This window comes from Apodemus sylvaticus, chromosome 16 (assembly GCF_947179515.1).
Source record: "Apodemus sylvaticus chromosome 16, mApoSyl1.1, whole genome shotgun sequence".
Classification (NCBI taxonomy): domain Eukaryota; kingdom Metazoa; phylum Chordata; class Mammalia; order Rodentia; family Muridae; genus Apodemus; species Apodemus sylvaticus.
Window position 1 is genome coordinate 87,191,069 of NC_067487.1, and position 280,671 is coordinate 87,471,739.

The window sequence follows — 280,671 nt, forward strand, 5'->3', positions numbered from 1 at the left end:
TTAAATTACAAAGTTTCTGTAAGGCAAAGGACACTGTCAAAAGGACAAAACAGCAACTAACAAATTGGGAAAAGATCTTTGCCAATCCTATATCTGACAGAGGGCTAATATCCAATATATACAAAGAACTCAAGAAGTTAAACTTCAGAGAGCCAAACAAGTTTATTAACCCTATTATTAGTACAGAGCTAAACAAAGAATTTTCACCTGACTGAGAAGCACCTACTACATCTATTACATTTGAGATTTTCTCTGTTGTTGCCTGTTGTGCTGGAGCTTCTCCTCTGCCTTTTAACTCTTTAAATGGCAGGGAAATTAACTCAACCAAGAACCTTATCCAGTAACATAGTAATAATGGTACAGAAACTGAAAGTGGCAGTAGGACGGTATTTCAGCTATGGAGAAAATGGTGGTTGTTAAGTTTTCGTTTTGTGTGTTTATTTGTTCCTGTGTGTAGTTTTATGTGTTCCTGTGAGTGTATGCAGGTATACTCATGTAGATTAATATCATCTCTACCTTGTGTTTTTGAGGTAAGTTCTCTTATTGTATATGTATCACATTAACTCAGCTAGACAGGTTGTCTAGTGAGTCACAGTGATTCTGTTGTTGCTTCCCTCAGCTCTGACTTGACAGACACACACTACTACTCTCCACTCTTATGAAGATGCTGAGGATACAAACTCAGGTCATCATATATACATGAATGGCAGTGTCTCCCCTAAAACATCTTTTCTACCTTCAAAGTCATGTTTTTAATCTTGTCTATTATTTTTGTTTCACAATAATTTGTTAGGGTTTGTGTTACAAAATAGCATTACCTTAATGAGTAAGCACACAATAGAAAGCTATGGCTAGGCTATTGTAAGACTTAACTTTTTTTTAAATATCCTGTAATAAAATAAAAAGGGCTATCACATCTTTCAGTTCAACTCTGTGTTTGATTTTTTTCAGGAGAATTTTTTTTTATTAAACATGTTATTAGGGACTCACTTTATTTTACTTTAAAATTTTAAGTTAGTATATAAATTAGGAGGTTTTGTTGGAGCGTTTTCATACATATATGGCAGCATATTTTGTTTTTCTTTATACTCTCTCTTCTGCCTTTCTCTTTTCTTTCTCTTGTTGGTTCCCTGCTTCTCCACTCCAAGTAGTTCACCCTTCTGATTTTATGTTTCTTGTGTTCTATTGCCCTCCTTTCACCCTCCTTTTTCTTCCCTTCTGGACACACATGCATGCATGTGCGTGCACACACACACACACACACACACACACACACCATTTTTTTCACATATAGGAAATACAATACATGCTTTCTGAGTGTGGTTTATTTTGGTTTTATATAAGGCTTCCAAGTTCCAGTAATTTGCTTGAAGATGCCATAATTTCATTTTTCTTCTTGGACAAAAATTCCATTGTTTCTATATGTATTCATTTTCTTTATCGCAGTCATCTATGCATAAACATCTAGGCTCTTTCTGTTTATTGTGAATAGCATGACCATGAACATGACTGTGAGGGCAGCTCTCCATTTCTTTTCTTAGTGAAAGCCATTCTGACTGTTGAGAAGGAATGCCACTGAAGTTATACTTTGCTGATGTTCTAGAATATTAAATAGTTTAAAAAATATTTATTATGTATTCTTCTTTGGAGAGGTGATTTGCTTTTATTGTTTAACTTTGACTATCACTAGGCTGTCTATTCACTCTGCTAGTAGTTTCCTTTGCTGTGCAGAAATGTATTAATTTCATTTGTCATATTATTCATATTATTTCTTGTGATATTATAGTTCTTTTCAAAAATTCCTTACCTGTGACTATATCAAGGAGTATTTTTTACCTGTTTTGTCCCAACTGTTTCAAAGTTTCTGGTCTTACATTAATGTTTTCAAGTTGATTTTTGTGCATGATAGAGATAACTGATCTAACATGTGGATATGATGACTTTGTACACATTGTAACAAGTTGGTGTTCCTATTTGGGAACATTATGGAACCTATAGGAGGCAGAGTTTTGCTGAAAGAAGAATGCTACTGGTGGTCTTTGAAGGTTGCCCCACTTCCTGCTCTCTCTTTTTACTTCCTGTGATGATGGGTCTTGCCACCATGCTTTCCCTAGCTGTTGCTATATCTTCCTCCATGATGAACTGTGAGCCCAAATTAAGCATTTCTTCCCAAAGTTGTTTTTAGCCAGGGTACTTTATCCTAGAAAAGGAGAAGTTAAAAATACAGTGAAAATACAGTTTTCACCGTACCATGTTGAAAACGTTCTCTCTTTCAATGTGTATGTCTTTCACAGTTTTTTCAAAATTTAACTGGCTATAGTTGTCTGGGTTTATTTCTAGGTCTTCTATTTTGTTAACCTATAAGCATGGATTCGTCCTGAGACCATACAGTTTTTGTTACCATGGTAATGTAATATAATTTGATATCATGTATTATGACATATTCAGCATTGTATTTTTCTACTTCAGATGGCTTTTCCCATTTGGAATCTTTTCTGTATCCATGTTAATTTTGGAATTTTTTAAAATATTTTTACTGCTCAGCAACTTTATATGTTTTATAATAAATTTTAGTCATCTTAGGTCATTCTTGCTCTAACTGAATCTTTCTCAACAAGTCCTTCCTAAACTGGTATCTAGGTTTGTGAACAGTGTAATTTGGAGTTTTGATAAGTATTGCACTGAAACTGTGTATTTCTTTTGGTGATATAACCATTTTATTATTTTAATTTTGCCAAACTATGAGCTTGTGAGGTCTTTTCATGTTCTATTGTTTTGTTTTAGCACTTTTAAAATTATAATTATAGACATGTTTTACTTCTATGGTTGGGTTTTTCATAAGTATTTTTTAAGCTATTGTGAATGGGTTCTTTTTCCCTCATTTAGTTCTTATCAAATTTGTTGTGAGTATACACAAAAGCTCCAGCCTTTTGTGTGTTGGTTTTACAACCTGCTATTTTATAGAAAGTGTTTATTTTAAGAATTTTCTAATGAATTATTTTAAGATCTTCTTAGTATGGAATCATGCAGTATAAATGGGGATAATTTGATTTCAACCTTTCTTATGTATATCTTTTTTTTTCATTTTTCTTGTATTATTGTTCTACCTAAAATTTTGATCCCCATATTGAGCAAAAATAGAGTGGTACATCTATCTCACTCCTGATTTTAGAAGAAATATTTTCACTTTTCTCTAGTATATTTAATATTGGCTTTAGGTCTTTTATGATAAAGACACATTGAACTTTGTCAAAGGTGTTTTGATATGTGTTGAAATAATAAATAATCAGGTAAATTGTCTTCTTTTGCATTCATAGATTTTTTTTCAATACATCGATTTTTGCCTGTTAAGTCAAACTTGAATACCTGGAATGAAAGCAACTTCATCATGGCATATGAACTTTGTAGTGTTTTCACATTTTTGCAAGTGTTTTATGTATAATTTCTATGTCTATGTTCATCAGGATAGAATTAAGGTTAAGCTAGAATTTTATTTTATTTCATTTCTGCTAGGGTCCTATTTTATTTTATCTTTTTTATTCGATATATTTTTTATTTACATTTCAAATGATTTCCCCTTTTCTAGCCCCCCACTCCCTGAAAGTCCCATAAGCCCCCTTCTCTCCCCCTGTCCACCCACCCACCCCTTCCCACTTCCCAGTTCTGGTTTTGCCGAATACTGCTTCACTGAGTCTTTCCAGAACAAGGGGCCACTCCTCCTTTCTTCTTGTACCTCATTTGATGTGTGGATTATGTTTTGGGTATTCCAGTTTTCTAGGTTAATATTCACTTATTAGTGAGTGCATACCATGATTCACCTTTTGAGTCTGGGTTACCTCACTTAGTATGATGTTCTCTAGCTCCATCCATTTGCCTAAGAATTTCATGAATTCATTGTTTCTAATGGCTGAATAGTACTCCATTGTGTAGATATACCACTTTTTTTTGCATCCACTCTTCTGTTGAGGGATACCTGGGTTCTTTCCAGCATCTGGCAATTATAAATAGGGCTGCTATGAACATAGTAGAGCATGTATCCTTATTACATGGTGGGGAATCCTCTGGGTATATGCCCAGGAGTGGTATAGCAGGATCTTCTGGAAGTGAGGTGCCCAGTTTTCAGAGGAACCGCCAGACTGATTTCCAGAGTGGTTGTACCAATTTGCAACCCCACCAGCAATGGAGGAGTGTTCCTCTTTCTCCACATCCTCTCCAACACCTGCTGTCTCCTGAATTTTTAATCTTAGCCATTCTGACTGGTGTAAGGTGAAATCTCAGGGTTGTTTTGATTTGCATTTCCCTAATGACTAATGAAGCTGAGCATTTTTTAAGATGCTTCTCCGCCATCCGAAGTTCTTCAGGTGAGAATTCTTTGTTTAACTCTGTATAGGGTCCTATTTTAAATGTATGGAACATCCTTGTTTTATTCCTCCTCAAATTCCAGTATTTTAATGATTTGGATTTTCTTCCCTATGAAAATAAAATTAAATTTGTATACATATAGTTTTTCTTTCCAGGTTACACTAAAAATCAATCATGCACAGGTGATACAGTACAACCAAATTTGTCTGTATTTTATTCATGCTATAGGATAGTGCTCATCCAGATAGGATCATGGATTTTTGGTTGCCCTGATTATAAAGAATAAAGAGGAATGAGAACCAAAGAGAAAGCAGTGTGATATAGAGGCAAGAGAGGAGCATAGTGGAAATGTCTAGAGTAAGGATAGCTGCTCAGTACTGAACACAGCAAGGAACTGTGCCCACTTCAGACCTTGAGAGGAATGCCTGCTAATATCCTCACTTTAGTCTAGTCAGACAAATTTTAGTATCTGACATTCAAAAAGATAAAAGAATTCATTTGTGTTATTTTTGAGTCCCTAGATATATACTTAATTACATTACCAACAGGAACATCTTATAGGCGGTAGGATAGGAGACAGCTGTAGGTAGATCCCTTAATGTACTCAAAGGCTATGCCAAAACAAAAAGCAAAAACAAAACAAAAAAAAACAACAAATTAAAAAAAAACAAATGTAGAAAGCATGGATCACAGCTGGGTAGTCAAAATGACAATTCCTGGAGAATGAAGACTCAGACTCTGCTCTACCATGGACAGAGTTCTCAATTGCCAACAGGTTTTTATCTCAGCCTGAAAACTCAGTAGTCTGAGATTAAGGTGTTGGTACAGTTGGTTGCTGATAAGCCTGGGCTTTCTGGCTTGTAGACAGTGACTTCTTCCTACGTTCTGACCCATATGCTTTTCCTTCAAAGAAAGATTGTTCTTGTTGACTCTTCTTATATGGATAGACACCAGACTAGCACAAGGCCCTGAACACCACATATAACCTTACTTATGTGTTAAAATTGTTGCCAAATACAGTTATGCTAGTGGATATGGCTTTTACACACAAATATGGGGAAGGGACACAATTCATTATGAGATAGTGACAGGGATAATAGAAGTCTGTCTATTCACACTCAGTATTAATGACCTAATATTGAGTAAAGATAAATATCAAGACACATATGGAAAATATTTTCAAAACATGTTTTAATTTTTGTGTTTTCTGCCAAACTTTCTTAATGACACAGTTTTTCCAGGACCTTATCTATCGGTTCTAACAAGAAAAAGGAGACTTATTTGTATACTGTGTTCTTTTTCTCATCCACTTTTATAAAATACTAATTACACAAAGTACAATAGAAAAATTATTAAAGAAACAAACAGACATGTAGCCAAGGACCTACTGACAGCAGCTACACAAACTAGAACTGGTCTTAGGCAGAGCACAGATGTTAGCTTCCCAGCTACAGAATGCCCCAGGAGCTTCCTAATTGCCACCCACTACAGACTTAATCTTCTCTCTCTTAAATAACGTCAGCAGCACAGACATCCTGAACTTCCAACATCATTCTCCTTTATTAGTTTGCTCTGACTCACCCTCCTCACATTCTATCCCCAGATAAACTTTCCACTAAATGATTTATCTTTCCTTGTATCAAGTAGCACATAAGCCACTGCCTTCTTTCTTCCTTATTTTGTACCACATACTTACTTAGTGTCTCATTTGTGCTTGGGCATTCATATAGACAGCTTTAATCAGACCCCATCGTGATACAGCTAATTAGACATCACTCTTCTGGATTGCTAAAGAGAGAAATCAAGTAGCTCAATGGCTCAGCACTGACTGTTGCTGAGTCACTCCAGAGGCATCAGTAGATAAATGGCATTGGGGAATCAGAGAACAAAGAAAAGTCAGAGAGGTTCTTGTCCTAGAGGATGAAGCTGTATTGTTATAAGAATTTATACTGTCTTTGGAGTGAGAATTCTTCATATGTACTGCTCAGATATAACAAAACTGCTATGCTATTCTATAAATAAGCTCTAGCTCCTGTGTCTAAAGAGATCTTACAGTTGCCCTAAAGGAAAGTGTACTCTGTCTTTACTGTCAATCTCCTGTTCTTCTGAAGCATAAGAGTCATGTCTACCTTTCTTCCATCATTTCTTTCCATTCAAGCTAGAACTTAACCCTGAATCTATCTACCCACTATCCTTATACTCACACTTAGACATGACTATCACTTATCATTCATCCAAACATGTGAGGGAAAATGTTCTTCTCCTGTTATGTTGTCTCTAGGATGTGTTCTTCATCTCTTTGTCAAGGCATGTAATGAATTACACCTATGTCATTTCTTCTCAGTGGTCTCTAAATTGGGCCACATGGGTTACATACTACAGGACTAACCAGTAAACATTGTACTTTCTGTTGTTCTTTGAGAAAAATGAAAGATAATAGCCATGACAGACTGAAAATCTTAGGTATTTCATGTCACTTCCTTCTTCAGTTTATTAGAGGCTTGGCTCAAGTTTGGTAATTACGTAGAAAGTAGTTTAATTCACTTGCATGAATATTACTGAAGCCACGGATTGAAGAATAAAAAGAGTAATGATAATTGATGGGAACGGAGTAAAACATACTAAGTAGCTTTTAGGAGTATTGTTTGGTGTCCCAAATAACTAACAAATACCCAGAAAGTTTATATAGATTTTGTACCTAAAGTTAGAAAGTCTCTGGTTTAGTCTGTCAGTTTAGACATTATATGAATGATGAATTCAGAGACAGAAAAATTCAGTGCTAAGGGCAGAAACAACGGAAGTATCCATTTGCAAATGAATGAATGGATATGGAGAAGTAGTAAAAAGAACAAATAGCTTCTGTAGATCTCTTGACAAGACTTTCAAGTACTAAGTACTTGAATTAGGTTCTTGTACAAAAGCCTCTTCTTTCTGTCTAGGCTGTCTGTAATTCCTGTTTTCCTTCCTTCTCTGCATATCCTTTCTATGCCTCTAATCCTCTGAGTAAACCTGAACCTGAAAGAGGCTTATGCATATTTATTTAAAAAAAGGCTTCTCAGGCCTAAAAGGTAAGCAATTCACTCATTAACTAACACTACCAGAGGAGATTTTATTCTGATACTTGAAGCTTAAACAGTCCTAGAGAGATAGCCCCAGTGAAAATACCTCAGGTAGACTGCGTACCTCTTTCCTGTCTATGGAGTTTAGGCTATGAAGTTCTTCCATCTGCTCTTCTTCTATTTTATATACCCACGTTCCATTCCCCTTCTACCTTTGATATAGTGTTTGCTTCTCTCTGCCCTCTCTTCCAGTTTTCTCTGTAGCACTTCTCCCTAATATATTTTCCCACCATTCTGTACTATCTCTCCTACCTTTCTCTTTCTCCACCTTCCCTGGGGGGCCTCTACTGCCATCTATCTGCCTTCCATTATTTGTTTTACTACCGCTTTAAAAAAAATAAAATATAAGGGAAACTTTATTAGAATAGATAGTGTTTATCACATTTTGTGTTCTCCTTTATTTAGCAAGGTGAAGATTATTTCACATTGCTAATAGTTAAAATGAAATGCCTAATTGGTGTACTTAGTTGATTGTTTTCTCTAGGATCTAAGAAAGTAAAAGTTTCTACTACCAACACTACATATACAAGATTCCTAAGGAAACAATAAATTTTCTGATCATTTATATTTGGAAGTTTTTCTTATCTCCATAGTGTTTATTTAAGCTGAGAAGATATAGAAGAAAGATGCAATTAATTATTTATTAGATTAGATTATTAATCCAAAAGGTACAAAGCTGCAAGAGCAGAAGTTGCATTTCAGTTTCAGTTTTTGAGTATTTAATACTCTCTCTCTCTCTCATCTATCTCTATCTCCTATCTCCCTTTTCTCCCTCTCTCATTGAAGATCTGAAGCTGACAAATTAGCTTTCCTTCATTATATAGTAGCACATTTCTTTTCTAAATCTTCAGATAAAGTTTCAGAATATATTTAACTCTTTACAGAACAAAGCCAACACACATTTCATAATTTTGTCATCATGTCAAATGATCAAATCGGGTGCATATTTAATACCACCAGAAAAGTTATCCAGCATTTGGTAAATACTACAATGATAATCACTGTTTTATCCAAGAGTCAGCTGCCATCTAGTGTTTCAACAAAGAAACTACAGTTAATGATCCAAGGAACCAAGGTCTTCATGTTCTCTGAATTGAGGGTTGGACTCCAATTGGTATGGCTGCAGACCCTTCTTTGCATTAGAGATCTGTCTATAATGAGCTATTAGGTCATCTCACCCACTCTGAGTAGCCGAGTTTCACCTTCTACAATCAAATAGTATTATCCCGGCCAATAAGTAAAAACATTAAAAGAAATGCTCTGGTTTTAGACTTTGGAGATCACGGGAGTGGGACTCAGGACATGAACAGTGAAATAGAAGCACATGCATCCTTTATGCCATATTAAAATATCAACAGTCAGTATGCCTTTAATGACTTTTATACTGAACACTTTACAAATCAAAGTGCCTGCTAAGGGCAGGTACTACTCAGCTTTGTGCTCTAGAGAGGGAGACACCCAACAAACAAATCCATATTAAGATAAATATTATAAAAATAAGAGTCATAAAATAAAATCATTGGAAAATACCTCTCGGTTCAATGTATACAGGAAAAGACTTTTCTTAAAAAGTGGAAATTCAGTGAGACTCAATACCAAGAATATGTCAAATGTAAAATAGCTGGAAAAGTCACTCCGGATAAAGAGATCAGTATGCAAGCACTTCATATTTGCTATGGAAAAGAACCAGAAAAAGATGGGTGTGTAGCTGAGGTGCTTTGAATGACAGAGGAGTAGCAATTTCCCCTAAATATTGTTGATTCAGGACATAAACAGAAAGGTCATTTCCCTTTAGGCATTTACATTTTAAAAAAATCAATCGATAGTATAACACATATTTATTAGAATTCCTGTGGATACAAGAAGCAGAAATCCAAATTAAAATCCAATAAATTATCCAGAAAAAAAATCAAAGGACAGAGCACCTTCTGGGTTATGTATCTAGAGAGGACTTAAGTGTACCTTAAGATTCTAGAACTTGGGGTTCTATCACTGGCTTCTCTCTCTGCTCTTTTTTGGGTTTGAATTCAATCTTTCTTCCACTTGGCTAGAACCATGGCTGCTCACAGTTAGCTTATTCTGCTCCAAGTGAGGAAGAGTGGAGGCTTCTTTCTCCTCTTCCCATTTGAAAAGTACTCTGAAGGCACTCTGGGTGCCTTCATTGGATTCTTTCTCAGACCTGCCACGCTGGCCTATCCTGAGATACATCATGTACATCCCAACAGCCAGATTAGTTGCTGCTTTAGGAGGAAAGAAAGAAAAGGCATTTAACACCATTTCTACTATTGAAATAATATATCATTTTCAAGAAGTCTTAAATATTAAAGTATAGAAAGCTGAAAGTCACAGAGATGAACACTTAGTGATTCCTATCTAATGGCTGTCTAGGTAAAAAGTGAGTCAGAGATAAGGACCCCTTTAGTAGTGCATATAAACTACCCACTTTCTCCAGATTTGGCTCCTCTGTGGACCATTCCATATTGATTCAACATTATAAATTCATTTCTTATATTTTTGAAGTATCTTCTCAATGGTGACTTGCAAGGTATTCGGTGCAATGCTGACATCACCTCCATTCTTGTGTTTCCATGTCTCACAATGTTTCTGTCTCCTATCATTATGATTTGTACTTCTTATATAGCTAACTATAGTGAGCCATTTTTACGGTGTCAGTTACTGCACCCAACCTCAGCCTAGGGGCTAGCTACAATCCAGTCTTTGAGGTTCTGACCCACTGTTACCCAAGGATAGCAGCTTTCTGGGAGGTACTCACAGCCCAGCTACCTGAGGGCAGCCTCCTGCAGAACCAGCAGAACCAATTTCCAGCTTTTGGGGCAGGGATCTTGCCCCGCATATATATATGACACCCTCCCCAGCACTTCTAGGGACCCAAGCTTCAAGCAGCTACAGTTAACAATATTTGGACTTCTTATGTAGTTAATGATTAAATATAATTTCCTCTACCAACTATTGGTGTTAGCAAACATTAAGTTTGGCTTCTTTCCACATCATGTTGCTAGGAAATTTTTGACTACTCTTTAAAGACAAAAATATCTGAATGCTAATTTTTGTTATTGAAAAGTGCCTTTTTTGCCTTTTTCAGCAGATCTGATATGTGTGTGTGTGTGTGTGTGTGTGTTCTCATTGGTTCTTAGCTGCTTCAGAGAAGATTTTATGTTTGATTTGTTTTAGCATAAAAAGTAATCATCAACCTTGCTGAAAATAGATTCAATAGTGGGTAAAATTATGAATAGTAATAATATTCAAGTGCACAATATTAAGCATTGCTCTAGGTTCCATGGGTTTCCTTTTAACATTGTCCTCTATTTATTCACTTACTGGCCTGAGTAATATTGATTAAACACTTGTAAAATTCTGTGCATTATGAAAAAAACAAATTAAAGCTAAATACTTATAAAGGCCACCCTCTACTGCAATAACTTGGTTTACATTATTTAAATTTAATGTTATCACATGTAGAATGAGATAATAAATAAGATGTAGGTCCTGTCTTTAAAACCTTCAAAATATGGAAGTGAAGTAGGTAGACAGGTATACATACAGTTGTATTCAACATCTTGTGGCAGTTTTTTTAAGTAATGTGATCGAGGTATGCTCAAGGACATACTAGAAGATATTGAGGATCCTATTGATCTAGCCTTTATAAAACATGAACAAGTGATGAGGAGAAAGAAATTTCAAGGTGAAGAATGTGAAAGGACTAAATATGTCATTCAGAAGTCTAAAATGAGATATTAAATACTTTTATTTGACAGAATCAGCTATATCTTTTTTGTAGTGTAGAGTAAGAAGCATGGGGTTAATGCACAGGAGGGTAAACATTTTAGGGAATAGAATTCAGATTAGTTCTAAAATAAGATTTAAAATTTTCTCTGTAACTGATTATTCCTCAAAGAATGTATAAGTTTGAAAAATGCATACCAAAAAACAAACAAAAAAAATCAACCATCCAGCAACTAAGGATCAGAAAATATTCAGAAAGAAGAGGCAGAAAGATTGTAAGAGCCAAAGAATTATGGAGTTTTCTCTGAGACTGTGTCTTCTACTCATACGTAGAAGCTAAACGTTAAAAGCTACACTCATAAAAATCACACCAGCATGACTACTAAATATGAGCCGAACAAGTACAGCAATAATAGACATACTAAAATGAATAGGGAAAAGATCATAAGTCCTTGACCTCACACAAAGAACTGCTGGCAACTAGGGAATGCTGAGATTGGGAAGAATATATTTCCCCAAAGAAAGATACAACAGCTCTTGCTAAGCATAGTGCAGGAAACACGCCATCTTCGGCAGTGTCAAACCATCATTTGTATGCTTGATGGCATACTTGTGTTTTGTCTAGTCACCTACTACAGGTTCTGACTTAAATGTGCTTCTGTATTAGAATTCTATTAAATCTTATGATGAGCATTCCATAAATAAAACAAAAAAAAGAAGGATACAACAATTGGTTATATGATATTGATTTATCAGATGTGAAAATATACAAGTAACATTATACAAACTGAGAAAGTTATATTTATGAATGTATGTATACACACACACACACACACACACACACACACATCTAACAACAATAAATGAAACTAGAGACCCTGCATTTGAAAGAGCAAGGAGATAAATATGGAGTGGGAGAGGCTGAAGTGAGATAATAGAGACAAAGTCCTTCAGGTTACCATCTGCACCTAGGAGCTGGGACAGATCCGCAGCCCTCTGTGCACAGGTCCTGCCAGGGAAAACCTTGTCTCCAGGGAGTGCTCTGACTCCTGGGTTCAGAGGTGAGATCACCATTTTATTTCCAGTGACTTTCAATTAAAAAAAAAAAGTTCAGGTAGACCTGTACCACTTCTGACTCAGGGAGGATCCTACTTCCTGATACTCTCTAGAGAACTGGCAGGAGCAGGGCATTCAGTAAGAATCACCCCCACCCCTAGAGGCCCAGAGCTGCTCTGGGACTCACCACCCAGCAACCTCTAGATCACCACTCCCCTTCCATCCCTTCTACCCCTCCCTCCTCCCCCACCACACCCTGTTCCATTGTTTGTGGTAGACCTGGGCCACTTCTGACACAAGGAGGATTCTACTTCCTGATACTTTCTAGAGAACTGGCAGGAGCAGGGCATTTGAGAAACCATATCAGCAGGGAATTCGAGATCCAGCAGAACATTTGAGAACTAGCAGCCTGCAGGGCATTCAACCCTTGCCAAGTCTGCCACAGGAGAGACCCCATCACCAGATACTTCCTGGAGAATTAGCTGTTTGCAGGGCATTGGAGAGAAAGGGACTCACAGGAGCACAGAAACACAGGCCTGAAGGTCAGAGAAAATAGATACAACAAGGCCAGATAACGCCAGAGATAACAAGGTGGCCAAAGGCAAACACAAGGTCATTACCAACAGAAACCAAGTCAACACGGAACCATCAGAACCCAATTCTCCCACAACAGCAAATCCTGAACACTCTATCACATCAGAAAAGCAAGAGCTAGATTTAAAATCACATCTCATACTGCTGATGGAGGACTTCAAGAATGAGATAAATAACTCCCTTAAAGAAATACAGGAGAACATGGGTCACTGTTAAAGTGGGAACACAAAAATGCCTTAAAGAAACACAAGAGAATATGGAACAAAAGGTAGAAGCCCTTAAGGAGAAAACACAAAAGTCCCTTAAAGAAATATGGAAGAACATGGGTAAACAGGTAGAATCCCTTAAAGAGGCAATACAAAAAAAACCATAGAGAATTATTTGAGAATATGGATCAACATGCAGAAGTCCTTAAAGAGGAATAACAAAAATTGCTAAAAGAAACACAAGAGAATATGGGTCAATAGGTAGAAGTCCTTAAAGAGGAAACACCAAAATTCCTTACAGAATTTTAGGAAAAAATAAACAACCAAGTGAAGGAACTGAACAAAACAATCCACGATCCAAAAATGGAAATAGAAACAATAAAAAAAATCACAAAGTGAGACATTTCTGTAGATAGAAAACCTTGGAAAGAATGCAGGAGTCATAGATGCAAGCATCAACAACAGAATACATGAGATAGAAGAATGAATGTCAGGTGCTGAAGATTCCATAGAAAACATTGACTCAACAGTCAAAGAAAAACGCAAAATACAAGAAGTTCCTAACCCAAAACATCCAGGAAATCCAGGACACAATGAGAAGACCAAACCTAAGGATTATAGGTATAGAACAAAATGAGGATTTGCATGTTAAATTCCCAGTAAATATCTTCAACAAAATAGAAGAAAACTTCCCTAAACTAAAGAAAAATGTGCCCATGAACATACAAGAAGCCTACAGAACTCCAAACAGATTGGAACAGAGCAGAAATTCCTTCAGTACATAATAATCAAAACACTAAATGCACTAAACAAAGAAAGAATATTAAAAAGCAGTAAGAGAAAAGGGTCAAGTAACATATAAAGGCAGACCTATCAGAATTACACCAGACTTCTCATCAGAGACTATGAAAGCCAGAAGATCCTGGGCTGATATCATACAGACCCTAAGAAAACATAAATGTCAGCCCAGACTACTATACCCAGCAAAGTTTTCAATTACCATAGAGGGAGAAAACAAGACATTCCATGACAAAAGCAAATTCACATAACATCTTTCCACAAATCCTGCACTGCAAAGGATAATGGGTAGAAAATACCAACACACGGCAGGAAACCATACCATAGAAAAATCAATAAGGTAATCTTTAAAAAAACCCAATAGAAGATGGCTAAACAAACAGAATTTCACCTTTAACAAAGAAGATAACAGGAAGCAACAATTATTTTCCTAAATATCTTTTACCATCAATGTTCTCAATTCCCCAGTAAAAAGACATAGACTAACAGACTGGATACATAAACAGGACCCAACATTTTGCTGCATATAAGAAACTTGCCTCAGTGACAAAGGCAGTCACTACTTCAAAGTCAAAGGTTGGAAAACAATTTTCCAAGCAAATGATCTCAAGAAACAAGCTGAAGTGGCCATTCTTATATCAGATAAAATTGACTTTCAACCAAAAGTTGTTATAAAAGATAAGGAGGAAAACTTCATACTGGTCAAAAGAAAAATCTAGCAAGATGAACTCTCAATTCTGAACAACTATGCTCCAAATGCAAGGGCACCCATATTCATAAAAGAAACCTTAATAATTCTCAAAGCACACATTGCACCCCACACAATAATAGTGGGAGACTCCAACACCTCACTCTCAAAAATGGACAAATCATGGGATCAGAAACTAAATAGAGATACAGTGAAGCTAACTGAAGTTATGGATCAAATGGATATAACAAATATTTATAGAACATTCCATCCTAAAGCAAAAGAATATACCGTCTTCTCAGCACCTCATGGTATCTTCTCTAAAATTGACCATATAGTTGGTCACAAAAAGGGCCTCAACAGATACAGAAATATTGAAATTTTTTCATGTACCTTATCAGATCACCAAGGCCTAATGCTGGTCTTAAGCTCAAACAAAAACAATGGGAAACACGTATACACCTGGACTTTGAACAATGCTCTTCTCAATGATAGCTTGGTCAAGGAAGAAATAAAGAAAGAAATTAAAGACTTTTTAGAATTTAATGAAAATGAAGACACATCATACCAAAATGTATGGGACACAATGAAAGCAGTGCTAAGAGGAAAACTCATAGCTCTGAGTGTCTCCAAAAAGAAAATGAAGAGAGCTTACACTAACAGCTTGACAGTACACTTGAAAGCTCTAGAACAAAACGAAGCAAATGCACCCAAGAGGAGTAGACGACAGGAAATAATCAAACTCAGGGCCAAAATCAACCAAACAGAAACAAAAAGAACTATACAAAGAATCAACAAAACAAGGAGCTGGTTCTTTGAAAAAATCAAGAAGAAAGATAAACCCTTAGCCAGACTAACCAGAGGGCATAGAGACAGTATCAAATTAATAAAATCAGAAATGAAAAGGGAGACATAACAGCAGAAACTGTGGAAATTCAAAAAATCATCAGATCCTACTACAAGAGTTTATACTCAACAAAGTTTGAAAATCTGGATGAAATGGACAACTTTCTAGATACATACAAGGTGCCAACATTAAAATAGGATCAGATAAACCATCTAAATAGTCCCATAAGTCCTGAGGAAATAGAAGCAGTCATTAATGGTCCCCCATCAAAACAAAACAAAACAAAACAAAAAAAGGACCAGATGGGTTTAGCAGGAAATTCTATCAAAGAAGAGTTAATGCCGATACTGTTCATACTATTCCACAAAAGAGAAACTCAAGGAACTCTACTCAACTCATTCTATGAACCCACAATAATGCTTATACCTAAACCAAACAAAGACCAAACAAGGAAGGAGAACTTCAGACCAATCTCTCTCATGAAAATTGATGCAAAACTACTGAACAAACTCCTGGCCAACTGAATCCAAGAATGCATCAAAACTATAATTCACCATAATCAGGTAGGCTTTATCCCAGGGATGCAGGGATGGTTCAATATATGGAAATCCATCAATGTAATCCACTACATAAACAAACTAAAGTAATAAAAGCCACATGGTCATTTCATTAGATGCTGAAAAGGCTTTTGACAAAATCCAGCATCCTTTCATGAAAAAAGTCTTGGAGAGATTGGGAATCCAAGGCCCATACCTAAACAGTGAAAGCAACATACTCCAAACTGGTAGCCAACATCAAGTTAAATGGAGAGAAACTTGAAACAATCTCACTAAAATCCAGGATCAAACAAGGTGGCTCACTCTCTTCCTATCTATTCAATATAGTTCTTGAAGTACTAGCTACCACAATCAGGCAACAAAAGGTGGTCAAATGGATAAAAATTGGAAAGGAAGCAGTCAAAATATCACTATTTGCAGGTGATATGAGAATATACTTAAGGGACTGCAAGACTTCCACCAGAGAACTCCTAAAGCTGATAAACAACTTCAGCAAAGTGGCTGGATATAAAATTAACTCAAGCAAATCAGCAGCCTCCCTATACTCAAAGGATAAATAAGATGAGAAAGAAATTAGGGAAATTACACCCTTAAAAATAGTCCCAAATAATATTTCATAACTAGGTGTGACCCTAACAAAGCAAGTGAAAGATTTGTATAACAAGAACTTCAAGCCTCTGAAGAAAGAATTCGAAGAAGGGCTCAGAAGATGGCAAGATCTCCCATGTTTATTGGCATATATCAATATAGTAAGACGGCCATCTTGCCAAAAGCAATCTACAGATTCAATGTAATCCCCATCAAAATCCCAAATCAATTCTTCATAGATCTAGAAAGAGCAATTCTCAAATTCATCTGGAATAACAATAAACCCAGGATAGCAAAAACTATTCTCCACATCAAAAGATCTTCTGGGCGAATCACTATCCCTGACCCCAAATTCTACTACAGAACAACAGTGATAAAAAATGATATTGGTATGCAGACAGACAGGAAGATCAGTGGAATAGAATTGAAACCCAGAAAAGAACCCACACATGTACACTTGATATTTGACAAAGGAGCTAAAAACATCCAGTGGAAAAAGAACATTTTTAACAAATGGTGATAAATCAACTGGACATAAGCATTCAGAAAAATGACAATCAAGCCATTCATATCTCCTTGTACAAAACTCAAGTCTAACTGGATCAAAGATCCACACATAAAACCAGACACACTGAAGTTTATAGAGGAGAAAGTGGGAATGAATCTTGAACACCTGGGCACAGGGGAAAAGTTCCTGAACAGAACAGCAATGGCTTATGCCATAAGAACAAGAATTGACAAATGGGACCTCATAAAACTGCAAAGCTCTGTAAGGCAAAGGACAGTGTCAATAGGACAAAATGACAACCAACAAATTGGGAAAAGATCTTTACTAATCCTACATCTGATAGAGGGCTGATATCCAATGTATAAAAAGAACTCAAGAAGTTTGTCTCCAGAGAATCAAATAACCCTATTAAAAAAAATGGGCTACAAAGCTAAACAGGGAATTCTCAACTGAGGAAACTGGAATGGCTCTAAAGCACCTAAAGAAATGTTCAACATCCTTAGTTATCATGGAAATGCTGATAACTAAGCATTATCAAATGCTGATAACTAATGCTGGTAACAAAACAACACTGAGATTCCACCTCACACTGGACAGAATGGCTAAGAAGAAAAATTCAGGGGACAGCAGATACTGGAGAGGATGTGGGAAAAAGGAACACTTCTCCATTGTTGGTGGGATTGCAAGCTGGTAAAACCACTCTAGAAATCAGTTTGGCGATTCCTCAGAAAACTAAACATAGTATTACCTGAGGACCCAGCTATACCACACCTGGGCATATACCCAGAAGATTCTCCTAAATGTAATAAGGACACATGCTCCACTATGTTCATAGTTGCCTTATTTATAATAGCCAGGAGCTGGAAAGAACCCAGATTCTTCAACAGAGGAATGAATACAGAAACTGTAGTATATACATACACAATGGAGTACTATTCAGCTATTAAAAAAAACAATGAATTCATGAAATTGTTAGGCAAATGGATGGAACTAGAAAGTATCATCCTGAGCGAGGTAACCCAATCACAATGCACATGGTATGCACTCACTAAGAAGTAGATGTTAGTCCAAAAGCTCAAAATAAACAAGTTACAATTCACCCAGCACAGGAAGCTCAAGAAGGAAGATTTAAGCAAGGGTGCTTTGGTAACTCTAAGAAAAGGAACAAAATACCCACAAGGAGCAATAAGGGAGACAATATGTGGAGGAGAGACTGAAGTAAAGGCCACCCAGAGACTGCCTTACCTGGGGATTCATCCTATAAACAGACACCAAACGACTATGGTCGACAAGAAGTGACTATCAAAAGGAGCATGCCATGGTTGTCTCTGGAGGGGCCCTGCCAAAGCCTTAAAAATACAGAGGTAGATAGTAGCAGCCAGCCATTGGACTGGGCGTGGGGTCCCCAATAGAGGAGCTGGAGGGTGGTCCAGAGGATCTGAAGATGTTTATAGTCCCATGAGAAGAATAATGATTTTGGCCACCCAGACACCCCAGGACTCTCAGGGACTAAACCATCAACCAAAGGGTACACATTGTTCTAGCCAAAAATGTGGCAGAGGAATGCCTTGTTTGGCATCAGTGGGAGGAGTGGTCCTTGGTCAGGTAAAGGCTCAATTGGTGCCCCCAACAAAGGGAAATGGAGGGAGGGGCAAATACTTGGAGGCAGGGGGTGGGAGGAGGGATGGGGGTCTTTGTGGAAGGAGGAAATAGGGAAAGGTTTTACCATTGGCAATGTAAATGAAGATGATAATCAATTAGAAAGAAAGAAAGAAAGAAAGAAAGAAAGAAAGAAAGAAAGAAAGAAAGAAAGAAAGAAAGAAAGAAAGAAAGAACATTCAACATACTTAGTCAGAAATGCAAATCCAAACCTCACACCAGAATGGCTACGATTAAAAACTCAGATGACTGCAGATGTTGGTGAGGATGTGGATAAAGAGGAACACTCCTCCATTCCTGGTTGGATTTCAAGCTGGTACAACAACTCTGGTACAAATACTCTGAAAAACAGTTTAGTGGTTCCTTCCAAAGTTGGACATATTACTACCTGAAGACCCAGTTATACCACTACTGGGCATACACCCAGAAGATGCTCCAACATTTAATAAGGACACATGTTTCACTATGTTCATAGCAGGCTGTTTATAATAGCCAGAAGTAGGGAAAAACCCAGATGTCCCTCAACAGAAAAATGGATACAGAAAATGTGGTACATTTGCACAATAGAATGCTACTAAGCTATTAAAAATGATGAATTCATGAAATTCTTAGGTAAATGGATGGAACTAGGAAATATCATCCTGAGTGAGGTAACCCAATCACAAAAGAACACACATAGTATGCACTCACTGGTAAGTGGATATTAGCTCAAAAGCTCGGAATAACCAAGATACAATTCATAGACCACATGAAACTCAAGAAGAAGGAAGACCAAAGAGTGGACACGTTGATCCTTCTTAGAAGGGGGATCAAAATACTCCTGGGAGGAGATACAGAGAAAAGTGTGGTGCAGAAACCTGAGGAAATGCCATCTAGATCTTGTCTCACCTAGGGATCCATTCCATATACAGTTTCCAGTCCTAGACACTATTTTGGATGGCAACAAGTGCTTGCTAACAGGAGCCTGATACAGCTGTCTCCTGAGAGGCTCTGCCAGTGCCTGACAAATATAGAAGTGGATGCTCACAGCCATCCATTAAACTAAGCACAGGGTCCCCAAGGAAGGTGCTAGAGAAAGGACCCAAGGAGATTATGGTGTTTGCAGCCCCATAGGAGGAACAACAATATGAACCAACCAGTGCTCCCAGAGCTCCCAGGAACTAAACCACCAACCAATGAGTACACATGGAAGAATCCATGGATCCAGTCACATATGTATCAGAGGATGGCCTTGTTGGACATCAATGAGAGGAGAGGCTCTTGGTACTATGAAGGCTCGATACCCCAGTGTAGGAAAATGCTAGGACAGGGAAGTATGAGTGGGTGGGTTAGTGAGCAGGGGAAAGGGCTATGGGATAGGGGGATTTTGTAGGGGAAATGAAGAAAGAGGATAACATTTGAAATGTAAATAAAGAAAATATCTAATAAAAATATGCTTCAAAAAAACAAGAGAAAAGAAAAGGGAAACAATGTAATTATATAATAATCTCAAATTCAAAAGATACTAAAACTGTTAGAGATGAAAATGACTTTGCCTCAAAAATATATTGAATGAAAATATTAATAAATGATGCCTTTATCATCAGTTTATAGGAGAAGTATAGTAGGCACAGAGGCAGGAAGGGTGCAGACAAGATCATCTGGACTCCTCCTTGTCACTTACACAGGAAAAAGAACAGGAAAAGTCTGAATTCTCTTGGTAACTATGAAAGCAGAGAATCCATAGGTTCAAGATCTAGGGGGAAATCTACAGACACCAAACCAAAAATAAGATCTAGGGAACAGAGAGATTATAACATTGTATCATGAGGAAAAAGGGGCAGAGAGAAGATAGTTTACTATCCAGTGACAAGTGATGTGATGTCACTGTGATGCTGAAATCTGAGAAATGCTATTCAAATTCTGAATACACAGAGTCTGTAATCCTAAGGAAACAGTCAGATGAACTGTATATGCTTTGATTCAACCAAACCACTATTGCTAATACCATGAAATGCTTACTGACAGAAACCCAGTATAGCTGGCCCCTGAGAGGCTCTGCCAGAGATGGACCAATACAGATAAGATTCAAATGTACACAGCCAAGACTGAGTGTGGGGACCCCAATGGAGAAGTGAGGGCAAGGACTCTAGTAGATGAAGGGGTTTGTAACCCCATAGGAAGATCAACAATAACAACCAGACCCCCTACAGCTCCCAGGGACTAAACCACAAACCAAAGAGTACACAAGGGAGCAGGGGACCCATGGCTCCAACTAGATGTGTAGCAGAGGATTACCTTATCTGGCTTCACTGGGAGGGAATCCCTGTGGTCCTTTGGAGACTTGATGATTCAGGATAGGGAAATAGCAGGGCACTGAGACAGAAGTGGATGGGTAGATGGGGGGGGGGGGGGCACCATAGAGACAGTAGGAAGGGAGGAAGAGATAGAGCGATTGTGTGTTTGGGGGCGGGGGAATGGGAAAGTGGATAACATTTGAAATGTAAATAAATAAAATAACCAATAAAAATGAAAAATAGGATCTAGGGAACAGAGAGATTATCACATTGTATCATGTGAAGAAAGGGGCGGAGAGAAAATAGTTTACTATCCAGTGACAAGTGATGTGATGTCACTGTGATGCTGAAATCTGAGAAATGCCATTCAAATTCTGAATACACCAATAGTGTATGCTCTAAGATCAAGAATTGACAAATGGGACCTCATAAAATTACAAAGTTTCTGTAAGGCAAAGGACACCATCAAAAGGACAAATCAGCAACCAACAATTGGGAAAATATCTTCACCAACCCTACATCAGATAGAGGGCTAATATCCAATATATACAAAGAACTCAAGAAGTTAGACTCCAGAAAACCAAATAACCCTATTAAAAAATGGTGTACAGAGCTAAACAAAGAATTTTCACCTGAAGAACTTCGGATGGCTGAGAAGCATCTTAAAAAATGCTCAACTTCATTAGTCATTAGGGAAATGCAAATCAAAACAACCCTGAGATTTCACCTTACACCAGTCAGAATGGCTAAGATTAAAAATTCAGGAGACAGCAGGTGTTGGCAAGGATGTCGACAAAGAGGAACACTCCTCCACTGCTAGTGGGATTGCAAATTGGTACAACCACTCTGGAAATCAGTCTGGCGATTCCTCAGAAAACTGGGCATGTCACTTCCGGAGGATCCTGCTATACCTCTCCTGGGCATATACCCAGAGGATTCCCCAGCATGTAATATGGATATGTGCTCCACTATGTTCATAGTAGCCCTATTTCTAATAGCCAGAAGCTGGAAAGAACCCAGGTATCCCTCAACAGAAGAATGGATGCAAAAAATGTGGTATATATAGAAACAGTGAATTCATGAAATTGAACATAGGAGTGGCCCCTGATTCTGGAAAGACTCAGTGTAGCAGTATAGGGCAAAACCAGAACAGGGAAATGGGAAGGAGTGGATAGGAGAACAGGGGTATGGAAGAGGGCTTATGGGACTTTCAGGGAGTTGGGGACCAGAAAAGGGGAAATCATTTGAAATGTAAATAAAAAATATATCGAATAAAAAATGTATTAAAATAAAAAAATTCTGAATACACAGAGTCTGTAATCCAAAGGAAACAGTCAGATGAACTGTATATGCTTTGATTAAATGTTCAAGTCTCCTGTCATTTTCATAGGCATACTGATGCTTACCTTTCATGGACTGTCTCCATGTACTCTACATCAAGCTTTAGAACACCTTTAAGAGAAGAATAAGTACAAAGAGACATTAATTTTCCAACACTCATGTAGATTTTTGTGTTCTTCTAAATTGTTCACACTTTCTAATATTCTTTGTTTTTTTCCTATTCCGGCACAATTTTCTCTTGTGCTTTAAGAAATAATACAGCTTCACTATTTTAAGTGTAAGTAGAAATTTCCATGAAAAGGAAATTGGTCGAATCACTCACTTCATCTTTAGCTAGAGCAAAAGAAGAATAGGCACAGCTAGAGTATTTCGTACTCAGAGGCATGCAGCTGTGCACCCTGATGGTGAGAAAATAGTGTTGTCAGATGGTCCCCAAAAGACCTACTTTCCCATGAAGTAAAGAATATATGTTATTAATAAGAAATATTGTTTATAGGACTTTCATTACCAGCTCTTCATTAAACATTGGGACTCAGATTTTACTAACTTATATAATTGTGAGTTGGTACAATTTATTTTATGATTATAGTCTCTTCATCTACTAGTACAGCTGTGTTTTCAAGAAGCTTTTGTAAGACCCAGCAAAAGCTGCCACAGGAGAAATTCAGAATTACCTCGAAAATATTCAATATAAAGTTCCTTATACTATTTTTTGCGACCAATCTTTTAGAGATCTTTGGAGCACATTAAAAATAAACTGTAGTGGAATTTACACAGATGCTCACAATGTAGCACTTCTTAATATGATTCTACAAGTATTTTTATTCTTTGAAGATTTTATAAATATATATAATACATTCTGGTCATTTTCAACTCCTATTACTCTTTATCTGGCTGAATACTCTTCTCAATAATCTCCCCCTCTAAATTACATGATTTTGTTTGCTTTCTTTTGTTTTTATTTGTTTATTTGTTTGTTTGTTTTTGTGAACAACTGAGTTTAATTAGTCCTTTCATGAGCAGGCATGAAGAGATATTCCCAAACTTCATAGTAGCTACACCACTAAAATTTATTTGTACCTAGTTTTATTATGATCTACCTTAAATTGATATCTGATACATATATTTCTATTGAATCTATGCTTTTTTTTTACTATGGGTAGCCAGTCATGAGTATCTAGTGACAATTATTGCAAGCATTATTCTGTATATTTATAATACCATTACTGTCAATTTCAATTTCTCAAGGCATTCTTCTGTACTATATTCTGTTCACTGGTTAATTTCTACCATGTACAATACAATACTGCCTTATCTAATACAGTTTTATAGTTCATCTTGATCTCTGGTAAGTGATCCCCCCATCTTGTTCTTCTTTTTCATAATTGTATAAGCTAGCCTCAGATTTTTCCTTCATTCAAATGTTAAAAATAAGCTTATCAGGGTCAAAAACTCAATTGAGATTGTAACTGCACTAGGAGAATTTAATTTGAAGATGAACGATAGCTTTGCAATATTGATTTTTTCCTATACTTGGACATGATTTCATCTCTCCCTTTGTTTAGAAGTTTTCAAATGGCGTTCAATAGAATTTTACAATTTTTTTCATAATTTCACCTTCATAATAGCTTGACCTACTGCTGGGCACCATGTATATTTATCATTATGAGTTATGCTGTCTATATTTTATCTTGAAATCTTCTGTCTTATGAGTTAGCCATAGTCTATTATTGCATGTATATTATAATTAAACCAAAGTTCAGAAAGGTGAAATAAAGTCTCAGGATGTAGTCCAGTGTGATAGAATGGTTGCCTAACATTTACAAGGCCCTTTGTTCAATCCTCAGAACTAGGATGGAAGGCAGATTTGTATAATTTGAGTTACTTTTCTGTCATCAGTGGCTCATGAGGATTATAAAGCACAAAGTGAGTGAGTTGCAAATCCAGTGTTTTTACAGTCCAGTTTATACTTTATTTTTGGTAGGTTTCTATTGCATTATGTTTCTGTCGCATCCTGTCGCTGCCTGCAGGTAATGCGAACTGGGTTCGTGGAACAGAAGCTAAAACTTTAATGGAGATCAGACCATTTAACAGTTTGGGCAAGCCCCTAACACCAGACTCTGGTCTGAGTTCTGGGGAAGTCACCTGGTGGTTTTTGGCTCCACTGCTCAGGCAGCTGTGTGGGTCACCTGCTTAATTCAGGAATTCGTAGACCTGGAGGACCAATGAACTTCACTCTGAGCACTCCACCCTAGGTGGATCAGGATCCTGAATAGCATAGGAAATCCTGCTTAAACAAAGGCTGGGAAAGGAAGTTCATCTTGATCAATGTCAAGTTCCTATCAAGTGGCAGGACTCCCCATTATGGCTCTGTACATTTCCTCCCTTTTTCATTAATTTGAAATTGAGGAGGTAGAAAACAAGTGGATAAACATCCATCATAAGATACTGGGCCTTAACCAGGGAGGGAAAGCATTGACTGTAATTCCTCTTAAATGTTGTATGAGGTCTCTTGCAGAGGAAGGGTAATAGGCTCCCTTATTATTTTAAGGACAGCCTCTTGATGTTAACCCCTATGCAATTAGGTGTACTTCCTGGAGACTCAGAGGCAGAAATCATGGTCCTCCCTATGTGATGCCTTGCTTTGTACCTCTCACTGGTGCCCATGTTTGATCATAGGCAAACACACATAGATCTGAGTTCTATGTGGCTCCCTTTTTGGAGATTCACTTGTATAAGTTTTGAAGCCAGGGGGTCTACAGATCTTTCTATCCAGCTGAGCCTGGGTGGAGACAGCCAGTCTGCTTAACAAACAAGGTCAAGAGTTAAAGGTGGAACAGGATTAACTTGCCTGAGGATGTCCCTGAGGTATCCAATTCAGTTGCAAATTAGCAACTTAAAAGACACAAAGCCTGGCCTCTGGGATGGGGGAGAGCTTTGTGTAGCAAGAGATAAGGTGTTACTTCTTAGGAAAAGTGGAGAATCTATTTTAAATTAACTCAGCTGGCTTAAGAAGATTGTTAGCCATCTTCATAATTGGAATCTCCAATATTGGATTTATTTCTAGACCAGTCTATGATTGAGTCAACTGATCACATTAAAGGAGAGAGAAGAGTCATTATAACTCCTCTTTAGATTACTTTTTTTTCTAAGCTAGTTTAACAGTCTCCATGCTCTGTCCCACAAGGTCTAAAAGCTTGAAGCAAGGCAATTTATATAGTTTGGAACATTTGACAATTAAAGTAAGCCAAGAACATATACCCAATATAGCTCTTATTTTACCATTTTCTGGGCACTCAGCAAGCCCATAGTCAGCATATCTTCAGCATGCCACACCAATTACTCTGGCAGCTAGCATGCTTCTGCAGCATTCTGTAGAAAAAGCATAGACATGCCTTCTTCCCCAATATTAAATCAGGATAATGGCATATGTCAATAAGTGAATTCCTTCATTTCACCCAGGCATCAGGATGTCATATATACACTCAGGAAGGAGTTCTTTGGCATCCAAATTTTAAAATTTTCTTAAAAATATACAAGCATGATTTAAATAATATGCACAGGGATACAATTTTCCCTCTCTTCTCTCTTCCAAGAAGATAATGTTTTATAAATTTAAGTTGCAACACCAAGCATATACCATAATGTAAGCAATAACTATACAATTATAGAAAATAAACATAGAATTTTTGTTGCTTTTTCTGTTAGAGCAGTTGCAACTAGAAAGCCTAAAAATGAATCATTAGTCACATGTATCATTTATCTGTAACAATTAAGTCCTCTAGAATTATCACCATTATGTGGTAGAGGTAGAAATTCAGGACATCAAGAACAAATCTTTGTAATTTGATGTGCACAAAAATACAAAATTATTTTTTAAGCCATTACCCTTTTGATGATATAAATTATATGCTTGTACATCCAATTGTTTCTATATAGTCTGTCTGGGATACAGATTTTATGTGCCTTGCCTTAAGGGGTCTTGTCCAGGTACCTTTTTAAAGATTAATTATATAATAAAGCATATTGTAGCTGTCTTCAGACACACCAGAAGAGGGTGTCAGGTCTCATTACAGATGGTTGTGAACCACCATGTGATTGCTGGAAATAAACTCTTATTTTTGCTTGTGAGCCTAGCCTTTAATGGCTGAGCCATCTCTCTAGCCCCTAGATCAGCTCTCAAGTATCCAGGACACTCATTTAAAGAACATATCTTTTATAACTTGAATTACATTTGCATAAAAAATAGTAAATATTAAGAATTAGCTGTATTAAAAAGGGAGCAATTTTAAGCAATTGTAAATCATGAGTTATATATATATAATAACTCATGTATATAATAAGCTTGATTTTTAACATCTTAAAAATAGCTGCTACAGCACCCAAATCAATTATCTGTCCTGAAGCAGGGAGAAACTCAAAAGAACAAGCATGTGATCCAATTACATGAGCTTCACTCCCACAGTAGTTGTAGTCTTTATAGGATGCATGTACAGAAATATGTTGAGCAGGGATTCCTGTGCTATTCAGGATCCTGCTCTACCTAGGATGGAGTTCTCAGAGTGAAGGTGAAGTTCATTGTTCCTCCAGGTCTATGAATTCCTGAATTAAGTAGGTGACCCACCCATCTGCCTGAGCAGTGGAGCCAAGAATCACCAGACAACTTCCCCAGAACTCAGCCCAGAGTCTGGGAGGAGGGGCTTGCCCAAACTCTTAAATGGTGTGACCTCCATTAAAGTTTTGGCCTCGATCGGTAAACTGTCATCCTGGCCCTCATTCCTTTCGTTGCTTACCCCATCCATCCCTCAGCTTCTGTTCCAGAAACCCAGTTCGCAGTAGCTAGAGAATGGCGCCTGAACTCGGGGATGGATGCGAGATTTCCTGATATGACCCTGTCTTCTTGAAGCTTCACAGAAAATGGAAAAAGATGGTATCCTGCACAGTGAGCAAAATAGGTGCTAAAGGATACGGACTAAGTAAAGTAGCATAGACCCAACGCTAAAATGCTTAGGGACAAGACAGTAGAAAATGGGGGAAGAACTTTATAGGCATTTGTCCACAGCTTTTAAGAGCTGATTCAGGCAAAAAAAAGGGTTTGAAAATAGGCATATGTCCACAGCCTCCAAGAATTGCTTTAAGAAAGTTTGAAAAATGAGAGAGTAAGAGAGAAAGAAGGTGGATGTAGTTGCATAACAGGCTCACTTCCCATTCTGTGTATCATTGTTTGTCCTCAGTGCACACTGTGTCTACATGTACGTTTATGTCCTATTCGTGGCGTTGTGTGAATGAGCATTTATTTGTTTCATGTTTAAAAAAAATGGTTAAAGTTTCATCTGCGGGTGGTTCATCTTTCAATCTAGGCGCAGTTTACAGAGCAGAGGCTGATTTAAGGTGTCCCACACTCAGCTGGGAGTCAAATATAGTTAGAGAGAAAGCTGCTTTTAAAAAAGGGCCAGCAGCCTCAAGTCTAGGACAAGTGGGTTAATGGTTGTTTCTCCTAAAGAAAAATCTCTACAATTGTGGTTTTTCATTCAAAGTGCTTTTTATTCTCTCAAAATTACAGCTAGAAAAAGGAATTTATTTGCTTTAAGTTTATGAAATTTATGTAATCATTTAATTCTTGTTTATAATTGGTCTTAAAGGTATAAGTATATTTTGCATGTCTTGACTATATAGAGTATTGGCTTATAAGTCATTGGACATGATTTAAAAGGTATAATGTTGGTAATAAAACGTTAGTTTAGAAATGGGAGCTCATCTTAAACAGCACGAGGCATGATGCAACCCAGGAAATACAGGCCTCTAAGATGCTTTTATATTGGCATGGGGTTTTGTGTGAATCTTATCCTAGAAATTAGACTTGTGGGGAATAGGATTCAAAATAAAGTCTCTTCAATTAGTTATACTGTCATACATTTGAACATAAAAACTGGCAGACAAACCGTGTGCTGTAAAAAATAATGTGTTTGCCATTGATTTTAAAGAGAATCGATTGTTTAAAATTGGGATTTGCTTCCGAAGTTGCAGTTATGCTCTAATATTGCAAGAAAAAATTAAGAGTTACAATAAAAATTGCCAGTGTGCCATTGGCTGCAGTTTGCAGTCTAGTTTAAGGCTCATGATTCTTAACATAGTTTGTAATTAAGGTAATTTTTTGCAATTATTTATGCAAATGTAATTCAAGTTAAAAAAAGACATGTTATTTAAATGACTGTCCTCTGGATATTTGAGAGCTGATCCAAAGGCTGGAGAGACAGCCATGGGTGCTGGGAACCGACCTCTTGTTTTTTTGTTTGTTTGTTGGTTTGTTTTTGTTTTTGTTTGTTTTTTTAAGACTTAGATTTATTTATTACCGTGAACTCTTATATTTTATGGTTTTGAGCCTAGAGAAATGACTCAGCCATTAAACACTAGGCCCTCTATCATGAAGTATTGGAGCTCGGATCCCAGCGACAACATGGTGGCTCATAACCAACTGTGATGAGAGCTGACACCCTCTTCTGCTGTGTCTGAAGACAGCTACGATATACTTATATATAATTAATATTTTAAAATGTCCCTGGACAAGATCCCTTAAGGCAAGGCACATAAACTTTGAATCCCAGACAGGCTATATAGAAACAGTTGGATATACAAGCATATTATTTATATCATCAAAAGGGTAATGGCTTAAAAAATAATTTTGTATTTTTGTGCACATCAAATTATAAAGATTTGTTCCTGATGTCCTCAATTTCTACCTCTACCGCATAATGGTATTAATCCTAGAGGACTTAATTAATTATTAACATATAAATGATACTCATATTTCTAATTTAGAAAATTAAAATATGTGCATGTCACTAATAATTCATTTTTGGGCATTCTAGTTGCAACTGCTCTAGCAAAAAGCAACTGGGAATGCTATGTTTATTTTCTATAATTACATAGTTATTACCTATGTTATGGTATATGCTTGGTGTTCCAACTTGGATTGGAACAAACAATGGAACTGGCCATTTATTGAATAAAGGTTATTCATTTGAGATGTCTTTGACACAAAGCTACCTTTGCCATCCCAGAGGCCGGACTTTCTGTCTTTTGAGTTGCTAATTTGCAATTGAATTGGATACCTCAGGGACATCCTCAGACAAGTTACTCCTGTTCCATCTTTAACTCTTGACCTTGTTTGTTAAACAGACTGACTGTCTCCACCCAGGTTCACCTGGATAGAAAGATCAAGTGTCTGTTAAAGATACTTGCAGACCACCTGGCTTCAAAACTTACACAAGAGGATCTCCAAAAAGGAAGCCACATAGAACTCAGGTCTATGTGTGTTTGCTTATGAGTAAATATGGGCATCAGTGAGAGGTGCAAGGCAAGGGACCACATGGGGAGGATCATGATGTCTGCCTCTGAGTCCCCAGGAAGTACTCCTAATTGCATAAGGGAGCCTATTACCCCTCCTCTGAAAAAGATGTCAAACAATATTTAAGAGGAATTACAGACAATGCTTTCCCTCCCTGGTTAAGGCCCAGCCTCTTATGATGGATGTTTATCCACTTGTTTTCTACATCCACATTTTCAAATTAATAAATGGGAAGAAATGTACAGAGCCATAATGGCATGTCCTGCCACTTGGTAGGAACTCCACTTTGATCAAGGTGAACTTCCTCTCCCAGACTTTTTGAGCAAGGATTCCTGTGCTATTCAGGATCCTGCTCCACCTAGGATGGAGTGCTCAGAGTAAAGGTGAAGTTCATTGTTCCTCCAGGTCTACGAATTCCTGAATTAAGCAGGTGACCCACCCAGCTGTCTGAGCAGTGGAGCCAAAAACCACCAGAGGACTTCCCCAGAACTCAGCCTGAAGAGAGGGGCTTGCTCAAATTGTTAAATGGTCTGACCTCCATTTAAGTTTCAGCCTCAGTAAACTATTGTACTGGTCCTTGTTCCTTTTGCCACTTCTCCCATCCATCCCTCAGCTTCTGTTCCAGGAACCCAGTTCGCAGTAGCTACAGAATGCAACAGAAATATAAAAGCAGGGCAGTGGCAGAAGCAACAGCATCCTCAGCTGGTCCAGAGAAAGGGCCATCAGCAGTGGAACCAAGGAAACAGGGTCCAGGCAGGCCCTGCACCCACTACCACTGGCCATCAATGGCCAGCCGGGCTGCAAGTGGTGGCAGATTTACAGCACCTTTCACCACACAGAAGCCACATCAGAAATTTGCCTCCAGCCACTCAGTTACTCAGAGACTCGCTTCCATCTTGGTTCTCAGATGCCAGAGAGATCAGACAGCCTGAGGTATGCAAACATAACCCGAGGCCAACATCACTGGGTTCTAAGCCTGACGGGCGTTGACCTGCATCCAGGCCCTGGGCTGTTCGGGGGACCATCGGTGTGCCAACCTGGCCAGGAAGTTGTTAGCACAGCAGACTCTCCCAGCAGAACCAGTTAACACTCATAGCCCAAGGAGAACTTTCCTCGGACTTTGACCTGCCAGGCTTTTGCCTAGACTCAGGGCATCAGCAGCTAGGCTAGCCTTGTGTGCACCAACTGGGTTGGGAGATCAGCTGCCCAGCAGAGTAATCATCACTCAGAAAAGGTCCCGCAGCATACACCATCAGCACTCCCTGAAGGAGCAAGTGGGCACCATCTGGTCCACAGACACAATCTGGGGCAAGGCACTCTAGGGCCTGCAAGGGCACTAAAGAGGAGGACAGCACATCAGCAATCTGTGACAGGGAAAACTCAGACATCCAGTGTTGCGGAAATAGCCCTAGAGCCTCACAGGAGGATCAAACTCCAGCCAGAGACAAGACCAACTAATGCCAGAGAACAAGATGGCAAAGGGCAAATGCAGGAACACTACTAACAGAAATCTAGGCAATATGGCAGCGTCTGAACCAAACTCTCCAACATTAGCAAGTGCTGTTATGGCAACACTCCAGAAAAATAAGATTTGGATTTAAAATCACTGGTCATGATGCTGGCAGAAGAACACAAAAAGGACATAAATGAATCTCTTAAAGAAATACAGAGGAACATGAATAAGCTAGAAACCCGTATAATGGAAACACAAAAATCACTTAAAGAAATTCAGGAGAATAAGGTTCAAGAGATAGAAGGCAATAAAGAAGAAACGCAAAGAAAAAAAAACTTAAAAGAAATGCAGAAGAACTTGAGTCAACAGGCAGAAGTCATGAAAGAGGAAACATAAAAATCTCGTAAAAAAATTAAAGGAAAACACAAACAAACAAATGATGGAACACATTGCACCTAACACAATAATTGTGGGTAACTTCAACACTCCACTCTCCTCAATGGACCGATCAGGAAAACAGAAACTAAACAGGGACACAGTAAAACTAATTGAAGGTTTGGACCAATTGGATTTGACTGATATTTATAGAATATTTCACCCTAAAGCAAAAGAATATAACTTTTTCTCAGCACCTCATGGTACCTTCTCCAATCGACCATATAACTGGTCAAAAGAAAGACCTCAACAAATATAAGAAGATCAAAATAATCCCAAGCCTCCTATGAGATCACTATGGAGTAAGAGTGGTTTTCAATAGCAACAAAAACAACAGAAAGCCCACATACAAATGGAGGCTGAACAATACTCTATTCAATGACACCTGGGCCAAAGAAGAAAGAAAGAAAGAAAGAAAGAAAGAAAGAAAGAAAGAAAGAAAGAAAGAAAGAAAGAAAGAAAGAAAGAAAGAAAGAAAGAAAGAAAGAAAGAAAGAAAGAAAGAAAGAAAGAAAGAAAGAAAGAAAGAAAGAAAGAAAGAAAGAAATCAAAGACTTTTTAGAATTTAATGAAAATGAAGGCACAACATACCCAAATCTTTGGGACACAATGAAAGCAGTGCTAAGAGGAAAACTCATAGCCCTGAGTGCCTCCAAAAAGAAAATGGAGAGAGCATACAGTAGCAGCTTAACAACACACCTGAAAGCCCTGGAACACAAAGAAGCCAATTCACCCAGGAGGAGTGGAAGACAGGAAATCATTAAACTCAGTGCTGAAATCAATCAATTGGAAACAAATAGAATGATACAAAGAATCAACGAATCCAGGAGCTGGTTCTTTGAGAAAATCAACAAGATAGATAAACCTTTAGCCAGACTGACCAAAGAGCACAGAGAAAGTATCCAAATTAACAAAATTAGAAATGAAAAGGGGGATATAACAACAGAAACTGAGGAAATCCAAAGAATCATCAGATCCTACTACAAAAGCCTATACTCAAAACAACTGGAGAATCTGGAAGAAATGGACAATTTCCTAGACAGATACCAAATACCAAAATTAAATCAGGACCAAATAGATCATCTAAACAGTCCCATAACCCCTAAAGAAATAGAAGGGGTCATAGAAAGTCTTCCAACCAAAAAAAGCACAGGACCAGATGGCTTCAGTGCAGAATTCTATCAGACCTTCAAAGAAGACCTAATACCAATACTCTTCAAACTATTCCACAAAATAGAAACAGAAGGAACACTACCCAATTCCTTCTATGAAGCCACTGATACCAAAACCACAAAAAGATCCAACAAAAAAATAGAACTTCAAACCAATTTCCTTTATGAACATCGATGCAAAAATACTCAATAAAATTCTTGCCAACTGAATCCAAGAACAAATAAAAACGATCATCCACCATGATCAAGTAGGCTTTATCCCAGGGATGCAGAGTTGGTTCAATATACAGAAATCCACCAATGCAATCCACTACATAAACTCAAAGAAAAAACCACATGATCATTTCATTGGATGCTAAAAAAGCATTCAACAAAATTCAGCATCCTTTCATGCTTAACGTCTTGGAAAGAACACAAATTCAAGGCCCATACCTAAACATAGTAAAAGCAATATACAGCAATTAGCCAGTATCAAACTAAATGGAGAGAAATTTGAAGCAATCCCACTAAAATCAGGGACTAGGCAGGGCTGCCCCCTTTATCCTTATCTTTTCAATATTGAACTTGAGGTACTAGCTCAGGCAATTAGACAACATAAGGAGGTCAAAGGGATACAAAATGGAAAGGAAGAAGTCAAACTATCATTATTTGCAGATGATAGTCTACCTAAGTGACCCAAAAAACTCCACTAGAGAACTCCTACAGCTGATAAACAACTTCAGCAAAGTGGCAGGTTAAAAATCAACTCAAGCAAATCAGTAGCCTTCCTATACTCAAAGGATAAGCAGGCTGAGAAAGAAATTAGAGAAATGACAGCCTTCACAATAGCCACAAACAGTATAAAGTACTTGGGGTGACTCTTACCTAACATGGGAAAGATCTGTATGTCAAGAACTTCAAGACTCTGAAGAAGGAAATGGAAGAAGACCTCAAAAAATGGAAAACACTCCCATGCTCATGGATCTGCAGGATTAATATAGTTAAAATGGCCATTTTGCCAAAAGCAATACACAGATTCAACACAATACCCATCAAAATCCCAACTCAATTCTTCATAGAGTTAGAAAGAGCAATTCTCAAATTCATCTGGAATAACAAAAAACCCAGGATAGCTAAAACTATTCTCAACAAAAAAAGAAATTCTGGGGAAATCAGTATCCCTGACCTCAAGCAATACTACAGAGCAAGAGTGTTAAAAACTGCATGGTATTGGTACAGTGACAGGCAGGCAGATCAATGGAACAGGATTGAAGATCCAGAAATGAACCCACACATGTATGGCTACTTGATCCTCAACAATGGGGCTGAAAACGTCCAATGGAAAAAAGATAGCCTTTTCAACAAATGGTGCTGGATCAAAAAGAGGTCAGCATGCAGAAGAATGCAAGTGGATCCATCCTTGTCTCCTTGTACTAAGCTCAACTCCAAATGGATCAAGGACCTACTCATAAAGCTAGACACTCTGAAGCTAATAGAAAAGAAACTGGGGAAGACCCTTGAGGACATCGGTACAGGGGGGAAAGTTTCTGAACAGATCACCAATAGTGTATGCTCTAAGATCAAGAATTGACAAATGGGACCTCACAAAATTACAAGGTTTCTGTAAGGCAAAGGACACCATCAAAAGGACAAATCGACAACCAAGAAATTGGGAAAAGATCTTCACCAACCCTACATCAGATAGAGGGCTAATATCCAATATATACAAGGAACTCAAGAAGTTAGAACCCAGAAAACCAAATAACCCTATTTAAAAAATGGGCTACAGTGTTAAACAAAGAATTTTCACCTGAGGAACTTCGGATGGTGAAGAAGCATCTTAAAAATTGCTCAATTTCATTAGCCATTAGGGAAATGCAAATCAAAACAACCCTGAGATTTCACCTTACACCAGTCAGAATGACTAAGATTAAAAATTCTGGAGACAGCAGGTGTTGATGAGGATGTGGAGAAAGAGGAACACTCCTCCACTGCTGATGGGGTTGCAAATTGGTACGACCACTCTGGAAATCAGTCTGGTGATTCCTCAGAAAACTGGGCACATCACTTCCGGAAGATCCTGCTATACCACTCCTAGGCATATACCCAGAGGATTCCCCAGCATGTAATATGGATATGTGCTCAACTATGTTCATAGTAGCCCTATTTATAATAGCCAGAAGCTGGAAAGAACCCAGGTATCCCTCAACAGAAGAATGGATGCAAAAAATGATATATATATGTATATAAACAATGGAGTACTATGCAGCCATTAGAAACAATGAATTCATGAAATTCTTATGCAAATAGATGGAGCTGGAGAACATCATACTAAGTGAGGTAACCCAGTCTCAAAAGATCAATCATGGTATGCACTCACTAATAAGTGGATATTAACCTAGAAAACTGGAATACCCAAAACATAATCCACACATCAAATGAGGTACAAGAAGAACGGAGGAGTGGCCCCTGGTTCTGGGAAGACTCACTGTAGCAGTATAGGGCAAAACCAGAACAGAGAAGTGGGAAAGGGTGGGTGGGAGAGCAGGGGGGAGGGAAGGGGGGCCTATGGGGCTTTTGGGGAGTTGGGGACCAGAAAAGGTGAAATCGTTTGAAATGTAAATAAAAAATATATTGAATAAATAAAATTAAAAAAAGAAATATAAAAGCAAATTACAACAAATTATCTTTTGGATAACAATTATTAATTTTGCCCAAAAAGCCTTGCCATGTAATAGGTTAACTACCAATGTTTTGTAATAACCAATTTGATTGCTGTTTGAAACAAGGAGCAAACCTTTTATCAGGCTCTTAAAACATTGCTTTTAACACATTTTTATAATTTTATCTTACAACATTTTATTAACACACCAGTATATTTATCAGAGTGTGTTGAAACTTTACTTGGAGATGAAGAAAGGTTGATTCTACATTAATAGTCCCTTTGCCAAGGAATAGCAGTAAACACATCATAAACAGCTGATTTTAGTAGCCTTATTTACTATCTGTAAAGTTATTTGTCCTTTGCCAGTTAATTTGTATTTACCTTGAAAACAGAGGTTTAAGTCCTCCTTAAGCTTAAGATGAGGTTAATATAAGATAAAGCCTATTAATATATCCTAAGAACCTATGAAAATCATTTGCTTAAAAAAAATTTAAAAGCCCATAGTTAAGAGCAAAAGCCCTTTTTCTCACATAAGGTAAGGCTATTAGCCATTCCTTGAGGAAAAAACCTTCTAATGACATTGCTTCACTATTTCCTTAAAATTAGCTCATAGAAGCAAATGCTTCTATAATTATTAGAATGTAAAGCAAAAAAACCCTTTAAATATATAATAATTTTTTATGGAGTAGGCAGGCCAAATTTTAATGCCTTCAAGTTTTATTAACCCTTCAGAAGTTTGAACTGTGTTTTGAACCACAACTGGATACGCCTGTCAAGAATGGTCTTTTGGCCAAAAACTCCCTAGGTGGGGTCTGCAATACAAAAGCAGTTCCTCACAAGCTTCAACGGAGGAAGCTCTGAGTTTTGAACTAACTCAAATGTAATTTTTTTTTTAATCTGCCCAACACCCACCTGTCCGGCAAGGACATTATATGAGGTTTGAATAGCAAGAGGAGCCTGTAATTTCAGGCTTCCCAGAAAAATTCTACTAGCTGTTTTTAGTAGTCAAAGGGGCCTGTTTGTTATCAAATAAATTTTCATTGTGATCTCCTTTATTATCCTGGGGGGGGGGGCGGTTAAATTTTTCTTCTACCACTGTAGCCAATAAACTTTTGAAAAAGTAGCAATAGGCCTATAATGGCCACAGCTCTTTTTAACCTTTATGCAGCCAATAGTACACTGGCAATTTTTATTGTAACTCGTAATTTTCTCTTGCAATATTAGAGCATAACTACAACTCTGGCAGCAAATCCTAATTTTAAAGAATTTATATTCTTTAAAATCAATGGCAAATGTATTATTTTTACAGCACAAGGTTTGTCTGCCAGTTTTTATGTTCAAATATATGACAGTGTGATTTATTAAAAAGACATCATTTTAAATCTTATTCCTTATAAGTCTAATTTCTGGGATAAGATTCACACAAAACACCATGTACATTTAGAAGCATCTTAGAGGCCTGTATTTCCTGAGTTGCATCATGCCTCGTGCTATTTAAGATGGCTGCAACTTTGAGCTGCCAGTTCTAAACTAACGTTTTATTACCAAAATTATACCTTTTAAATCATGTCCAATGATTTATAAGCCAATACTCTATATAGTCAAGACATGCAAAATATACTTATACCTTTAAGACCAATTATAAACAAGAATAAAATGATTACATGAATTTCATGAACTTAAAGCAAATAAATTCCTTTTTCTAGCTGTAATTTTGAGAGAATAAAAAGCATTTTGAATGAAAAACCACAATTATAGAGGTTTTTCTTTAGGAGAAACAACCATTAACCCACTTGTCCTAGACTTGAGGCTGCTGGCCCTTTTTAAAAGCAGCTTTCTCTCTAACTATATTTGACTCCTAGCTGAGTGTAGGACACCTTAAATCAGCCTCTGCTGTGTAAACTGCAGCTAGAGTAAGAGATAGACCACCAGCAGATGAAATTTTTTTACAAAATTTTCTTTTTAACATGAAACAATTACAGTCCTTCACACAGTTCCTGCCCCATTTTCCACTGTCTGCCACTAAGCAAGTTCACCATTGGGTAGATACTGCCTCACATAGTCAGTATCCTCTAACACCTATTTTGCTTACCATGCAGGATACCATCTTTTTCCATTTCCTGGGAAGCTTCCCAAAGACAGGGTCACTTCTGGAAATCTTGTATCCAGCCCTGTGTCATGCTGTTTCATTCTGTTGCTGCCTGCAGCTACTGCGAACTGGGTTCCTGGAACAGAAGCTGAGGGATGATGGGAAAGCAGCAAACAGAATGAGGGCCAGTAAGATAGTTTATTGATCGAGGCCAAAACTTTAATGGAGGTCAGACCATTAAACAGCTTGGACAAGCCCCTCCCCCCAGACAACGGGCTACGTTCTGGGGAAGTCACCTGGTGGTTCTTGGCTCCACTGCTCAGGCAGTTGGGTGGGTCACCTGCTTAATTCCGGAATTCATAGACCCGGAGGAACAATGACCTTCACCTTCATGCTGAGCACCCCACCCTAGGTGGAGCAGGATCCTGAATAGCACAGTGATAAGATCTGACACCCGCTTCTGGTGTGTCTGAAGACAGCTACAATATACTTTTATATAATTAATATTTTAAAAGGTGCCTGGACAATACCCCTTAAGGCAAGGCACAGTTGTCTTTATTGGCAATATTTTTCAGTGAAACAAACTAAGGTACAAATAAATGACAGTAATAGCATTTATCTCTCTGATAAAAAAACACTAAAAATACTACCTCCAAAATGTTATGTCTCTATATATACTCAAGGAAATCTACTAAAATGTATATCCTAATCTCATAGGTCTGGAGTAGAGTTTAAAGGTATTTGGAGATTTGGAAATATGTCTCTAGCAATTTCTAAACTTTTTCATAATTGTGTACTTTTTATTAGATTTGATACTAGCCACATTTCATTATTTAATATTTTGGTTTCTTATTTAGATGTTATATCTAAGTCACAACCCTATTGGCTAATTATTTGATAACTAAAGAGACAAAGGTACAAAATGACTGATAGTCCTTGGTGGAAAGTGGAGTAATACAGATGATGCAGGGTCCATGAATTCACTTCAAGAACCACTCTAATGAACAAAGAAGGTGCACTAACAGAGTCCTGACAAAACAGCTGCCTACACATGGCCTACACATGATGAAAACAACAGTAGACATGTTAATGTATAAGGATAAACCTCAGGTTTCTCGGTCCCAAACAAAGAATGGGAGAAACAAGAGATGGGAGAAATAATCTTTGTCGAAGCAGAGCACAGCAATTGGTTATCCAAATCCTAATGATCAACACTGAAGATATACATACAAGTAATTCTAAATGGGCTGAGACTCGGTAGGCTGTTATTTTGTATTCAGGAACACACACACACACACACACACACACACACACACACACACACACACACACCACCCATGCACACAACTCCTCAACAACAAAAAACCATAAATTTCAAAGAGAGCAAGGAGGTGGGAGAAAGAAAAGGAAGAAAAATTATGTAATTATTCTATAATCTCAAAAAATGAAACAATTTTTTAAGTGAAGTGGAGAAAGAAGAGAATAGAAGAAGAAAGAGAAAGAAGTAAGTGGTGAAGGAATAGCAGCAGCAGGAGCAGCAGGAGCAGCAGCAGATTGATGGGGAAATTCCACCAGGTGGCAGCAGAGGTTCTTTATTTTTATCTCCAATGACTTCCTGCTGCTCTGTGGATATTGCTTTGTGCCTGGTTATTGCCAGATGACTGACTGGCTAGGTTAAGCCAGGGATGGAACTCAGGGCCCTACACCCTTTCTTGCTGTCCCCAGTAGGCCTGCCCACAAGAGCACTTTTGTTGACAGTGAATTTTCAATAGATGCATCCAGCAGCCACAGAATGACTTAAAGGTTTTCCCAGAAACCTTGCCTAGAGACTTGAAAAGGAAAGGGGAACGTGAGATTTCCATAGCTTTCTTTATTATCATGGTGATTATAACATAGATGCCTAGCCAAGAAAGGGAGGTACAATATGAAACATTTGGCTGGAGACAAGACGAGGAAACAAGTCATTCATTATGGGCTCAGGAGTGTTGCTCAAGAAAAGAAACCTGCAGTCCTATCCCAGATTCAGACAACAAAGTTTGATGGAGAAGACTGTCAACTTTACCCCAGAGCCCAGAAACCCAGTTTACAAATTCAGAGTTAGAGTTAGGGTCAGGGGTTAAGATTCAAGATACCCAAGCCTGATACAGGGGACCATCAGCTTCATGCCAGAGCCCAGCAATCCTGTCCAGAATTTAGGACACAGAAATGTGTTTCAGGGAACTATTAGAGTCACCCCAGAACACCAGTTCCCTGCTCTCAGATTCAGGAAAACAATCCTGATGCGAAGGATCATAATTTCATTCCTGAGCCCAGAATGGGTGTCCCCAGCTGCACCACATTGTCCTTACTTCTCAGTTTTTCTTTTTAATAGTAATTTTTGAAAGTGTGGGTTTTAATCATAAAAAATTCATCACTACTTAATCTTTCTTATGCTCAGGTCAGGTGATAACACTCCAGTAGCATAACAAGGGTGATGAGTTCACTCTGCTATTTGGGACTAGTCTCCAGCATGAGCCTGTGTATAAAAGGCTCCAGGACTGAACTTTGGTGTACTTGGTGACATTTAGCTCTTATTCTGCACTATGTCTTTTGTACTGATGTATATACACCAAGGCTGTCTTCCAAAGGGTACGAGCACAGTGCAGAGCAGTTTTTCACAATGCAGTGGTGTGGACAGTGGAAGAGAAAAGTGTAGTACAGGCCATGATTATTAATGTTAAGAGTGAGTTCACAAAGCTCCAATGTTTGTGCCTCAAGGAGGCAGGCCCTTGAGTTTGAGGGTCCTGAAAAATGACTATAGCTCTGAGTAAAGAACCAGAATATGAGTAGCAGTCTTATTGTTTAAAGGTTACCTGTAGCTCACTACTCTCCACCAGGACAAGTGTCAGGTTCACTTCCCAGTGGCCAGGTATTTCATCGTCACCCGTATCTCCAGAAGGTATACTTCTTAGCCTATGAGTTATCTTCCATTGAGTCATGTCCTAGGAGACCTCCTCCCCAGTTCTGCCTCCATTACAAAGTCCTATGAAAGAGTCAGACAGAGTAAGTTTCCAGGGTTAGGATCTCTGACCTCTTGTATTATCACCACTCCTCAAAGCCAGAGAATCCATCAGTGTTAATGTTGAAATCTGTTTCTGGCCAACTTGAGTATATCAGTATGCTTAATCCTCACCACTGTTCTGTGAGGTACTTCTTTATAAATAAGTAAACAGCAGCATAAGATAGCCAAGTCGTTTCAAAATCATGTATCTACTAAGTGTGCAAGGAATATAAACATACATGTGATTAAAGTTCTGGCCACAATATATGAGCTTTTAAATACTAAAATACAACATTAGTAAGTGTAAATTAAATTATTTATGAGAAAAGTTATACTTTGGAAGATAACACAAAAAATATAAATCAAATGATCCAAAAACAGGTTTCTGGCCCTAAGAAAGATGCAGCCTTTGGGATATTGGTATAGACAGCAAGATTCTGTTCTTTGGGTGTGAGGGTTTCAGTGTCAACACACCCCAGGGTGTGGTACCCTGCCAGCTAGAGCTATAGGTAAACTTCCTTGGCACTGCTTTGATAACACTTCTCATCAGAGTCTGCCTTATCATTCTGACACACTTAAGCCAAAACCTGAATCAAAATTTATTACACTGAGGTAGGTTACCACCATGGATCACTTTTTAGAAGAAAGACACCTTTAAAATAAATCCTTCTAATTTGACTTATAATAACGTGGCATTAATCTTTAGATAGCAGCCTTTCTGGAAATCTATTAAAGACTACCTATCCTCTTCTCTCTCTCTCTCTCTCTCTCTCTCTCTCTCTCTCTCTCTCTCTCTCTCTCTCTCTCTCTCACACACACACACACACACACACACACACACATACACACATATACCCTCATACACCAGGAATATGACTTTGAGAAAGTTTGTACATTTCCTATGGAGAAATTCCATTCAGGGACTCTCTAACCAAGATGGACACTATTTGGGGAGATTTAATTGGGAGGAAACCTACAATATGCTGTTGTCAGCATTCTAGGTGGCAAGCTAAGACAGGAAAGCCAATGACTCAGACATTATTCATTAAGTTTATACCTTTGTACTTTGACAAAAGCATATTATAAAATAATCACAATAGATTAAATAGACCTGCCTAGTCCCTAAAATGTAGAGGATAATTAGGAGGAAATTTCAGCCAGAAAGAATGGTATTTACACAAGTGGACAAAGTCCAGGAAACTACCCCTTAGAGGATACAGCTCTGCTCACTAAACAGGACAAAGTTCTCTGAGGATGTTGGCTGAGGAAACTTCGTGGCTTAGAAGCAGAAAACAGCAAAGACTTGGGACCCATCCACATGGCCCTGCTCATCTGATTCCAGGACTTACATCCAGGTTTCCAGCCTGACCAGATCCAGCTCTGCTGAGCCCTACTGGGAAGTCTGTCAGAGCTCCATGGACACTAGACTTATTACAGTATAACAGAACTTTATAGTCAGGATAGGGTGAGCATCTATTATGGTTTATCAAGCATTTTACAGAGTTTACAGCTGTAAGTTTTGCATCACAGGGAACCCCTCAACCCTGTTTCAATACATGCTCCTCATTTTGTCATCTGCATACTTGAACAAGGTAATTAATCTCATGCATCTCAATTTCTATTTTAAGTGAAGACAATATAGATGTATTTTAAGAAATGTTAAAGAGTTGATTTAAGGTGATGGATATTAGATACCAAGCCCTAGTAGGCCAGCAACCTAATATTGATGATGTTTTCAGGCTCTCTGATGTGATTGCCCTCATAAAAAACAATTATTTGCTCCCCTGACCTATTTGGACTCAAGGTAGACCTGACCCTAAATCCCGAAGCTAGCTATGAGGATTCAGAAGGACATCTTCAAGATTAAAATGTTATAGCAGTACAACTAGCCTTTACCTCTTCTCTTGCTGTTTTTAGCTTCTCCTGTTCCTTTAAACTCTTGACACTTAAAATACTCAAACTTTCACCTCAAACATCCAAATGTCCACTTCAAAACACTCTTAGAAAAAGGTTACAAACTGTCACTAGTGGGTTCAATTATTTAAAGTAGACTTCTGGTAGTATTTGCATGGTACCATGCACACAGTACAGCATTGAGCCTGATGCCAAATATACTCTTATAGTACTTTTTCTTTAGGTACATGATCTTTCTCAACATTGAACTTTAATCTCATTCAAGTGGGCAGTGAACTGAAGCATCCTTTTAGTTGGAAGTAGCACTGAGAAGCGTCAGTGTTAGCTCCATAGATATAATAGCCAAGTTTGTTAATGAAAGCATCACAGATAGCTGTTTAACCAGAAAGACAATAGGAAAACTGGAGTGCCATGCATAGCATTTACCCACTTTAGGCAAAGTAAATCATGGTATATATTTACTGTAAATAACAACAGAAAATAGGCAAGCCTTTTATTTAGGAGAGAAAACAAAAATTTTAAATATACAAACTGGCCATTTGTTGATATTACTTGTGGAAGCCCCTAAAAGATGATCAGGGGCATCAGCAAAAGTAGCAGTGAAAATACATTATACTAGTTTAGAGCTGGCTATTTTCTGGATCAAAGCACTCATACCCAATGATTCTTTAAAGTGGAAGGTCCTGTGAGAAATATAAATTGTTTGCCCTGCACAGATTGATTGTGTCCTCAATCCCAGAAATTACATCATATACAATATACCTTTTTGTTTTATTTGTTTTTTGAGACAGAGATTCACTGTGTAATCAAATTTTCCAATTTGATCTGCAACGTACTATGTAGCCCAAGGTGACTTCAGTCTTAGGATTGTCTTGTTTCTTTTTCCAAAAGGCCAGGTATCAGGTAAGCACTATTATGCCCAGGTTTAATATTTTTCTTTAAACTTCCTGAGACTGATCTAGTACACCAAACTGCCTACTGATCCTCTTTCACCATGCTGAGCACCTAGGGCAGAAGCATGTGCGGCTACATCTGCCCACCCAGGGAGTAATGTCAGTGATGTCAGGGAGTAATGTCTGTCCTCTATGGTGAGAGCATCTTACAGGTCATAGAATCCAACCAAAATAATACCACTTTTTCTCATCAGCTAGAAACAACCAACCACATGCAGATTAAAATGGGTACCACTAAATGCATATGTGGTACTAAGTATTGTTGTGCCAGGAAATGTCCATGAACCCCAAAAAGACCATCAAGGAGCCAAATCTGATGCAATCATAGTAGGGTCTTTATTCGAATTTGAGCTTATGCTCCCTGCTAACCCTGACACAGCAGGAAGGTGGAAGTCCCATCCCAGTTTTAGGCAAGCATTTATAGAGGCAAAAGGGGGGTATTTAGCCTCGCACACATCTGATTTGGGGGGGGGGGGTGTCATTATGGCCTTTACCCTAACTGGCTGGTGCTGAGAGTCACACCAAACACTTAGACTTAACTTTTGTTTTCCTCCTGATTCATGGTTGTTAGGAAGTGACGAGTCAGCAGCAGGCTTGTAACCTGGAGGTACAGATTTGTTGGGGAATAACCTGGAAACTAGTCCTAGATGCAAGTTTTGTTGGGGTGGGAGTAACACGGAAACTGGAAAGAGATACTGGCCTGATAGTTAACTTGAGTTCAACATTAAGTCAGGTTCACAAAGATGGAGTCTAAACCTAAAGGATTTAGTTTCTCATTCCCTCCATATCTCTGGTCTAGTGCAGGTTACATCATCTTTTGAATATTTAGCATGGCCAGGGAGTATAGGATCCTCTGGATGTAGGGAATTCAAAGGCAAGAGAGATTATTGTTAACAGAATAGAGTTGAAGGTGTCTGTCCCATATTAAATTGTAGGGTTATGGGGTCCCATGTACACTCTACCACAGGGTATGGCCTGACCACACTTACTCCATACTGTCACCAGGTGGGTGTTGGGCCATAGGGAAGCCCTGGAACACTGCTCCAGGGAAGGGGGAGTGCAGTCTGAGGTATGAAACCACCATAGCAGGTTTGGGGATCCCTGGGCCTGAAAGGAGGCAGGGGCCATCTGGTCCTCAGACTCTCAGACACCCAGGTGCCACTTAAAGCCTCAGAAAAGATGAGACTGGAGTGGGTGTCCATGGGATGGATCTGGCCCTAGGGCCAAGGGGGAAAAGGAGCCCTGGCTTATTCCATGGGGAGAGTTCTTGACTTGATGGTGGTGGTACGCTTGAGTGTGGCTTGGTGGTCATGGCTGGGAGCACAAAGAGACCTCCTATGGAAGATTAGATGGCAGCCCTATAGGCATAAGCCTTCTCCTTGGATCACCATGGCTGATCCCAATGAAAAGAGGCAATCTATGGTTTTAAGGCATTTATAATCATGGCAGAAAGTAGATGAATAAAACCATACCACTTTTCCTTTTTTTTTCCCATACCACTTTTCAAGGTTGGCCTGATGTCAAACACCTTTTGTATGGAGGAGTGTCTGGGAAGGAAAGCTTATTGGCTAAGCTCTCCAGGCCTATAGGTACCTCAGTAAAATGGAGATCTGTCTTGAGCCTACTTGACCACAGATCATGTCCTCTACAGGCTTAGGAAAGGCTTAGGGTGTTGCCCTTATGTGACTGATGGCCACAAATCTATGGGGGGGGGTGCTGTGGCTAGTAACAGGGCCCCAGTACCCAGCAACAGGCAAACCTACCATCCTTTCAGGGTTTCCAGCGTCTCTAGCCTTAGCTCAATGAGGAACCAGGCTACCTTTAATGGTCCCACATTAAATGTCTGTCAGAATGTCTCCCCATAACATAGACAACAAAGACAAAACACAAGAAAAATTCCAAAACTCTGCACTGCAACACACCACCTTGAAAATAACCAGAAGGTGGTTCTCACACAAGAAAAGAAATTCATCTTTTCCTCTCTGTCAGGAGAAAAGTAAAAATAACCAGACCATGGGCAACCATGGCTCTCCAAGCCCATTCCTACCCTGACTGAGATACTGAGGTCTCCTGATCTTGTGACCCCCTCTCCCTTGCTCAACAGAGTTAGTTATGGCTTGAGCACAAAATACTTTTTTATGCTTCTTTCCAGAACATAATTACAGATGTGGCATCAATCAATGTTTATGAACAGATGAAGGCAGACAGGAATTACCATACATAAACGCATGGACAGACTCACAAACTCAAACAGACAATGCCAGTATTAAGACCCTCTGAGTTGAATCCTGAAGGCCTTCCACAAAATGTTGTAACAGGCCAATGCACCAAAATGTTGTACCAGGAAACATTCATGAACCCCCCCCCCCAAAGACCACCAAGGGGCCAAATCTGATGCAATTGCATTAGGGTCTCTTTATTCAAACTTGAGCTTGGGCTTCCTACCAACTTCGACATAGCAGGAAGGTAGAGTCCCAAGCCCAGTTTCAGGCAAGCATTTATAGAAGTAAGATGGGGTGTCTAGCCTAATACACTTCTGATTGGGGGGCCATTATGGCCTTTAACATAACTGGTTGGTACTGGGAGTTAAACCCTAAACTTAACTTCTGTTTTCTCCTGATTTGTAGTTGTTAAGAAGTCAAGTGTCAGGCTTGTAAATTGGAGGTTCAGATTTATTGGATAAAACCTGGATGGTGCTGGATGCAGGTTTTGTTGAGAGGTAACCTGGAAACATGTGCTAGACACAAGTCTTATAGGGGAGTAGCCTGAAAACTAAGTACTAGGCACCAGCCTGTTAATTTGAGTTCAACCTTGGGTCAGGTCCTCTAAGATGGAGTCTGAACACAGAAGATTTGGTCTCTCAGCATCAACATGGAGCCTCTGAGTTGATGCTTTTAAAAGCCAATAATAATAACTGTAATAGTAATAACAGCTACTATCAAGTATATTGTCTGCTTTATGTTGTATGTAGGTATGTTGTATACCTTTGAGTTGTTTTAGATTTATAGCCTTATTTAATTTTTCATTAATGCTTAAAAAGTATATTAACATTCTGGTTTTCCAGAAGACAAAAGAAAGGCTTGATGTCTAATTATCAGAACTAAGCATCATTGTTTAAAACTGGGCTGCCTAATAGCAAAACCATGATGTCTTCTGTTCATTTGGCAAGGTGACAAATGAACAGCAGTCTCCTGACAACTCTTGGTATACCTCGCTTTAAGAAAATGGAAGACATGTTAGCATTGATTTTGTTTTTATTGCTGAATGTTTTAATTAAATAATTTCTTTAACTTTTTAATGTACTGTAATTTATGTTGTTGGGATCGAATTTAAGTTGCAGCCCAAATTATCTGCCCATATAATTATTTGGGCCCATGAAAGGCAGTCTGTGGCCTGGTTGAGCGAGGCTTATTCCGGAGACCCAGTAAATATTCTACAAGGGACAGATCCAGTGAGCCATGCTCCAAGATACTCAGGGTCCTGATACCAACTCCATTTTACTGACACCTCAATTCCACAATCCCATGGCCATCAGTCACACATAGGGCCAGGACCTTAGTGTTCTAGCTGAACTCCACCCTCACAGTCACCTGGCTACAGCTAGGCTTTGCATGCCCCACAGTTACCTGCCAACAGCCAGGTAACACTATAAAAGGGGACTGCCAGGCCCCTCCTACTACTCTTGCTTTTTCTCTCTTGCCCTTTTAGCTCTCTTGTCTCTTGTCCCCCTGTGCCTCCTCTCTCCTCATTCTTCTCCCCTCTTTCCATGTGGTCTCCCCTCTACCTTTTCTTGCTTTCTTTACTTCTCTATCCCTTTTCTTTTTCTATTTCTCTATAATAAAGCTTTGAACCTATTAGCTAACTCTTCTTATCAAAACCTGCCACGTAGGAGTAATGGAACAGGTCTCCAGCTGCCAGAAAGGGCCCAAAACTTCTCAGCCAGGCTTCCTCTCTAGGTACACTAGGCCCATGCCAGAACAGCCTCACCTTCAGGGCAAAGACCTTCCTGCTAGCCAGGCAGCCTCCCTCAGCAGGTACTTGGGGCCCACCATCCCTATACAGGAATGCAGGTACTGCCCACCTGCTTTCCTGGCCTCACAGACTCTCATCAGTACCTGGAGCAGAGCACATTGCAGTAGCTGTAGCCAAGCAGCCTCCCCTCAGCAGGACACACCCTGGGCACCCCCACCCCTGCTCATTTTCCCTACATAATTGGTCTATCTCCTACTTGTGTGCTACATGAAATTTTCTCCAAATGCTTTCAAGGTATTAATCACACACATTCCCTGACTCAGGGAAATGGTTTCCTGACTCTTGCTGTGTTGTGGTGTTTTGGTTAATGGCAGGCACACTATTCTTTGAGAAAGTGGTAACTTTCCTTAGGAAATTCTCCTAGACTAAGAATACAACACTGAACAAGCTTAAAAGAGATGGGAGTTTCAGAGTTTTCTGCAGGCATAGGAAAAAGACTCTACTAGAGTGCCAAGAGCCAAACTGACTTTACTTTTTGTTTAGAGTTCATTTCAAAGATAGGCTTGGGTTTTGACTTCTCCTCAGCTACAGACCCTGGAGAGATTGGGTAGTCAATGGTCACTGTGCCCTCCCAGAAGAAGAAAACATCTTAGAGCTGCCAGAGATTCACCTTGGCAGAATGCCCAGGCTACGTGGAAAATCCCACTTGCCTTACTTCTTCCCTGCCTGTATAAGTTCCCTGAGAAAATACAGTTTTGGGGGCCTTGAACAAAGTTGGTCTTGGTCTCCTTCTTCAAGTCTTCTGTCTCTCATTTCTCTGCCCTTCTCTTCTAGGGTCCCCTGTCAAAACCCCCCACAGGCCTGGGTAACTGGTACCTGAGGAGGGGCTCCTTCCTGAGAAAGGATCACAGAGAATGTTGTCTTAAAGGAGCGGCCGCTCATCATTTGGAACCACCCCACTCATCAGGTCATGGTTGATCACCACAGAAGCACTCGTCTGTGGGAGATCCAGGGTAATTGATCACCACGGAAACACTAGTCTGTGGAAGATCCAGGGTAAGTCAGACGATGCATTATGGGACAGGCATTAAGTAAAGCAGGAGATTTTTGTTTATGGTCTCAAGGCGGCCCACAAGGCGCAAGGAATGAGGGTTAAAAATAAGATCTTCACAAATGTTTTATTTTTATATAAAATAAAATAAAAAGAATAAAAAACAACAAAAATAAAAAACAGATGCTAGAAAGATTCTTAGCTCAAGTATATTTGTGCTATGCATGGCTTTTGTGTGCTATGCATGGCTTTTGGAAGTGAAAGTGATGGGTATGTAAATAGAAGGTCTGTGCCTGTTGAAGAGGGATCGAGAAAGTTAGAAAAGCAGGGCGCTGGGGAGCAACTATCAGTAGCTGACACTGTGCCTCCTCTCCCTTCTCTGGCAGAATTCCCAAAACAAGGAGATAAAGAGTTAGGTCTTGAACAGGAGAAAGAGAGGGAGAGGGAGAGGGAGAGAAGGAGAGAGAGAGAGTAGGTTTCAGAAAAGAAGTTGTTCCATGTCTGGGACATTTTATCAAAAGAAGGAAAATGATTATAAGCTATTTCAGGTGTCTCCTGGGAATGAGAGGAAAGCAGGAGATGTCCTGCTTCCACTCTGGATCCTACTGGAGATATCCTTAGTTCTGGTTAGGATATCTAGATCTCTTTGGGACATCAAGTTCTCCTCCCTGTCTACTGTCTGTCCTTGGTGCACCATATGTCTGTCTATATGTCTGTTAATTTATATTTATTTTGTTGTTTGAATGATTGATTGTTGTGTGTTTCATGTTGAAAAAAAATGGTTAAAACTTTATCTGAGCCGGACAGTGGTGGCGCACGCCTGTAATCCCAGCACTCTGGAAGGCAGAGGCAGGTGGATTTCTGAGTTCGAGGCCAGCCTGGTTTACATAGAGAGTACCAGGACAGCCAGGGCTACACAGAGAAACCCTGTCTCGAAAAAACAAAAAAACAAAAACACAAAAAAATTTTATCTGCTGGCTGTCCACCGTTTGATTTAGTTCAACTTGTTTAAAAGGCTGTCTCAATTTGCACAGCAGAAACTGATAAGTTACCCTGCACTGTGACTGGGAGTCAAGTGCAGTGGGAGAAGCCCTGCTGTTTATCTACACAAGCCACTCTTAAAGGGGCCAACAGCTTTTCAACATCTTTAGTAAGAGAGCTGAGGGCTGGTTTTTTCCTAGAAAAACCTCTGTGATTGTGTTTATTGGGTTCAACAAGTGACAAAGTGTTTTTCTATTGAAATTACAGTTAAAAAAATATAAGAAACTTTTGTCTGGTTTAAATAAGTATGTTTATAACAACTTCAGTTTTGTTCCTGACTGGTTTTTAAGATATAAATATGATCTGCATGTCTCAGTTATAGATTATTGACTTATAAGTTATTGGGTATGTTTAAAAACTTGTAACATTGGTAACAGAAAGTTAGCTTAATTGGTAACTCAGGGTTGGAGCCATTCTAAAGAACAGGTGACATGTGCCAACCCAGATACTTCTAAATTGAGATAATATTTATGTAATTCTTATCTAGAAACTAGACTTATAAAAGATAAAATTTAAAACAATGTCTTTTTACTCATGCATTAAAAGCTACACTGCCTTACCAAGAAAAAAAAAAAAGCTACACTGCCATGCATTCATAGTAAGAACTGGCAGTCAAACCTTGTATGTAAAAGTAATGGCCTTGATATTAATTTTAAATTGGATAGATTGTTTAAAACTGAGTTTTATTCTTCAAAATTATGGGCATGCTCTAATATTACAAAAAGAAACTTAAAAATATTTAAATTGCCAATGCTCCATTAGTTGCAGTTTATAATTCAATCACAAGCTCAGGATTTTAACTCATCCATATTTGTAATTTTAAAAAAAAAAATCAGACAAGTGGGTCAGTTATGTCCTAAACAAACTGTGGCACAGAAAATTCAAATTAAAAAAAAGATAGTTGATTTAATTTAAATGATTTTCAAAAGCTTTGAGAAAATGTTAATTTGTTAAGACCTCACCTCCTCACCACAGCTTGCCACAGGAGAACTTAAACCTCTCTTTGGCAGTCTCAAGGGGAATGCAAATCCTAATCCCCTGGACAATTAACTGATGAGGGATAATTAACATTGCAAAAAGTCAATTGTTGGCTGTTTCACAGCAGTCCTTTGGCAAAAGGGACCATTAATGTAAGTTCACCTTCAAGTAAAGTTTGAACACCCTGTTATGAATCTGTTGTTATGTTAATACAAAACTGTAAGATAAAATCATAAAAATATTTTATAAAAGAACTATATATATTCCTTAGTCCAAACAGCAATTACATTGGTTATTGAAGAATACTAATATTTGGCCTATTGCATAGCAAACTTTTTAAGCAAATTTGATAATCATTATTCCAAAGACAAGTTTTTAAAATTTGCCTGTATGCATACTTTTGTAAATATATGCATACAACCAATAAAATACATTTACTATATTTATAAACAGCTCCTCTAATGATAGAGAAATATATATAATTAGATTCTATGTTTATTCTCTTAAATTTTCCTCCTGCTTCACAAATAATTAGATTACATGCTATAGCCACTGTTTTTTAAAATGTTAAGTAATCAAGCTCTTAATTTATAGACTGATAATTAAAATAGATAGCTCATGGCTTACAATTGCTTAAAATTATATTTTTATAGATACTCCTAATTTTCAAATTTTATACAAATACAGCTTAATTTAAGAAGAGTGTACTCTTTCTTGCTTTTAGGACACTTTTTTTTAATATTTTTATTTTCTATATTCTTTGTTTACATTCCAAATGATTTCCCCTTACCCGGAACCCCCCTCCCCATATGTTCCATAAACCTTCTTTTCTCCATCCCTTCTCCAATCACCTCCCTCCTTTTTCTCTGTCCTTAATATTCCCTTCCAATGCTAGATCAATCCTTTAAAAGCTCATACTAGATTGTCCAGACTCTTTCATGAGGACAATGCCACAGCAGGTTTAACTATCAGGCAGATAATAGACTTTACACAAAGGTCTCATTCTTTACATCATCAAAATAACAATAGGTTAAAACAATAATTTAATATTTCTAAAAATGTACAAGTCAAATTATAAAGACTTGTCCTCAATGTCTTCAAGTTCCTCATGTACCGCACAATAATATTAATCCTTGAGGATTCATACCTAATCAAGACAAATAGATGTAACTAATATTTCTAATTTTAAAAAATTAATTAAAAATATACATATGGCTATCAACAGCTTTTCAAGATTTCTAATTACAATTACAATAACAAGAGAAGCAACTAAAAGTAAAATTACTCATTGCCTATGTTGTTTTTCTATACTAGATATTTCAAGTAAGATTAAGACAAATACTATAACTGACTATTACAGCCAGTCATTTAAGATGTTTTGTTAACAATTTAATATTAGTCATATTACTGATATTCCTTATAATCCTCAAGGAAAAGATATTGTGAAACAGGCCCATTGAACTTTAAAACAATATTTTTATAAATAAAAGAGGAGAGAATCATATCTCTGTACACCACAAAAATTTTAAAATTTCAATGCCAAGAAACTCTCTGAGTGTAGGGAAGAGGGCATGTTTGTGTTTTTTCTACAAAATGCTAAAGGAGCATGCTAGTTGTCAGAGTGTTTAATGAGATATGCTGATCATTGAAAACGGATGTGGTCCTTGACACCTTTAGACACCTCCTGCTAGTGCTAACATTACAGACATCTGCAGACTCAACATCCCCCTGCAAAATTTTTGATGTCTTCTGAACATTTCAGAAAAAACATACATTCCCTTTGTCTTCAGCCTTTCCCTGAGTACCTCTGTGGTATCTCCTGGATTGGCAGGTGGGTCATTGTAGTCACCAATAAGTTAGCAGAACAATTTCAATCAGCTATAGAGGCTTCTGCTGAATCTCTCTGGCTTCCTTGCAAAGGCAAATAACTTCACTTGCCCAAGTTGCCTTGCAGAATTGCTGTGCCTTAGACCTTCTCACAGCTGAGAAGGGTGGTTTTTTCTTAAGGAAGATCATTGCTATTATGCTAATAAATCTAGCCTCATAGAATTACAGGTGCATTAACTCCATATGCTAAGTAAGGATCTTCAGAGAAAGAAATTTTGTAGTGCTGCCACTGATTGGTAGCATGTTTTCCCTCTGATGCTCCTCGTTGGGCCTTTGCTTATGTATAAGATTTATTAGACAACAGGATGACTCTGTGGCATTCAAAACCATACAAGTACATTATCATCAACTTAATTTGGCTGACAGAAGCCTGGCTGAGCCATGCGATGAGATTACCCTCATGGGGGATGCATAGAAACTCAGAATTATGCACACTGGTTCAGCATGACATGAACTCAGTGTGGGCACCTGCAAGGGGTCTACAGCAAGGCATTGCAGCGGGAGGACCCAATTTTCTGTTTTTGAGTCCCCGTGAAGCACACCCTATCTACATAGGGGTTGGTGTTGGTCCTCGGGCCACTCTACATTATGTGGGGGTCTCCCACCAAGATAGGCTCTTCCCCTCCTCTCCAAAAGACACCAAGAACTGCCTAAGATGTGTGAGGAACAATCCTCTGTTCCCCACAAGAGGGATCAAGTCAATCTTTCCCCCTTTTTTTTTTGGTTAATGCCCACTTATGCATCAACAAAACCTATAGATATCTGCTTTCTCGCCAGCCTCACAAAAATTAAATAAAAAGGGAGATTCCAGGAGCCAAACTGACCTTAGAGTTTAGAGTTCATTATGTTTAGAGTTCATTTCAAATATAGGCTTGGGTTTTGACTTCTCTTCAGCTACAGACCCTGGAGAGATTAGGTGGTCAATGGTCACTGTGCCCTCCCAGAAGAAGAAAACATCTTACAACTGCCAGAGACACTCTGAAGCTAATAGAAAAGAAACTGGGGAAGACCCTTGAGGATATCGGTACAGGGGGAAAGTTCCTGAACAGAACACCAATAGCTTATGCTCTAAGATCAAGAATTGACAAATGAGACCTCATAAAATTACAAAGTTTCTGTAAGGCAAAGGACACCATCAAAAGGGCAAATCGGCAACCAACAAGTTGGGAAAAGATCTTCACCAACCCTACATCAGATAGAGGGCTAATATCCAATATATATAAAGAACTCAAGAAGTTAGACTCCAGAAAACAAAATAACCCTATTAAAAAATGGGGTACAGAGTTAAACAAAGAATTTTCACCTGAAGAACTTCGGATGGCTGAGAAGCATCTTAAAAAAATGCTCAACTTCATTAGTCATTAGGGAAATGCAAATCAAAACAACCCTGAGATTTCACCTTACACCAGTCAGAATGGCTAAGATTAAAAATTCAGGAGACAGCAGGTGTTGGCGAGGATGTGGAGAAAAAGAAACACTCCTCCACTGCTGGTGGGTTTGCAAATTGGTACAACCACTCTGGAATCAATCTGGCAGTTCCCCGAAAACTGGGCACCTCACTTCCAGAAGATCCTGCTATACCACTCCTGGGCATATACCCAGAAGATTCCCCAGCATGTAATAAGGATACATGTTCCACTATGTTCATAGCAGCCCTATTTATAATTGCCAGATGCTGGAAAGAACCCAGGTATCCCTCAACAGAAGAGTGGATGCAAAAAATGTGGTATATATACACAATGGAGTACTATTCAGCCATTAGAAACAATGAATTCATGAAATTCTTAGGCAAATGGATGGAGCTGGAGAACATCATACTAAGTGAGGTAACCCAGACTCAAAAGATGAATCATGGTATACACTCACTAATAAGTGGATATTAACCTAGAAAACTGGAATACCCAAAACATAATCCATACATCAAATGAGGTACAAGAAGAACATAGGAGTGGCCCCTTGTTCTGGAAAGACTCAGTGAAGCAGTATAGGGCAAAACCAGAACAGGGAAGTGGGAAAGGTTGGGTGGGAAAATAGGGGGAAGGAAGGGGGCTCATGGGACTTTCGAGGAGTGGGGGTCTAGAAAAGGGGAAATCATGTGAAATGTAAATAAAAATATATCGAATAAAAACATTAAAAAAAACAAATTAACATTAGAATAGAAGCAGCATTAGGCCAAACCCACTACAGTATTAAGGAAGACTAAATATAAACCTAATTATAGTTTAGCTAATGGCAACATACAAGTGTTGGTTCATTAGTTGTGACAAATGAACCATAGTAATACAGTGTTACTAATAGAAGAACTTCCAAATGTAGTCATGTATTCCAGAGATCCCAGCTTTAGAAGTTGGGTGCAGGAGAATCTTAGATGGTCAGTCTGTAATCTATAATAAAACAAAGATAGAAGTAAATTAAATCATGAGCGAAAACACAGAGTCTTAAAATCCCTCTGCTCAATCTCTGTGAGTTTTCTGTAAATCTGTAGTTTTTCTAAAACATACCTTGGAAAAATGAATTAAGAATTAATGTATGGGGGCCTGGAGAGATTGCTCAGTGGTTAAGAGCACTGACTGCTCACAACTGTCAGTAATGGGTTCTAATACCCTCTTCTGGTATGTATGAAGACTGAAACAGTACACTCAAATATATGAATTAAATACATTTTTAAAAAAAGAATTAATGTCTTTACCATTATACACTTGAAACCATAAAGAAGAGAGCTGAAAATACTTCCAAAGAAATATGAGTTTCCATTTGCTGGAGGCAGCCATAACTTGGTAATGGGGCATATTAGATGAAGCATAGGAAATATGAGGTCCGCATAGCCATTGTTGAGAACCTAGCATGGATCACTGCTCTAGTCAGTCTCGATCACTTTGTTCATCAACTCTCCATACATGTTAGCTGTGGGTAATAAAACACAATAGCTGATTCTGAAGGTCTTTCTGAGGGTGTGGTGTGGTGATGGATTCAAGAATTCAGTATCTTATGTATAATTGCACAATACATGCTAGCTGCATTGCAAAATTGCATGTTATCACATATTGAATTACTGAAAGCTGCAGGTGGTCTTGCATACAGGTCGGAAGCAACTTCCTGCTCAATAAATGGACATTCTAGGACTGTCTCCATTCTGCTTCAGACCAGAGCTTAAGCCACATATGTAGATTAGAAGAAGGGGTCTGACTTAAACCACACTCCTGATCAAGCCAGAATTCAACTGAGTGTGCTTATCTCTACGAATAGTGTTCTTTTAATTTCCTGAGAAAATAAAGATTCAATTGATTAGTTTGTGTCAGTGCAGAAAAAAATGGCAGATTGAAATAATTCTAGCATTTGTTATGCAACAAATAACATGAGTTTGGGATGTTGTATGCTTAGTAGTGGTGGTGTTTAACACAAATCCCTGTCATCCTTCTGTCTAGAGACTAGTTAGATGTTCATTATGGTTTCACAGACATGAGAGCAGCTGAGGAAACTGAGTTATGTTGTATATGACTTTAACAATTGAGTTGGGTTCTTCAGCATTGGTTGCTCTCCTGTGGTTCCTGTTCTTTATCCACTCTGTAAATAACCCTTGTATTAGGTTAATTTTTCCACACACAAATTTCAGTTCTTTCCATTGCAAACATCTTGATTCCAATTCTTCAGAATATTAGATGAATTTCTTAGACAAATCAGTAACCTACAGATTGGGAAAATATCTTCACTATCCCCACATCTAATAGAGGGCTAATATCCAAAATTATGTATAAAGAACTAAAGAAGCTAACCATCAAAAACCTCAAACAATCCAATTAATAAATGAAAAGTATGGATAAAGAAAATGTGGTTCATTTACACAATGGAATACTACTCAGCTACTAGGAATGACAATGTCATGAATTTTGCGGGCAAATGAACTAGGAAAATATCATCCCTAAAAGGACATGCATGGTATGTACTCCCTAGTAAGTGGATATTAGTCAAAAAAGTACAGAATACCCAGGATACGGTCCATAGAACTCAAGAAGGTTAACAAGCCAAAGGTTCCAAGTGAGGATGCCTCAGTCCCACTTGGAAGGGAGAAGAAAGTAATCACAGAAGGGAAGACAGAACAAGAGTCCTGGGTGGTAAAGAGGACAGGAAGAAGAAGAGGAGAACATGAGAAGGCATTGGGGGGCGGGGACAGGACTGAAACTCTGAGAGCCAGCAGAAAGAATAGAAACAGGCAACTTGAGAGGCAGGAGGTAGGGGAACCCTCTAGAATGTACCAGTTACCTGGAAGGTGAGAGACTTTCAGAACTCAAAGAGAGGGACCTAAGATAAAATGCCCTATATTGGGGAGAGAGAACTTGTAAAGCCCACCTTTAGCAGAAAAACAGAGCATCAAGTGAGGAATGGGGTTGCCATCCCAGAGTCAAACACTCTGACCCAGAATTGTTCCTGTCTGGAAGAACTGCAGGAACAAAAATGAAGAGGAGTCTGAGGAAAAGGAGGTCCACTGACAGGTCCAAAGTGGGGTCCAGCTCAAGGGGAGGCCCCAAGGACTGACATTATTCCTGAGGCTATGGAGTGCTCACAAAAAAGGGTCCTATCATGAATGCCCTTCAAAAGACCCTACAAGCAGCTAAAAAAGTCAAATGCAGCTACTTACACCCAAACAATGGACTGAAGTCAGGGACCCCTGTGGTTGAATTAGGGAAAATCTGGAAGAAGTTGAGGAGGAGGGTGACTCCATAGGAAGACCAGGAGTCTCAACTAACCCAGATCTCTGAGATCTCCCACACACTTAGCCACTAACTAGGCAGCATACATTAGCTGATATGAGGTCACTGACACATATACAGCCTGGTGTGGCCTCAGTGAGAGAAGAGACACCTAACTTTTAATAGACCTGAGGCCCCATGGAATAGAGAGTCCTGGTGGGGTAGGGGAGTGGGGACATTGTCTTGGAGAAGAGGGAGGAGGTATGGGATGAGGAACAATAAGAGGGCAGACTGGGAGGGGAATAACAACTAGACTGTCACAAAAGATATAATAATAATAATAATAATAGAAAATTATATGAATTTCCTAATGTGTTGATTGTGATTTTGTCTATTGTTTCTTTGGTCAAGGTGCTTCATAGAAATTAAATACAAATCATTTTATGCCAGAAATAAAATTAATAGTCTAATTTTTTCTAATATCTATATCAAGTATACCACCTCCTACTGAAAACAAAGCTGTCATCTTGGGTCTAGAAAGGTGTCTCAGTGATTAAAGGTTACTCTTAAAGAGGATGTGGGTTTAATTTCTAGCACCACATGGTGGCTCACAACCATCCATGACTCCAGCTACACGTCATATAATGTCTTGTTCTGACCTCTTCAGGTACCAGGTATGCATGTGCTGAACAGGCATAGATACTGGCAAAACTATCATACATATACAAACACAAATAAATCTAAATCTAAGTCTATATTTAGAAATAATTATAAGAAAATCTATATTATACATATATGTATATATATGCATATATGTGTATGTATACATTTGTATATAATCTAATTTTCTTATATGACTATTGCCTACAATATTCAGATTATACACACACACACACACACACACACACGCACATATATATATATATATATATATATATATATATATATATATATATATATATATATGACTTTCATTTCTTCTTTCAGAAACTTCTCCATTCCCTTTACCTTCCTTCTCCTTTCCATCTTCTCCTCTTCTTCCTCATCCCCTTCTTCCTGACCCTTCTCTTCTCTCCCTCTCCCCCTTTTTCTGCTTACAAACTTGCCCCATGAATCTCAGACAGCTTCAAACTCCCTCTTCCTGCTCAGTCTCCCAAGTTCTGGAATTGCATGCATACAGTCTGTTTGGAGAATATCCAGAGGCATTCAAAGTGAATGGTATGCTCAATAAACCACATTCCTCCATTGGAGAGAGAGAGAGAGAGAGAGAGAGAGAGAGAGAGAGAGAGAGAGAGAGAGAGAGAGAAAATCCCACTGTTGGTCATCAGTATGACTCACCGCAGACTTCTGCCACCACACCCAAACACAATGTTGTAAAAGATCTGGTTAGACCTGACTCAGAAAATAAAATGATCATGGGTAAAACTGTGCTTCGGTGTCTGCCATATGGCACTTTTCTCTGGTGTTTATAGTAGTCTATATTTTCCTTGCAAATCACTTCACATTATATGTAAAATTTTTTACTTATTTTATTTAAAATTATTAAAAAATATTTTTGTTTGCGATAGTGGGTTAGAATCTTGTCCATGCTAGGCACGTGTGCAATCACTGGCTTTTATCCTAGGTCCTTCAGTTTGCTTTTATTTGCTTTTCCTTTCTGTGTCAGGTTCAGGTTACCACATGAGAACAATGTGCTGAAAACTTTGGCCTTTTTACTCTGACAAAAAACAGACAAATGGCTTTCTTAACTATGGCATGGTCTACATGTCATAGTTTTTTTTATTTAGAAAAAGTGTCACTTTAGACAAAGACAGTTTGGGCACATAAATAATCTTGATTTTTAAGCCAATTTAATAATAACAATAAATGTGTTTTATAAGTGTGTAAAAATAAAAATGAACAAATCCCAAACCAATGTATTATATCCATTAATTTCTAGAGATTACAATTGGCCTGCACAGACAGCATTTTTTTTGGAGTGGACAGTCAGCTGTCCACCATCTATTCCTTCCTCAACTTATATTTGATCAAGGCAGACTTGCTTTGAACTCACCTGAAAAGGTCTACTTTCTACAGTGGGCAGTGAAAGCCAGATAAAGGAAAATATCTCCAGGTGGCAGGAAGCCAGACCTGGGCTTCATTATAAGAACTGAAGACCAGAAACCCACCCTCTACAATGAGGACCATCGGCCTCCAGGGAGCGTGAAGGAGGTGGGACTGGAGCACTTGAGTGTCCTCCTAGCCCTCTGCTGTGCACACGCCTTCATGGGGGGCCACCTGTACTCAGAAGTCCTTGATTGTGAGAAGTGTTTTATATCTCTGAAATAATCTTCCTGGTTTTTGTTTGAACAAGTCTCATCTTCACTATTTATTGTCAAGTAAAAACATAGTAATGTAAAATATGTCTTATAAATGTGTAAGCATAAATGGAAAAATTCCAAAAAGACAATAAAAAATAACGATTATGAAAAATGCCTTTACTACACAGTGGTAGTTTCTTACTCAGTTTTATTTCAGTCTGGAACACACAACAAGAAGTCCACCTGTGTCTCTGGTACACTATTCAATGTGGGTTTCTTTTCTTTCCTTTTAAAAGAAATTGACTCAAGGTTGAAAATATTGGCTTACAGAAATAAATTATTGAGAGTGATGATGAGGGCAGGCCATGCTGAAGTTTTATTCTATTTGACTGTTTCCTTCCTTAACTCTCTGTCACCCTCTCTATTTCTCTCTTATTTACTTGTTTCTTTGTTTGTTTGAGAGAGGGTCTTACTATTTTGCCTTGGCTATATTGAACTTATTCATAGATCAAGATGACCTTGAATTCACAAAGGTTTGGCTCCTGAGTGCTGCAATTAAAATTGCCGATAGGGACCCACAAAATTTTACAATATACTGATTGTATCCTGGCTTTAAAAGCATTGGGTCAACTTTGTTATTACAGCATTACCACAAAGACAGCTAAGGAAAAGCAAGGGCATTTCAAGTAATCGCAAACAATATTTTTGCTCTAACCGCTCTGGTTTTAGAAGCTCTCCTTATTGGAAATGCCTCTTCTCCTTTTGTATTGATTGTATTGATTTAAACTGCTACTTTGGAGTTATAAATGGGGTTTCCATGTGCCTCAAACCAAACCCACTTCTACATACTGTTTTTCAGGGCTGGTAAAGAATAGGTCCCATATGCCCTTCTTTTGCTGGGGTCCATCTTTTTCAGCTCTCCTCACCTTGTCTACAGCCAGTCAGCTCAGCTGTCCTTCTGATCACAGTGCTTCTCCCACTGGGTCACACATGAACCATGTTGCCTACCCACTTCCTGCAGATTACCCCATTCCTACTTTTGCCTGGGAGGGCCTCTCCCTTCCTGTAATCCAAATCCTGCATATTCTACAAAATAGCACAGTCTAACCCACCATGAGGCCTCAGCACCATTCTGTCCCACGATTTTCTTTACTTTTTCTGATATCTTAAGGACTTTTTAGCATTTCCTTTCCTATTCAGTAACAGAGAAAAGTTTATGAACCAATGTATATAAAAAATCAGATCTATTATACAGCCATATAGAAAAAAAAAACATGATACACATTAGCATTCAGGGTAAACCATCCTGGTTTATGTTTTTTCCATCATTTCTACAACAAACACATAGTATAAAAATGTCATAGAAGAAAAATATCTGAAGTCCTTGATTTCAAGGACCTAAAGATTTTGAGACTTTCCATAATTTAATGTTTAATGGTCACTTAATGTTTTTTGGCCATTAATTATTCTCTGATAATTAATTTATAACTTGTAAAAAGTACTGCAATATTCTTTTTTTTTTACTACCTTAAGGACAAACTTCTTTTTTTAAAGATTTATTTATTATTACATGTAAGTACACTGTAGCTGTCTTTAGATACCTTGCTTCTCCTTTTCTTACTATTCATCTTCCTGTTCTCTACTTTTTTATATGTTATTTAATTTATATTAACTTATTCTTGGCAGTGTTTGCATATAGTCAAATGAAAGCTGTATATGTATACGTATATGATATATACCTTACTTCCTTCAAACAATTGAAAGTTCTGAATAGCTGACAAAGCATTTCTTCTCATATTAAAACATAACTTCAAGAAAAGACAATGATTCCTTTGTGAAGCTGAAGTGTAGAGTAATGTTGCAAACACATAGGTTCCTTTTCCTGTTGCTACTTTGTTTCCAACCCAATTCCATGGTAAAAGAAAGCTCAACTCAATCAGTTAACAAAACAAGCTACAAGCCTAGATTTGGCAGATCTCCCACTACACTACTCTATTCCCACTGCCATATATCCATTCATCTCCCATAGCTCCTCCCCTTCCTGTTCATCCTCTGTCTCTCCTCCCCTCGACTCTCAGCTCCTCCCACTTCCTCCTGCCCAATCATTGGCTCAAGCCTTTATTTGAAAGTTAAGTTGGGGAGAAGGTTCACAAGGCAACTCCTCATCTGCAGCCTCTCTAAGGAGGGGAATTAGCATCAAAATACAAGCCCAGGGCCATCCACAACATTTTCTTACATTACATTTTCTATAAATCAGGTTCATAAAGGAAAAAAAAACATACTTAAAAGAAAATATGAAAAGTAGAGAAAGTGAAAAGAAATATTTAAAAAGGGGGAAATCTCAACAGCAAAGAAATAAAGAACATCTTAGAGAAAAAGAGAGGAAAAGAAGGAAATGGATTGTAACAGGGCAGGAGTTAAAGGGGAATTTAAAGTGGGAGCTTCAAAGGAAAATTAAATATTAGACCAAACTATCCCTAGTAAAGGACTGAAAATACTGTGAGATGAGTGATTGCTTGCTTCTTATGTGTGTTTGGTAGATATGCATATTTGCTTGATGTTCAGTTGATGATGCTTAGTTGATATTTGATTGATAGGTTCATATACGTGCTTCTGGTCCCCAGAATATTTAAGAAATCTGTTGTAGTTCCTGAAACCTTTTTCTTTCTTCCTGACACAGTCAAAATAAAATATTCTTGGTTTCCAAAATATTGGGTCAAAGCACAAAATAAAGACCAGAGGAGACACAAGGAAAAGAAAATGATTTTTAAACTTAATTGTGCTTTATCTGCAGCTTCTATAGTTTTGTGTACTTAATGAATCCTTGCAGCAATAACTTAGGGTTTTGTTGGCATCCTCATGTTACAGAGAAGGTAGTAGCTGTTTCGAAAGATAAGTGTTCATCCTACAGGTGGAAGTGGCACACCAGGCTCCAAAGACAGGTCACAGATTCCATACCTCCAGGTGCTGTCCTTTCTACAGAAGCAACACTTTCATCTTTCCCTTTTAATTACCTCTTTTTGTCCCAGAAATGCTCATCTAGCCACACACCTTCCGAGTGACAAGAGCCTATTTCTCATTTAGTCTAGACACACAGCCATACTGATAGCAGTGTTCACTCCTGTACCCAGGGAAAAGCACTACATCGCTGGCTTTGGTCAAGAATGCCATGATGATGAATACCTGCCTTCTTATCTTCAAGCTTGGATCTGGCTCTGGTGCAAGGCAGAATATCAAGATTAGCTGGCCTGAAGTCTACTCACCCTCCCTGGGATGTCTGCCCCTCTCTTGGAGATAGAAGATAAACTGAGGTACAGAGTAGTATCTCTCTGGAGCCTGGGAGAATATAGCCCAGACACTTGCTCTTTGATCTGTGAAATAATGACTGAGAGAATGGCAGAAACAAGGGAAGTCTGTTGAGTCTTCTGAGAAATGCTCCTCTTGCACTCAGCTAGACCAGTTCAGATCCTTGTTTGGTCTGTGGTTGTCCAATCACCTTTCCCAAACCTGTGCACTACAAGAAAGGGTCCCATGCAGTGCATTCACCTTGGCAAATGTGCAACAGTCAGCTCTTGGAATCCGATCTTTGTGGCCACCATTTCTGTCACCATATTTTCTTGTTTTAGGGATTCTTCACTCACTGTACCTTATATTTTGCATTGCCCTGTTAAGATAGGCAAGATGACCATACATGCCAAGAGTGCATGTCCAGGAAAAATCTTAAACAATGGTTAATATCTCATTCCTTATGTGGGTTTGGCTGAATGCTGGCTATCAGGATTCTCTATGAACATTTAAGGAAGCTTCAAAGTGGAGTCACCTAATCATTGGGTTTCCGTTTGTGGGTGTGCCTGATTGCATCACTAACCAAATTTGTAATTAAGTACTGTAAATTACTCAGTTCTGCTTTATCGCTCTCCTCCAGGGTTTTAATTGTGCACTATTTCGTGCTTAAGATAAAATGAAATTATATCAATTATCTTTTCTTAAAGATAGCTCCTGTGACCCAGTCATGTATAGTCTCCTCTAAAGTGTGTTATTCTACACTATGACTATTCTAATTATAGGCTTCAAGTTGGAAATCATTTGTAATTTTCAAATAAATAAAACTCAAATATTATACCCAGAGTTGGGATAGATTTAGTGTTAGCCTACCTTGCACAACTTGAGTGCTATGTCTTCTTAGAACCCTAAGATAGTAGTTGTCTGGCACCTGCCCCAGGCGACCATGGAAAGAATTCTATACAGAAAAAGGATATAGTCTTTAGAAGAAGGTAGAAAAATTAGGTTTTATACACAACCCTGGGAGTTAGATGTGAGGTTCTAGGCTACTTAGTGAACCTCTCTGAGACTCAATATATTTTTCTATAAATTGAATCTGTTAATTAGAGCTGTTGCTTTTAACCCATATTACAGGGAATTTCTCCATTAATGGATAGATTGGTCATGTCTTTTTGCCCCTTCTCTCTCATGGGGAATGAGTTTAAATAAAAAAAGGAAAGTTATAAATTGCCCAGAAAAAGAGAATAGGGTATGGGACAATTGTAGACATAAATTTCAGTACATTCTTACACATGGAAGGTAGGAGCGCAGTAATGGAAATGATCTCTGACAGAGTGGACAAAGCTGGACTCTGGCGGGATAGAGCCAGGAGCAATGGCAGTCTGAGGATACAATAGGCTGGAAGAGAGAGGCTTTATAGCACTTAGTAAATATCTCAGGCACCTTTACTCTACACAGTACAGTAAACACCTAAATGTTTAGAAGGGTAAGCATTCACAACAAAGCAGACAGTGCAGGAGGATAAGATATTAGAGAATATATTCAAAGCATATAGTGTCTGCTTAGTAGAAGTTCTAAAACTAGACAATAACAAAAACAAAAAAACCAAAAAGGCACAATTCTGCAGTGAGTGTGCACACAATTGACAGGCACATTACTAGAATTTTGACACAAAAAATTCTAGAGATACAAAATGTCTCCTCCACAATGCTGGAGAACACTGGGAGCCCTCCTCTTACCACAAATTTCCTCAGGAAACTCTGACTGCTATTGAGGAATCCAGGCCACAAGAGGTCTTTGTTTGATTCATATAGCTAACATGAGGGAAACTAAGTCAACAGTAGTTTCTCTCTAGTGTCATATTTGTCTCATTTTTCATTTATTCATTAAAAATTATGTATAGATAAAAAATTATGCATAGATTATCTATACATATTATCACCCATGTTTGATTTGGTGAGAAAAGAATATATCAGTATACTAATCAACAAATATCTAAGTGTCAAACAAGAAAATAGAATTTCAAATTTTAAGCACAACTCTAAATATCTAAATCTCAATTCCCTTGAGAAAAAAAAAGCTTTCCTAATTCTCTCTAAATTCATCTTTAAATTTACAGTGTAAATTTGAAAAACAATAAATATGGTTTTGAATTATATCTTTTCTTTCTTTGCCTTCATTTACTCTCAAGACACAAAGATTCATGTATGTGCATGTACACACAGAGACACATCAATCACCTGCATATATCACTGGCATTCTGTCTCTATATATGCATATACAACACACAAGACTATTTATGAAATAAACTGTATGCTTTTGGAATCTACATTGGATCTAATTAACAAATGCAATGTGTCTAAATACCCCAGGGTTTTGTTGACACCCTGGATGCTTTTGTTTCATTTGTAATTATATGACCATGATGAGAAGGCAAAAGTATCCCAGGAAAGTCTAGTTCCTTCTAATTTCTAGGAAGACATGGATTAGTCTTTCCAAGTCAGATTCTGTAATTCTTGGAGGCCATAATGAAAGTTTCCAACTTGTCTCTTGTTGGCACCTAGCAACCACCAGGACAATAAACACTGAGATGGGATAGCCCAAGCAGCCCTTTTCAGATGATGGCCCAGAAAAAAGAAAGGAGATCTTTCCAGAGTTCCATACCTCAGGGAATATAAAGTAACAAGCCTCAGAAAACTTAAGGCAAACACATAGACAGGACTCATGTGGCTTCTGAATAAGCAGAAAGTATTAGATTCCTCTACCTGATGCCAGACTTGTAAGTATTGGAACTTTGTTTCATGTTACTACCATTGGCCAAACCTAGAAGCAGAATTTTTATGTATCCTTTTATGTTCTATCAGTTTTAGCAATTCACACCTGCAAAGTTGTTACTGTAACCTTGGATGGTAATATCAACCACATGGCTACTTTGTGAATCAAATTATTTTTCAGTGATGCTCCCCCCCAAGCCAAATGCAAACATCATTGCAGAAAGGGGAGGAAATCTAATTAACTGGGCAATATTTTCATTCCCAATACTCCATAATAAAGCAGTTTGCCAATGGGCTTCCAGGATGTGTATTCCCTCCTCCATTTTAATGTACTAAGTTTTATGGTGCTTTGAAACAGTGAGTAGTGTCATATGTGGAACAAGACATTCTGATAGCCTTCAACAGTAACAGAGACATTGTTCTAGCTCCCAGGAATGCTTCCAGGAGACAGACCTTATCTGTTAGCCTATTTGGGGAGTTGCTATCTCCTTATCGATAATAATAGTTAGTGACTGATTTTTCCAAGTATATTCAAGGGTCAGCTCCTGTTCTCCAGACTCAGTCCGAGATAACTCTAAATGAGTGTCCCATTATAACATCCTACAATGTTATCTGAGACATCTATCTAATGGACCAAGCTCAACCTCTCCCTTTGCCCCTCTCTCTTACCTTCCTCAAGTGCCCATTCCAAGAGGCCTCCTAAGAAGAAGATTCAAATTGTTCTTTTTCATTCACAGAGGCAAGAAGCAGGGAATTTTGTCATAAGAAAGGGAGCACATAAAAGCAGTTTGTGGCATATTTTTTTGATCTGTAAGAAAGCAGAGGATAACTCACAAGCAATAAACTCTTAAGGATTCAGCTGTAGGTACTGAATGACCTACAGTCATTGACCTGTAGTCATTGAGTCATAAGGACTCAGCTGTAGGTACTGAATGACCTACAGCCACAGTGCCAATCAAAAACTGCTTTCTGTCATTCTTCTTCTTTCTTTGCTCTTCTGTATCACTTCCTTCCCTCCACTTATATCTGTATCCACGATCTAAGTGGGTGACCTAAGAAGCACCACAAGGCTCCTATGGCCTCCGCACAGTTCTCCAAAGAAGACACACTTTTCTCTCTCCTATGCATACATTTTACCAGTGAAATCATGGTTTGGGGGAATTTAACACTGGTATGCTTGAAGCACATGCCTATTGCATGAGGCAAAGGAGGAGAAACTGTGAGAGATGTGTGTTTTGCAATTAGCCTACCTATTTGTGAAGACTGTTTTTTTCTTTCAGGAAACAATAGCTGTAAAGCAAAGCAAACTCAGCTAAAAGGAAGTAAAAAGAAAACTTAATCAGGAAACTTCCTGGAGAGTGGAACATACTGCATGGCATCTAGAAGGTCCAAGTTTTCTGGCAGTGCTTCTTTTGCAGGGATGTGAGATGGTATATAAATAACCATTTCCCAAAGTTGAAAGGGACTTCCAGACGTGTGCCTCAAAATACCCTGAATTTTTAATTTTACTTGCTCTCTGAATTAGAAAACAAACAAACAAAACAAAACAAATACAAACTCTTAGCTGTTATATTCCACCAGACTCTTCCTTGCCTGTTGTAACCTTTGAACTACATCTTTTGTATATACAACGCTTATATTGGGCCAACCTAATCTTTGAGAATTCCCCCTTGCCTTGGCTTCCTGAGTCTAATCCTCTATCAGTTTTCTTCTGCTCCTAAAGTTCCCTCTCAGCTCCTTTATTTCTTTCCTGTCCTCATTATGAATGTGAACCAGAGAGGATGAAAAGGCTGTAAAAGATGAAGCCTGCCTGGAAAGAATCTCCATTCACTGGAGTCAAGCACATGATAAAGAACAGACCAAGCAGTTTTTCTCCTGGATTGACCACCAGTCTCTCCACTAAGGCAAGATGCCCCTTGTCAGAACCCTATAGCACTCCTTGGGAGACCTCTGCATGACTGTGTTTTCTTTTTAGTTCATCTTGTTGCATTATAAAATCCCTTAGCATAGGTCTCTGATACCTCCCTGCAGCAAGAAACTGCTACTAATTTTTTTTTAAGGACAAATAGTTGCAATATGCAAAGAAATTACTGTAGGAAATGCTGCTTCTATCTATGCAGAGACTCTCTAAGATACCTGCATGTGAAGACCTTCCTTTTATGATTTCAGTAATTTTCAATTACAAAGCAAAATACTTCAACTGCTGACATTACCTTTTACTCATGGCCATTAATGTGCTGGGAAGCAATGCTTGACTTACATGAATACTCAGCCAAGCAAATCCTGAGAAATAGTTTTGATACCCAGCATATCCACGTGGCAAATTATAGTCATTATGTAATAACAGAGACCCTCAGCTTCAGCAGATAAGGAGATGAGAGTGTTCCTTTATCTCTCGCAAGGTATCTGCTTCTTCTCTTCCTGTCCACACTGTACCAGCAGGCTTTTCTCGTCTATAATCCACAACATCCATGGAGCACCATTTTCCTAAAACACATTTGTCTTTATTTACATACTGTATATTTCCCATTGACACCCAAACAATCACCAACTGAATCCAGATAACCTGTAAGTTCCTGGGTACCAGAGTAGATCCAATTTTAATCTTTGCATATCCTTCTCTCTGCTATTACTCACTTTACATAGTAGAAGAGTCTCAAGAAATGTCAAAAATAGCAGGTTTAAATTGAATTTTTAAATATTCTGTTTAAAAACATAAGGCATTCTTTTCAGTCTAACAATTTTCCCCATTCTCTATGTAAATGAAGCATGCCACAACCAATTCTTGCTAATTACAGTTTGTTCACCAAAAATGTTCCAATTTTATGTACACATTCTTGTACTGCTACCTGTCTTTTGGAATACTGGTGACATTGTACATAGAGCATTTCAAGAAGAAATGCATATAATCCAAGAACATTGCTAATTTATTTGTGAGAAGTTGAGATATATCCTAAAATTGAAGGGACACCATAATTCTATTCGTCCAAACTCCTTATAGCATGGCAAATCTTGCTCTGTCATGTGGCTCCTTGTTTGTCAACTGTGTAAACCCTAGCTCTCTAGCATGTTGAGGAAGGACCACAAATGACAATGTGCTTGTGGTCAGCACAGTCTGTTCTGTGGCTGGCACTAGCCAGCAGCAGCTGCAGGCTGACAGATCCTTTGGATGAACGCTCAAAAGGATTGTTAAATTTCATTTCCAGCCCCAAACCAGTAAGTACTGCCTAAAATGAAGCCAAGGCAAAAACCAATTCAATCTCAGAAACAGGCTTCAGAAAAGGAGATGGTTTTAAAATCTTTTATTATCTGCTGATTTGAATTAGAGCAGGCAGGCTCCTGCTTGTAAACCATTAGACAACTTACAGAATTGGCTGCATAAATAATCAAATACAGGACATAAAACACACACAAGTACATAAACACTGAGTTTAATTTGATTTCAAGATCCTTTCTCTTATCTATAGTTCAGATTATAGTTCAAATTTATTTATAATTCAGATTTGAATTAATGTCAGATTGCAGAAAAGTGTCTAAATCTTCACATTCTTACGACAAGGGGTCTAGGCCACGCCCTAGTCCAGCTCTCTGGTTGCACAATCACTAGATTGGTCTGGACAAGTCCACGAAGGAACTGCAACCTCCAGCTTCATATTTGTGATCTATTGAGAACCCTGCAGTTCTGGGGCCAGTCTAGGGAGAGTCTTGTGTACAAAACCTGAGCGGACAGTGTTAAATTTCAGCTCTGGATTGCTGAGAAGTTGGCCCCTCTGCAGTGAGTGGCGGGCAGGAAGGGGAGGGCCTAACTGGGCGCAGGGGAGCTGGGCGCGGACTCAGGGCTGGGTCGGAAAAGCTGCCTCACTGAGCTGTCTGGCTCCACCCGCCCTGAGCTCTAGCCGGGGCCTCCCTTACAATTTCGTTGCGCTTTCCCGGAAGCTGCGCCCGCAGCATTTTCATCAAAAAAATGTCCCAGTCCGGCCCGAAGCCCGCCGGCTCTCCCAGGCCCCCGCACGGCGCGGCAGCTCGCCACTCCCAGGAGGTGAGTAGTACTCCAGACTGAGCCGCGGGGCACGCGGCAAAGTCCCGGAGTCCCGCCGCAGTCCTGGGGCGTTGCCCTTCCTTGCACCTTCCAGAGTGGGAAAAGGATCAGACTCTCAGAATTGGGTAGTGTCATGAGTTGGGTGGAGGGGCTCCTGGAGAAACGTGGGCTAGTGAGACCGAGGCAGTGAGCATAGGCATGGAAGCAAAATAAAGTTGACACGGGACCTCCGGAGTTGGCTCCTCTAGCTGGGGAGAGGGGCTCGGCCCTCCTTGTGAAGTCATCCCCGCCCCCACTCCCAGCCCTCCTTGTAGGGTGTGGCAGTTGAAGAACTGACACACACCCCTTTCCTAATTAGCCTTGGGCTAAATCGGACGGGGCAGGATTAAGCTCGCTGTGGGCGGGCCCTGCCGCTCCTTCCCGGTGTTCCCTCCCACCTGGCAGCAGTGTCCGGTGCGACCTCAGCCAGGTCCCAGCCAGGCAGAGAGTCTTCTTGGTGTCACCAGCGCCTCACTTGGCGTCCTCGACAAGTTCCCAGCGGCGCGGCTCGGAGCAAGTCAGGGTTGTCGACATGGCATTCGCAAGTTGGTGGTACAAGACGGTAAATTGAAGGGGCCAGGTCCAGGCAGGGCTGTGAAGGGAGTGTATTTACCTTGCCCCTCTGGGGCATCCAGAAGTTGGTCAGTGGCAGGGACCGTGTGAGACCTCCTTGCAGACCTTCTGGTTAAGCTCCTGCAGAAGCTGAAGGCTCTCCCTTCAGTGGTATGCGGAAGCACTGGGCGGTACAGGCTGGGCGGCGTGGTGCACCAAGCTCGGCTTGCATTCCCAAATTAAATGGACAGCAATCCTTAATTCCGCCCTTTGTAGCACTATACTTGGATAGGTAGATAAGAGGCACTGTAGCCCTGGTTAAGTTTTTCAACTGCTGAGTAAAGATAAAAACTTACAAAGAAAAGAATGGTCAAGCAGTTTCAAACTCGAAAGAAGAGGATAGAGAAAGGAAAATAAGAAAACATCAGGAAAAACCTGATCAATTTTCAGGAGGAGCTGGGGGAGAGAGAAATGAGTATATCTCACTACTCTATATATTTGCAAGAGGACAAACGTGTTCCATCTGCTTAGTGCATTGAACGTCCTACCAATTATGTGCTATACCCAATCAAGCTGGAACTTGTAATGTTTTGAAACCAGGAAGCATGGTTTTAACATTACATTTTTTAAAAACAACAAAACAAAGAGTTCACAATTTATGGCAAGAATTTCAAAATCTTAGGTTCACCTTCTTCTTAGTAGGTGTTATGAAAAAAGTAATGATGCAGTAACCAGATAATCTTTGCACCTAGAAACTGGGTTAGAATTAGAAAATAGGCAGGGAGGACTGATTGATCATCTAGGTGTGCTAGCCTTCAAGTGCATTGTAGGGTTCTTAACTCAAATGGCAATGATTTCATTGTTTAAATCTTTGTAAATGTGTTTCCATATCTGTAAAATAACAAATATATACATAAGGACTAGATTCAGCAGTAGACATGCCACATACGTGTTTTTAGTGATGTTTCTTCATGAATGTTCTTCCTTACACTTTTCTGTGCTATCTAAATGTATAGTTTTATTTTTCAAATATTTTATTGATTATTTTATTTATTAACATTTCAAATGTTATCCCCTTCCTGTTTTTCCTCCTGCAAACCCCCTATCTCATAATCCCTCCTCCTGCTTCTATGAGGGTGTTCTCCTGCCCACCACCTTCTCCTGCCTCACTGCCCTAGCACTCCCCTACACTGGAGCATCTAGACTTCACAGGTCCTAGGGCCTTTCCTCTCATTTGATACCAGATAAGGCCATCCTCTGCTGCATATGCAGCTGGAGCCATGGGTCCCTCAATTTGTACTCTTTTGTTAGTGGTTTAGTCCCTGGGAGCTCTGGGGGGTCTGGTTGGTTGACGTTGTTGTTTTTCCTATATATAGTTTTATTAATGTTGCTTTGAGTCATGATTGTCCCAGAATTCTTATCAAAATGCACCCTTTAAATTATCCGCAACCATGTTTGACAGGTGTTCGCCTGACATCAGATTTATTTCTCTGTCTGAGCTTGGCGTTGTCTGAAGGAAATTGTGCCAGGTGACTTAGATGAAGATAGCTTAAATCTTTGCTTTTAATATCTACTCTACCATGTTAGACACTTTGATGTTTCTGCTAAAATACCCATTGCAAGCCACTTTGGGAATTATTATTTAAGACTTCTGCTTGGTGCTGACTTTTTATAATTTTCAGCATGCCTGTGATCAAGCTTTGACTTTTCTCCAGAAGAAATGCACTGTGAGACCCAAAAGGGCTTTAAAAAATTTTAACAATTGCATTAACAAAAATATTTTAAGAAATCAAATTAATGTTAATAGTGCTTTTTACTAACTGGCACTGTCCTGGTGCCAGTTGACCTGGTGCCACCTGGTAACTGGTGACATTTAAGCTTGTGCTAAAAATGAGAAGTCACCTCTTTCTTGTGTTAATTACTCAAAAATCTGGCTGTGCTGTGTGTATTGTACTCACAGTACCTCCCAGTTCACACTTCCCACATTTCAGAGCTTTCACCACTGTGGCTGGCAAAATAACATCAGGTAGGAAAAAGGCTCTAGGGGCTTGTTCCTTTTGTTTTGTTTGTTTGTTTGTTGTTGTGGTTTTTACAGTTTATCTATAAGTAATCACAGATCATTTTGAGAAGGAAATGTAATACTTTTTCTCATAAATCTACATATATAATTTGCCTCGTCAACGTATGCAACGTCTATACAAATCTCTCTCCAATGGTGCACACAGTCAATTTTTAACATATAGATGCATATACATACATATATTCCCTATATTATATATATATAATTATGTGTATATATTTTCACATATGTAGTCTTGTTTGTTTATGTGCCTATGAATGTATGCAACGTCTATACAAATCTCTCTCCAATGGTGCACACAGTCAATTTTTAACATATAGATGCATATACATACATATATTCCCTATATTATATATATATATATAATTATGTGTATATATTTTCACATGTGTAGTCTTGTTTGTTTATGTGCCTATGAATGTATGCAACGTCTATACAAATCTCTCTCCAATGGTGCACACAGTCAATTTTTAACATATAGATGCATATACATACATATATTCCCTATATTATATATATATATATATATATATATATATATATATATATATATAATTATGTGTATATATTTTCACATGTGTAGTCTTGTTTGTTTATGTGCCTAAAGGTTTGCAGTTGAAGCCTTTTATCACATATTCAGCCACCAATCAAATATGATTTTTAAAATTGAATCTTCACTGACATGTATCAATTACTTTTGTCATTATTCCTCAAAAAGTGTAATATAAAACTGTTGATATGCCTTAATACTGTGTATCATAAAGTACACATGGAAACAAGTGTATAGGTTAGATATAAGCATGCTATTTTGCACAAGCCATTTGAATATATATAGGATTTGATTTCCCAAAAGGTATTTAAAGCCAGTTTCCACACACACATTCTTATAGAATACTTCTAGTGAATTGTATAATTAGAATATCCTTAGTAGGATTCTTTAAATCCTAAAAATACTGTGAATGATCTAACTATATACAGAATAGAGTAGTGTAAAGATATGTCATTTAAAACATGCTACCTGGAAAGCCAACCAAGGAAACATAATATTGTGCATTTTATACTTATTATCATCAGCGTCTGAATATTTTTGATTGTTGTAAAAACTGACTTTATAAAATGTTAAAAAGCTACATTTAAAGAATATCTGATGAACAGCATAATTATCAGAACTTAATATATTTGGCCTACATAAGTAATCAGAGTCCTGAATCATATATTGATTCTATTATCCTGTGATGGTGTTTCTTAGTTTAATTAGGTTCAGAGCCCTCGTGAGAGCATAATCAAGGTACTCAATCATTTGGAAGGTACCACCATTGCAGGCAAAACAGACAACTTGGTTGCAATAGACTTTAGGGGGCAGGGAAGCAAAATTATGAGGTCTGCACAAAGTTAATAGTATTTAAGGCAGCAAGGATAAAGAGGCCAAATGTCACTTTTTTTGGTTGTCAGTCCCTGAATGGAACATGTTTCCATTGCATCTGAGTAACATATGATGATATTGTTCTTTAATCAGTTTTAAAACTTTTCAATTTTCAAGAGAATTATAAACATAATAATATAAATATAAAGTTAATTATATTATTCAAGTAGTTTTCAAAGAGTGGTGTGGGTCTCTGGATTGGAAACAGAGAGTGGTCATTTGAGAGTCCAAGGTGAACAGACAACTGGTAATTAGTTCTAAGCAGCCTATTTCAGCAACTGTGGGATGTCTCAGTCAGACTTCTATTTTCTCACTTCAGAATACTTTTAAGATCTAATTCATATTAGCATGACAGTAAAGTTCTTTTCCTCAAGTTGTTTCATTTTCCTTTATGAGAATGTATTAAGAAACACGACTCTCATTAACTAAGAAAAATATTAAAAACTGTTCCATCCAGTGAAGAATCTTGGTTGTATAAGTTACCTCTTCAGATGGGGAACCAGTTAATTCAGGAGGAATGTGTGTGTATGTGTGTGTGTGAGTGTGTGTATGTGTGAGTGTGTATGAGTGTGTGAGTGTGTGTGAGAGTATATGAGTGTGAGTGTGTGAGCGTGTGTGAGAGTGTATGAATGTGAGTGAGTGTGTGAGAGAGTGTGTGATAGAGTGTGTGAGTGAGTGTATGTGAGTGTGTGTGAGAGTGTGTGAGTGTGAGTGTGTGAGTGTGTGTGAGAGAGAGTGTGAGTGTGCGAGTGTGTGAGAGTGTGTTAGTATGTGTGTGTGAGAGAGTATGTGAGTGTGAGTGTGTGTGAGTGTGTGTGTGAGAGTGTGAGTGTGTGTGTGTGTGTGTGTGTGTGTTGGGAGGGGCAGGTTCAGTATGTCATAATGTGCATGTGGAGGTCAGAGAACAGTTGATGCACCCGGTTCTCTCATACTTGCCATGTGGGTTCCGGGAGTCAAATTCAGCTGTCAGGTTTGGCATCAAGCACCTTTACCTACTGAGCATCTCACTGTCCACATTCTCTTACAATATTTATTTTGTTCCCACACACCTAGCTTGTAGTGGGTATTCACTGATTTTTATTTAGCATGGTTAGTAAACCCTACACCTCATTGTAGCTTTTTCTGTGAGTTTTGAGACTTTTCAGTTTTATAACTAGAACAGCTATGATTTTACCTTTGGGTGGCACTGTAGGGTAAACACTCTTGAGATAATAGTCACTTAAAGTTTTCAAAACTTTTTCATAGTAAAACTTTCCATTTGAGCAGAAGATAAAGGGCATAATTAACACCCACAAATCAACTGGCGTCATTAATGACCAACATTGTGTTAGTGTATCTCCGGATCCTACTTCTGCATAAAGGATTTAAATTGATGTGAATGCTAGTTTAAGTTACACATATAGCCAAGTTGTAGGCTGTTGAAAAGAATGGATTTTCATTCTCCTTGTGTTTTCCCCTTTCTGGTGTAATCTGGAGTGAGACAATAACAGTGATGTGATGGAATGCTAAACCAACACTTCCCAGACAACTAAACTTTTGACTTAGAAAATGAAACTTTCATATCTACACTTAGCTCTCATTCATGTCATGAAATCAGACTGATGTCAAAGGGAAAAGAGAGCTATGTAACCACTTTGTATTCTGTAAGACCTGCTCTGTTCCTGTGGCTTGCTTCTGCTTTTTATTGGTCTTGGCTTTATTCTCTCGGACAGTGCAGAAACAAACATGGGCTTAGACAATTCTAAAATCTCATTCTTTCTTCAATAGTGTCTTTTTCAATAACTCTTAATAAAAGCTATTAACCACAGCAGGAAAACAAACTTGGTTCAATTTATACCTTAACACTGAAAATACACTAGCTATTGGGCTAGTTGTCACTTTCTATTAAACAAAAAGAAACTGAAAGGTTTAATTATTTTCCTATGATCACACAGCCTTTCGATTTCTATTTAATCAGTTTTTCACAATCAGCTAAGAGTTGGAAGTGATTCTGAGCATTTATGTCTGCAGAATGTAAGACAGGAAATAGGTTAACCAGGTAACAGATAAGATTGGAAACTCAACAGAGAAGTGGCAACCAGACCATAGAAGTTATGAGATCTGTAGTAGCCCTAGGCAGGAGAAGCTGCAAGGTTACCTTGTAAAAGCCAAAATGACAATTCTTTTGGCCTGCTATCCTAGAAAGGCCCCAAGATCAGAGAGAATATTAGTGAGTGAGTGTGTGTGTGTATGTGTGTGTGTGTTCATATCACTCTAGATCCTAGTTCTCAACTTTCCTGACTCTGCAGTCCTTTAATACAGTTTCTCATGCTGTGTTGATTCACCAACAGTGATTTTGCTACTGATATGAATTGCAATGTAAATATCTGTGGTTTTGATGGTCTTTGACACTCCCGTGAAAGGGACCTTAGATTCCCCCAAAGGGGTCAAGGCTGCTCTAGGTTCTCAACCATTGATTAGTTGCCTCTTATTGGCTAAACCCAGATTAAAATGATCCATTCTGAGAAGCAGCCTGGGAAGATCTCTGCTAATATCAACAGAGTTTATGAGGAAAGGAAACTGATGTTTGGTGCATAGCCTGTTTAAAGCAAAGGCAGCTTTGCATCTTAGTCCGTTTGATTATCTGCTGAATAATCTCATTTTATGAAGCAGAGCACATACAAGCACAGATCTCTAAGGTTTTGTTACTGTTACTTTTTTTATTTTGAAAAATATCAATTTGTACATGGCCCCTTAATTTTTCAACCTATTTTCTCAGCCTTCCTTCTTTATCTAGTTTAGTGATCTAAAACGAGCAGGTTCTTTTTTTTTTTAAAGTTTGTGGAAATGAAAGCATTTAAGTAAGTGTTGTTACTCAGTCTCACCCCATGTCCAAGAAAAGAGCGAATGTAATTTCCCTCTTATTAGAAAGGCAATGTGTTATAGCAAGGACACATGCTCCACTATGTTCATAGCAGCCTTATTTATAATAGCCAAAAGCTGGAAAGAACCCAGATGTCCTTCAACAGAGGAATGAACACAGACAATGTGGTATATTTATACAATGGAGTACTACTCAGCTATTAAAAACAGTGAATTTGTGAAATACTTAGACAAATGGATGGAACTAGAAAATATCATCCTGAATGAAGTAACCCAGTTACAAAAGAACACACATGATATGTACTCACTGATAAATGAATCTTTGCCCGGAAACTCAGAATACCCAAGATATAATTCGCAGACCACATGAAGCTCAAGAAGGAAGACCAAAATGTGAATGCTTCAGTACTTCTGAAAAGGGGAACAAAATACTCACTGTACATTCACCATATACCGTCACCAAACCCAGACACTATTGTGGATGCCAATATTGTGCTTGCTGAGAGGAGCCTGATATAGCTGTCTCCTGAGAGGCTCTACCAGAACTTACAAATACAGAGGCAGATGCTTGCAGCCAACCATTGGACTGAGCATAGGGTCCCCAGTGGAGGAGTTAGAGAAAAGACTGAAGGAACTTAAGGGGTTTACAACCCCATAGGGAAAACAACAATACCAACCAACCAGATTCCCCAGAGCTCCCAGGGAGTAAATCACCAACCAAAGAGTACACATGGAGAGACCCATGGCTCCAGCTGCATATGTAGCAGAGGATGGCCCTGTTGGGGATCAATGGGAGGACAGGCCCTTGGTCTTTTGAAGACTCAGATGACCCAGTGTAGGGTAATGCCAGGGTGAAGAGGCTGGAGTGGGTGGGTGGGTGGGGGAATACCTTCATAGAAGCAGGGGGAAGGGGAATGGGATAGGTGATTTCCATGGAGAGACTGGAAAGAGGATAACATTTGAAATGTAAATAAAGAAAATATCCAAGAAAAACTAAAAGAAAGGCAATGTGTCCATTTAGGAAGTCATCAATGAGCAAGTGACAACTAACTGATAATTTCTTACTTACTGAAGAGATAAGCTGTTGTTCAGTTAGGAAGATAGATTCCTCGGCTTAGCCTTGGACAGGAAATGCTTGTGTGAAAATAGGGCACTGTGCTTCCTCCTTGAGCAATCAGTTTCCCCGAGAGATACCCAGAACTACACAACCTGCCTGCCCCTAGGAAATTCTCCAAAGGTACCAGCTCAGTTGGTGTTTTGAGAAATAGTGACTTTTGTTCTTGTGTCCACAGTCTTCCTTCAAAGTCATTGTTCCCAATCCCGGATACATAATAGAAACCGCAAAGGAATTGTAGAAAACTATATTCACATCCTGACCTACACAGACAAAATCTAATGTCCCACTTTCTGGCACAAGTATTTTCCAAAGCTCCTTGGGTGCTTGTAGCATGATTACAACTCTGCTAGCATAATTGGGGGCTTCTCTGTCTTCTGCAGGACCCTGAAACAACCCTTCCTTGAGTTTGTGATAATATTGACAGAGCTGAGCTGCATGTACTGGGGAGATCAGGTCTCCTAAGAGAACCTTGTCCTTGCTGTCATGCCTCTGTACATGATTATGTGACCTTTGTCCAAGCTGAAGGACAGTTTTAAGTAACATTTTCAATTTTTATCAAGTAACTTTGTTTAGATATCAAATTCATTAACCATGTAGTTTACTCATTAAAGTCCTTACTCAATATTTAAATTTTATTTCCAGACTGATGCAGTCATCCTTATAGACTATTTCTGTTTCCTCCTAAAAGAAACTTTATATCTCTTTTTTAATCCTTAGTTTCAGAAGCACACTAGCCTTCAGCACTTCTTATACTACTGGAATTGCTAGTTTTCTGATTCCTTTATTGGTAGATGTTTGTTTGTATTCTACTTTGTGTGGTATGCACCCTTGTCTGCATGTGTACCTATGTGTATCTAGATAACAGTTAGCAAGGTTCCCAGATGTTGCAAAGCTCAAGTCCAACAGAAGTCCTAAGCCTTGTGACTCTTCACTCCTGATTTATTAATAGATTTATGACTATGCTGTGGCAAACTATTTCTAGCATATAATGCTGTGTTCTAGAATGAGAACACAGGACAGTTGTCCTTGCCAAATATCTGTCAGTGTCTGGGTAGAAAGAATTTGGATAATTATTTCTTCTTGACATAAGATTTCTGAATTCTCCCAATCACCCACCTGCCATTAAACTCCTATAACTGGTCACATTGGCCACCTCTATCTGTCTACACTCTGTGTGGTTTCCTATCTTCACTACTTTAAGGCTGGCATTATGTCATGCTCCTTTCTGGCTTTGACTTCTTCTCTGCTAGTCTACAATAGAACCAACGATTATTGAGCTTCGGTTAAATGTTTATAACAGATTGGTTTTAAAATAGGAAGATGTTTTGCTTTCATGTTAGAGTGCTACATTAACCTAAAGACTTGATGTAAACCACAAAATCCTGGCATGGTTGTACATGTTTTTCTATGACCCAATCTTTGACTGGACTATAATCATTAAGTGGCATGACAAAGCAGAGCATCTACTTTCTTTATCCATAGATAAGGCAACAGTGTGTGGTCCCAAGAGTCATTATGGAGAGAAAAGGGGAGCACATAGGGAGCACCCAGCACTGGCACAGGTTCTTTTCCCTCACATAAGATCCATTAATAGTATACTCCATTCTCTCCTGGAATCTGTCACTGCTTCCCTCCCCATGCTTCTCTTCTCTATGGCCACCCTACCAGTCACATGTGGTAGTGATAAGCCAAGTTCTCTCTTACCTTTTAGAAAAACTCACTGAAGGTTCCTGAACTGGATCAAATATGATGTGTATCATCCCCATGTATTTGGCTCACCAACTTAATAGACTGAGTTGTAGTCAGTTATTCCCAATGTAGGGTACTTGAATTTCAGGAAAAAACGTGTAACTGATGTGACATTATTAATAGAATAAGCCCAAGAAGCTATGATGACAATGATTAATCTATAAAATGGCTGTTTACTAGGAAATTAAATGTCATTAGGAAGTTCTTGATAAAGTTTTTAGTGTAATAATGAGATTGGGTTTATACAGGGAACTGTGCTACATTTAATGAAATGCTTAGTGTTTGAAATGCTTAGTGTTAAATTTCAATGTTTTTGCAGTTTACTTTCTTTTTCTCTTAATTATTTTATTTGTTTATATTTCATATGTTTTTCTCATTCCTGGTTTCCCCACCACATTCCCTTCCCCTTTGCCTCTAAGAGAGTGCTCCCTCTTCCCACCCACCTACCCACTTTCACTTTACTCCTTTAGCATACCCCTTTGCTGGGGCATCAAGCCTCTTCAGGACCAAGTACCTCTCCTCCCACTGATGCCAAATAAGGCAGTCCTCTGTTACATATGTAATGGGAACCATGGATCTACTCATGTATATTCTTTGGTTGGTGGTTTAGTCCATGGGAGCTCTGAGGGGTCCTGTTAGTTGATATTGTTTTTCTTTTGGTCTGCAATCCCCTTCATCTCCCTCAGTCCTTCTCCTAGCTCTTCCATTGGGGTCCCTGGGCTCAGTGCAATGGTTGACTGTATCTGCATCTGCCTTAGACAGGTTCTGGCAAAGCCTTTCAAAAGATAGTCCTACTAGGCTCCTGTCTGAGAGCACTTTTTGGTATCAGTAATAGTGTCCAGGTTTGGTGTCTGTGAATATAGATCCCAAGGTAGGGCAGTCTCTGGTTGGCCTTTCCTCTAGTCTCTGCTCCATTTTTGTTTCCTTGTGTATTCCTGTGTTTCTTTTAGACAGGAATAATTGTGGGTTAAAAATTTTGAGATGGGTGGGTAGAACCATCCAATGGGGCCCATGTCTAGCTATAAAGGTAGTCTCTTCAGGTTCTATCTTCCTGCTCTTAATGTCATCTCCATTGGGTTCTGGGAGCCTCTCACACCCCAGCATCTGGGACTTTCTAGTGGTTACCTCCCCTACTGCTACATATTTCAATCAATTCTCCAGGCCTTCTGGCCTTCTGACCTGTCTCTTCCCATACTTGATCCTGCCCCCTTTTTTCTCTCCCTCTTGTTTTCCCTCTCCCATATAGGCCCCTCCCTCTCTCTGTCTCCTGTGATTATTTTGTTCCCCCTTCTACGTGGGATTGAAGCATCCATACTTTGGTCTTCTTGTTAAGCTTCAAATGGTCTGAGTTATATCATGGGTATTCTGAGCTTTGGAGCTATTATCTGCTTATCAGTGAGTACATACCATGTATGTCCTTTTGGATCTAGATTACCTCATTCAGAATGATATTTTCTAGTTCCATCCATTTGCCTGCAAAATTTGTAAAGGAGTAATGGAGTAATTTACTCATTATGCAAATGTACCACATTTTCTGTACCCCTTCTTCCCTTGAGAGACATCTGGGTTGTTCCCTGTTTCTAGCTATTATAAATGAGGCTGCTATGAACATAGTAGAGCACATGTCCTTGTTATATGTTGGAGCATCTTTTGGGTATATGCACAGTAGTGGTATAGCTCAGTCTTCAGGTAGAACTATTTCCAGTTTTCTGAGGAACCACCAGATTGATATCCACAGTGGTTGAACCAGCTTGCAATCTCACCACCAATGGAGGAGTGTTCCTCTTTGTCCGCATTCTCACCAGCTTCTGCTATTGCCTGAGTTTTTGATCTTAGCCATTCTGATTTGTGTAAGGTGGAATCTCAAGGTCATTTTGATTGCATTTCCCTGATGACTAAGGATGTTGAACATTTCTTTAGGTGCTTCTCTCCATTTTAATATTCTTCATTTGTTCTGTATATTTAGTGTTTTGAGTCTTATATAATGGGAGGCGCTTCTTTTCTGGTTCAATCTGTTTATGTTCTGTAGACCTCTTGTATGTTTCTCTCTCTCTCTCTCTCTCTCTCTCTCTCTCTCTCTCTCTCTCTCTCTCTTTCTGTCTCTCTTGGTTTTTTTGAGACAGGGTGTCACTGTGTAGCCCTGGCTGTCCTGGAACTCACTTTGTAGACCAGACTGGCCTTGAACTCAGAAATATACCTACCTCTGCCTCCCAAGTGCTGGGATTAAAGGCCTGCATGACCACTGTCCATCTCTTTCTTTAGGTTAGGGAAGTTTTCCTCTATGATTTTGTTGAAGGTGTCTTCTGACCCACTGAGTTGGGAATCTTTAGTTTCTTCTATTCCTATTATTTTTAGGTTTGGTCTTTCCATTCTGTCCTGAATTTCCTGAATGTTTTGGGTTAGGCGCTTTTTGCACTTTATATTTTCTTTGTCTGTTGTGTCAATATATTCTATGGTATCTTCTATGCCTGAGATTTTCTCTTCTATCTCTTGTATTCTGTTGGTAATGCTTGACACTCCTGATCTCTTCCGAGATTTTTTTCTCTCTCCGGGGTTGCCTCCCTTTGTGATTTCTTTATTGTTTCTTTTTCTGGTTTTGGATCTTGGATGGTTTTATTCAAATCCTTCACCCCTTTGATTACCTCTTTGATTCTATATTTCTTTAAGAGATTCATGTGTTTCTGCAGTTTACTTTCTAGTTCAGGAATACATAATACTGTGGTTGTGTGTGCATACATAGCAAAATTCAGTGTACTGGATGATGTTTTTGTCAAATTGACAGAAGGTAAAACCATCTGAGAGGAAGACCCCTTAATTAAGGAAATGCCTCCATAAGACCCAGCTATAACCAGGTCTGTAAGGCATTTTAACTGCAAGTGGTATCATTGCTAGGCTGTTGGTCCTGGAAAGCATAGTGAGCAAGCCGTGAGGAGGAGGCCGGTACATAGCACCCTCCATGACCTCTGTCTCAATTCCTGACTCCATGATCCTGCCCTGTTTAGGTTCCTGTGTTGTCTTTCTTTGTGTTACAGTGATATGGAACTGTAAACTGAGTAATCCCTTTCCTTCCCAAGTTGTTTTGATCATGGTGTTTCATCATAGCAACAGTAATCCTAACTAAGATGCACAGTGAAAACATTAATAGTTGCTGAATCTAAGTGGTGTGAATACAGGAAATGAGAATGTTAGTCCTAAAACTTTCTTGTATATATGAAAAACTTTAATAAAATGCTAGATTAAAAAATAAACTGGAAAAATTTTACTCAGGATGCTGTAAAAGTGCTGGAGCTTGATCATAAATGCCTTTTATTTGTGTCAATTGTTGTTAATGAAAACCTTTCTATTCATTTAAAAATTTTAAATTTTTATATAATTAACTATTTTATATACAAATTAATTTTTATATAATAATTAAGTATTTTGATATTAAAAATGTACCAGTGCATACAATTTATTTTAAAGTTGAAATTGTAACTCAACATTTTCAAAAGCATTAAGTATAAGTAACTCTCTGAAAATATTGTTTGGAATCTCCAAAACTTGGGTTATTTTGTGTGTCTCCACAGTAGAAACTTAAGGCTTGAGAAATTTAGTTGAAATCATTTAAAGTACTACAAGGAAACAACTTTTAAAATATGTTTAAATCATACTGTTGTACTTCAGCAGGGAAATTGCTATCACCATCCTAATGGGCAGCTAGTGACCAGGTTCACATTTACCCCATAAGCCAGAAGCAGAGTGAGGGCTTGTGCAGAGGGAGACAGGAAAGAGCAAATTAAGTTTTTCTACTTGTAGATTGAAATGCCATACAAAAAATGAACAGAGAATAAATACTCAGAAAATTGAACATCCACAGCAAAACTGGGAGCCACAACAGGAACACTGGATATTGTTCCTTCTGACTCCAAAAAAAGATATGAGGTTACAGAGAGCTCATGAATATGCTGTCCTTGTTCTGAAGTTTCTGAGTCTGTAAGGAGACAGAGTGGACAAATCTGCAGCTCACAACTGTCTGTGACTCCACTTTCAGAGGATATGATACCCTCACACAGACATGCATGCAGACAAAACACTGATGCACATAAATAAATAAATAAAGCTTTTTTAAAAATAAAAACATATCTATTCGGATTACTTAGACAATTTGTATTCTTATTGTCTAGAAAAACAATGAGTCTGTTCATGAACATAATTAAAATGTAAAAACATAAACAGTAACAGTTGGATACATGGATTTTTCCTTCACATTTTATCATTCTGTGTTGGTAAATATTGAATGGAAGAATTCTAAGCCAATTCAGAGCTGTTGGAACTGATGGCTGACCTAGAATGTTGTAGACCTCTTTCCTTATCACATACAACTTTCTTGTGCCCGTCCTGAACTGATGCTTAAGAATGGCTTCAGACACAGAATGGTCCTTAAAAGATTTTATCTCAGTGATGAGTAGATGTCTCCTAGACTAGTAATTTGGGCTTCAGAAATCCATGACGTACTGTATAGGAGATGAGATGCCAAAATGCCATTACTGTCAGCTGCGTCTGGTTAATTATAGACTGATTTCCTGGCTCCAAAATTAATATCTGTCTGATCCTTTGATTTTTGAGACCCTTGACTAACAGAGACTTCCCAGTTTTCTCTAGGGAAACATTGAAAGGGTGCTTGTCTCTGTTTTTGTTTTGTTTTTTGTTGTTGCTATTTTTTATGCATTTAGCCTTTTGAATTAAAGAGGCAATTGTCTTAAATCACTTTCCTATATTAAATATTATCTGTTTCCTTTTATATTTTTAGCATGTTAATGAAAAGAATATTGGACCATCTTCTAAACCAACAGAAAAGAAAGGATCTGATGAGGTAATTTCTACAATACTTATGACCATTTTCTTTGTAATGCTTTTAAAATTGTGAATTCTTGTTTTCAGTATTAAATAATAATATAAGGTATACTTACTTGACAATTGGCAAATATAGGGGGTTTTTTGTATGTCTTTGTACAATGCTGTGTGTGAGTGTGTGTGTGTGTATATGTGTATGCGTATGCACGTGAGCACACGCATGCAATGCTGTTTGTAAATGTGAGTGCCATGGGTACACATGTACCCATGTACATAGGTTTGGAGGTCAGAGGTCAGTTGTCTTCAGCGATTACTCAGGGTCTCTGTTATTTCTATATTATATACACAAGGTTAGCTGAGCCAGACATTTCTAGTGATTCTCCCGTCTCTGCCTCTCATCTCCCTGTCAGAAACCTGCAATTACAGAAACACACACTGTGGATCAAGTTTTTCATAAGTTCTGGGGACTTGAATTCAAGTGTTCATGCTTGCACAGCAAGTGTTTTTACCTTTTGTGTGTAGCCTTTGCTACCCTGCCTAACCTAGAGAATATTGTATCTGCAGATGAAAAACAGACACACACTTTGCCCAGTTTCAACCTGACTTATGGCTCAATTTCTGGCACTATTAACATACTGTGGCTAGTGTGCCCTTCCCAATATTCTCAGCTCATCACTCTCAGTCTGCCCTAGCTTCAGTTGCTCAGTTGCCTGGAGTCCCAGCTGTAACCCCAACCTCCGGCCTGGAACAATGCCTCATGGCTGCTCTGCCAGAGATCTCACATGGCCTGTTTTCTTTTCTTCCTCCGGAAGCCTGTTGAAGACTCCTTTTCTGTCCTCTCCTGTCTGCTAGCTTGCCTGTGGGGACCGGAAGTCCTGCCTATTCTGTGGGCCCAACAATTAACCTGTGGCATCTCTACTGATAGATGAAGAACCAATTGGGGAGCAGGACCCTAGCATCAGAACCACCCCACATTTAGCCACCAAGCTACCTTCCCAGTCTTGACAAACTTACCTTTAATTATGATTTGATTTACGAATGTTAGTGGGAAATAATGAAAATAAAATCTTGATAGTAATCCTTAAAATGGAACCTTTTTAGATAAATTCAGTTTAGAAACAGTTCACAGTTTTAGATGTCTTCCTATAAGATTTAGGATCTTGTTGTTGTTGTTGTTGTTTTTGAGCATGGTAAATATTGAAGGAAGCTCAATGCCATGGCAGGAGGGGACATATGTTTTCATGTGAGGGCATCATGAAGGGAGAGGAGCGATATCCTAGATTAGCAGGTCGTTCAGGGTTGGAGACAAAAACAAGAGAACTATTTTTAACCTCATCAGTTCAGAGGAGACACTGTAAGAATAAATGTCCTTGTTTTGAGGTGTGTGTGTGTGTTGTTGTTCTTGTGAATTTCTGCTTTGACTGATGACAAACCATTGTGAGCTACCAGTGCTGACCTACTTAATTATGGAGGTGTCCTGTGATAATTTTGTTCTCCAAAGGGCACTGGATTTCTGTCTTGAAACTATTTTTAGAGGACCGAACTTATTAATCCTTGAGAATGATTCTTTTGGAGAAGAGTTTTATAGACGTGGAAGTGACTTCTTCCTAGTTGTTTACACAAAACGTTTAGGGAAGAATTGTACCCTGTCTGCTGCTATGGTGGGTGTTCTCAGACGGCCTCATCACTTTTACTTACACAACATTGTCTCACTTCCCATTGTTAGTGACTACGTGGCCCAAAAGACTGGATATATAAATAGCATAAAGTGGCTGTTATCTTTTGTTCTCATATCAATCTTGAGCAGGAATTTTTGTAAATTGAGATTGTCTTCCTCCTCATCTGCAGTTCTGGAACATTCAATATATAGGGAGGCTGTACTGATTTCTTGCCAACTTTCTACCAATGTCTATAAAAATGTACTTCAGAGTATTTCTTTTTTTTTTTAAGAACTATTTATTTATTTATTTTGTGAGTACACTGTAGCTGTCTTCAGACACAACACAAGAGGGTATTGGATCCCATTACACATGGTAGTGAGCCACCATGTGGTTGCTGGGAATTGAACTCAGGACCTCGGGAAAGGCAAACAGTGCTCTTAACCACTCAGCCATCTCTCCAATCTGAATATTTATTTTTTATTACATTTTAACATTTATTTAGTGTGTGTGTGTGTGTCTGTGTGTGTGTGTGTGTGTGTGTGTGTGTAGGTCACAGATATGACAGTGTGTGTATGGAGATTTGAGAACTATTTTTTCATGAGTCAATTCCACCCTGTGGGTCTCAGAGGTCAAGATCAGGTCCCCATACATTACAGCAAGAACTTTGACCCAAAGAACTACCTTACTGACCCCAATTTTCCACATTTCCTACCATAGACATTTGTGTTGAAAAGTTTTGTTTCTATAGAACACAAACTTTTAAAAATAAAAAGGAAAATCAATATTTCATTCTATTTCCTTTAAAAGTCATTAACAAATTCCCATACAAAAACAGCCATTTTTTTTTTCTGTGAAAGTATCTGCTAGGGCTACTGAGAGACAGGGTAGCTTGTTAGTTGTTGGCTGCTTACTGTTGGTTGTGGTTTATTAAGTAGTTGTGGACAAAGGAGAAAGAACAAGAAGAAAATATTAGCCTGACGGCAAAGATCAAACTTACCAAAAGGAATTCTGTACCCCTAATCAGCAGAAAGTAGTCTAAGGATAATATCACCCCCTCTCCCTCAATCCTTTTTTCTCTCCCATTTTGTGTTTGAGGGTTGAAAGGGTGGGAAAGGAGTGGAAAAGGGTAAAAAAGGAACTCAAAGTAGCAAATGGCAGCTACAATTTATTTGCATTTCCCTTGCAAAGCTTGAAGGTGGAACTAAGTTAAAACCCGTGAGAAGTCCTGTACATAATTTGTTAAGAATTCATCAAGTTTTTCTCAAATGTAGGGACATTCTAAGACCAACAGACACATGGGCTGAGACAGGAAAAAGAAAAATCATTTAACACCAGCATCTTTAAATACAGTGGAACAAAGAAGTCTCCCAAAACCTGTAATCAAATCTATTTAAAGTATTTGACACATCTGGCCACAGTGGGGGAGTATGAGCTTTTTAGAAATTTACTTTAGTGATGTCTTGGAAAGTAAAATTTAAAGATAACATGGAAGGATATGATATTTCAGAGACAAGTTTAATATCTTCAAGTTTAGTGATGGATGTGTTCTGTAACTAAAGAACTGTGCAGATGGTGTTAAAGGGGCATGGTTGTTTATATGTCTATCCTAGTCAGATAGCCTGACTAGCTTTCTCTTCCTCATCACTATTTACTTCTCCTTCTTACATTTGTAATCCATTTTTAAATCCATTATTGAATGGATTTACATTTGTACTTAACTTTGTAAATCCATTATTGAATGATTCACATTTCTGATACTATTCTTTTTAACAAAGTCAGTCTTTTTTTTAAATCAGAGCATTAATATATAGTGCTACAAAATTTTGTGTATATTCTTAAATTAATGTCATATATTCATAGTTGTTAAATACATTGATTTTATTAACTCTTTAAAAGTCTTACATCTAAATACAATTATTGGAAAACAAATTTAAAGGAACCAGTACCATCTCTACAATCTAAACTCCAGAAAGATGGCCACCTTTATATCTTTGTGCATTTATTTATGTCTTTGTAATACCATCGTATATCCATTTTAATGGAGGACTGAGTTCAAGGCCAGTTATGACTAATAAACTCCATGGCTGCTCACATTCTTTTATAATGTAACTTAATCTAAGTCCTTCCATAATCCTCTATCACCTCTAGAATATTAAGAGTGCCCAGTACTAAGTTAATGTCATTTGAATAGTTGTTATAGTATATTATTTATTGAAAATTAACAAGGGGAGGCCAGAAGTCAACTTTTAGGTGTCATTCCTCAGAAGTGGTCTAAGCACACCACCATATCTAATGCTCAAAAGGAGAAGTATTACTAATTAACCTGTATCTTTATCACCCATCCATGCTCATGTTTAGTTCTAGATTTGTATGTATTTATTCACAGTGTAGAGTGTTTTTAATATGCTTTTGGGGGGGGGGGAGAAGGAGAGTTGTGTGAATAAAGGCATGCTTTCTTATTTAGCTTCTCCCAAATAAAGCAGATCAACAAAAAACTACTATAGACATTGGTTTGTATTTTCCCTCAAAGTTTTGCACCTGTTGTTATTATAGGCCTTTTGCTCTGCAGAGAAGATGACTTCTGGTATATTAGGCAGCTTGTTTTTTGGTGGTGTTGTCTTAGTCCTTGTAGCAATGTCTTAAGTTTGTCTTCAAAGTTTAAACATTCCTAAATATATCCACTTTGTGATTTTTAAATACATTTTTTCTGGCATGTCTGACCTAAAAAAGTGTCTCTTTGTTGTATAGTCTTCAGCTCTTTTTTCCCCAGTGGTGCTAGGGATTGAACCCAGAAGTTTACATGGTTTATTAAGCACTGTACCACTGAGCTGATATCCATACCTCTATTTTCTTGCTTATTTTGAAACAAGCTGCCTGAGGCTGTCTGTAACCTCCCTGTATAGTACAGGCAGATCTTGCTTTTGCCTCCATTCACATAATACTGAGATTTCGTGTGTTAATCATCTCTCTCTAGTTAATCCTTTTTTTCCAGTTGATAGTTACATTGCATTGTTAGTGGTTCTGACACTTGTCCTTACATTTCTGTTTGCAAATTATGTTCTTTGCAATTTAACATACGAGTTTAAATCTTATTTTTTACTTTTTTGTGACTTGCTTAAGTCTTGCTGCCCTCCAGCCTCCCTGTTATCTTTCTGTCAGATTATGGTGGCAATGCCATTGTGTGTAACAGGACACATATTCTTTCTTCTTGTTCTGTTATTATGTTATGTGATATTTAGTCTTTTTATCTTCAGGTTAAAGGTTTCTAAATTCCTTTTTCTGGTATTTTTTGAATTTCTCCTTTGTCTTCACTCAAGATGAAGTAGACCATTGTTGACACTTGGAGATTGACAATAGATATGAGTATACTGTCTTTAATTCACTTCCCTGTGTGTGTTCTTAAGTTTTATATTCTCAGATGTAAGCCTTTTTGGCAGGGAGTATTCAGACCCTGCTAAAATTCCATTTTCTAATGGGATTTTACTCTGTATACATCATGTATGAAATGAAATTCAGGCAGGAACTTCATTCCTATTATAGAAAGCCACAGCTAGTTAAAATGTAGAGACCACTAATCATGGGGTGCCCAATCCCAACAAATACATATACAACACAACCTTTACAATTAAGACTCAGGGACTATCACAGAAAAAGGCTAAAAAGATTGTGAGAATCAGAGGACCAGGATGGGACATGTTTTTCAAGGTAGTGTTTTCTACACATGAAAGGGAAGGCTGCACACATGAAATCTCAAAAATATTCTCCCACATAAGACCTGAAAAAAATCACATTAGTTGTCAAGCTGTTCTTGTTAGTTTTATGTCAACTTAAGAGGCTACAGTAATTTGGTATGATTCTCCATTGAGAAAATTTCCTTTATAAGATTGACTTACAGGCAAGTCTGAATGACTTGATTAATGGATGATGTAGGAGGGCCCATCCATCCCACTGGGTGGTGCCAACAACAGCTGGGCCTGAGTTGTGTAAGAAAGCAAGCTAGTATGCAGCATTTTTCCATGGTCTATTTCAGTTCCTTTCTCCAGGTTCCTTTTATTAGTTCCTGCCCTGACTTCCCTCAGTAAAGCAATATAAACTAAGAGTTGTAAAGGAAAATAAACCCTTTTCTTCACAAGTTGTTTTTGGTCATTGTATTTTAAAATAGCAAAGAAAGCCTATCTAAGGCATATCTCAATGTTGATGGCAGAATCCTTACAAGGCCTCACCCCTAGATGATGAACTAATGACAATTAAAACTCACTAAAAAGGAAAGAGAGAATCAATCACTCTTACCCAGGGATGAACTGACTAATAGATTACCCAGGCTTAAGTGATCAGAGTTGAACCGGTTTGCAATTCACACTAAATTGACTTAACAGGCTATATATTTGTATGTGTGTTAATTAAAATGCACAGGTTAAAGCAAAGAAGAAAATGATATAGGAAAATATGAGCAACATTGTTTCATTTTGATTTTAAGGTATATATTAATTCCTAGAGTAATGAAACAAGAAATACATAACTTCAGAACAATAAAATTCAACAATAATCTGATATTTTCCATTGTTGACATAATTGGAAGGCCATTTTTCTACTGTCTTCATACCACAAAATATCTTTATATGCCCCCCACAGGTTATTTTCACTAAAACTAATATTATTTGCTCCTATGTTTACCCAAATAGGAATCCGAGTTACTTTCGCAGTTTCAGTTACTCATTTGTATGTTAGGAAGATAAGCATTTGAGTTACCTTTGAGAGTATTCAGATAGTGTTTTATAGTTTGTTCAGATAGTTCCACAAACAGATCCAACACCATTTTGAGCAGTGATTGGAGCATGCTAGCTTCCAAGTTAAACCTTTGAAAGTTTCAAGAGGCAATCAGATACAAAAGTTTGTGTACTCAAAACTGTCAAGTAGAGCATCCAGTCAGTGACTTGCTGGTCATTGTAAGCTAGAGGCAGCATCCCCCTACTTGAAGACTCTAGGACAGTTTACTGTGGCTTAAGTGGTCAGGTGGACCAGTGTCCTTACATACTCCTAGCCTCTTTTGGGAGATGGAAAAGAGAATTGTTGGATTGGAAACTAGGATCTCACCAACTTCCTGGCATGAGGCAAATGGCGTCATCACTGAGTATCTGGGGGGAATATAAACTTAAAACCTACTTGTTCTTTTATTGTATACTCTTCATGGGTTCACTGCAATAATGAACTTAGGTTACCTTAAAGACACAAATAATGCGTTAATGTCTCATTAAGCAAAAATAAAATAAAATAAAATAAAATAAAACAATTAAAACTTCTACTCAGAGTCATTTAAGCAAAAGAGTACAGATTTGAATTTTCTTCTCCATGATCCCTATGCCTTCCCTCTGTTGTTTGAGTCTGAATCCGTACCTGTCTAAAGGTGTTTGGTCTGTGTGTCTCTGTCCCTAACAAAGGGTTTTGTATTACTCTGGTCAGGGGCATTGACAGTACATAATTTAAGCTAACAGCTATGCTTAGTTTGAGCTTAGCTTGAAGCTTAGCTTGTAAAAGTTGATTAAGGCAAATAAGGTTGTTACATTGTCCCTTAAAGACAGAGTACACAGAATAGCAGTCTTTAGGGTAAGTGACCTCAAGGTGATTGTTGGTTACCAGGTCCAGCCCAAGTTCCAGTCTCTTAGAATGTAAGAAATATTTTCATTATACTTCATTGTCACCATATTTAATCACTACTGGGATTTATTAAAATTCTCAGGTTATTAGGTTTATAGTGGGAAATATTTTGACCATATTTTCTTTAAACTCCTTGTTTCTATGTCTCCCACCTTTTCCTTAGGAGTTGGCAGTTACTTGTGAACTAGCAGCTTGGCTTTGCCCCACTAATGCGCACGGATGCTCTTTGGCTTTGCCCCACTAATTAATGCCTATGGATGTTTCTTCCCTTTCCCTCACTAATGCTCATGAGTGATCCTTGTACTTTCTTCTTACCTTTGCTCTATGGAGTTTTTTGAGATATTTTCTACTGCCATATTTCCAAGACTTTTCTAATCAGTTCTTGATTCTACTTGCTTTAGTTTTCATTACAGACCCATGCCGTTTGCTAGGAGATACTTGGCTCATATCTTTATTATACATTCCATGTCTTTCTTAACACATTTAAAACATTTTTATTTCAGAATAATTATAGATTCACAGGAAGTTGGAAATATGGCATGGAGTGCTTCAGTAGCATAGATATTGATTCCTGTTATTTACACATAGTACAGTATCAAAACTAGGGAAATAATATTTATTCATCATATAAACATTGTTCTGGCGATGTGTAGATCTGTGTATCTGTGTAGATCTATGTAGCTAAGCACTACAATCTTGGTGTAGGATGTGCCAGGTGCCTGCCTTTCAGGAAATGGCCAAACTGAAACACAGCATCAGAAAGTCAAAGACCTCTGGCCTTATAATCTTATTATTTTGTGCCAATAAACACTGGTTTCTTTTCTTTTATTATTTTGTGATGATAAGCACTGGTTTCTTCTCTCTCTGGCTCAAGGCGAAAGGTTTGGAACTCACTAACTTCATGAATTAAAGAGAACAGAAAAGAAAAGTCTTTTTACAAAAGTAATACACACACACACACACAGACACACACACACACACACACACATACAGGTTGGACCTGACCACTTGTCTCATCAACTCCACAGTGTTAATGCATACTTATATGCATACAAATATAACTACACATACACAAACATATGTTACATATATTTATTTGGTGGGTGAGGCTGAGCCTCAGATGCCATACTTTTTTCCTTCTCCCTGGTCTTCTTATGCCTTCTTTTGATTATTTATTTATTCATTTATTTATATATTTATTTATTCTACACTCCAGATTTTATTCCCCTCCCAGTCCACATGCTGACTGTACCACATCCCATACCTCCTCCTCAGCCCTGTCTCCAGGAGGATGTCCCCACCCCACCCCACCAGACCTCTAAACTCCCTGGGGCCTCCAGTCTCTTGAGGGTTAGGTGCATCTTCTCTCACTGAACCCAGACCCGGTAGTCCTCTGCTGTATATGTTTTGGGGGCCTCATATCAGCTGGTGTATGCTGCCTGGTTGGTAGTCCAGTGTTTGAGTGATCTTGAGATTAATTGAGGTCCAGATTAATTGAGACTTCTTGTCCTCCTATGCGGTAGTCCTCCTCCTCAGCTTCTTCCAGTTTTTTCCCTAATTCGACCACAGGGGTCAGCTGCTTCTGACCATTGGTTGGGTGCAAATATCTGCATCTGACTCTTTCAGCTGATTGATGGGTCTTTCAAAAGGCAGTCATAATAGGTCCCTTTCTGTGAGCGCTCCATAGCCTCAGTGATAATGTCAGGCCTTTGGGTCTTCCCTTGAGTTGGATCCCACTTTGGGCCTGTTGCTGGAACTTCTTTTCCTCAGGCTCCTCTCCCTGCAGTTCTTTCCAACAGGAACAATTCTGGGTTTTGACTGTGGGATGGCAGCCTCAGCCCTCACTTGATGTTCTGTCTTTCTGCTGTAGATAGGCTCTGCATGTTCCCTCTCCAGACTATAGAGCATTTCATCTAAGGTCCCTCCCTTTGAGTCCTGAGAGTCTCAACACTTCCCAGGTCTCTGATACATTCTAGAGGGTTCCCTCAACCTTCTACCCCTCTAGGTTACCTGTTTCAGTTCTTTCTGCTGGCCCTCAGGGCTTCAGTCCTTTTCCCTCACCCAATACCAGATCAGGTTCCCCTCTTCCACTGCCCTCCCCCCATCCACTTTCCCTCCTAGGTCCCTCCCTCTCTCTACCTTGTGATTGCTTTCTTCTTTCTCCCAAGTGGGACTGAGGTGTCTTCACTTGGGCCCTTCTGCTTGTTGACCTTTTTTGAGTTCTGTGGACTGTATCATGGGTATTCTGTACTTTTTCTTCCTTCCTTCTTTCCTTCCTTCTTTCCTTCCTTCCTTCCTCCCTCCCTCCCTCCCTCCCTCCTTCCCTCCCTTCCTCCCTCCCTCCCTCTCTCCCTCCCTCCCTCCCTCCCTCCCTCCCTTCCTTCCTTCCTTCCTTCCTTCCTTCCTTCCTTCCTTCCTTCCTTCTTTCTTTCCTTCTTTCTTTCTTTTGGCTAATATCCACTTATTAATGAGCACATACCATTCATGTCCTTTTGGGTCTGAGTTACCTCACTCGGGATGATATTTTCTAGTTCCATACATTTGCCTGCAAAACTCTGGATGTCCTCATTCTTAATTACTGACTAACATTCCATTGTATAAGTGAACATTTTCTGTATCCATTTTTCTGTCATAGGACATCTGGGTTTTTTCCAGCTTCTGTCTATCAAAAACAAGGCCACTGTGAACATAGTAGAACACATGTCCCTGTGGCATGGTGGGGCATCTTTTGGATATATTTCCAAGAATGGTATTGCTAGGTCTTCATGTAGATCTATATCCAATTTTCTGAGGAACCTTCAGATTGGTTTCCAGTTTGAAATCCCACCATCAATAGAGAAATGTTCCTCTTTCTCGACATCCTCACCAACATGTGTTGTCACCTGAGGTTTTGATCTTATTGGTGTAAGATGGAGTCTCAGCATCGTTCTAATTTTCATTTCACTGATCACTAAGGCCTTTGAATATTTCTTTAGGTGCTTCTCAGCCATTCAAGATTCCTCTGTTGAGAAATCTCAGTTTAGTTCTATACTCCATTGGGTTGTTCGGTTTTTTTGGTGGTTAGCTTCTTGAGTTCTTTATATATTTTAGATATTAGTCCTCTATTATATGTGGGGTTAATGAAGATTTTTCTCCCTGTCTGTAGGTTGCTGATTTGTCATATTGACTATATCCTTTGCCTTTCAGAGGTTTTCAGTTTCATGAGGTCCTGTTTATCAATTCTTGACCATAGAGCATGAGCCATTGGAGTTCTGTTTAAGAAATTTCCCCCATGCCAATGAGTTCCAGGGTTTTTTCCATTTTCTCTTGTTTTAGATTCAGTGTATCTGGTTTTATGTTGAGGTCCTTGATCCACTTGGACTTGACTTTTGCGCAAGGTGACAAATAAGGGTCTATTTTCATTTTCCTACGTACAGCCAGCCAGTTAGACCAACACCATTTATTGATGATGCTTTCTTTTTTCCATTGTATATTTTTGGTGCCTTTGTCAAAAATCAAGTGTATAGAAGTGTGTGGTTTCATTTCTGGGTCTTCAGTTCTATTCCATTGATTAACATGTCTGTCTCTATACCAATACCATGCAGTTGTTTTTTTTTTAATTTTTTTATTCGATATAATTTATTTACATTTCAAATGATTTCCCTTTTCTAGCCCCCCCACTCCCATAAAGTCCCGTAAGCCCCCTTCTCTTCCCCTGTCCTCCCATCCACCCCTTCCCACTTCCCCGTTCTGGTTTTGCCGAATACTGTTTCACTGAGTCTTTCCAGAACCAGGGGACACTCCTCCTTTCTTCTTGTACCTCATTTGATGTGTGGATTATGTTTTGGGTATTCCAGTTTTCTAGGTTAATATCCACTTATTAGTGAGTGCATACCATGATTCACCTTTTGAGTCTGGGTTACCTCACTTAGTATGATATTCTCTAGCTCCATCCATTTGCCTAAGAATTTCATGAATTCATTGTTTCTAATGGCTGAATAGTACTCCATTGTGTAGATATACCACATTTTTTGCATCCACTTTTCTGTTGAGGGATACCTGGGTTCTTTCCAGCATCTGGCAATTATAAATAGGGCTGCTATGAACGTAGTAGAGCATGTATCCTTATTACATGGTTTTAATTTTAGGATATAGTTTTAATAACATGTTATTTCATCCTGTCATATGTTATAATACAACTCTGTTTCATGGTTGCATAGAGGAGAAAGTCTGAAGCTGACCTTCTGCACTTAGTAGCTATGACCACGGATAAGTTATTTATCCCGCACCTCAGCCTCTTCAACTCTAAAATGGAGTTAACTGTAGTAACAGATTTGTCAGCTGAGGTCAAGATTGAAAGCTTTTGAATTTGACCCTTAAAACACCACACACTCTGAGAGTACTGTTTTCCTAGATTTTATATTTGGAAGAATTCAATTCTTTTCTTTTTGTAGAATAATTGTCTGGCACATTATAAGTAGTCAATATTCCTAAGTACTGAATATATGGTCGTCCATTTTTTGATGTTATAGTAGTTCACATTTGAATAAAAAGGTACTTGCTTTTATTTCTCTAAGACAATATTTTCTCAATATAATTACGTCTTTGAGATCTACTGCTAAGTTACCTCTATAGAGGTTGTGTAACTTATTACACATGCTCTGTTGAGCCATAAGGAAGGAGACAGCCACTGCAACGGGAGTGACATTTTTGGAAATGATTCATGCTTCAAAATGATGACTTCTCAGGTGAGGACTTTTTTGAAACTTGCTTTTCACTATTTATATATTATTTCTATACTATTCTTCAGGCAACATTATGAAAGTTACAAATGTTATTTTATTTTGTGTGAATTGTATGTTTAGTGTATTAATCTGACTGCTGTTTGATAAAATATTTGTAGTAGTATAATAATTTGCAAATGTTATGATGTTCTCTCCCACTGAAATTAATATTTTTTTGTTGTTGTTTCTAAGAAAAAAGCAGCAAGTTTGGGAAGCAGTCAGCCTTCCAGACCACATGTTGGTGGAGCAGCCACAGCGACTAAGGTCAGTCAGTTCTGAATCCAAGAAAGCCTTTGATCCACATTGCTCTACAAGGACGCCATCTGTGGGTTCGGCATAGAGGGAAAGCAGCAAGCATACATACGCGTCAGGACCCAGCCTTCTGGGGCATATGTTCTCTCACACTCTCTAAACAGCACCACCAATTGGTTCAAGTTCTGGAGCCCACAGGAGGCATTTATTATTCAGCCGTATAGTTGCTTGTTTATTTGCTTTTGATAATTGATTGAAAGGGCATAATCATAAATTATTGTGTACCATTCTATTTTTGTATTAGTCAGAGTTTCTATTCCTACACAAACATCGTAACCAAGAAGCAAGTTAGGGAGGAAAGGGTTTATTCAGTTTATACTTTCATGTTGCTTTTCATCACCTAAGGAAGTCAGGACTAGAACTCAAACAGGTCAAGAAGCAGGAGCTGATGCAGAGAGCATGGAGGGATGTTACTTACTGGCTTACTTCCCCTGGCTTGCTCAGCTTGCTTTCATATAGAACCCAGGAGGATGACCAGCCCAGAAATGGTAATGGGCCCTCCCACCCTTGATCACAAATTGAGAAAATGCCTTACAGCTATATCCCCTGGAGGCATTTCTTCAAGTGAGGTTCTTTTCTCTGTGATAACTCCAGCCTGTGTCAAGTTGACACACAAAACCAGAAAGTACAATTGGCCCCTTGTCCACTTGACACACAAACATATCACAAGTAAGTATCAACCCTTACTTTCTTATTCATCACCAAGATCTAAATAACTTTTTTTAAACTTTTTTATTAGATGTATTCTTCATTTACATTTCAAATGTTGTCCCCTTTCCTGGTTCCCCCAACCCCGAAAGTCTTATAACCCATCTCCCCCCCCCTCCCGCCCCTGTTCCTCAATCAACCCTATCCCGCTTCCCTGTCCCAGCATTCCCCCACATTGCAGCATGGAGCCTTTCCAGGACCAAGGACCTCCCCTCCCTTTGATGTCCAACAAGGCCATTCTCTACTGTCTATGTGTCTGGAGCCATGAGTCGCTCCATGTGAACTGTCTGGTTGATGTTTTTGTCCCTGGGAGCTCTGGGAGTACTGGGTGGCTCATATCATTGTTCCTTCTATGGTGCTGCAAACCACTTTAGCTCCTTGGGTCCTTTCTCTAGCTCTCCCATTGGGGACCCTGTGCTCAGTTCAATGGATGGCTGAGAGTGTCCCCCTCTGTATTTGTCATGTGCTAGCAAAGCCTCCCAGGTGACAGCTATATCCAGCTCCACTCATCAAGTACTTGTGGGCATCAAGAATAGTGTCTGGGTTTTGTATCTCTGCATGGGATGGATCACTAGGTGCGGTAGTCTCTGGATGATCCTTCCCTCAGACACTCCCTGCTCCATACTTTGTATCTCCTTTTGTGGGAATTTTGTTCCTGCTTCTAAGAAGGACCAGAGTATCCATACATTATTCTTCCTTCTATTTTTTTTTTAATATTTTTTATTTGATATATTCTTTATTTACATTTCAAACATTTTCCCCTTTCCTGGATCCCCCTCCCCAAAAGTCCCATAAGCCCTCTTCCCTCCTCCTGTTCCCCAATCCAGCCCTTCCCACTTCCCTGTCCTGGTATTCCCGTACACTGCTGCACTGAGCCTTTCCAGGACCAGGGGCCTCACCTTTCTACTTCTTGGGCATCATTTGATAGATGGATGGTTTCTTGGGTATTCCGAGCTTCTGGGTTAATATCCGCTTATCAGTGAATACATACCATGTGTGTTCTTTTGTGATTTGGTCACCTCACTCAGTATGACATTCTCCCATTCCACACACTTGCCTAAGAATTTCACTAATTCATTGTTTTTAATAGCTGAGTAGTATTCCATAGTGTAAATACACCACATTTTCTGTATTCATTTCTCCATTGAGGGACATCTGGGTTCTTTCTACCTTCTGGCTATTATAAATAGGGCTGCTATGAACATAGTAGAGCGTGTATCCTTATTACATGCTGGGTATCCTCTGGGTATATGCCCGGGAGTGGTATAGCTGGGTCCTCCAGTAGTATCATGCCCAGTTTTCTGAGGAACCGCCAGACTGATTAACAGAGTGGTTGTACCAGTTTGCAATCCCATCAGCAGTGGAGGAGTATTCCTCTTTCTCCACATTCTCGCCAGCACCTGTTTCTCCTGAGTTTTTTATCTTAGCTATTCTGACTGGTGTGAGGTGAAATCTCAGGGTTGTTTTGATTTGTATTTCCCTGATGACTAAGAATGTTGAACATTTCTTTTGGTGCTTCTCAGCCATTCCTTAGTCCTCAGGTGAAAATTCTTTGTTTAGTTCTGTACCACAATTTTTAATAGGGTTACTTGGCTCTCTGGAGTCTTAACTTCTTAAGTTCTTTGTATATCTTAGATATAAGCCCTCTGTTGAATGTAGGGTTGTTAAAGATCTTTTCCCAATTTGTTGGTTGCCATTTTGTACTTTTGACAGTGCCCTTTGCCTTACAGATAATTAGTAATTTTATGAGGTCCCATTTGTCAATTCTTGATTTTAGAGCATAAACTACTGGAGTTCTATTCAAGATAACTTCCCCTGTGCCCAAATGCTCAAGGCTCTTTCCCAACTTCTTTTCTATTAGTTTCAGTGTGTCTGGTTTTATGCAGAGGTCCTTGATCCACTTGGACTTGAGGTTAGTACAAGGAGATAAAAATGGATTGATTTGCATTTTTCTGCATACTGACCTCCAGTTGAACGAGCACCATTTGTTGAAAAGGCTACCTGTAAGTAGCTGTCTTCAGACAGCCCAGAAGAGGGCATGAGATTTCTTTATGTGATTGCTGGGATTTGAACTGGTTCAACTGGAGGTCAGCATGCAGAAGAATGAGAATTGATCCATCCTTGTCTCCTTGTACTAAGCTCAACTCCAAATGGATCAAGGACCTCCACATAAAGACAGACACTCTGAAGCTAATAGAAAAGAAACTCGGGGATACCCTTGAGGACATCGGTGCAGGGGGAAAGTTCCTGAACAGAACACCAATAGTGTATGCTCTAAGATCAAAAATTGACAAATGGGACCTCATAAGATTGCAAAGTTTCTGTAAAGCAAACGACACCATCAAAAGGACAAATCGGCAACCAACAAATTGGGAAAAGATCTTCACCAACCCTACATCAGATGGAGGGCTAATATCCAATATATACAAAGAACTCAAGATGTTAGACCCCCAGAAAACCAAATAACCTATTAGAAAATGGGGTACAGAGTTAAACAAAGAATTCTCACCTGAAGAACTTCGGATGGCGGAGAAACATCTTTTAAAATGCTCAACTTTATTAGTCATCAGGGAAATGCAAATCAAAACAACCCTGAAATTTCACCTTACACCAGTCAGAATGGCTAAGGTTAAAAACTCAGGAAACAGCAGGTGTTGGCGAGGATGTGGAGAAAGAGGAACACTCCTCCACTGCTGGTGGGGTTGCAAATTGGTACAACCACTCTGGAAATCAGTCTGGCGGTTCCTCAGAAAACTGGGTACGTCACTTCCAAAAAATCCTGCTATACCACTCCTGGGCATATACCCAGAGGATTTCCCCACCATGTAATAAGGATATATGCTCCACTATGTTCATAGCAGCCTTATTTATAATAGCCAAATGCTGGAAAGAAACCAGGTATCCCTCAACAGAAGAATGGATGCAAAAAATGTGGTATATATACACAGTGAAGTACTACTCAGCCATTAGAAACAATGAATTCATGAAATTCTTAGGCATATGGATGGAGCTGGAGAACAACATACTAAGTGAGGTAACACAATCTCAAAAGATAAATCATGGTATGCACTCATTAATAAGTGGATATTAGCCTGGAAAACTGGAATACCCAAAACATAATCCTCACATCAAATCAGGTACAAGAAGAATGGAGGAGTGGCCCCTGGTTCTGGAAAGACTCAGTGTAGCAGTATAAGGCAAAACCAGAACAGGGAAGTGGGAAGGGGTAGGTGGGAGACCAGGGGGAGGGAAGGGGGCTTATGTGACTTTCGGGGAGTGGAGGACCAGAAAAGGGGAAATCATTTGAAATGTAAATAAAAAATATATCGAATAAAAATAAATCTGACAAAAAACATTAAAAAAAAAAAAAGAAAGAAAAGGCTATCTGTTTTTTCCACTGGATGGTTGTAGCTCCTTTGTCAAAGATCAAGTGACCATAGGTGTGTGGGTTTATTTCTGGGTCTTCAATTCTATTCTATATATCTACTTGCCTGTCACTGTACCAATATCATGCAGTTTTTAACATTATTGCTCTGTAATACTGCATGAGGTTGGGAATACTGATTCCCCCAGATGTTCTTATACTGTTGAGTATAGTTTTACCTATCCTGGGTTTTTTGATATTCCAGATGAATTTGAGAATTGCTCTTTCTAAACATGGAAGATTTTTCCATCTTCTGAGGTCTTCGAATTCTTTCTTCAAAGACTTGAAGTTCCTTTCATACATATCTTTCACTTGTTTGGTTAGAGTCACACCAAGATACATTTTATTGTTTGTGGCTATTGTGAAGGGTGTCATTTCCCTAATTTCTTTCTCAGCCTGCTTATACTTTGAGTATGGGAAGGCTACTGATTTGCTTGAGTTAATTTTATATCTAGTCACATTGCTGAAGTTGTTTATCAGCTGTAGGAGTTTTCTGGTGGAGGTTTTTTTTTGGGGGGGGTTGCTTAAATATGCTATCATATCATCTACAGATAGTGATAATTTGACTTCTTCCTTTTCAATTTGTATCCCTTTGGCCTCCTTTTGTTCTCTAATTGTTCTAGCTAGAACCTCAAGTACTATATTGAATAAGTATGGAGAGAGAGTGCAGCCTTGTCTAGTACCTGATTTTAGTGGGATTGCTTCAAGTTTCCCTCCATTTATTTTGATGTTGGCTACTGGTTTGCTGTATATTGCTTTAATTATGTTTAGGTATGGGCCTTGAATTCCTGTTCTTTTCAAGACCTTTAACATGAAAGGATGCTGAATTTAGTCAAACGCTTTTTCAGCATCTAATGAAATCACCATGTGTTTTTTCTTTGAATTTGTTCATGTAGTGGGTTACATTGTTGGATTTCTGTAAATTGAACCATCCCTGCATCCCTAGGATGAAGCCTACTTGATCATGGTGAATGATCATTTTGATGTGTTCTTGGATTTGATTGGCAAGAATTTTTTTTTTTTAATGAAGACCATCTTCATTTACATTGCCAATGGTAAAACCTTTCCCAATTTTCCCCCTCCCCAAAGACCCCCAACCCCTCTTCCCACTCCCTGTCTCCACATATATGCCCCTCCACCCAACACACTCCCACACCCCCCCCCCCCTTGGTTTCCCTTTGTTGGGGCCTCCACTGAGCCTTAACCTGATCAAGGATCACTCTTCCCACTGATGCCCAATAAGGCCTTTCTTGCCACATTTTTGGCTAGAACCATGTATACCCCTTGGTTGATGGTTCAGTCCCTGGGAGTCTTGGGGAGTCTGGGTGACCAAAGTCATTGTTCTTTCCATGGGGCTGTAAACCCCTTCAGCTCCTTTGGACCACCCTCCAGCTCCTCCATTTGGGACCCCATGCCCAGTCCAATAGTTGGTTGCTAGCCTCTGTATTTGTAAGGCTCTGGCAGGGCCCCTCTGGAGACAACCATGGCGTGCTCCTTTTGGTATACACTACTTGCCACAGTGTCGGAGTTTGGTGACTGTTTATAGGATCCCCAGGTAGGGCAGTCTCTGGGTGGCCTTTACTTCAGTCTCTGCTCCACACATTGACTTCTTATTGCTCCTGTGAGTATTATGCTCCCTTTCTCAGAGGAACCAAAGCACCCTCACTTAAGTCCTCCTTATTCTTGAGCTTCCTGTGCTGGGTGAATTGTAACTTATTTATTTTGAGCTTTTGGGCTAACATCTGCTTATTATTGGGTGGATACTATGTGCATTCTTTTGTGATTGGGTTACCTCGCTCAGGATGACACTTTCTAGTTCCATCCATTTGCCTAAGAATTTCATGAATTCATTGTTTTTAATAGCTGAATAGCACTCCATTGTGTATATACACCACAGTTTCTGTATCCATTCCTCTGTTGAGGAGCATCTGGGTTCTTTCCAGCTTCTGGCTATTATAAATAAGGCAGATAAGAGCATAGTGCAGCATGTGTTTTTATTACATTTGAGAGCATTTTCTGGGTACATGCCGAGGAGTGGTATAGCTGGGTCCCCAGGTAGTACTATGTCTAATTTTCAGAGGAATCAACAAACTGTTTTCCAGAGTTGTTTTACCAGCTTGCAATACCACCAACAATGGAGAAGTGTTCCTTTTTCCCCACATCCTCTCCAGCATCTGCTATTCCCTGAGTTTTCATCTTAGCCATTCTGACAAGTGTAAAGTGGAATCCCAGTGTTGTTGTGATTTGCATTTCCATGATAACTAAGGGAACTGGACATTTGTTTAGGAGATTTAGAGCCATTCAAGTTTCCTCAGTTTAGAATTCCCTGTTTAGCTCTGTACCCCATTTTATAATAGGGTCATTTGATTCTCTGGAGACTAACTTCTTGAGTTCTTTGTATACACTGAATATTAGCCCTCTATCGGATGTAGGGTTAGTAAAGATCTTTTCCTAATCTTTGGTTGCCGTTTTGTCCTATTGACCATGTCCTTTGCCTTACAGAAGCTTGGTTGGCAAGAATTTTATTGAGTATTTTTGCATCGATATTCATAAGGGAAATTGGTCTAAAGTCCTCTTTTTTTGTATCTTTGTGTGGTTTTGGTATCAGCAAAATTGTGACTTCATAGAACTAGTTGGGTATGTTCCTTCTGTTTATATTTTGTGGAATAGTTTGAAGAGTATTGGTGTTAGGGCTTCTTTGAAGGTCTGATAGAATTCTGCATTAAAACCAACTGGTTCTGGGCTTTCTTTGGATGGGAGACTGTCAATGACCACTTCTATATCTTTAGGGGTAATGGGACCATTTAGATTGTCTATCTGATACTGATTAAACTTTGGTAATTGGTATCTGTCTAGGAAATTGTCCGTTTTATCCAGATTTTCCAGTTGTGTTGAGTATAGACTTTTGTAGTAGGATATGATAATTTTTTTAATTTCCTCAGTTTCTGTTATTATTTCTCCCTTTTCATTTCTGATTTTGTTAAGTTGGATACTGTCTCTGTGCCCTCTGGTTAGTCTGGCTAAAGGTTTATCTATCTCATTGATCTTATCAAAGAACCAGCTCCTGATTTTGTTGATTCTTTGTATAGTTCTTTTTGTTTCAACTTAGTTGATTTCAGCTTTGAGTTTGATGATTTCGAGCCTTCTACTCCTCTTGGGTGTATTAGCTTCTTTCTGTTCTAAACTTTCAGGTGTGGTGTTAAGCTGCTAGTGTATGCTCTCTTCAGCTTCTCTTTTAGGCACTCAGGGCTATGAGTTTTCCTCTTAGCACTGCTTTTATTGTGTCCATAAATTTGGGTATGTTGTGCCTTCATTTTCATTAAATTCTGAAAAGTTTTTGATTTCTTTCCTTATTTCTTCCTAGACCAAGGCTGAGACCATCACTGAGTAGAGCATTGTTCAGCTTCCATATGTATGTGGGCTTTCTGTTGTTTTTATTGCTATTGAAAACCACCCTTACTCCATAGTGATCTGATAGGAGGCATGGGATTAGTTCAATCTTCTTCTGTCTGTTGAGGTCTGTTTTGTGACCAGTTATATAGCCAATTTTGGAGAAGGTACCATGAGGTGCTGAGAAGAAGGTATATTCTTTTCATTTAGGATGAAATGTTCTATAAATATCTATTACATTCATTTGGTCCAAAACTTCTCTTAGTTTCACTGTGTCTCTGTTTAGTTTGTGTTTTCCTGATCTGCCCATTAAGGAGAGTGGGCTGTTGAAGTCACCCACAATTATTGTGTGCAGTGCAGGGTGTGCTTTAAGCTTTACTAAAGTTTCCTTTACAAATGAGGGTGCCCTTGTATTTGGAGCAGAGATGTTTAGAATTGAGAGTTTTTCCTGGTAGATTTTTTTCTTTGATGGGTATAAAGTGTCCTTCTGTGTCTTTTTTGATGATTTTTGGATGAAAGTCTATTTTATTAGATATTAGAATGGCTACTCCAGCTTGTTTCCTGGGACCATTTTCTTGGAGAACTATTTTCTAGCCTTTTACTCTGAGGTGGTATTTGTCTTTGATACTGAGATATGTTTCCTGCATGCAGCAAAATGTTAGGTCTTGTTTATATATCTAGTCTGTTGGTCTATAGCTTTTTATTGGGGAATTGAGTCCATTGATATTAGGAGATATTAAGGAATAATGATTGTTGCTTCCTGCTATTTTAATGTAATTTTTATGTTTGTGTGGTTATCTTCTTTTGAGTTTCTTGAAAGAAGATTAATTTCTTGCTTTTTCTTGTGTGTAGTTTCCCTCCTTTTGTTGGTGCTTTCCACTTTTATCCTTTGAAGGGCTGGATTTGGATAAGATAATGTGTAAATTTGTTTTTGTCAATGAAATACCTTGGATTTTCCATTAATGGATATTGAGAGTTTTGCTGGATATAGCAGTTTTGGTTGGCATTTGTGTTCCCTTAAGATCTGTATGACATCTGCCCAGGCTCTTCTGGCTTTCATAGTCTCTGGTGAGATGTCTGGTGTAATTCTGATAGGTCTACCTTTATATGCTACTTGACCTTTTTCCCTTACTGCTTTTAATATTCTTTCTTTGTTTAGTACATTTGGTGTTTTAATTATTATATGACAGGATGAATTTCTTTTCTGGCCAAATCTATGTGGAGTTCTCTAGTTCATGGGCATCTCTTTTCTTAGGTTAGGGAAATTTTCTTATATAATTTTGTTGAAGGCATTTACTGGCCCTTTAAGTTGGAAATCTTTATTCTCTTCTATAGCTATAATCCTTAGGTTTGGTCTTCTCATTTTGTTGTGGATTTCCTGGATATTTTGGGTCAGGAGCTTTTTCCATTTTTCATTTTCTTCGGCTCTTGTATCAATGCTTTCTATGGTATCTTCTGCTTCTGAGATTCTCTCTTCTATCTCTTGTATTCTCTTGTATTCTTGTTGATGCTTGGATCCATGACTCCTGACTTCTTTCCTAGGTTTTTTATGTTCCAAGTTGTTTCCTTTTGTGATTTCATTATTGTTTCTACCTTCGTCTTTAGATCCTGGATGGCTTTGTTCAATTCTTTTACCTGTTTGGTTGTGCTTTCCTATAATTCTTTAAGTTCTTCTACCTGTTTACCTGTGTTCTCCTGTATTTCTTTAATGGAGTTAGTTATATCCTTCTTGAAGCCCTCCATGAAGCCCTCCATCAGCATCATGACCTGTGATTTTAAATCCAAATCTTGTTTTCCTGGTGTGTTGATATATCCAGAATATGCTGTTGTGGGAGATTTGGGTTTGGATGGTGCCCTCTTGCCTGGATTTCTGTTAGCAACATTCCTACATTTGCCTTTTTTCATATGGTTATCTCTGGTGTTAGTTGATCCTGCTGCCACTGGTAGTGCTTGCCCCTCCTGTGTGCCTGCAAGCCTATCTCAGCAACCCTGGGTGACATGATTTCCCCTGGCACAGATTGCTGTGGCACAGTCGAGTTCCTGAGTGTAGGCCAAGTCCTGATAGGGTGTGTCCCAAGTGATCCTTTTCTCTGATGATCCTTGCCTACCAATCTGCTGCACAGTCACAGAAGCAAAGATGGTGGCCGAGACCCACACTCTTGTAGTTGTATTTGGGTATGTCTCTCTATGGGCCCAATCAACTCTGGGTACAGACTGTGCTGGCTGTCTCCTCTGCTCTGCTGTGTGTATTGCTGGCTTCCTGAGCCACTTGGAGATGATGTGCTGTGGCAGAGGATGTTCCCAATCCAGAGGCAGAAACCAGAAGGCTCCTGCTAGAGGCCTTCGGACAGGATCCTCTAAGCTGCAGAGCTGGTCTCACTTGTGCTGGCTGCCTCCTCTGTGCTGGCTGCTGAGTGCTAAAAAAAAAAAGCTCCACACAGTCTTTATAAATTCTTGCATATTAAAATTTCAATCCACTTAAAATATTCAATATCTTTTGAAATTCAAAGTGTTTTTATAATTTAAAGTCTCTTAACTGTGGGCTCCACTAAAATATTTTTCCTTCAAGAGGGAAAAATATCAGGGCAGTCACAATCAAAAGCAAAAGCAATCGCTAACTATCCATTGTCTGGGATCTACTTATGATCTTCTGGGTTCGTCCAAGGGAAGTCACTTCTCCAGCTCTGCCCTTTGGAGCACACTCCTTGTCTCCTAGGCTCCAGCTGCCTGTACTCCACTCCTGCTGCTGTTCTTGGTGGTTGTCTCATGGTACTGGAATCTCTAAAATACTGCTATCTTCTGCTGCAACTAGGCTTCACCAATAGCTCCCTCATAGACTCTCTTCGTGGTACCGAACCTCAACTCCTTTGCATGACCCCTCAGTCCTGGGCTGTCAATTGCAACTGAGGCTGTACCTTCACCAATGGCCTTCTGTAACCTCTCACAGTACTGAGCCTCAGCTGCTCTTCATGACCTGTTCATGCCTTCAAAACCAGTACTACCTGGGTGACTCTCACACATTACCAAGTCCAGCCACAGCACAAGATTCAACCTTGGCTGCCTCTGGAATACAGCCTATGTGCTCTCAGAAAACACTTCCCAAAAGATTTCATCTCAATGATGCTGGTCTCTTCTTAATCACCACTAATTTCTTAGCTCTAGCTATCCAGCATCAATAGTCCCAGTAGTGCAAAGCTTTCATTTTAGTAGCTTGTTAATCACAGCTGATTCTTCAGTTCTAGCTAACCAAATCCAAGGAATCTTCACAATCAATATAGGAATGTCCCTGATAAGAGACTTTAATCTTCCCTCTGAATTTCACAAGCCAGAGCTCCATTTTCTGTACTGTTCTTAACATTATCTTCCAAGCTCCTACACAATATGCCACAGAGCTCTTAACATTCTAATGGCTCTTCTAGAAAAAAGTTCCAGAGTCCTTCCCAGTCCTCCCCAAAACATGATCAGGTTGTCATAGGAATACCCCACTATGCTGGTACCAATTTGTTTTAGTCAGGGTTTCCATTTCTGCACAAACAACATTACCAAGAAAGAAGTTAGGGAGGAAAGCGTTTATTCAGCTTACACTTCTACATTGCTGTTCATCACCGAAGGAAGTCAGGGCTGGAACTCAAGCATGTCTGGAAGCAGGACCACATACAGAAAAATGTTACTTACTGGCCTGCTTTCCCTGGCTTGCTCAGCCTGCTTTCTTATAGAACTCAGGAAAGCCAGCCCAGGGATGGCACCACCCACAATGTGCCCTCCCACCCTTGATTACTAATTGAGAAAATGCCTTACACCTGGGTCTCATGGAGGCATTTCCTCAAGGTAGGCTCCTTTGTCTGTGATAACTCCAGCTTGTGTCAAGTTGACACACAACACCAACCAGTACAGAGGGTGAGCTTTTTTTTTTTTTAGAAAAAAATTATTTATATGTGTGTTAGCTCCTGTGTGAGCTTTTGTATACCATATATATGCAGATGCCCTCAGAAGCAAGGAGTGTTAAAACTCCTGGAACTGGAGTTGCAAGCAGTTGTCAGCTGACATGAGTGGGAACTTGAACCCAGGTTCAAGAGCAATACAGGCTCTTACCCACTGAGCTATCGCTGATTTAAAATCTAGTCAAACCATTTATGGTATAATTACTGTTGCTATATAATGTGTTTTATAGTTGTTATTTTAATAAATATCTGTAGATAGTCTTGGGCTTTTATGAATATATATATTCATAAATATATATTATGAATATATATAATTATATATATATGGATTCTTTAGAAAATGATTCAAATCGCTCTCATGATCATTCATCACACCAGGTTCTCTGTTAAATATTGTATATAATTATCTGATAAGATCCCTTCATAGCCTTAATTTATTTATTCCTCTATCACTTAGGAAACAGTGGCTCAGAGAGGTTAGATAACCTAAATGAGCTACCCAACCAGTAAGATGGAAGTAGGATTTACCTAGGTTTCCTGAATAGTCTGTGACAGTGATATGTTCTGCAAGTGCTGAGTCTTTTCTTGTAATATTAACAACTCTGAATTTTGCAGTTTATAAAGGAATTACTGAAACATCATTATTCAAGTCAGGAAATGATCACTGTAGCAAGTAGTTTTGAATATATACAGTTTTCCTATTGATCCTATTGCAATTCTGTGACCTGAACTGTGATCAGTTATGTGCAAGATTATATGAAACCTTATACTATCTCATAATTCCATACAAAGCATTTTATTTAAACATCTTTTCTTTAAAACTGATGATTATCACATAAAGTCTGCTGATGTTTATTTTATGCCATTTATTTGATGAATGGTTGATATTTTAGCTTCTCTAAAATCCTTGAGATACTTAATAAAGAGTCAGTAAAAAGATGTTGTACTTGTAGTATTAGTCTAGGGCTAGTATCACCTAAATTTACCATTTTGAGTGTATCTATAAACCTTTTCTGTCAGCCAGTAAAAATGGCAAAGAACATTGAAAAAAAAAAAGAAAAACAGGGCTGTTTGACATTTGAAAGCTGCACTATTTTAACCTTTATTGCTAATGTTGAGGACCCTACAACACTGATGCACACTGAAGAAGTACTGCTTCCTTTGTCAAACATTACGAAGTTTGCATTTCTTTTTTGCCATGTATTTCCTTAGTATAACCCTGCTCAGTAATATGTGAATATGATCTCTTGTAACATCTGTTGAAAAGCTGAAAATGAAATAAAATGTATGAAACACTCTAAGCTGAACAGTTGACAACTATTGGAAACCTGCTTACTCTGGTTGCCTTTGTCAGTCCTTGTTGTTACTGGAGAAGATTTTCCAAGCATGTCTTAACTTTTATGTAATTGGGGCCTGTATTTAACTTAGATTTAAATTATGACTTTAAAATATAATGTACTTCATTACTAAGGCCATGCATGCAGTGATATTTAGTGAAGACATTTGTAGGTTCTAAAATTACTTTTAACTGAAAATATTGAATGTTTAGTGTACTCCTGTGTGGGAAACAATACCTAGTATTTTTCTAGAACCAATATGTGGTTGAGCAGCCTTTTCCATTTTTTTTTCCCACCCATCTAAGGTGAGGTGGTCACTGGAGCTGTTATCTTTATAAACAGAGGGACATATTAGAGGTGGAAAGTAGAAGAATAATTTGACCATGTCTTTTTGTTTTAGTGTTTAAGGGCAAACTTGGAAATCTTTCCGTGGCTTTTGTAAAGTGCCCTTTAGTAACCTAATATTACATCTTGCCTCACTTCCCCTGGATGCTTTTCTGAACCACTTTCTCTTACTATTTTCCAGAATACTAAAATTTACAGGGTTTACTTTTTCTTTCTGACCTTTCTCACATCTTTAATTCTTAGGAGGCTTTAAGGGGAAAACTACAAGTTGGGCTAGTTAGTTTTCTGTTGCTGTGATCAGACACGATGACTAAGTAAAGTCAAAAAAAGGAGGAATGCGTTTGGACTTACAGTCACAGAATGATAAGGGTCCATTATGGTGGAGGTACTTAGTAGCAACTGGCTAGCATGGCAAAGGAGCAGGAGGCTGAGAGAATACATCTTCAACATCAAGCAGAAAGAGTGAGCAGAGCATGGTCTGAGTCTTTAAGTTTTCAAAGCCTGCCATTAGTGACATACTTCTAGCAAGGGTTCATCTCCAAAACCTCTGTAATTTGTCATTCAAACTGCCACATGGACAATTGCTTATTTCTTTTCATACCTTATTTAAAGGGCTTTAGCATCAGTAATAGCATCTTGAGCCTCAATGAGAACAGCTAGAGGTTTGGGCATCTGATAAGTGAAGCTTTTTACTACAGAATTGCCATAATGCAAATAAAAGCAAGTATTATCCTGAAACAGAGAAGCCATGATCAAATGGCAGATAAAGCAGGTTATGAAGTTTAATCAAAATTTGCTTATTTCTGGATACATTCAACTTGGCAGTTAAAACAACTACTACTTGCATAATTATTGATACAATTATAAAGTCTGTATTCAGAATCAAATGTGTATTAGATTTTATGGCAAATGCGTTTATTGGATAACATATTAGTTTGCTTACTCCAAAACTGAATTTGTCCTAACAAAGTAAGTGATTATGTTCCTAAGCAATATTCTGTCTGCTATGTAGGTAGTATTAAAAGATCCAAAACTCTTATGTAATTTAGATATATCTAAATTCAAAATACTTACTATCAATTGTTGCATACTTAAATTTCAGTTTTAATAAATTAATAATGAGCACAAATAAAATTGCAGATATTTTATAAACTCTGATTAAAGTCAGTATAAGAATAGTTGTGATGCATAATTTCTCATCAGTTTTATTTCTGTACGAATTCTAACAATTATTTTGACTTTTAAAATAGCTTATATGGAATGTCTCTATAGAAGACTTTGCTATTAGGATATAGCAGTCAAAGTTATTTCTGATTAGAATCCAACTTGGATAGTCTAGGCTAAAAATGAATTTCTTCAGGGACAGTGTGATGGTTTTTATATGCTTGTCTTATGTAGTGGCACTATAAGAAGGGGTGGTCATGTTGGAGAAGGTGTGTCACTGTGGGTGTGGGCTTTAATTCTTTGCCCCAGCTGCCTGGAAGCCAGTCTTCTCTAAGGGGCCTTCAGATGAAGATCTAGAATTCTGTGCTTCTCCTGCACCATGCCTGCCTAGACACTACCATAAGCAATTAAATGTTGTCCTTATACGAGTTGCTTTTGTTGTGGTGTCTGTTCACAGCAGTAAAACCCTAACTAAGACCGACAGTAAACAGATCATAGATAACTCACAAGAATTTAGCAGAAGGAATCTTACGCTTTGTTGCCTGGAATATTCTACAGCAGTACGTGGAGCATCTCAATCCAGCTAATCCAGTGCTACAACCACAGCTCAGCATTTAGTTCTCTTAGGGCCTGGTACTAGAAGCTGCTACCATCAAATCTCTTTCTTGGCACTTCTGTCCTTATGCATAGAGGCCTCCTTACATTGTTCATATACAAGCTCATCTTAACAATGACAAAAAGATTTAATTTTATTTATGTGAATGTGTGTGCCTGGGTGTAGGTATATACTATGTGAGAGGAAGCCCTCAGTAGACAGAAGAAGGTGTTGGACCTGTTGTTATAAGCAATGCCAAATTGCCTGCTGTGGGTTACTAGGAACTAAACTAAGATGTTCTGGAAGAACAACAAGCGCTCTCAACCGCAGCCTTCTCTCTGAATTCTCCAAGTATAGCACATTTGACTGGCCAGTGTAACTAACATGACACACTCATCCAGAGACTGTAGAATGTATGGGGTCATTTCTGTTCAAACCACCACACCAGGCACCTTGAATCATGTTTGGTTTATGAGATGACTTTGGTAAATAGGAAATATTTTTATTTTAATAACCATATACATATATATGCATATATATGTATATAGTACATTAAAGTATATAAGTGGCACTTTAAACTCATCATATCAATATTTTTGCTTAAGACAAGGCTATATTATGAGTTTAAATGGAAATCCATTTTAAAATTAATAATCATGATATATTTGTAGCAACGTTTAAAATAATATGTAAATGATCTACAGAAAACTAAGATTTGGTGCTATGTTCCAGTTGGTAATTCTTATATTTTTATGTACATTCTGAATCAGTGGGTGTATTTGATATGAGTTATTTTTTATCGGGAAGTCTGGATGAGGCTTGTATTCTGCCTTTCTTATTATAAACTTCTAGCTGTTGTTGTTGCTATGGTTAGGTGTTTTACTGTCTCTGCCTTAGGTTCCCTGGGGTGGAGCAAAGCCTAGTAGTTAAGTCTTGAGCAGGCACTCCTAGGTAGTGGAAACACCGTATGATCTGAAAAGCCCACTCAGTTGGAGCACAACATTCAGTGAGGATGACAACCACAGCAGTGGCTGCTGAGGGAGTCAGTGAGTAACATCCTTGCCTATTTCTGAGAATGGGGGTCCCTTCTCCCTGGCCTGCAAGCTCAGAATTGCTGTAAAGTTTATTCCTATCTCCATGGTTACTATTCTGATTTATCTGGGGTGCAGAAGCCTTCCCTACCCCTTTTATTGAAGATCTCACAGCTTCCTCATGCCAGGAGCCAGAGTATGCTTATTAGGCTTATTGGAGTATGTCTCTACTAAGTCACTGTGCTGTTTTTGTCAGGAGAAAAATCGTTTTCAGTGAAAACTCGGAGATCTCAAGTACCTAACTTCTTCCAAAGAAAAGACAGTTATAGCAGTTAAGAAGAAATGAAATATAAGTTATATTTTCTTTAAGAAGTGTTCTAACAAGGTTTTTTATGGGGGTTATAAAATATCTGAGTTGTCTTCCATCTCAAGCTCTATTTGACACAAGTTAAAAGAAAATGAAAATAATCCACTGTGAGAGGCACCTTGAGTGGGAAGACAGTACACAGTGTTGATTATGGGATGTGGAGAGCTCAACAGTTAAGGAGAGAATTCCACTTTTTTAAGGATCCCCAGTTATGACCTCTGTGTTGGCTGAATGCATCCTGAGTCTTTGCTCAGATGTCATTACTTGGGTCTGAGGCCTCATTTGTCAAACACTGCTCACCAGCACGTCCTCAATTCTAACCCCAAGCCAAGGGGCCAGGATGACTCTCCTAGTTGTCTTGTGTCTTTAAGAAAACATGGATTTACATATGTCTTTTGAAATATGGTAACTAACTGCATCAGTCACTCTATAACTTGACTTTCTTCTCAAAAAGTATTGTCATTCCCTTAATTATCAACCTAGAATAGCAGTATAGATTTCTGAATTTATGTACGTATTTGAGGGTTTCAAATTTATTCTTTGAAGTTTTCAATGATGAAAATGATTTAGTGCAGTTTGTATTATGTTAAACTGTTCTTTAAAAAAATCCAACATGCAGTTTTAGAGATGTAGAGATGTTTAGAATCTGGCATTACCACTGCCATCGTTCACTAACTTCATGGCTTCAAAGGGTTATTTAAGGCATGTACTGGAGAGGGGGCCTAATCATTGCTGTTATTTTGTTAGTCAAAAAGTGACATCCTGGAGCAGTAGACCTGCCATCCTCTGCTGCTTACAGTACACAGTGTGTGTCCTGTATTACAGGACACAGAGAAAGTTAGCAGTCTGGAGATACCAAGCACCACTAAGAAGCACCACTAGGGAGCACTAAAGGATCTCAGCCCAGGCGCCTGGTCAGGTTTCAGGTTTCAGGTTTCAGGACGGGCTTCCTGTGGAGGAGGGCGGGAGCCCAGCTCGACCTCGTCCCGCCCACCTTGTGTGCCTGTGCGTCACTCTGTAGGGTCAGTTTAGGCTGGGAACTGAAACGCCAGAGGTTGAGTTCGACCCGGAAAGCCATCATCCCCTAAACCAAGCTGAGGTCTCCGGCCAGTCGTTACACTCTGAGTGAGTACTGACTTGGGGCGCTTTGCTCTGAAGTCGCGCCTGCCTGTCATGGGCCCAGACCGTGCCTGGGTTACAACCTTAAAGCCAGTTCCCGGCTGAGGACACATTCTCTTACTGCTGTTATGACTCAAGTTGGCATTTCTTTCCAGATAGGCTCTAAATTTGAAGGAAATTACTCCCCTGCCCATAACACTCGAATGATCTTTTTAGCTGGGAATTTCTCTGCTGGCCATACATGAAGGATTACAAAACAGTTTTGCGTCCCCTGGATCTCATTTTGAAAGAACAGCAACAGCTGTTTAATGATTTGGCTTGACACTTTCTGATCTTTAGCGTTAAATGCCCCCCACTCCTCTTGCTCTGAAGGCCTGTGGCTCCCCACCCCCACCAAGCCCCTAGTCCATTACTTGTGTTTCTGAGAATGAGCTCATTGTGTGTGACCTTTCTGTGTACCTTGACACATACTGGGTGTGGTGGGGCAAGTGTTGTAACATGTTTTAGCTATGTTTCTCTGAGTACAACCCGAGACTGTGGAAAGAGAGCATCATTGATAGAAACTTTACCTTGTCGAAGAACACAGTGAAATCAGAGATTTCAGAAAGTCTTCTGCAGTGTTAGGGCTCCGCATTCTCCAGTTGTTTATACTCTCTGAGTTCATTATTCCTGCTGTGCTCCTTGAGAAAATGAGGCAGAAAGTTTATGCACCCTCCTCATTCAGTGCTACTTGGGAGCCAAGGGGTCTGAAAGAACAGACCACCCAACCTGTTCATCAATGAGAGGGATGCTTACTCAGCAACTCTGGAAACTTCCTGCCATTCAAGATATTTTTCTAGAGGAAATTTCTACCTTGAAGAGTAGTTCCATAAGGCCTGTACCCCTCAAAGGTATTTTTCTCATGGGAATGAATTTGACTTTTGTGCAACAATTCTCCAGTATCTGAAATGAGTATTAAGTTTCACTGGGATGTGGTAAGCGGTGCCAGTTGGGTTCTAAGAGGCATAAAGTGCTGACATAAAATGGCAAAGGCTAGCAAATTAACTTTAAACTAGAAAACTCGAATTAAAGACTGACAGATAAGGAAGGGAGATGGCTATTAAGGTAAGAGCCCAAAAAGGGAATCTCTCTCTCTCTCTCTCTCTCTCTCTCTCTCTCTCTCTCTGTGTGTGTGTGTGTGTGTGTGTGTGTGTGTGTGTGTGTGTGTGTTTTCCTTACTGAGCACACCAAGGTGTAAAAAAGGAGAGAGAAGCTTGTGGATAACTAGAATCACTTGCCTTGGAATCTCATGCATTTCCTACCTTTAATGACCCATTTGTTTCCGTCTAGTTTCTGACTTCATATTTGGCATCTAGCTTCTGGAGGTTGTGGGCCTTTAGCTAGATAAAGAGAATTCCAATAAGTTTTGCTTAGTTCCTTACACACAATGATTCACATACATTTTGTCCTATTCTTTTTAGAATTTATAGTTGGTAGTAGTCAGGTTTTATTGCCAATCCCTTTGAAATACTCTTTAAGGTTTGGATTTTTAAAATTGTGTGTGTGTGTGTGTGTGTGTGTGTGTGTGTATGCATACCTATGGAAGCCACGGACATTGAACCACAGATGAATTTACAAATGGTCGTATGCTGCCATATCTGGGAACCCACCTGAACTCAGATCCTTTTCAATAGAATGGCACCTGCTCCTAATCAGTGAGCTATGTTTCCAGCCCTTGCAATACTTTTAAAAACATAAAAAATAAAAAAATATATATAGGTTGAGCCTGACTATGGAGGTGCATGCCTTTAATTCAAGCACTTGGGAGACAGAGCCATGCAGCTCTCTTATGAGTTCAAACTCTTCTGGTCTACATAGTGAGTTCCAGGACATCTAGAGCTATATAGTGAGACCTAGTTTAAAAAAAAAATAAAATAAGTAAATAAAATGTAGTATGGGTGACCCCAGTGAACTAGAGTTTAGAAAGTTTGACAGTCTACGAAGGAAGCCTTTGTGTTCTATCCAGCAAGCACATATAAGGCAGATAGAGGAGGACTGCTGTAGATTCAAGGCCATCCTGGTTTATATGCAAGTTCTAAGCCAACCAAGGCTACATAGTAAGACTCTATCTTTAAGAAATCTAATATTTAGGTTTATTTGGGGCATGGGATGTTCATATATTAGGAAAAAATTCACATCTGCTTTTATTGAATCCACAGAGTTAATTGCATATAATTTGCATCTGTTTTGTACACTCCATGGTCACTGCATATTGGTTGTGTGAGAGGAATAGTAAAGGGACTGTTGATATGAGACTTTCTTGTGGATATCAAGAGTGATGAATGTAGCTATATCTAATAATGTTCCTCTTAGACACAGCGATCTGTGCTTTAGTGAACAGGTTTTCAGAGAATATGGGTCACTAGAGTCAGTCCCAATTAACCATGACACTTACACATAATGCAACTTCTTAGAATTGATTAAGGCAGTGTTTAATTAAGTGTGGACTGGAGAGTATCTGCATTAAATTCCCATGGGGTAAATTTTGTTAAGCTTTCTCTTGAGAAGTTGTTCAAGCCCTCTCTCTGGCCACCTAGTTATGGTCACTGAATAATCTAAATCTCTAGATAAATTCTTATACTTATTGATAGTTTGATGATCACTGCTATGAGTAGTGAATGAGATGGTAAAGAGACAACCTGTAAGCATCTGGCCTTCACAGCCTTCACAGTATAACATTAGCCAGCGTTAGAGTTCTGAACCATGCAGAAGCAGTGTATGCGGTGAACCAATTTTCCTTAATATTTAGACACACTCTGTGATAGAGGGAGATTTCTCATACAAGTCATTTAAATAACCAGCTCCAAGAATATCCCGAAGAGTGGTGAGGAAAGCAAGAGGGAGCACTGGTCTGCAGAGAAATGGCAGCATATCTTTGTTCTACTTCGTTGTCAGCAATGTTAAAAGCATGGCAAGAGAAAGTTGCAGAATATAGAATTATTAGTCAGTTTTTAGTTATGTGTACTTTTTCTATGTTATACATGAACATGACAAAAAATCATTTTACATGGTTCAGAGAATAGCAATCATTAGTCACATACTATAATCTTTTAGAGGTGTTCCTTTTTAATAAGAAACAATTCAAAAATGTACTCAGTTCAGAGGGCTGAACCTACAAGAAGGAACAGAAACCCATGGCCATAATTTATACTGCCCACAGCTCTGACTTCTCTTTACGCGTCTCCATCTCTTTTTCTCTGCTGTAGTTAGATTAACGTCTACGGCTGTCTTGTGTCCCTTGTGTCTGTGTCTGTGTTTGTGCAGCTCATACTTTATCTATGCATGCCGTGACGTCGTCACTCTTCCTTTGTCTCTGAACTTAGAACAGTGTAAAGTCTGCTTTAGATTACTGTGCTGTATTAGGTTCTTAAAGAACACTGGGGATAGTGTTTACAGGTGTTGGCTTTCACTAAGAGTGAAACATCTAACTTGAACGTTCTTCAGGGAACACTGTTGTCCAGGAGTTGTAGACCTATACCTGCTAGATATTCCTAAAATATCCTGCCTGTGATCATTCATGTTTTATGTGTATAGATGCCTGTGCTTGAAATTCCTGGGCCACATGGAGAAAGAGATTTAATTTTTGAATATTCAATGTCATAGCTATGGCTTTTGTCTTTGTCACAGTGTGTTTTTAAATTCCTGGTCATCCATTGCCCATGGCAGGGAATTTTGAGATGGTGTTCAGTATGTGCTTGTGGCTAATATGTTCTTAATATTTCCTAGTTTTATGCCGATAACTCCACACACGGATTCCTTTGATTTTGAGTGGCTGGGTTCCCAGATCCAGCTGTCTGGTCTCTTTGTAACATCATTGTGAGCAGATTATCTTCCAGTGTGCGCAGGGGAGGTTTCAACAGCTACTAGGCTACATGATTCACATAACATTTCATTTATTCTTCTCAGTATATTCATAAAGTGAAGGTATATTAAGGCATATTAATATATTTTAATCTAACATTATAATATTACACATATTATATATAAATATTAGACATATTTATAAATGAAGAACCAGATTTCCAGAGAGTTTAAGTGTGTCACAGAGAGCAAGATTCACCTTGATTCTGGCTATTGTTTGTTAACAGATCTGATAAAGTCCTATACTTAGTTTATTTATAAATTATATGCATAACTAAGCAAAACTTGTATCTAAATTTAAGTAAGCACTGGAAATCAACTTAAACTTTTATTGTTGTACCTATTGTGTTAATTTTATTTATTTATTTATTTATTTATTTATTTATTTATTTATTAGTAAATGAAGTTCATGTCTGCTGGTTGGAATCAGAAAATCTGCTGGTTAATTTTGTGTCAGCTTGATGCAAGCTAAAGTCATTTGAGAGAAGGGAGCCTTAATTGAGAAAATTCCCCCATAAGACTGTCAAACCTCTGGGGCATTATTTATATTAGTTATTGATGAGAGAGGGCCTTGTCCATTGTATATGGAACTACAATGGGCTGGTTGGTAGTTCTGTGTTCTCTCAGAGAGCAGAATAAGCAAGCCATGAGGAGCAAGCCAGAAAGCGTCATTCCATGAACTCTGCTTCAGGCTCTGCTTTCAGGTTTTGTTGAGTTTTTGCTTGTCTTCCCTCAATGTACTGGGACATGGATAAATAAGCTACATAAAATCTTCCCTCCTCAGCATGCTTTTGGTCTTGGTGTTTCATCTTAGCAGTAGTAACCCTAAGGCAGAAGATAGTAACTTAGTTGGTCTTCTTTAAACTATTTACATAGGAAGCACAAAAAGAAATGTTAGCCATCTTTTAAAATAGAAAACATTATTAATTTATTAATATTAAATATTAATAATACTGGCATATATAATAGTAGTTCTAATACTGTTGTATAATAGAAGTAGTAGTAGTATGAAACTAAAATGTCCCTTGCCATGTAAGAAATACTGGACTTTTGCTCAGATTGAGAGATAGGCAGTATTGTTCATATTAAATTAAATTCCAATTAAATTTTAAAATATACTCTATCTCAATGCATTTCTGCTTGAAGTGAGATAGTAATAAACTGGAAGGTGCTCCTGTGTGGAGTAGGCAAAGATAGTTCAGAACTATGCTGAAGGTCACACCGCACTCATGTGGTCCAGACTCTGAGTCAAGTCCCACAGATACTACTCCCTTTGCTGTCATCCTGACTCTTCAGTATTGGTAGAGACTTTACTTGCTATCAATGTATATTTGGAATTTTCTGGTGCCATTTTATTTCATTTCCCCTTTTAATTTTAGTCATCAGAAAGTCAGCTTGGATAAGAAAACCTTGTTATAATTTCTGTCATCTTAACATTTTTATTAAGAACATAATTCAGAACCAGACATTATGATGCATACCTTAATCCCGGCATTACAATGGCAGGGGTAGTTTCTTCTTTGAGAATGATAAATAAGATTAGTGTATAACATTTTGAAACAATTGTAACCACAGGACTGTCTCCCATTATGCAACAAATTGAATCACAGTGTAAGAAAATTCTTACTTGTTAAGTTTGACTTAATGACTTATGTGGACTTTTCTAAGCTTATAGGATGGTCCAGTGATAGGATTCATAATCAGACACAGTCACTGCCTCACTGATCTTCCTAGCTCTTGTTGAGATCATACATGAGCTGTAGCTAATGTCCCAGTTGCTAGGCAACATTTGCATGTATATTTTGATTACATCAGAGATCAAAGTTTCATGTATGCTCCACTGCCAAGAGCAATTTGAGTTTCCACACTCTATTTTTATCTTAAATATAGTGATCTTTTTCAGTGTGCTCTCATAAATGTATGACATTCTCTGATGAGCTGTCTCCATTCATCTTTCCCAGATTGCTTCATTCTGAAGTACTAGATTGGCTACACTCTGAACTGAATATGTGTAGGATTTCTCCATATCCAAGTTTAGTGTAAGCTATTTTATTTATCTAGAATGATTACCTCATTTAAGAATCCATTTGAAATTTTTGTAACCTCCAACTGATTATGGTTTTTTTTAAGTGAAAATTGTCATAGTAGAATATTCATAAACCATGTCCATGAACCTTGTTCAAACATAGCCTCCATTACTTCCGAGCCTCACTTTGCTCATTAATTAAATATTGGTAATGATGTTTACTTCCTAAGTGTTTGTAGAGATGCTCTGAAATCAGGTATGTAAAGAATTTATCCTAGTTCCTGACATGATCCTCTGCTTTCTGATCTCTTTATTGATCACATTATACGAAATATACAATAAATAGCATCTCCTTCCTCTGCCAGGCCTTTACTAACCATCTCTGGAACCATACTTGAGAAATACAGACTGTATCTACTAATCACGTATTATATTTAATTCTACATTAGGTGTTTTCAGGATCAACCTTGTTATCTACTTTGTTCTGATATATAAATAACTTGCTAGCACACTTTTGTGTTCTCCCTAAGATAGCTCAACTTAATTCCTAAATGACTGTTTAGGATTCTCTGTTAAGAGACTCACATATTATTATACTAAACACTGTATGTTATTAATCAGAGCTTCTTAACCTTTTTCACCCATGACTTATTTTTAGCATGATAAATTTTTATATGATCCTAGATAATAGTTATATGAAATAGGTATACAACTTGAACTTTTACTGATAATAAATGATAACAAAATTTTACTTTGAAACAATTTTATCATTTAACTTTAACATTAAAGGTAAAAGTCAAATTTCAAACTGATAAGATGGATGTGCTTGTTTATTTTTATATTTAGAATTAATTCTTGATTGAACACTGATACTAGTGTAGTTTCGATTTGGTCAATATTTTGATTTTATAATTTTCAGAGCTAAGACTGCAGTTTTACATAAATATATAGTACAAAATGTCAGAAGTATGTGTAGGCCTATTTCAGAAATTATTGAAAATTCTGTCCTAATAAAAGACAAAATTCATTTAATTGTATCTTGTCAAACTCAAGTCAGCAATTCAAAGAGCAGTTTTAGAAGCCAATTGTTTTACCACAATGTATTTCAAACTAATTCCATTCTTGCGTGTTCAGGAACAATAAGCAGAAAATGTCAAAAATCTGTTTCCCACATCATTATTGTCTTTAAGGCACATCATTATGTGCCTTTAAGATAAGAAACTTTATATGTACAATAAAAAGGCTTCGTAATTCATATAATGGTAGCCTGCAATTTTAGCTGAGTTGCTTCTGGAAGCATTTATTGGCATTTAGTGATGTGATTGCAGACACAGTGAAGATTGACTCTGTTATGTATTCAGAATCAAGGTCACAATAAAGTCCCATCCTGTGACATTAATGGGCACTTCACAATTATTCTTGGGTTGGTTTTGTTTTGTTTTGTTTTTATGGAGGAAAGTTTATTTGAGTTTGTGTTTCTAGAGTAGTACTTAGTACTCCATTATAGCATGGAGACCTGGCAGCAAATGGTAGGCAAATATAGCAGCAGGAGCAAGAAGCTGAGAAATCCCATTTGTGAAGATCCAGAGGGATAATAATCCATTATGGTTGGGAAGGCATGGCAGTGAGTGGCTGGCATTATGATAGGACCAGGAAGCTGGAGAGATCATATCTTCAACTCTAGGAAGGCCTGAAACTAAGGCAGAGCTCTGCCATCCTCCACTTGGGAAGATCCTACCAAAGATCCTCAGTTGGTCTTCTTGGACGATTCTGGCTGTATAGCTCACAGTACATCCCAAACCCTTTGCCTTACTGCTCTGGAGCCCACAATTATCCTTATGTGTTTGACTTTGAATTAATTTTTAGCCATTTCATTTTAGAAATCTCTTATTGTTTGTAGTTATTGTAACCTCCATGCTCATTTATATGACTTTTTGTAAGAAACTGCATGTTAGATGATTATATTGCAATTCTTATTAAAAGCACAGTTGAGGAAGGAACCCAAGGCTTCCAGTGTGACAGCAGGCAATAAATATAGAAGAGTCAATATTTCATGATGAAGCTGATGATGGATTGATTGTTGTCAAGTGGAAAATAAGAACACAGGCATGGGGCCTGCAGTTTTTGATGACTTTTATTGAAGACCAAGATTATGAAAGCCCATAAATGCTCCAGGTCAGGGGATACGTTAAGGCTCTCATTGCCCACTTGGGAAGAGAAGCAAGGGCTACTTAGGAGAAGAAAATCTAGGACATCTGGTGGTCCACTCTGTATTTTATCAACTGAACCATCAAGTACAGGTGAGAAAAGAGATTGAAGTGAGTGTAGAGGAATTTTAATCCAGAAATATGACTGCTCTGGTAAGAGATCACATCCAAAGACCTTCTAGGTCTGTGTAATACAACTGTAATGCAGACATGTCACACACCTTTAATACCTTTAATTCTGGCTGGAATGCAGACACACCCTTCATCAATGCAGATAATTTTGTTGGTAGAAGGAAGCAGCCATGTTTGAAAGTGATATCTCATTGAGGGACAGACAAAGTGATAAATCAGAGAAAGATTTGATAGAATGAGTCAGAGATAGGATATACCGAACTTACATGAGAACAGACAAAAAAGAGAGGTGACTTAAGAGAGCAGCACACATGCAAACACTGCACATGCACATACTTGTATATGCCCCCCCCACACACACTCAGAGAGAGACAGAGAGACAGAGAATGTCTTTTATTGGGACAGTTTTCAGAGTCAGGTAGCAGGTGAAAACAGAAAAAGCCAGAGAATGAGAAAGAGACTGAAGAATAGGACAGTTTGCCACAGTCAGTTTGAGGCCACTCAGAGCAATTCTGTTGGCAGCCAAGGGAATTCAATTTGTATCAGTCAGCTTGGAGAGGAGTTTCAAGCCAGTGCAGCTGAGTTAAACCAGTCATCCAGAGTTCAGAAAGAGATAGAAAGGGTAAATTTATTCAAAAAGAAGCATTTGAGATGACAGTTAACCTCAGGCAACTAAAAGATACTTTATAAGTGAGTCTGGCTGGCTCCAGTAATATCACTGGCTGTAGTGGGTATCATAAAAACCATGTAAATGTGTCTGGAAGGAAACCGAATGCCTTTGGCAGCCAAGTTTAGGTCTCTGCTTTATAACACAGAGAAATAAGAAGCTGTGGGAATAATTTTCCTCTTACCTGGAATTAATGTCAAGAAAATGGATAAAGGATTATTCCAAAAGCCTGACCCTTTGTGAGAAGCTCAACTCTCTCACCTTTTCCCATTTATAAGAACCTTCAGGGGCTCCCAGAACCAAAATTTATTCTGACTTTACAAATGGCCTTCCCTTCTCATACAGGCTCAGTAGACACACAAATTCAGGGGAAGGCCCTAGAGAGAGATGCAGTGGGTATGAACTGGGTCAACAGACAACTTGTTTAAAGGAGACCCATTTGTTGGAGAGCATTCAGGATGCAATGGTATTACCACTTCCTCTTTATGGTGGAGTGACCTGGGGTTGAAGGCAGATTCTCAGCAAGACTGGCTGAGGTAGAGAAGTTATGATGCCAGGCTGAAAGACACATGAGATATGCATGTTTTAAGAGAAAATAAAGTTCTTACCAGTGACATTTGTATGATAATAACAAAGATAGGGAGGTTTATATGGTGTGTATCTAGGGATCTCATGTGTTAGCCATTCTGTAGTGGAGGATTGGAAATGATGCCATTCTGTAAACTTAGGAACTTTAAAGGTAAGTGAAGCAATTTCTGGTTTTTATAATATACTGCACAGTAGGAACCTTTGCTCATTCTGCTTAAGCATTGGAGATGTGTCAGGAGGGGATGTTTATATGCCCAGAATGGGAGACTTTTGGGAAATAAAACCATTTCTGTTTTTCAGGGGTCTTAAAAGGGGTCTTAAAAGCAAGTTATCTTTCTCCAATGTTTTCCATTGTTTTAAATTTCTGGAACTTCTAGAATAATGAATATGCAAATTTGAGAAAAAATTTTTAAATAATGCCAGAAAATATAGGTTAATTACAAGATTAAATGTTTATCTTTTTATTCTATAGCTAATGTCTTATCAGTATTGTTTTATTTTAATGTAACTTGTTATAACACACCTGAGTTGGACCTTTGTTAGGAGGTCAAACATTTGTTTGTTTTTCTTTTTTTCTCTTTTTTTTAATTAGATATTTGCTTTATTTAGATTTCAAAGGTTATCCTCTTTCCACGTTACCCCTCTGAAAATCCCCTATCCCATCCCCACTTCCCCTGCTTAGCAACTGCCCCCTCCCACTTTCCTGTCTGGCATTTCCCTATACTGGACATCAAGCCTTCACAGGACCAATGGCCTCTCCTCTCATTGATGTCTGAAAAGGTCATCTTCTGCTACACATGTAGATGGAGTCATAGAACCCTCCATGTGTACTCTTTTGGTTGGTAGTTTAGTGCCTGGGAGCTCTGGGTGTAGTGGTTGGTACATATTATTCTTCCGACTATGGGGCTGCAAAGCTCTTCAGCTCCTTGGGTCCTTTCTCTAGCTCCTCCACTGGGGACCCTATGTTCAGTCCATTGATTGGCTGTGAGCCATGGGTATTTTGACCACCCGTCTGAAAAGGACCAAAGTATCCACACATTGGTTTTCCTTCTTCTGGAGCTTCATGTGGAGTGTGAATTGTATCTTGGGTATTCTGAGCTTTTGGGCTAATATCCACTTATTAGTTGGGACATGATGGGCCTAGTGTTTGTGCTATCATAGCAGCTATGCATGCGTTATTTATGGATGAATCTCCCTGTCCTTTTGTTTATATGGTTCCCCCCATCATTTGTCCCAATATAAATTATCATACCTTTATACCATTGACTGAATTTTCATGGGACTCTGAGTTGCTGGAGTGATTGTTTAACTCGTGTCAACCCTGACTCAGCTCTTACCTTTCACAAAGGCAAAGATATATCTATTGATCTCACCACAATATCCCCAGAACTTAACAGTCTCACACTGTGTTCCACATAAACTGAAGGAACCAGTAAACTATGGTGAACCCAGGACATGAGATTTCGTTTTCTCATCTTTTTAAAGTCTGTGTTAGTCATTAACAAGGTCATTGCTAATTGTCTCAGTCAGGGTTTCTATTCCTGCACAAACATCATGACCAAGAAGCAAGATGGGGAGGAAAGGGCTTATGAGCTTATACTTCCATGCTGCTGTTCATTACTAAAGGAGGTCAGGACTGGAACTCAAGCAGGTAAGGAAGCAGGAGCTGATGCAGAGGCATGGAAGGATGTTTCTTACTGGCTTGCTTCCCCTGGCTTGCTCAGCCTGCTCTCTTATAGACCCCAAGAATACCAGCCCAGAGATGGTACCACCCACAAGGAGCCCTCTCCACTTGATCACTAATTGAGAAAATGCCCCACAGTTGGATCTCATGGAAGCACTTCCCCAGCTGAAACTTCTTTCTCTGTGATAACTCTAGCCTGTGTCAAGTTGACACACAAAACCAACCAGCACACTAATGTGCATGCTCTTTAAAGATCTAGGAGTTAAGTTTTCATAACTTTTTACTCACTATTGGTTCATGGTTGGCAATTCAGATGGTACAAAATGAAGGTATATTTATTCAGTCTTTGACATGAGATAATAAACATTATCATTGAGTAAAGAATTGTCCAGTTTCCATGTGTATGTGGGCTTTCTGTAGTTTTTGCTGTTCTTGAACACCAGCCTTAGGCCGTGGTGATCTGATAGGATGTGTGGTATTATTTCAGTCTTCTTGTATCAGTCAAGGGTTGTTTTGTGACCAATTATATGGTCAGTTTTGGAGAAGGTACTATGAGGTGCTGAGTAGAAGATGTACTCTTTTGTTTTAGGCTGAAATGCTCTGTGAAATCCATTTGGTTCATAACCTCTCTTAGTTTCACTGTGTCTCTGTTTAGATTCTATATCAATGACCTCTCCAATGGTGACAGTGGGGTGTCACTATTATTGTGTGGGGTTCACTGTGTGTTTTGAGCTTTAGTAAACTTTCTTTTATGAGTATGGGTGCTCTTTCATTTGGGGCATAGCTGTTCAAAATCTTGGTAGATTTTCCCCTTAATGAATATGAAGTGTCCTTCTTCTTTACACTTGATAACTTTTGGTTGAAAGTGTATTTTATTGGATATTAAGATGGCAACTCCTGCTTGTTTCCTGGGACCATTTGCTTGAAAGATCTTTTTCCATCCCTTTACACCAAGATTGTGTCTGTCTTTGTTATTGATGTGTGTTTCTTGTCTGCAGCAAAATGCTGGATCTTGTTTGCGTATCCAGTCTGTTAGCCTATATCTTTCCACAGGTGAGTTGAATCCATTAATATTGAGATTTATTAAAGAGAAATGACTGTTGGTTCCTGATATGTTTGTTTTTGTAGGTGGGTTTTTGTGCTTGTGTTTCTTTCTTTTTGGCGTTGTTGTGAGATGCTTAATATCTTGTCCTTTCTTTGGTGCAGGCACCTTTGTTGTGTTGGAGTTTTCCTTCTAGGATCCTCTGCAGGGCTGGATTGGTAGATAGATACTTTCTGAATTTGGTTTCATCATGGAATATTTTGGTTTTTCCATCTATGTTGATTGAGAGTTTTGCTGGGTATAGTAGCCTGGACTGGCATTTATGTTCTCTTAGAGTCTGCCTGACCTCTGACCAGGCTCTTCTGGCTTTCATAGTCTCTGTTGTCTTTGTCTGGTGTAATTCTGGTAGGTCTACCATTGTATGTTACTTGATCCTTTTCTCTTGCAGCTTTTAATATTCTTTGTCCTGTGCATTTAGTGTTTTGATTATTATATGAGAAGAGGATTTTCATTTCTGGCCCCATTTATTTGGCGTTCTATAGGCTTCTTGTACCTTTATGGCCATCTCTTTATTTAGGTTGGGGAATTTTTCTTCTATGATTTTATTGAAGACATTTTAGGGTCCTTTGAGCTGGGGATCTTCATTCTCCTCTATTCCAATTAGATTTGGTCTTTTCATTGTATCCTGAATTTCCTGGATGCTTTGGGTTAGGAGTTGTTTATGTTTTGAATGTTCTTTGACTGTTGAGTCAATTTCTTCTACAATATGTTCTACACCTGAGATTTTCTCTTCTATCTTTTGTATTCTGTTGGTGATACTTGCATCTCTAGTTCCCAACATCTTTCCTAGATTTTCCATTTCCAGGTTTGCCTCCATTTGTGTCTTCTTTATTGTTTCTACTTCCACTTTTAGGTCTTGGATCACTTTATTCAATTCCCTCAACTGTTTACCTGTGTTTTCCTGCATTTCTTTCAGTGAGTTATTGATATCCTCCTTAAAGGACTCTTAACTTCATGAGATAGGATTATAGGACAGGTTCCTGATTTTCAGGTGTGTTGGTATATTCAAGGCTTGCTGTTATGCGAGAACTGGGTTCTGATGATGTCTCTGTATATTGGCTTCTGTTGCTTATGGTCTTGTGCTTGCCTTTCACCATCTGAATAGCCCTGGTGTTTGTTAGTCTGGGTGACTGTCTGAAGAATGCCTCTTTTGTCCCTGGATTGCTTCAGGTGTCTGGGTAAGTTTGCAGACTTGGCTGTATTGGACCACTTGTGGGGATTTCCAACTGGAGCTTCTTCACAGGGCCAGAGAAGCTGCTGATCTGATGCCCAGGCCGCAGCAGATCTCCTGGGAGGCCTTAATACTGTTGGGTCTTCAGTGGAGCAGTCAAACTATTGTCCAACTGCTCTGCAGCAGATCCTCAACTGCTCTGAGTGCAGTGGCAACTTCCCTGAGAGTTGAGGATCCTCAACTGCTATGAATGCAGACGGCCCTCAACTGCTCTGGGTGTAGCAGGTCCTCAACTGCTCTGAGTGCATCAGGTCCTCAGGGATGGGTCAGGATATTGTGTCCTCAAGGGAGCAGACTAGCTAGGATTCTGCCCCTGCAGGAAGGATCCGAGGGAAGTTGACATGTCTTTTTTTTTTTTAATTGAGTATCTTCTTCATTTACATTGCCAATGGTAAAACCTTTCTCAATTTCCCCCCTCCCAAAAGCCCCCTCCCCGATTCCCTTCCCCTCCTCCTGCCCCCTGCCTGCATATATATATGGCCTCTACCTGACACACTCCCATCTATCCCCCACCCCCACCCCCATCTGTTTCCTTTTGTCAGTGCCTCTATTGAGCCTTTATCTGACCAAAGACAACTCCCACTGATGCCATTCCTCCACTGAGGGACATCTGCATCCTTTGCACCTTCTGGCTATTATAAATAAGGCTGCTATGTTCATAGCATAGTGGAGCATGTATCCTTATTACATGATGGAGCATCTTCTGGGTATATAATCAGGAGAGGTATAACTGCTTGTTAGGTCTTTGGGAGTGTGGTCGTGCTCAGTACCTTTTCGTGAGCACTCCATAGCCTCAGTAATAGTGTCAAGACTTGGGACATCCCCTTGAGCTGCATCTCACTTTGGGTCTGTCACTGTACCTTCTTTTCCTCAGGCTCTTCTCCATTTCCATCCCTGTAATTCTTTCAGAGAGGAACAATTATGGGTCAGAGTTGTGAATGTGGGATGGCCCCCTCTCCCTTATTTGATGCCCTGTCTTCCTGATGGATGTGGGCTCTATAAGTTCCCTCTTCCTACTGTTGGTCATTTCATCTAAGTTCCTTTTAACTCCTGAGAATCTCTCACCTCCCAAGTCCCTGTGTATTCTAGAGAGTCAGGCCAAAAAGGACAAGCATGGTGTGTTCTCATTGATAGGTGGATGTTAAAAAGTACAGAGTACACAAGATATAGTCCACAGAATTTAAAAAGCTCAACAAACTGAAGTGCCCAAGTAAGGATGCCTCAGTCCCACTTGGGAGGAAGAACAAATCAATCAAAATGGGGAGGGGAGAAAGGACCTGGGAGGGAAAGTAAACAGCGGGAGAGGGAGTTGGGGAAGAGGGGAACATGATCTGGTATTGAGTGAGGGCAAAGGACTGAAGCGCTGAGGGCCAGCAGAAAGAATGGAAACAGACAACCTCGGGAGATAGGAGGTAGGGAGGGCACTCCAGAATATACCAGAGACCTGGGTAGGATATAACAAAGTATGAAAGAGTTCTAACAGGTATCGAAGTATACATTCTTTTTCAAAATAATATTAACAGTTATAATGAAGTTTACCAAATAGCTGTGTATATACATTTGTAAGGTAATTGTTATCTAATGAAGAAAAATTGTTGCACGGGAAACTGAAGATATAAAAACTTCTGGTTAGTATTATGTAGCACATAATAGACAGTTCACTCTTTATGAACACATCTGGTCACAAAGACTTTCACCCCATGGCTGGCAATACCAATTGGACTTTGTGGACAAGGTACTACAAACAAGGAAAAACAGTGGAAAGTAAGGGTAGTGCAGTGAAGAAAAGCTGAAGGCAATTTTAAGGAGGGTTATGGCCAGTCTGACTTTTTGTTTTTTTTCCTTTCTAGGTGGGAGCTTCGTCTGCTGCCACCAGCAGACTTCCTAGTATGAGTACTACAGAAGCTAAGGTAAAGAACCTTTTAGGTTATTTTTTTCCCATTTCTAAGAAGGACCGAAGAACCCACACTTTGGTCTTCCTTCTTCTTGAGCTTCATGTGGTCTGTGAATTGTGTCTTGTGTATTCAGAGCTTTTAGGCCAACATCCACTTATCAGTGAGTGCATACCATGTGCGTTCTTTTGTGATTGGGTTCCCTCACTCAGAATATTTTCTAATTCTATCCATTTACCTAAAACTTTCATGAGTTCATTGTTTTTAATAGCTGAGTAGTATTCCAATGTGTAAATGTACCACATTTTCTGTACCCATTCTTCTGTTGAAGGACATCTGGGTTCTTTCCAGCTTCTGCCTGGAAAAATAAGGCTGTGAACAGAGTGGCATATGTGTCCTTGTTATATGTTGGAGAATCTTTTGGGTATATGCCCAGGAGTGGTATAGCTGGGTCCTCAGGTAGAACTATTTTCAGTTTTCTGAGGAACCAGCAACCTGATTTCCAGAATGGTTGTACCAGTTTGCAATCTCACTAGCCGTGGAGAAATGTTCCTCTTTCTCCACATCCTTGCCAACATCTGCTGTCACCTGAGCTTTTGATCTTAGCCATTCTGACTGGTGTGAGGTGGAGTCTTAGGGTTGTTTTGATTTGCATTTCCCTGATGACCAAGGATGTTGAACATTTCATTGGGTGCTTCTAGGCCATTCAGTATTCCTCAGTTGAAAATTCTTTGTTTAGCTCTGTACCCCATTTTTAATAGGGTTATTTGATTCTCTAGAGTCTAACTTATTGAGTTCTTTATGTATATTAGATAGCAAATATGGAGACAAAATGCAGAGCAAAGACTGAAGAAAAGGCCATCCAGAGACTGTCCCACCTGGGGATTAATTGCATATACAGTCACCAAACCCCAACACTATTGTGGATGCCAAGAAATGCTTTGTGAAAGGAGCCTGATATAGCTGTCTCCTGACAGACTCTGCCAGAGCAAGACAAATACAGAGGTGGATGCTAGCAGCCAACCATTGGACAGCACGGTGTCCCCAATGAAGGAATTAGAGAAAGGACTGAAAGAGCTGAAGGGTTTGCAACAGCCATAGGAAGAACAATATCAATCAGCCAGACCCCCCAGAGCTCTCAGAGACTAAGCTACCAATCAAGAAGTGCACATGGCTCCAGCTGCATATGTAGCAGAGGATGGCCTTGTCATGCATGAGAGGAGAGGTCCTTGGTCCTATGATGCCCGAGTGTAGGGGGGAACTGAGGGTGGGAAGGTGGGAGTGTGTAGGTGGGTGGAGGAACACCCTCATAGAAGCTGGGGGAATGGGAAAGGGGATTTCTGGGAAGGGGGGCGGGACTGGGAAAGGGGATAACATTTGAAATGTAAATAAAGAAAATATCTAATAAAAAGTAGCAAAAGCCAACCAAACAAACAAACAAATAAACAAATAAAAACACCTTCTAGGGGAAAGCTGAGTGAATGCCTCAGCTTTAACTTGCGTGTCAGCAATTTGCTCACTGACAAAAGTGCTGCTTAGCTTAGGAAGCTCATATTCTGGAAGTCAGAATCTTCTTCTTGAGTTGGAAGCTTGTGAAATTCTCCTCTGTTGTTTGAGACCCTTTCAAAAGAGCCATTGCGGGAAATTTTTGCTCTTGATTTCAATTTGGAAAGAAGAGAAAATCTTTCCAAATACATAATAATTGTAATATTTTTTGGTAGACATTTACACATGAAAAACTTATACTAAGTGACCATAGAAGCACAAGAAAAGGATACCAGTTGATTCAGGTGTTTTCTGATATGTGGGTCATGGAGTAGAGTACCATCTCATTGACAAATTCTTTTGACCTCTGTTGGGTACTTAATCTTATATTCTTTGGAATCTCAGAAGAATAAAAGGCTATATAGTTGCTATATAGGGTGAGCCTAGTTCTGACAGATGACTGATGCTTCCTTAACATCTCGACATTAGTTACTGCTACGCAAGCTATTTCTTAGACATATTTCAGGGTTCAAATTAAAGAGGAGGCACTTGCAAAATTTTCTTTTTTTTTTCTCATGTAAATCTTCAATTTTATCAGAAAATGTTCATAATTCCCCCCCTTTTTTATTTGATATATTCTTTATTTACATTTCAAGTGATTTCCCCCCTCCCAGAAAGTCCCATAAGCCCTCTTCCCTCCCCAGCAAAATTTTCTTACCTTGTTTGTTTGTATACTGCAGTATTTGACTCTGTTAAGAGTTCCTGGCTCCATTATTATCAAATTGCTATATCTACACTTTCCCGGTTTTGTTTGTTTTCTGTCTTCCATGTCACCATGTTGTCTATGCAGTTTCCTGTTCCAGAGGATGTGGTAGCATAAGTTACTACTAGGTATTCTCTTACCTCATCTTGAATTAGAACAGTGCAAATATCTGGGAGTAAATTGTCCATTTATCAAAGTTTTATAAAATTAAACTTTAAAATTTTTATTTCCTTGATGGTTTTATTTAATAGTTTACCTTTTATTGATTTTTAATATTAATTGTGCTCTCCATTAGTAACCTATTAGTTGCCTTTTGTTCAAATATTTTTAACTTCATATGCACAAATACACACATATATATTTGTAGTGCTGTGGATTAAACGCAGAACCTTGGGGCTTCATGTATACTAAACAACTAAGTACTATACCAATGAGGTATGTGCTTAGCTGCCTCAATCTATCTTAACCTTGAAAGATTAAAGAAGGAACATATGTAAAGCACAATGCAAAATTAAACCTCATTGGGTTTGCTATCAGTGGCAAGGAGACATATACATGAGCTGTTTCTGCTGTCATGTAGCTGTTACGCAGTCTGATCCCAGGCTTCAGCCTGAGGGTCCTGCTTGTTTCCATGTGCCATGGTTTTCAGAGTGTCAGCAATCTGCAGGATCACAAAGCATCAATCATCAGAACTCCTGATATTCAGAACAAACAAACAAAAAACCTTGGAAGGAGGAAAGAACATGGGAGATGGAAAAGAGGGACAGGCAGGGGCAAAAGTTAGTCACATGATAAAACACTACCATAACTGAGCTAAACCATTGTTTCTATTGTCTTTCTTTGTTATATTTCAGTCACATAGCTCTCAATATTATCTTCATTGTTTCTGCTGTTTTTCATGATTACACAGTGACCTCCTCTTGGAGATGTCAGGATCTTGAGCTTCATAGGTTCATGTCTGCCAATACTTGGAGCTTTTTGTAAAAAGATGCTAATTCAGAGAATTAGGGATTACAAATCCTTGTCTTATTTACATTTTTCAAGAAGGCCACACTATATGTGAAGTGTATGCTATGTCTAGACCTGTGTTCTGTGTTTCTTGCCCCTGGAACATTAGAATTGGTTTTCATACCATTGATTGCAGGATGGAAGTTCAGGGAAGTTTTAGTCATGAGGTAATTCTGTAGAATCTGTGCATCTTGACACTGTAGCCATGCAGCATAACTGAGAGTGCTATTTCTTTACCACCTGTTGTACTAGGCAGAATCTCTCTTTGCTTCAGGTTTCTTATCTGTTCAAGGTGAAGAAAAATAATAATAGCACCCATTTCAGAAGATTGCATTGAGAAAAAGTGAATCATGTCTGTCTCATAGCAAATGCCTACTGTGAATGAACTGCTGGCCAATAAAGAGACCATGTAGCCCCGTACATGAATACACAACTCTAGCTCCCTCTCACTTTCCTTTGGGAACTTACTTAACTTTTTAGATCTTGAATTATTTACTGAAAAGAGGCATATTATAATTTCTGAGAGTCATGAGGTGTTAATTGAACTTAAGAAAAGTCCTGGTGCTTATGATCTGATGGATAGACCCTAACACATTAGCTGTCTGATTATTACTGAGTTCTATACCATTGCTATCAGAAATAATTTTTGTGACTATTGATTTCATTGTACATTATATTAATAGCTACTTAGATCTGAATATGCAGTTTAATTGTAGTTTGAAGATTTCCTAAGCAATATCTTGATTACCAAATTGTGAATTTGAAGATATTATTAGATTTCAATTATGACAATATTACCTGGCTTATTCCTTTGTAAATTAATAAATTGTTTGTGTAGACTAAAAGAAGATTTACAATCTGAAAAAACACAAACAAAATTTTATCAGTTAACATGTAGTGTGAAGGGCCCCAAATTTCTTAGTAAAACAGTTGATAATGAACTCTGATTTTCCTTCCATACAATAGGAATATTGGTATAATTAGGAGGCATTTCATGAAGATGACTGTACCCTCACCAACAAAGCAACAGGCATGATAAATTAAAAGAATATTTGACTTAGCTTTTTCAAACAAAAATATTTTTGTAGAGTTTTACTGACATCTTGAGCAGCCTAGAGAGGAAAAGCAACAAGAGACACTAGGATTGCTTTGTGATCATTCACCTTGAAAGTTTGAAAGAATCAAGTTTTGTGCTAATTTCTGTCTTGCCTCCATCAATGTTGGTTGTTTGTATTCATGGAGGTTATGCTGTTTGTATATTTGGACAGTTCACGTTTAGCTGGTGAAAGCTGTATAAAACAAAGTCTCTTCAGAAGCATGCTTAGAACTTTAGGATACAATTCTACATTTAAGAATATAACATAATTTACAAAATTGTATTTAAAACTATGGATGGAATTTCAGAAAGCTTTTAATGATGACATATGACTTTTTTGTTTGTTTGTTGGGTCACAGTCAAATATTAGAAATATAAATAGAAAAAAAACAAGATAATAGTTTTTACACCAAGAAGGAATCTTAATTAATTTTATAAATAGAAATCCTCATGAAAAAGTATAGACACAGAATGAAAGACTTGTTTGCTTCTCTAGTGTTTATGTGCCTAAATCCCCATGGATTTGAATGGAGATGTGTTATGTTAGAAATATGGGCCTTGATTTGAACATTTTGGCCCATTGTATAGATTGTTATATACAAATGAAGCTAGTCTTGGTCCTATACTCTTATATTAGGCAATTCTAGTTAACAAACAGATGGAAGGACCTGACAAGAAAAGGCACTGAGAACAGGTGATGTCGTTCATTGTCTCCAGCAGCTCTGTTTATTAGTCACTTCAGCCTCTCAGCACACATTATAATTCCAGCTTCCAGTTTTCTGTAACAGCATGATTCCACTATAGATTTCCTCTAGGCTTAACTGTCAAGCACATGATGGCACTAAAAATAACTTCTCTGCTCTGTGTGCCTTGGTTCTGCTACTGCCTCTTTCTTTCACACTTTGTACCCAAGCCATGTTAAGTATTCCACTGACTTTATATATAAGTATACATGTATATATGTATATATATAATATATATATGTGTGTGCGTGTGTATGTCTGTGTATGTGTGTGTGTGTGTGTCTGTGTGTGTTAAGTGACATGTAACGATAGAGCCCTTGGATTTGAAGGGGAAAACTTGCATTTTATGTTGTTTATGTGATTACTATTGTATTATTAATAAAACTTTCTGAGTCCTTGATATACACGGTGTTACCTGCCATATGAATAATAATAATATCTGAACTGTGTGATCAACTTAAGTCATAAATTTTATATTGATAATAATACCAACCACTTAGTTGAAGAAAATCAATTATGTTCTTAGTAAAGTATCTCCAATATTACCTTTTTAACTTATTTTTTCCATTTTTTGTTATTTCTCCCCATCCCTGCTAAATTTAGGCTGTGAAAACAGAGTCTGAGAAGTCACAATCAAGTGAGGTAAATAGTTTAAGACTATGAATTATTTTGAGCATTTTTAAATAACAATGGATGAATAGTTTCCTTTATTGGTAAAAGGATTTGTCAGGTAATTTAAATACTTTTGACTATTCTGTAGAATATAAACTCATAGGATACATATAAAACACTTACAGCATTAAATCTATACATTGTTAAAAGATACAATATTTGATAAACAAAAAATATCTCATAGGTTGTTTTATTCAAAAAATAGGTTCTAATTAATATTTTTTAAAGAAAGGAACAAAAAGAGAGGTCAAACAGGGGAAATAGCCTGGTAAGTAAAAGTGCTTGCTCTTAAGACCAAGTTCAAACTCAGAATACCCACAACATAAGAGAAAATCAGGTCCTGAAACTTGCCTTCTACTTCTACTATACCACTATGACATATGCATGTGCACACACACAAATATACTGACAGTCAAACATACACATGTATTCATGTACATTTATACATATTTACTCACACACAAACATACACATGTGCATGCATACATTAGTGCACATGCTAACATACACAGACAATACATGCATATAGGCACACATGCATACACACATATAATTTATTCATATGTTCTCATACACTAATAATTTTAAAAGGAAAAAGACAGTGCAAGTTATAGGTTGCCTTGAAACCCTAGGAGAAGAGTGTTGAACCTGCCCCTAGATCTTTGGATGATAGCAGGCAAGTTAATCTTGACAGTCTTCTCTGGAATGTTGGAGATGATATAAGTCACTCAGGCCCTTTTCCATGAGACCACCTCCTCTTGCTTCCATGACACTTAGCTCTCCAGTCTGAAAGCCGCCCTGCCTCCATAGAAAGGTTGTTCCAGGAGCAACACATCTTTCTTTTCAGTACAGTGTTATACTATATTAATTCAACTGTTTAAGCAAATTCTTGGGACTGTAAGGTTTTCTGGAGGTCACAGAACAAAGGGAAACATTGAAAGCCCAGATGTAGATGGAGTCATGAGGTAAAAGATAAGGCTTATCTTATTCTGTAAAAGGGACTCTGCCTGCAGCCTTTGCATAGTTGATTCTATAGAAAAACATTTAGAAATAAGGTGAAAATTATTTTCTGTTCCACAGTTCAGTGCTTGTGGTTTATCTATCAAATGTCAAGCGAATTGGAGATATGATCATACTTCATCTCCTATGGAAAGACTTCAAAATCAATTAAGTGGGATATGGAGTGCCACTGCTCAGCAAATTTAGTGCTTTTGATGCCTTTATAGATAGACTGGCATCTACTAATCAATCTGAGGGAATGTGCAGAGCAGCCAAAAGTTTAGCAAGTGCGTGTGTCTTTGAAGACATCTTTCTAGAGAAAAGATTCAGTTTTTCTTGTGTCTGATAATGGCCACCAATGGAATTTGCTGGCAGGTCACTGTTGATCACAGTGTACACCTGGAGCTCCTCCTGAGGACAGGATAGTTTAGTTGGGCTCATATTCATGGGGCAATTTGTGATTATAATAATAGTAGATTTTAATACAATAATTCAGCTTTTACTTCTTTGAAATTAACAGTCACCTGTGGTTCATGAGAAAAAGTCAAAAGGAAGGCCAAAGGAAGGGTCAGAGGTGAGTGATTATTGCTGGGACCTGATTCTGTGTCGCGCTATCTGTTGTGATATGAAACTGACTTGTTTCCCCAGAAGGCACAGTGCCATTGTATAGTAACAGCAAGTTTCTGTGACTTTGATTTCTTTTGGATTGTTTTTGTTTTTCAAGACAGGGTTTCTGAATTTAGCCTTGACTGTTCAGAAACTAGTTCTGTAGACCACACTTCCCTCAACCTCATGCCTGCCTCTGCCTCTGTGATCCACCACCACATGAAGTGTTCAGTGATTCTTAATGAAGATTTTTGGGAGGATTTGTAGTATTTCATATATTGTACCTAGTATACAATGGCATTTCCTCATACTAATTGATATTTTCACAATTCAAAACTGTAAAATGCACAACTGTTATACATAGGTTTTATTCTGTAAAGAAAAAATATCTGAACTGTTTTAAACAACCATCATGCTAATAATACATGTATGTGCTTTCAGCCCAGAAATCTTCCCAAGCAGGCATTGGATACAGGAAGTAAGCATGGTCATAAAGAGAAAGCACTTTCCAGATCAAATGAACAGATTGTGTCAGAGAAATCATCAGAATCAAAGGTGAGTGTGATAACTATGAAGACACTAATATCAGTTTACTATTAGGTGTGGCCCCTGTTGGCCCAAAGTGTACATTTGCATTTGTGAGGTTGCACTGGCTATATTTGGTATCGTAATGATGTAATGCTGTCATTGCACTGGTTTTGCAAGAAGCATTGTAAGACTGTGAGATAATGGAGTGCCTAAGGAAGGCCAGCAGGTAGATTTAGGCAAACGCACTGTTCAGCCTCCTCATGCTGCCCATAGTGACCAGTCATGACTCTGGTGTTTCCCAAGCAGAAAACTTTGTAATGTGGTTGCTTTCTAGGCCCCTGTAAACATCAGCCAGACAACTATTGCAGGTGCCTTGCATTCTCATTCATATTTATTCTTTGTTTCTCTGGATCCATTCATCTATCTGTATGTCACTATATCCCACCACCGTGTGTGTGTGTGTGTGTGTGTGTGTGTGTGTGTGTGTGTGTGTGTGTGTGTGTGTTTTCCATCTATTCTTGAATCCATGGCCTCTAATAATTCTACTGCCTTAGCCTTCAAAAAAAACTGCAACCATAGCATGCCTGACTCCTTCAGCTTCTTTACACAGAAGTCTTGAAGCATTTTTATGATCTTGTAGAAGGCATGAACATATCAAACTTAAACTCAGAAATTGATTCTGTAAATTTACAATTAGAGACAGTTTTCTCTTAGAAGAAGATATATATGAGAAACTCCTTATTGAGAACATTTGGAAGATAAATCTAGGCCTGCTTCAAAATGTATTTTATATCAGAGTTTACAAATATGTGATTCAGGAGTTAATTTTAACCACATTGTTTGTTTGGCTTACAATGTTGTTGGAAATTATATTTAACTGTCTTAAAATTCTTTTTAATCAGGTACTGGCAAAAAAATATCAGGGCCTTTCACATAAAATCCAAATTTACAGCTTCTCTTAAAAAGAAGACTATCTGGAGAACTGGACTCAAATGACATCAATTGGGAGGTGTTTGCACAATTTGTTTGTGGGCTCCAGATTGCCACAGCCCACTGGGCTCAGTGGCCAGGTGTTTTCACATGTGTGACCTAAATGGACCCTGTAGGCTCTTGAGACCAACCCTATGTTGTGCACAACTTTGCATCACTTGTAGAGGAAGCTAGCAAACTCTTTCCATAGTGATTTCATGAGAACAAACTGGCAGGTGATGCTGACATTTGAAACTCATGATCTTGGTCACAGTCAAAGATACTTAGTCCTGTCACTTTTCTATCTCTGCTCTCAGACAAAACTTCAAGATGTTCCATCTGCTGGTGGAAAGAATGAGGCTGGAGGTGTGACTGTGACCACTAACTTGGACAAGGTGATTGGTAAGGTGAGCATACCTATCCAGACAGAGAGCACATGAGCTTCTAAGAAGCTCATATCAGACAACCCAACATTCAGAAACAATGGATACTGTTTGTATGTATTTTTGGGAAGAAGCTTGTATGTTTTGGGAATTTAAAATGAAAAAAACACTAAAATAATTTTGAAATGTATATGTGTAATAAATACTTATTGGGCATCTGGCTTCTAAGGCCTGACATCAATGCCAAAGAAATTAAAATGTAAGTAGGTTCAGGCCTTGCCTTCCAGGTTCATAGGTATGAAATCGAGGACATAAAACTTTCATAAGTGCTTGAGTAGGCATTATGCTCAGCTTTGATTGTTCACAACAGCAGCCTTGACACTAAGTCACAATCACAGCAAGGGTATGAGTTGATAGAATGAGTCTAGATGTGTTGGCCAGTTCCAGGAACCCTGCATTGGAGGGTTCAGATGCCAGTCTGAGAGTCTGCAGAAAGTCACAGAAAAAGATCAAAATTCCCTGAAATATCTTGCTTTCTTGGCTCTTGTGATTGCAGGCACATTATTTTAACCAGACTCACAAAAACCTTTACATAAAAACACTCACATAAGAGGGGTTTTGTAATACATTATTTGTCTATTGTATATTATAAGGTCTCAAGATCTTACCATCACCCTGGGAATATCAAGTATGTATTTATATGAACTGACTTGAAAAATAGTAGTTTTTCAACACATACTTTTTAAGTGTATTCAAAATTTGAACATTTTTAAAAAATATATATGTGTATACACACACACACACACACATATATATATATAAAATAAGAAATATTCTTTATTTACATTTCAAATGATTTCCTCTTTCCTGGTTCCCACCCCCCTGAAAGTCCCATAAGCCATCTCCCCTCCCCCTGTTCCCCAGTCAACACACTCCTGCTTTCCTGTCCTGGTATTCCCCTACACTGCTGCATTGAGCCTTTCCAGGACCAGAGGCCTCTCCTCCCCTTGATGTCCAACAAGGCCACCCTCTGCTGCCTATGCATCTGGAGCCATGGGTAACACCGTGTATACTATCTGGTGGATGTTTTTGTCCCTGGGAGCTCTGGGAGTACTGGGTGGCTCATATCGTTGTTCCTCCTATGGCGCTGCAAACCTCTAGCTCCCCCATTTGGGGCCTTGTGCTCAGTTCAATGGCTGGCTGAGAGTGTCCCCCTCTGTATTTGTCATGCACTAGCAGAGCCTCCCAGGTGACAAGTATATCTAGCCTGAGTCAACAAGTACTTGTGGGCATTGATAATAGTGTTTGAGTTTTGTAATTGTATATGGGATGGATCACTAGGTGAGGTAGTCTTTGGGTGGTCTTTCCCTCAATCTCTTCTCCACACTTTGTCTCTGTATCTCCTTCTGTGGGTATTTAGTTCCCCCTTCTAAGAAGGACCAGAGTATCCATACTTTGTTCTTCCTTCTTCTTGGGAATCATTTGATATGTGAATTGTGTCTTGGATATTCTGAGCTTCTGGGCTAATATCTGCTTATCAGTGAGTGCATACCATGTGTGTACTTTTGTGATTGGGTTACCTCACTTAGGATGATATTTTCCAGTTCCACCCATTTGCCAAAGAATTTCATGAATTAATTGTTTTTAGTAGCTGAGTGGTACTCCACAGAGTAATTATACCACATTTTCTGTATCCATTCCTCCATTGAGGGACATCTGGGTTCTTTCCAGCTTCTGGATATTATAAATAGGGCTGCTGTGACCATAGTGAGCATGTGTCCTTATTCCATGCTGGGGAATCCTCTGGTTATATCCCCAGGAGTGGTATAACAGGGTCCTCCGGTAGTATCATGCCCAGAAAAATTGACAAATGGGACCTCATAAAATTACAAAGTTTCTGTAAGACAAAGGACACTGTCAATAGGACAAAATGGCAACCAACAAATTGGGAAAAGATCTTTGCCAACCCTATATCTGACAGAGGGCTAATATCCAATATATACAAAGAACTCAAGAAGTTAGACTCCAGAGAAGCTAATAGCCTATTAAAAATTGGGGTACAGAGCTAAACAAAGAATTTCCACCTGAGGAATATCAAATGACTGAGAAGCACCCAAAGAAATGTTCAGCATCCTTAGTCATCAGGAAACGCAAATCAAAACAACCCCGAGATTGTTCACTTCACACCAGTCAGAGTGGCTAAGATCAAAAAATCAGGAGACAGCAGGTGCTGGCGATGATGTGGAGAAATAGGAACACTCCTCCACTGCTGGTGGGATTGCAAGTTGATAGGACCACTCTGAAAATTTGAGGTTTGCTGTTAGCAATTAACTAGTCCATGTTATCAGTTAAAGCTAAATGATCCAAATAAGAAAACGTTACATGGAATTCTGTTATGCATTGACTTGATTCTGGACTTTCTATAAGTATTTTATTTTACTTTACTCCTGATTCATACCCATTTCAGTAGGACTAATCAAAACTGTCTTATTTTAGTATGTGGGAGGTTTGAAGCATTATAGTTGACTCTAGAATGTGCTGGCCAGATTAAGAAAAGCGCCCACCTAGAGAAACACTGACTCAGGGAATTCACACAACTGAGGGGGTGGGGGGGAGGGAGGGAGAGGGAGAGAGCGGGAGAGAGCAGGGGGAGAGAGAGAGAGAGAGAGAGAGAGAGAGAGAGAGAGAGAGAGAGAGAGAGAGAGAGAGAGAGAGAGAGAGAGAGAGAGAGAGAGAGAGAGAGAGAGAGAGAGAGAGAGAAGGAGAGAGAGGGGGAGAGAGAGAGGGGAGAGAGAGAGAGAGAGAGAAACAGAGACAGAGACTGCTGCCCTTTGACATAGGACATCTGGGATTCCAAGCTTGCAAACACTTTGAGGTGTTGAGCAGTTTCAGGCGAGCTCTGTCTGGTTGCAAGCACTCTAAAAGCCGAGTCCGGAGTTGACTGGCTCTAAGACCAGAAAGACAGGTTAAGGCTGCTGGGGAGAATGCTGTAGGAGCTTGTGGGTAGTGACAAGAATGTCCAGATTGTTTAGGGCTCTTTCAGTGGTGCTGGTGAGTCATTATGTAGTTAACTTAGAGATATAATAGAAGAAAAGAGGAGAGCTATTCAAAGTTATTGCAGAGGCAAAACACTCAGCTTTAGGAAGGAGTTGGCCAAGGAGAGCAGAAGTAAAGAAGGCGTATAGTGTGCTGGGGCTTCAGAATATGGCATAAGTAGGCTGATGACACTGAAATAAAACAAGATAGATGCCACAGCACCAAGCCTTTGCAGGGGCTCAGTATGTGGTCCAAGCACAGGTTCAACACTGAGAGCAAGTGCCTGCTTAGGAGTAGAGTGGCAGATTTACAGCATTGTGCTTGGCCTCTGGTTACTTTAAGAGATCAACAGAAGCTTACAGAATATAGAGAAAGGGTTATGCCTATTTAGTTATAGACTGAATTTAAATATTTGTCAGGCCTAAGGAAAAGTATGTAGCAAAGTAATTAATGTATTGTGTGGTGCACAGAAATGGGGAGGAAGTGGAAGGGTAGTGGGATAGAGAGAAGGGAGTGGAGATAGAGGAAATAGAGAGAAAGAAAAAGATGAGACAAGAAGAGGGAGAAGGAAGAGTTGTGAGTATGCATACAACTCTACAAGGAGGCAGTTGACTCTAGGAAGGGGCTCAGATGTCCAGACTCTGGTGCTTGCACCTGGCACCGTGTTCTTAGCTCCAAAATCATAGCAATTGCTAATTTTGTATTTAATTATATAGCAAGTGCTTACATCATACTTACTAAGTATCAAACATTAACATAACCTTCACAACCTGTAGGTAGGTGCCATCATTGTCCTCATATCACTATGAAAACAAGTGATGGGGAAGTGATTTATAATTCTCAAGTACCTGTGTATGTCACTGCTGGTATACAAATTCAGGCAGTCTGCGATCTGCTGCCCGAAATTGATACATTCAAATGATACATGGCCTGGGAAGGTCATAAATGAAGCAATCCAACTAATATAATTCCTGCCAAGAGTCCCTGAACCTAGAGGATTTAGCATAGACCACCATCATGAGTCAGGAATATACAGAGTATCTGCTACTAGAAACAGCAGAAGAGATGTACAAGGTGGCAGGGCAAAGACAGAATCGGGATGCTGCTTTGCTGTGGCAAGTGTGGGAGATAAGAGCTGACACAGTGATGCTCCCAAGGGTCATCTTCAGAGATTATGTCTGGACAGAGGTAGGAAGGCTGCAGATTGGAAAGTTGCCAGCTGCAGGAACTGCAGTAATTTATAGTAAAAGGAGAAAATATATGAGGAAAATCAAGGAAAAAACAATGAGTTACCAAGGCAAGAGACGCAGTTGTTCTGGTGAGCAGAAGCAAAGACACTGAACATCAGCCACTAGAAGCTGCTTCAGAAACAACTTGTAGGGTTTCAAGGCCCAGACACCTATGGTGAGCAAAGGGCCAGGCAGTCCTGGTGTGTATCATGATTTTGTTCCTTGTTGTGTAACCCAGAAAAAGTCACCTCATCTCCACTACTTCCCTTCCTCTTTTTCTCTCAATCTTTCCCTTCCTATCTTCTTCTGCCTCCCTTCCTTCCCTTCTTCTCCCTGCTCTTCCACCTCCATCTCTTCCATATACCAAAGAATATTTTATTTGCCTTTCTTCAAATCTTTCCTTGTACTTATCACATACTTAAACCAGTCTATCACAAACCAGATACGTTCATTTTCCTCCATGAGCCTTATCATTCTAACATTCTCTTTCCTGTCACTAAAACAAGATTAATTGTGTAGTAGTTTTAAAGCATTTGCCATTACTATCAAGAGTTGATCATGGGACTAGTACATGATCTAGGCTATTAATATTTGAATAATTCATCTTGAATGTGTCATAATGCTGTTTTATAAAAGTGTATGAAAAATTTTAAAGTCCTTTTAAAATCCCTCTAGAAAAAAGAGAAGAAATCAGTAATACCAGCTTTACCTATGGACTCCACACTGAACAAGCCATCTAACAAGGTATGGAAACCATACATCATCAGAAATTTATCCTCTGTTGCCTCTCTTAGCCTGATTTATTGTTGCTTTAAAGGAAAAATATAATGACTTAAAATTTCAAAAGTTATGACTGATTTGACAGTGTGGCTATCACACTGTATTTGTACCATTTTCTGGTATAAGCTTCTATTTTGAAAATTCTAGTTTTTTTGGTTAGATATTTGCTTTATTTACATTTCAAATGGTATCCGCTTTCAATGTTACCCCTCTGAAAATCCCCTATCCTATCTCTCCTCTGCTTACCCCTCACCCTCCAATTTCCTGACTAGCTTTCCAAGCTTCTGGATGAATACTCACTTATCAGTGAGTACATACTGTATGTGTTCTTTTGTGATTGGGTTACCTCACTTAGTGTGATATTTTCTAGTTCTATCCATTTGCCTAAGAATTTCATGAATTCATTATTTTTAATAGCTGAGTTGTACTCCATTGTGTAAATATACCACATTTTCTGTATCCATTCCTCAGCTGAGGGACAGCTGGGTTCTTTGCAGCTTCTGGCAAATAAATAAGGCTGCTATGAACATAGTGGAGCATGTGTCCTTATTATATGTTGGAATATCTTCTGGGTATATGCCCAGGAATGGTATAGCTGGGTCCTCAGGGAGCGCTATGTCCAATTCTCTGAGGAACCACTAAACTAATTTCCAGAGTGGTTTTACCAGCTTCCAATCCCACCAGCAATGGAGGAGTGTTTTTCTTTTTCCACATCCTCTCCAGAATTTGCTGTCCCCTAAGATTTGATGTTCACCATTCTGGCTGTTGTGAGGTGAAATCTCAGGGTTGTTTTGCTTTGCATTTGCCTGATGATTAAGGATGTTAAACATTTCTTCAGGTGTTTCTTAACCATCTGGTATTCCTCAGTTTAGACTTCTTTGGTTAGCTCTGTATTCTATTTTTTTAATAGGGTTATCTGGAGTCTAACTTCTTGAGTTATTTGTATATATTGGATATTAGCCTTCTATTAGATGTACGATTGATAAAGATCTTTTCCCAATCTCTTGTTTGCCATTTTGTCCTATTGACAGTGTCCTTTGCCTTACAGAAGCTATGCAATTTTATGAGGAGCCATTTCTCAATTATTGATCTAAGAGCATAAGCTATTGGTGTTCTGTTCATGAAAGGTTCCCCTGTGCCTATGTGTTCCAGGTTTTTCCCCACATTGTCTTCTATTAGATTCAGTATATCTGGTTTTATATGGAGGTCCTTGATCCACTTGGACTTGAGCTTTGTACAGGGAGATAAGAATGGATCAATTTGCATCCTTCTACATATTAACTTCCAGCTGACCCAGCACCATTTGTTGAAAATGCTGTTTTTCTTTTCTGATGGATGGTCAAATCCTTTGTCAAAAATCAAGTGACCATAGTTGTGAGGGTTCATTTCTGGGTTTTCAATTCTATTCCATTGATCTACCTGCCTGTCACTGTACCAATACCATGCAGTTTTTATCACTATTGCTCTGTACTATAGCTTAAGGTCAGGGATGGTGATTCAGTCAGAAGTTCTTTTATCGTTGAGAAGAGTTTTTGCTATCTCAGGCTTTTTATTGTTCCAGAGAAAATTGGAAATTGTTCTTTCTAACTCTATGAAGAGTTGAGTTGGAATTTTGATGGGGATTGCACTGAATCTCTAGATTAAATGGCAAGATGGCCATTTTTACTATATTAACCCTGCCAATCCATGAGCATGGGAGATCTTTCCATCTTCTGAGATCTTCTTCAATGTCTTTCTTCAGAGACTTGAAGTTCTTGTCATATGGATCTTTCACTTGCTTGTTTAGAGTCACACCAAGGTGTTTTATATTATTTGTAACTATTATGAAGGGTGTCATTTCCCTAATTTCTTTCTCAGCATCTTTTTGAGTATAGGAAGGCTACAGATTTGTTTGAGTTAATTTTTACATCAAGCCCCTTTGCTGAATTTATCAAGTTTAGGAGTTCTCTCGTGGAATTTTTCAGGTCCCTTAAGTATACTATCATTTCATCTGCAAATAGTGATACTTTGACTTCTTCCTTTCCAATTTCAATCCCTTTGACCTCCTTTTGTTTTCTAATTGTTCTGGCTAGGACTTCGAGTACTATATTAAACAGGTAGGGAGAGAGTAGACAGCCTTGTCTCATCCCTGATTTCAGTGGTATTGCTTCAAGTTTCTCTCCATTTAGTTTGATGTTGGCTAGTTGTTTCCTGTATATTACTTTTTACTATGTTTAGGTATGGGCCTTGAATTCCTGTACTTTTCAAGATTTTTACCTTGAAGAGTTGTTGGATTTTGTCAAATGCTTTCTCAGCATCTAATGAAATAATCATGTGGTTTTTTTCTTTGAGTTTGTTTATGTAGAGGATTACATTGATGGATTTCCATATATTGAACCATCCCTGCATTCCTGGGATGAAGCCTACTTGATCATGGAATAATTGTTTTGATGTGTTCTTGGATTCAGTTGGCAAGAATTTTATTGAGTATTTTTGCATCAAAATTCATAAGGGAACTTGGTCTAAAGTTCTCTTTGTTGGGTCTTTGTGTGGTTTAGTTGTCAGAGTAATTGTAGCTTCATAAAACGAATTGGATAGTGTTCCACCTGTTTCTATTTTTTGGAATACTTTGAAGAGTATTGGTATTAGGTCTTCTTTGAAAGTGTGATAAAACTCTGCATTGAACCCATCTGGTCCTGGGCTCTTTTTGGTTGGGAGACTTTCAATGACACCTTCTATTTATTTAGGGGTTATGGGACTGTTTAGATGGTGTATCTGACTCTTGATTTAACTTTAGTATTTGGTTGGGACCTCATAAAATTACAAAGTTTCTGTACGGCAAAGGACACCATCAAAAGGACAAATTGGCAACCAATAAATTGGGAAAAGATCTTCACCAATCCTATATCAGATAGAGGGCTAATATCCAATATATATAAAGAACTCAAGAAGTTAGACTCCAGAAAACCAAACAACCCTACTAAAAAATGGGGTACAGAGTTAAACAAAGAATTCTCACCTGAAGAACTTCGGATGGCAGAGAAGCATCTTAAAAAATGCTCAACTTCATTAGTCATTAGGGAAATGCAAATCAAAACAACCCTGAGATTTCACCTTACACCAGTCAGAATAGCTAAGATTAAAAATTCAGGAGACAGCAGGTGTTGGAGAGGGTGTGGAGAAAGAGGAACACTCCTCCACTGCTGGTGGGGTTGCAAATTGGTACAACCACTCTGGAAATCAGTCTGGTGGTTCCTTCGAAAACTGGGCACCTCACTTCCAGAAGATCCTGCTATACCACTCCTGGGCATATACCCAGAGGATTCCCCACCATGTAATAAGGATACATGCTCTACTATGTTCGTAGCAGCCCTATTTATAATTGCCAGAAGCTGGAAAGAACCCAGGTATCCCTCAACAGAAGAATGGATGCAAAAAATGTGGTACATCTACACAATGGAGTACTATTCAGCCATTAGAAACAATGAATTCATGAAATTCTTAGGCAAATGGATGGAGCTAGAGAACATCATACTAAGTGAGGTAACCCAGACTCAAAAGGTGAATCATGGTATGCACTCACTAATAAGTGGATATTAACCTAGAAAGCTGGAATACCCAAAACATAATCCACACATCAAATGAGGTACAAGAAGAAAGGAAGAGTGGCCGCTTGTTCTGTAAAGACTCAGTGAAGCAGTATTTGGCAAAACCAAAACAGGGAAGTGGGAAGGGGTGGGTGGGAGAACAGGGGGAAAAAGGAGGCTTATGGGACTTTCTGGGAGTGGGGGGCTAGAAAAGGGGAAATCATTTGAAATGTAAATAAAAAATATATCGAATAAAAAAAAGTGAAAATAAAAAAAAAAAACTTTAGTATTTGGTATCTGTCTAGGAAATCGTCCATTTCTTCCAGAATTCCAGATGTATTGAATATAGGCTTTTGTAGTAGGATCTGATGATTTTTTGAATTTCCTCAGTTTCTGTTGTTATATCTCCCTTTTCATTTCTGATTTTGTTGATTTGGATACTTTCTCTGTGCCCTCTGGCTTCTTTCCTAGGCTTTCTATATCCAGAATTGTTTCCCTTTGTGATTTCTTTATTGTTTCTACCTCCATTTTTAAATCTTGGACAATTTTGTTCAATTTGTTCTCCTGTTTTGTTGTGCTTTCTTGTAATTCTTTAAAGGGATTCTACCTGTTTACCTGTGGTCTCCTGTATTTAATGGAGTTATTTATGTCCATCTTGATGTCCTCTATATGTATCATGAGCTGTGAGTTTTACTCCAAATCTTGCTTTTTGGTGTTTTGGGTTAGCCAGGAATTGCTTTTGTGGGAGAACTGGGTTTGGATGGTGCCGTGTTGCCTTGATTTCTGTTGGTAACATTCCTACAAATGTCCCTTTTGCAATCTGGTTATTTCTGGTGTTAGTTGGTCCTGCTGTCTCTGGCTGGAGCTTGTCCCTCCTGTGGACCTGCAAGCCTGTCTCAGCACCCCTGGGTGAGAGTCTCTCCCCTGGCACAAAGTGCTGTGGTGCTGCCTAGCTCCTGGGTGCAGGTGGAGCCCGGATGGACCCTGGCTCAGCTGCTCTGCCACACCTGTGTTCCCAACACTCCTGGCTGCACCCGCCTGCTCAATTCCTGGTGAGAAGATCAAAAATTCTAGTTTTATTTCACCAAGTTCAGTCATAGCTTCTCTTCTGGAAATGTGTTCTTTAGCAACATGCATGGCTGCTTGAGACTTGGCAAGGCTCTTGGTTTTAGAGTTGGGACATCTTAGGGTTGTTTACGTTTTCTGTATTACCTCTATATTGGTAAGGAATATAAGGTACTTTAAAAAACATGTATCCCCTCTCTTGGAAGAAACCACAATAATAATAGAAAGGAGAAAAGTTGTCTAAAGCTAATGTGCCCTAGTTTTTGCTATACATAAAAATAATCTGATAAGTCCTAAAACCATTGTAGGATTGTGGTAGTCCTAAAAGGAAACCATCAGACATATTCAGTGACACTTTTAAGTTTGAGGTATGTAGTAAGTGTCATATAGGTTATAATTCTAGAACATATAGAGTATGTGCTACTGGAAACAGAAAAGTTGCCCAAGGTGCGAATGGAGGGCTATTTTCCATGTTAGTTGCCTGTTCAAAGTGAGCTATCCATAACTACAGAATAAGGTGACAGCAGCCTCTTATTAATATATTAAGTTTATGTTGGCAAACTAAAAACTGGCAATTCATATGTCTTAGGATTGATCTTACCTATCTCTTCAGGGTTGTCTTTGGGCAATTCAATGGAAAAATACAAGAAATTTAAAAAAAAAAATAGCTTCTTTTTGAAAGAGTATTGTCTACAGATTTTTCTAAAATGAAACTATAGAGGATATTAAAAAGCAACAAGTACCACATGGCTAGTCCTTACATTTCTTTGTCTTTTTCCTTCTTGACTGCCAGTACAGTGGCCTGGTAGCTTTTGTGAATTACTACATTTGTTCCTGTAGTTAATGACTTGGAATTCTTTGAAATAGTGATTCTGACCTGAATATGGCTTTTTATTTTTCCAACTGAGAATTTGGACTCACACCTTCATATTAAAAATAAACTACATTTTAACTAATTTTGAACTTGGAAAAGTTACAGTATTTGGTACATTTTAGTAGTTAAAAATTAAGGAAAATATCACTACCAAATAACATATCTTATCTCTTCCATTACTAGTCGGGCATGGAAGCTGCCTTGGATGACCTGATAGACACCTTAGGTGAATGTGAAGGTACTAACAAAGATGAACCACCATATACTGGACCAGTAGTTTTGGTATGTGTTGGATGACCGTAAGCATTCATGTTAATGAATAGGAAATAAAGCTATGGCTATCAAGCATAGGACTGCATATTATGTTCTGTTGATTATGCAGAAGCAGGATGGTATCAGAATTGATATTAGAAACCAAAACTCAGTGGTGAGGGTAGAAATGGTCTGCTTTGTGACACTACACCATTGGTTTTGATTCAGAATATGTCTGACAATGCTAATACTCTCACTGGAACAACTGACTAGCTCAGAACATCTTGTTTTCTGTCCTTTAGATTTGATATAGTGGATTTGGACTTAAAATAAGTTTTAGATCCTTATGATTCTAAGTTAATCTATTCTTGATTTCCAAGGAACAATGTAATTTTTTTTCTGGTATTAAAAATGTTGTAGCATAGATGAAAACATTTTCAACAGATGCCATTAAATATCTGTTTCTATAGTTAACCATAAATAGAAAAGCAGACCAAGACAACTCAGTAGAGAATTAAGAGAATGTTGCTTGTACAATAAACAAATAGTATAAGGATCTACCAGGGAACTAAGAAAATTGCATAAAACATGGTTTGGTGCCTTTGGCTCAATCAGACTCCCAAAGGTTTAAGAATCTGATAGATCAATGTAGGCATTATGTTCTAAAGAGGTGTTCCCTTCAGTCACTAACCCTTCCAGAGAGACTTTGGAAGCCTTGCCCCGTGTACAGTGAAGGATAATGGCAGAACATTTGAAACCAATGTGGTCAACTCAAAATAGAAAGCTCTTCAGTGCTTTCTAAAAGGAAAATGACTTACTTATATATCAACATAATATATTACAAAGCCATGATTTGAATAAAATAAATCAGAGCAACAAAATGATGCTATTTATATAGCATTTGAAAACATGCAAAGTTATAATGTATTTTTCTTATGAATTCCTACATTTGCAATATTTTTAGATTTAAAGATATTCTCGTCTTCAGTTTAAATTCAGTGATAAAATTATGGGTATCACAGTATTAAAAATAATCCATAGAATAAATGAAAATATTTTCAAAAGTTACAAAGCATTTCCTTCTAGAGTTTATGAAAAATGAAAAAACACTGAGAAAAAATTCAATAGAAAATGATAGAGATTGATGATGGGTTTAAAGTGCAGGTGCTATCTCTAAAGCTAATTAAATAATTGTCTGTATGTAAATAGAACATTAGGGTTAGAGTTTGGCTTCTAAATGATTTCTTTTCATCTCAGTAGATACAGAAAGATCAGTGCTGAAATAGTACTTTGGTTTCACTTTTCATCCTAATCAGATTAACTGCATAATATGTCTTTATGTATGATTTTCTTCCAGGACCCAATGGATTCTACCTACCTTGAGGCATTGGGTATAAAAGAAGGGACTATTCCTCCAGAGTATAGGAAACTTCTGGGTGTAAGTTATCTTTCATTTTTATTTTACCATTTCCTTCTTAGAAGACAATTCTATAACAATATCAAAATTTAGAAAATGGACTTGGGCACCTACGGTTGGTATTATTGAGAAGTTGGTATTATTGAGAATATGTGTTATCTTTTGGAATTTTTCTGACATACAGACTGCATAGTTTAACCAAGAGAAATGTATTTTATGTTATTTATGGAAATCATAATTAGAATGTGGAAACAGCTGGCTCCTTCCAAACGCCATAGGGTACCTCTCTTCTAGGCCTGTTGACTAGGCTGGTAGATGGGAGTCTTCTCCTTGGGTCCTTTCAAATCACCTTTCCTCTTTGTTTTCCTCTGGGCCCAAATTTGTTCTCTTCATAAGGCTAATAGTCCCATTTAATAAGGACTCTCACCAATGGCCTTGCTTTAATGAATTCCTTACATAGAGATCCTATTTCCATATAAATTACCATTCTAAGATTCTTCAGGACTTCAGGATGGGAGTGGGAGAATACACAATTTAGCTCATCATAGACTGAGAATATATTTTGTCGATCAAAAGAATTAATTTTTCCTTCTTATCTTCTTCTATTTTTGTTTCAGAAAAATGAAGGGATCACAGAACCTCTTCCAGACTCTCCTGTGAGTTTTTATGCATGTCTTTTAAGATCTGTATTAACACTGTGTTCTTTTTGGGGGAATATAGTACTACAAGGACCAAACTGGGTTTGTTGGAACAGTCCTATAATCCAGTTATGCAGAAAGCTGAGTTTAAGACCAGGCTGGATAATTTAGTCCCTGTCTCAAATTAAAAAGTAAACCAGGGCTATATCTCAGGTATCTGGGTGGCAGAGTACTTGCCTAGTGTGCATGAGGTTCTGGATTCCATCTCTAAGACCAGGAAAACACAAATGAAAAACTCCTATCAAAGCATGGTAGTAGGCATGGGGCTATTTCTCTGTCCTTGGCCATATATAATATGGAAGTAGAGATAATAGGATAGAAGGATATAGTAAATACCAACAATTAGTAGTATGAGTATATATAACCACACGTGACTCTTTTGGAAGAAGGAAAAGGAGGAATAGCACCCACCCCTTCTAAACATGATGTAATTTCATTGAAATGTCTCATTTGCCATCTAAGGAATGCAAACATTGTTTCTTTGCTGGACTCTCAGGTGTTACCCTGTGCTCTTTTCTCTAGAAACCTATGGGGACTGACCATGCTATAGATGCCTTGTCATCTGATTTCACCTGTAGTTCTCCAACTGAAAAGCAAACTGAGAAAGAGGTATTGATTTCAGACCTATTCAGAAAATCTTTGCAAGAAAGTATCTTGGCTGTAAAAAGAAAGTTTTAGTTTTGTTTGTTATATTGTATTTTCTTTTGTAGAAGTCTACTGGGGAAATTTTCAAAGCTCAGTCTGCAGGAGTGACCAGAAGTGCTGTTCCCCCGCAGGAGAAGAAAAGAAAGGTGGAGGAGGTACTTACTTACATATCCAGGGCCCATATGATTTCGTGGGTTTGCTTATTTATGAATGCTTCTAAAGCACAGCCTTTACTCTAGTCATACAAGACTCTGGTAAATCAGAGCCTAAGCCATGTGACTTAGTTGCAAACCTACCCTAGATCGATCTGTCTGTCTCTGCCTCTGTCTCTGTCTCTGTCTCTGTCTCTGTTTCTGTCTGTCTTCCTCCCTATATCCCTCCCTTCCTTCCCTCCATCTCTTTCTCTTTCCCCAACTCGTCTCTCTCCCTCTCCTTTTCCGCCTCCCACTCTTCCTCACCCTCCCTCCCTCCATCTCTCTCTTGTCTTTCTGTCTTTCTGTCTCTGTCTCTCTGTCTCTCTCTCTGTCTCTCTTTCTTGTCCTTTCTCTCTCTATTTCCCACTGGTCTAGGTCTCTGTCTGTCTGTCTATCTGTCTGTCTGTCTACCTGTCTCATGTCTCTACATAGTCATAGCTTTTTGCTTACCCCCTGACCCCCCCCCCCCAAATAAACCTCTTGCCCTAGATCTGTTGTATGGAGTGTTTCCTTGGTGGCATACCCTTGGTATACAGCCCCCACTCACCCCTACCCCTGCCACAGAGTTATCCTAACAAAGACCATTTTACCTTTTAACACACAAGAGACACTACTCACAGACCATGAAATCTTAGACTTGAAATTTCTAAAGGGAACTTTGTGAGTCACTACAGGGATGTCACCATAACTATTTCTGTCTGCCTCTTGTAACAGCAACCAGCTATAACCTAATTCTTAGTCTTCAAATTTGATCCTGCAGCTCCAGGCTGAATGTGGGTGTATATGCCCTCTGAATGGTGCTGATAATGCTAAGGACCATTTCTATCAGGTCTGCCTCTACTCTGACCTGCTGGCATGAACAGTTTATTTTTATCTCTAACACTGAGAGAACTGTAGGGAGCACCACACCCTGAGAGTGGGACTTCTCGTAGCCCCAACACTGTGTCTTTAGAACGACTTCAGCTTCTCATTTACTTGATCTTGACAGTTTTGCTGAAGGGTGGTGCTTTCAGAAGATGCTTTATAAACACCACATTTTTAAAAAACAGAAAAATAGAATTGTTCAAGTTTACTTGCTTTTTCAGCTTTAATTTTTATAAAGGTTTTTTATAATATTATTATAATCATATATCTTACTTATCAAATAAGGGTTGAAGTGTATTCAATAGCTGTTGCTATACAAATGGGTCTGGTATCTGAGACCAATTTCTCACTTGTCAGTAAGTTTTTTCTTTCCTCTTTTTTTATTCTATATGTTCTTTATTTACATTTCAAATTATTTCCCCTTTCCTCAATTCCCCCACCCAGAAAGTCACATAAGCCCTCTTCCCCAATCAACCCCTTCCCATTTCCCTGTCCTGGTATTCCCATACACTGCTGCATGGAGCGTTTCTGGGACCAGGGGCCTCTCCTTCCTTCTTCTTGGGTGTCATTTTATATGTGAATTGTTTCTTGGTTATTTGGAGTGGACTCCCCAGCATGTAATAGGACACATACTCCACTATGTTCATAGCAGCCCTATTTATAATAGCCAGAAGCTGGAAAGAACCCAGATTTCCCTCAATGGAGGAATGGATACAGAAAATGTGGTATATTTATACTATGAAATACTACTCAGCTATTAAAAACAATGAGTTCATGAAATTCTTAGGCAAGTGGGTGGAACTGGAGAATGTCATCCTGAGTGAGGTGACCCAATCACAAAAGAATTCACATGGTATGCACTCACTGATAAGTGGATATTAGCTCTTTTAATTTTCAAATAATATTGCCTCCATATAATAATTTCCCAACCCACAATTCATCTTCTATATCTAAAATGTATATTTCATAAACTAGCAAGTAGATAATATACATTATCTAAGCTCTAAATAGTTTCATTATTTATTCTTGTTTTTATGTATAGACTTTTCATTTTTAACAGGAGGTCATGAATGATCAAGCCCTTCAGGCTCTGTCAGATTCACTGGGCACCCGGCAGCCAGATCCTCAGAGCCACCTTAGCCAAGCTGAACAAGTCAAAGAGGTATGTAACCCGTCCAGCGGGTCAGTTATTCCAGGGTTCCGAAGGGGTGCTACCTGCGGGTCAAAAGGGGGGGAGAGAAGGAGGGAGGCCAAGCACCAAGAATGACAAGCCAATCTGAGTTGTGTCAAAGCCTCGTTTAATGTTCTGGGGTACACAGGTTTTAAGGCTTTCAGGAGGGGCGTACCCCAAGGCAAGGACAAAGAGGGGCAGAGGTATTCCTGGCATTTACGGCAGGAGATGAGGAGGTTATCTGATGAAGATACCCGGAGTCGTCGATGTTGACGCAGACAGGATCATTCTGCAGTTATCTCGAGACAATGGCTAAACCAATACCCATGGGAGAGGCTCTTGTTTGCTTTTCTCAGGGCCTTAGCCCTGTCAGCCAAAGTGAGGGTCTCAATGGCTTCCTACAGAGGTAGTTATTTTATAATTCATAGTCAAAGCATATTATTCTACAGCTCACAGCTGAGCACTGGCACATGATTAGAATCCGTATACATTGTTAGAATTAAAAATGAACTACTCTTCATTTTCCTTTCCTTTCAGAGTGAAATTATTGCTGGGGAGTGAGCAACTGAGGCAGATGTTTAAGGGTTCATGTGGAGCATCTGTTATGTCAATATGTGGAAAGTGAGGGTGAAGGAAGGAATGGCTCAGTGGTCATTCACTGACCTGGCCTGTGCAGGGACCTGGGCTGGAATCTAGCACTTGAAGAATGGAAAACCATTTTGTCTAGTATGTTAGCATACATTTGAGATTCTAGAACTAGGGAGGCTGAGGCAGAAGGATTATAAACATGTTTTAGAACAACCTGCACTCTATGATGAAACCTTGCCAAGACAAAAAGGGAAATGTTGGGTGGGCAGAGAAGAAAAAGAAAGACCTCCCTTGCCAAAGCAAAGCAAACCACAGTAACACTTGTAGTGTTGTGAGAACCTGTGAGATTTGATGTTTCTGGTATTGGGAATTGGTATTTTCAGGAGAGCTTATGGAGGGAGATAATTATGGAAGAGTAGAATAAACCTTTTGTATAACTATGGGGACAAAGGTTGAAAAAATTGTCTCAGGTTGAAAGAAACTGAAGAGTTGAACAACAATCACTCTACCACTTGCTTACTGGAACTTATGCACACTTAAGGCATGTTTGTCTCATACTGTCCATTCCCCTAGCAAGCCCTTACAAGCTTGCCTCTGGTAGAGAAGTGTGATATTAAGTTATAATTTTTGTGCACTTTTTCAAATCAGTTCTCTTAGGGAAAGAGAAAAGACAGAAACAAGTTGCCTGTGTCTGAAAAGACAGGAATCCTAGAAGGAGATGGATAGGCAACCAAAGGCTTTAGGAGTGCTACCCTATCAGATCATGGAAAGGAATGTAGCAAGCAGCACTGTCACAATGCCCCTGGCTCTGCTGTCACTTCCTGTTTAGGGTTGTCATGGAAGCGCAGTCTTCCTGATTCCCCAGAACTCTGCCTGAGTCTGAACTGGCCCAGGTCGACTATGGGCCAGTTTTTGTCTTCTACCTTCTGGGAAGGCTCACCTGCTACAGTGTGGCATGAGAAGCTTCTTGAGAGTGAACGCAAGGGAGCTGGAGAAACAATCCCTGTTCTCCAGGACCATGTGATATGCTCAGAAGAAAGGGAACGCGGGTCCAAACATCATGAGGTGCACATCATTCAGAGGCTACTGTTTCTAAGAAGCGGGTCTTGGAGCCCTGGGTGTGGCCAGCAGGCCAAGCTGAAGCTGTATTTCCATCACCTGAGAGCTATAGATTTTACGGTTGCCTCAGGCATTTTATAGTTAATTAGAGATAATTTAATAAGACAATATATGTGGAGAGAGAAAGTATAAGCCTGGTCGAAGTTCCAGTACAATCTAACGCACTCAGTCACTAACCCACATGAAGGTGGGAACAGTGACATAAAAGTAACTCATTTCACAGCTTTCTTAATCTCATTACTTTATGCAGTGTGCATGGGAATGTGTTCACTGTCCTCTAGATTCCAGGAAGTACCAGTGAACTAAGAAAATAACTTTCTAACCTTTTGTCATGCAAGTTTTTCCCTAGTCCTAAACTATAACTATTTTTTAAGAAGATCTTTCAGTTCTCTTAAGTGTTTGAGCTAATTTATGGAGTCTTGGGTGGTCATTTATAATGAGTAGTCTGGTTTTGATAAGGCTCCCAAAGTTGGTCCTTTTAGGAGTCCATGAGCACAATAGCCCCACCCTGCCACTAGGCAGCACTTGTACAAACTATGGAAATTTCCAGAGATGAGACCCAGTCCTACTTCAAGTCATATATCATACCATAAAATAAACATTAATTTTAACTATAATAATACCTTTTAAGCTACACCCTATTTTTAAGTGTTATGTATACCTGGTCCGGTATGCTTGCAGTTTGGTCTTTTTGGTACCTATGTATATAGTGTGGTAATTAAAACAACATCCAAGAGGTAAAGAAAGGTTTCAGCTGTGTGTATATATGTCACTGCGCATAGCCTGGAAGTATGAAGAGTTTTTCTGTGCAGATGCCCATTGATATTGATGGAATTTCCTTAGGGACTAGACATGGCACACTCCTAGTGTTGGGCAGTATTGCTGCATATCAGAACCTCATAGAGAGCAATAGGTATAACCTGAAATTCAAAAAGACACAAAATCCTTTCCATCCTAAATAACATAAAACTCTAGTCTCAGAACAGAGAACAGTGCCTAGCTGACTAAGACTGCTCAATAATTTTTAAGAATTAACAAAAAGTCCAGTCCAGTCTGAGGTTGAAGTAGAGAGGGGAACAGTGGGTTGAGTCAGAATTTGCTTGAATTGTGACACCTATCTTAGGTTCTAAGCCCCTTGCCTTGAAGTAGATCCAAATCCTTCCACATGGAAATTTAAGGACTCACCTTAAAGACTCAATGCTGTAGAAGAGAATTAGTAGTCTACTATATAGTTACCTATTTCTAATATATTGATTTGCTCCTGGTTCACTGATCTTGTGATATAAGTCTTGCTGCTATTGAAGGGAGTCCTTTATAAATCTTTAAAGCCAATTCTTCATGAAGAAGCCATATCTGTAACTCTCTGCTTCTCCCATTTCTGAATTGGATGAGAGAATTGGCTTTGATTTTTTTCTCCTTTCATAGATATCCACCCTGTTGGGCAAGATATATAGGAGTTATTAAAGTAATTACAGCTAATTTCTGTGCTGTGCTTACTGTCTTCCAGGGAGCCTTTATTTACTTTGCTGAGCCTTCAAAGTTAATGAGCTAAGGAAGGATTATTAGCTAGAGAGGTAACACTCTCAAAAATACCATTGTTTCCTAAGGCCTAGACCAAGCAAGGTGTTTCAGCATGCCTGCTCACAACTGCACTCCACAGTCATGTTTTGTGGTTTACAAAGCATTCCAAATGCTTTAATCCAATTGTGTGCTTTTCTATAGTACATGAAGTAGGTAACATTAGTCTATATCACATTCATTATTTAATTCCTGCTTTTTTTCCTCTCCATTTTCATCAGGCAAAAGCAAAAGAAGAAAGGCAGGAGAAGTGTGGTGAAGATGAGGACACAGTCCCAGCTGAGTACAGGTTAAAACCAGCCAAGGTAAGCTTTCTGCATAGCAGCACAAGTATGGTACAGGCAAGGACACAGTCCTGGCTGTGTAAAGGTTAAAGCCAGCCAAAGTAAGCTCTCTGCATAGCAGCACACCTATCTGTGGTCATGTTTACACTATACCTTCCCTTGACACTGGGGACAGCTTTGGCTGTCTCACTTCAGTTCTGAAGATGCTGGATCCATTTCTCTTGGCTTTAATGATGCCAAGGGATTAATCTCCTCAGTGATAGTTTCTCCTTTCCTGGCTTCCTAAATTCTCATTAAAGCTCTCACCTATTTGACTATTTGGAAAGAGGAGAAAACATTCCCTAAATGGTGAACTCTCATGCTCAAAACTAAACAATGTTTAAATTACAAGCATGATATTTATCTCTACTCTAAGTTGGACAATTGTTGCTTTTTCTTTTCTGTTTTGAGACACATTCTCTGGCAGACTTAACTAGTCTCAAACTCAATCTGCACTGGAGACTATTCTTCAACACCTGAATCCTCCTCTACCTCCCAGCTGCTGGCATCATAAGCATGTGCCTGCATACCCAGCTTGGCAGAACTGAATATTTTTTACTCTTTCATTAAGGATGGCGTAGCCAGATTGCTCGGTGGGTAGAGGGACTTGACACCAAGACTATCTAACTTAGTCCCTGAGTCCTATGTGATAGGGAAAGAACTAACTCTGAAAATCGTTTTCTGACCTTCACATGTGTTCTATGTCACATGTGCACCCATACATACGCGCGCGTGTGCACGCGTGCGCGCACACACACACTCACACACACACATTCTAAATATTAAAAAAAGTCATTTACATACTTGTACTATTTTTGTTAAAGACCTTTTGTTTGTTTTATCTTTTTGTCTCACCAAATGAACAAATCTCAGCATACTTCCAAATGTTTGATCTTTTGATCAGATTCCTGTTTTGGTACTTTATAAAAATTTAATCTAAAACTAATTTACTCAAGTATAAGAAAAAATAAGCTTATCTTTCTTTTTTTTTTTCCATTCTTTTTTTTTATTCGATATAATTTATTTACATTTCAAATGATTTCCCCTTTCTAGCACCCCCCCACTCCCCGAAAGTCCCGTAAGCCCCCTTCTCTTCCCCTGTCCTCCCTCCCACCCCTTCCCAGTTCCCCGTTCTGGTTTTGCCAAATACTGTTTCACTGAGTCTTTCCAGAACCAGGGACCACTCCTGCTTTCTTCTTGTATCTCATTTGATGTGTGGATTATGTTTTGGGTATTCCAGCTTTCTAGGTTAATAACCACTTATTAGTGAGTGCATACCATGATTCACCTTTTGAGTCTGGGTTACCTCACTTAGTATGATGTTCTCTAGCTCCATCCATTTGCCTAAGAATTTCATGAATTCATTGTTTCTAATGGCTGAATAGTACTCCATTGTGTAGATATACCACATTTTTTGTATCCACTCTTCTGTTGAGGGATACCTGGGTTCTTTCCAGCATCTGGCAATTATAAATAGGGCTGCTATGAACATAGTAGAGCATGTATCCTTATTACATGGTGGGGAATCCTCTGGGTATATGCCCAGGAGTGGTATAGCAGGATCTTCTGGAAGTGAGGTGCCCAGTTTTCGGAGGAACCGCCAGACTGCTTTCCAGAGTGGTTGTACCAATTTGCAACCCCACCAGCAGTGGAGGAGTGTTCCTCTTTCTCCGCACCCTCTCCAACACCTGCTGTCTCCTGAATTTTTAATCTTAGCCATTCTGACTGGTGTAAGATGAAATCTTAGGGTTGTTTTGATTTGCATTTCCCTAATGACTAATGAAGTTGAGCATTTTTTAAGATGCTTCTCCGCCATCCGAAATTCTTCAGGTGAGAATTCTTTGTTTAACTCTGTACCCCATTTTTTAATAGGGTTGTTCGGTTTTCTGGAGTCTAACTTCTTGAGTTCTTTATATATATTGGATATTAGCCCTCTATCTGATGTAGGATTGGTGAAGATCTTTTCCCAATTTGTTGGTTGCCGATCTGTCCTCTTGATGGTGTCCTTTGCCTTACAGAAACTCTGTAACCTTATGAGGTCCCATTTGTCAATTCTTGCTCTTAGAGCATACGCTATTGGTGTTCTGTTCAGAAACTTTCTCCCTGTACCGATGTCCTCAAGGGTCTTCCCCAGTTTCTTTTCTATTAGCTTCAGAGTGTCTGGCTTTATGTGGAGGTCCTTGATCCATTTGGATTTGAGCTTAGTACATGGAGACAAGGATGGATCAATTCGCATTCTTCTGCATGCTGACCTCCAGTTGAACCAGCACCATTTGTTGAAAAGGCTATCTTTTTTCCATTGGATGTTTTCAGCCTCTTTGTCGAGGATCAAGTGGCCATAGGTGTGTGGGTTCATTTCTGGATCTTCAATCCTGTTCCATTGATCCTCCTGCCTGTCACTGTACCAATACCATGCAGTTTTTAACACTATTGCTCTGTAGTATTGCTTGAGGTCAGGGATACTGATTCCCCCAGATTTTCTTTTGTTGCTGAGAATAGTTTTAGCTATCCTGGGTTTTTTGTTGTTCCAGATGAATTTGATAATTGCTCTTTCTAAGTCTGTGAAGAATTGAGTTGGGATTTTGATGGGTATTGCATTGAATCTGTATAGTGCTTTAGGCAAAATGGCCATTTTAACTATATTGATTCTACCGATCCATGAGCATGGGAGGTTTTCCCATTTTTTGAGGTCTTCTTCCATTTCCTTCTTCAGAGTCTTGAAGTTCTTGTCATACAGATCTTTCGCATGTTTGGTAAGAGTCACCCCAAGATACTTTATACTGTTTGTGGCTATTGTGAAGGGGGTCATTTCCCTAATTTCTTTCTCAGCCTGATAAGCTTATCTTTCACATCCTGGATTTGCCTAAAACAAATTAATGGAACATAAAAGCAAATTTTTCTATTTTCATCTTCAATATATTTCCAATTTTATTTACAGGATAAAGATGGAAAACCACTATTGCCAGAGCCTGAAGAAACATCTAAGGTTGGAGAATAACTTTTTCCTAATACATCAACATAGCAGAAATATAAGGAGTAACTAAGATTATTTAAAAAGACCATATTTCTCCCCTAGTGCTGGGGAGAACTCTGATAGTAATTAAGTGCTGAGGCCTCTGCTCTTTTGTCTATATTTTAATGATACTTGCCCTCATGAGTTATCATTAGACTATTAGTTTCTAAGCAGCATTCACCAATTATTAGGAGCTAATGCCAAAAGAGCTTTTACATTCTATTATTTTAGCATTAATTTAGACTTTGATTTAGGAACAGCATAAACTAATTTTTTATTTTTATATTGTCTTAAATATGCATAGTTTCCTGTCATGATCTTACCAGTTCGCAGCATTTATTAATCACCTACTATGTGCTCAACATTGCTCCAAGTAATTTTCACATCTTTTCTCTTTAATTTTTAATGAACCATTGTGTGTAGTTAGTATTGTTTGCATGAGTACAAGTATGGGGTTATTTATTGGTACATGAGCAATATCCTAGTAGTTATACCACTAAAGAAAAATAGCTTCTGTGTTCTGGCAACCATTATCTCCCAGAGCTCCTCAAAGAGGTATGTGTCTTTTTTTTTTTTTTTGTCTTGCTAAGCCCCTCTTCCAACCATAATGGCATGCTGGTAGGCTCCATGCTGTGCTTGCAAGGTCACTGTAGGCAACTTCAGCTGTATGGAGTCTGAGTGCAGCAGCCATGTCCTTTCTGGAAGAAAGCATACTACTTCCCTCTTTCTGTTCTTTTTTTCCAAGATATTCCCTGAGCTTTTGGTGTATATATGTGTGGTGAGTGATATGTCGCATTTAGGGCACAGTATTTACCAATCACTAATTCTCAGCATTTTGGTCAAATATCATTCTCTGCATTAACCTGCCAAGAAAAGAAGTTTCTATGCCTGATGTCAGGGGTAGTGCTAGTCTATAGCTTTTCACATGTTTTATGAATTTTTATTCCAGTTTTACAATGACAACATAGAGGCAACAGAACATGGATATAACCCAAGGTCACATAGCTAGAAAATACTAGGTACACAACTCAGAGCTTGGGCTGTCCCACCAGGGGCCCAGCTTCTGAGTTACACATTTTTACCATAGGTTGTTGTCTTAGTTAGGATTTTGCTGCTGTGAATAGACGCCATGACCAAGACAAGGACAACATTTAATTGGGGATGGCTTACAGGTTCAGAGGTTCAGTCCATTATTATCGAGGTGGGAACAGGGCAGCATCTAGGCAGGCATGGTGCAGGCAGAGCTGAGAGTTCTACATCTTCATCTGAAGGCAGTTAGTGGAAGACTGACTTACAAGTTGTAGGGAGAGGGTCTTAAGCCCACACCCACAGTGACATGTCTACTCCAACAGGGCCACATCTTCTAATAGAGCCTCTCCCTGGGCCAAGCATATATAAACCATCACAGTTATTTTAATAGACTTCCCACAAGAACTGACTCTGCTGGAAGAAATGGGGTTATCAGACTTTCCTGACAGAAACAATTTCCTATCATTTCCTCTCTTTTCTGTCCCTTCAAAGTATGACTTGTATCTTCTCTCCTTTATTTTGAAAGGAAATCATTAAAAATTAGGAAATGAAAAATCACTTTTAAAATTGCAATTCTTTATCAGGGGAAGCAAGAAATTTTGAGTAAGTCTATAACAGTCGTTTTATTTGTTATTTTGAAAAGTGATTTATTCTACTTTTTTTAAAACAAGTAAAGCTTTATTGTAAAGTACTTGTATATAAAATGATTGCAAAGTGAGATAAGATTTCTGCTCAGTTCATAGAGTTGGCCTATCAGATAAGTTAAAAAAAAAACTTTAGTTGTCCCACAGTGCTAAGGTGTCCAGTATTCTATACTTGTGTTACATTTTATGCTCACATCAATAAATGAAGAATATGTCTTATCAAGCTAGCTTTTGATTTGAGATAATATGTAACTAATCCATGTTAAGCAACTTAAAAAAAAACTGTAGTGTACTTTACACAGCAGAGTGTCTGTACTTTACACAGAAGGGTGTCCTCTAACCTGCATTTCTTTTTCCAGTGCCTGAGTGAGTCAGAGCTGATTGGACAGCTTTCAGCAGATTTTGACCGATCTACATATCAAGCCAAACCATCAATGCCAGCTGAAAAAATTGAAGTATGTTTCTGATAATATGTCTTGTGGTGTATTAATGTTCATAATTTAATCTGAGCTAGCTAAGTAAAATTGCCACACTTCTAAGCCCAGAAATCTTTACTCTTCTTCCTAACTTCATGTCCACCAGAATCACTCTTTCTGGAAGATGTTTCCAGTCACAACAATGTCCTGCTCCCTGTGAAAGGATTTCATACATGTTAGCTACTGCTAATATACTCTAGCCCTGGCTTCTTTTCCAACAGCTCATTCCTGTTTTACTCAACAGGAAGGCTCTGCAGAACATGGCATTTTGTTAAGGTGCTTTTTCTCCCTTACCCATCCCACCTTTTACTAAAAGGAATTCTCATGGTACAGTTCTTAGAATTGGTGTGTGTGTGTGTGTGTGTGTGTGTGTGTGTGTGTGTGTCCCCATGTTAAAGCAATAGTTTAAAAGGTTCTGCTATATATTGGTGCTTCTTCAACCCCAAGATCTATCAGTTTAAAAATGCAGCCATGAAGGGTGACAAGAGCATGCTTTGTTAGGACTTTTTCTCCTAAGTGCTTGGCCAGGAAAACTTTGCAAAACTGTCTGGATTATAAACATTTGAAAATTACTGGACCCTACCCCTAGAATTCCTCAGTGTATTGGGGTGAGATTCTGAGAATATGTTTACTTACAACATCTCCAGGGATCACTCTGAGACTCCTATTCAGTATCATTTCATACATTAGTGTACATATTTAAGATTTTCAAGATGGTCCCAGATAGCCCTTGAGGGACCGGTACTACCTGTATTAACAGTGTTGTTCTTTCACAAATGGGAAACCAGTCTCCAAGTTCCAATTATAGTCACTGAAAAGTTTTTAACATGTCTTGGCGTGAATATTGTTCAATAAGCATTCAAAAGGATCATGCTTATATCTTACATCTAATAGTGTCTGAGTCATTATTGTTCATTTTATTAGTCAGGTAATTCTAAAATTATTCAGAGTACTTGCTTCTTTTCTCAGAAATCTAAGGACACATCCCAAACTCCTGTGGGGGAGATAGTGCCTCGGGACTCCATGTGCAGTATACAATCAGCATTACCCAAACCAGTATCCTTGGTGAGTGATGATGTCTTTAGCATTGAAAGGGTCTTGGGCAAGCTCTATTCTTTCTCCTCTGACTTGCTACTGTTTGTCAACATAATATTATCCCAAGGAAATGAAGGAAATAGAGTTGCGGTTCATTGTTCTTTGGGCTTCAGGGCTGTGCTGGAAACCACATCTGCACTTAACTTTTAATTCAGCAGGCTGCTTTGCTTTTACCTGTTGAAACCCTTTGTAGTTACACAACCATCTCTAATAGGACATCAATCATCCCTTTTTCCTACAGTTTGACAGAAAGTACAGTGTCACATGTCTTCCTGGCTCTCATGATAGAATGCTTTATACTCAAATCATGGATATGACCCTGCCATTTTCCACATTGGAGGAAAGATTGTTGCATCCCTGTCTGGCCAATGTTGTCTCTTGTCTTTTTCTTTTCTTCTAACTTTTGAAGTGTGGTATTTAGCTAGTTAAGTCCTTATTTCCTTTTGATCTTTGTGGGTTTTGTTCCTGACTCAGGGACCACTGCTTCACACTTCCAAAATCGGTTAGCTTTCTTCTTTTCCAGATTTTCTGTAGTATTTCCTTGTTGTTCGTGATGGTAAGGATATATCTGGTCTGGAGATTCATTAGTGTTTCCCAGGCATGCTTGCACTGACCTCCATCTGCTAGTTCCTCATTTGATGTTCATGAGGATACTATAAAAGCTTTATGCTTACTTTGAGGAGTGTGCCTTTTACTCAGACTCTTAGCTGTCATGGGAATGAGAAGTGTAGCCTGGCTCTTGGATGCCTTTCAGCCATCTACAGATAAGACCAGACCTCAAGATATGACACTCTCAACAGTCCAATATAGACAACAGGCAGGGGACATGGGCGAAGGAGCCTTCTCTTGAACTGCTTCCATGCTAAGGCCAGGTTCACACAGAGAAGTGAGAATAGCATTTCCCAGGGAAAAGAGTGAGACAGAAATGTAAAGTACTTGATGTACTTGGGTGTTTATTCAGATGCTTTTGAGAACCAGCACCTACATGATGAAAATATAATAAACATATTAATGTAGGATGCTTATACAAGTTAAGTGTGGTGTCTTGCTTTCTGTCTATGAAAAACAGTCTGGTGAGGAAACATTCAGCTAAGTTTTAAAAGTCACTATGGAACAGTTGTGACCCTCAGTTTGGAAAGCCAGAACAAAGTCCTGTCTTTTGGCCCATACTTTGTTTCTTTATTTCCCCTAAAGTCTCTTGCCTGTGCTTCCTGTTCTTTCTTTTAATGTCAGTATAGCCAAGTCTGGCTTGTAACAACTGAGCACATTTCATTCTGAATAGCAAGACCCAAGTAGGTGGTTCTGATTGTGTAATGAGGAAAATCAGTCACAAGCAGGAAGATCCTGAGCCACTGTTAGCCACTGTTAACCACTGGAGCTCCAGACAACAAGCCTGTGCCTCTCAGGCCCAGGGCAAAGACGCCGCCTCCATTGCCTTCTGTCAGCTTCTGTTACCTTTATCTTCTTTGTTCATGAATCAAAATTCCAGCTAGATCTTTTAAGGTTTTCAATCATAGTATATAAATTGCACACACAGTGTTTAAAATAACAATCTTGCTTTAATTTTTAATTCCTAATATTTCAAAACCTCCATTCTAATCATATTGATAGATCAAGGTATTGAAGATAACATAGACATGAAATGAGTGTGTGCCTTTCTGCATTGATAAGGGTGAAAAGCTACTTAGGCTTATCTACCTGTGTTCTTGCAGAAGGGCTTGGTGCCAGATGATGCTGTAGAAGCCTTGGCTGGAAGCCTGGGGACAAGGGAAGCAGATCCAGAATATGAAAAATCTGTGGTGGATAAAGTCAAGGTAATGACAGTTCAAACGCTTTACAAAACGATTTATTAACTGTCTACTTAGGCCCTCCAATGAGTGAGTGCTTTGTTTTTAAAACTATATACTGTAAACCATGATTAGCTATCTTTCTTTAATATTGCACATAATAAGCTAACCCCTAGGAAATTCCAATGTTTATGTACCATAGTTGATAGGTTACATGCCTGTGTCCAAGTTCCATGAATCACATTTTCTTCTACCTGTATCCATCCTTTTTCTGAGAGATTACAAAAATGTAGCATGTACCTAATACACCTCCCAATCTGCCCTTAGGCCAGCAGGATGAAAGCTGGTATCTGAGCCAGGTAATGTTTAACACTGTTAAAGTAGACAATGTTGAAGTATAAGCTGTAGAGGAACTCATATCAGTGACCATATGCTTGTTTGAAGATAACAATAGGTTACCCTAAATTTACTTTCTGAGAAATGCATTGTTGAGAAGGAGGCAGCAACCCTGAGAATGATGCCACTTTTATTTAGGAGAAAGCTAAAGAAGAAGACCATGAAAAACTTGGTGAAAAAGAAGAAACAATTCCTCCTGATTATCGACTAGAAGAAGTGAAGGTAAACAGGCTGAATATTTTCCCATTTTGTTTTCTAATTGAATTTTATATACATAAAAAATGTACTGAGAACAGACCTGGAATGTAAAGATCCCATTTCTTTATATTCAGACTCTAAATTGTATTAGCACTAACACCAGGTTAGAATACTAGATAAGAGATAAAACCTATTATTTTACATTTCTTTTGCATTTTTTAAATTTCATATATGTATGTGTCTGCTGGACTTATATTATTCCCCTCCTTCTCCCTCCACCTCCTCTCACGTCTTCACACCTTCCCTTTTCCCTCTCAAATACATACTCTTTTTCATAATTATTCTCTTTCTCTTTCTCTTTCTCTCTCTCTCTCTCCCTCCCTCCCTCCTTCTTCTTCTCTCTCTTTCTCTCTCTCTCTCTCTCTCTCTCTCTCTCTCTCTCTCTCTCTCTCTCTCTCTTTCTCACACACACACACACACACACACAGAACTTAATATATAGATACAAACTAATGAGCCCATTTAGTGTTGCTTTTCTGTATGTTTGTTTTGGGGCTTACCACTTGATATTGGATGAGTAGTTATGAAGCTCATCCTTGGGATGTCTCTCCCTCCTTTAGCATTTATTGACTACAGGTCAAACCCCATGAGATTTCCCTCTTCCACATTAGCATGTCAACTGATATTTTCATTGTTCTATTCTTGTTTAAAGAATCAAATTATTGGGATTTCATAGGCATAGCTTCCCTGTCATATAGAGAAAATGCAGTCCTGTAGCACACATCCTAGTCTTCTGGTTCTTACACTCATTAACCTGTTGTCCTATAATATTCCTTAAGCCTTAAGTGTAAGGATTGTACTAGATATCAGTTGCGGATAGACCACCCCCATGGTTAGTTGTTCTCTGCACTGTGGTCAATTGTAGCTTTCTGTAAAGTCTTCATCTGCTCTATAAACCCTTTCTGATGAGTGATGTGAGCTACACTTACCTGGGGGACTAGTATTAAGAACACACAGTTAAGATATATACAAGTAACATTGTATGGGCTCAACAGCTTATATTGAGGAATGTACATGAATATACAAATACATGCATGCGTACATACAATAATAATGATAAAAAGATCTTGACATGGTTTGGAAGTCAAAAAGGAAAGGAAGATGTTATAATTAAAACACAACATCAAAAACAAATAATGCCATTAAAAGTAATACTGGTTTGGAAAAGTGGCAGTGGTAGATTGTTCTTAAAGTTCCATGGCCTCACTATCCATGGACAGTTGGCTGTGTTTACAGCAACACACTCTAATTCTCTTCTATTGGGCAGGACTTAAGGCCAATTAGAAAGCTGATAAGTACCACTACTGTACCTTTAGCGATATCTTGCCATACTGGTCATTGTGGTTCATACTTATCACAACTGGGTTAGTCTATTGACAGCTGTTCTCTCTTAGCAACTGTATAGCACTTTATAATACAATGAAAGTTAATCCTCAGGGAGGAGGCTTCCAGGTCAGATCCAGCTCAATTAATAGTTGTGTCCATAATAATAAATATGTTGTCATGTTTGTAAATAGTTGTGTCAGCAATAGGGACTTACCTTGTAGGAGTCAACCAAGGGTGACAACAATAGAGGCTAAAATATTCTCTTAAGTAGCTTTTCTACCATCATAATGTGAAGAAAAGTTGCCCTCTCCCCCACCAAATATTTTTCCCTTCAGACATATGGTTTGCTATAATATCACATATACAGGAAAACCTGTTCAGGTTAAAAAAAAAAACTCAAAATGAACAATTACTTCTTATTTGCAAAACTTTGTATTCCATAAATATAAGTTTAAAGCATGAGAGCTTAAACACTGAGTAAAGTGATACATTGACTATCTTCTTCATACTGAAACAGCTGTGTAGACCAAATAACCAATGGAAAGACCCCATTGTGATCAGTTTTAGTGTGGTTGTTTATACAGGGCAGATACATAGGCAACTGAACAAATAGTCATCTACATAACATGCCACTGATAGGAAGGTTCAAATGCACTTTAGTACTGTTATAAGAAGCTGAATCACAGTCCTTGTCCAGCCGTATGCTCTAATTTATTGTGCATCTCAAGATCTTACACTGGGTTCTCCTTAACTTAAAAGTTTATTACCCTGGATTCCTCTCCATTTTATTCTGTAACCAAAAGTGATGGAAACCTATAATTTGGGGGCCTAGAAGTATATTGCTTTACAGATTATTCAGGGCACTCTCAGGACCACAAATTTGTCCATTTCTGATTTCTGTTCCATAGAAGCAGGACATATGCAATTATCTCATACATTTGTCAGTTAATCATTATTCTGTCACAGTTCCAGGTTACTTACTGTCTTGTTCTCTTGTTTAAATACTATTGTCATTCATCACCTATGCTCATATCAAGTCTCTATAGTGAGGGTCTGTGCTAAGACATCAAATTTCCCCCTTCCTGACACTGGATGGTGAGCTGGTCGAAGGTAGATTTCAATTTGAATGCAGAGCAAAGGAACCTCGTGGGTTCCATGCCTTACTCAGGATCTTCACTTCACTGCCTTTGTTGCTAAGACTTGGTTTAGAATTAGTAGATTCCTCATTTTAAAAAAGGGCCAAAGCTGCAAGTGATTTAGACGGCAAGAAGAGGGTTGTGTTAGCTATAAGAAAGTAGTAAATAACTCTAAACCATTAAACAGCACATTTGAAATTCAGAAAAGAAAGCAAAGTATTTTGACCATTTCACAGGTGAAATCTTTGTATGTACCTGCATACTCATTTACTTTTGTGCATATAATAAACAGAATTGATTATTGATTTATAGATCTTCTTTTACTAAAGAGGCCCAAATGCTCCATTGCTTTTGTTCTGTTATTCAAAAGTGGCACTTGAAATCACTTGAAGCTTAACATAATCTGAGTCCTATATTTGAGAGTGTCCTACCCACAAGACAAGGTCCCTGAGGGTTGGGACTTCAGCTGATTTTTAAAATGGTTGGCACACCCATGCAATATGCTATTTTAATGGTTCGCATGTCTTTCTTTTCTGATTGTCACAAGCCACACCATATGTATGGGTGGACTCCTTGGCCAAGGAAGGCTGACGTGTAAGCTGAATGAAGATGAACTGAATTATAGTGGATATATTATCTACTAAGATAATTTTCTTAAATGGAATAATGTACATTAAAATATACAGGTTTAGTCTGTTGATTCCTTGTAATGTATATAGGATTTATATTTGGGATAATACATAGAATAATTGATGCCATATTTTCACTCTGAATAGGATAAGGATGGAAGACTACTCCAGCCAAAAGAACCCCAGGAACAACTTGCAGTAAGCTATCTGCTTTCTCTAAGACTGTCTCTCTTCTGTGGACTCTGATTAATAATTTGGGAAGGGTATAGCTTTCCTTTCTAGGGAGCTAATCAGAATATGATATGGTGGATACTGCAGAAGCTTGCTGGTGTTATGATTGTTGATATGGTTTTGCTTCTTGCAGCCCTTATGCAATGACTCCCTTCTTGATGCATTGTCTCAGGACTTCTCCAGTCCTGCAAACATATCATCTCTTGTAAGTATAAATTTCCTGGTTAACTCTCTTCCTTCCTTCCTTCCTTCCTTCCTTCCTTCCTTCCTTCCTTCCTTCCTTCCCTCCCTCTCTCCCTCCCTCCCTCCCTCTCTCCCTCCCTCCCTCCCTCTCTTCATTCCCTTCCTTCCTTTCTTCATTCCCTTCCTTCCTTCCTTCCTTCCTTCCTTCCTTCCTTCCTTCCTTCCTTCCTTCCTTCCTGTCTGTCTTTCTGTCTTTCCTTTTTGTTTTTGTTTGTTTGTTTTGTTTTGTTTTGCTGTTATTTAGGTTTAGTTTTGAGTTTGGTTTCTAAAGGGCAGGGTTACTTAACACCTATGGCTGTCCTGAACATGCTCTATGGACTAGGCTGGCCTAGAACTCAGAGATCCACCTGCCTCTGTCCATTGAGTACTGGGAAGAAAAGCATGCGCCACCACTGCCTAGTGTTGTCCTGGATAACTTTTGACTTGGGATATGAGGTGAGAAAAGGTTATAAATATGATTGGTGCTCAACCCACCATTAAAATACCTGAAATATTATTCTAGAACATTGGATGTTTTCAACAGACTAATTGAACCAACAAATCTTATTAAGTGGGCTTATAAAAACAAAATTTGAATTTGAGTTTATATAACATCACTTTTTATACCACCTCATTTCTACCATTTGTCATTTTCCCAATTGTCTCCTAAGAAAAGTTACCTTCATGTGGAATAATAGTCACTAGAAGAGAATTCTATTACCAGGTGTTTTGGACAATGTTTAATAATGTTGAGCATATTCTCTTCTCTAGGATTGACATGGCTTATGCAAACATGTAAATTTGTTAAAGTTCCAAAAATTATACAGCTGAAGCATCCAGGCTATCTATTTACAATGTACCTAGTTTATCATAAAGTTTATATATTTTTAGCAGTCAGAAGAGGAATATGTTCCTATATGCACAATGGCATGGAATATGTATTGGTTGGGATAATAAAAAGAAAGAAGTGCTCTTGTGATTTCCTGACGTTTTTGTGCTTTAAAGCCAATCATTACTTGGTTTGTACACTGTCTTAAATCTTAAAATATACTGGTGGATTTAAGAGAAGAGATGGCAGTAAACTCAAATTTAAAATAAAAATGAGAACGATAAAACAGGCAGCACAAGAGATAAACTGATTGTGGGAGAAATATTGTGCACAACAATTTTAAAGAAATTCTAGAGAAAAATGCAATCAGTATAATTCATAAAACATAAACAACAGCAAAACTAAATAAAGCACTAAACAGAAACTAAAACCTAAACAACTGCTCACAAAGTCGTTCCATTAAAAGTTAATTTTTCTAAATGTCAGTAACTAGATAGTCCCTGTGTGACATAAAATGTCAAAAGGATGATGTTCTGTAAAGTTGCTTTTTACATATCTAATTAAACATCGCCATGTTAGGAAAGGTCACTTTATTTGATTGGTATAAAAGTATTGAGTATAGTAAGTATTGAAGTCAAAATCATAAATATTAATTAGCAAGGAAATTGTCAATATAACATAGTAATATATCCAACTAGAAATGATCAAATAATTATGTCCATATAAAAGATCTATTTAAAGGCCAAATGTGGTGAAACACTCCTCTAATCCCAGGCAAGGGCAGGTGGATCTTTGTGAGTTCAAGGCCAGCCTAGTCTATATAGGGAGATCCTGGCTTCAAAACCAATATAGCCCTATAGAATTAGCAGCTCTTTGGTTAAGATCTACGTTGCTCTTACAGAGGGCCCAGCACCTACAACTGTAACTCTAGGCCCAGGGGGGCTGGGTATACTTCTTACATTCACAGACACCAGGCATACACATGGTATATATATGTACATGTAGGTAAAAGAACAATCATATACATAAAATAAATATTTAAAAAGTTATATATTTGAAATGTAACATCATTCATGCTTTAAATAAAAACCTTGAGTGGCAATTTCATAATTATATCTGATTAGTTTCTCTTTTTTTATTTTGTTTACATTTCACTTGTCCCCCTTCACCATCTCTCCAAAATTTCCCCAGCCCCTTTGCCTCTAAGAGGGTACTCACCCACCCTTGCTGTCTCAGCTCACCCTTCCAGCATTCTCCTCCTCTGGGGCAACATGCCTCCACAGAATGAAGCCCCTCCCCTCCCATTGATGCCATATAAGGCAATCCTCTGCTGCATATGCAGCTGTAGTCATGGACCCCACTCATTTATACTCTTTGTTTGGTAGTTTAGTCCCTGGGAGCTCTGTGTGTTCCAGTTAGTTGATATTGTTGTTCTTCCTACTGGGTTGCAATCCTCTTTAGCTCCTTCAGTCCTTCCCCTAGCTCTTCCATTGGGATCTCTGGGCTCAGTCCAATGGTTGAATATGAGTGTCTGCATCTGTCTTAGTCAGGTGCTGGCAGAAGCTTTCAGAGGACAGCCATACCAGGCTCCTGTCTGCAAGCAGTTCTTGGCATCAGCAATAGTGTAGGGGTTTGGTATCTGCAGATGGGATGGATCCCAAGGTGGGGTGGTCTCTGGGTGGCCTTTCGTTCAATCTCTGCTTCATTTTTTGTTCCTGTATTTCCTTTAGAAAACCTCCTATTAGAGGTAGTCTCTTCAGTTTCTATCTCCTCACTGTTGGGAGGTAATGTCATCCCCATTGGATCCTGGGAGCCTCTTGCATCCCTAGCATCTGGGCCTTTCTAGTGGTTATCCCCCATCCACCTCCCCACTGCTACTTATTTCTATTAATTCTCCTGGCCCTCTCTACACCTCTGGGCCTCGGGACTTCTCTTTTCCCATACCTGGTCTTACACCGCCCCCTTTTTTCCTCTCCCTTCCCTCTCCCACCCAGATCCCTCCCTCTCTCTATTTCTCATAATTACTTTGTTCCCCCTTCTAAGTAGGATTGAAGCATCCACACTTTGACCTTCCTTCTTGTTAAGCTTCATATGGTCTGTGAATTGTATCATGGGTATTCTGAGATTTAGGGTAATATCCACTTATCACTGAGCAAATATTATGTATGTCCGTTTGGGTCTGGGTTATCCTCACTCAAGATGATATTTTCCAGTTCCATGCATTTGCCTGCAAAATTCATAAAGTTGTTTTTAATAACTGAGTGGTATTTCATTGTCCAAATATACCACATTTTCTGTATTCATTCTTCCCTTGAATGATATCTAGGTTGTTCCCAGATTCTAGGTAATATAAATGAAACTGCTATGAACATAGTAGAGCACATATCCTTGTTATATGTTAGAGCATCTTTTGGGTATATGCACAGTAGTGGCATAGCTGGGTCTTCAGATAGAACTATTTCCAGTTTTCTGAGGAAATGCCAGATTGATTTCTAGAGTGGTTGAACCAGCTTGCAATCCTGCCAGCATTGGAAGAGTGTTCTTCTTTGTCTACATCCTTACCAGCTTCTGCTATTGCCTAAGTTTTTGATCTTAGCCATTCTAACTGGTGTGAGGTGAAATCTCAGGGTTGTATTGATTTGCATTTCCCTGATGACTAAGGATGCTGAACATTTCTTTAGGTGCTTCTCTCCATTCCAGATTCCTCAGTTGAGAATTCTTTGTTTAGCTCTAAACCCCATTTTTAATTAGGTTATTTAGTTTTCTGGAGTCTAACTTCTTGAGTTTTTTTTATATTTTGGATATCAGTCTTCTGTTGCATGTAGGGCTAGTAAAGATCTTTTTTCCAGTCTGTAGGTTGTCCTCTTGTCCTATTGACAGTGTCCTTTGCTTTACAGAAGCTTTTCAATTTAATGAAGTCCCATTTGTAGATTGTTGATCTCAGAGCCTAAGCCACTGGTGTTCTGTTCAGGAAGATTTCCCCTCTGCTGATGTGTTTGAAGCTCTTTCCCACTTTCTCTTTTATTAGATTCAGCATGTCTGTTTTTATGTGGAGGGCCTTGATATACTTGGACTTGAGCTTTGTAGAAGAATATAAGAATGAGTCAATTTGCATTCTTCTACATGCAAACTGCCAGTTAGACCAGCACCATTTGTTGAAAATGCTTTCTTTTTTCCACTGTAGGCTTTTGGATTCTTTGTCAAAGATCAAGTGACCATAGGTGTGTGGGTTTGTTTATGGGTCTCCTACTCTATTCTACTGATCTATCTGTCTGTCTCTTTTCCAATATCATGCAGTTTTTTATCACTATTGCTCTTGTCTTTGTTAGAATTTTACTTTTGTGAACAGACACCATGTCCAAGGCAACTCTTACAACATTTAATTGGGACTGTCTTACAGATTCATAGGTTTAGTCCCTAATCATCAAGGCAGAACATGGCAACATCCAGTCAGGCATGGTTCAGGAGGAGCTGAGAGTTCTACATCTTCATCTGAAGGCTGCTGGCAGAATACTGACTTCCAGGCAGCTAATGTGGGTCTTAAAGCCCACACCCACAGTGACATACTTACTCCAACAAGGTCACACCTACTCCAACAGGGCCTTACCTTCTAATAATGCCAGTCCTTTGGCCAAGCATATACAACCTATTACATTCCTGAGACTTCCTGGGAGTCAATCTGTCTCTGGGTATGGAAGAGGTCAGGAATGCAGGCCATGGTTGGGGCAGAGTTATATCTGTTCAGTTTCAAGAACAAAATATTTAATATAAAACCAAAAAAAATTCTAAAATTATGAACCTTTGATTTTCTGTTAAATGTTATAAGAAAAAGTCATTAACAAGAAATGAAAAGTAATTAACAAACAGTCAAAAGGAATGCCTGTATGTATTGTAGACATGGCTGCTCATTGATAAGACATGTAAATGATATCCTGTGTGCTAGTTTCTTGGTAAAAAACAAGTCACTAAATAATATCAAGTTCTAAACTTTTATTAAAAGCATAAAGTAAATAATGAATAAAAAAAATAAAGACACCGAAATGTGAATTTCTGCACCTCAAGTGGTCTAAATGTTCTAAATACATAAAGGCTACTCCCTAATATACATTATAAATTAATTTTTTATAAAAGTATCCCAAAGGTACTTTCTGTAGCTCAATAAAATTATTTTAAAATGCATTTGAGAAGCAAATATACAAAAATATGAAAGCATAAATATATTAAAAGTTTTTAGGAATGATTAACCCAGTAAACATTTGGGCCTTTGCTGCAGTAATGATAAGTAAAATCTCCAGCCCTGATTCTGAGAGGAAACTTACAGCATAGTTCACAGGAATAAAAAGAAATTGATGTAGATGGGTAATGTAGGATGGGAAAGAGAACAAGAGAATAAATCATTATTTCAGAAAGTTTCTCAAGTAATTTATTGTACATTATTTAGAATAAACTAGTACTGATGGTTTTATGCATATAACACAATGTGTTAGTGACAGTAGTATATCACCAAGCAGTTTTTCGAACTGTACATGTGATATAAATATTTAATTATGACTGTAGGAAAGCAGCCTTCCATTCATTTTTTTTCAGTAATATGCATTCCTAGACAGGGTCAGTGCTGTGGATTTTTGAAGACCCATTTATTACAAAATAATGAAGTGTATTTTTCTAAATAGAAGAAGAAATCATTTTGAAGTTTTTTATCATAAAAGATAAATATTTACAAAGATATGTTTAACCTGATTTAAATGTTATTTAATATATAAATGTGTCTTCTCAATGTACTTTACTCCATTAATATGTAGAGATTTTTCACTTTGCTATATTAGTTAAAAATAAACTTAAGTTTAGAAATTCCTCTTCTAACTAATTCCTACCTCTGATCAGTGCTTGTAACGCTGAATATCACAATTTTTAAAGATCTTTCTCTTTTCCAAAGGGAGCATCAGACATAAGGCTATACTCCTCCTTCTAACTTCCAAACTGCTCCTCAACTTGACATCCCTAGACCTCTAGTCATCTGGGTGAAATATTCCATGTTTGAATATACTATCTTTAGGCTCTTCCAGTATGCTAGTATCATACTTTTGATAGGCCTTAACCCACTGGCATTTTCCATTACATCTTACGTCTGACTTTGAATTCATTTGAAGAGAAGCTAAACTGAAAAAAATGTAAAAGACACTTCTATAACTTAAATAGAGCTATAGAGCAAATAATTGCAAAATAATTAAAAAAGATTTTGATAATCCAGTGTAAACAAGCCACAGAACTCTTAGTAGATTGTTAGAATAACAAATGTAAAATAGAAATAGTAAATCATTGACTGGACAGATGTCTCAGTAGTTAAGAGCACATATTCTTATACAGGGACAAATTCAGTTCCTAGTACCCTCTTCTAACTAATTCCTTCCTCTGATCAGTGCCTGTAACGCTGAATATCACAATTTTTAAAGATCTTTCTCTTTTCCAAAGGGAGCATCAGACATAAGGCCATACTCCTCCTTCTAACTTCCAAACTGCTCCTCAACTTGACAGAAGGTAGCTCACAACTTTCTGTAACTCCCAATGTCTCCAATGCCACCTTCTGAAATTCATGGGCAACTGCACTTACATGCATAATCACATAATTAAAAATAAAAGTAGATCTAAAAATCGAAATGAGAAATTGTAAAAATACAAGGGAAAAAATGAAAAAAAAAATGAGAAATGGAAATAGAAAACATGTTTTAAAGCTGCTGTGAGGTATGTATTTAAATAGAAGGGAAAAGCAGCCATAAAGCAGTTTTAAGGGTTTTATTTTAAATCACAATATTGTGATTATAACCTTATATGCAACCTGTTAATGGTATTCTTTTTTTAATAAAAGGAATTTGAAGATGCCAAACTTTCTGCTGCCATTTCTGAAATAGTTTCCCAGACACCTGTTCCGAGCACCCACGCAGCAGCCCCACCACCTGGCACCGAGGTGAGCAACGTACCTTCCTTGAGAAATATTCTTACAAGAAATAAAATAAGGCAACTGTCTATCAGAAATGAAAACAGAAAAAATGATTGTCTGTAGTGTCAAACTATCCATTATCATTGAACATCAAAAGATAAAGGGGCCACCCTTAACCAAGTCTTGCCCTCTCTGTTCAGGGAAGTGCCGCATTCACTAACAGACATTCCCTTAGTGAAGTAGGTTTTCATTCCTTCCCTTTTGATGTGATATCAAAGCTTCCTTAATGCAGTGGTCTTTAATTCTGGTGATTTCTACCCTGTTGGGTTAGCTCAAGATCATCAGAAAATATCCAGAAGCAGAGATTCCAAAGCCCAGACTAGCCACAGGTAGCTCCACAATTTACAACTGTGTTCCTGAGGTCTAATGGAAATTGATTGCTTTAAACAAGCAAAATGCTTCCTCCCTTCCTCCACCCCATCTTTGTCTATCTGTCCCTCTCTTACACTCTCTTCCTCCCTATCCCCTCCCTGTCTCTGTCTATGTGTGCCTGTCTCTTTCTCTGACTCATGTTGGGGTGTGTGTGTGTGTGTGTGAATATTTATCTATGCGACAAAAAGATGAAGCAGAAAGAATCAGAGAATCAGCAGTAACCCAGGCCAAGTCCATAGGTTCCCTGAGGCTGTGAGCCACAAACTTGTCTGCCAAGATATTTTACAATGATTCTTTTCCATTTTACAATGATTCCTTTCTCTTTGTTTTTCCCATTAGAGAATCATGTGTTTGTGCGAGTGTGCATGTGCATGTACATGTGTGTAAAACTAAAAGAAAAACTCTATTTTTAATGAATTAAAATTCATTTAATGTCAACTAAATTATCATAATTTATGCAAACTTTCTTTGCTGGGTATAACAGCATGTCAAAAAAAAATGACATTTGTGTATATCCTGAGAAATATTTTTAACAAGCTCTAAGATTACACTACCCTTGCAGGAAAGTCTGCTTCAAAAGGATCTAGAAGCCCGGTGGTGGCTCATGCCTTTAATTCCAGAACTTTTGAGGCACAATCAGGCAGATTTCTGAGTTCAAGGTCAGCCTGATCTACAGACTAAGTTCCAGGACAGCCAGGGCTACACAGAAAAACCCTGTCCTGAAAAAAAAAAGACCTAGAAAAACATAAGTATGACTGATAATTGCAGGGGAAATCTCACCATGCTTTCAGTGTCAGAACCTAGTGTCATTCACTTTTTAGCAATGTGTTTTTAGCACCTAGTTTAGCTTCCATCCACTTCCTTCTTTTAAAACATACTGTTACTAGGAGGTTTCCTGTGCACATCAAATAAAAATGGATAAAGTATGATAGCCCCTATTCAGAATAACTACAAAACAGGACAAGACACAGCCCAGCAGGGTAACTTGTACAATACAGATGATGAACATATTTTTAATTCCATCTGTATGGATATATACTAAATTCATATAGGTATGGACAGCCAATATTCTGATCCTATTATGTTAAGAAAAGTTTGAAAAAGCTTCATAGAACTTTACTATAATAACAAGATCAATAACAATGTATTATTTACTTATTACTGAGTGTCAACTCAGTGTCAACTGAGTGTCCTCTCCGCAGTGTGTCTTATAGGTGTGATCACTTACTTTTCCCAGCTCAGAAAACTCAGAGTGGGAGGCTAATTACCTTTGCTGAATTGTACAGTAAAGAAATGTGAAATAAATTGTTCTGGTTAGCTTGAACTGTCACCATAGTTGATCTGTTTCTTCCCCTAGAATACCTTCCATTAATTTTTTCAGTTTAGCTTTAGTGGGCTTCCTGGAGGTAAAGACATTCCCAACTAGTTCAGAACTTCTCGGAAGTCTTTTCATGAACTCTTACAATGTGTCAGAGACAGACTCTTCACTCAATGACAGCAACCATATCTCTATGGGGTTTTGTGCTCCCAAACTGGAAGGACAATGGTACTGAGTTTCATGGCTGTACTTGGTAGTATGTACTCCCCACCCCCAGCCATCATGTTCTACTGAAAACTCATGCTAGCTAGCCATCTGACTCCATCAGTGGATTAAAACTGTTTGATTCCTCAATGGAAGGCAAGTGATGTATTTGTTTATGGAACCTCTAGGTAAGATTTAGGTCATTTATTCTGGTGCAGTATCTGATACCTCCACTGAGACTTCCCTAACCTGATGGTATTTTCATGATGCACCTGGGTAGGGGAGGCAGATGCTTTCACTGCTCTTTGTCTCCTGCTGTCAGCTCATCGGTTCTCTAATACTGGCTGGCCCTGTGACTTACTTCTAGATGTCCATGTTAAAAAGATGGGGTTCCTGGAAGACTTCCCTGAACAGTTTCACCTACTTGTAACTAATTCAGAATTATTTACCTTTTAGCAGAGAGACAAAGAACTTGATGATGCCTTGGATGAACTTTCTGACAGTCTTGGGCAGAGACAGCCTGATCCTGATGAGAACAAAACACTAGAAGATAAAGTGAAGGTAAAAGATCTTCCCCTGCCCTCCACAGAGAAGAAAACAGACACGGGCATTATCTGGAGGTAGTGAACAGCTAACCTGCTCCATCTAATTTTCCTGTTTTATGGTGTAGATTTTATTTCTCTTTTTCTCACTAATTATGTTTCTGGAACAGATTCCATTGCAGGAAACATCCTGTTTGTGAAATGAAAACAGCTATGTTTTAAGTTTTTTCTCTCCCAATTTTTTTTCTTTGTCTTATTTGGAAATAAGGACCTACTACCCAAAAGACATACACTTTTATTGGATATACTTTGTATTCATAGTGGCAGAGATCACAAATTTAGCACAGGTTTCCCCTGCACCTCTTTTGCAAGCATAACTGAATCTGAATTCAAACTGTAAGAACTTTGATGCTGCAGAGATCTCTCTTGCAGGACAGAATGAACTAGCTGTCCCATACATGGAGTGTATAAACATGCATATTTAAGACAGTATGTAGCAAGACATTTCAACTAATTTGATCATATTTTAGAATCAAGAAGTAACTGAAGTTGGAAAGATGGCTCAGTGGTTAAAGTACTTACAACACAAGCCTTAAAACATAAGTACAAATCCTTGGTCATATAGTGTTATTATATGTAATTTCAGTTGGTACAGAGATGGGAAACACAGACAGGAGAGCTCTAAGAAGCTTGTGAACCAGCTAGCCAGGCATGTGCATTGGAAAAACAAGAGGTCCTGTATCAAGCATAATGGAAGTTGAACATTGGAGATGTAATTCTGTAGCATGCACATGCCTGTGCATAGGCATGTGCATAGGTGCCTGCACACAAGTCATACACAAAAAATAATGAAAATAATAAAAGAGAAGTAGCTTCATGAGCATCTGAAGCAATGTGACAAAGACAGGACATTGTCATTGTGATTCTATCATTATTATAGCAATATTGAGTTTAACTTACCATATATTTTAAAACCTGGATTGTAATGCTGCACAGAGGTATAACTCCCTAGAGACCAGGGAACCTCACAGGTAAGGATACCAGGATGGGCGTGGCTTGCTCAGTATCAGGTACGCTCAAGCATCAGTGTCTCCTGTCCTGCTCCTTTACGGTGCTTTAAAATGGAACTATAAATATCTCTATCTACCAAGGCATTGGGACCTGACTTTCAATATGAGAAGCAAAATTTAATCAGAAAAATAATTTATTCCTTTGGGATTTTAGTTACTGGTAAGGATTCTGAGTATAACTGTTTGATCCTTTCAGGTGAAAACTCACAGATTTTGCTGACATATAGAAAAATAAGGATTCGCAATTCTCATCGGCTCTCTACTTGTCATCTATTTTGTTGCTCTGCTCCTTATGTTTTGCTTCATGAAACTATAAAAACTGTAGTTCCTACACTTTGAATTGTATTTTGTATGTGAAGAAAGAAATGAACATTGCTTTATCTCTTCAATGTTTATAGGAAAAAATCAAAGCAGAGCATAGCGAGAAATTGGGAGAAAGAGACGACACCATCCCCCCTGAATATAGGCATCTCCTGGATAATGATGGGAAGGTAAACAGCCTAGATTAGGTTACTGCTCTCAAACTTTTCAATTTTATCTTCTCTGGAAGTGAATGGATGCTGAACTAGCATAAAAGCACATACATCATGACTGACTGAGTACTGTGTGTTCCTCCACAGGCGATAAACAGGCTTTCTTATCCCTCTGCTGTATCTACATGAGATAATCTTATTCGATATTCATGTTTTGGGCCCTGCCATAAAGTCACTGTTTAATAATGCTTTCTAGGTGTCTTAGTCAGGGTTTCTGTTCCTGCACAGACATCATGAACAAGAACAGGTTGGGGAGGAAAGGGTTTATTCAGCCTACACGTCAACATTGCAGTTCATCACCAAAGGAAGTCAGAACTGGAACTCAAGCAGGTCAGGAAGCAGGAGCTGATGCAGATTCAGTATATTAGGTCATAATAATGATTCCACAAAATATATAGTTAAGAATCAAATTTTTAAGAAAAATCTCTAAAACTGATGAAAGCAATGAGAAAACTGCAAAGAAGCAGTCTCGTGTGTGGAGAGCAGGGGTGGGATGGTGGAAGAACTGAAAGGCCAAATAAACACAACAGCCCACACCCTGGATTTTTTTTCTCCCACATGAGCACCAGCAATGATAGCTGGAGTACAGGCAAAACCCTCTCTTGAGGCACCAGGTCTATTTCTCCTTCACACAGGCCAATCTGACTGTCTCCCCCTTTCTGTTTCATCTAAGTCTGCTTTAGAGTTGTTAGAGGACCAATCATTCTTTTCAGGCCTGCTCATGAAATGGAAACAAGGGAGTCCAAGTTCCATCAGTATGCTCTGATGCCATGGGTAGGACAGCCCCTCCCTGGCCAAAGCCTTGGTGTGCCCTAGGAGTACTTTGTTCCCTGCAATTATGTCCCCTGCTATCAGTCACCATCCCCATGTTAGTATTACCACACCATCTTGTTTGCCATCATTGAAGGTGCTTCATTTATTGCTCTTGCCTTAAGATGGATAAGAACCCTGTAAGTTAGTGATACCTGTAATTTCGGTCTGAAAATAGTCTTCAGATTTTTTGAAGTTATAATGAATCTCAGGTGTGGTGGAGGCCTACAAGTTATTTGGAAGTCTAAAGAAACATTGGAAGTTCAGCCTGGGTAACTTAGATTTTGTTTTTTGTTTTAAACAAAACAACAACAAAACAAATAAACTGGAATGTATTAGGCTCTGGGTTCATTCCCAGGACCACCCAAACCAACCAACCAAAAACCCAGAGTATCTGGTGGGAATAAATTTTAATACCAGGTACCAGAAAATTCCTACTTGGTCCCTGTGTACTTCCAGAATCACATCTTTGCATCTGGCTACTGAAATGGCTATGAAAGTGAAGATTTAATAGAAATCTGGGTTAGGTGCCCAGTTCATCTGTTCTGTATAATAGATACTCCTCTATGACTGAGAGAACCTAAACAGATCTGTGTTTAACCAAAAGACTACCTTGTTTTTAAGGACAAACCAGAGAAGCCACTGACTAAGAAAACAGAGGTAAATACTGTGATGTATACTTTCATTGTTTTTATTCTACTAGTAGTTTTCTTTTAAACTTTAAACAAACTGAAATTTGTTAACTATCTTTGTTGTGTGCCTATGTGTGCAAATAAGCCTATATTACTAACTTTAATTTATTTCTCACAAGAGCCTTTTAAATGTAGTACCAGATTTCCAAGGGGGAAAACTTAAACCCTAAACATGGTGTCACATGCCTATAATTAATAGGGGGTAAGGGTAACAGGAAAATAAGGAATTCATAGTTACATAGTGAGTTTGAAGTTGGTTTGGACTACGGGAGACTGTCTAAAAGAAAAGATTATGGGAAAATAAATATGTTCAGGTTCCCATGCTTTGTCTCCTTTACCTAGTGATTTTATGAAATAAATGTCAGTGAGCTTTTCTTCTTAAACATATATTACTTTTAAGTATAGAGAAGTTACTCTATGGCTATCTCCATGTGTTTCTATTAACATGTTAGAAGCCTGATCAGGACCAAGACCCCATTGATGCCCTCTCGGAAGATTTGGATAGCTGCCCCTCAACTACAGAGACCTCACAGAATACAGCAAAGGTAATGTGCTTTTTCATACTGGTTTCTTTGAAATGCCCATCTTTATAGAGCAAAATGAATAGAATAATGTTATAGAGAACCTTATAATAAAGTTATAATTCTGCTGCCCATAACACTATTGGATTTCCTTGGTTTGGCCAATAAATACTTTTACAAAATTGTCCTTATGTTTTGTTTATTACATAGCATTTCAGCAGGGTTCTGCATGTGGTGAACAACCTCCACAGCCATCATTTCTGTTTGCTACATTGTTTTCTGAGTGACAAATAACTCTGTGCTTATTTTGCGTGGCAGTCTTTGACCCCACACCTTCTGCTCATTTTCTTGTCTGGACGTTTCCCCTGTCCCTCCTGATGCAGCTGGCTGACTTAGACTTTTCATGGCCATTTCTAGTCTTCGTCCCTTCCCAGGCCAGCCTAGCAACCTTTGCATATTCTCTCCCAGCATGTGGACACCAGGTACCAGCTACCTATTTCCTATGTAGTTGGGTATTACATATAGTATTTAGATCTCTAATTTCTGTGCTCAGATTAGCAGAATGCTGATATTTAATAAGTGCTTAAACATGTAATTTGAACTGAATAAAAAACTAAACCCATTATTTCTTCCATTAATACAGGTTAATAAAATGAATGAAAACAAATGTGTAATTCCATAGTTTTGGGGTACTTAGCCTATAGAGCGAGCACATCCTATAAATCACACAGAAGGAATGGATGGATGTTGTAGTCTGTTCATTCTTGTTCCAGATGCTTTTACACACAACTTGTGGCTGAATCTTCATGCCTTCCAAGTGATTTAATTCATTGCCTCAGTCAGCCTATTTCTCTCTTCCGGAAACACCTAACTAAAGTTTCTGTTTTCTTTCTTTCCCTCTTTTCTTCCCTTTCCCCTTCATGCTTCTGTTCCATCCCTCTCCTCTCCTGTTTTACCTTTACTCCTTTCCAAACCATTCTTTCCTTTTATTTCTCCATTTTCGTAAATGTGTTGTGCCTTTGCAGGCACAGTTTCCTTTGTTACATCCATTTCTCTTCCTGTTGTGATTATAAAAAGATAAAGGGAAATAAGATGTGTTCTATGGGGGTGTGGTGATGTGTGGCCCTGCAGAGCCAGTGGGGGTAAGGCAGTAAGCAGGGTCTGTAGCAGACGGCAAAGGAGGGAGGGAGGGGCCAATGGAGCTCAAGCAGACTGAGGGATCTGAGCACAGAGGTCCTGGTGAGATGATCGTAGAGCCAAGAGCAAAAAGTGGGGGAGGGCAGCAGAGTTCCTGCAGGTAGAGCCAAACTGCTTGAACTGACTGCTATAGTGGGAGCAAGAGCCAGAAACTGAGGGAGGGGCCTGGGGAAAGTTTGCACTATGGTCATTGGAGAGTAAGTGACAATTTAACAGTGATGTAGAGGTATTGCTTTAGAGTATCTAAATACTATATGTAATGCCCAACTACATAGGAAATAGGTAGCTAGTACCTGGTGTCCACTTGCTGGGAGAGAATATGCAAAGGTTGCTAGGCTGGCCTAGCTTTAGAGCAAGACATCCTATTTAAATATGAACAGAGACAGTGAAGTCTGACCCCTGGGTGAGAGAATAGGATTATTAACTGCCCCTGCCAGTGTCCTGAGGGCATTAATAACCTGAGAGGAATTCTAGCACAGGCCAGACTGTCAGATCATCAAGTGGGGGTCTGGGGTTAACACTCAGAGCCAGTGCTCTTGAGCCAGAGACCAGTTCAACCAGGCCAGGGAATTTTCCCAACTGCGAGAAAGAAACTGTCTCCAAGGGAAGGGAAATCTCACCCAAGTCATAAAATAAGGGTCAGGCAGTAGGCATAGCTCGGAGCTCAAGAACTCTCCCCTGGTGCTCTGACCAGTGGGGGGGGTGGGGGGGTGGGGGGGGGGTGGGAATCGAAACCAGTATATCTCTTGTGGTACTGAGATGAGATGCAAACCTGCAGAGTTCCTAGATCCGAGTCACAGGGCACCAATGCTGTGATTATAAAAAGATAAAGTGATAAAAGTTATGTTCTATGTGGGTGTGGTAAGGTGTGGGGAAAGGGAGTGTCTCAGCAACCCATGGCCAGCCTCTACTTCTCTACTCTCTCCCCCTCTCTGCCTTTCTCTGCCTCTACTGCCCTCTTAACCCTCCCTCCCTATTCCCTGAATAAACTATTCTATGCTATATGGTTGTGTGGCTGGTCCCTCAGGAGAAAGTGATGCCTCAGCATGGGCCCGCACCTTACCACACCACACCACACCACACCACATTGAATATATATTAATATTTCTTTATCTTTTTTTAATCACAACACTCCCTACTACTGAAAACAGGTGTGTTTTGTTTTGGTTGTTTTCCTCCATGGCACATTAAATTCTGCCTAAGTAAAGAAAATCTTTGATTTTTCTGAACCTCTGCTTTTCTAAACTAAAATTGTGGTATATATTTGGGGCTTCATGTTATTAAATGATGGGAATGCTAAACATATATGTGACCACCATTCTCCTCTTATTTGTAGCCTTTTAAATGTCCTGCCTAAAATATAGGTATATTCAGTTATTTTAAAAGGAAGTACCAAGCTACCCATTTTTATTCACTTATGTTGGGGGATATAGGCTGCTAGGAAGCATATCCTGGATTCATCTAAAGGCAGCATGTAGTCAGTTCCCCCTGGATTTATGATGGCAGAAGCCTCATTACATTTCCATTGCTTTAGGAAAAGAGCAAGGCTTCAAGTTCCAAAGCATCCAAGAATGAAGAGAAAACAAAGGACTCCTCCAAGGTAAACATGGTCATAAACATAACAATCGGCAAGGAAGTAGGATTCACTTGTTAGTCATTTAGCTTGATATTGTAAGCTATTTAGAGCAAAAGACTTTTAAACAATAGCTATCTCTTTGCATGCCTTGCTTAAAAAGAAAACCAAAAGTAATCTCTTGGGAGCTGGAGTGATGGCTGAGGGGTTAACCGCACTGGCTGCTCCTTCAGAGGATCTAGGTTTGGTTCCCAGCAGGCACATGTTGCTTACAACCATCTGTAACTCAGGGTCCAGGAGATAGGATTCCTCTTCTAGACTCTGGGGTCACCTAGCATGCACATGGGACATGATATCCATTCAGGAAAAACAATTTAAAAAATTAAAGTTAGTTAAATTGAAGATTTAAAAATAGAAACACAAATTGTGTTAGATATAAGTAACTTATGTTTTGAAAATATAAATGTGTCCTTAACATAATTCAAGTGGCATGTGGGTCTTGCTTTTCTTAAAGTGCTTCCAGAGCCTGTGATTTACATGTGAGAATATGGAAGTTGTTCTAGTTTGATTTTTGATGCTATAATAAAACACCCTGCCAATAGTCCCTTAGTGGAGTAAAGTTTATTTGGCTTACACTTTCAGATCATATGCGGTCACTGAGAACAGTCTGGAACTCAAGCAGTAACTTGAAGTAGAAACCATGGAAAAACTGCTTGCTAGCTCTGTCACAGATTCCTGCTTAGCTAGGGTTTTGGTGGTGGTGGTGGTTGTGGTGGATTTTTTTGTTTGTTTGGTTTTTGTTTTGTTTTGTCTTTTGCAACCCAAGCCCACTTGCACAGGGACAAAGGGTGTCTACAGTGGGATCAGTCCTCTTAAATCAATTAACAATCAAGATTTAGTCCTCCACAGACATACCTGATATTTTCTGTAAATTGTAGTATGCTAAGGTGGGGGGTTGGATAGGGGAGGGGGAAGGTGCATTTGTGGACCCATGTTGAGGCATTTCCCCCCCTTGAAGTTCTAGCCATAAGATGGGTCTAGTATAAAATGTATTTTATTTGAGGGCATAGGAAGGGGAAGTTGAGAGAGGGGTAGAGACAGAGAAGGACAGACAGAAAAAGAGGAGAGAGAGAAAGAGAGAGAGAGAGAAACAGAGAGACAGAGACAGAGAGAAACAGAAAGAGGCAAAGAGGCTGGCCAGGAACATATGGACATGGTGGTGGGGTGATAGTGGGGACAGAGAAGGAGGGAGGGTGGGAAAGAGAGACAGAGACACTGAGACTGAGAGAGACTGAGAGAGGACACAGAAAGGGAGAGAGGTCAGAGGGAGAGAAAAAAGTGTCAGAGAGAGATAGAGAAAGACCAGATAGTCCTTTTATTAGCAAGTCAGGCTCCACCTGGCTGTTTGTAGGTAACTTGGGCAAAGCCTAGAAGGAATGCTGACAATACCCACAGACCTTTCTGAGCTGAACAACCTCTCAACTAAGAATCCCTTCTCAGGTGACTCTAGGCAATGTCTAGATGACAGAGCTAACTAGGACAGACAGGAATTTATAGAATTAGAGAAGATATTAAAGTTTTTCCAGCTCAATATATTTTTTGGACAGGAGAAGGACATTAGTAAATAATGAGACAATTCATATAATGGCCAGCATTATGTCACTGTATAACTTGAGATTGTTGGGAACCAGCGAGCTTAGCTCAACACCCCCAGCTGAGCTGTTTGCACAGGTTTCTTGAAAGCAAAACATCCTGTGGCTTAGCTTGATTCCTGCCTTCCCTCAAGGTGTGGTAGGGACTTCCCAGGTGCCTGACCTATGGCTATAATTGTTTTTTCCTGTTCCCTTCCCTGGCCTCTAGTATATATATTGGTGGTCTCTCAGTAAAGCTTTGGCATTCTCCTTACAGAATGACCCGTGTCTGTGTTTTCTGTTAATCCCCCAGGCCTACGCCCGATACTTGGTACTGTGGCAGCGCAGGCGCTGTCATGAGATAATTAAGTTACAAGGAGTAATTAAGTCTGGTCCATGGCTTTAAAAACGTTATATTATTATTGCTCTGTTTCTGTAGTGAGGAAGTGCTTTATAATAGGAGTCTTTAGGGGTCAACCTGATCATCCCATAAGTCAGGAAACACAGAAGAGATGAGGTGCTACAACCCTGAGTGAGAGAGGCCTAAGGACATCATAGAAGTCTATAGCACTCCTCTGGATTTCCACCAGGGTCAAGCATTTTACATATGGCTCTTTGAGGGGCCTACAATATCCAATTCATATAACATATAGTTGTACAAAGTAGAATTAAAGCTAATGAGTGGAAGTCACAGGTTCAAGCTTACATAACTTACATAACTACAATCTTCTGACCATAATGAAAATTAAAAGTACCAACAGTCTAATTATATCCATATCTTGCTTTTATTTTTGAGATTATAATAAAATAATTTCCCTCTTCCCTTTCCTTTCTCCAAACTGTCCCATGTTCCCTTTCTTGGTCACTTTCAAATTTATGGCCTGTTTTATTTTTTTCATTAATTACATCAACACTTCTTAAGAACAACTAATGAAAATTTTATGCAATGGATTTTATCACAGAATACAAGAGCATTATATCTCAATAAGTTAAAATTTTAATCCCTTAACAATTATAATTTTTAAAGTACCTGATCAATCAATTAATTACAAAAATACTTGATCAATCCATTCACAGGAAGTAAAAAGTATAATTGACCTACATAGTGGAGATTAGCCAGCAAGCCTTTTCTCGGTACAGAAAAAGGATGGGGGTCACTGTGGGATGGTAAGACATTGTCATCTTAATCCCAGCAATACTTCTGCATTTAAAAAATTGTCAGGAGCCATAATGGGACAAGCTAATAACCAGCAGGTGATCTTTCAGAGATGGCCTGCTTTGGATTATAATAGAATCTGGGACAGGTTTGCCCTTATTTCAGCAATGCTGTAAGGGATTTATTTTAGGAAAGATTCCTGCAATTAATATGCTTTTCCTGTTATTTTTAAACATATATAACAGGGCTGGAGAGATGGCTCAGCAGTTAAGAGCACTGACTGCTCTTCCAAAGGTCCTGAGTTCAAATCCCAGCAACCACATGGTGGCACACAATCATCCTTAATGAGATCTGATGCCCTCTTCTGGGTTGTCTGAAGACAGCTACAGAGTACTTACATATAATAAACAAATCTTTAAAAAATATATATATATAACAATCATTAAGTAATGGCACACCCTTATGGAGCAGATCTCTGCAGATCCACAAAGATGTATTGTCTTGTAGTGATGCTATATAGACAAATAGATGACTTAAGTCATGATGATCCTATAAGAATTCCTTAAATTATATCTATGATTATTAAGCTCTTTTACAGTGGGATTGCTCTTTTCTGATAGTCAAAACTGCAATAAGAACTCTGCCAGTCTCCCAAGTGTCACCAGTTAATTGCTTTTAGGTAGTAACTAGACTTTCTTCTACTCAGAGCATATTCCAAGAGGTTGTAAAACAGTTAACCAAGGGTCATAAAAAGGGAACTAACAATTTATTATAGGTGCTAGGATAGGAGAGAAAATTTTGACTTGGTGTACCTATACAAAACTTCACTAATAACTTAGTTACAGTTTTCATCTTTCAGTGACCCTGTGGAGCTGAAGCAGGTGACGGATGTTTAGCTAGATAATTACTCCTAATGGATATGCATGTAAGCAGTCTCTGTTGTAAACTTCTACTTCAATTTATGATTTGATTTTTTTGTGTGAACTTGTGATGATCTTTGTAACATGTGATCATATATTATGAAAGATGTATAAGTACTGAAGACAAAGAGAAGAGAGGAGAATTTTTGCCTTTTCTCCTCCTGGAAGAATATTTTTCCTTACTAGAATTTTTGCCCCCTTTCCCCACTTAGAGAATTTTTCTGCTTCCCTGCTTAGGAATTTTCTGCTTTTTCCCTTAGTTAGCTTTCATAGGAAACTTTTTACAACTTAGTAATAAATGTTATAATCATTTTTCTAAGTGTCCCTTTTTCTTCCTATGACTTCCTAGTGTAAGACCCCAAAAACCGAGGGTGCCCCAGCACCCCACACCCCGGAAGGCGACACCCAAATCACTCGCGAGAAACGGTCTCAATGCAATGGCATGAGGATTTCTTTATTTCCAGAATTCTGGGTTCCATAGCCGCCGTGTACCATGCAGGGTCAGAAGACTATGGACCACGAGTGCCGAATTGAGACAGCTTTTATAAGTTTACGACAGAGCCTGCGAATCACAAACCAATTATTTCTTAGCATGGAGAGCCTGCGAAATGCGAGCCAATTGATTTGTACCACTCCATAGTTTGTAGGCCAATCAGTTTAAATTATTGGAGCCCGCGCTCAGTGAACCAATTAGTTTCCTATAATGTCTACAGCTGCGTGAACTCCTGCTTAGGGGTAATGGCGTAAGTTTACAGAAGCAAGATAAGCTTAGCCCATTTTCAGTTACCCTATGGGGCCAGGATCACCTATTCAAGGCCTTTCTGCTAGGTCTAAACAAAGGGCGGGCTCTGGAATGTGACCTTTTACCTAGTTTCTAACAAAGCGAGACAGCATTTTAAACTCCTGATTTCTTGGGGTCGTTAGAATTAGGCTGTATTATTTTCTGTCCTTTCACTAGCAGGCTGAAAGTTAAAGCCAAGCAACTCCTGCTGAGAAACTGCAAATCCTATTTACTTAATCATTTGCTATTTAAGAAAAATATGCTAAGAGCCAGAAACTGCAGTTTCTGGCCTCAGAAGATCATAGAAGGCTAGTCAGCTATGGTAGCAAGAAAGCAGACTTAGATAAGTAAACTTTATATTATTACACAGCAATCCTAAATATCTCGTAAGACAAAGTCTTACTACTCTCTCCGGCGCTCTGCTCTGTCCTCTGCCTCAAGAAGAACCAACAAGAAAGAAGACCTGCTCGGGCTGGCCCCAGCAAAAAAAAATTTATAAGGTCGATTAAAAAACCTAAGTTCAAAGTGAGAAATTTAGGATTAATTAAGGCTATTGGCAGCTCATAATTTGAAAGAACAGAGCATGTTTGTGTCAAATGAAGAGGAATGTAGAGTAGACCAGCCTCTGTCTTCTGTTTGGTCCATATCCAGGAATTCATTTTCTCCTTCCCTTTCTTGGTGAGTTAGTTGTACAGTGCTGATTTAGAAGTAAAAGCACTCACCATAGCTTTGCTTCCCCTTAGAAAACAGAGGAAGTGCCCATGCCTAAGGCTGGTGAAGATGCAAGATAAAGTTGATGAACTTGGTAAGTTAGCTCCTGTTGTAAATAGCAATAACCTTCTAGCAGCTGACACTATGCGGAATGACAAGAAAGTTTATCTCTTGTGTATTTCATACTTGTTCCTGTTCAAAGTATTCCATTCCCTAAGAAGCACTAAAGGGATTATTGTGCTACTAGAACATTTTTTTTTAATTATATGATTAAGAACTCTTTAAATGGCCTGGCAGAGGTGGTGCACATCTTTAATCCTATCACTCAGAGGCAGAGGAAGGCAGAGCTCAAAAAGTTCAAGGCCAGCCTATCTACAGAGCAAATTCCAGTACAGCCATGGCTACACAAAGAAACTTGTCCTTGAAAAAACAAAACAAACAAACAAACAAACAAAAAACTCTTTAAAGTACTCAGACTTTTAAAGAAAATCATATACCACAAGCCTAGTTAGTTGAAATCTGAATGGTTATTCAGATTTTCTTACAAAGTATTTGTAGCAAAATGGCATTAACTGATATCTGAAATACAAATGCATGGTGAGTGGTGGAAATCAGTTTGGGAATAAATGCTGTTTAACCTTCTGACTTTTTTTTTTTTTTTTTGGTCTTAATTCTGGAAGAACAATAATGGATTCTAACCCATTCAATAGATGGGTTCTGTTTTATGACTTCCTAAAAGTTTTGTGACTTCCTAAAAGTCATAAAATGAAACTGCATGCTCAACAAAGGCTTAAAAAAGAAAGAGAGACAGAGACAGAGAGAGAAGAGAAGGAAGGAAGGAAGGAAGGAAGGAAGGAAGGAAGGAAGGAAGGAAGGAAGGAAGGAAGGAAGGAAGAAAGGAAAGGAAAAAGGAAAAAGGAAAAAGGAAAAAGGAAAAAAAAGGAAAAAGGAAAAAGGAAAGGAAAAAGGAAAGGAAAAAGGAAAGGAAAAAGGAAAAAGGAAAAAGGAAAGGAAAAAGGAAAGGAAAAAGGAAAGGAAAAAGGAAAAAGGAAAAAGGAAAGGAAAAAGGAAAAAGGAAAAAGGAAAGGAAAAAGGAAAGGAAAAAGGAAAAAGGAAAGGAAAGGAAAGGAAAGGAAAAAGGAAAGGAAAGGAAGGAAGGAAAGAAAGAAAGAAAGAAAGAAAGAAAGAAAGAAAGAAAGAAAGAAAGAAAGAAAGAAAGAAAGAAAGAAAGAAAGAAAGAAAGAAAAGTAAATGGTGTTAGCATGGTGACTCGGCAGGTAAAGATGCTTTCCACGGAGCCTGACCCAAGCTCCATCCTTGGGATGCACTTGGCAGATTCATGGACGTTGCCTCTGACATCCATATGCATACTGTGACATACCTAAACTAAATGAAAATGTAACGTGAGCCTTTTCCCCCCAAAATCTATGAGTTAAATGGCCCAACTCTCTTACCAGGACCCATTTCATTTCCTATAGTGCAGTTAGTACACAAACCAGAGATACTCTACATTTTCTCAGAGTAACTGATGATCTTTTATTAACAACCCACTCTTGCTCATATTTCCTTTTATTTTCAGGATGTCTGAATAGAAATTCTTCAGCTGGTGGATGGAGACTTTTGAAGAACAAAGGCTTTGATGGCAATTTTTTCTGGGTATCTTCTAGACAGTATTTGTTATGTCGCTTGACATCTTAAACACTGAGTTGTTATTCTTTTCAAGAACAAAACATGAATTTGTCTGCTTCGCCTGTGCTCTGTGTTGAGTATTGATAAACTTCAAAGATTTTTAATTGCCTTTAGGTGGGAGAAGGAAGCTTTATATTTGTAAGAAATATGTTTCATAGTTTCTTAAAACACCAAAAATCCAAAAAAATCTTTGCAAACATTTGCACATTATATATACAGTGCCTATAAATCTCATTACTATGTTTGGTTTGCACTTAATTGTTTTAGCATTTGAAAAATAATGCTCTCATCTTTTGTCAGTATTCAGTTTCTTATTATGTCTTCTTCTTGGGCTTTGATGTATCTTTGGGTTAATGTTAACATGAGATATTGTACATTTGGTGTATAACTCCTTTGGGGATGCTAATAATAAATTAATAATACATAACCCAGGTAAACCTTGGGAGCAACAATCTCCTTTCCTGCCTGAACTCTACTTTTCTAGGAATGAGGACTACTACTCATGGTCAAATAAGACGCACTGAGACTTGAACTATGCTAGCAGAAAAACAAAGAACAGACTAGAGATCAACTGTACAACTTTTAGCAATAAGGTTGCGATTCTTAGAATACTCATATGGCTTGAACTATCCTGGTTTACATGGCATTAAACTGTGGTTTCCAATCTCTACACAAAAAACAGATTGTAATCCTTTGCTTACAGCCACTTGCCACATTGTCTGAAGCATCTGGCATTATGGAAGTCAAAATTTACTAAACACAAAAATGAACTGCTTTAAATGTGTGTGTGTGTGTGTGTGTGTGTGTACATACAATGTATACACTGAATTTAAAATCTGCTGCTATATCAAAGCAGGTTAAATGATCTTAATATCTTTGAATGGTATCTCAGATGTTCTGAGCACGGCACTCTTGTCATTGATGGATAAATAATTAATTCCATTTCTATTTCCTGGCAATGAATGCTGGAAAAGATGTCAGGTACATATAACCCAGACTTCAGCTTTCCAGAAATCACAGCCTTTGTTGCCATCAATGTAAAGATTTTACTAGGATTTAATTATCTTTACTAAATACAACTTATATCGTGAGTAATTCCCAAGGGATAGGTAAGACCAAGCAAAACTAATTATATCTATACTGAACATACCTTGTTAACTGTCTCTAAAATTGCTCTCTACAAAGCATGCATGCACCTCTTAGATTTCAAGTGCTACCCACGAAAGTATTTAATTCCCAGTCCATAAAAAGGACAGTCACTATTTTGTTTTCAAGGCACTAACAAGAAAAGAATGTACTCCGTATCTTAGATAGGGTGTACTGCTGTAAACGGGCTACATGACCAAGGCAACTCTTATAAGGACAACATTTAATTGGGGCTGGCTTATAGGTTCAGAGGTTCAAATCCATTATCATCAAGACAGGAACATGGCAGCATCCTGGTAGGCATAGTGTAGGAGAAGATGAGAGTTCTACATCTTGTTGCTACAGCAAACATGAAAGACTGGCTTCCAGGGAGCTAGGATTAGTGACTTAAATCCCATGCCCACAATGACACACTTCCTTTAACAAGGCCACTTTAGTCCACCAAGGCTACTGCATACGCCAGCCATATTCAAACCATCACATTCTCTGAGTTTTGAATTCATTATTGTCTAATCCTTGTATCTTGGCAGTGTAGGTGTCTGTTTGCTGTTTCTAAAAGCATGCTGAAACCTCTGACACTGGCAGATATGCTTCCAAAACTATAGTTCTAATATACAAACTTCCATGCATACATAGGAATATATTTAAATGTGACAAAATACATAAATTTAAGAGTGTCTGTAAAATCACACATATTCTTAAGGTACCAAAAATATTTTTTTAATTAGGAATATTCTCAAGACTTTAGTGTTTGCTGGTAACTCACAGTGATATGCATATCGCATAGGATCTAAAGGAATCCTTTTTATTCTTTTCTTCTGTTTACTTTTAAAATACTAATCAGGTGAGAACAATTGCAGGTATTGCCTTAGAAGAATAGGTGGTTTTTACTACTAAAAGTTGCTGCATATGTAATATTTTATCTGTTTTGAAAATGAACTTTTCCAAAGGTAACCAAAACAAAAATCAGTAATCAAGATATAAAATGCAATTAAAGGGAAATATTTTACATGAAAATCTTGGCTGTGTGTTCTATTTTATATGTAATCTGGGGGAAAATTACTAGTGAATCATTTTCTATTTTCAAGCCATCAAATGAAATTAATATAAAAATAGAACTATAAACGCATTCTTTGTAGATTAGATATAAAGTGCCCCTCCAGCAAGCTCATGTGTTGAAGTCTTGGCTCCCAGCTGGTGGTAGTAGTAAGAGAGGAGATTGCAATATGAGGATTAGTGGATTAATCCATTGGCAGTCACCAATTCACTTAAGATTCTTACTTGAATGGGAGTAGGTCCCATTGAAGAAGTAGGTCCAGTTGGTGCGAGTGTGTCCTTAGACTTCTATCTGGCTCTTTTGTTTTCTGGTCAATACTGGGCAAGCATTCTTCCCTGATACCTGTTATGGTAGCCATAATGTATCACCACAGGTCTATAATAACATAGCCAACAAGCCATCAACTAAAATCTTTCCTTATTTAAGCTCAAGTATTTTGTTAGGCCAGTGAAAATATGACAATTGAGCCCCTGACTCCTGAACTTTATTCCATGTTGATATATTTCCTATAATTATGCCATACATCTAAAAATTCTTATGTAAGACTTAAAGAATTCTTCTCTTATACTAATATAAACACATTATTAATATTGTTCTCTATTAGTGAGTCCTCAATGATTTATTTGCAATAAATGCCAATATGAGCTATTTAGGAATTTACACCACTCCCTACTTAAGGGATCAGTGACTCTCAAGTAGATATTTCTGATAAAAATCTAAATGCACTCTGCATTTTTTAAAAGTAAGCTTTAAAAGAAAGTAGATGGCTCTCCTATTTGGCTTATCCAAGGCGGGTTCTAGATGCACATATTTAAAAAAAAAATGTGCAAGGAGGTTGTGGGAAAATGACAAGTACTACCATGAGTGGTATCAGCAGGTTTCCACTGTGGCCCCATGCCCTAGTAGATGAAAAGGAAGTAGTTACTAGAACCTAGAGATAGAATTGGACTATTTAAACATAGTAGAGCATGTGTCCTTACTACATGCTAGCGAATCCTCTGGGTATATGCCCAGGAGTGGTATAGCTGGGTCCTCCCATAGTATTATGCCTAGTTTTCTGAGAAACCACCAGACTGATTTCCAGAGTGGTTGTACCAGCTTGCAATCCCACCAGCAGTGGAGGAATGTTCCTCTTTCTCCACATACTCACCAACACCTGCTGTCTCCTGAATTTTTGATTCAGCCATTCTGACTGGTGTGAGGTGAAATCTCAGGGTTGTTTTGATTTGCATTTCCCTGATGACTAAGGATGTTGAACATTTCTTTGGGTGCTTCTCAGCCATTCCATATTCCTCAGGTGAAAATTCTTTGTTTAGCTCTGTATCCCAATTTTTAATAGGGTTATTTGGTACTCTGGAGTCTAACTTCTTGAGTTCTTTGTATATATTGGATATTAGCCCTCTGTCAGATGTAGGGTTGGTAAAGATCTTCTCCCTATTTGTTGGTTGCCATTTTGTCCTAGTGACAGTGTCCTTTGCCTTACAGAAACTTCGTAATTTTATAAGGTCCCATTTGTCAATTCTTGATCTTAGAGCATAAGCTATTGGTTCATAGCAGCCCTAATTATAATAGCCAGAAGATGGAAAGAATCCAGATGTCCCTCAATGGAGGAATGGATACAGAAAATGTGGTATATTTACACAATGGAATACTACTCAGCTATTAAAAACAATGAATTCCTGAAATTCTTAGGCAAATGGGTGGAACTGGAAAATATCATCCTAAGTGAGGTAACCCAATGACAAAAGAACACACATGGTATGCACTCACTGATAAGTGGTTATTAGCCCAGAAGTTCAGAATACCCAAGACACAATTCACATATCAAATGATGCCCAAGAAGAAGGAAGGAGAGGTCCCTGGTCCTGGAAAGGCTTGAGGCAGCAGTGTATGGGATACCAGGACAGGGAAGCAGGAGGGGGTTGATTGGGGAACAGGGGGAGGGGAGAGGGCTTATGGGACTTTGTGGGAGGGAGGAACCAGGAAAGGGGAAATCATTTGAAATGTAAATAAAAAATATATCTAATAATAAAAAAAATAGGACTGTATAGAAAAAAGGCCACCTCTTAGGAGTAAGAGTTTAAAGTGGTAAAAATCAGCAACAGGCGAGTACAAGGAAATAAATGCCTCTATGTACTCCATCATTGATCACAACCCCAAACACTGTCATCAACAAAATCCAGAGTGAAAAAGTGCCTGGTTAACTGAAGCTTGAAGACAGCACGCTTCAGTGCAACCAGCAGGAAGAGCGACTGCAGGACTGTAGAGCCAGAGAGGTCAACAGAACCGCGGCACAGCCATTTTCCAGCCTGGCTAAGGACCCAAGCATTCACTGCACAATGTGCTTCATTCACTATTCAGTCTTACAACGACACTCATGAAGGACGGACACATAAGCATAAAGTATACACTGAGAAGAAGCCCCTTGGCTTTTCTGTGGTAAGGAGCCGGGCCCTTGGGTTTATACCTGTCAACCACAGACATTGAAGCTTCTCTCAGATATAATCAAGTGAAACAAAATAAGAAACTATCTTCAGTAGTAGCCAAAACAACTATCTTTAGTTTGCAAATACTCAAATTGAACAAATTTTGCTTATTATAAATTCAGAACCTTGGCAAGAAACAAATTGTCACAGCAACTTCTGCTTTTCTTTTTGCAGCCATAGCCTTATTTTATCAAAATTCTTATCCATCCATCGTATATTTTCTTCAATTGTCTCAATGGTTTGTTGAACACAACGGAGCTGAGAACCATTTTCTTTCAAGGAGCTGAAGAATGCTTTTACCTTTGGGGGGAATAGATTTTAAAAGCATTAGTTTGGTTATATTAAGCAAATGGTAATTTAAGGGTACTTAAAAGAAAAAGTAAAGCTACAATTCCAATATTAGCTAAAGTTCTACATAGAAGGAAGTACTAGATATCTGGATATGATTATGTATATCTTATATTTGAACTACATGAAATGAGCTAATGCCACATAGGTTTGTATTACTTCTAGCTTTTATATGTTCACAGTTGCCAGACTTTAAAAGGCTTTGCTGTTTAACATTTTATATTCAGGGTTTAATTAAGATTATCTATTTAATATGGGTTCTGTTACATATACACAAATGCAGACTAAAGTTTTTAAATATATCTGAAAAGCAGAATGTGCAGAGTATCTCCTTTGCTAAGAAAAAATAGTATCAACCATATAAATGCAGTCTTTCTTTGTGGCCTAGCCTTGTGTGTTATTGCCACCAACACTATAAAGAATTGAGCTCTTAACAAGTTATATATAGTTATATATAACAAGATCTCAAACCTTGACAATATTTTTATCCCAATCCACAATTCCTGCTTTGTTCCCTCCAGATAAAATCTACAGTTTCCCACAGTTCCAGAGATATGAGAGACTTACAGCCCTCTCTTCAAACTGGATTTTGTTCTTGCCAAATTCCTGGGTATCTATCTGAATATTTAAAGTGGAATGATGGATAGGCTGCCTTTGCCAAAGCACTGAAAATTGTACTATTTCCTTTCACCTTCAAGAGTAGTTAACATTATTCCATAGATTTTCATAGCATTAACTATTTTTTTTGTAGTCAGGAAGCAAGAATAGACCAAGACATTATTGATTGATCATGAATTCCAGACAGCTAATTCCTTAGAAATCCATTTCATAATACCATGCTATGAGTTTTGGGATAGTGGGTGGGGGAAAGAGTGAGTTTTAGGAAAATCAAGTTCCAGTCAGAAATGATGCAGAGTTCTAAAATTACTTGAGAGTCCAGCTGCCTCCTGCTGGGGAAGAAAAGAGGTACTCCTTCCTCCCTGCCCCAACCTGTGCTTCCCTCAATATACTGCTACAGGGCCTAAGATTGATTCCTCATCGACTAAAAATCACTTTCAGCACTGTCCAATAATACAATATTTTCACTTCACTTTTTGCTTAAAATATTTTATTTATGCTTGAGGAGCCCATAATGATATTATTGCTGAAATATGTACTTACATACAAGCTCTAGCAAAACCAGCTCCTGGCATTTCTCCCAAGCCTAGATTGTGTCTCCTGTCACACCGATGCAGCTTAATACGCAACTTATATACACGCCGCTGAGAACACACTCAGCAGCCTTTAGAGGGGTATAAAAAGTCTCCTTTTGTAGAATATATGTATGTCTCATTTTCTCTCTTACCAGACAGTTTCATAGCAATGTCTTATTTTTGCCTGAGCAGTAAGAACTCTATGATAACTGTTCAATGTCATTGTAATAAATATCTTCTGTGTAGGTCCTCACAGCTCCTATCTTCTATACAGTTTTCATTCTTTAATATTTATAGATGAATTTTATAGAGTGCCAAAAGTAATAAAGTAAAGAATATTATAAGTGAGAAGAGAAACATGACTTTGGATTCTGAAGCATCTGGGCCCTTTCTGCCTCTTCCACCATAGCTGGTCATGTCAGTTGTTCAAACCTCTAGCATTCACTTTTTAACATCTTTAAATGAGGACCAATTGTGGGTTTTGTTTTTAAACTGAAGGTTTTTGTTGTTTTGGGGGAGGTTGCTTTGTTTTGTTTGTTTTTGTTTTTGAGACAGGGTGTTATTGCTCTTGATGGACCTGGAACTTGCTTTGTAGACCAAGTTGGCCTTTAACACACAGATATCTGCCTGCTGATGCTTCCAGAGTGCTTGAATTTAAAACATATGTAAGCATACCTGGCAAAGTCCAAGTTTTTAATTGCAGAGCAAAGCTTGTCACATAAGAGGCATATATACTGGAACTCAAAACTTGGATCCAAATGACAAGATTCATTCTCAGTGTGCCACAACTTCTGTTCCTGACCATATTTAGTAGCTAACTGCCTCTCTCTCTCTCTCTCTCTCTCTCTCTCTCTCTCTCTCAAACACACACACACACACACACACACACACCCTTTTACCTCCTCAAGATGTGCTCTGGTGGAAAACTGGTCTGTTGTTCCCATTACCATGTAAGCTATGGATGATGAGCCAAGCTCAAACCTAGAAAATGTCAAAAAGTATTCAATATATATTTCATGTATCTTATATATCTTATTTAAACAATCTATAAAACTACAATCCATACCAATAACTAAGTAAAAGGCTAAGAACCAAAAACAATCGCAGTGGTACACAGGCTGAATGAGTTAGGGGAGAGCTGCACTGATCTTGAGGAAGGTTTCAGGCAAGCCAAGGAGTACAGGAAGAAGCAGATGGGATGGAAAGCATAACCCAGATGCAAGGGTTAGCAGTGGACTAACGTTTTAAACTAATAAAAATAATTTAATTTGAAAAGTTATCTTCAATGTAAGATACTCCTTCATAAATAGCAAAGGTTAAACACACAGGCAGAGGGGTGTGGTAAAAATGCATTCAATCCCACTGCAATTTTTGGTACTACTTACTTCTGTATAAGCTTATTCCAATTTTCCCTCAGAAACTTCCAGGCCAATGGATAACCCACTGAGTTTCTGCCAATGAGTACGAGAATATGTGGAAATTCCTGAGTTTTTATTATCTCTCCCTTAAAACTTTGGTCAAGAAGCCTTTAAAGATCAAAGGAAGAGATGTTAGTAATGAATTACAAGTGATTGAAGAGGTACAAAATCTTCAATATAATAACATAAATGAAAAATTTTGTTTGCCAATCATAAAGTCCTCAAAGGTAAACTGGTAATGTCTTGAAAAACTATAGCCACATGATTAAAAGCTAACAATTATATAGCGTTTAAAAGACCCACACAATATTGTCTCTCTTTTTCCTCAAAAAATACGATTATCTCTAAATATTTCCAATATGTTACTGCTATAAAGACACACAATACAAACTCCTTAAATATTTTCCCCAATACTTGTTTCTAGTTACTTGGTACTCTCATTAGGTATGTGCCTACTTGCACAGTGTTTCCAGCAGAATAAATAACTCCTAGGCAACAGAGCTAAAAAAAAAAAAAAAAAAAAAAAAAAAAAAAAAAAAAGTGCCAGGATAATCCTGTGCCGTTCACATTCCCTCGGCCTGTGGACGTCAATGCACGACTCACCACTGAAGTTTCTCTGGGTCTTGACTGGTACAGAGGGAAAATTCAATTTGGCTTTTCTCCGTACTAGACAATGAAGAATGATATTTACTATAAAGAAAATCCCAGCCTTCTGTGTTCTGGGCCCCGACAGCAAACACTGCCAAGGTCACATCAATAGGGAGGCTATAAGAAAGAATAAACATTTTAGATCCTGAGACAAAGTGCTCTTAGATGCACAACAGGGACCAGTGGTGAACTAGTTCCACACTCACAGGTACACTCCTAAAAACATAAGCTACCATTTTCTTCTGTTACACTTTATGGGAAGAAGCAACAGAAAATGTCTAAACTTAGATTTGAGCAGCCTCAGAACTACAATAACAAATATTATGCATACATGCTTATACATATAGTATATTTTTAAAATGATGTGAAAGAAATTCAACTGAGACTCAAATTTTATTACATGAGGAAATACAGTAATCCCTATAGCATTGTGGTTAGTAAACATGTCTTTTAATGTCAAATATCCAGACTGTTGCCATAAATGATTATTGGACGCCATTAATTTCCAAATACAAAAGGACTGATGCCTAGCAGGAGTGGAGATTCCAGACATTGTTCATCTATCCCAATGTGAACAATAACCACATACTGTGGGCAAGGGTTTTGAAGAGAGAAATTTCTGTAAAATCCACTGCCTGCCTTTCAGCCTGGCGTGGCCATGACAGTTCAGTCATTTTATGCATACTACACGAAGTGGGAGTTGCTATGATTGTACTCTAATTCCCCAGATATTTGATATTTTAGGCACAGAAATTCTTTGTTGTATTTCTTAAGATATAAAGTTGGGAAATATAAATTTTAAAAGGTGATTAATTTTCCAAAAAGGTGCAATAGGAAGGCTCATCTATCCAGCTTTTCCCAGTGGTTAGTGCCAATGATGGGGAACAGGAAGGATGAGGTGAAGGATACCCCTTACATCAACAGGCTGGACTGCATGTCCAGTGAGAACTGACCTCATGTTTCCATTAGATGACTTCCACTCTCTGAAGTAGCGCTCTGCCCTCTGCACACAGGGCTGATACCTGCGCACACATGCAAGGAGGAGGAGCTGGCTCCTGAGCAGCCTCTCTGAGATAGAGCCTTCATCTGTCCACGTCTGCTTATCAATAAGGTCCTTCAGCAGCCTGAGGAGGAAGTCCTGTGGCATATAGCAGGAGCAGTGACAGGTATTACAAGCAGTGTCTCAGAGCATTTGTAACTCACATAGCCTAGTACTATAGATCCTGGTAGGGTGATGAAAAACTCCACCTAAACACATATTGAATGTATATTAATAATGCTGAGTAAGTCCCTGAAGCTCAATCCCACTCCTTTAAAACCATCTATTTAATTTAGTTATAAAATGGATGAAAAAATGACTTTAATATCACAGTAATCCTTTCTAAAGGTGTCCCATCTACTTAAATCAGGACTAAATTTTAGGAGCAAATTGTTATAAATCCTCACAATATTTTATTAGAAAGAAATTTTGTGTTTCTTCAAGTGCCACTTAAGAAAATATCAGGAATTGTAATCACAGGAGATAAGTCAAGTGAAATAAAATATTTACAAAGAAAAAAAAACATTAAAATTATAGACCCTAACACTATTCCTATGTAGTACCAGCCGCGCGTTTACTAGTTAATCCAAACAATTTTTATTTGCTTTTCTTTAATGTACAGGAGGACATATATTTGTGTGTATAATATTTTATATATAGACACACTCAGAATAATCACTCTTTCAACAATAAGAATACATTTTTTTTTAATTTGACTCATCTCAGGCTTTACCTTAAATTGAGTTTCCACCTCAATCATATCTCTTTTCTCCATTAGCTTATACATAGGTATCAGTTCATTCAAACCTTGGAATATGGGCATAATTTCAGTTTCATTTTTCAAGTACAGGGTTAAATCCAGGGCTTTTTCAATTGATAACTTTTCAATGCTGAGCAAGAAAAAACATGGTTACAGGTTTATGGTAAAACATATTTTTGCTTCAACATATATTGCAATAATGTTTTCACAAGGCAGCAGACATAAATAAATAATTACTTTGCATTAGAAATTGCTTCTGTTACACACAAGACAACACTGGGGAAGAAGAGTCACAATTACAGAGCAGAGTTCAGTCTGTGGCTAAGATAAAATGGTGCATGTTCATGTCTGTCATATATAACATATCAAACTATGTATTTAAGTTCCAGACAAAGCTTAGAACTCCAATACAAGATCAAGAGAGCCAGATCAGGAAGATTGCTGTTTATAAAAAAAAAAAAAAAATAAGAATCCCTGTCATCATCTCTGATGAGTTCATCTCAGAGAATTCATCATCTCTGTTCAAAAATAAACTGGATATCAGAACACTCTAGAGTTCTAGAACAATAGCCATGCAGATAAACTTAAGTACAAGGAAAACCAACTGATTAGGCACTCTTTAATTTCTGTTTTTATTACCTTGGAAGCTCATAGAAGTAATAAAACCAGCAGGAAAGACTACATTTGCATAGATAGACATAGGATCTGAGAATTATAGAGCTGCCTCATTCCACCCAGATGGCTCTCTTAGAACTTTATCACTGCCTAAGTAATGAAGACATTCATGTTTTAAGCTTGGAAAATAATTTTATCCCTTTCTACGACAGGAAAGAATGAGGAGCCTCAGTTCGTCAAAGATCATTTGATAAGGCTAAATTATATAAACTATATTCCATAAAGATGCTGTGGAAATTATTATCTTTAAGTGAAATCTCTTGTTTGGTTCAATAGATGTACGGAACTGGACCTGCAGTACTTAGCTTTACAAGAAGGCTTCAATAAGGTTAAGGACTCAGCATGAGACAAAAAATCCATCTCCTATATCATGGCCAGAAAAGTTTCAGAACAAAACTGTAGAAACAGGCAAGGGGCTCAACAGGATGTAGTCTCAAGGTTTCCTACCCATTTGCCTCAGGCTGATTTTAATTATTAATGAGAAAGATAAAAATACTGATTCTGTATTTTATATCAGATAGCAGTTGAAGACCAGAGATTAAACATGTGTTTGAAAGCTATGTTCCCCTGTTGGAAGAACTTGGAGAGGGGATGCATTTCCAAATTCTCATTAGCAACCAATCAATCACTGTCATCTCTAGAAACTAAGTATCTGAACAGTAAGAGCTGTCTTCAGAAATACACCACAACTTTACATAGCTTGCATTACCTGACCAGCTGAAATGCATTGTTGATGAGACTTGCCCGATCATTACTGCTGATTGTTGTGTGTGCTTCTTTTAAAAGGCCACTCAGGGAAGTCCATCCATCATCCTCGTAATGCACAATGTAATAGCCATTCATTCCCACATTAAATTTGAGCCACTGCACTGCTTCTGGGAGGATGATCACATCTATTGAAGATAGGATAAGTCTCAACCATCTAGGACACTGTGGATGGACAGCTTTTCTGATCAGGTTATACAAGGAAACTGGGAAAACTCTAATACTGAAAAAATGGAGATCATTTGTTTTGTAGAAACAACATCACAGTAACCCAGAAAACAAATGTCAACAGTAGCATTAGATATAGATTCTGTGATATTTATAAATCTATATAAATATTCCAACCACATTTCTGATCAAAATGTATTTCTCAGTATTATTAACAAACTAATGAGAATTTTTATTGTTAATCTATTCTTTCAGTATTATAGTGCTCAACTGTTTAAATTTATATCATGATATTTCCTTTCTTAATTTATTTTTTATTGGATGTTTTATTTACATTTCAAATGGTATCCCCTTTCCTGGTTTTAAAAGCCCACTCTCACTCTCTCACTGAGCAATTTGAATTTTTGCTTGTGAGGTGTGTGAGTGTGAGTGTGTGTGTGTGTGTGTGTGTGTGTGTGTGTGTGCCACAGGATGGTACTGGCTGTTCTCAGATTCTAGACTTTTTTTTGGTCAGGAAGGAGGTGAGATAGGAACACTGGCCTTGGACTGGCCAGTTAGGATTTTTCTGTCTTCACCTTTCCAGCACCACGGTCACAACCATACACTGCAACACTCATGTTTGTTTTTTAAGCCTAAATTCTGGAGCTCAAACTGAAGCCCTCACATTTACAAGATAAGCACGCTACCAATTGAGCCATCTTCTAAGTCAGTCAAATATTCTAAACTCTTTCTTTTCCACCAAAATAAAAAACTAAAGAAGCTTGATAGCTGATTTCTACTCATTTCTATATTTCTTACTTCCAAAACTAATTATTTCTATAATAATGTACCTGTCTTTGCCTTCAACAAAAATCTCTGGACTGAGTCTGATTTGCTAGTAATGAATGTCAGTGGAACATGCCACAGATACCTAAAAGAAAGAAAATATATATTACTCATTGTTTTTATTCACATAACAAGCAGCTTTTAAGACATCTGCCCATTGTGTGCCAGGCTAGTATAAAACAGAATGGTATTAGAATGTTATGCCAAGACCTGATAGTATGCTGAGTCTGACTTCCAACTCAGCTGCTTTCTCAGATCTTACAGAAGAAAGACAAAAGCAAGCTCAAGTGAATAATGACTACTGTTCCAAGCCTAACCTCAAATAATAACTAACCACGAGTAATGACACAGATTGGCATCATCCCTCCTTAATCATGTGCCAAAGACACAGATGTCACTTCTCTTCTGTGGAGTTTTTCCAAACACCCTGAATCTGATCAGAAGAAACAGTAGGAAAAAATATAAGTTGAAGGAAATCCTAGCAAAGTAAATAACCTGAAGTGGGGAAGAAATATCAAGAAACACAAGGACTGGAGAATTGCTGTAAAAAAGGAAATCCAAAATAATGTGGCAATGAAATTTGAAATGTGCTGAATTTGGGAGCAGGATTTTTCCATTTTGACACAAAGACATTTTATGACAACTGGAAAAACTGAATAGGCCTTATAGATTATATTTTGTCATGTTTATTTCCTAATTTTGAAAATTTGATATGATTATAAGTGAATGTTTTTATTTTCTTGAAAATACAACTTCCATATACATCTTGGTGTACATGTAATATATATTACATGTTATTACATTCATATCGCCTAAATGTAAGTTATATATATTATATAATGCTTGTTTAAATATACATAGAAAATCTTAACTTGCATGTAATACATATCTGTATAAAGCATATATAGACATTTTTTGCCATGTTTGCTATGTTCTTACTGAATTAGTTTAAAATATATCAAGTATTTTTTAAGTTGCAACACATCATTTCTCATAATACTCTTCAAGGTCACAAGCTAAGGGCTTCTAGGATGTAACTCAGACTTCTGAAGAACTGCATATTTCCTAATTCCTGGAAATCACATAAATTCTTTTGTCAACTCCAATCAATGTTAGTGACTACTGTGACTTCACAGCAACTACTTACTTATATTGGAGCTGCCTTCAAGCCAACAACTAGAAATGACATCCTATTAAACTGCAAAATGGGAGAATGTGAAAATGACAGGCTGTCACTATTACAGAGACTCAAAGCCTCTGACTCCGTTGGGGAAGGTAGAGTTACAGGTCAACTGTATAGTACACACAGTTTCAGCTGAAGCACTCAAGGAAAGGAGTGAGGACAAGGCTTCAAAACGAAGACTGTATCCCACCCAGAAAGACATTCCCACGGTGAACATTACCCAGTCTCTGGGAAGCGCTCAGAACCCTTCATGTAGTGTTCTTGCTTCATGTGCACATTCCGCCCTCTCACAGTGACGGTTATCAGAGGAAAGCCCTTCTGCAGTGTCCATGTGTTCATCATGGTCTTTACATCCACAACTTCCTGATGCCAGTGCTGGTTTAAGACAAAAGAGGAAGGGATGCATCATCTGAGGTCTGCCTCTGAGGAGAGGAAGCCAGCTTGTGTTCCTCTGTTCTCTAGCTTCTTGCCTTGCTTACATTCCTCTCCTGTTCGCAACCATTGATCCTTGACTATCCACCTTTCCATTACCTCCCCCAAACCTGTGTGTCTTCACTGTTGTCCCTGCTTGAGACAACTAATGTCCAAGCATACCACATGGACACCAAGCTGCCATGTGAGCAAGAGAATGAGAGAAGAGATGGAGAATCAGTGAGGTTTTCAAAACTAGCGTCACTGTACTGGCTCTTGGACAATCAAGGTGGAAAACCTGTTCCATGAATAGGCTGTGCTTCTAAAGTGACATCTTAGTGATGGCTTGTACCTGACTAGGAATAGGAAATACAAAATATGTGTTCCTCTGCACTGAAAATGCTCATGGGAAAAGATGAACAGCACAATATTCTACCCCATAAGCTAGAAACTATTAATAAAGCAATCTTTGAAAGCAAAGAAAAAGAAAGAAAATGAAAATACAGCAAATATAATTTTGTTGAATTTCTAGTCACGCAGAGCTGTATATTGATATATCCCAACAAATCTAGATTAAACAGAGTCAGACCATTTTGTGACTCACATGGCATGAATATTTGATAGCTGATCAGATAAAAACATGAATTAAAATGGAATTTAAATCCATGTTCTTCAAGTTACCACCATATGATTTGGATCTCACCTTCCCATTACCACATATAACGACCTGAACAGTAATCGCACTTACCTCATGGGTCTGTTGAGAGAAGTAAAGGACATTATATGCCCGATCATTCAGCATGTGACTGATACACAGCAAATGTCCAAGAGTTTTCTCTGCCCTTGTGTCATTTTTCAAATGCACTGCTCTAGAAATGACTGATATAATACAGTCTTAACCTGACACTGAAACTTGTCATAAATCCATTGTTTTAGGGAGAGTGGAGTGAAAGGAATTAGTGTTTGTGGCAAGTCCTGTCCCTAATGTTGGAACATCCTCTTGCATACATGATTCTTAGGAAAATCTGTAAAAGACTGTTAGCCTGGTTCAATTTGAATGCAGACCTGCCTGGGATGAGAGTGATTTGAGGACGTCCAAAGTTTGGCAAAGATACCACTCAAAGAATATGGAGAACATGCATGGGTGGACAGGGACAGGCTGAGAGACTTACTGAGGTTGATGGGTATTGTCTTTTAGAGCAAAAGCCATCCGTTGTTTCTGTACCATCTGTGGAGCAAATCTAAAACCAAAAATAACAAGTCACTCTCATTCCTCAAGGAAGTACATTAGTCCTTTAGGATAGAGTACCATAATACAGGAAAAAAACAAAACAAGGCAGTCAGCTGGCAAGTCCCAGATGCAGAGCTTTGGACCACCACTCACATGCATCATGCTATTCCACAGGTCTTCGTTTTTCGTGTTTTTATAACTATACTTTTGGAGGTACTGTACAATTCCTCTTTTAAATGTATCTGCACTCAGATAATCTCTTAGCATATTCAAAATACAAGCGCCCTGAAAAGACAAGAAAAATATTACTATGTATAGTTTGTTTGTACATTTCAATGCAGATGCATTTAGTTTTTCAAGATTTTAAACCATAGAAAGTATGAAGAATTGACGAGAATCTAATAGGATTTCGGGCCAAACAACTTCAAGGTATCCCACACCTGAACTTCTGAACTACAAGCCTTCTGTTCAACTACTAAAAAACTTAGTGTCCAAACTGCATCACTGCAATCTGCTTTTACCTTTTCATAAGAAACTTCATCAAACATCTCCCGAATTTGTGCAGGATTCTCCACAGGTGTGGATATAGGATGAGAGGAGTTTAATGCATCAACTTCCATTGCATTAAAACACTTGCCAAAGAAATATTCTTCCTATTGACATAGAGAACAGAAATAAAAGGGTAAAAAGGAATAAAAGGAGAAAGGCTTATTCTGCAGAACAGGGCTAGAATTACAATTTCTATGTCAACTGATCTCATATTCTTTAGAACTAATAAAACAGTATTGCTAATCTTTCTAAGGAAAGATCTAAACATCTAAGAAACTGAGGCTGTAAATAAGCCATTAATATTTCATTTATTTTCCCCACTTTGGAATAAAGTTACTCTCATGCTAACCCAGAAAGAACATTATTATTCTACTTGTATCCCAAAAAATTGGGAAGTAAAATGTATAGTGATTTCATCCAAGCATATATATTTAACTTTGGGACTTACAGTGAAAACAATAAATTAAATTCCTAAATGAGTAAGTGTTTTTCTTTACTTGATATATTCAGTCAACTGCATATCCATAATAGTTTTATTATTAAAGATTAGGATAGAAAAAGGACACACTTATAATGTCTGGAATGATAATATAATATGTATCCCCTAACTATTTCTAAACAGATTATAGGTACATATATATGAATGTGGAAAATAATTATCCATAAAGAATTTTACTAAAAATGATTCTTTATAAAAAGTGAATTTATTTTTTCTTGCTGCTTATGATTTCCTTATAGTTAAAACATGGTGTTTAAATTTACATGAGTCCTAAATTAAATTTGTAACCTAGAAGTCTAGGTTGATAATATGTGGTTACTTAAGTCAAAATTCATGCAATGTGTCAATTTTGGATCCTATGCATATTAATATTAATATGTACCCAGTATTTAAAATGCAATAAATATACTGAACATATAGAGTGGCATAGAACATTCAGCCTATTATTAGCTCTATTTCTTTAATGTTAAGGGAAGATATAATTTAATACTTCATTTATATTGAAAGTTCAGTTAGCATTTTCAAACATGACTGTCTCTAAGCTTCCAGTGAAGTAATCATTTCTACAAAGTCTATAATCAAAATGCTAAATATGCTTGTAGAGACATTGAAAAAACAGCTCAAAAGCTCAGAATACCCATGATACAACCCACAAAACATATACAGCTTAAGAAAAAGGAAGACCAAAGTATAGATGCTTCAATCCTACATAGAAGGGGGGACAAAATAATCACAGGAAGTAGAGGGAGGGAGGGACCTGGGAGTGAGAGAAGAGGGGGAGGGAAAAACAGGGATCGGAGCAGGTATTGGAAGGTACAGGAGAGAACAGAAGATCAGTTTAACAGTGGGGGATAGAGAACTGGGGATAGCCACTAGAAAATCCCAGACACCAGGGAACACACCAACCAAAACGGCTCCAGATACATATGTAGCAGAGGATGGCCTTATCTGACATCAATGGGAGAAGAGGCACTTGGACCTGTGGAGGCCCCAACAGAGGGGGATGATAAGAGTGGTGAGGTGGGAGTGGGTGGGTGAGCAGCATCATAGAGGCAAGGGGCAGGGGGAGAGGAGGGATATAAGATATAAAACTTTGAGCAGCAACATACAACTTTTAGTTCAGGATGGGTCACAGTGACAGACACAAACTCCATAAATTTGGCAAATCCTTCATTGAGCCAAAGATCATTCCACCATTCCATGGTGACCAGGTTTCCAAACCACTGAAAGAAAAATATGACTGTTTATTTGCAACTTTATAGTGATACTATAATATCTATATGTACTATGGCAAAAACAGATACAACAAACTTATAGACATGTAAAATGATTATCAGTTTAACAATGTAAATGAAACATTTATTAAACATTTTATCAGAGTAAACATAAGAACTTTTCAACAGTAATTAAAAACCTTGACACTTAAGGGAACAACTCTCCTCTGATATGAAAAAGTACACATGACAGCTGTATGAGTAGCTTCATTTGTCCCACAAGAGAAATGGGTATTAAATTACACTACACATCATTCTTCTCTGAGGCAGTGGCTGCTAGCAGACTGCCTATTCTCTAGCAAAGAATCCCCACCATGCATATATGGACAGCACTAATTGAATTTGGTGAGTTATTAAAAAAAAAGGAAGAAGAAGACATGAAGTTGGAAGGTAGGTGTTTTGCTAGGAGGACCTAGAAAGAGTTGGATGGAGGTGGAAATAAGGAGTGGGTATAATCCTATGTCATTGTAAGCTCCTATAAAGTTTTCAAAGAACAAAAATTTATGTCTGATAAACTTTCCTACCTGGTGAGCCAGTTCGTGGGACACAGTCATTGTGATGCCAAGCTTACTCGATGCAGAAGACTTTTCTTTATCATATAACAGAGAGGATTCTCTGTAGGTGGTCAGGCCCCAGTTTTCCATAGCACCAGACTGAAAGTCTGGAATTGCAGCAAGGTCTTGGGTTGGAAGGAATACAACTCATTATCAATCTCACAGCTGTATATTTCCCTAAATGTAATAAACTTCAGAATGGAGGATAAAATGAAAAGTTAAGCCCTTGAATGCAGAATTAGGGAGTTCCAGGGGCAAGGACCTTTCCTGGTAGAGAAAGAGAGGCTTTGTGACTATCATGTTGCTGCCAGTGTGACTAAGTCAGGCAGGCTTAGGTCTCAAGCATCTCAGTACATCTTCTCTGATTTCTTTTTCTTTTTGCCCCCTTTTATTTGTTAATACTGGGGATTGAACCTAGGGTCCTGGGCATGCTAGATGAGTGCTCTACCACTGAGATGCATCCTCCATTGTTTACTTTTTATTTTGAGACAGGTCTCCCTCCCTTAATTAGTCTGGACTTCAATTTCTAATTCTTCTGCTTTAGCCTCTTGAGTACCTGGGAAAACAGGTCTAAGGCATTAGGCTTGGCCCCATCTCAATCACTGTCTAATAATCGTACCATGAGTTTGGGAACTGAACAATCAAAAAAATTACCTTAGTAAACTACTTTATTTTGGATACCTACAGCTATATTTCCATAAATACAATAACCAATAGCTTTGAGAGTTCATATGAAATCTGCAATTTCTTAGAGTTGGCATATTTAGTCCTTCAGAAAAGTTTTGTGGGCTGTTTTCTATACTCCTGAGAAGTATGTACTGACAATGACAAAAAAAAGAAAGAAAAGAAAAGAAGTGAAAAGAAGCTCTGCACTCTTCTGCCTCCTGCTAATGATCCCAGAGGGCAAAGCCATCCTCATCTGCACTGTCAGGAATTTGCATAATGATCTGTCATTCACAGTTGATTGGATAAATAATCGGAGGTGAGGGGATTCTCAGAAGAATCAGCCTGCTATCTGAACTTTGCTGAGATATATAAGAGAATCATGGGAATTCACCAGTAATATTATCTATCATAGGGGTCAACAGAGGACACCTGGAAATGCCAGTAGTACTCTACCTTGCTTGGGTAAAGGATATGGAATGCTGAAATAATCCTCATAAAACTCTAGAAGAGTCACTGCAGCATCCAGAGCATAATCGGCTTGCTTTATCTTGTCTGGCACAGCATACACAGAGACCTAAAGCAGAACAGAAGGATACTCAGATAACATAATGGCCTCCTACTACAACTGGAGAGAACAATGGCTTCTTACTATAGGATACGGCTATCAATACTACAAAAGACAATTAGGAATTCCATTATTTAATTCTGACTGTGAATAAATTTAATTTCTGAAAATAACTACAACAAGCTACAAATACAGGCACAAAGCAGTTTTCTCAACTATTTTCAGAAAACAGTAATACAAATTAATTTGAAAGCAATAATACAATGTCAATTAGATGCTAGAAAGTCAGTAGGGTACCACACCCGTCTTTCCCCTGTGGATCCAAACCCAATACAAGTGGACTTGAGCTCTGGTTCTCATGGCATTGACAGATCTAGGAACAAAAGGTGGGATCAGGTCCTAGCTAAGGCAAAAAAACCAACCCTCCATAAAACCAAACTCCAAAGCTATTCCCTTAGTGTATGGGTAAACTAAAAACAAATGACACTTCTCTCAAAGAAACTGTAAGTGAAAGAAAATAAGATAGGAAGGAAGCAAGGAAGAAAGGAAGGAAGGAAGCAGGGAAGGAGGGAGAGAGGAAAAGGGAAGGAAGGAAGGAAGGAAGGATGAAGGAAGGAAGACTTTGCTATTCACTGGTATCACACATAGAAGAATGGGACAGTCTTTAAAAAACTGTAGTTAAAATAAACCTTCATAGTTCTTAAGAGTTGGAACAAAAGTTAACTAGGCAATCTAAAGTACTAAATCTAATACCCTTATTTAAGGTCATCTTTGGATTTGAAGTACTGCCTGGTATTTGGCAGGAGAGAAGACACATGTTCTAGCAGAGTCCACTTTGACAGAGGAATAAGCCATAATAAATACAAAAAAACATAATACAAAAAAAAGTGTGCAGAAACAAAATGCACAAAAACTTCAGATATGATGATAGCTATGATCAGGATATAAAATACGTATATTTGAATACATAATGGTAATAAAATATGTATGTATAGTTAGTATGTTTCAAGGAAGATAAGGAAGAACTAAAAATGTAAGCATAGCTTAGACATTATTAAAAAATCATACACAATAGGGTCAGCAAAACATGCAAAGTAATGGGCAGATTAAAGTATTCTCTTCATCTAAGCTACTAATCTTCCTTTCAAATATCCACAGCACTAGAAGTAGTAATGGTAATTCAGAGTAGCCCAGTTACTCAGGCCTCAGGGACAGCATTACATATACAGTAACTTCAGTTCCCTTTAAAGTATGTTTTCCTTCTGGACCACGTGACAGCACTGTGAAAGCAGAAGTGCTAAGCACAGGCTTAAATGATGCTTGAAGCAAGACCTTTACTAGAACATTCTAACATTCTCTGACATAGATTGTCTTTCCCAAAGACCCCTTCTTGAAACCAAGAAGTAACTTTTTCTTCTTTCCTCTCCTATCTTCTTTTCTGCCACAATCAGTAACATTGCCTTTAATGTTGTAGACAGTTATAATCAGATGAAAGCTTAGAAATCTCTGCAAAATGTAGTCCATTATCCTTATCCTTATTCTTTGTTGGCTTGTTTTCTTGAGATGTGGTCTCACTCTAGCTCTGGCTAGCCTGGAACTCGCTATGTAGACCAAGCTGGTCTTGAAGTCCCAGAGATTAGACTGTTACTATCTTCATGCCTGGACAGCTCATACATTTTAAACAAGTATAACCTATATTCCACAAGAAAAATGGCCAAGGTCAGAGAGCTAAATAGCAATAGAGCCAGGTAACTGGTGACTTATGCATGGCCAAGTACTCTATATCCTTTTGTTACTAGGGCATTGTTATTGAGTAAGCATCTGTGACAAGAGGATCATTACCTTCCCTAATTTTTCTAAGACTGAGGGAATACCAAATTGCAGAATTACCAGTTTTGAAAACCAGGTTGATCATCTTGTGAGGCAATCATGGGCTCACCTTGACTCCACTCTTAGTCATCTTGCTCACAGACTTAAAATCAGAAATGATGAAGGCCACTAGGTAGGTGCTCATCTTCATAGTGATATCAAAATGATCTTCTATGAGGCCTTCAGCAACAGTCACAGATTTCACCTATTATCAGAGTAAATAACCAAGTAATCAAATTGTTCAACACTGACATACATTATAAAAAAAAAATCTCTCAAAGTAAAATACACATTGAAGAGACCAGTGCGATATTTCTATAATTACTTTTAAAAGTCTTTACTATATATCTGACTATAATTTAGAGGTCAGGGCCAGACCGTTTGATTCTATTTCTTTTTCAGTGGGATATAAGTATACTTTATACTGGGCAAATACAATATAACCATTTACTACCTAAAAAGAATTTCTGATCTTTATATTAAATTGAATGTGCCCTATTACATAATATGCAAAATCTTTTTTAAACTTAGCCTTTTATTTGAATGAGGTTTAAGTAAAACCATGATGCAAGAAATCTTGAAGAAAAGGTTGCATGATGTGCACACCGTCTACAAGATGTGCTCCCAAAGGGAGAGCCTAATACGTTAGCACAGTAGTGTTTCTTACAGAAAGAACCAGCCCAGGGAGAAGCATGCAGACAGACACATTGCTATGGTCAGTCCCACTGTTGCCTTTTTTTTTTTTTTTGGTCCTCATCCTTTCTTTCTTTTCGCCTCTCATAATTTTTTCATTGTTTTATTAGATATTTGCTTTGTTTACATTTCAAATGGTATCCCCTTTCCTCATTACCCTGCCAAAAACCCAGTACCATACCCTCTGTCCCGGATTACCAACCCCGACTCTCCCTTTCCTGACCTGGCATTCCCCTACACTGGAGCATCAAGCCTTCACAGGACCAATGGCCTCTCCTCTCATTGATGTCTGAAAAGGCCATCCTCTGCTACATGTGTGGCTGGAGCCATGGGTCCCTCCATGTTGTACTCTTTGGTTGGTGGTTTAGTCCTTTGGAGCTCTGGGGGTACTGGTTGATAAATATTAGTGTTCCTCCTATGGGGCTGCAAACCTCTTCAGCTCCTTGGGTCCTTCCTCTAGCTCCTCCATTGGGGACCCTATGCAAACCAGCTGTGAGCCATGGGTATTTTGATTCCCCTCCTAAGAAGGACCAAAGTATCCATACTTTGTTCTTCCTTCTTCTTGAGCTTCATGTGGTCTGTGAATTGTATCTTGGGTATTCCAGAACATTTGGGCTAATATCTATTTATCAGTGAGTGCATACCATGTGTGTTCTTTTGTGGTTGGGCTACCTCACTCAGGATGATATTTTCTAGTTCCATCCATTTGCCTAAGAATTTCATGAAGTCATTGTTTTTAATAGCTGAGTAGTACTCTATTGTGTAAATGTACCACATTTTTTTTTAACCATTCCTGTGTTGAGGGACATCTGGGTTCTTTCCAGCTTCTGGCTATTATAAATAAGGCTGCTATGAGCATGTTTCCTTATTATATGTTGGAGCATCTTCTGGGTATATGCCCAGTAGTGGTATAGCTGGGTCCTCAGGTAGTACTATGCCAAATTTTCTGAGAAACCACCAAACTGATTTCCATAGTGGTAGTACCAGCTTGCAACCCCACCAGCAATGGATGAATGCTCCTCTTTCTCCACATCCTCTCCAGCATCCTGCTGTCCCCTGAAGTTTTGATCTTAGCCATTCTGAGGTAGAATCTCAGGGTTGTTTTGATTTGCATTCCCCTGATGATTAAGGATGTTGAACATGTCTTTACGTGTTTCTCAGACATCCAGTATTCCTCAGTTTAGAATTCTTTGTTTAGCTCTGTCCCATTTTTAATAGGGTTATTTAACTTTTTGAGTTCTTTGTATATACTGGATATTACCCTCTATTGGATGTAGGATTGGTAAAGATCTTTTCCCAATCTGTTGTTCACAGTTTTGTCCTATTGACAGTGTCCTTTGCCTTAATTACTTAATTACTTTGTAATTTTATGAGGTCCCATTTGTCAATTCTTGATCTTAGAGCATAAACTATTGGTGTTCTGTTCAGGAAATGTTCCCCTGTGCCCATGTGCTCCAGGCTCTTCCCCACTTTCTCTTCTATTAGATTTAGTGTATCTGGTTTTATGTGGAGGTCCTTGATACACCTGGACTTGACTCAGCTTTGTACAGTGAGATAAGAATGGATCAATTTGTATTATTCTACATGTTGACTGCCAGTTGACCCAGCACCATTTGTTGAAAATGCTGTCTTTTTTCCACTGGGTGGTTTTAGCTCCTTTGTCAAATAGGACAAAATGGCAATCAAGAGATTGGGAAAAGATGCTGGAGAGGATGTCCTTATCCTTTCTAACCCCCATCAGTCACTAGGTATGGTGCTTGCCTGTCACCTTCTGGTTATTTCAACCAATCCTGGTAAACAACTTAGCTTTACTCCTTAAGAATCTCAAGCTATCATTCCATTTAAATGGTTTCTATATGCCCTGCCCAAATTTCCATTTGTGATATGCTAATTAATAGGAAAGAAACCTGATTGAACTAATAAACATTAAGATGTGTTTAATCCCTACCAATTGCCTAAACTTTCAACATTCTAATTGTATAAAGAATCTGACTTTCTAGCACTGCCCTCCCCCTTCCCTCAAATATCCATTGTTCTTCCTCTCAGCACCACTTCTGTTTGGAAAGCTGACCTACTCTTATTTAGATTCTACCAGTGAAAGAATTTTCTAGCCCCCAACAGCAAGATGGTGATAGAGTCTTTCCTGTGCTCTCAGATGGTTCCAGATAACTCAGTATATTATGATGTCATTATCTTTGTAGTATCTCTAGAGTTCCTTGCCTTTCATATGCAAGCCTATGAATTTTTCCTCAAATGCATGATATTCTGTTATTTTTCTAGAGCTATGACACTCTCATTAGAGAACCCATTTCTGTGCTACAGAGCAATGGCATTAACATTGATTGGTGTGGGAAATCATAATATGAAAAAGTGTATTTTCTATTCATATGCAAAAGTACATAGAAAAGTTGCAAAAAATCATAGCTCTCTATGGTTCACAGAATTTACTTGATAAAGGGATCTTTCCGGTGTTTAACTGGGGTTCTGTGTCCCTTTGTCATGGCCACCATAATGAAAATGAATGCTCTTTAGAATCCTAGACAGATTATTCTATCCTGGACCTCACTGAACGAAAATGAATTATAAACAATGAAACCATGTATTGCCTGGTGATGGTGCTCAGTAGCTGCACCACAGCTGTACCACAGCTGTAGTTGTACTTGACTCAGTAGCCATGATCCATGAGAAAAAGAAAGCAGATGAATAGTTTTATTCCTTGGACATCTTCCTGCCTTATAAATCAAGGAGAGTGCTACCCACATCTGCCTTGACAAAATGGCTACTCAGTGGAGCTAACCTCTAATAATACAAACTCTGAAAATACTACTCTTCTTTGGGATGCCTGTCCAATGTCACATATGTAACTATCACATATATAACTATATATATAACTATACATATAACTATACATATAACTATATATATAACTATATATATATATATAACACATATATATCTATATATTCCTCTCATGTTCATTTATACTGAAAACCTGAACTTTCTAAGGGACAATGTTTTGTTTGGTTATCAACAAACTTGAATCGAAAGTACTGGCAGAGAAGAGCTATTAAATGTAACTGTCAGGAAATAAAACCAAAGGTAACTGAAATATTGCAGTGTTAGACATCACAGAGAAGGGCAGTTTTCCCAGGGGCAGATTCCGTTCTCACTTACCAAGGGCATGTTGGAGATGGCCAAGTGCCTTGGATCCCTCCTTATCTTGATGGAGAAGCTTGCCTTGAGAGCAGGTTCATCAAAGCAGGGAAAAGCCATCCTGGCAGCTGTGGGTTCAAATTGTGTTGCTGCAAGTGTCCTACAAGAGCATGTGAATGAAATCACATGAGTGCACCATGGACTCCAAAGGAGGCATCTGGTACTCTAATTCCTGAAGTTAATGTACGTTCTTGGATATTACTACTTATTGATTGACTTATTTATTTATACACAGGGTCTTGCTGTGTAATCCTGGCTAGCTATGAAGAGCTATATGAGGCTGGCCTTTGCTTCACAAGTTCTGGCATCAATAGATAATTTTTTTAAGTAAAGAGGGGCTATGGAGATAGTTTAGCAGTAAAGGGCCTCTCCTACAAGCTTGTGGTCCTGAGTTCAAATTTCTAGCACCCACATGAAAAAGCTGTATATGAAGAGCTTACTACTTTCCTTGTAACCTTACTACTTAGGGGACAGACAGATAGCTTCACAGAGATCACTAGCCATCTCTAATCAGTGAGCACTAACAAAGTTCAGTTGCTCAATAAATAAAGAATAAAAGAACAAAATAGTGAAAGAAAGAGGAGTGCATACTAGGAAGACATATTATTTTGACCTTGTATATATATGGGTGCATACACGTTCATACAAATACAAAAGAAAAAAAGAAAAAAATCCTATAACAAAATCTCTTCTGAAAAAAACAAAAAAATACTTCTTCCAAACAAACTGTAATACCATGTGTACTGCCCAAAGTTCTGCCCATTGTGAAGATTTTCCTTCACCTGCATCTTTCAGGGTTGTCCCAGAAAGGGGTTGTAATGCTGCAGCTGTCTACTTCTGGGTGGTGCCTGCATAACATGCAGAGCCACAGTAAACCAAGTCCTAGTCTTCTCTTCTTCAGTCAGCCTGTCATAGGGAGCACCCCATAAGGCTATGGGTACATGCTTGGGAGTAGATGGCACTGTATTTTTAGGACAGTAGATTAACAGCTTTCAGAAACAATGAACTCTAAAATGATTAGAAAATCCTCATTGACCAAGCGGAATCTCAGATATAAGCAAGTCAGAAAGAAAATCTACACATCATTAATAAACATGTCTGAATGGTTCCACTTTCTTAAACAATAAACTAAGGAAATTTTTCACTATGATAATCCTACCTATCCATGAGAGATCTTTCCATCTTCTGATACCTTCTTCAGTTTTTTTCTTCAGGAACTTGAAGTTCTTGTCACATAGATATTTCACTTGCTTGATTAGAGTTACACCAGATATTTTATATTATTCATGGCTATTGTGAAAGGTGTTATTTCCCTAATTTCTTTATTGGCCTACTTATCATTGTATAAAGGAGGGCTACTGATTTCTTTGAGTTAATTTTGTATTAACCACTTTGCTGAAGGTGTTTATCAGCTGTAGGAGTTCTCTGGTAGAATTTTTCCAGTCGTTTATGTACACTATCATAACCATCCACAATTAGTGATACTTTGACTTCTTCCCTTCCAATTTGCATCCCTTGACATCCTTTATTTGTTTTATTACTGTGGCTTGATCTTCAAGTACTCTATTACATAGATAGGGATTAAATAGATAGGGAGAGGGCAGTCTTGTCCCTGATTTTAGTGTTATTGCTTTAAGTTTCTCTTTTAATCATCATTTAATTTGATGTTGGCTATTGACTTCCTGTATAATGCTTTGATTATGTTTAGGTATGTGCCTTGTATCCCTTATCTCTCTGATACTTTTAACACAAAGGGGTGTTGGATTTTTCAAAGGCTTTTTAAGCATCTAATGAAATTATCATGTAGTGTTTTTCTTTCAGTTTATTTATGTGGTGGATTATATTGATGGATTTTCATATTTTGAACTCTCCCTGCATCCTTTGAATGAAGCAAGTCCAAGTGGGTCCAGGACCTCAACATCTACTCAGATATACTAAATCTCATAGAAGAGAAAGTGGGAAATAACCTTGAACTCAATTGCTACAGGAGACAATTTCCTGAAGAGAACACCAATGGCTCAGGCTCTAAGATCAACAATTGATAAACAGGACTTCATAAAACTGATAAACTTCTGTAAGACAAAAAGACACTGCCAATAGGACAAAACATCAGCCTATAGATTGGGAAAGGATCTTCACCAATTCTACTTCTGTCAAAGGGCTAATTAATACCCAAAATTTAAAAAGAACTCAAGAAAATAGACACCAGCAACCCAAATAACCAAATTAAAATTGGGGTACAAGTAGTGAATTGACCTAATGATACTTGAATTCTAATGTTAATAATGGACCCCAAGGCTGGTTGCCCCAGAGATGATAGTCAGCATGTAAGAAGCTAAGTGACCCTGCCCCCAAATTATTTATGATTGATAAAGATGCCAAGAGACAATAGTTGGGCAGAAGAAACAAAGGTGAGGTTTAGAGTCAGAAAGGTGGTTGAAGAAGAATGCAGGAGTGTTGCAAGATATTTCTTATCCATTGACATTGAGGCAGTGAGAGGCCAGTGATTGGAGGGGAGCTAAGGAGGGAGAGAGGCTTGGTGGACAGCACCAGCAGATGAGAGGGAGACACGGATATCCAGATAGCTTCAGATGTATTTTGGTGTTTTGGAGAGGTTAGAAATATTGTGATAAGACTTTATCACTGTAAATTGGCATTATGAAATTGGGAGTTTCTTATACATAAATATATTTGGTTAATTATTCAAGTTTAAGAGACATGCTTTACGGGATACTTGGAAGGAGTGGGTGCTGGGCAGAAGCGTGGGACTCCCACTGTTTACAGAGTCGGTGGCAGAAAGGTAACACAGCTGGGATGCTGTGAGAGCGAGCTGGAATAGACTGGCTCAGCAGCGATAGTGAGAGCTGCTGTGAGCGAGAGCCAGCAGGACTTGGTACAGCAGTTCGGCAGGGTGGTACAAATTTATAATTATTTAACACTACACAGGAGGAAGAAGGAGAAGACACCATGTGTTAGAAGAAAAGAGAACTTGTCCCTGAGAGCTGCCCAATTGGAGTTAAGAGCGGCTCAGATGGAACCAAGTAAGTAATAACTCAGGATTATTGATAGGAAAGTAGATTCTAACAACATTGGGATTAGTACCAGTCTAGTTCTTGTGTTGTATAAGGCATATTGTGCATATAAACTTTGTGTGTGTCTTTCATTTGGGAACTTAAATAGCAAAGATGGGGTAGACACCTTGGGCCAGAATTTAATAAATTTCTACAACATGTACAGAGCTAAACAGAGCATTTTCAACATAGGGTTCTCGAATGGCCAAGAAGCACTTAAAGAAATGTTCAAAGTCCTTAGTCATCAGGGAAATGCAAATCAAAACAACTCTGAGGTTCCATCTTACACAAGTCAGAATGGCATGCTAGAAAGTATGTAGAGCAAGGGGAACACTTCTTCATTGCTGGTGAAAGTGCAAATTTGTACAGATACTCTTTAACTCAATTTTTCTCAGAAAATTAGCTATAGTTCTACGTCAAGACTCAGACATATCACTCATGGAGATATATTCAAAAGATGCTCCACCATCCCTTAAATACACTTGCTCAACTATGTTCACAGCAGCTTGATTTGTTATAGCTAGAAACTGGAAACAACCTATATATTCCTCAACTAAAGAATGGATCAAGATAATTTGGTATCTCTATACAATGGGATACTATTCAGCTATTTAAAACAATGATTTTGCAGGCAACTGGGTGAAACTTGAGAATATCCTGAGTGAGGTAGCCCAGTCCCAAAAGCACATGCATGGTATGTGTTCACTTATAAGTAGATTATAGACATAAAATATAGGATACCAATGCTACACTCCACAGACCCCAAATACCTAAACAAGAAGGAGGGCCCAAGTGAGGAAGCTTGAATCTCACTTAGAAGGGGGAATGAAATAGTAATAAGAGGCAGATATAGGGAGGGATCTGGGTGGTAAAGGGAATGAGGAGGTGAATGGGGGGATTCAGGATCAGGTGTGGAGAGGGACAGGAGAGATGGCCAGAAGGCCATGGGAATGAATGAAAATCTCCAACTGACAGAGGTGGGAGTAGGGGACATCTTCAGAACATAGCAGAGACCTGGGATAGGGGACCCACCCAAAAATCAATGAAAGGTGACCTTAGCTGTTGACTAGGCCACCTCCTGTAGCCAAGCAGGAACCCCAATGGAGCGACAGGTATACCAATCCAGCCACAACATTTGATCAGAATTTATCCTGTCTACAAAAAATTCAGGGTGGGGGGATCGGTGGATAGGTGAGGGGGATGGAGTAGAGACTGAGAAAATGGCCAACCAATAACCAGCCCAACTCGAGACTCATCCCATGGGCAAGCATCAATCCCTGCCACTATTAATGATACTGTTTTGCTTGCAGACAGGAGTCTGACATGGCTGTCCTCTGAGAGCCTCCACCCAATTGCTGACTCTGACAGATGCCAGACAGATGCCAGAGCCAAACAGTGGATGGAGTTTGGGGATTCTTATGGAAAAATTGGATAATACATTATGGGCTCCAAAGGGGATAGGAACTCCACAGGAAGACGAACAGAGTCAACTGACCTGGACACTTTGGCTCTCAGAGACTGGACCACCAACCAAAGAGCATACATACACAAGCAGGTCCTAGGTCTCCCAGCACATATATAGCAGACATGCAGCTTGGTCTTCATGTGGGTCCCAAACAACTGGAGCAGGGGATATCCCAATAAGCTCTTGCCTGTCTGTGAGATATGTTCTTCTATCTGGACTGCCTTATCTGGCCTCAGTAAGAAAGGATAAGTCTAGCCCTGCAGAGATATGATGTGCCAGCATGCTGGGAGAACTGGAAGGGAACAGGTGGGGAGGTGGTTCCACCTTCTCAGAGGAAAAGGGAAGGTGCTATGGGAGGGAAGGATTGTGGGAGGGGGTCATTAGGAAGGGGTAGTGAATGGGATGTAAACTGAATAAGTAAAATAAAAACAAATGAGAAGTAAGGGAGATATTTTTAGCTTTTGGCTCTTAAAACATTCCTTTACTCAGAAGAAAACTTTGAGAGTTTTCAAAATGTTGTAGAATCTGGCTTTACTTCTAGATATTTATTCTAATAAATATTTATTTACATTATTTTTAAGGATATTCTTTAAGCTTTTGGTATTATAAAGTTGAGTCAACTTAATTTCCATCTATTAGATATTAAATAGACATATTTCAATAAAATCACTGACATGATCATGATGATAAAAAAAAGTTTACTTCTAAAGCATAAAATATGAGTTTACTCATATATAATAACAATACTTGAATATCCAGGAATAAGTCTGCAAAGGTATCTCCTGGTGGCTTTCCAATCTTCTTGAAATAATCTGATTTTGATTTTTGATCTTACCAAAGTAATATGAAATCAGTATCATCTACAAAGAAAATTTGATGTTGAAATTTAGCATATGATCTTCTCAAACAGGCCGGGTGTGATAATACACATGTATTTTAACATTTGAGAAGCAGAGGCTCATGAATATCTGAGAGTTCAAGTTCAGCCTCAGCTACAAAGTGAGATCCTGCCTCAATAAAATAAATAAAATAATAAAAATAAAAAGTAAATAGAGAAATTCCTAATTTACAGACTGCAGAGATGGCTGGCTCAATGGTTAAGAGCACTGGTTGCTCTTCGGAGACTCGGGTCCATATGACAGCTTACAACCATCTGTAACTCCAGCCCTAAGGGAGCCAGTGCTGTTTTCTGGCATCCTTGGGCACAAGGCACATAAGCAGTATACAAACATACATGCAGGCAAAAATACTCCTATACATAAAAAATAAAAATATAAACTACTATAAAAAATAACTCCACAGAGAATCAAGAAGCTAGACTTGCGTAGCTGTCTTGTGAAGTATGTGTCATAGGCTTCTCAGGTTAGAGTCAATGGCTTTTGGGGCACAGTGTGACTTTCAGTTTCTGAGAAACATAAGCAGTCTCTCAGATAGTGAAGCATTCAAGTTGTTTTATGTTTTTCTGTATGTTCCCTTAGAAGGCAAGGAAGCATGAAAGCTTAACAGGACAAACTGGTTTTAGACAGTAACCTTATGGATACCTGGATAGCTTGCAAACTGGGGAGGGGGTCCCTTCAGGTATCCTGGCAGGGATTTGATCCCCAGGAAGAGATAAGAATGAAAACCAGTGCAGACTGATTTCTTCAACCTGAATCAGATTCAGGGGAGTCTAGAAACAGGTAGTTTATTCCCAATGTATTTAAGCCCAGCATAATTGGGAAAAAAGTTTCCTGGTGTAGTATAATCTCCACTACCCAGGAAAACATAATTACATTGAAACAACTCAGGTTACATGTCATTTCTTCCAAGATGTTTTCTAGAGATGTAATACTTTTAGTAGCTTAAGAGCCTATGGGTCTGTCCTGGTTTCCAGATAGTGTAAAGATAATTTTGGCTATTTGCCACCTCTGGTCCTGGTTGTAGGCCTGGCACAACAGATAAAACAAATTACCAGGTTGTTAATAACCTTCAATTCTTAGTGCTCTAGATGGAAGAACAGGTTTTTCATCTTTCCCATTAGAAAGACAATCTGGTGTTTAATAGTCTTGCTTTCCCTGGAGATATGTGGGCTCAAGGACCTTCCTGCTGTACTTCCAACAACAAATACCAACATACCCTGGCAACTATAGCTACAAGTTAGTACAGACTTTTGCCAAGGAAATAAAGCTAAACTGAGGATACTGAACTGGGCCTCAAGCAATATGACTGGCATTCTAATTTCGAAGTTTGTATTTTGGACACACAAGGTGCAGAGAGGATTATGAGGGACCAGGAGACAACAGAGCTGGAATGTAGCTCTTCATCGAGAACTGTGAAGGATGAAGAGCTACCACCAGACTCTAGGGAAAAGCAAGAAGGGACTGCACTCAAAGTCAGTGGGAACACAGGCCTATCACAGCTTGGTTTCAACATTCTTGCTTCCAAAACTAGGAGAAAATCAAGGCTATTCTAAAGGACCTAGTTCGTGGCACCTATTACAGGAGCCCCAGGAAAGTAATGCATACTCAAAAGAATTAAGTAATTTATTATAGCTCAGAAATATAATTATATGAGCAAATAGATATCTACTCTTCCAAAGCTGAAAAGAAGAAAATTGAATGGAAAAAATAAGGCAAAAAAAAGTAAGGGAGAAGATGTAATCATTTTTAACAGTATAAAGATGATAATATGAACAAAATTAAGCAAGAAAGGAGTGTTTGAAAGGAACCACATCTAAATATACATTTAGTGTGGACACACTTGAAGCAGAAAATACCTGTTCATTACCTCATTTCTCCTTTCTGTGTTCTGTAGGTGCTTTTATAGAATCCATGAAAGCTCTCAGACAGGTTGGCAGCATAGCTGATGATAACTGTGTACAGAGATCCTGTAAGGAGTGGCTGGGCAGCCAGCAGTGCAACTTGCTCATGAGCAGAATATTCCAGGACCTTCAGTGGTTCTTCAGACAGCATCTCTCCAGCTCCTCTCCTGAGAGTGGCCTTAGATATTTGCAGCTGGTAACTATGCATGATAATGGTGCTGGTGGGCTGGCTAGCTGTGATTTCTACTTCTGTTTTCCCCCAAAAAGTCAGAGTGCTGAGGTTTGCATGGATCATGAGGTCATAATGAATTGGGGTGATATACTCAGGAAGTCTCATGTTATTCCAAGGGAATGGGGCCCCATTACTAGCATTTGGAAATACTTTTTCACTATTTTGACACCAAGAAGATGACACAGCTAAAAAAGTCAATACTAGGGAAAGAAGAGAAGGCATGCTTGCAAGTTGACTATTTGAGGAGCAGAGACACCATCTTCTTGCTCAAATTACCTACAGGCACAATGAAAACAAAATATAGAAAAGCAAATATTATTATATTCAATGTTATTATGACATCATGTCAAAATGCATCATCAGACACAGATGGGAGGTTCCAAAAGTTCCAGATATTTAAAATCACCTTCCATTTGCCATTTGGGAGCTCTCTTCATTCTTTTTATTTTTACTGAGATGACCTCAATTGTGTATATCTGGGTAACCTAAAACTTGCTACATAAACTAGGCTGTCCTTCTGCTTCTGTCTCTGTCTCTGTCTCTGTCTCTGTCTCTGTCTCTGTCTCTGTCTCTCTCTCTCTCTCTCTCTCTCTATATATATATATATATATATATATATATATATATATTCTTTGTTTACATTCCAAATGATTTCCCCTTTCCCAATTCCCCCCTCCCCATAAGCCCTCTTCCCTCTTAGTACTGGAATTGCATGCAAAACTGGATTCAGACCCACTAGAAAGAATCATTTGACATTCAAATTTTAACTCGATTTTAGTTAAAGTAATATACTAGAATAAAATCACAAAGTAATAGGTCAAACTCTAGAAAAAAAGAGGAAATATTAGAGTGTCTAGAGTAACTTAATAAATGGACATTTGGGCATAAAACAGGCAAGGGCAGTCAGGCAGAGCTACAGCAGAATGTGATCAAAGAACCATTGTTCATACACATTAAATCTCAGGGTTGTCCTATTGTGCTCTACTGCCCTAGAGTCAGAAGCTGGCTCTGCTGCAGCCATTTCGACAATGACCCTTCAAGAGGTTCACCAGCTTAAAGTTCACTTGTCTGAAATGAAATGATGTGTTCACAACACTAAGCAGGGCAAAGAAACAGCAAGAATCTAGACTGTTCAGCTTCTGCAGTAGGAGACAGAATTGCATCCCAGTAATCCCCAGAAGATAGAGAAGATATTGGCTATTCATGTATAAATAGAAAGCACAACATAGGGTGGTATATTGTTTTAATAACAACAACAATAATAGCTGGGTATTGGTATTGGGAAAAATAAGAGTCATTTACAAAGCAAGAGAGTAAGTGTAGCTGCAGTGACTCTAGGAAGCAAGGCCAGCATCTAATTATAGCCCAGAAGGACATGTCAGATTTGGAAAGAAGTGTGAAATTAAAAGTGCTGCATGTGGGGTAAGTTCACTACTTTTGGAAGACAGAACATAGAAAAAGAATTACTATGGTCTTCCACCCAAGTACTTTAATTCCTAGATGAGATGAAATCAGGTGAGTTAAGGGTGATATAACCATAGGCTGGGCAATCCATATGGAATGAATTGTATCCCAGAGAGACTTGTGGCAAAATGACTATCCTCAAGAGAACTTATGTAAAGATTATACTAACAGCCTACTGGAAGTAACTCCACATTTTTGTTGTACTATAAAAGCCATGGGATATAAAGAATATGTGAACTTTATGAATGTTTGAAACTTATCCTCCATAATCAAGCATGGTTACATAGTTATGTCTTACACAAACCCATTTCTATCAGTTTTTGAAGAAAGGTTCCAAATAAAAAGCTCAAGAGAATGGTTCTAATTCCCTCAAACCCCTCTGGCTGCTGGATATTTGCACTCAAATTAGAAATGTGGATCCTGAAAAATGATCATGTCCCATGGGAATTTTCATTCTAAGATACAAAGGTTCTCAGATCTGGCTGTATATTTACATCACCCACAAAACAGTTTTATAGCATTAAAAACGACTAAATCTTTGATTTTTTTCAGTCTCTTGGTTTTTTTTTCATTTACCTTTCTGTCCTCCAGCTCTAGTAGACTCACCACCTATTTGCTTATGTAGTTAGATTTCTGAGCTATAAGTATTTTAATTATATGGGCTGCAAATTGACATCACCCATGTCTGTTACTTTCAGCTAAAATAAAAGTCAAAATTTTAAAGTCAAGTGATGCTTTGTAGTGGGTCTGAGGAGTGCCACCAGCTAGATGTGCTTGTACCTTCAGTACACAGGACACAGAATCGGGAGGGTTACTGCAAGCTGAAGGCCACTCTAGCTTATGCAGCATATTAAAATATGCTACCCAGGGTTACACAGTGAGGCTGTCTCAAGAAACAAAAACAATGAAGAGTATTTCCAAGAAATACTTATAGCACAAGAAAGGGAATTTAAAATATTTACTACTTTTGGAATAATGCTGGTTAGAGACATTCTGATGTATGTAACTGTGTATATATGACCCTTTCCAGTACCTGAGACCTAGATACTTATTGACAATAATTAAATGGGGATATATAGTGATATGGTCTAATAATCACCTTAAACAACAACAAACAACAAACTTTCCAGGGATTTTATTGGCAAGGCATGGTAAAAATCTTCTAAATACAGGCTCTATTCTTTAATAGCTATATATAAGGACACTACCACAGAAGTTGGTGTGTTGCCCTTGACCACTCATTTTCCATTCTTACCCACTGCCCACTCAGAATTTAAAATTAGAACTTTCTGCACTGGAGACTGCTGGAAAGCAATAATGCAATGGTCTTCAGATTTCCCACAGCAGCTACATGAGAGGGGCTTTATAAAACTCAGTACAGTGAGAGGTAATCGCAACCAATCTTAGGTCATTTTCTAGTACTTTTAGCTCTTGTGTTGCAAAAAGATTTGAAAGCAACAAGAGGGAAGGCCGAGGGATAAATCTACAAGAGAGTGGGACTACTGTGTGTTTATGAGGAGCTGGGCATTGGGGTGGAAGAGAGAGCAGTTATTAAGAAAGACTGGAATGAATATCAAATAGGCATCAGTGTCTTTTCATGAACTAGAAAAACCTAGAAGTAAAACTGTTAAATATTAAACCCTGACGCTAGCTCTGCCATGTCACCTCAACCTTCATTTTGTAGCTCTTAGCCTTCACTTGACCTCCCGGACATTGTTCCTTGCCCTGGCAAAAACACTTTGTGCGCTGAGTCAGGAACCTCAAGGACTTTCGAGATCTCCTAGGGTCCTTGCCTCTAGACTCACCCTATCAGCTTAAAGGTCAGGTAGTGCTGCTTTGTCAAGATAGCCTAAACATTGCAAAGGTTGTAAATGTTGAAAATGCATCTGTTTGTTTTTTCCCATATAAAAACTGGTTCTAGGGACCGTCTGAGGTCACAGTTCTGGATCCTGACTCCTGGCTGCATCCCTGATTAAAATCATTCTTGGAGTGTGCATTCAATAAACCATCCATACCTGAATGAAATTGGTGTCTCAGTGGCTTGTGTGGCTATTCTTAGAACACAATTAACTTTTAAAGGGAGAAAGAATTGTGGGTTCATTTATTAACATGTTTAACTTTGATGTCTAAAAGAAGACTCCCAAATAAAATTTCTAGGAGGACTTTTAGCACAGATATCATGTCATACCACTCCAGGTTTTGTTTTAATTTTAAGAACATTGTAAAATACTTTCCTTTTTCATGTGATCAAATTGAAGTTATCCATTCACAATGTGTGGTAAACTCTATCACCTAACTTAGCTCAAGCCAGAGAGTGTGCCATTTTAGAAATCTTATGAAAGCTGCACGTGGTGATCCTGACTTCTCATGCTCCTCAGGGAAGTTAAAGGTAATTGTTTGAATGATTTCTCATTTGTTTTAGGACACTGAATGTAAAACAATCAATCAGCAACACATATGCTTTCAAACTGCCCCCAGTATGATCCAAACTTTTGTAATCAGTAAAGTTAACATGCACTGAAAATGGCTCGTCACGTCTGACAAATTATTTCAATGCAGAGTTAAAACTATGTAAATATACTAGAATTTCCCTCTTGAGTCCACCTTAAAAAGCTGCTGATTCAAGTACATTTCCAAATCTGATCAGTAAAGGGGTGGAGGTGGGAGCTTTGACAACAGTGGCCAATTAAAAAAGTTTTTTAAATTGTTGACCATATATGGAGCTGACAGGAATTCTGACTTTCAAAAGAAAACACAGTATTTCTTTCCAAACCCGGTTACCAAAACTGTCACCAAAAGCTTAACAAAGTGTGTTCTCTTGCTCCTTCCCTTCCTCTTGGGAAATTAACCAGTCCAGCAACATACCAGAAAAGACACTCATTTTGCTCAAACAAGCTCAAAGAAAGCTTTCTCTACAAAGACCGCGTGTAGCCATGGGAGCAGGAGCAGGGGCGTGATTCGGATAGGGATCAGGATTAGGATACGAATTCGGCCCGGGACAGGAATCAGGAGGGGGAGGGGAGCAGGGTGGAAGTGGGGACCGATCCAGCAGAGAATCCAGGAGCAAGAGGGGGAGCCATCCGGACACTCCCTGCCCTCCCCAGAGCTTCTTCACTTCTCTGGGAATACTCTCAAGGTGTTCTCCACAGGCCTGTCCTCTCTGGCCGCCATCAGGCTTTAGTGGAATGGAGCGCGGGCCCGACTCCAGCAGCTATGCGGAGCGTGGTCAGCTCCTGACAGTGACTCTGGCCGGCAAGCGCGCGGGCCTCGCAGCCTAGGCTTTCTCCAGGCTGCCGACCGACCGGGCAGGGCCAGCCTGCGGCGCACTGCCGCCGCTCCTCGGCGCGGCGCGCTCGGACTCCTGCTCCCGACCCTCCGCGCCCGTCCTGCCCACTCGAGCCCCGTCCTCCACCGGGGCCAGAGCCCACCCTCAGCTGCCCACAGCCCGGTACCATGCGGGCCCAGCGCTCCACCAGGCTGGGCCGAGCCGCCTCACCTTCACCACCACCGCCATTCTGCCGCCCGGCACCGAAAGCGAAAGTGAAGTTGGACGGCAAGAGCTCGTGGGGCCCGGGCAGGCAGCACACCTGCTAAGGCGGAAAAAGAGAGCGAGTCCAAGGGAGCGGTCTAGCCTGGGCTTCCCCGAAAGAGGATGAATTCTCCAGGGCTGGCAGAGCACCAGGCAGAGAGGTGCACCCGCCAGAACGTGGACTCTCTTCTACATCTCATGGTGTATTTGATTTGTTTGCAAATTTCACAAATGGAAGAAATGTAGCAGTGTGCAAAGGCAGTGCTCAACATGGCATTCAGATTGCCTTGGAGGGGCACCTATTGGATGCTGATATTTTCAGTGAGAATACAAAAGATACAACCCCGGAAGTCAAATTCTGAATGCTCTGGGGTTTTCTATACAGTATAGGTACCTTAGATGCTGGGGGTATTTTGGAGGGGGGAGGGTTAGAGGTGTCCTCCAGAACTTCCCTACCCCTCCCTAATAAGGAAAAGGCACTGCACTACAGAGGATTGATTGCTATTTATTTTTAGTTTTTCGAACAGGATTTCTCTGTGCAGCTGTGTCTTGAAACTCGTGCTGTAGACTAGTCTGGCCTTGTGCTCACAGAGATCCTACCGCCCTCCCCACCCCCACCCCCCAGTACCGGAATCAAAGGTGTGTGCTACACTGCCAGGCAAGATTAGATGGCTAAGACCTGCTGCTATTTCAGAAGTCATTTGTTCAAGTCTCAAGAAACTACAGGGTGGCTCCTGATCATCTATAAAGGGATCTGATGCCCTCTTCTGGCACGTAGGTGTACATACAGCACTCCTACATTTAAAAATAAATAAATAAAATTAAAGCTAGTTTTACACAGAAGTAATACAACATACATTGTAGTCCCTATCCACATACTATCCTGGCTGTCCCCAGGCTTTCACTTAGGCCTAGTTCTCAGTCTTCTGCCCATTGAGAACTTGACAGCAAAGCCACTGAGCATTATTTTCCAATATTGTTTTCAATGCTTCTTTTTTTTGCAAAACTATGTACTACCAGGGATTTTTTCTTATAAAGGAAAACAATTAATTGGGGCTAGCATACAGTTTCAGAGGTTTAGTCCGTTATCAACATGGTGAGGAGCACGGCAGCGTGCAGGAAGACTTGGTGCTGGAGGAGCCGAGAGTTGTACATCTTGATCTGAATATAACCAAGAGAATACTCCGAATTCCACACTGGGCAGAGCTTGAGCATTGGACACCTCAAAGCTCAACTACACAGCGATACACTTCCTCTGACAAGGCCACAACTCTTAATAGTGCCACTCTCTGTGGGCCAAGCATAGGAACAGATCAATCTGTGAGGGCTAAACTTATTCAAACCAGCATGCATATGTACAACATAAACTAGGCCTGATAAGGTAAATAATATAATATCCTGCCTCCCACCCCAAGAGACAAGAGTGTCATATATAGTCCAGCCTGAACTATCCAGTCCTGGCCTGAACTCACGGTCCACCAACTTCAGCCTTCAGAGTTGCTGATACTGTGGTATATACCAACCACTACATCCTGAAATCTGTGTGTACTCATGGGCTGCCAACAACTAAACTACTAAAATACATGTTGCATCTGTGTAATTATACTATAAAAAGAACCCAGGTCCCTATAATGTCCAGTCACCTTTTAAGGAACTGAGCCAAGCAGTCCACACTCTGAGCTACTTGTGGCATGTATCCTTTTGGATGGCATACGCCGCTCATCTCAGCCTGCAGTGGAGGGGAAGGGGAAATCACTATGAATCCAGTCTGGACTATGTAGCAGGTTCATGTCTCAAAATACTTGAGCAACTATAAAACTCTGAACTTGAATAACATCAGCCTCCACCAAGCAGCTGATGGTGCTTGATGTGTGTGTGTGTGTGTGTTTGTATACATGCACACAAAATACACATAAAATTAGAATGCTGAGGGGGGAAGACCTCAGGTTGGAAGCCAATTTAGGCTATGTAGGAAAACGGTCTCAAAAAATACAACTAGGTGACCAGGAGGTGTTGGTGCACACCTTTAATCCCAGCACTTGGAAGGCAGAGGCAGGGAGATCTCTGAGTTGAGGCCAGCCTGGTCTGTAGAGCAAGTTCTAGGACAACCAAGGCTACAAACTGAGAAACCCTGTCTCAAAAACCAAAAACAACAACAACAACAACAGCAGCAGCAGCAGTAGCAGCAGCAGCAGCAGCAGCAGCAGCAGCAGCAGCAACAACAACAACAACCAATTTAGCTGTGCAATAGTGGCTCATGACTCTAATTCCAGCACAGAATAGGCAGAGAAAAGCAAGTCTCCATGAGTCCCAAATCAGACTGGTCTACATAGAGAGTTCCAGGCTAGCCCAGGTTACACACTTTTTGACCCCACAATACTTCTAATTATTTACTTCTTTAATGCTTATGCTGCTGAGACTGAACCTGGAATCTTTAAGCCCACACTTTAATACTTCCTACATTATAGCTGTCAATCATTTATAACAGAGCTTGAAACTCCCAATTTGGGTGTCCTTTACAAGCACGTAGATATGGCGAGTAGTTCTATGTCCAGATATAAAACAAAGACCTAGGTTCTTTAGCCAAACCTCCTGCTTCTTGTTAAAGCCTGACTGTCAATTTTACTTTCTATCCTATGGTTTTAGATTAGAAGCCTATGACAATTGTGGATGTGAACTAAAGGTCACTTTTCTCAACATCAGGTTCCTGTCCTATGACCTACAGTATGGTTCCAGCTAGGTGGCCTGCTAGAATTTTCTGTCTCCTAAATATTTTCAGTCCCAGGTTCTCTAGTGTCTTCCATCCTTTTTTTTTTTAAGATTTATTTTTTGAACATTTTTAATTGGATTTTTTTAAATTTTCATTTCAAATGTTATCCCCTATCCCATCACCACTTACCCTGCTTCTATAATGGTGTTCCCCAACCCACCCTTACCACACTAGTATTCCTCTACACAGGGGCATCAAGCCTTCAAAGGACCAAGGGCCTCCCCTCCCTTTGATGCCAGATAAGGCCTCTTCAGTTCCTTCGGTCCTTCCCCTAACTCCTCTATTGGGGTCCCTGTGCTCAGTCCAATGGTTGGCTGTGAGAATCCACATCTGTATTAGTCAGGATCTGGCAAAGATTCTCAGGAGACAGCTGTATACAGGCTCCTATTAGCAAGCACTCCTTGGTGTCCACAATAGTGCCTGGGTTTGGTATCTGAATGTGGGATGGATCCCCAGGTGGAGAAGTCTCTGGATGCCCTTTTCTTCAGTCTCTGGTCTACTCTTTGTCCCTGTATTTCCTTTAGACAGGAGCAATTCTGGGTTAAAATTTTAGAGATGGGTGGGTGGCACCATCCCTTAACCAAGGTGGCCAAGACTAACCTCTGGATATAGTCTCAACAGGTTCCCCTCCCCTTTGCAGGGTATTTCATCTAATGTCATCCTCCTGGGGTCCTAGGAAGCTCTTGCTTTACTGATATATGGGGCTTTCTAGTTGCTAATCCGAATTCCTCATCCCCCATTGCTACACACTGCTGTTCAATTTCCTGACGCTCTGTCCATCTCTTCCATCTCCTCCCATACCAGATTCTTCCCTCTTTCCCCTTCCCCTCTTCTCTTCTTCCCAAGTCCCTCCCACCCTCTACTTCCCTTGATTATTTTGTTCCCCCTTCTAAGAAGGACTGAAGCATCCACGCTTTGGTCTTCACATTTCTTAAGGTGTTTCTCAGCTCTCCAAAGTTCTTCATGTGAAAATTCTTTGTTTAGCTCCTTACCCCACTTTTTAATGGGGTTATTTGGTTCTCTGGGCTCTACCTTCTTGAGTTCTTTGTATATATTAGATATTAGCCCTCTGTCAGATTTAGGGTTGGTGAAGATCCTTTCCCAATCTGTTGGTTGACGTTTTGTCCTTTGGACAGTGTCCTTTGCCTTACAGAAACTTTGTAGTTTTATGAGGTCCCATTTGTCAATTCTTTCTCTTAGAGCATAAGCTATTGGTGTTCTATTCAGGAACTTTTCCCCTGTGCCCATGTCCTCAAGGGTCTTCCCCAGTTTCTTTTCTATTAGTTTCAGTGTGTCAGGTTTTATGTGGAGGTCCTTGATCCATTTGGAGTTGAGCTTAGTACAAGGAGATAAGAATGGATCGATTCGCATTCTTCTGCATGCTGACCTCCAATTGAACCAGCACCATTTGTTGAAAAGACTATTTTTTTCCCACTGGATGCTTTCAGCTCCTTTGTTGAAGATCAAGTGACCATAGGTGTGTAGGTTTATTTCTGGCTCTTCAATCCTATTCCATTGATCTGCTTGCCTGACATTGTACCAATACCATGCAGTTTTTTTTTTTTATCACTGTTGCTCTGTAGTAAAGTCTGAGGTCTGGGATACTGATTCCCCCAGAAGTTCTTTTACAGTTGAGAATAGGTTTAGTTATCCTGGGTTTTTTGTTATTCCAGATGAATTTGAGAATTTCTCTTTCTATCTCTATGAAGAACTGGGTTGGGATTTTGATGGGGATTGCATTGAATCTGTAGATTGCCTTTGGCAAGATGGCCATTTTCACTATATTAATCCTGCCAATGCACAAGCATGGAAGATTTTTCCATTTTCTGAGATCTTCTTTGATTTCCTTCTTCAGAGATTTGAAGTTCTTGTCATATAGGTGTTTCACTTGTTTTGTTAGTCACCCCAAGATACTTTATGCTGTGTGTGGCTATTGTGAAGGGGGTCATTTCCCTAACTTCTTTCTCAGTCTGCTTATCCTTTGAGTATATAAAGGCTACTGATTTGCTTGAGTTGATTTTGTAGCCAGCCACTTTGCTGAAGTTGTTTATCAGCCGTATTGAAAAGATATGGAGAGAGAGGGCAGCCTTGTCTAGTCCCTGATTTTAGTGGGATTGCTTCAAGTTTCTCTCCATTTAGTTTGATCTTGGCTACCGGTTTGCTGTATATTGCTTTTGCTATGTTTAGATATGGGCCTTGAATTCCTGTCCTTTGCAAGACTTTTAGCATGAAAGGATGCTGAATTTTGTCAAATGATTTTTCAGCATCTGATGAAATGATCATGTGGTTTTTTTCTTTGAGTTTGTTTATGTAGTGGATAGCATTTATGGATTTCCTTATATTGAACCAACCCTGCATCCCTGGGATGAAGCCTACTTGATCATGGTGGATGATCGTTTTGATGCCTTCTTGGATTCAGTGAGCAAGAATTTTATTGAGTATTTTTGCATCGATATTCATAAGGGAAATTGGTCTGAAATTCTCTTTCTTAGTTGGATCTTTGTGTGGTTTTGGTATCAGCGTAATAGTGGCTTCTAAGAAGGAGTTGGGTAGTGTCCTGTCTGTTTCTATTTGGTGGAATAGTTTGAAGAGTATTGGCGTTAAGACCTTCTTTGAAGGTCTGATAGAATTCTGTAGTGAAACCATCTGGTTCTGTGCTTTTTTTTTTTTGGTCGGAAGGCTATCTATGACTCCTTCTATTTCTTTAGGGGTTTTTTGATCCTGGTTTAATTTTGGTATTTGGTATCTGTCTAAGAAATTGTCCATTTCCTCCAGATTCTCCAGTTGTGTTGAGTACAGGCTTTTGTAGTAGAATCTAATGATTTTTTGAATTTCCTCAGTTTCTGTTGTAATATCTCCCTTTTCATTTCTAATTTTGTTAATTTGGATACTTTCTCTGTGCCCTTTGGTTACTTTGGCTAAGGGTTTATCTATCTTGTTGATTTTTTTCAAAGAACCAGCTCCTGGTTGAAAGTCAATTTTATTCGATATTAAAATGGCTACTTCAGCTTGTTTCTTGGGACCATTTGCTTGGAAAATTTATTTCCAACCCTTTACTCTGAGGTAGTGTTTGTCTTTGACACTGAGGTGGGTTTCCTGTATGCAGCAAAATGCTGGGTCCTGTTTATGTATCTAGTCTGTTATTTTATGTCTTTTTATGGGGAATTGAGTCCATTGATGTTAAGAGATATTAAGGAAAAGTGATAATTACTTCCTGTTATTTTGTTGTTAAAAGCTATGTTTGTGTGGCTGTCTTCTTTTAGGTTTGTTGAAAAAAAGATTACTTTCTTGCTTCTTCTAGGGTATAGTGGAGAACACGTTGTGTTGTTGTTTTCCATCTATCATCTTTTGTAGGGCTGGATTTGTGGAAAGATATTCTGTAAATTTGGTTTTGTCATGGAATATCTTGGTTTTTCCATCTATGGTTATTGAGAGTTTTGCTGGGTATAGTAGCCTGGGCTGGCATTTGTGTTCTATTAGGGTCTGTATGAGGTCTGCCCAGGATCTTCTAGCTTTCAAAGTCTCTGGTGAGAAGTCTGGTATAATTCTGATAGTTCTGCCTTCATATGTTACTTGACCTTTTTTCCTTACTGCTTTTAATATTCTTTGTTTTGTACATTTAGTGTTTTGACTATTATGTGATAGGAGGAATTTCTTTTCTCATCCAATCTATTTAGAGTTCTTTAGGCTTCTTGTATGATCCTGGTCATCTCTTTCTTTAGGTTAGGGAAGTTTTTGTCTATAATTTTGTTGAAATATTTATTGGCCCTTTAAGTTGGGACTCTACACTCTCTTCTATACCTTAGGTTTGTGGTAAGAAAATTGGTTTCTGATGATGCCAAGTTCCTTTGGTTTCTGTTCCTTATGTTCTTGCTCTTGCCTCTCACTATCTGATTATCTCTTGTGCTACCTGCCCTTGATATATCTGACTGGAGCCTGTCCTTCCTGTGATCCTAGTTATGTCAAAACTCTTGGCAGTCAAAATGCCTTTGGGGCTCTGAAATTGTGTTGTGACCAAGCTCTTAGAATTCTGGGATCCTCTGATCCTGGGCATGTTAGAATGCCTAAAAGTGAAGTTTCCTCTGGGTGTTATGGGATTGATTGCAGAGTTCATGCCCAAGGTTCACTAGCCCAGACAGGAAAGTATCTGTCCCACTGGTCCTGCATCCTTGGATCCCTCTGGCCCCAGTTATGCCCGGTGGTGTTGGGACAGATGTTATGTCCTCCTAACCTCCAATCCTGTGATCCCAGGCATGTTAGAGCACCTGGAAGTGGAGATTCCTCTGACTGGTAAGGGACTGGCTGTAGAGTTCACGACCAAGGTAAAGCAGCCCAGAACAGAAGGTACATGTGCCACTCAGTATAGATATTTTAAACTGGGAAAGGTTTTACCATTGAAAATGTGTAAGTGAAGATTATATTCAATAAATAAAAATTTAAAAAGTGTCATCTGTTTTTTATTAAAGCATATCATGAAAGAAAGCTTTATTATTATTTATTTTCAAAGTATTTTCAATTTTGAATTTTAGCACTGAGAAGCCTGCAGGTTACTGTGGTGGTTGAATGAGTAAGAATAGCCCCACAGGCTCATGTGTTTAAATGCTTAGTCACCAGGGGGTAACACTATTTAAAAGGATCAGGAGGTGTGGCCTTGTTGGAGGAAGTGTGTCTCTAGGGCTGGGCTATGAGGCTTCAAAAGTCCACATCAAGTTCAGTGTCTACCTATCTACCTGTAGATCAGAATGTCACTCTTAATTGCTCTAACACCATGCCTGCTATGCCTGCTACCATACTTCTTGCCATGGTGAAAATGGACTAAACCACTGAAACTGTAAGCAAACCCCAAATTCAATGCTGTGTGTGTGTGTGTGTGTGTGTGTGTGTGTGTGTGTGTGTGAGAGAGAGAGAGAGAGAGAGAGAGAGAGAGAGAGAGAGAGTTGCTTGGTGTCTCTTCACAGTTATAGCATAGTGACTAAAACATTTACACATATGCAACAGGAGTTATCAGAAGCAGGAAGCAAGAAATGAATAGATGAACCTAGCTTTTTTCTGTTATGGGGAGGGAGACAGAGACAGAAAATGAGCATGCAAGTGAGTATTCAATATACTATAAAATGGTAGGTAAGCCATCAACTTGGTACCCTTTCTCTTCCCTCTGACAATTACTAAGCTTGGCAGTTTTCTTAGTTTTGGTTTCACAGACTCTATACCTGAACTTAAAATTAAAAATCTAAAGTCCAAGATCAGCCTTTCCAAAATTCCAGGTAGTGTTTTAAAACTAGAAGTGAATGCTTCCAAATCCACACTTACACTCTGTACTTCTCTTTGATTCTAAAGATGATATCACAGCCAGTGTAACTAGCTATAACTGAGCCAGAGTGCTCAGCCCTGTTAGCTTCCTCCTTGTCCATTACCCAGCTCTTTCCTGCCCAGTTCACAGAGGAACCTATTTCATCCTGTATTTTCACATGACTTCTGTATCAGCTTCAACTCTTTAATTCCATTTGCTTCTTCTTTACTGATATTCAAGAAATGTCTTTATGGCTGTGTGTATATTTCAGTGGTTGAGGAACACATGCCTAGCATCCATTGTACTTGTGAAGTAAGGGTAAAACATACTGAATGATCATAAAGGAAAGTTTACTAGTAACAAAAGAGAAACAATTACATAAAAATAAAATTTAAAATAATGCAATGCAAAGCCCTTAACAAGCTAAGTTAGCTGGGAGTTCTTAGAGGTGCTTACAGATTTTAAAAGCTAGAGGTAAGCAGTAATGCCAATCTTCATATGATCAGAGATATTACCAGATTCTGAAACCCCTATAATACTGCTGGATTTTAGTAAAATACTTACCATAATTTGGTTCTATTTGAATCTGGGATGGGGTGTTTATTTTTATAATTAAAAATATCAACAGGTATCAAGAAGCAGTTTGGGATAGGATCCGTTCAGTTTCCAACCGTGCTCAGAGCTGAGCCTGTGGCACAGCTCTCCATACACAAATTCCTCCCAGGGAGAGATGGTTTCCCAGGAGTGTAGATGCACAGGCTTAGAGGAGGGACAAGCCACAATCAGAGACAGCAAGACCAGCTAACACCAGATAAAACCAGATGGCGAGATGCAAGAGCAAGAACAGAAACCAAGGATACTTGGCATCATCAGAACCCAGTTCTACCACGACAGCAAGCCCTGGATACCCCAAAATACTGGAAAAGCAAGACTCTAATTTAAAATTACATCTCAGGATAATGATAGAAGACTTTAAGAAGGATATAAATAATATAAATAAATAAAATAGAGGTGAACATAGGTAAACAGGTAGAATCCTTAAAGAGGAAACATAAAAATCCCTTAAAGAATTAATGGAAAACACAAGCAAACAGGTGAAGGAATTGAACAAAACCATCCAGGATCTAAAAATGGAAAGAGAAACAATAAAGCAACCACAAATATAGACAAACCTGGAGTTAGAAAACGTAGGAAAGCGATCAGGAGCCCTAGAGGCAAGTATCACCAACAAAATACAAGAGAAATAGAAAGAAATACAAGAAAAATAGAAGAGAGAAACTCAGGTCCAGAAGATATTATAGAAAAAAAATCTACATAACAGTCAAAGAAAATGCAAAAAGCAAAAAGCTTCTAACCCAAAGCATCCAGGAAGTCAAAGACACAATGAGAAGACCAAACCTAAGGATAATAGGTATAGAAGAGGGCAAAGATTTTCAAATTACACTGCCAGTAAATATCTTCAACAAAATTATAAAAGAAAACTTCCCTAACCTAAAGAAAGAGATGCCCATGAACATAAAACAAGCCTACAGAACTCCAAATAGACTGGACCTGAAAAGAAATTCCTCCTATCACATAATAATCAAAACACCAAATGTACTAAACAAAGAAAGAATATTAAAAGCAGCAAGGAAAAAAGGTCAAGTAACATATAAAGGCAGACCTATCAGAATAGCACCAGACTTCTCACTAGACACTATGAAAGCTAGAAGATCTTGGGCAGATGTCATACAGACCCTAAGAGAAAGAGATGCCAGCCCAGGCTACTATACCTGGGGATGTGGGTTCACCATGAAAGTGGAAACACAGCAAGTGTCTCGCAAGTGGGAGAATTAGCCTGAGGCAGAGAGAGCTTTCAAACTGCTTACCAATGCATGTGTTCATCTAAGTGTTTATTCCTGAATCACATACACACAGCCAACAGAAATACACTCATCATATTGTATCCTCATATTTGTACATACTTTCTAAAACATACTGAAAATGAATAACTTCGAAGGGAAGAAGTGGGGAAGGCATTGAGAGAGAACAATGTATAATGAGATATACTTTAATTAAAATGTCAAATCATTTTTCAATAAAATCACAGGTAGACAGGCAGCGTGCTAGGGAAGAAGATTGTGAACTGAAAGAAGATAAGGTTCAGTGCCATAAACAACTTGGTAGGTAATCAAGTCCTGTAAATACAGTCCCAAGGGATCTGATGCTCCTTGGCCTTGCAGGTATTGCACAGAGATGTACACAAGCAACACAACCATGCACATAAAAATGAAACTATAAAGGAATTGACTATAATGCTGACTTAGCCCTGAGACAGAGCACAGTCAGGGCGAGTTAAAATGGATTCCTTCTGGTGTGGATTTAGGCACAGCTGTGGACATTCTTGGAACCAGCCTCCTTAGAGTCAAAACCAGCCATTTTCTAAGGATAGAATAGCACCACGTAGCTGTTCATCTGAGATCTGCAACCACAGTGCTATTAGAACACTTTTCCTTGATGTTATTTGTATTCTTTGTTCTTGAAATGTCAGAAAAAATTGTTAAATCTCTATATCCTTGAACATGGGAGATCTCTCAGTTTTGTTTTTTTACCTTTTAACTATTTTATTACTTTCATATTTTTGTCTAGTTCTTACCTCTCTCGTGGTACACAATCCCAAAAATGCCCATCCCATTCCTCTACCCCCCTCTCACTAATAGCATGTTTCAATCCCTCAACACCCAGTTCAAACTACTAGAAAAAAATCTTCAATAAAATCATTTAAAAAAAAAAACCTTCTCAAACCTAAATAAGAGTATGGCCATAAATATCCAAGAAGCCTATAGCACCCCAAATAATTTAGAACAAAAATAAAATTCTCTTGTCACATTTAATCAAAACACTAAATGTGAGAGCTAAATCTGCGCCATGTTCTCTGTCCCCAAATACTGCAGTGTGAGAGAGGGTCTTCCAAGAGTGACGGCAATCCTGTGACTACAGTTAAGACTATCATTTCTGCTCAAAAGGACCCCCACAGAGAACTCAGGTCAAAAAACTGAGGAGCAGCCTGGGACATGACACTTCCATTATCCTCCTGCACCCAGAGCTGATCCTGTGACACAGAGCTCCATATCCAAATACTGTGGGGAGAGAGCTGATCTCCCAGGAGTAACACCACACCTGCAAACATAGGTAAGACTCCACTTCTTCTTAAAATTCCAGGCCCAAGAGCGATCCACCCAGAGCCATCAGGACACAGAAACCAAGTAACAGCTGGGGACAGGATCCTTCTGGAGCTCCACCTAGGATCTGGCTGACTATGTGCAAATTATCCCCATACAAAAATTCCTCCTGGAGAGAACTGTTCTCAGAAGTACTGACACACAGGCTTGCAGGAGAGAGAAACTTCAGTCACAGACAGATCAGCTAACACCAGAGACAACCAGAAAGTGAGACACAAGGGCAAAAACAAAAGCAACAGAAACCAAGGCAAACTGGTTTCATCAAAATCTAGTTCTCCCACCACAGCAAGCCCTGGATACCCCAACACACCAGAAATGCAATCATGTTGTGAGTCATGTTTATTCTTCTGTTGTATGTGAACTGGGCCCCATAATAATGTAAAGATAGTTCCCATATGGGAATTCTAGGTTCATGGATAACTCACTGACCTATTTCTTTGGGGACAAGAAAGAAGATTTTGATATTATGAAACTGAGCACTAGGAAGGCATATGAGAGAAAAGATAGAAGCTGAATTAAAAAAAACAAACAAACAAATTCTTTAACCTAATCCTGAGACTTACTTTAACCCTGACTTTTCTTTGTTTAATAGGGATACTAATTATATATATATTGAATGTTTATTATTTTACCATTTGTATTTTCCAATAAATTCTGCAAGTTTAACTCCTTTTTTCCCATTTTTTCAAATATATCTTTACTAATGGACCAAAGACATAGGAAACATTTCTAATATATTGAAGAATTTGATGGTAAATATTTCTGATAAATTTGAAGAATTATAGAAAATGTATTAAAAGCAAAGATTTTCATGGAAAATAATACATAAAAATGGTAGACACAGAAAACATTTCTAAAACTATTTAAAGGGTTAAATAGAAATATTTTCTCATAAAATAGAAAACTTACATCGAATATAAATGGTGAGAAACTTGAAACAATCCCAGTGAAATCAGGGAGCAGACAAGGCTGCCCGCTCTCTCTCTATTTGTTCAATATAGTACTCAAAATCCTAGCCAGAGCAAATCTGCCAAGGGCTAGGCCCCAGGCTGTTATTGTCTCTGCCAAATATGTTCCTGGGTTTGAAGAGGAGCTATGTCATTCTCCATATATGAGGGTCTCATGGAAAGACTTGCTGGATGAAGCTAGCCCTCCATACATCTCTCCCCCCCCTCTCTCTCTCTCTCGCTCACTCACTCACATTCTCTCTCTGCCTCTATGTCTGTCTGTCTGTCTCTTTAATTGTTTTATTTACTTATATTCCATATGTTGCCTCACTATCCAGTACCCCCTCCCAGGGTTCTTTACTGCCCCTCCCTTTTGCCTTGGAGAGTGTGCTCCATCACCCCCACCTCCACTCCTCTCATCCACCCATCCACCACCAGCTCACCTCCCCCATTTTCCTTCCCTGGGACAGCCTGTCTATTCAAGATTAGACCAATAGTGTCCCATTTAGTACAGACAATGCCTTCCTCTGCTACATATGTCATGGCCAGCCCATGCTTTTAGATTGATGGCTTAGTCTCTGAGCTCCCCGGGGTCTGGGATACTTGATACTGTTGGCTTTCTTAAGGGATTGACATCCCATCCAATCATTCAATCGGAACTGGTGGAATTTCAGACATGCTGTCACCATGACGGCAGCTTGGACTGGTCTCTCGCCACTCTCTGCCCTGCTAGGACTTCTCAACAGGTGTGGTTGGTGTACAGGTGTTGGCAATGGCCTTGGAACACAGTCTCAGAAAAGTAGCTCTGGACTGAAAGCCAGCCATCTTATCATGCCAGGGCCATGAGTTCTAGAATGCATTCTATTCCCACCTTGGAACAGACCAGGCAGTGTTGCTGACTGAACTGTGCTTTAAGGTCGGCCAATGGTCAAGCCTGTGTGGCCGCAGGGACCTTTCTTCTGCAGGAGGGGAACCTGGTCACAATGTAACGAGTAAGTCCCATTGTGTGTTCATTGTGTGTCCAGAATGGCTTTCACTCAAAGCATTCTGACTACAGAGTCTTTCTGTGGGACGTCACACTCATGAGATGTGTGATTCTTGAGGCCTCTCTACTGACAAATATTCATCAAGAGCTCACCTTGTGTTTCCATCGGGGTGTGTACAGAAAGCAGATGCCGTGAGAAGATTTGTTGAGGCGGGATCTCCTGACCCCGTGAGACTGTTTAGAAAGGTGTGGGGTCAGGGCCACACAGGAAGAAACAGCTACTTGTGAGTAGCCTGTTCTACAAAGTGAGTTCCACCGAGGTGAGAAGAGATTTGTGGTGCTAGGGAAATGTTAGTGATCTACAAAATAACAGACAGGAGCCGAACTGGTGTAACTTATGTTATGGTTGTTATTTTATTTTATTTTATTTTATTTTATTTTATTTTATTTTATTTTATTTTATTTTATTTTATTTTATTCGAGTTATCTTGGTCCCTTCCAAGGGACCACTCTCATGCAGGATGGTTGTGGTGGTTGAGGGCAATGTAGGAACCAGAGTCAAGGAATGAGGCCTGGCAAGAAAGCTAAAGTCTCCATGTGCAGACCCTCAGTCCTTCTACAGAGCTGCAGTCCAGAAAGTTCTTCAGCACAGGGGGTGCTGCGGCACTGGAGTTCCAGGTGATGGGGACCTCAGTGCTCCTCCTGTGAATCCGCTTCTCTAATAGTTATGACTGGTCCCTCAAGCCATCTTCCTTAGGCTGTCAGCAGGCCCGAGTTGTTTTCCGAAGGTGATTTGAAACCACATATGTGTTTTTGTTCCTCCGAACATTCACTGTGCTGACAGACTTATGCTCTGCCAGGTGAATGAGGTGCAATTCTGCAGGAGCTCTGGTTCTGGAAGGTGTGCCCCAAAAGGCTAACAAAAAACCCTGGCACCTTGGTTCAAGAATGGAGCTGCATTGCAGGTGCCATGGGTTCGGTTTGTTTTCTGCCCTGCTCAACCTCCTGACATTTTGAAAAGCAGACTTCATACTGTCTACCTTAGGTAAAGACCCATTTGGCCCTACAAGTGTGCTAAGACTTGCGACACAGCCCCCTCCCCTTGCAATGCAACAAACTCAGTGCAAACATAAATCTCCTTACAGCTGGTTTCCTTTCTGTTCTTCTAAGATTTTCCAGACGGCACAGACAAGTACTCAACTGGTATTCCTTCTCAACTGGACTTTCCATCAAGCTGTAGTTTTCCTGTTGCCTTGGGGCCATTGTCCAAGAGTCCACTTGACAGGGAAAACACAGGACAGCCACGATTGACTCACTCAAAAACCCTGAGTTTTGTGTGAGTCTTGCAATCCTGGCAAGGCAGGACCATAGTTAGTTGCCCTGTTGGCTTGTCCACACTTATAGAGGCCACAGCTGGAGCAGGAACCAAGGAAGGACCCAGAAGATCCTAAGCTCCCTGGATCCACAGCTCAGCCCCTGAGCTCCAGGTGCTGCTACTTCTTCACAGCAGGGGTCGCTGTGGGGCTGCTCTTCTTCCATAGAAGAATGCTAATGGTCATTGCACATCTTTGGAAGCTCAGGGCTCTACTAACTGTGAATTTCCCACACAGCCAAGTTTTTCTTGGCTGTTAGCTTGTGTGAGCTGAAATCATTTCGAACTGTGTCTGTGATTTTGTTTCTTGGTGCTTTCATTTTCACCACCAAATCAGAATATGCCCAGCAAGCTGCAATGGGACTTGACTCAAACCCAGGGTGAGCTACTAATGCTGACAGAAGAGCCTGGTGCCCAAGGATGAGTCATTCTCTCAGTGAATGCAAGGTGTATTACCTGAGATTTCCCACCTCTGTTGTACGTTCTAAGTGATGTGAATGAAAGAAAATATTGAATATTCAAAGGAAAACTTGCTGGTCAGTATTTCTGTGCAGTGTTTTTTATTTCCTATATACACTTCCTGAGAAATGAAGTTCAGAGAGCTAAATGTAAGAAATGATACATAATTGACCTTTTGACACTGAGAGCTGTGCAATCATTCTTTAGCCTGGTACATGGCTTAATCTACTGAGGGATTAAACTGTAAGGAAGACCAACAGTAGAAGTAAGGCTTGTAAAACATGAAGTTCTTCCAAGAGTGGAAGCACTTAAAAGACACCCTCTCAAGGCTTTTCTGTGTCAGGGCCAGCAAAGCCCTGACCTTCCAACTTAGTCCAACTGTTTCTCCAGGTGAGCTCCATTGTGAATCAGAAATTTCCAAAGAAAATTGCTGAAAATACAGACTCTCCTGTGCAGAAGTGATGGCACAGGCCTCTACTTCCCATACTAGAGAGACAAGGCAAAGTAAATCTGAGTTCAAGGCTAGTCTAGTCTACACAGAAGGAAAAAGGGGGTAAAATGGAAGTTGCAGATGGCGCCCAGATTAATTTGTAAAGGAAGCACGTGGGCAGATCACTCCTCAACCATGTTGATTAAGCAGACAGGTTTCCAAAACTGCTCAAGGCTACTCCCTGTGTTTTGATTCTTTTATTTCCCAACACCCATGAAAACCAGGATGCCAAATTCTCCTAAGGTCTTTCTTTAAGACAAACCACCAGTTACTTCTGTAACCAAATGTAGGAAAAAGTAGACTATCCCCATCTGTCTCTACTCCATCCTTCATTTTTCCCTTGGGCCATTTCTAAAAGAACACAAATCTCCAGCTTTTAACTCTTTTTTAAGAATGAGATAAAGAAACAAACACCAGATGGCTGCAAAGACACAATTGCCTTGTGTGTGCCTTTGCTGTAATAGAGGAGCTGACAGAGAATCCTCTAATTTCAGGTCTTAGCAGGCATCAGGGCTCCTGGACTCCAAACAGATTTCTGGGTGGCTTGTTCACTTCTTTTTCTTCTTTTGGCCAAAAGCCTTTTGAAGCCATGCCCAGCGTCCTAGGTTCCTGGGACTGTCAGAAGCAGGATGCTGGTCAGGGCAGTCTCCACCATCACAGGTCTCAAGTTCCAGCCCTTTATCCCTCAGCAAGCTTGGTGAGGATTGGTTTACTTCCTCTATACCTTTGCCTTGGTTGTTGTTGTTTACATCTTCTGAAGCCACACGTGGCTCTCTCTGACTCTCAATATGGGAGACCTCTGTGCTCTTCTTCATGTCACAATACAATCTTTGGTAGTATCTCAGGTAGTCCACGCTCTCAAATACACAAAAGGAGTATAGATCCCAATCTGCAAACCTCAGAGCAGTGGCTTGACTCTCCACAGAAACAACGTGGCTCAGACATGGAAGATCTTGTACTCAGGGCTGGCAAATCGGCACTCGGCAGCGGAATCTGCTGTGTTTTTGACAAAACTTAGACGGAACTCCCTCAGAACCTTCAGGTTATCCATGGAACGCTGAGGGTAAGTTTTTGACCTTCAAATACAGAGAAATCTCCAGTTAGTTAATTATACCCTGCTGAGCAAAACTTAGACGGAACTCCCTCAGAACCTTCAGGTTATCCATGGAATGCTGAGGGTAAGTTTTTGACCTTCAAATACAGAGAAATCTCCAGTTAGTTAATTATACCCTGCTGAGCATTACACTGTGGAATATTGGGTGTTAAACCCACAATACTAGCATCTATTTGCATTGCCTAAGGAGGCAAGATTCTGTCCAGTCTGGTGGTGCAAGAATTTAATCTCAGCACCTATAGGAAAGAAGCAGATTGGGGATAGAAGTAGAAGCATTTGGATATCTGATCTCAAGGCCAACCTGGTAGTCAGACCTAGTTTCAAGACAGCTAGGGCTACACAGGAACACCTAGGCTCAAAAATCAAAACAAGCAAACAAGAAAGGAATGAAGCTTCTCAAGCTAAGATCCTATCACTCTGGATGCAATTGTCTAGAGTTAAAATTATAGTGGACTGATGAAACAGGCAATGAGGGAAGTGCTCATGGGTCAGTAAATCTTCTCGGGGTGCCTGTTTTAAAGAGTAAAAGATCACATAGATCTCAGTCACCCTGTCTTTCCTGATAAGGGATTATATTAGAATGACTTACATGATGTAGTCTGCCTTATTCCACAACAGCTGGATGGGAAGCAAAGTCCGAGAATCCAGAAGTTCTCAGTCCTGAGGCTGGATGTCTCAGTTGGTCTTCAGTAGAAGACAGAACCACAGACAAGTAAGCAATAATACCAGGGAAGTCCTAAGTCTTGCTATCTAGGAGAGCGCAAGCAGGCAATGTGAAAACTTGCTTCCTCTGTGTTCTTATATAGGCCTCAAGATGACGGTGTGGCCCAAATTAAAGGTGCATGTTCCAGATTCAATCTGTGGATTAAAGGTGAGTGTCTTCTGCAGGGTGTGGCAACTCAGACCTTTAATCCATACACTATGGGAGTGAATAAGGCAGGTGGATCTCTGTTAGTAGTCTGCTCTACAAAGTGAATTCCAACAATTTGAGAAGAAAAGTGTAGGGCTAGGGAAATGTTAGTGATCTACAAAATAACAGATAGGAGCCGATCTGATGTAACTCATAGTAGGGTTGTTATTGTATTATTTTATTTTATTTGAATTAGCTTGGTCCCCTCCAAGGAACCACTGTCATGCAGGATGGTTGTGGTGTTTGAGGGCAATGCAAGAGCCAGAACCATGGAATGAGGCCTGGCTAGAAGCCTAAAGTCTCCTTTTGCAGACCTTCAGTTCTCCAACAGAGCTGCAGACCGGCGAATTCTTCACCACAGAGGGTGCTGCAGCACTGGCACTCCAGGTGGAGGTGATCTCAGTGCTCACACCTTGGATCCCCTTCTCTAGTAGTGATGACTTCTCCCGCAAGCCAAGTTCAGCTAGGCTGTCAGCAGGCCTGAGTTGTCAGCAGGCCTGAGTTGTTTTTCGAAGGTGATTTTATACCTCATATTTGTGTTTGCTCCATGCGCGGGGCGCGGAGTGCGCATGCGCGGGGCGCGGAGTGCGCATGCGCGGGGCGCGGAGTGCGCATGCGCGGGGCGCGGAGTGCGCATGCGCGGGGCGCGGAGTGCGCATGCGCGGGGCGCGGAGTGCGCATGCGCGGGGCGCGGAGTGCGCATGCGCGGGGCGCGGAGTGCGCATGCGCGGGGCGCGGAGTGCGCATGCGCGGGGCGCGGAGTGCGCATGCGCGGGGCGCGGAGTGCGCATGCGCGGGGCGCGGAGTGCGCATGCGCGGGGCGCGGAGTGCGCATGCGCGGGGCGCGGAGTTGTGACGATTTAACTACAAAGTCCTTGTGCACCGATTCCAAAAAATAGACTGTGTTTTGCGGCCTGGGAGTGTGCGTGTCTCAGGTGCAGTCCCTGCCGCGGGGATTTGGAGGGTGGCACGGGCAGGCCTGCTATGGTGGTGCATTATTCCCTTCATCTCAGTGCCCTGCAGCCAGAGGCAGGCAGATGTTTTTGTGGGTATCTGGTCCCACACAGTGAACGTCTTGTCAAAAACAACAACAATAACAAATTTCATGTGTAAGTGTTTATTCCTTTAACAATATTTTGCTCGGTGTGGTCGCACAGGCCATGAATCCCAGCACTCGGGAGGCAGAGGCAGTGAGCTCTGTGCCAGTCGGCTCTGCAAAGTGAACACCAGGATAGTCAGAGCTGCACGTTAGGTCTAAAAACATTGTGTGTGTGTGTGAGTGTGTGTAAGGAGGGGGGAAGACGTGTGCTCGATAGTGTCATGTGTGAAGTACTGTGGTGTACATGTGCTTGAGAGTGTCATGTGTTAAGATTCTGAGACAACTTTGGTGAGGTGTATTTTTAAAACAAGTATGTATTGATGCATTTGCGGGTTTATGTGTTTATGCATTTACACATTTACACACGTGCATCTATGCATTGATACATATATTTATTTATGCATTTATGCATGCATACGTTAATGTATTTATGTGTTTATGCATTCATTCACTTATGCGTTTAGGCATCTATGTGTTCATGCATCTATGTATTCACATATTTATGTATTCACATATTTATGCATTTATGTATTTACACATTTACACACTTATGCATCTATGCATTTATTTATTTATGTATTTATGTATTTATATATGTGTTTACGCATTTATTCACTTATGCGTTTATGCATTTATGTGTTTATGCATCTATGCATTTACATATTTATGTATTTACATATTTATGCATTTATGCATTTACACACTTATGCATCTATGCATTTATACATATATTTATTTATGTATTTATGCATTAATGTATTTATGTATTTATGTGTTTATGCATCTATGTATTTACATATTTATGCATTTATGCATTTATGTATACATGCATTTATGTATGTATCTATGTATTTGTGCATTTATGGGTTTATGCGTTTATGCATTTACACATTTACACACTTATGCATTTATGCATTGTTACATACATTTATTTATGCATTTATGCATGCATGCATTAATGTATTTATGTATTTATGCGTTTATGCATCTAAGTGTTTATGCATCTATGTATTTACATATTTATGCATTTACACATTTACACAATTATGCATCTATGTATTTATATATATGTATTTATGTATTTATGCATTAATGTATTTATGTGTTTATGTGTTTATGCATTCCTTCACTTATGCATTTATGCATTTATGTGTTTATTATTCCTACTGAGTCCAGAGGAGGTAGCCAAGTTAAGGGAACAGTTTGGACATACAGACAACAGCATAAGGGACATCTCCCTCTCCAGTTTTTGTGGGACCCATAGTTAAGGTTTGTTGCTTGCCCATGGGAAAGTTCTCAAGCTGGGCAGGATATTGTTAGGGCATTCCTTCAGTCTCTGCTCCATCATTTTGATTAAATTTCTTTTATACCAGACAAATTTTGGCTGGAGATGGTTTGGGTTCAGGAGGTGTTCTTAACTCTCCACGGGGCCTCTGCCTGGCTGCAGGATGTGGCCTCTTCAGGGTCCATATCTAATTTCCATGCATTTCACCTAAGATTACTCACATGGACTCCTTGGTACCCTCCAATTTGTCATCTCTCGCACATCTTAAATATACCCCACCCTTTGATCACCACCTGCTGCAGATTTCAATTTATTTTCCTGGCCCTCTGGTCCTCTCCTGTCTCTCACCACACCTGTTCCTGTTCTCTCCCCCTTCTCCTTTCTTCTCTGCTCTCTTAGGCTGTTCTCTCTCTTCCATCTGCCTCTTATGACTGTTTTATTCCCCCTTCTGGGATTGAACCATGTTCACTTGGGTCTTCCTTCTTGTTTAGCTTCTTTTGGTCTATGGAGAGCAGTGTGGATATCCTATACTTTATATTTAATATTCACTTGTCTGTACATACAGTCTTTTCCTTTTCTGTCTGGGTTAACTCAGACTGAATGATAGTTTCTAGTTGTATCAATTTGCCTGTAAAATTGTGATGTCCTTGTTTTTAATAGCTGAGTTGTATTCAAGTTTGAAAATGAAACATATTTTCTGTATTCATATTTAAGTTGAGGGACATCTGGACAATTTCAAGTTTCTAGCTGTTATAAATAAAACAGAAATGAACGTAATAGAGCAAATGCTCTGGTGGGTATATGCCTGAGCAGGAACTCTAAGTGAAATTCTTCCTCCTGCTAAGTCATAAATTATTGGAAGGAGTGGGCAGATTATTTCCTAGATCTAGCAACGTGACTTAGTGCCATCCTTACTTCTGCAGATGAACACATCTCTTGGTACATGGTTACAGATCCAGTAAATGCCTTTTTGCCACTATATCTCCATTAATATCACCAGAAGCAATTTGCTTTATTTGGCATTGACAGTGGTATACCTTTATATTTTTGCCTTGAGAATATATTATGTTTGCAGCCCTGTGTCATAACTAAGATAGAAGGGATCTTGATCATCTCTTTCTTCCAATAAATATGATATTACTGATCTAAAGTTTATATTATGTTGAATTTACCTAGAGAGCACAAGGTGTCAATCAATTTGTAATCATTGGTAACCCATATGGGCATCAGAGGACGGAAAATAAATCTAACTAAAATTTAGTAGTCGTCTAATTTAGTGAAATGCTTAGAAATCTAGTGGCGTAGGGTGTTCAGACACATTAGGTGGAAAATAAGTCATTGCACTTGGGCACTCCCACTACAAAGAAAGAAGCACAACAGTTAGTGTGCATATCAGAACTCTGGAGACACCACACTCCTTCTTTGGATTTGTTACCGCAGCCAGTTTCTCAAGTAGCCCAGAAAGCTGCAAGCTTTCTGTTGGGGTCTAAAAACAGAAGGAGGTTCTGTAAAAGGTCCAGGATGCTGTGCAGGCTGCTCTGCCAGTTTCATGGTCAGAAAGGAATTTGTTTGGAGCCTTTGGCAGTGCCTTATTGTGAACCATAGGTTTTGAATATTGGTAGACCATCATCATGTCATCATTGCCTCAATCAAATTATTTTTCCTTTTTAAGACAGGCCTTGGCCTGATATTCTATGTTAGTGGAAACTGAGCAAGTTGAGTCATGGGAACGTTATTGATCCTAAAAAAGGCACACACAGGAGCTGATCAGATGCAACTCAAAGCAGGATCTTTATTCTATTAGATATAGCTCGGGCCTCCTCCCCCAATGCACCACCATCATTCATGATGGTTTTGATGGTGGGGGAGCCCCGAATGTCTATAGGGGAAGACTTTATGGTAAGCATCAAGCAGAGAGTATATGTGCAAGCATTTAATTGGAAAGCTACTGTGGCCTTTAACATAATTGGCTGGTGCTGGAGGTCATATCATAAACCTAAACTTCTGCTCCCATCTGCATTGATGGCCAGTTGACAAGGGATGGGCTTGTAACCTGGGGATGCAGTTTTGTTGGAGGGAATACTCTGAGACACTGGTCTTGCTGAGGGTGTAACCTGGAAACTTTGGTGTTGTTGAGGATTAACCTAGAGACTGGATTTAGGCTCAGGCTTTGTTGGGGGGAACTTGGAAACTAGTGCTAGGTGTCAGCCTGTGAGTTTACCTGAGTTCAAAGTTATGTGTAATTCTCAAAAATGGAGTCTGACTTGAAAAGTTATGGCATCTCAGTGAGGAAAGGAAAAGCAGATGTTTTAGCCTCTGGAGGCCAAGCCCGACTCACATGAAATCAGGTGACAGTAGATTCCTGTTATCCATGATTTTACAGCAACATTCTGGAGACACATAACTTCTCTTGCCCCCCATATTGACTCTGATTCACTGTAAGTCTCAGGAATCAGATACTTTCTAGGGATCTTCACAAGAAGAGATCACTAAAAAAACAAAAAAACAAAACCAACAAAAAAAACAGGTAAAAAGATAAAGATATTTTTAAATTAATATGTTTTTGTCTGTATAATAATTGAAATATGTATATGTAATAATTTAAAGAACAGATGTGTTTTTCTTGTATGAGTGAGGACTAAATTCAATGTGAATAACATATCTTGGTCTAGGAGTTTAAATCCCTTTAAAATTAATTTAGAACATATATATATATATATATATATATATATATATATATATATATATATATATATATATATTGTCAGTAGAGATGGAGGAAAAGATTAGTCTGAAAATGAGTGGAAGAATCAGAAGAAGAAGAAGAATTATTCCTGTAGCCACAGTGACAATAACAATCTAATGTAACCAACTTACAGGATTCAAAGACCGTAGGCTGGAAGAAATAGATTGAGCTAGGTCCTCCAAATAGTGAATCCATCATGTGCCTTGTTCATGGCTGAAATTTGGGTTTTTAATTGAGCCATGTCATGAGTAATATTATTATTTTTTAAACTCTCAATAGATGATTTTTAGTAAGATTCCAATTATGGCGTTTATCATATGCTAATGGTGTTACCCATACGTACCGAAAATTGGCGTGGCACTTGGTAGAAAGCCGAACCTTTATGTTTTCTATCTCTTGCCCTAATTCTATAACTACATCCTCTAAAGCATCAAGTTTTGCTTCTAATTTCTTATTTATAACTTGTTGCTTTCTTAGCATCAAAGAAACATTTTTATTCAAATCATTAACGAAGTGTGCAGTTCTCATCTCTGAAATTAGAGCGGCTGATGAAGCTGCGAGTGATGTTCACATTTAGCCTTCTATCTTGTGAAACAAAACTTTCTGAGTAAATCCATGCTTTCAGTACCAGTGTGCGAGAGCCGTCCTCATACACATATGCACAGCCATAAAAACCTGCATGTGGTCGGAAGGTAGTAATTATGTAAACAACTGTGAGGCAAGGCATTGCAATTCTGAAAAGGGGGTTTGGCGGGTCAGTGAGTCGACTTCAAAGACCGGATTATCAGCCAGGCCTTAGGAATCCCGGTGAAGAGAGGAAAGGAGGAGTCAGGGCAAACTGCTACTTGAGAACTAAGGGTCCATCTTAAATAGACAGACAGTAAATAGCCAGGTGGGATTATCCACCTGACGGGGTGGGACCTCAGGAAGCTTCGAGCCAATGGGAGGTCTGGAGGCGGGGCCTGTGGAGCGCAGGGCGGACGGGGCGGGCTGAGCTGAGAGTGTGGGAAGCGTGGCAGCCTGGCCCTGAACCAGCCGTGGCCGCCAGCGCCCCTGCAGCCACAGGGATTGGTGATCACAGGAGACTGGAGGTCACCATGAAGCTGTTCTGTGTGGGCCAGAAGGTGAAGTCCTGGGGCCGGGCCAGTGGGGCGGTGGAGAATGCAGTAGTCGATGCCTGGGTCCAGGCGAGGCCAGGAGCCGAGATGCCCGGGACTAGAGGGCGGCAGTGGCCCTTCCCCGCTGGCCGGAACTGGGATGCCAGGGCGGCGCCACTGCGGGTCCGAGGCGCGCTGAGGGCCAGGTGCCGCCTGCCCGGTGCTCCCGTCCCTGTCTTTCCTGAACCTGAGGCCTGGCTGATGCCCTGGCAGCCGGAATGGGGCGGAGGGCTGAGGGAGGCTCCCGGCCCCGCATTCCTGAGCAGGAAGGTCGTGGGCTCTTCTTGAGTAGGGTGCTGGGGACTGGACCTGCTGGCCAGGTGCTGGTGTCGCCTTCACTCTACTGCTAACTCTTCCCTCCCCACCTCCCATGAAGGGCTGGAAAAGTTTTCAGAGGCATGAATGAGCAAGTATACACTACTCCCAGTGTGTGACCTATAAATGCAAAAATAACAGGCTAGTTACTGTCTTCAAAATGAGACATACCAGCCGGGCGGTGGTGGTGCACGCCTGTAATCCCAGCACTCTGGGAGGCAGAGGCAGGCGTATTTCTGAGTTCGAGGCCAGCCTGGTCTACAGAGTGAGTTCCAGGACAGCCAGGGCTATAAGGAGAAACCCTGTCTCGAAAAAAACCAAATCCAAAAAACAAAACAAAACAAACAAACAAACAAAAAAAAGAGACATACCCCCACCTGCACACCTGTCTTTAAAAATCAAAAAACTTTTCGCATAATTCCCTCAGAAAATCCACACATCTCCCCAGCCCACCATGGCAGAGGAAATTGATTTCACGACTGGAGATGCAGGGGCTTCCAGCAATTCTCCTATGCAGTGCTCAGCCCTGCACAAAAACAGTTTCCTGGTGCTTAAAGTGCGACCGTGCAAAATCATGGAGGTGTCAACTTCCAAGACTGGGAAGCATGGTCATGCCAAGGTAGGTCCTTCCAAGTCATTCTTTGGCTTCACAGATAACATTTGTGTTCCATTCCACATCATGAGGTTTCTATACTTAAAATAACTTCTTTTTCTAACCTCAGTCTCTTGAAAGATCAGGCATTACTCTCAATAATGCTCTCCTTTAATTGGGCCCTTAGTATGTTTCATTAACTGGAAACTAAAATTTTATTGAATCCTTTATTGTTTAGTTGAGGCAATCCAGTTCTTATAATCCTAAGAGACTTGGCTTTCACTTGCTGTGGACCTTGTTAATTGAAGTCCTGAGTTATGTAGTGTGTTGAGTTTTGATGCCATGAAACTGTTCAGGTTTTGGGTACTTACTGAGTATCAGTTCTAGGCCCCTGCAAGTTTTTCAGAGAAAGTAAGAAGACTTTGAAAGCGTTAAGGGGACTGGAGAGATGGCTCAGCAGTTAAGAGCACTGACTGCTCTTCTAAGGTCCTGAATTCAATTCCCAGCAACCAAGTGGTGGCTCACAGCCATCCATAATGAGATCTGACTCCCTGTATTAGAGTGTCTGAAGGCAGCTACAGTGTACTCACATATAATAAAAAAAAACCAACTTTCTTTTTTAAAAGTGGTTAACGAATCCATTACAGTGTTGGGTTGTGCTCCTGTGTAGGAGTGACATAGATGACCACGATTAACCATGTTTTCTGTTGTTCTCCCCTCTGTCAGGTACACCTTGTTGGAATTGACATTTTCACTGGAAAAATATGAAGATATTTGTCCCTCTACTTACAACATGGATGTTCCAAATATTAAGAGAAATGATTATCAAGTAAGTACTGATCTCCTTCACAGTGTTTCAGAAGTGTATAAACGCCCTTTTTAGTAGTAGTTTGTCAAGACTTGAGAGTAGTTTCATAAAGTATATTCCTTACCAGTTACTAGACTCCAGTTATCTTACAGATTAGAGAAATAGTGTTTTGTTTTGTTATTGTTAATATTCTGTGCCTTTTATTGTTGGGAAATAGGGGATCATATATCTCAGGCTGGCCTTGAACTCCCTATTTAAGGATGATCTTCAGTTTCTGACCCTCCTGCCTCTGCCTGTGAGTGCTGAGATTATAGGTTGCATCTTCATGGCTGGCTGTCCTGTACTGGACGTCAAACCCAGGTGTTTGTGCATGCTTTAGGCAAGCAACCTACAGTTGTGCTGTTTCTCCAGCCTCTATTCCGGTATCTTAAAAAGGCTGTATTGGACCAGTGAGATGGCTTGGTTAGGCTCTGTCTGTGAAGCCTTAGTCTAGACAGAGGTGTTCTCTACTTGTGAGCTAGGAAACACCTATATCTGCATACATACACTCACTAGATAAATAAATGTAAGTGAGACAGGAAAATCAGAAAGATTTAGGAAGATTGGTATCAGCTGCATTTACTCAATAACTTCCTTTTATTCTCTGTCTTTTAATTCCTTAAGAAGTTTAAAGGAGATGGGTTCCCATTCTGGATCTCCATCATCCATGCTTACAATTGGGAAAAGCGTCAAATTTCCCCTTGTTCTCTAGCCTTCTGTACTGTTTGTAGACTATGGGACTGAGGGGGTGTCCTTTTTTTGTCCATATTCTTAGGCCTAGGAGGTAGAAGAGGGGGCAAGTAAGGATTATGATATTTAGCCATTTCTATTTTGTTAAATAGTTTGAAGTTCCACAGACCATGCCAGCTGGGTATAGGAGTCCCTGGGATGACATATTCCCAAGAACAGGTTAATAAATCAATACGTTTAGTGTTATTAACCCCTGAGCTAACTTTCCTGGCCAATATGGTTGTTTATTATTTAACATCTAAAGCCTGATTTTTTTATAAATCCTTAACACATAAATTTAAACTATTTAAATTCTTTATAATTAAGGCTTTCTTTATCATATGCTAAAACCCACCTCCAATGTCACAGGTGTAGCCATATGAAATGTTATTATTGGGAAAGTTTTCATCGATCATAATAATTTTGTAAATGATTTAAAAAGTAAAGCATTGGTTTACCTGGAGATACGGTCATGTTAGTGACCCACATCTCAAGGCGTGGTTTCATACCCATTATTCTTGCCTAAGAACATGGTCTAGGCTACCAGGAACCTGTAACTAAGGAATGAAAGAGAACAAAACAGAAATATTGCCATGAGAACTAGGGCTCAGTATGTTTGCTCCAAGGGCGAGTTCTACAACCACTTCCAGTAGACCTTTTCTTTTGAAGTTTAATTCTCAGTCTGTGAAACTTGTCAAACAGATTCTCCTGGTGTTGGTTTGGCATTGAAGATTATTGTTATTAGGTCTTTGTTGAAGGTCTGCTAGAACTCTGCATTAAACCCATCTGATTGATCCTGGGATTTGTTTGTTTGATTGTTTGTACGTTTGTTTGTTTGTTTTCTGATTTGACAGTGATCTAGTTTATTATAACTGTTTTGATAGCTCAGCTGAACATCAGAATCATGTAAGCAGAGGTCTTTGGCTTGAGTTGTTTACATTAATACAATTACACCCTCAGAAGACAATATACACCAGCTTCTCATTTTTAAGTTTTCACTGGTCATGTTTAGATTAATACAATTACACCCTCACAATAGACAATATACACCAGCTGCTCATTTCTAAGTTTTCTCTGTTCAAGACAGTTTGATGAAGGGAAAATCAGATTAGAAAGAAATTTCTGAAGGAAAACAGACATCTAGGCCAATATAGGAAAGGCCACGTTCTTCACATGTATTAAAAAACAGCCTAAAAATTTTAACTATGGGTCATTTTTTTAACTTCTTGCTATCTTCCCATTAGCATATCATTTATGTTAAGAGTTACAATTATCTTTTAATATCACATATTTATTTTGAATTTCATACATATAAACAATATATTAACTGTTATCATTATAAATGTTGCGACAATATTTCTCAGATTTTCCCTTTCAACTTTATTTACCATGTTTTCATATCATGAACCCTTTAAAATTTAGTATGACTTATTCACTGAATACATGTTCTTTTAGGTGGAGACCAGGACCAGAAGGATCTTATTTTTTCTGTATGGACACTCTTGTGAAGGAAGACATGGGAGGAATACATCAAATCTTGCTGTGCCAAGGTCCCATGGAACTCACCAGGTGCATGAAAATGAATAAAAGACATCTGTCCTTATTTAATGATGGTTGTGTTTAGTAACCTGTGGGTATGTACAACATGCATTCATTACTATGAGAGGCTACACTTTAATTAGGCTTTTTTGTACCAATATAAAATGTTCTTTTACTTTTTTTTTAAAAAAAAACATTATACTTACTTCATTACTTCATGATTGCAACTTTTCATTTCTCTACATGGTGGAGGTTTGGTCAATAATCTCCTACACATTTCTAAATTTGTTTTGTCACAAGTTTAGACAAATTTAAAAAAATGAATTATTTAAGGTGCTATCCTGCTATTTGAATTTGGGGTAAGAATAACAACAAACTGGAAAAGGAGGCAGATGAACAAGCACATGCCAGTAATTCTAGCATTGTTAAAGCTGATTTATGAGTACTGAAACTTTGTGGGATATGTATACTGTATAGTGAGACATGATCTCAAAATAAAACATTTACAATGTGAGAAGCTGGTATCCTCTTGCTTGTTGTTTCCAGATAGAATTTAAAAGCAAGAGGGGGGGGGATCCCTGATTGTGATCCTTTTACACAAGTGGCAACCCAAACTCTTGGCTTCATAGTTTCCAATTACTATGAAGAATCAAGAAGCAGCTGGGATCCCTACTGATAGCAGCTACTAATCAGGGAAACTTCAGGCACTGAATTCTTCCTGGTTGGGGATTCTGCACATAGTAGAGAAAAGTGCTGCGATTAAGTGAAGCAGTATACAAGGTTGCACTCTAACTTATTTCCATGGAGGTGTTTTCTGGGACCACATCACATATAATCTCTTCTTCCCATGTTCATAGCCTTCATATTATTCTAGAAGGTATGAAGTTGATACTGACACTATCAGTTAATAATTTAAGGTATGTTCTCATAAGTTCATCAGTGGTTTGAGGACAGACATCAATGATACAGTTTATTCAGCTTGGGGGGATAAACTTTCTGGTCATCCATAAATACTATTCCTGAATATCCACTTCAAAACTTGTGAAAAAAAATGAAATGTTTAGAAGAGAATAATAGGGTAAATTTGGATTTCAACCCTGATCAGTCACTGTAAGCTTCCAACATAGAAAATGTTAGTTATTGTCTGACATATGCAGGCTCAAAATAAGTGAATGTCCAGGCTGTGTGTCTGTCAATCTGTCATCCTTCTTGTTCTTTCAACTCAACTCACTTTCAGTCCACAGTTGGAAATACTCACTTTTTTTTAGAAGATAGTAATCAACTCATTTGAATGAAAAATGAAAAAAGTATGTATATATACTCAGTGTGCATTTCAATTATAGTTGGTATATGTAAGAGAAATTCACTTTAATTTTTGAGAGTAAAGGAAACTAAAATGAATGTTTTTCTTGAAAGACCTTATATTTCTCCTGATTCTGCTGTCTAGTGAATAAAAAGTTAAATGATTTTGAGATTGTCTTTCATGTTAACATTAAGAGCGTTATTAGTTTCAAAAGAGATGATCATAATTAGTTCCATTTGCAAGGAAGATAATCACTTATCAGACATTTAAATTGGAGTTTTCAGTTTTATGCATTTCTTCTGAATTTTGGTTCATATATACATATATATGTATATATACAATTAGATGTCTTGAGGTGAAAAGAAAATATAAGTACAAATGTTTCATTTGATTTGACATGTGTTTGTATGTTTGTGTATGAGTGTGCATGTGTGTTCTTTAGTAAATACCATATATTTTGACTGTTATATGGTACATTAAATAGCGTGGGAAATTTTCTCTGTAGTATTATGTTTCAAAAACACCACACATTTGAAGAGCATATGTGAATGTATATGTATGTGTATATGTGTATGTATATATATATGTATGTACATAGGATGGTTTTTCTTTTTTTATTCAATATATTCTTTATTTACATTTCAAATGATTTCCCCTTTCCTTGATCGCCCCTCCCCGCAAGTACCATAAGCCCTCTTCCCTCCCCCTGTTCCCTCATCCACCCCTTCCCACTTCCTTCTTCTGGTATTTTCCTATACTGCTGCACTGAGCCTTTCCAGAACCAGGGGCTACTCCTTTTTTGGGCATCATTTCATATGTGAATTGTGTCTTTGGTGCTCCAAGTTGCTAGGCTAATACCCACTTATGAATGAGTGCACACCATGATTGATCTTTTGAGACTGGGTTACCTCACTTAGGAGGATTTTCTCCAGCTCCATCCATTTGTCTAAGAATTTCATGAATTCATTGCTTCTAATGGGTGAATATTACTCCATTATGTATATATACAACATTTTTTTTGTATCCATTCCTCCATTAAGGGACACCTGGGTTCTTTCCAGCATCTGGCTATTATAAATAGGGCTGCTATGAACATAGTGGAGCATATATCCTTATTATATGCTGGAGAATCCTCTGGGTATATGCCCAGGAGTGGTATAGCAGGGTCCTCTGGAAGTGACTTGCCCAGTTTTCAGAGGAACTGCCAGACTGATTTCCAGAGTGACTGTACCAATTTGCAACCCCACCAGCAGTGGAGGAGTGTTCCTCTTTCTCCACATCCTTGCCAGCACCTGTTTTCTCCTGAGTTTTTAATGTTGGCCATTCTGACTGGTGTGAGGTGAAATCTCAGGGTTGTTTTGATTTGCATTTCCCTAATGACTAATGATGTTAAACATTTTTAAGATGCTTCTCAGCCATCCAAAGTTCTTCAGGTGAAAATTCTTTGTTTAGCTCTGTACCCAATTTTTTTTAATAGGGTTATTTGGTTTTCTGGGCTCTAACTTCTTGAGTTCTTTCTATCTATTGGATATTAGCCGTCTGTCACATGTAGGGTTGGTTGGAAAAGATCTTTCTTTTCCCAATTTGTTGGTTGCTGATTTGTCCTTCTGATGGTGTCCTTTGCCTTGCAGAAACTTTGTAATTTTATGAGGTCCCATTTGTCAATTCTTGATCTTAGAGCATAAGCTATTGGTGTTCTGTTCAGGAACTTTTCCCCTGTGCCCATGTCCTCAAGGGCATGGATCAATTCGCATTCTTCTGCATGCTGACCTCCAGTTGAACCAGCACCATTTTTGAAAAGACTATATTTTTTCCACTGGATGTTTTCAACTCCTTTGTCAAAAATCAAGTGGCCATAGGTGTGTGGGTTCATTTCTGGATCTTCAATCCTATTCCATTGATCTGCCTGCCTGTCACTGTACCAATACCATGCAGTTTTTAACACTATTGCTCTGTAGTATTGCTCGAGGTCCAGGATACTGATTCCCCCCAGAATTTCTTTTGTTATTGAGAATAGTTAGCTATCCTGGGTTTTTTGTTATTCCAGATGAATCCCAGCATTTGGGAGGCAGAGGCAGGCAGATTTCTGAGTTCAAGGCCAGCCTGCTCTACAGAGTGAGTTCCAGGACAGCCAAAACTATATAGAGTAACCCTGTCTTAAAAAAAAAAACCCAAAAAATATGATTTTTGATTCAGGGTTTATATTGTGTCATTTCTCTCCTGTATCTGAGAGAGGCAGAGTAAGTATCTTCAGTTTTGGACCAGCATATTTGCTTAACAGTGTCCAATAGAGATTTATATACCTAAGTGAACATACACACACACACACACACACTCACATACTCACACATATACACACTTTCACACACAAAGAGGTGATATTCACCCTATCATAAAGTAATAGAAAATCACACATCTGGGACATATTCTGTCAAAAGATAGAAGGGAAAAGAGAGAACAACAAAAAATAATTATGAAATATTACATATGTGAATTTTTCAAAGGACAAATTTCATAGAAAAGGAATGATAAAAGAAGGAAATTAATGCTTCCAAGATTATTGTTTCTTATAAACACGTGATAAGATCAGAATGCTTGATGGGAAGACATATTTCTAATTACTTGTTTAAAGTATTGAGATAAATAATCACTTTTTCGATACTTGTATGAGATATGCTTTGTGTGTTTACTAAAGGAGCCATTGTAGTGAGCTGACGTTACTTCTTAGCACACAAAGAAGGGCAATGGAAAATGAATTTTATCCAGTTAGACAATATGTCTATATTATTTATTTTAGAAAAATTATTAAATGTGTTTAAGTAAAGTACAAAATTTTAACTAATATTTTATGGTATGGTCATTATGGAAATAAAAAAATGGTTACTAATCAACAATATTTAAGGAAGAAATCTTGAGATACATAGTTTTCTAAAAATGCCATATATATATATATATATATATATACACATATATATTTATATATATGGACATATTCATAATATATGTGTACAATGTACACATTAGCTTACAGATATAAAAACTCTACCTGACATAGGTTTGTGAGCATGGGGAAGAGGAATAGTGCATTGGGTGAGGGCTGCTGTTTCTTTCAGAAAGACATTGATCAACAAGATGATGTTGATTGTAGTAATACTCTGAATGTGTCAAATATCAATGAGGTTTAAGTCATTCAATATAAAATTGGCAGTTAAAAATGTTATGGTGAATTCATATTTAATTTATCTTAAATTAGAGAATTGCATGCTGCAGTGGAAGAGTGTTGAGCTTATTATTAATTTGTGCCAGGAGAGTTGATGTGATGACTCACACAGATGAAGCACTAGTTTCCAGGACCTCCTGTCTTGTATGCCAATTCACTCAAGGGACCACACAATTTTTTTCTTTTTTTATATATATTTTTATTTTCTATATTCTTTATTTACAGTCCAAAAGCTTTCCTCTTTCCCAGTTCCCCTTTCCCCATATGTCCCATAAGTCCTCTTCTCTCCATCCATTCTCCTATCTTTCCCCCTCCCTTTTCTTTGTCCTGGTACTCCCCTGCAATGCTGGATCAAGCCTTTCCAGGATCAGGGCCCTCTTCTTCCTTCTTCATGGGAATCATTGATATGCTAATTGTATCTTCAGTATTCAGAGCTTCAGGGCTAATTAATATCCACTTATCAATGATTGCATTCCATGTGAATTCTTTTGTGATTGCATTACCTCGCTTAGGCCGGCTGGGAGCAAGCAGAGTGCTCAGGTGAGTCAGGCCCTGCAGAGCAGAGGATCCAGCCCTGAGGCCTCTGGCAGGAGCCTTCAGGCCTCCACTTCGGGATCAGGAACAGCCTGGGCCACTGCACCAGTCTCCAGGCAGTGCAGGAGGTCAGCTGGGCACCCAGAGACAAGCTGTGAAGAGGCAGCTTGCACTGGTGAGTTCAGCATTGACAACAAGACCAACTAACACCAGTGAGAACTAGATGGCAAAAGGCAAACGCAGGAACATTACTAACAGAAATCAAGGCAATCCTGCTTTAGGGTGAAATTAGATTACATCCTCCCCAGCACCTGCTATGCCCTGAGTTTTTGATCTTAGCCATTCTGACTGGTGTGAGGTAGAATCTCAGGGTTGTTTTGGTTTGCATTTCCCTGTTAACTAAGAATGTTAAACATTTCTTTCTTTTTATTGGGTATTTTCTATTTTCTTTATTTACAATTCAAATGTTATCCCCTTTCCTGGCTTCCCCTCCTAAAATACCCTATCCCACCCTCCTCCCTCTGCTCACCAACCCACCCACTCATACTTCCCTGTCCTGGTATTCCTCTATATGGGGCATTGAGCCTTCTGAGGACTAAGGGCCTCTCTTCCCTTTGATTTTCAACAAGGCCATCCTCTGCTATCTATACAGCTGGAGCCATGCATCCCTCCATGTGTAATCTTTGCTTGGTAGGTTAGTCCCTGGGAGTTCTGGGTGTACTGGTGGGTTCATATTGTTGCTCCTTCTATGGGGCTGCAAGCTCCATCAGATCCTTGGGTCCTTTCTCTAGCTCCTATATTGGGGTCCTTTTGCTCTGTCCAGTGGTTTGCTGAGAGCACCCAGCTTTGTATTTGTCAGGTACTGGCAGAGCCTCTCAGGAGACAGCTAAATCAGGCTTCTGTCAGCAAGCATTTGTTGGCATGCACAATAGTGTCTGTATATGTGATATTGGTGAATCGAACCCCAGGTGGGGCAGTCTCTGGATGGTCTTTCCTTCAGTGTGCTCCACACTTTGTCTATCTTCTCCCATGGGTATTTTGTTTCACCTTCTAAGAAGGACCTAAGTATCCATACTTTGGTCTTTCTTCTTGAGCTTCATTTTGTCTGTAAATTGTATCATGGGTATTCCAAGCTTCTGGGCTAACATCCACTTATCATTGAGTGCATACCATGTGTGTTTTTTTGTGATTGGGTTACCTCACTCAGGATGAAATTTTCTATTTCTATCCATTTGCCCAAGAATTTCATGAATTCATTGTTTTTAATAGCTGAATAGTATTCCTTTGTGTAAATGTACCACATTTTCTGTATCCATTTCTCTGTTGAGAGACATCTGGGTTCTTTCCAACTTCTAGCTATTATAAATCAGGCTGAACACAGTGGAGCATGTTTCCTTATAACAATGTGGAGCGTCTTTGGTATATGCCAGGAGTGGTATAGCTGGGTCCTCAGGTAGTACTATGTTTGAGTTTCTGAGGAACTGCCAAGCTGATTTCTAGACTGGTTGTACCAGCTTGCAGTCCCACCCCCACATCCTTGGCAGCACTCTTGTCACTTGAGTTTTTGATCTTAGCCCTTCTGACTGGTGTGAAGTGGAATCTCAGGGTTGTTATGATTTGGATTTTCCTGATGAGTAAAGATGTTGAACATTTCTTTAGGTGCTTCTCAGCCATTCAATATTCCTCAGTTGAGAATTCTTTGTTTAGCTCTCTACCCAGTTTTTTAATAGGGTTATTTGGTTCTTTGGAGTCTAACTCCTTGAGTACCTTGCATATGTTGCATATTATTCCTCTATGGGATGAAGGATTAGTAAAGCTCTTTTCCCAGTCTACTGATTGCCATTTGTCCTATTGACAGTGTCCTTTGCCTTACAGAAGCTTTGCAGTTTTTTGAGGTCCCACTTGTCAATTCTTGATCTTAGAGTGTATGCTATTGGTGTTCATTTCCTTAGGTGCTTTTCAGCCATTTGATATTCCTCAGTTGAGTGTTCTTTGGTCAGCTCTTTATGCCATTTTTAGTAGTGTTATTTGTTTTTCTGAAGTCTAACTTCTTGTGTTTTTTTCATATACTGGACATTTGCCCTCTATTGGATATAGGGGTGATAAATACCGTTTCCCAATCTGTTGGTTGCCATTTTGACCTATTTTCAGTATGGTTTGTCTTACAGAAGCTTTGCAGTTTTATGAGGTCCCATTTGTCAATTCTTGATCTTAGAGCATAAGCTATTGGTATTCTGTTCAGGAAATTTTCCCTTGTTGCCCTGTGCTTGAGGCACTTTCTTTTCTATTAATTTCAGTGTATTTGGGTTTATATGGAAGTCCTTGACCTACTTGGACTTTAGCTTTGTACAAGGACATAAGAATGGATGGGCTTGCATTCTTTTACATGCTAACCTCTAATTCAACTGGCACCATTTGTTGAAAATACTGTCTTTTTTCCACTGGACAGTTTTAGCTCCTTTTTCACAGATCAAGTGACCATTCATGTGTGGATTCATTTCTGGATCTTCAGTTCTATTCCATTGATCTACCTGCCTGTCACTGAACCAATAAAAAATAATTTTTTATCACAACTGTTATGTAGTACAACTTGAAGTCAGGGATGATGATTCTGCCAGAATTTCTTTTATTTCTACATATAGTTTTCCTTCCCCTGTTTATATATATATATATACCAGATGAATTCTCAAATTGCTCTTTCTAACTCTATGAAGAATTGAGTTGACATTTTAAAGGGGATTGCATTGAATCTGTAGATTGCTTTTGGCAAGATGGCCATTTTTACCAGATTAATCCTGCCAATCCCAGAACATGGGATGTCTTTCCATCGTCTGAGATCATCAATTTCTTTCTTCAGAGACTTGAACTTCTTTCACTTGCTTGTTAGAGTCACATCAAGTTATTTTATATTATTTGTGACTATTGTGAAGGGTGTTGTTTTCCTAATTTCTTTCTCAACCTGTTTATCCTTTCAGTAGAGAAAGGCCACTGATTTGTTTGAATTAATTTTATATCGAGTCACTTTGTTGAAGTTGATTATCATGTTTACGAGTTCTCTTGTGCAATTTTTGGTGTTACTTAAGTATATAATCAAATCATCAGCAAATAATGATAGTTTGACTTGTTCCTTTCCAATTGGTATCCCTTTGACCTCTTTTCTTTTCTAATTGCTATGGCTAGACTTCTAGTACTATATTTAATAGGTAGAGAGAGAGTGGACAGCCTTGTCTAGCCCTTGATTTTAGTGGGATTGCTTTAAGTTTTTCTCTATTTAGTTTGATGTTTGCTACTGGTTTGTTGTATATTGATTTTACTATGTTTAGTTATGGGACTTGAATTCCTGACCTTTCCAAGTCTTTAATCCTGAAGGGGTGTTGGATTTTGTTAAATGCTTTCTTAGCATCCAACGAGATGATCATGTGATTTTTTTTCTTTGAGTTTGTTCATATAGTGGAATAATTACATTGATGGCTTTCCTTCTGTGGAACCATTCCTACATTCCAGGAATGAAGCATACTTTATCACGGTGGATGATCATTTTGATGTTTTCTTGGATTTGGTTTGCAAGGATTTTATTGAGTATTTTTGCATTGATATACATGAGGGAAATTGGTCTGAAATTCTCTTTGTTGGGTCTTGTGAGGTATCAGAGTAATTGTGGCTTCATAGAAAGATTTGGGTAGTGTTTTCTTCCTTGACCAAGTTATCATTGAGTAGAGCATTGTTTAGCTTCCACATGCATGTGGGCTTTCTATTGTTTTTGTTGTTTCTGAAGACCAGCTTTGGTCTGTGGTGATCTGATAGAATGCGTCTGATTTTTTCTATCTTCTTATATCTGTTGAGGCCTGTTTTGTGACCAATTATATTGTCAATTTTGGAGAAGGTACTATGATGTGCTGAGAAGAAGGTATATTCTTTTGTTTTAAGATAAAATGTTATATAGATATCTGTTAAAAACCATATATCTGTGGTTCATAACTTCTGTTAGATTTACTGTGTGTCTGTTTAGTTTGTTTCCATGATATGTCCATTGTTGAGAATGGGGTGTTGAAGTCTCCCACTATTATTGTGTGAGGTGCAATGTGTGCTTTGAGCATTAGTAAACTTTCTTTTATGAGTTTGGGTGCCCTTGCATTTGGAGCATAGATGTTCAGAATTGAGAGTTCTTAGAGGTTATTTCCTTTGGTGAGTGTGATGTGCCCTTATCTTTTTTGATAAGTATATTTGAATTTCAATTTTATTTGATATAAGAATGTCTACTCCAGCTTTTTTTTTTTTTTTTTTTTTTTTTGGTATCATTTGTTTGGAAAATTGTTTTCCAGTCATTTACTCTGAGGTAGTGTCTGTCTTTCTCACTGAGGTGGGTTTCCTGTAAGCAGGAAACTGTTGGGTCCTTTTTTTTTTTTTTTTTTTTGATCCTGTCTTTTAACTTATGTCTTTTTTATTGGAGAATTAAGTCCATTGATGTTAAGAAATATTACTTAAAAGGGATTGTTGCTTCCTGTTATTTTTGTTATTAGAGATGAAACTATGCTTCTTTTCGGTGTGTTAAAAGATTATTTTCTTGCTTTTTCTTTTTTTTTCTTTTTTTTTATTCGATATAATTTATTTACATTTCAAATGATTTCCCCTTTTCTAGCTCCCGACTCCCCGAAAGTCCCCTTCTCTTCCCCTGTCCTCCCACCCACCCCTTCCCACTTCCCCGTTCTGGTTTTGCCGAATACTGTTTCACTGAGTCTTTCCAGAACCAGGGACCACTCCTCCTTTCTTCTTGTACCTCATTTGATGTGTGGATTATGTTTTGGGTGTTCCAGTTTTCTAGGTTAATAACCACTTATTAGTGAGTGCATACCATGATTCACCTTTTGAGTCTGGGTTACCTCACTTAGTATGATGTTCTCTAGCTCCATCCATTTGCCTAAGAATTTCATGAATTCATTGTTTCTAATGGCTGAATAGTACTCCATTGTGTAGATATACCACATTTTTTGCATCCACTCTTCTGTTGAGGGATGCCTGGGTTCTTTCCAGCATCTGGCAATTATAAATAGGGCTGCTATGAACATAGTAGAGCATGTATCCTTATTACATGGTGGGGAATCCACTGGGTATATGCCCAGGAGTGGTATAGCAGGATCTTCTGGAAGTGAGGTGCCCAGTTTTCGGAGGAACCGCCAGACTGATTTCCAGAGTGGTTGTACCAATTTGCAACCCCACCAGCAGTGGAGGAGTGTTCCTCTTTCTCCACACCCTCTCCAACACCTGCTGTCTCCTGAATTTTTAATCTTAGCCATTCTGACTGGTGTAAGATGAAATCTTAGGGTTGTTTTGATTTGCATTTCCCTAATGATTAATGAAGTTGAGCATTTTTTAAGATGCTTCTCCGCCATCCGAATTTCTTCAGGTGAGAATTCCTTGTTTAACTCTGTACCCCATTTTTTAATAGGGTTGTTCAGTTTTCTGGAGTCTAACTTTTTGAGTTCTTTATATATATATTGGATATTAGCCCTCTATCTGATGTAGGATTTGTGAAGATCTTTTCCCAATTTGTTGGTCGCCGATTTGTCCTCTTGATGGTGTCCTGGTGTAGTTTCCCTCCTTTTTTGGAGTTTTCTATTTATTATCCTTTGTAGGACTGGATTTTTGGGAAGATAATGTGTAAGTTTCTTTTTGTCATGAAATATCATAGTTTCTCCATCTCTGGTAATTGAGAGTTTTCTTGGTATAGTAGTCTAGGCTAGCATTTGTGTTCTCTTAAGGTCTGTAGGACATCTGACCAGGATTTTCTTGTCCTTTATAATCTCTGGTGAGAAGTTTGGTGCAATTCTGATAGGTCTGCCTTTATATTTCTTGACCTTTTTCCCTTATGGCTTTTATAATTAAGCAGCTTTTCCCATGAATTTTATGCCTTGTATATTAACATATGTGTTGTCCAACTATTATTTATTTTAAAATATTTCTGTTTAATCAAAAAATAATTATTTCCTAAGATATCTAGGAACAACTCTTAAATGGAGCAAAATGTATCAAGAATTAAATTGCTCTTCACATGCACATGTTCCTTATTATTTTATCTCTAAATCTGCCCTCTGCTCTTTCTGTATGTCTGTGCATGCTCACACCTGCTTTGGAAGAACAGCTACATAATCATGACTCTTTATCCTCATATTTATTTGAATGTTCTAGGCAAAGGGATCTCTTCTTATGTAACTACTATTTAGAAATCATTTTTATTAACTTGCCTTTTGGGTGTGTCTGTTTGTGTGTGTGTGTGTGTGTGTGTGTGTGTGTGTGTGTGTGTGTGTGTGTGAGATCATGTGTATACATACAGTGCTTAGGACAAAACTTATAACTTCACACATCCTCTGTAGTTAATAGTTTTGTTATTGAGTTACACATATAGTTGTTAGATAATTGTCGATTTGGGGCTGGAGAGATGGCTCAGTGGTAAAGAACACTGCCTGCTCTTCCTGAATTACTGAGTTCTATGCCCATCAATGGTGATCGCATCCATCTGTAATAGGATCTGATGCCCTCTTCTGGTGTGTCTGAAGACAGGTACAGTTTAATCGTGTAAATGAAATGAATGAATTTTTTAAAAAGTGTCTATTGTTCTAATACTTATATTATTGTTCCATTTTCACTATTGGATTTAGTGTAGATCATAAATATAACTGTTATGTAGCATGCAGAGCACTGAAGACCATTCCTCCTATAAAACAAAATAGAATGTAGTTCAGGGAATTACATTCTCACTGACTTATAGATGCTAATGGCTACAAAATGTATCTAGAGTCAATATTCTAACATGTCACCGTTGAAATTGCACTAAAAAAAACCAAGGTGTGTATAATGATCACCATGCAATTTGATTTTAATACTTTCTAGGTTATACAAAACAGTAAATAAAGAGAAAGTGTAGTATAAAAGTAATTTTTAACCAGTGACATTAAATAGAATACACAGTAGCTTAGCTAAACCAGATGTGTCCTCAGGACAGAGAAGACTAGAAGAGCAGATAGTCCTGCAGGGAAATGTACTGTTGCCTCTACTGCTTGATTTCAGCTATGGCAAATGCTCAGTATTGTAGACGAGCAATCTCTGTGATGTCTTTCAGCACCTTTGTGACTTAGATCCAATTCCTTTAAAGTAAACAATTTTACTGATTTTCACCCACGACTCTAATGCTTTCATATATTACCCTGCCATAATTATTAACAAACTTGTGTGTAGTTTAGAAAATTGATAATATGTAGTTTTTAGAATTTCTTCATGTGATGATGTGTGTATTTCCCTTTTGTCCTTGAAGAAATGTTTTCAGAACATATAACTGTTATTCTAATTTAAATAAATATCCTTCCAGGGTTGTCGATGCCAGCCCCTGCACTGCACCTGTGCTCAACATTGGTCTGGTTTTCATGAGCAAATAGTGCTCTGTGCTCCATGACATTTGACAGGTATTTCCCTTTCTTCCTCTCAGGACATCCTGCCATAATAAGGGAAAAAGGCCCCACAACAGAGGGCTTATACATCATTTCTCCCAATGAGACATCATGCAAAACCCTAAGAGAAATGTTGGATTCTAGGGAAGACGTGGATATAAAAGATCACTCGGTCCATGAAGAGGCCTGGATCCTAAAGGTATGGAAAGTCCTTGCATCATCTACCTTCAGGATTCCTCTGGGCCTATATGAGTAGTTTTCTTCATCATGAATTCCCTTGAGTGATAGTAGATATATATGAGAGAAATCTGGCAAGCTGAAAGGTTCCTCTGCTATTCACAACGTAAGGAATAGGGACTCAAACAGAAATCCAGTCAGAATGAGCTGTAATGTAACTAAATATCTTTCATGTGATTTTTTTCATGTGGCCATGTGGAGGATCACTTCATACACGCATATGCGTGTTCTCTGGTATGCATGCCTAGTCAGATGCATTTGACTACCAGGCTTCTTCTTTCCTTGTCACTCTGTCCTTTTTTCTGAGAGGCAGATTTCTTTTCCTCAGTATAGAGTATGTGACTCCTTCATGTATCTCTGTTACACATACTCATGATCTGCATATCTCTAACTCATGAAGCATTGGTACCCAAATGCTGGTCCTCATGGCTGTGAAACATGTATTCTTCATTGTTCTGCCATACCTTCAGCACCATAAAATTATAATTTTTATCTTATTATTGAAATTAAGATTCAATTATATCATTTCATTCCTTCCTGTTCCTTGCTCTGAGTTTACTTCCCGTCAATCTCCCACTTCTGTGAAAATTCATGGCCACTTTTCATTCATTGTTATTATCATGTAGATAAAAAAATATGTCTGTAAATATGTTCAAACAACAAGTCCAATATCCTCGGTTGTATATGGACTAATTCTGTGAAGTTTGTCTTCTCAGAATTTACTCATTCCCAGTTAGCATTGCTATCATGGACGAGAAATTGCTATCTTTGATGAGAAATTGTTTTGACAAGCCTATTATATTGTTGGACTATCAGATGTGAAGCCTTGCCAATATGTCTAGGAGACCCAATCTCAAAGCAGATTACCTGATTCTCTGGTGTACAGTCTTTCTATCGCTTTTAACCAATGTTTGGAACCAAAGGTTCAGGAGTTAGTATGCAATTTGTACACAGTTGGACTTGGAGCCATAGGATATTTTGTTCTCTGTACCTTGAATAGCTGTGGTTTTCTGTAATACTCTCCATTCTTTATAAGAGAACCTACTTTGATGTATGGATAAGGGCTACATTATGTACAGATTTTAGTTTAATTATTTAGAACAGAGCAGTGAGTTATGCTTGTTTAGAGAAACAGTGATAGGACCTTCTCTAAGAGCCATGGCCTCATGTGATCCCATGCTTCCAGTGATAGACATGATTTTCTGATGTTCAGAAATTAGATAATAACTGAATATGGCTGTCTTTGTTATAGTTACCATAACTGTATATTTCTGTTATTTAAAAATAGTATTTGACCTGAGGTATTGATCTCTCAGGTGTGCTAATTTACTCAGATGTCCACTAGAGGCACTTTGACCTATGAAGAGATTCTTTTGCAATCCAAGCAATTCTGAAAATCTGCTCTTAGTTTTCCCATTTTGAAGGATAAATTTTACTGGCTCTGCATATCAGTCAACATTCTACCTTGGAGAATATTTGGGAGCTGTGAAGAACGTTGTAACTAAACTAAATTTCAGAGTTGACTGTGTTTTGAGTAATCTCGATAATTTATCTATTTTGCAAAATATGTTTTCTCTTTATAAGGAGTTTCTTCGAACTATTAAAGGAAGTCTGCTGACTTCTCAATTATATGACCAGTGGCTTGCTGTATCCCAAAAGATCAATGAAAAAGAAATAAGCAGCTGTGCAGAGGTAATGTCTGGTCAAATATGTGAGCAATATCAACAAAATAGAAGTTATATTTGCTTACACACATTAGAGATTATGTACCCCAGAAATATTCACTAAAAATACTCACTGACAAAAAAAGTTTCAATTGTTCACAAACATAGAAGACATTTTGAAACAGAAGTATGACTTGATGACTCACAGTGGATCATGCTTATGACTATCATCTTTTTATTCCATGTACATTTTTCATTTCCCTCTGAATCTGGAGAAACATTTCAAGCAATATTTCAAGTGTTTATTCTTACTTTGATTTTATTCATGGAGGTCCATACATAAGATACAATTACTCTGTCTGCTTTGTTCATATATACAAATCTAGTAAACTTGTTTTAAAATAACTGTCTCTTTGTTCAGTCTTTTAGAAAAGCTCCCAGAACCAAATGCTGTTCTTCTGGGACAACATTTTAGGATTTTACAAAAAATAGCATGAAAAACTTCTGTTACCCAAATGCCACCTTACCATCTATCTGCTGAGATAGCACCATATATCTCATGGCTTCCTAGCTATCGCTATAAAGTCCTAGAAAATTTTATTGCTGAAAAGGTAATTAGGCATAAAATTTAAGCCTAGCTTTGAGAAGCCTTTACAATGAGATAGGAATTCAGGATTATTCTAAGAGTCTGGGTTATTTTGTTGTTGATGATCATGGTTTTGATTTTACTTTTGTTTCATTTTGTAAAATAAGTAAAAGTTAGAATAGTGTTCTTCTGGAGAGGAAAAATCATTGGTGGATTTTAAGTAAGAAAAATATAAATAAGTATTTGAGCTCAATGACTCAGTCTTTTGTCAGTTGTGATTTAGAATATGCTTAGATTAAACTAATGAGAACAATGCTGTGAAATGATCAAAAATCCTGGGTACTGGGTTCATCGATCAAGACTGAATTCTGATGTAATTAGTATAGAATGTGTGAAATTCTACTCATTTTCAGTGTTTCTTCAACAAAAGAAAGGCAATATAATTTGGATTTTTTCATCAGATATAGTGATTACCACTCCTGATTAGTGTGATTAAATATACTGTCGGCCTCTTGATGCTTGTTACGATTGGTTTAGAGAAATTATAGTGTGCACTTTTCTATGGAACTTGCCTTTCAAATCTATACTAAAATATCAAAACTTCTGAAGTATTGGTATTAAATGGTTATTTTTACTCTCAGTATTTTAATTTCTGAATCGTTATTAATTGACCAACTGCCCTTTGACCTGAAAGGAATATATTTTAGGACAGCATAACTGAGAATACATATTCCTCATATTGTATAGGGTCAAATATCAGAAGGAAAAAATAGGATTCAAAGGAACCTGACATTGGAGATCCATAAGTCTCCAGTTTCCTCCACATAGGCATTATTTCAAATACCTCCCAACATAATAAACCTGAGATCATGCTGTTCCCATAGCTTCTGCATTGAGCCATCAGAGACATGGAAAAGTTACTGCTCAGACAGGTTTGCCTGTCTCTAGCTTTTTAGTTAGCCCTTGGGAACTAGAGCTTGGGAACTGTGAGTAGGATGGAATCCCACTCAAATGACCACATTCAAAGGTTATCTTCCCTCCTTAATTGTGCGTTTCTATAAGCACCCTTACAAATATGCACAGCCATGAATGTGTCAAAGACAACCAAAGTTAATCACGTGGCCAATGTGTATAACATAATGGTCATAACGAGGTGAAAACTGAAAAACATCCTCTTATATCAAATTGGACTATGATGATCTAATATCTTGAATATCTGCTCTCACAATGTTTAAATTTCTTATAAGAAGCCCACCCCTATGATTTATTAAAGCTAATATTTTCTCAAATTTTGAACTACATACTTTTAGCCTCCAAGAGTTGTAAATAAAATGTGATTTGTAAACATGCAAAATGACAGAGACCCTCTGTATTTGCCCTGTTTCATCACAAATTTCCTGGTAACATTTTTAATTAAAAACTCTCTAAAGTTTTGGTGTAGGAAATCTGTCTAGGAAACTGTCCATTTCCTCCATATTCTCCAGTTGTGTTGAGTATAGGCTTTTGTAGTAGGATCTAATGATTTTTTGAATTTCCTCAGTATCTGTTGTTATATCTCCCTTTTCATTTCTAAGTTTGTTAATCTGGATACTGTCTTTGTGCCCTTTGGTTAGTCTGGCTAAGGGTTTATCTATCTTGTTGATTTTCTCAAAGCACCAGCTCCTGGTTTTGTTGATTCTTTGTATGGTTCTCTTTGTTTCTACTTGATTGATTTCGGCCTTGAGTTTGATGATTTCCTGCCTTCTACTCCTCCTGGGTGAAATAGCTTCTTTTTGTTCCAGGGCTTTCAGGTGTGTCATTAAGCTGTTAGTGTATGCTCTCTCCATTTTCTTTTTGGAGGCACTCAGGGCTATGAGTTTTCCACTTAGCATTGCTTTCATTTTGTCCCATAGATTTGGGTATGTTGTGTCTTCATTTTCATTAAGTTCTAAAAAGTCTTTAATTTCTTTCTTTCTTTCTTCCTTGACCAAGGTATCATTGAGTAGAATATTGTTCAGTTTCCAAGTGTATGTAGGTTTTCTGTTGTTTTTGTTGCTATTGAAGACCACTTTTACTCCATAGTAATCTGATAGGAGACATGGGATTAGTTCGATCTTCTTATATTTGTTGAGGTCTGTCTTGTGACCAATTATATGGTCGATTTTGGAGAAGGTACCATGAGGTGCTGACAAAAAGGTATATTCTTTTGTTTTAGGATAGAATGTTTTGTTAAATCTAATTGGTCCAAAGCTTCAATTAGTTTCATTATGTCCCTGTTCAGTTTCTGTTTTCCTGATTGGTCAATTGAGGAAAGTGCAGTGTTGAAGGCACCCACAATTATTGTGTTAGGTGCAATGTGTGCTTTGAGCTTTAATAAAGTTTCTTTTATGAATGAGGGTGCCCTTGCATTTGGAGCATAGATGCTCAGGATTGAGAGTTCTTCTTGTTGTATTTTTCCTTTGACCAGCAAGAAGTGTCCCTCAGAGTCTCTTTTGATGACTTTGGGTTGAAAGTCAATTTTATCTGATATTAGAATGGCTACTCCAGCTTGTTTCCTGAGACCATTTCCTTGTAAAATTGTCTTCCTGCCTTTTACCCTAAGGTAGTGTTGTCTCTGACCCTGAGGTGTGTTTCCTGTATACAGCAAAATGTAGGGTCCTGTTTACATATCCAGTCGGTTAGTCTATGTCTTTTTATTGGGGCATTGAGTCCATTGATTAAGGAATAGTGATTATTACTTCCTGTCATTTTTAGTGTTATTTTTTAAATTTGATTAGTTAACTTCTTTTGGGTTTGATGAAAGAAGGTTACTATCTTCCTTTTTCCAGGGTGAAGATTCCCTCCTTGTATTGGTGTTTTCCTCCTATTATCCTTTGTAGGGCTGGGGTTGTGGGTAAACTTGGTTTTGTCATGGAATATCTTAGTTTCTCCATCTATGGTGATTGAGAGTTTTGCTAGGTATAGTAGTTTTGGCTGGCAGTTGTGTTCTCTTAGAGTCTGCATGAGATCTGCCCAGGATCTTCTAGCTTTCATAGTCTCAGGTGAGAAGTCTGCTGTGATTCTGATAGGTCTTCCTTTATATGTTACTTGGCCTTTTTCTCTTACTGCCTTTAATATTCTTTCTTTGTTTAGTACATTATTATGTTACGGGAGGTATTTCTGTTCTGGTCCAGTCTGTTTGGAGTTCTGTAGGCTTCTTGTATATTCATGGGCATCTCTCTCTTTCGGTTAGGGAAGTTTTCTTCCATAATTTTATTGAAGATATTTGCTGGTCCTTTAAGTTGTAAATCTTCACTCTCATCTATGCCTATAATCCTTAGGTTTGGTCTTCTCATTGTGTCCTGGATTTCCTGGATGTTTTGGGTTACAAGCTTTTTGCATTTTGCATTTTCTTTAACTGTTGAGTCCATGGTTTCTATGGTATCTTCAGCATCTGAGATTCTTTCTTCTATCTCTTGTGTTCTGTTGTTGATATTTGTTTGCATCTATATCCCCTGATTTCTTCCCAAGGCTTTCTATCTCCAAAGTTGTCTCCCTTTGAGTTTTCTTAGTTGTTTCTACTTCTGATTTTAGATCCTGGATGGTTTTGCTTAGCTCCTTCACTTGCTTGTTTGTGCTTTCCTTTAATTCTTTAAGAGATTTTTGTGTTTCCTCTTTCATGACCTCAGCCTGTTGACCAAAGTTCTCCTGTATTTCTTTAAGTGATTTTTGTGTTTTCTCCTGAATTTCTTTAAGTATGTCCTTCATGCGTTCCTCTACCAGCATCATGACCAGTGATTTTAAATTCCAATCTTGTTTTTCTGGTGTTATGGGGTATCCAGGACATGCTGTTAAAGGAGAATTGGGTTCAGATGCTGCCATATTGCCTTGATTTTTGTTAGTGACCTTCCTGCGTTTGCCTTTTGCCATCTAGTTTTCACTGGTGTTAGCTGGTCTTATCAATACTGGACTCACCAGTGCAAGCTGCCTCTTCCCAGGTGGCCTCTGGTGCACAGCTGACCTCCTGCACTGCCTGGAGACAGGGTGCTGTGGCCCAGACTGTTCAGATCCTGAAGCAGACACCTGAAGGCTCCCACCGGGTCCTGCTGGACTCAGCAAAGCACACTGACTCCTCCCAGCCGGTCTCCTGGGTGCCCCTCTGCCCTCTTGCAGGACCTGGAGATGTGGTGTTGCAGCCCAGGCTGTTCTGGATCCCGAAGCAGAGATCTGAAGGCTCCTGCCAGAGGCCTCAGGACTGGAACCTAATCTGGGTGCTGCTGGAGCAATCTGTGCGCTCCCAGTCTGCCTCCGGTGCACACCAGGCCTCTTGCACTTCCTCATGAATGAATTTTTAAAAAAGTGTCTATTGTTCTAATACTTAGGTTATTGTTCCATTTTCACTATTGGATTTAGTGTAGATTATAAATTTAACTCTTATGTAGCATGCAGAACATTGAAGACCATTGCTCCTGTAAAACAGAATAGAATGTAGCTCAGGGATTCACCTTCTCTCTGACTTTTTAAAATGTTAATGGGTACAAAATGTATCTAGAGTCTATATTCTGACATGTCACTGTTGAAATTGCACTAAAAAAACCAAGGTGTGTATAATGATCACCGTGCAATTTGATTTTAATACTTTCTAGGTTATACAAAATGGTGAATAAAGAGAAAGTGTAGTATAAAAGTAATTTCTAACCAGTGACATTAAATAGAATACTCAGTAACTTAGCTAAACCAGATGTGTCCTCAAGACAGAGAAGACCAGAAGAGCAGATAGTCCTGCCAGGAAATGCACTGTTGCCTCCGCTGTTTGATTTCAGCTATGGCAAATGCTCAGTATTATAGAAGAGCAATCTGCCTGATGTCTTTCAACACCTTTGTGACTTAGATCCAATTCCTTTGCAGTAAACATTTATACTGATTTTCACCCATGACTCCCATAAGCCCCCTTCCCTCCCCCTGTTCTCCCACCCACCCCTTCTCACTTCCCTGGTCTGATTTTGTTCTATACTGCTACACTGAGACTTTCCAGAACAAGGGGCCACTCCCCTGTTCTTCTTGTACCTCATTTGAGGTTTGTTTTGGGTATTCCAGTTTTCTAGGTTAATATCCACTTATTAGTGGGTGCATACTATGATTGATCTTTTGAGTCTGGGTTACCTCACTTAGTATAAAGTTCTCCAGCTCCATCCATTTGCCTAAGAATTTCATGAATTCATTGTTTCTAATGGCTAAATAGTACTCCATTGTGTAGATATACCACATTTTTGGTATCCATTCTTCTGTTGAGGGATACCTGGGTTCTTTCAAGCTTCTGGCTATTATAAATAGGGCTGCTATGAAGATAGTGGAACATGTATCCTTATTACATGCTAGAGAATCCTCTGGGTATATGCCCAGGAGTGGTATAGCAGGATCTTCTAGAAGTGACATGCCCAGTTTTCTGAGGAACCCGCAGACTGATTTCCAGAGTGGTTTTAGCAATTTGCAACCCAACCAGCAGTGGAGGAGTGTTCCTCTTTCTCCAAATCCTCGCCAATACCTGATGTCTCCTGAGATTTTAATTTTAGTCATTCTGACTGGTGTGAGATGAAATCTCAGGGTTGTTTTGATTTGCATTTCCCTAATGACTAATGAAGTTGAACATTTTTTAAGATGCTTCTCCACTATCCGAAGTTCTTCAGGTAAAAATTCTTTGTTTAACTCTGTACCCCATTTTTAATAGGGTTATTTGATTCTCTAGGGTCTAACTTCTTGAGTTCTTTGTATATATTGGATATTAGCCCTCTATCTGATGTAGGGTTGGTGAAGATCTTTTCCCAATTTGTTGGTTGCCGATTTGTCCTTTGATGGTGTTCTTTGCCTTACAGAAACTTCGTAATTTTATGAGGTCCCATTTGTCAATTCTTGATCTTAGAGCATATGCTATTGGTGATCTATTCAGCAACTTTCCCCCTGTACTGATATCCTCAAGGGTCTTCCCCAGTTTCTTTTCTATTAGCTTCAGAGTGTCTGTCTTTATGTAGAGGTCCTTGATCCATTTGGAGTTGAGCTTAGTACAAGGAGACAAGGATGGATCAATTCACATTCTTCTGCATGCTGACCTCCAGTTGAACCAGCAGCATTTGTTGAGAAGGCTATCTTTTTTCCCCGCCCCTTTGTCGAGGATCAAGTGGCCATAGGTGTATGGGTTCTTTTCTGGATCTTTAATCCTGTTCCATTGATCCACCTGCCTGTCACTGTACCAATACCATGCAGTTTTTTAACACTATTGCTATGTAGTATTGCTTGAGGTCAGGGATACTTATTTCCCCAGAATTTCTTTTGTTATTGAGAATAGTTGTAGCTATGCTGGGTTTTTTGTTATTCCAGATGAATTTGAGAATTGCTCCTTCCAACTCTATGAAGAATTGAGTTGGGATTTTGATGGGTATTGCATTGTTTGAACTATTAAAGGAAGTCTGCTGACTTCTAAATTATATAACCAGTGACTTGCTATAACCCAAAAGATCAATGACAAAGAGAAATTAGCAGCAGTGCGGACGTAATGTGTGGTCAAATATGTGAACAATATCAACAAAATAGAAGTTATGTTTGCTTGCATACATTAGAGATTATGTATCCCAGAAATATTCACTAAAAATAGTGACAACAAAAGTTTCAATTGTTCACAAACATGGAAGACATTCTGAAACAGAAGTATGACTTGGTGAGTCACAGTGGATCATCCTTATGACTATCATCTTTTTATTCCATGTACATTTTTCATTTCCCCCTGAATCTAGGGAAACATTTCAAGCAATATTTTGAGTGTTTATTCTTACTTTGATTTTATTCATGGAGGTCCATACATGAGATAAAATTACTCTGTCTGCTTTCTTCATATTTACAAATCTAGTAAGCTTGTTTTAAAATAACTGCCTCTTTGTTCAGTCTTTTAGATAAACTCCCAGAACCAAATGCTGCTCTTCTGGGACAACATTTTAGGATTTTATATAAAATTGCATGAAATTCTTCTATTAAGCTAATGCCACCTTACCATCTATCTGCTGATATAGCACCATATATCTCATGGCTTCCTAGCTATCACAATAAAGTCCTGGAAATTTTTATTGCCTAAAAGGTAATTAGGCATAAAATTTAAACCTGGCTTTGAGAAGCCTTTACAATGAGATAGGAATGAGGGATTATTCTGAGAGTCTAGGCTATTTTGTTGTTGATGATGGTTTTGATTTTGCTTTTGTTTCATTTTGTAAAATAAGTAAAACTGTAAATGGTGTTTGTCTGGAGAGGAAAAATCATTGGTGGATTTTAAGTAAGAAA

General features: G+C 38.8%; 2 protein-coding genes and 1 pseudogene across 10 annotated transcripts; 2 read left to right on the forward strand and 1 right to left on the reverse strand.

Moving 5' to 3' along the window:
- The first annotated feature begins 69,042 nt into the window (after window positions 1-69,042).
- On the forward strand, window positions 69,043-193,190 carry Cast (calpastatin). 9 transcript variants are annotated; one of them, XR_007973687.1, is made up of 32 exons: window positions 69,044-69,402; window positions 84,014-84,076; window positions 96,329-96,400; window positions 129,257-129,316; window positions 134,997-135,035; window positions 136,585-136,638; window positions 137,112-137,225; window positions 138,485-138,574; window positions 143,491-143,559; window positions 149,284-149,382; window positions 150,710-150,790; window positions 151,387-151,425; window positions 151,990-152,076; window positions 152,178-152,267; window positions 154,231-154,332; window positions 157,848-157,931; window positions 160,888-160,935; window positions 162,995-163,090; window positions 164,081-164,176; window positions 165,919-166,020; window positions 166,528-166,611; window positions 169,886-169,936; window positions 170,103-170,174; window positions 176,887-176,985; window positions 179,369-179,473; window positions 180,923-181,015; window positions 182,492-182,527; window positions 183,012-183,104; window positions 185,812-185,877; window positions 189,497-189,562; window positions 191,082-191,143; window positions 192,629-193,190. XR_007973687.1 is itself a non-coding variant. In XM_052159570.1 (31 exons), exons 1-30 carry the CDS (start codon window positions 69,328-69,330, stop codon window positions 191,127-191,129), a joined length of 2,304 nt encoding a protein of 767 aa, XP_052015530.1. In that variant the 5' UTR covers window positions 69,043-69,327; the 3' UTR covers window positions 191,130-191,143; window positions 192,629-193,190. The 9 variants fall into 9 exon arrangements, 8 of the variants coding, with proteins under 8 accessions (XP_052015530.1, XP_052015531.1, XP_052015536.1 ...); XM_052159570.1 differs by lacking the exon at window positions 189,497-189,562 and having other exon boundaries at window positions 69,043-69,402; window positions 179,372-179,473; XM_052159571.1 differs by lacking the exon at window positions 189,497-189,562 and having other exon boundaries at window positions 69,043-69,402; window positions 152,178-152,258.
- Window positions 193,191-197,478: 4,288 nt separating this feature from the next.
- On the reverse strand, window positions 197,479-230,680 carry Erap1 (endoplasmic reticulum aminopeptidase 1). The gene is made up of 19 exons (XM_052159568.1): window positions 230,502-230,680; window positions 225,276-225,817; window positions 217,935-218,073; window positions 214,138-214,272; window positions 212,087-212,207; window positions 210,938-211,092; window positions 210,249-210,362; window positions 208,613-208,744; window positions 208,245-208,376; window positions 208,033-208,101; window positions 206,670-206,824; window positions 205,272-205,351; window positions 204,218-204,401; window positions 202,807-202,963; window positions 201,988-202,172; window positions 200,990-201,151; window positions 200,354-200,494; window positions 199,868-199,949; window positions 197,479-197,727 (listed from the first exon to the last, which is right to left on the reverse strand). The coding sequence occupies exons 2-19, from the start codon at window positions 225,761-225,763 to the stop codon at window positions 197,572-197,574; spliced, it is 2,787 nt and encodes a 928-aa protein (XP_052015528.1). The 5' UTR covers window positions 225,764-225,817; window positions 230,502-230,680; the 3' UTR covers window positions 197,479-197,571.
- Window positions 230,681-247,994: 17,314 nt separating this feature from the next.
- LOC127666821 (eukaryotic translation initiation factor 5A-2-like) lies at window positions 247,995-272,795 on the forward strand (annotated as a pseudogene).
- Window positions 272,796-280,671: the final 7,876 nt, after the last annotated feature.

Coding starts and splice junctions, on each gene's coding strand:
- Cast (XM_052159569.1), top strand. CDS start 69,328: ATGTCCCAGTCCGGCCCGAAGCCCGCCGGCTCTCCCAGGCCCCCGCAC. Junction 143,560..149,283: donor TGAACAAGCCATCTAACAAG/GTATGGAAACCA, acceptor TTCCATTACTAG/TCGGGCATGGAAGCTGCCTT. Junction 152,268..154,230: donor AGAAAAGAAAGGTGGAGGAG/GTACTTACTTAC, acceptor CATTTTTAACAG/GAGGTCATGAATGATCAAGC.
- Erap1 (XM_052159568.1), bottom strand. CDS start 225,763: ATGCCTTCTCTTCTTTCCCTAGTATTGACTTTTTTAGCTGTGTCATCT. Junction 208,377..208,612: donor ATGAAGTTTCTTATGAAAAG/GTAAAAGCAGAT, acceptor TTGTCTTTTCAG/GGCGCTTGTATTTTGAATAT. Junction 197,728..199,867: donor CCAGAGCACATCTTGAGGAG/GTAAAAGGGTGT, acceptor TTCCCCCCAAAG/GTAAAAGCATTCTTCAGCTC.